The sequence below is a fragment of the Ammospiza nelsoni genome, chromosome 9 (assembly GCF_027579445.1).
Source record: "Ammospiza nelsoni isolate bAmmNel1 chromosome 9, bAmmNel1.pri, whole genome shotgun sequence".
NCBI classification, from domain to species: Eukaryota; Metazoa; Chordata; class Aves; order Passeriformes; family Passerellidae; genus Ammospiza; species Ammospiza nelsoni.
In genome coordinates, this window is record NC_080641.1 from 13,254,823 (window position 1) to 13,543,180 (window position 288,358).

The 288,358-nt window shown below is 39.7% G+C and overlaps 5 protein-coding genes and 2 long non-coding RNA genes across 13 annotated transcripts in view; 4 read left to right on the forward strand and 3 right to left on the reverse strand.

Annotated features, from left to right (window-relative positions):
• The first annotated feature begins 17,716 nt into the window (after positions 1-17,716).
• On the forward strand, positions 17,717-37,066 carry LOC132076728 (uncharacterized). Of its 2 annotated transcripts, XR_009418961.1 has the most exons (6): positions 17,743-17,882; positions 18,117-18,292; positions 21,290-21,368; positions 22,088-22,129; positions 22,247-22,304; positions 34,927-37,066. It is a non-coding gene; the product is annotated as an uncharacterized LOC132076728 (long non-coding RNA). The 2 variants fall into 2 exon arrangements; XR_009418962.1 differs by lacking the exon at positions 18,117-18,292 and having other exon boundaries at positions 17,717-17,882.
• UCHL5 (ubiquitin C-terminal hydrolase L5) lies at positions 25,277-41,518 on the reverse strand. Of its 2 annotated transcripts, XM_059478005.1 has the most exons (11): positions 41,300-41,518; positions 39,913-39,976; positions 37,727-37,832; positions 30,671-30,796; positions 30,525-30,586; positions 30,317-30,447; positions 29,028-29,091; positions 27,874-27,976; positions 27,337-27,450; positions 27,068-27,166; positions 25,277-25,881 (listed from the first exon to the last, which is right to left on the reverse strand). In XM_059478005.1, the coding sequence occupies exons 1-11, from the start codon at positions 41,379-41,381 to the stop codon at positions 25,837-25,839; spliced, it is 996 nt and encodes a 331-aa protein (XP_059333988.1). In that variant the 5' UTR covers positions 41,382-41,518; the 3' UTR covers positions 25,277-25,836. The 2 variants fall into 2 exon arrangements, with proteins under 2 accessions (XP_059333988.1, XP_059333989.1); XM_059478006.1 differs by lacking the exon at positions 27,337-27,450.
• A 4,862-nt stretch (positions 41,519-46,380) lies between these two features.
• RO60 (Ro60, Y RNA binding protein) lies at positions 46,381-62,450 on the forward strand. Of its 2 annotated transcripts, XM_059478003.1 has the most exons (9): positions 46,381-46,500; positions 46,694-47,285; positions 48,057-48,277; positions 48,543-48,689; positions 49,934-50,071; positions 50,298-50,414; positions 51,190-51,303; positions 51,703-51,849; positions 52,731-62,450. In XM_059478003.1, the coding sequence occupies exons 2-9, from the start codon at positions 46,715-46,717 to the stop codon at positions 52,881-52,883; spliced, it is 1,608 nt and encodes a 535-aa protein (XP_059333986.1). In that variant the 5' UTR covers positions 46,381-46,500; positions 46,694-46,714; the 3' UTR covers positions 52,884-62,450. The 2 variants fall into 2 exon arrangements, with proteins under 2 accessions (XP_059333986.1, XP_059333987.1); XM_059478004.1 differs by lacking the exon at positions 46,381-46,500 and having other exon boundaries at positions 46,873-47,056.
• Positions 62,451-62,792: 342 nt separating this feature from the next.
• On the reverse strand, positions 62,793-66,467 carry GLRX2 (glutaredoxin 2). 3 transcript variants are annotated; one of them, XM_059478009.1, is made up of 4 exons: positions 66,409-66,467; positions 64,694-64,763; positions 63,802-63,978; positions 62,793-63,275 (listed from the first exon to the last, which is right to left on the reverse strand). In XM_059478009.1, the coding sequence occupies exons 2-4, from the start codon at positions 64,754-64,756 to the stop codon at positions 63,156-63,158; spliced, it is 360 nt and encodes a 119-aa protein (XP_059333992.1). In that variant the 5' UTR covers positions 64,757-64,763; positions 66,409-66,467; the 3' UTR covers positions 62,793-63,155. The 3 variants fall into 3 exon arrangements, with proteins under 3 accessions (XP_059333992.1, XP_059333990.1, XP_059333991.1); XM_059478007.1 differs by lacking the exon at positions 66,409-66,467 and adding an exon at positions 65,767-65,816; XM_059478008.1 differs by lacking the exon at positions 66,409-66,467 and adding an exon at positions 65,571-65,667.
• Positions 66,468-70,899: 4,432 nt separating this feature from the next.
• On the forward strand, positions 70,900-172,459 carry CDC73 (cell division cycle 73). The gene is made up of 17 exons (XM_059478524.1): positions 70,900-71,054; positions 76,345-76,450; positions 77,455-77,524; positions 78,512-78,574; positions 78,662-78,714; positions 79,106-79,194; positions 80,524-80,740; positions 90,874-90,972; positions 92,132-92,210; positions 101,240-101,304; positions 153,017-153,074; positions 156,059-156,094; positions 156,503-156,590; positions 164,892-165,053; positions 166,819-166,919; positions 170,096-170,237; positions 171,055-172,459. Exons 1-17 carry the CDS (start codon positions 70,924-70,926, stop codon positions 171,089-171,091), a joined length of 1,596 nt encoding a protein of 531 aa, XP_059334507.1. The 5' UTR covers positions 70,900-70,923; the 3' UTR covers positions 171,092-172,459.
• Positions 124,055-131,978, reverse strand: B3GALT2 (beta-1,3-galactosyltransferase 2). Of its 2 annotated transcripts, none has more exons than XM_059478649.1 (2): positions 131,491-131,978; positions 124,055-126,838 (listed from the first exon to the last, which is right to left on the reverse strand). In XM_059478649.1, the coding sequence occupies exon 2, from the start codon at positions 126,704-126,706 to the stop codon at positions 125,438-125,440; it is 1,269 nt and encodes a 422-aa protein (XP_059334632.1). In that variant the 5' UTR covers positions 126,707-126,838; positions 131,491-131,978; the 3' UTR covers positions 124,055-125,437. The 2 variants fall into 2 exon arrangements, with proteins under 2 accessions (XP_059334632.1, XP_059334633.1); XM_059478650.1 differs by lacking the exon at positions 131,491-131,978 and adding an exon at positions 130,828-130,972.
• Positions 172,460-280,071: 107,612 nt separating the features above from the next.
• LOC132077207 (uncharacterized) overlaps positions 280,072-288,358 on the forward strand; it is a 16,168-nt gene continuing 7,881 nt past the window's right edge. The window contains exon 1 of the long non-coding RNA XR_009419014.1: positions 280,072-280,118. This is a non-coding gene — a long non-coding RNA (uncharacterized LOC132077207). The remainder of the gene's footprint in view (positions 280,119-288,358) is intronic.

The following is a 288,358-nucleotide window of genomic DNA, read 5'->3' on the forward strand; positions in this document are numbered from 1 at the left end:
AGTCAGTGAAGTACCTTATGAAAATGGGGCCAGTTAAGGACAAGATGTTACTCCTTATCTGAAGCTTCCTGCCTAGCAATAACACAAGGAAAACAAGAAAATCAAACCATCAACAACACAACTCTACCATAGTACCTCCCCAACAGAAGCTCTGAAAGCAATTTACAATGATTTAAGCTTCCCAACGTCCTGTGAGGCAAGACCTCATGTCTTCCGACAGGAAAAAAACTGTTGAATGAAGTTATTTATATGGTGTTTAACGGGAAAAATATGGAATGAAACATGATATTTCATTTTCTTGACCCCTATTCTCACCCAAGCACCATTAGGGTCATGAACATTAAAAGACAACATGTGTAGACAAAATTTAAGTGTTCTTGCTCATGCTTTCCAAAATATAAAACCTGCATGTGAATAAAATGATAAATTTTCAGGGAAGATCTACAGAACCAGCTTCATAATTTCTGGTTAATATTATACATCCCATACAGCTTATTTAAAAGAGGAAATAACATACACACCTATCTATATTTATATTTTATTTATTAATTCCTATGTTTTATATATAAAACATATATATAAAAACATATATATTGTTTTGCATGTTTATATATAAATATATGCACATATATATGCACATATATACATAATGCCTATCTATCTATAATATGTATATCTATATTTAAATAGCAAAATGGTTTTATGATCTACCACCTAGAAAGATTTTTCTACCAATAGATGATAAAGTCTAGGGAGATAATAGCAGACAACAGCTCTATAACATGTTCCTTTCACTTCAAATTAGGAGTTCTTGTATTTGTCAATGAAAACTCTAACAGGAACACAATGATTAAACCAATATTTTAAAAATCAAGGAAAACCCAAACAGATTAATAGAAGAAAGGCAGTAGGCACTTCAAAAATCCACAGTAGTTTTCAGGACAGGGACTTGAGTTCAACGGTTCAAATCCTCAGGAGCTCTCAACCCTGCTGCCAAGGAGGCAAGCTAACAATTTGCTTTTCCCAGAGAAGACAAATATTTAAAAAAAGCCATGACAAAGATAAAGAGGACAAGCTTGTAGAAGTCTTCAGATTCAAGGGTACAGACAGATACTACCTCTCAGTGTCAGCTAGAGAAGTCACTAGACTTTCTTTCCCATTCCTTCCTGAGATATTCCAGCTGGACTGGTTGCATAGTTGTCCAAGCTGCAGTTTTAAATAGATCTTTATTAATAAACACAGGTAGGCAGAAATGTGGGTGGACAGCAGTTACACAACCAATACCTCATTTTAACTAAAACAAGGCAACAAATCAGCCACACAAACAGCTTGTCTAAAACAGCCCCAAGTAGTGGACTTGAGGAGGAGAAAGCAATTGAAGGGAGTTGTGTTCTGGATCACCAAGACCAGAATTGTTCTTTTCCATGCAAGAACAACTTACAGTTACCTGACAACTACTACTACAGGCATCTGGCAGATGAAAATGAGAAGTTGAGGAAAGGAGAGGGGAAGATCTTGGTGCCACTACAATGCCTTTATCCTTCCTTAGTCATGAATCATTGAGAAGACCCAGCACAACTCAGTGAAAAAGAAAGCATTAAAGAAAGCAATCTAACAAAAAGGTACAAAGTACTGCTTTGATGTCTGTGACATTACAGCTACAATAACACTACAACTGCAACGTCAAACAATAAGACAGAAAGGCAGACTTACAGGGTGGCTGGAGATTCTGGTTCAAAAAGCCCTCTAACCTACAATACAACCTTTAATAATTATCCCTCACCCCCTGCACTTCAGCAAACTTCTATAAGAATACTGTCTACTGTCTCCAAAAGGAAAAAATTCAGATATTTTTCTTTTTTTTGTAGTGAAATGTGAAAATATTACTGAAATTTTTTATTTTACAAACTTACAAGGCAAGAATCAAGCAATAGTCTCAACTTCCTCCCCACCTCCTTCCCCTTATGTCCAAGTGCTGGCATTACACTTGTTACTATCCTACTTATTTGTTTTCAAAAACTGAGACTTAAAAAAACCCAGGCCTTATACATGACAAAAATTCCAAGTGTAATAGTAAGGAAATGCTGAAGTACACTGTAAGAGCAGTGTTAAGTGAATAGAAATGCTACTGCCCAGCATAGGCCATAAAAGGCTTCTACTTTGTTATTGAAAGTGTAAAATGGAAATGTAAAATCCCATTTTATGAAGAACTCCACAGGTATTAAGCAACCATTCTCAGTGTCCACCTGAAAACTTAAGTCTCGGGATTTCTTTATAGTGTTTTCTTCTTGCTTCTCATTTCTCTGATTGGGAGGTGGCTTTTCTTGTAACTTAGTAGATGTCATCTTTGTTTTAAAAATAGATGCCAAATAACTTCATGGTAATAACATATAATAACTGCTGTTTACATAACTGCTCTCTAATAAAGCTTCAGTTATTCTATTTACTTTCAAAGCAATTTATTTTGGAAGACTGCATTTAAACATTAAAAAATCTTTTAATAACAGCAGAAAGTCAAGAGCAGTGAAAACTAATCAATTTTTTAACAAAACTACCCATGTAGTTGCTTGCCTGCCTGTTTAATGTACAAGTTCATTTTAAACATCACCATCACAAGAAGGGCTATTTTTTTCTGTTACATACAAAGTCACCTCTAGACTACTGAGATGTTGTTTCAAAAGGCAATGGAGCACCTCATTTTTGTGGCACACATATTTTATCATAGTGGGAGTTCAGAGAGATAAAGTATATTTTTTCACCCTCTGATCCTTATTGTATTTCTATCCATTACATGTTCTCTCAAAGATTTTGATACAGTTACTGAACTATATCAGCTTCAATAAATCAGCTTCTTTACTTCAGGCACCTGCTCAGTCCAGCATGTGATATCATTTCTGCATTATGATGAAATGGTATGGCACCATCAGCTTCAGAGAAAAGATGTCCATTTACAAACAATGGGCATCACCACAACACAGCAGTTTTTGTTAAAACTTGAGGCAGGCAGCCTGAGGAATTGCTAACAGAAGATAATCCAGGTTTTCCTCATCTCTCTCCCATATCAGTCAAGTCTAGCTGCTAAAAAATTGTTAAACATTAATTAAATGAGTGCCCTTGTGGCCAAGAAGGCCAATGGTATTCTGGGATGCAACAGGAAGAGCACTGCCAGCTCTCCCAGGGCTGATCCTACCCCTGCTACCCAGGTCTGGGCTCCTCAGGGCAGGAGAGAGCTGGAGCTCCTGGAGCAGGCCCAGAGGAGGCTGAGGAGATGAGGAAGGGCGTGGAGCAGCTCTCTCGAGGGACCTGTGGCTGTTCAGCCTCCAGAGCAGACCCAGCTGAGAGGGGCCCTCATCCCCCTGTGTCCCTGTCTGCAGGGAGGGCTCGGAGCAAGGACCATGCTCTGCTCCCTGGGGCCCAGCAGTGGCACAAGAGACCATGGGCAGGAATGGATGCCCAAGAAGTTCCACCTGAACATGACCGACAACTTCTTTCCTGTGCAGTGACCAAGCACTGGCACAGAGACCAGAGAGGCTGTGGAGTCTCTCACTGAGGATATTCCAGACCTGTCAGGACACAATCCTGTGCCGTGTGCTCTGGAATGACCCTGCTTGAGCAGAGAGGTGGAACCCACTGACCCACTGTGGTCCCTTCCAACCTGATCAACTCTGACTTTCTGAAAATACCCAAGCTGTAAACAAAGAGCAAATCACAGCCACTATCTACAAGCATGATACTTCAAATGAGATTTAGCACAGCAGCAACAGGAGGTAATCTTTCTGAAAAAACTAATGTGTGTTAATCACCTTAGCCTTGTGAGGATCCAAACATCCAAACTCATATTTGCATTCTACAACCAAGGTAGCCAGATACTGAACTTTACCTATTTAGCATATCCAGTGCATTCTCAGACATAGGCTTAGAGCAGGGCCTAGGCCACTTCACAGAAAGTACTCTCCATCTCTGTTAAGGATCTAAGCCTATCCAAACCAAATTCTCTTCCTTCTCACATTCGCTCCTAAAAGGTTCCAAAAGATGTTTCAGATCTCTTAAATGGTTAAGAAGTCCTGGAAACAAGGGAAAAAATGTGGGAAGCACAGAAGAAGGAACCTGAAGGCAGACACTTTTAGCATCAGTAGACTTGTCAAGCTCTTAGGTGTGGTTTCATAAGCAGCTTATTTGGGCACAACCAGGGCAACACAGACTTTCAATGTATTTCTTCATTAATGGAAGGCATCTTCCAAGTACTGCCTAAATTCTAACTAGCTACCTAAATGTAATTCAGCAGTCCTAACAATAAGGCTACACTCACAGGTTGGAATGATGACAGTAGGCAAAATGGAATAAGGAATATGAGCAATAACTTGTGGAATTGTTACTTTATACTAAATCCACACCAAAATTACCTAATTTCAAAAACAGGGCTAGATTTAAGCAACGCTTAATGGTGCAAGTTATGCAAATTCAGTCAAAGCCATCCTTTCAGCTCATTGCAGTACTGTCCAGGAAATGCTCTAGCAGCCCATAACTCACCTTACTGCCCCTAGAACCTAGCTGCAAATAGGAAGCAATTGTAAATGCTACAATAGTTGATACAAAAATAGCTTACAGGGCCCAAACAAAACCAGACATACTTCTTTGTTGAGTCCTGTAATAGCTTCACTTGCAAAAATAGCAGGAATATTACTCATCTGTGAAACTCATGTTTGTTATCTTATTCTACCTGTTTTCATGACAGAGACTGCAATTGTGTTTTAATAACACAACCTAATCTACACTACAGCTCTGGAGTCATCCAAGGTCAAGAGGCAGCTGTGGCAGAAATGGCACCGAGCCCAGAGAATTTCAGCTCTCTTGTTAACAATGGCATAAATAAAAAATTAGTTAGTCAACACACTCGACAAGATTTTCTCCACATCTCTAAAAGATTTGATGTAAAAATCCAAACACTATTCAGCACTGACAAGCCTGCTCAAGACTTTTAGGCAGTGTTAAATCACCATTCACACAGAGCTTAGTCTTCAAGTAGCAGCAGGAGAGGTCACACAACTGTTGCTGAAAAGCAGGTTAATTCAGGTACGTCTGACTCAGAATGTAATTGAGCCTCACTTGCTTTTAATGATACTGGCAGCCGGTGATTCAATTTGTAACACTGCTAAAAAAAGCAGTTCCAGAGGCCAAAAATAGCCTGGGGCAAGGTACTCGTTTTGAATTAGACTTTTCAGGCAACCTTCAATTACATGAAAAAAATCCCATCCTTAAATATTTTGCAGCCTTTGTGTCAGTCTCACCTTCTAGATTTATAAAAATAGAATCTTTTCTTTGCAGCTTGACAACATCATAAAAGTTGCGTTAGTTTAACACAATCTGGCTTTTAGTGGGGGTGGAGGAAGCCACAGAGGTTGCTTCTGAAATAGAAGCTCCTTGAAATTTCTACCATGTCCAGCAGAGCCAATCCCTAAAGGCTCTGACATGGACATATTGGCTGGCCCAATGAGGGAAGCTAGCAACGCCTCTGTGACGACATAGTCAAAAAGAACAAAGGGAACTCAATTCCTCTTCTGCCTCTGGGAGGGGTGGTGACAAGGGCCCTTTCCCAGCTGGCCATTGGGGCCCTGCTGCTGGGGCACCATCCTGGCACCACGAGCAGCCAGAGTCGAACCCACATGGCCGGGGCCAGCGGCGGGAGCAGCCGCTCAGCCAGGACCGCGTGGTTGGAATCGGCGTGGCGCCACACGGCCGCTGCCATTTTGGCTTGGATCACAATGGACTGAGATCACAATGAACCTGACTTGCTCAGCTGCTTTCAGCCAGCCATGCTGCCAGCAGAAGGGCAGAGGAGGCAGCAGCTTTTCCTTTTTGGCGCCCCATACGAGGAGAGGTGCTGAGCGGAGCCAGCGGCCGGTGTTCACACCGGGCTGGCAGGGACCACATGACCATGGAGAGCAATTCCCGATGCTCTCCCTGCACAGAGTCAACCTTTGAGCACTGCAGAACTCCATAAGAACTTTACAGCTGATAGAACTTGATAACAAAGGAACCTACGGACACCAACTCTCTTCAGAGCCAGAAAAAGGAGAAGGGGAAGGCATGTGAGGAGAACAACATGGTGATACTAATGTCGGTGAAAAGGAGGGATGTGGAGGAGGAGGTGCTCCGGGCATGGGAGCTGAGATTCTTCTGCAAGCCATGGTGAGAATTATAACACCACAGTTTCCCTGTAATTCATGAAGTGCATGGAGAAGATACAGAACTCACCCACAGTTCTGTGGAAAAAAAAGGTGCTCACACCAGTGTGTGGATGCTGAAAAGTTGTAATCTAAGAGAAACTTGAAGAGAGCCAGAGAGAACCCTTGCTTCCAGAGACAGGAAAAAGAGCCTTGCTTTTATACTGGAACAGCTCATCCTTAAACACTACATCCCACAAACTAAATGGCCCATGAAAAACAGTTATGGGAAGACTGCTTTGCCCATGGGAGAGACTCCCTTTGCAGCACATTGGGCAGGACTGCTAGTAAGAAAAATCAGAAGCACGTTTGAGAAGTTCACAGAGAATGGACTCCCATGGGAAGGACCCCCCAGCATAACAGAAGAGACTCCTTCCCCTAAACAAACTAAAGAAAAGGTTTTAGAACTGACAAATTGACTATAAACTCCATGTTTTGTCTCCTTGCACTGTCAATGATGGAAAGAGCTGCGGGTGAAGGTGTTCTAAAGCTTTATTTTACTTCTCATTATTGTCTTTTAATTCCGTTAATAAATTTTTCTTTATACCTTTTAATTTTTGAGCCTGTTTTGCCCTTAGAGTGTTTTCTCCTAATCCTTATCTCACCCCAAGAGCCTTTTAGTTGTTCTTTCCCCCTCTTCTGCTCAACTATAGAGAGGAGAAAAAGTGAATAGTTTCTTTTGAGTGGTTTTTTTTGTGGGTACCTGGCTTCTAGCCAGTGTTAAACCCATGACAAAATTACCCACCGTTTTAGTGAGTGGTAACAAAAGGCTCAATTCTCAGGGTTTCCATTAAACACCTACTCTTAAACCAGTAACAAACATTTCAGGCTTAACCACAAAAATGAAAGCTGTTGCCTTACATTTTTTGATAGAGCAAACAACATAAGATAGTCATGTGTAAGAGAAAAAAACCCAACCCCCCACATGTCAATGATCTTCCTATCAGTTATGGATAAGAGGTTTATTTATTTTTTTTTTGCAGAAGCCTGAATTCAACTGGGAAAAAGAATATCCTACATCCTCTCATAAAGAGGTTTTGAATTATAACCCTGGTTATAGAAGTTAAAAGTTACCTAACTTGAAAATCATTCAATCAAGAAGGCAAAATGTAATAATCCTGGGAGTAATCTACTAAAAATCCAGTGCCAGCTTGATGAATTTTGCTGCTTATGACTTGTAAAAACAGTTCTCCTCCAAACAGGGAATGCTGTCTTTTATTTTAAAAGAGTCCTGTTACTGCTTCCTTGCATGAGACTTATTCTAAATGGAGCAATCCATGAAGAATTTTTCTCATTCCCAGTTTTCAAAGATATATTTATCTCTAAAAACATATTACAACTACATTATTGCAGTATCAGCAACCAGAAGGATGTAAAATAAAAAATACATGGGATAGTTTGTGAAATTATATCTCACAAACTACTGCCAGAGCTGTGTTACTAAAAAGTACACAGACCTCCACAGCATGCTGAATCAGCTTAACTTTTTAAAAGCAAAGGGTAAACTTGCACTAGTGGACTTTATTCACAGAAATTTAGACTTCACTCAAGGAAAACTAAGATACTGGACTAGATAAGGCTTATCTAGTCCAATATCTTAAGATAAGACTGAAATAGGTTCAGAAAGAAAATAACAGTAGCTGCAAAATCAAGCAACTCTGTACTTCATTTGGGTGGTTTAGCTTCCATTGACAATGTCCCTGAAGTAGTGACAGCTCACCATGAGATGTTAACAGGCACTGTCCCAGACTGCCGTGAGACCACAGGGGATTGAGCATTTACACACCTGACTGCAGTGCTACCTTGTCCAGCACCTTGGGAGTACACAGTACACCTGATCAGCGTTTTACAGTTATGGCACACATGAACTACTCAGAAAGGTCCTTCCATGCTTCAAATTTCCTGGTTTTAACAGTCTTAAAAATAGAACTCAGCTGCCCATTGCACCAGTGTTACTGCAGTCCAAGCCATGACAAATGACAAGCCAGCCATGTACAGCAAGTATTTGCATGATTTGATAATTTAAATTTCCTCTGGCTTGTGCTGCGTAAGCCTGGTTAAACAGCAGATATCCAAATATATGGTAAGGCATAGGAAAGGAAAACTAGGCATTGAAACTCTTACCACCCATGCAGTTTCTTTACACATATTCCTGTTTTCAGCCACTTGCTGTTTTTGGAATAAAAGCAATGACAGTATGCTAAAACCTAATGACAATTCAAGAGAGAAAATTCTAAAAATGGGTAAGCCAGAGGCAGCTGTAATAGCACTAGTGTGTCCCTCATAACTGCACTGGGAATTATTCAGCGTGCAAAACCTTACAAGAACAAAGTATTTAAATGTGTTTATTAGCATACTGGAGTCACTGGATTTCCATAGGCTTACTGTCCATTTTTATTCTGTAATGACAACTCACATAACAGCTTGTCACATCAACATCGCTGACTATTCCCACTTCTCAAAAGCTCCACCAAGTTTCTGAAATTGCATTAATGAATTATCAGATGTGCTTGAAGGAAAGGATTGCTGTCACTCATTTCCCCGTGCTAAAAGCTCCCAATTACTGTCATATAAACTGGTAAATGAGCAAGGGCTTTTCCCCCTTTTGTCCTCTCCTGGGGAAGAACAAGCCACATTTCTATTAATCAGGTGAATGAATACCTATATTACTCACAGGAAGACACTGTAGAAGGTTGGGGTTTTTTTTTCCAATTGAGATTTTAGTTCAAATATACCTGTGACTGTTTTAATACCTGGTGAGTAATCCTGACTCCACACCCCTTTCCTCTCCTGTAGTGCCTAATGTGACAGCCACATCATCACATCCTCAAATGCCAATACAAGGATTTCTGTGGAAGCTTTTCCTCGTGCTATGTCCTGAAGTCACCCACACCATGGCCAAGCTTCAACTTGACAGACCTCAAGCTCTGTTCTCAACTGGTCTAGTGAATCTAAAAACTCACATAAAAACTGCTGTGAGCACAGAATTCTCCTGAGAAACACACCCACAGACATCCCCACCCCGCCCCTGAGTGCTATTTTGTTAGAAACACTTGACTGAAAAGTTCCACTGAGAAAGGAGTGACCAGAAAAGCTTACTATAGATTTCTGTTTGCTGAAATCATGCCAATCCTCAGATTTACAGAAAATCAGGCAGGAAATATTGCATTTCTATGAACTGCAGTGCAGACATTGACACTTATGTTATTCTGCCTTAACTGACAAATTTCCAATACTCCTGGTAAAGGAATGAATGCTAAGAAAAAAAGCCTGAAAGTTACTTGCCAGTGTTGATACCACCTTATTAGTGCTATTTGTATTTTTTCCTTTTTGCAAATGCTACAGAAATGAGAAAGAACATAATGCATTAAGGACAGATGCAAATTTTGCCAAGTTTTCCCCCACTAAGAATATATTCTGCAAAAATCACACTGCTCAGGGAGAAGATAAGTCTTAAGTCTAGTAATAACTAGAGAAAAGGGGTAAATTTAGTACAAGTATAACTTAAGGAATTTATTTTGATTTGCAACCAACTGGGCTGTGCCTTTTTGCTTCCCTGTTAAGGTGTTTGAGGGCTTTGTGCACAGCCTTTTACTTTAATATTTTAATAAAAATTAAAAGTATCTGGCATTCCAGCAGAAATTTATGCCACCAGTAAAATGCTAAGCAGCATCACTGAAGGGAAAACCAAAAAGCTCAGTGTCCCAATTTTGGCATGAGTTAGAACTAAGTTATTCCACGTACCTCCACTCTCACACTGTTATCAACAGGGAACCTCTTCTATAAAAAGAGATGGATGATTTAGAGGGCTTCTAAACACAGCCAACCCTTACTTTGAGCACCTTTTCTGTGTACTGAAATTATTCATGTCCCTGAAGATTCTTAACACAAATGCATCCTTAAATGGAATACAACATTCAGGAGACAAAACCAGATGGAATCAATGTGAGATGTCTTCAAACCAAGAACTGGTTTTGTAAAAACTACAAAACAGTGGATAAGCAGCATCAAAAGGTAGCATGAAAGAGGTATATTCAGCTAGCATGATTTAATACAGCACACAAGTACAGGAAACTAAAATCCACACACAGGTTAGCAAGTCCAGAAGACAATCCTGCAGGCTCACATCTCTTTGGTAGAATCTGACAATAGCTGGCAACAAACAGTTACATTTTAAATAGTCTGGTCTACTCCAAACAACCAAACTTTAAGCAATTCTCACTGCCCTGAATAACATTTTCTTTCCACTGTTAGGATTCACTTACAAAGAAGTTACAGTGTCAATCTTCTATCCATAAGGCCTGGTTTAAACAAGAAGACTAAAATTCAAATTGACTATAAGTTTTTGCAGCACTAATAAAGCCTCCTTTTTAATTAATTCTACAGGAGGCCTTCCAACACAATTAAATGGCAGAATGACTCATAAAACAGGAAGGACAGCCTGAGTGCCTTTGGCTTAACTAACCCAGTCCATCTCATCAGGCCAGTTCAGCCTAACTTATTTTTATCTTTCTTCATGTCTCCTTGCAAATTTAACAATGCTCCCTAATTTCTCATCAGTTCCAGAGGAAGCAGCGATGTTTCAACAGTCCTCAGTTAACTCTAAGAACATAGAGCACCAAAGGTTGCTCCATTATCCAAACCACCTATCCTGCAACTCTGAACTATAAAGCAATGAAACTCAGAGGCAAAAAGCCATCTCTGTTACCTGCATTAGCTGGCTGAATTGATGAGTGGCTTAAAGCAGAACAAAGTTAAACGAAAAAAAAAAATTAGAAGAAAAATAGAGAACACCAGAGAATGAAAGATCATGAAAGAGAACAGGAGAGGTAAAGATAACTATGCAGCCAGGAGAAAAAAATCCTACAAAGAAAACAGAGCATTTTAGCAAGCAAAGAGATAAAGACTCCTCAGAGAAAAGTTATTTCAAGTCTAGAAAGGTACATCAGAGTGCTATTTCCTTTGCCATTGCTTTACTAATTTATGAGACTTGGCCCTGTTCTCATCTAATTTTGATCCAAAATCCACATTCCCTCAAAGTAAGCAAGACCAAGAATTACTGTCCTTCAGAGCTGCCAAATAAGAGCAAGCCATTTTCCAGCTTCCAAAACTCTGGATTTCGTCTACCCATACAATAATTAACAACAATGCAGGAGCTAGTGACAATTTCTGAATGATGATCAACAGCTAATTATCTAGATCTTTGCAACGTGATGAATTAGTTCTGTTTACATTAGAGGAGTAGTGGTGATTTGGTATGAAGCCCCTCAGACACATGCAGAACCAACTTCCCAGACACTGTGGTCAACAATTGTTCCAGCAGAGCTCAAGAAATACATGTGCAACATCATACACAGCTGTGAAGATTTTTCATTTGTAGAGGATTGAGGCTGAGATTTGTTTCACAATTCCTGCTCCTCCTTCCATACATAGATTGTAAAGCAGGACAGCATGTTGCTATTTCCTATCTCCTCAAACCACCTCAATCTGTGGCACAAAACCCAAGCTTGATTTTTGTACAATGAAACAGGGATTTTAAATTGTGACACACCACCGACAGAGATGATTGCTTCAGTGGACTCATAAGCAGATGTTTCAAGATTTCATTAGCATAATGTTCACTTATAAAGGCAAGGAAATTTTTTCTACTAAGCCTCCCAGAGAAGAGCTTATATCAGAAAGGTGAGGTTTAATTATCATTAGGCCTGCATAACTGCCAGAATCATTAATGGTCATAAAATAATGTTTATGCAACATGCCACAATTCAGGAATGCCACATAGGCTAATCAAACTCACTTTCTACAATTTACTTTACAATTTGGTCTCCATTAATTTCAAGGTCTCTCCTTCAGCTCTTATATCTTAGCACAGAATTGAAAAAAAACCAAAAACCCAGAGGACAAAACACTTTATCTTGCTGTACTGTGAGTAGCTGGATAATGAAATCCTAACAGTTCCATTTGTTGGTACAGTTCTAACATCAAATAGCACCTCAAGGACCTCCATTCTAAAGTGGTAACAAAAGGAATGGAGGTGAAGGAGAACAAACTGAAAGAATGTGACTTACAGAAAAAGTAAGTCAACAGTAAAAGTTTTATTTCGGTCACTTTCCAAGGGCATTTATATTACACAGTGACTATAGTAAGACAGGGAGAAGTTCCTAATTCAAACACAATTGCTACAGAAAGTGAAGAGGGCCAAGCCATTATGAGTAAATGGAGAAAGTTAAATGCTACCAACACTGGGAGTGCTCCACAGAACTTGGTTTATTAACAAGCAGGTAATTAAAACCATCCTCTGTGGCATGAATTTCAATTAATTCCCATTGTAATACCTTCCCTGAACCTGACTCCTTTTGCCCTAAAGGTAGCACCTAATTTTGAGATGGGGACCCACACTGGCTGACACAATTAATCAAAAATATTTAGTTGCAAGTCTCTGAAAACCTCCAATGCACAGCAAAGAGGTGAGATTCCTGCCACTATAGTAGATGTCTCCCTTGTAAATAGCAAGAAAGTTCAAAGTTGGAGTTGAAAACCCTTCCAACTTGCTCACTATCTGAACTAAAGTAATTGCTCCAAATGAGTTCAGGAAAAAGTGCTGAAAAGACCTTTAGATCCAAGCTAGAAACGTTCCTGCTCCATCAGGTGATCAACCAGCATTTTGTTAACAACAACAGGTTTAAAAACCACCACACCTCAACTTCCAAAGCTTATCCTGACAGAATCTAATGAACACGGAAGCATTCTGAAAAATAATTACATTTGAAATGTCCAGATTTTTATTTAAGATTAACAGCCTGCTTTGAAAGAGTATTTAATAAGACAATTTTAAAAACACCTATTAATCTGGAATAGTAGAGAGATGAGACCAACCAGACTTTCCCTGTTAAAACAAAAAACTAAAGGAAATAAGGAACCACCTGTGATATCTCATTTTCCCAGCCTGGCACATTTCAGCTACACCAAACACTTTGTTCCTTCAGTTGTCTTGTAGCTGAAGCAGTCCTGTCTCAGATCAATATAATGTGCACACCACAAACACCAGAAAACCAGTAATTGAAAATTAATACTTCAAAAAGTGGTTTTGCAAGCAATCTCCAGTGAGGGAGGTCTATTGGCCAGAGGCAAGAACAACATGTCCTTCTGGTGGTTTTAGTGACCATGGCTGGAAGGCATAACTGTCAATAAATCCTCCAGCTTCTGTAATGTTGAATTCCCGACTCACCAACACGTTCCCTGACACAAACACTCTCTTCTGTGTTCTTTGTATCAAATTACATGGCAACTCTGTCACAATCTGTGTGAAGCAAGTGAAAGATCTGTTCCTCAGCAACATTTCACTACTTTTCAGTTTAACTGTGTATCTTCCATTTCTGATGTAGCAGAACAAGAAAAAAAGAATCCTTTTGTGTGTTAAAACAATCCTCTTCCCTTGTTTCCCCTCTCCTCCTCACATCTCTCTCTCATATGAAGATTTTTATCCACATTCCTAAAAATGTCTTCATTCTAACAAGGTAGCTTACATTGTAGCTTACACAGGCCTCTACCTACAATCAAGTACAACAAGTGATAAAGAGAGATCTTATGTAACTTTTAGGATTCCTGAAATACGTTTTTATTTTTTTCTGGGGGAAGAAAACCTTACCTAGCATGTGGGGCAGAAGTTTGCATGTAAAAGGCTGCATGGGATGTCCAGGCCCTTTTGTATATGCATATATGCCCTGATGCCTATGAGAAGTCCTCTCTGCCCACTGGAAGTTTGCCTTAGACTCCCTGCAGCTGCCTCCCCTCTCACTGCATTAGAAAGGAATCTCAGTGTGAGGCCAGGACACCCACCATACCTGCACGAAACACCCTCTACACTTCCTAACACAGAGCAGTGCACGACTGGTACTGCCTCTGACAACACACATTCACAGCAAATTATCTAGAATTCTTCCTGTTTCTATCACCAAAATCTCTTTCTTCTCCAGCTCATAGCACCAAATGTGTTGCTATCATGCAGTAACAGGAAAGCTGTTTCCTCAAGCACTCTAACCTGAAATTATTTTTATATCAGAAAAATCTATTTATAATAAGCCATCAGGACTTTTGCACCTTCTTGCCCATTAACCCACTTCCACAAATAAAAAACCTCATTAGGAAATCGAATACCATTTCAATTTTAACTGCACTGGTAATGAAGAAAATGAGACTGATGCAAAAAGTAATTATCAAGAGATGCACTTCTTCAGCAAAACAAGTGGTCAGACTCAGTGAGGGGAACTGCACCCAATTCTGGGCACACTGTGGAACCTGTGCTCAGAAAGGAAAATAATATAACCAAGTAAACATTTGTGGTTTCTTTCTCAGCTAGCAAAGTCCCTAGACTGCATTACTGTAACAGAGCCTACATGGAATCTTGAAGGTCACACTGAAATTTCAGTCAGTGCAGTGTTTATATAATAATCTTTCACAACAGCAGCATATTATAGATAATGGTTTCCCACTTGTTACCTAGTACAGTCCAAGACATGAACTTCACACTACTAATTCCCCTAGGTTTTATCTGCCATGTCAGATTTGTTTTTCTGGCCCACCTGCAATGTTACTTGGGATGCTCCAGCAAACAACCACCTGATCTACTGGCTGTGGGAAAAACACCACAAAACCACACAGACTTTCACCTGCAAAATGACTCAATGAATCCATGGTGGGAGTAGGCTTTGCAAATGAGTAGGCTTTGCAAAAAAAAAAAAAAAAGTTTTATAAAGGTCACCTGCTTAAAAGACACCTTATAGTGGCTTCTGCATCACTGTTCTGAGCTTCTTGGGAAGTTTGGGAACCTACATGCAGATGAGTTCTCTCCTTCTAATTCAGCTGTACATATCATACCATTGGAAAGCTATGACTCCACAAGTTCTTTCAAATGGCTAGAACACTTTTCCCCCAGGTATCCAGCATGTAAACTGTAATTCTTAGTGCAGATTAAAAAAAAAAAAGCTAATTATCCTTCATATCACTACATATTACAGACTGGGAAAGGTCAATTTCCTAAGTGTCATGAAACAACCTTTTACAGCACTGGTTAGTTAAGAGATTGAGGCCTTCATTAAATGGGATATCAGTTTTTGCCATCACTATGAAAGGAAGCCAGCATCAGTGCTACCCAAGGCTTCTAAGCCCCATACAAAGTAATTAAAGCATTATTTAATATACACTCACTGAATCTCAACTTCTGTGATGCTTAATTCAACAAGATTGATAATGGCTCCACCCAGATTGCTGGTGAATCATTGGCAACATGTCAGAAGTTTCCAAAAACATTCCTGCTCATTTCTCTTCATCTGCTTTAGCATGAGCCCTTTTATATAATAATACACGCCTCAAGATGCCCCTAAATTAAAGTCTGTGTTATTAATGTCTGCAATTTCCAGATTCATACGTTCATCTGCTCACTGGAACATAAGTTTAAATTATCAGCACACCACAATCCCATCAGACATTTATAGAATATTTCATTTTAAACTAAGCTAGTTTGGATACAAGCTGACAAAAAAAACCTCACAAAAACGAACAGCAAAACACCAGAAACCATACAAGTTACTTCCCACTTATGTCAAGGAAGGTTCCTGCTGCTCATAAATGATTGACAAACTCAAGTCTCTGGTTGTCAAAACAGACTGCTCTGATGGTACCTGCCTTTCTAAATTTCCCTCCAAGCAGCCTGTCAGGCTGTCTGCTTTGACAGACCCTTTTCTAGGACAGGAAGGCAAAGCCATAAGCTATCACTGGGAAAGGAAAACGTGCCTGATAATGCCTGCTTCTATTTACGTTAGTGGAAACCATAATTTCATTATCAGCATTGTGTATTAATGCACTGAAGAAAGGCATGGAGCTCCTGGTGAAGTTAGAAACTGGCAATAATGTACCAACTGCTCCTGAGCACAGGTTATTTATACAGCCATGAAGTCCCATATTAGCTTCATTGACTTCAAATGCAGCAATACAGACATTTATAGCTGACAAAATTAACCACCTCCACATCCTCATAAGCCTGAAAGAAGCAAGAAAACATAAGTTTAGGAATACATTAACTTCTGCCTCAGAGTATTCCTGTATTATCTCACAATTCTATAACCAAATAATGTGAATAGAGTATAAATGCTGCATTTATCTTCCAGCAGAGTCATTAAATGACAGCATTGCTACACCAGTTACAATGATTAAAGCAGCTCAGCTGCAATCCAGGTTACTTTGAATCCGTTAATTATTTTTGCAAATTTTTAATTTTTTCCCCCCACTTCAGCCATTTTCAATATGGCAAAAAAAGCACAGAAAACCGTAGCTTCTGCTGGAGGAACAAATGATTTGTCACGCATACTTGACTAAAATGTATAAAAATAAGAGATACATTCTGGATAAAAAGGCGTGCAGAGATAAACAAAACATTCCCAATTCCTTCGGGAAAAAAACCAAAACCTTCATCAGTTCCCTGCTTTAAAACAAGACAGACCTCACAATGGCTTTTGAAGACAAAACCTGACACCAGGACATTCCCAACCATCAAAGCAAATTAAATCCCAGCTACACCAACACCGCACCCCCAGCATGAAACCCTACCCACTCTGTGGGTGTAATCCAACAGCCAAAACAATGCCAGGGTGGAAAAACTACTGCAAGTCAGGGAGATCCTGTGCGCTTTCACCATCGTTTGTCCCCACGCACAGGGAGCCGCGGCCACCTCGCTCTTCCCTCAGGCACGACAGACAAAAGAGCCACAACCCAGGGCGGAGAGGTGTCCCGGGGACGGGTAGGGCTCTGTCATTATTTTCCCCCCCGTCTCTGTTGTTCAACGCGACACAGGGACGAATTTTCTCACGCAGAGGCAGGCAGAGCCCCTGGAAACAACAACAGCAGGCAGAGGGGGCACACAAAAGCCGCCTGTCCCTCGGCCGCCGCAGCCTGAGGCGATGCCGCCTCTCCCCACCCCCAGCCGGACCCAGCCGCTCTCCGCCTCCCCCCCATCGGGCACAGCGAGCCGCGGTCCCTCCCCGCCTGCCGAGGCGTTCGGAAATCGAGCCCGGCAGGAGCCTGAGGCCTGGCGAGGCACAAAGTCGCGGAATTGTTAGAAGTAGAAAGCACCTCTGGAGATCATCTCGTCCCAGCGCCCGCCCCTCCGCCTCCTTTCTCGGCAAGGCGGGCAGAGCGCTCCCGCCCTATTGTTCCCCTCACCCCGCGGCGGAGGCAGCGCACTCACCACGCGGGCCGGGCTTCCTGCAGCGCCCAGCGGCCCCCTCAGCTCCGGCACACCGGGGCTGCCACAGCGCCCTGCTGCTGCTCCTCCAGTAGTACACGCGGGCCCCGGGGCAGCGCCGCCATCGCCCGCCGCCGCCCCGCTGCCACTCCGGCAGCGGCCATCTTGTGCGTCGACTGCTCCTCTCACCGCCCACCTCCCTCCCTCCCTCCCTCTCGGCACCACCCGCCCCTTCCTGCGCCCGCCTTCCCCCCCAACCGGGACGCGACGGGACGGAACGGGACGGGATGGGGAGAAATAGCCGAGTCACGGCCTGGAGCCCGTGAGGGCAGGGCGGGGGAGCTACCGCCCGTCTCGGGCAGGGTACCTCGCGCTCTGTCAGGGACGGTCTCCAATGTCAGATGCCTTCCTCCTTTCAGGTGGGGTCTTTTTCCCCCCTCCTCACCTCCTCTTGTCATAGTTAGCGGGCTCGGGGGTGGAGGTCGAGGCTTTTCACACTCGGAGTGGCTCCCGGGGAGCGCTCTGTGTTTTGAGAGCTTGCTGAGGGCCCCCGCCCGCCATTTTCTCTCCCTCAGGAACCTCTGTTGGCGACCCTGCGGTTGCCTCATACATCACACCTTAGTGCTTCAAGCCGGTTACTTTCCTTACTTCAGGGAAAAAGAACGCAAATTAAATTCCCTCTTACGTGGCCTTACAGGGCAAACCTTTCGGGGTTTTGCCCGCCAGTCCCAAGTGAAGGTGTAGAGATGGACTCCGTGCTGGAGAAGGTCCCCCGTAGCTTTGTGTGCTGCAGGACACACATCATCCTTAGCTTCAACCAACACCACAGGTAAGATGTCTGGGGACCCTCCAAGCTTTCCTGTATCACAGTCAGAACTAGTTGGGATACAGAAGAAATTTTAAAAGAAATTATAGAATGTCTTGCAATCACTTGACTTGCAGCATTTACTAAACACGTACCGACTGACTGTTTTAAATTGTTACGAGAGCTAATAACTTAGCATCAGGATATTTCAAGGTTACATCCACTTGATGCCTGTTTATGAGAGCATGAATATGGTGTAAAATACTAAGAAAGCTATATTTAAAGTAAAGACCAAAAATAGTATTCAGTGGTCCCATTTTATTGCCCATCTATTTTATCATGTCTATGCCCAGCTAGAGGCTCTGTGGGATCAATCCTGCTGTGATGCCATTGTGCAGGATGCTGTGTAGGAAATCACTGCTTTTCTCTTTTCCTTTCATAACACTGTAAGGAGTACCCAGTGTATTACTGTTAGTGCAGCATTGCATGACCTGGAAATACAATATAAATAGGGCATTGTCAAGTCAGAAGTAGCCCTGCCCAGAGCCAGGGACTCGAGAGAGCAGGCCTGCAAAAGCAAGCTGGGTTGTGACATGCAGACAGAAGACAGAAATTCCTACAGACAGGGAAAAACTACATAAGGCAAGGTTATTCTTCAGTTCTTGTTTCTGACTCTTGTACTGACCATAGACAGATTTTCATTAACTTTACAAGAAATGTGGTACTAGTAACTAAAAGTGTTATTTCTATCTGTTTTACTAAAGAAATAATCTCTATTATTTAGCTTTTCCACCAAAACAACCTTAATACTTATCAAGGATCAGCGTTTAAATAAAAGAGTATTAAGAAAAGCTATCAAGGATCAGTGTTTAAATAAAATAGTATTAAGAAAAGCTATTAATTTCTGAAAATGTAGTTTTCTAGCCACAGTCACAGGTATCGAGATCTTACGAACACAGAAGATTAGGATATTTACAAAGAGCATCTTTGACTTAGCAAGAGCTTTACTATGAGCTAGAAAATAAGTGTAAATTGGAAATGTCCAAGGCTGGACTGGACAGGGCTTGGAGCAGCCTGGTCTAGTAGAAGTTGTCCCTGCCTGTGGCAGGATTTGGAATAAGATGAGCTTTAAGGTGCTTCCAACCACAGAAACCTCTCAATCATCTTTTGCAGACTCCTCCTTAAATGTTACAGTAGAAATGTGAACCTTGTTGGAGTTGTCAGTGCCCTGATTAGAAGCAAAAGATGGCATTAGGAATAGCTAAAATGGAAGGTGTTCTTTGTAACCTTGGTTTAATGTCACAGAAGCTAGAAATGGTCAGGGCCTGAATCCTGTTATTTCTAGCAAGTGACTGTACAGTGTTCTGATGTTCTGTTCAGTCTGGGTTTCAATACTCCAGTCTGGGGACTTCTACCACTTTGTTTTTTGTTCCTGTATTGTGGAAAGGCTTCATTTTTCATGTAGTTTATGTTTTCCCTCAACATTTACTTGCATTGCCACTAGGAACAAGCTAACAACAATTTTCAGTAGCATAGGTTACCACAGTAATACATGGTGGAAATTTAAAGAAGTAGGATATGAAATCACCTTATTGTTCTTATTATGTAACACTGCACAGATGAGCACTTCAATTCTCAAACCCCACTTTACACTTCCATCAGAGTCAGGCTTTTCTGATGTTTATTCTTTGTTATGTTTTCTGAAAGTTGAGACATGTGCAGATGAGCTGGTTCTCTTGTTGGGATCTGGTGGCAATAGATAAGTTGGGTTATTTTTAGTGGCTGCCTTCCCCAGTTACGCAGCATTTCTTCCTGCGTGACACACTGCTTTTAGCATGAAACACAACGTGTTACTTGCCTTTAGGATTACTGTTTTCAAATATCATTTCAGCTTATCATTAAATCAGCTAGAATTCATCTCCACTTATTTACATTGTTCTTTCTTTTATGTTCTTAAAAGCCCACAGGAATTAGTTTTTATTCTACCGCACATAGTCTCAATTTTCAAATCTTTCTCTCCTTTTTCCCATCCAAAAGGGGATAGTGTGTAGGCATGGTTCTAAAATGTGACATTTGTGGCCACACTAGTAATGTTCCTCAAATTAAAAATGACTCCCCATTTTAGCCTCTATGACGGAGAGAAATACCTAAAATACCAATGTAACTGTCAAATGGTATCATCTCACCATTCAATTTTTTATATTACTCCTTCCATATAAAACTGCTCTAGAACTGTGGTACCAGGATAGCTGTCTTTAAAAAAAGAAATGTGTATTTTTTAAATGTCTTGGCAGTGTTTCAGTTTGCTATTTTAGTTAGCAATGTGACTTGTAAAGCTGATAGAGGAAAAATTCTCATTTTGAAACCTGTGATACCAGAATGGAAGAATGAAATACTTCTCCAGGTGGCTGCAAGCATGTCCTTGTTATTTCACACAGTGAAAATTCTAAACCACAGACAATAAAAAAGAAAATCCTTAGCACTTGTATATGCTTGACCATCATGTTAAAAAAATTGACCCTCACATTAACAAAACCTAAATTCCTGCACTTTTATAAAATTCCACTGACAAAAGCAGAAGACTGTATCCATCCAACAACCATTGAAAAAAAATCCAGTGTTCATTAGAGAGCATGCTAAATGTCATCCAAGCCCATGGGATGCAGATGCAACTATTGGAGCTAGTTTTATTTGCTTATTTTAAATAATACAATTTCAAAATGCAGCCTTACACTGTGGACATGCTCAGTGTCTCCAACATAACACACAAGGCTTCCATTTCCCATGTATAAAAGAAGCCTAGAGGATCTAAAGGAACGTGAAGTCCATATGTGTAACATGAGTGCTCCTCCTTGAAAGATTCTCTCCCAAGCATTCACAAATTCACAATTTGCATAAATAAATAATACTATATAACCCACCAAACATCAGATTTGTTTAAAAAAATTTTTGCAGTTCTTTGATGCTGTTCATAATAAATTTGCAGAATACCAATACAATTATTAATGTTTGTGTTTTCAGCCTACTTGGAATGCAAAGGTCTATGTAAATATGCCCCCTGACTGCAGCTGCTGTGGAAAAAGAAGTCATTATTAGAAGGGTAAGAAACTTTGTTTTGGTGATTTCTCATTAGAGGTTTCACTTCCTTAAGCATCCCATCTCATCATCCTCCTTGTCCCACTGGTGTTGTGGGATGCAGAATGCTGGTTCAGGAGTACCAGATTCTCCTCCTTACTGCCTTTTCTGCTTATATGTCATTGCCTGCTTTGCTCCAACCCCAGAGCTTCCAGTGTCATTCAGCACATCTCCTCTCATTTTGGGATAAAAATTTTGAAACAACAGAAAGTAGAAGAATTTGCAGCAGAGCAAGTCTGTAGTTCCACTAGGCAGAGCAAGGCAGAGGCAGCACCACACCACATCCTTGTCACTCCAGTGCCCTCTGCTGAAGTAACCATCTCCTTGGCAGGGGCAGGAGCCTCTGCCAAGTGCCATATGCTGCCACCTCTTATCTTCCACTTGACTTCCTTGTTGTATTTCCTTTTCTATTCTGTCTCAACAGAAAAGCAGAAGTATTTATTTCCTTTCTTTGCTCCAGTGGTACTTTGGTTGAAATTTGTTCTTTTCCTTCATAGCATTGCTGCACCACATTTTACAGCAGCCTCTTAATGGGCTTAGGAAGGTAACATCTATGTTGGGATGATAACCAATCAAGGCAATTATATTTTATAAGAAAGCCATTTTGTGTGTGTGTGTGTGTGTGTGTGTATAAAGCTGAAAACCACTTAAATTAACAATGTAATTTTTGTTCTTTTCTGGCAGGTTTACTCATGTACTATAAAACTGGGAGAAAATGAGGGACTGGTAAGGCTAAAAAGAAGTTGCTATCTTTTTATTGTTTATAAAAGATTTTTTCAAGCTTTCTTGAAGGCTTTTATAATCTGACATGTCATAATGTTCCCTACTCTTCTTTGAGTCTAGCAGGTGAAAGAAGCAGCATTTACAGAAGAAGAAAAAGGAAAATCACTGAAGGAAATGTGTAAGTTGAGTGAAAGTTAGTAATCCTGGAATTGGCTCTTATTACCTGACAGAGAGAGATAGTATTTGTGGTTTGGTGAGTTAGCTATTTTTGATGTTGTTTTTCTACATAAGCTACTGTTAGAATTACTAAAGAAAAAATCAGTGAAAAGATCAGAACATCCTGTGAGCACAGATAGAGCTTACATTGTGTATACATTTTGGAGATATTAAACTCATTTATTTTTAGCAAGTGTCACCAATTTCTCAGAGATTAATCGATTCTTTTTATGTGCTCATCGAGGCACATGGAACGCACAAGTCCTAGCCTGTCAACAAATGCCAGCTATTTTGAGAAGCACACTTTCTGCTGTTAGGGAAACTTCTTGTTCTTGTACATATGGCCACATAGCTGCAGTCTGTTTCTCCCCAGTGTTTCTGTGGCTTTGCTAGACAGACATGTGTTACCTGCATGAAAAATATGAACCATAAAATAACTTACCTTCCTTCTGAAGTCCTTAGTCATTGCAACTTGAATGTACTTTGACTTCAGCAATTCGATATCAGAAGGTTGTTCAGGTGGCAGTTTATTACAGACTCTCCCAGGCAGCTGTTTTTCATATCATTGTTTCCATTAACATAGTGCTCTGGGAAAAGAAAAAAGGCAAGAAAAGGAGTGTCCTGTATTTTCATACACAAACCCCACCCTCTCCTTGGACTTCCTTCCACAGGAAGCACATGGGCATGTATGCACTTATTTGCATAATTAATAGCTAAGATAAACTGTTTCTACCCTATTGATGAGTCAAACACTGAAAAGCAGTTGAGGGCAAACAGGGTCATTCACTGATCTCTCAGGTGTAGCTGCTAAAACTCACAAGGTTTGGGAAGCAGAGGCTGAAACCAGTTGTACTGGGTTTGCATGGCCTAGGTTTTGGTAGTATGGGGGCTATAGGGGTGGCTTCTGTGAGAAGCTGCTGGAAGCTTCCTCCATGTCTGGCAAAACCAATCCCTGGTAGCTCCAAAGATGGAGATGCTGGCCAAGGCTGGGCCAGTTCAAAATGTTGGTGATGCCTCTGTGATAGCAGATTTAAGAATAAAGAAAAGGAAATTGTGCAATTGTAATCGTGACTAGAGAAAAGGTGAGAATATGTGAGAGGAACAGCAGACATCAAGGGGCAGTGAAAAAGGAGAGGCAGGAGGCGTTCCAGGAGCTGGAACTGAGATTGCTTTGCAGCCTGTGGAGAAGACCATGGTGAGGCAGCTGTGCCCCTGCAGGCCATGGAGGTCCCCAGGGATGCAGCATTGCACCCACAGGCCATGGAGGTCCCCAGGGATGCAGCATTGCACCCACAAGCCATGGAGGTCCCCAGGGATGCAGCATTCCACCCACAAGCCATGGAGGTCCCCAGGGATGCAGCATTCCACCCACAGGCCATGGAGGAGCCCCATGCCAGAGGAGGGGGATGCCTGAGAGGAGACTGTGGCCCTGTGGGAGGCTTAGCAACCACTGAAAACATCAGTGTGTTACCAACACTTTTCTCTCCATCCAAAACACAGCACTGCACCAGCTACCAAGGAGAAAATGAAGTGTATCCCAGCCTAGCCAGGATCAGCTTCCTGTCCAGCTCTGCATTCACGTGACCCTATCCTAATATACAAATAACGGCCTTTAAAGCCAAGACACACATTTTGAAAAAATGGTTCTATGAATTTTGCAAAAAAAGTTAAAAATTTGCCACAAGTTTGATCAGAAAAAGATTCATAATGCAACAGAAAACACTAGTTTTGAAATGTTCTACTTCTGCATTAAACAGCCTTTTTAAAAAACTAAGCATTTTTTACTACACAGAGTAACAAATTTGTTAAAATTTCATCTTGACATCCATCCTTTTTTTTGTCTGTTGACAAATCCAGAAAGATTGCTTGCAATATGTTTCCTAATTTCTTAAACAATTACTACTAAAATTTGTTCATAATTGCAAAAATAATCATCTGCTTGAGCAAAATTCCTTTTCCTTTTGTGCCCAAGTGCAGCAGTAAGAGAGAATGAAATTACTTCAGTACAAATTTAAGTTGACATCTAATATCCAATTGCAAAATTCTTCAAGGATGACAGGGTACAGCAGGAGTCATCAGGCTACCACTTAAAAAGACAGACAATATTTTCAACAGGTTGAAATGGAGTTTCAAGTGTAATTTTAAAAGCAGAGACATGTCTCTTCCACTGTAAGAGTCTTCCCATGTCCTTGGACAATAAGGCTGCAGTGAATTACTAAAGTAAGAAACTCTCACAAGGGTTTATGTTCTCATTAACCTGATGAATTTTGTACAAAATTGATATCCACAGATAAGGATCTCAGGTTTTTCTAAAACCAAGCTTACCTTTCCAGCCATGGCAATGACTTGAGATCCTTCCAACAGTGAAGAGCACACTGTTTTACTTCTTCAGCCAAAATTTTATCCTGTTTATATAAATATATATGCAATATATACAAAGAACCACAGGTAACAGAATATTTTGTATCTTTTTCCTTTCTTATTCAAGTCTTTTAGGAAGAAACTGGAAGTTTCTAAACAAACACACATCCACTGACAGTGAATAGTTCAAGCAGTGTGTATTGTTGCAATGTTACTATCCATACCAAAACAACCTGTTCACAGCTCACATGCTGCCTGCAGGACACCCAGTGAACCCCATTCCCCAGCTATTTCCTTTGGTCTGTGGGACACAGCAACATTGTCATCAACAATAATCTTCCATCCCCTTTTTCCTTATATTACTTCTCAAAGTAAAAAAATAAAACAGTGCTTTAAAGACTTACACTGAATGTACTCCAGAAGAGGAAACCTTACATCCAGGAATATTAACTCCCCAAGCAATAGTGTGCCTTCTTTCCACCTTGAATTTAGAATGCATGTACCCAAGTCACAAGGCTGATGACCTCCATATCCTAATCATCTTGTCCCATAATAAAATACCACAGAAAAAAGTTTGCCAAAATAAAAATGGGAATATTTATTATCTTTTCTACCAAAGCAATGCAGTTCTTTTGAGATTATACATTGGTCTTTGCAAATGTTTCTACAGCTAAATTAATACTTTTCCATTTTGTAAAAAAATTAGACACATACTTCATAAAAACAAAGACACAGGCTATGTCACCGAACAACTGGCAGGATTGTAACTGTTAGTAGGGATGAGCAAAGAAAGCTCATGCGTATACTTAAACCTCTGGCATTTGTATCATTATCATGTTCCAGTGGGACAAAATGGGGACATTTTCCTTGCACATTTCTGGGTCCACTTCCCAAGCTTTCAGACAGACTGTTAAATACTGGATGTGACCAGGAGAACCTAAACATTGCTCAGCAGTACTACATGCACAGGATGCAGGGGAAGGAAGAGTCAGACCCATGCAAACAGTACAGGACAAACCATTACAACTGGCAAACGTGCACTGGACAAAAATTGAAGTTTATGAAAAGCTTTATTTGTTGTCATGAAAATAGTATCAGAAGCAAGTAACTGTATGTGTTTTGCAAAGTCATCTTCATTTGGCCTCCTGAGCTTTCTTGGCATTCTGTTTTTCTTTTGCCTAGAAAACAAGGGGAGATGATGTCAAGCTTTGACAAGATGAAGGTCATTCTGGATCTTTGAATGACTACAAATACAGGTTTAAATAAATTATGCAAAAGAAATTGAGATAAGGTAACTTCTCTAGGGGAAAAGCACTATTTTAAAAACATAATTTAAACTTTCATTTTTCATAGCTCTATACAATTTCATTTTACATAGAAAAAACTCTTCCTAATGGAAACATTTTATGTCACAAGAAAACACCACAGTCAGACATACAGATGATCAAAATTGAACTCTGAAACGCACCAAGATCTTAAATAAGTGGGAAAAACCCCCACAAAAGCTCCTGTCAAAATATTTGCAGACAGATTCTCATATCAATCATAAATAGTTCAAACTGGTAAGGAACTGGAACTTTCTTCCTTATGAATTTACTTCAACAGATTGGGCAAGAAGAGGGGACAACTCAGAAGCAATACCGGCCAACAGCTTTCTGTCAAAACATTAATTAATTCTGAATCAGGCTGCTGCTTGTTACCACTTATTGAAGTGAACAGAACAGCATCTAATTCAGTGATTTAGAATTAAGATCTGTTACCACTAATTCTCTGGTAACTTACTTCTGAGAGCAGCTTGATGGGTATTATCAATGACTTCTGTTAACATGAAACTGGATTAAAACTCCACAAGTCACTCTCTTAAAAACTACAAGCCTGCAAATGTACTTTCCTAAATAAATTCAGCTAAAGAATGTACTTATTAATTAACACACAGCTCTTTTTTCATTACACTAATTCAGAGAGCCTTTCTCAGTGAGTATAAAATCAGGGATCCTGCCTCTGGCACTCAAGCATAAGTGTACACTAGCACAGAGCTGACTACAGTTCAAGTGCCTGACCAGTTTCATAACCTTGCCAAAGTGGCAGACACGCTTATTTATTAAAGTTTTAATACAAACCTTAGCAGTAAATCAATGTTAATGGCCAGCTACCTTAGAAAGGGGAAGCCCAAGGCAGTAAATGAGCACAGGAGCAGGGAAAAGGGAGGGACCAAATTCCCAGCCCTGTGCCATGGCTGCCACGGGAGTGCAGGGAGCCATCCCTGGCCAAAGAACTTGGAAGAATAAATGACATGGGCTCTTTTATTTAAAAGAGAAGGTATGAAGAATTATAGTAATATACTGTCAGCTAGGAAATACTCACTTTTTCTACTAAGGGTATTAACTGCTGGTGCTCTGCTAGAGTCTTTAACAATTCCATGATGAAAGGCAGGTAGTTATGTTTTCTTCTAATATTTTCAATCTAAAAGTAAATTAAAAGCATGAACAGAATTATTATATAGCTGAACTATCTTCTAGTTCCCATCCAGTTCCTTCACATTAATTGCAAAACTCCCACATATATATATAAAAAAGCTGACTTGATCTTACAACTGTTCCAGTAATTTCATCAGAAAAGCAAAGACTACATACCTTATATCTTTTTAATTTTTGGTTCTCTTCTTCAATTAACATCTGGTATTTTGCAACTTCTGATTGTATAGAACTTAACATATTACTACTTTGATCTGTATCCATAGGCTCCTCCTTCCACAAAACAAAAATTTAAATTGATGATGTTACTCCATTTTTAAATTTTACTTTTTTAAAAGCAAGTTTTGTCTCAAGGGTATTTCTATCACAGAAAGAAGCAGTTTTGTTTACCATTATAGGTACATACCAGGAATTTCTGCAGTTAGTTACAAGCAGGTACTGGGAAAAAACCAGTTCCAGCTCCACAGCAAATGAGTCAAGGCAGAAGGTCAAAATGACACGGTCAGCACTGTGCTGAGTGCTCAGCTCCGAGCTGCAGCACTGAGTGCATCCACACTGTGCTGGACACATCTCTAGCAATCACTCCCTGCTTTTTGTGCTGCTGCTCCATTGGGAGCAAGGAAGGGAAGTGAATAGTAAAGCCAGCACAGAGAACTAGCAGGGAAATACTGAAGCAATTGAAATTCCATGGCCTACCTCTGCCAGTTGCTGCTGTAGCTCTGCAATCCTCTGCTCATATATCATCTTCCTGTCAGACACAATAGCCATCAGGTTAAACCTTATCTCACCTTCACTGTATCTAAATGAGGAACAGAAAAACAAAACAACAAAGACAACCCGCTTTCAAAATTAGGTACCAACATGACAACTCAAAAGCCCTCTCCTTGATTTCATTTCATGGAAACAAAGTTTTATATGGGTTTATTAAGTTGTGCTACAGATCCAATCTTGTTACAAAATAAAATCAGACCACAAATTAACTCCATCCAATATGTAACTCCTAATTACCTTCTCTCACAGAAATTTACTATTCCTGTCTGTGGTCACAAAACAAATACATAAACTGTCCAAAAAAGAAAACATGACAACAGAACTTACAGAAGATGCTTCACACAATAGTTTTTACTTTCTCATTACTATTACATGTTAGAAAATATTGGAGACTTCTCCACACAGTGTGAGAAGTGCATTCAACAATTAGACTAGCAGGCCTTTTGGAGGTTAAGTTCTCCAAAAACAACTTGGTAGTCCTGTTTTGCTTATCAAAAAAACGGTCTTCAAGCAAAAACTTAGAATTGTTTTCTAAAAATGGCATAAAATGAACTTTATTTCTAACAAATTTGCAACTGCACTTTGGAAACAGAGTTAAGAAGTAGCAAATTTTCACAGTATGTTTTTCTAGCTTAAATTTCTAAGATAAGCCATTCCTAAGAAAAACTTCAGATCTCTATATACCAGCTGTATGGACAGAATGACTGTCTAATAATTTGAAGTGCATAGGCAAATGTTATTAATGGTCATGTCACTCTTAGCTTCCACTCACAAAGATGCACAGCTGTGTTACACATAACAATCTTCTTTTCCAGAGCACTCGTAGGATCTCTCTTCAGTACACACACCTACTTGGATTAATTATGCAGCAGCACAGTGTATTTGAGATTTATCTATCATCACATCTGCCTCATGTTGGGCAACAGGTTCTCAAGTCACACAGTGATATGCATAAAGAAATGATGCATAAGTGCCATTGCTTAGAAATTCAGCAGCAATCCTTTAACTAAGGAAGTTAAGACAAAGGAATTTTCAAGCATAGGGAAGGTGCTATATTTAAAGGCATCACAACCATTTACTTTTGTATGCGCTTCTCTATGACGGGCCGCACTGCACTTATCCAGTCATCCTGATGGCATGCACCTGGGGGAAACAGGAAAAATTCATCATCTTTGCAAAATTTAACAAAGGAAAAAAGTCAGTATCATGGCAAAATTTATTTCAGAGTTGACTCTCATCATTCAGGCTTATGCAGCAACTTCAGAGTATGTAACATGTTTTTCCTTAGCTACTGCAGTCTGAAAGTACTTAGTTGAGTTTTCAGGAGGTGGAAGATGTTTTATTAATAGTAATAATTAGATAATGCAGTGACCAAGGCAATGGAACAAAGCTAAATTTTAAGGGCATAAGCAGCTAACATTTGTTTTGCTGATAACAAGTAATAATGGGGTGGGGGAAAGTATGTCACATAGTATTTTTATGACACAAGGGGAATTAATTGGTATGACAACACTGAAGTAGACAGCAAAGGAAAACACTGTGGACAGGTACAGCTATTTAATGTTAAACTCTTGATTTTGTCTATGTGGATGCAATATAATGTTAAAAGGTCAGGCAGAAAGAAAAACCATAAAAGGATATACGATAGAGAATTTGATTTCAAGTTATATGACAAGATACCCAGAGGTAATTTCCTAAGTTGAAAATGCCTCTTTTGCAATTTCAAGACCTTAAAGTAAATTTAGACTCAATCTTGTGACCACACAAATGATGTTAATGTTCGGTCCAAGGACTGTACAGTCTCTCTGGACAGACTAAAGACAAGATTAAGCAGCAAGCTCTTGCTCAGCCTAAACATAAATGAAATTGTCAACAAATTTGGGAAAACACTGGGAATGGAGTGTGGAACTCTAAAGTACAGACACTTGATAGGCAGTGCAGAGCTTTTCAAGACTCAACAGGGCACACATATCTCAAGAAAGATTACAAAACAGAAGCAGTGTGTAAACACAAGCCACATAGAGGAAAAAAAAAGTGTCTGGAGTCAGGTGTAAATATTCTCCTTTTATGTAAACTTCTGTCTTGCAACAAAACTATCAAGGTTTTGTAAGGGATTGCAGGACCTGATCATTTGATTACTAAATGAAAATCAGAGACATGGAGGAAGCAGGGAGGAAATTGTATTTTCAGACCAACAAAATTAAAACAATACAAACGACTGCAAGGAAGTACAAGCCTACAGCACATTCAGAAAACTTTCAAGATATTATTTTAATAAATAATTTGCTCTGAACCTATAACATATGACCAATTTATTGCAAAAAGCCATTGTTAAAATAAAGGATGTTCAGCAAAAATGTAAAATTACCTAAATCAATTGGTCCTTCCCTTAAGCCATCTAGCTCATATAGCCTCCCATTAACAGGAACATAGCTTACAAAGTGAAAGGCATCTTCTTCCTTTGCTGAAGACTTTGCATCAAACTCAAACATCTGTTGTCTGCAAAGAAAATTTAAAAACCCCTGAGATTAAAAAGGATTTGTTGAAATTTTGGCCAGATTTAAAACATATGTTACCTGGCAAAACTGTTGTGAACTTGCCGAATCACTTCTGAGTTGCTCAGTGCCAAACCTTTCATCTGAAAGGAAGTAACAAAACACCTGTAAACCACCAGAGCTGTAACACTGTGACACTCAAAATACAGAAAACACTGGTCACTCACTGCAGCATCAAAGCTTTGGGAAAATTCTTTAAATTCTGACAAGGTCTCTCCTAGATGAATGTCTTGATGAGCACAGTTTAACAGCACACTTACTATGGCTTGAGTTGCACAGGCATTATTTATGACCTAGAAAAAAGCATTGAAGAAAGAATTTGGTCAGTACTGGTGATAAAAGTTCACTCCAAACTGTGTTTGCTTTTGTTGCACACACACTTATGCTGATTCACATGAGAGTTACACCCTAACACAGACTGGATTTGCTGCCTGGGTAGCTACAGAAAAGCCCCTGCTATGATAAAATCAGCTCTGCATGCTGTCATACACAATTCACTGATAAAACTCATCTTTCACAGCTGTCCTCAGAAACTGCCATTCCACTGCCTCACCATCTCTCTAAAGTCAATAAGGAAAGACATAAATCCTTGGATGCCTGTGGAGAAACACACAGTAATATTCAAAGCAAGTGTCCCAAATTGTGTTATCTATGTTCTTAACAAAAAGTCAACTCTCCAAAGAAAAGTCCTTCAAATAATCAGATCTCCTGCTAAGAGTAAGATGTCAAAAATTTAATTTGAAGCAATAAAACACATTATGGAACTGAAAATTGTTATTAAAAGGTTTTATTGGACAAAAAAAGTCAAGTGTTCTAGGGATAAACTAATAAAAGCATTCCAGGATGTATGTATTGTTTAAATGATGGTTAGCTGAACAACATACTTGCCCAATACAGCTATCCTTTTCAAGTTAAAGTTACTAGTTTGACATTTCAGTGTTAAATATTCCACTTGGAGAAAATATAAATGACCCTCTTTGTATAAAAGCCATGTCTTTAATGTTGTTCACCAATAACCAAAGTAAAACACCATATTAAAAGAAAGAAGCTGCAAGGATTATTTAATCTGAGATTTAACTAAATGCTCTGTTATCAAATGGTATGAGGCCATAATACAAGACTTTATATTAGCAGTTTTTTTCTCAGAGAGCTATAGCTTAGGAATGAGTAATGCATCATTAGTCTTTGAGACTATTTTGCAATTGAAAATGCTACTTAAAACTTTCAGAGAGGATGCGACTTTTGTATAAAAATATGAAAATTAGTTCAGGGCCATGAATGTGAAACCACTTCCAACAAGAAAGGAGGGAAAAAAAAAAAGAGAAAACCCAAGCAACCTGTTTCACAATTGAGGCCAGTCCTAACAAAGGAAAACCTACTATGTTAATACTAAAACCATATCATAAATTTATTTTCTATACTTTAGGGTGTTCTCAGTTCAGGTTATGTATATACACAGATGATAAATAATCAAACATCTTAATTTAAGAAAAATACAATCTAGTTGACTTAAACAGTAATCAAGGGAGTCAGCTACACATAAGAACTGATTACAGCAGCCAAAACTGAAATTAAACCAAGTGCAGGTACACCAGCTAAGGGCGAGAATACACACGCGCAAAAGAAGGGACATACAAGGAAAATCCATCAAGGACACTGAAATGAAGAACCAGCAGCACAAAAACTCCAACTCCCAGAGCAGCAGAATGGCACACTTTGAATTACACTGTAACTTAGGAGAAAGAGGTAGTGCTAGGATGAAAGCAGGGAAACCTCACATGCATCAAAGTGGGTGAAGCTGATACAGTGTAATTAGGCTGACAGAGAAGCAGAAGGCACATCACCTGTGCTGCTGCAATGGAGGCAGGGTCACTACAGCAAATTGTATTTGGAAATGATAATTAATACAAAGCATTATAGGAGAGACAGGACTAAATGGCAACTAATTTTGCTGAAAAATTAAAATGGAACAACCAGTTGCTCTTTACAGAAACTCAATAATGGCTTCAAAACAAGGAAAGGAAATTTACTGAGATTTTGTATAGCAGGATACAACAGCTTGAAACAGAAAATAAAGTCAGAGGGAAAATTAGACTTTGCAAGGAATTAATGGGCTCATCAAATCAAGCATGTTTTGTATTCCAACTACATTGTGAAACAAGTCTGATGAAGTATAGGGACCAAACTAAACAAAGTCTGACTGCTAGAAAACACTGCAAAAGATGTGGATCTGAGGGGGAATAGCCTCCAGCTATTGAAATGAAAACACATTATAGAAATACATTCCAGCACTTCAGTCAAGTGAGAGGCAGGAGTTAAGGAAAAGGCAGCAACAACAGTCCTGTAGCAGAGGAATAGAAGGAAATGCAGGTGATGTGCATAGAAATCCAGTGTGTCCCTGGGTGTAGATGACACAGTGAGGATGGGATATCAGGACCAAATGCAGGCAAGTGTGGGATTTATTTGTCACACAGACACAGTGCCATCTGTGCACACAGCCAGTCCAGCACTGCTCCACACAACCTGTAGAACCCTTCAGGACACCCATCTCTCACTCCCAGTGTGTCTCTTACTTAGGGTGCCTCAGCATAACAGACAACATTCTTTGCTTTTAGCTAACATGATAATAGATTCAGGTTGTTCCCAAAAGATTTTTATTTGGACTTGAGGATTAAAAGGATTTTCTATATTTGTCCAGAAATACCAACATTTCCTGGATATTTCTGTCCAGGAAGCCTTGGTGAGGTATTAGATTGATCAATACTCAATACTCCAACTTAAAGCAGACACTCAGAGTTAAAAGATTGTGTAGGCAAAAGTTCAAGGGGTGTTTTACAATACTTGAAAGAAAACAGTAACATACATACACAGAAATATATCAAGAGAAGATTAACCTATCCCCAGGTGAAGTTCAGCTTAAACCATGCAACCACTTGATGAGGCTACTCTCTAAGTAAGATGCATGACTTCCTAACCATGCACCTTTCTCTAGGGATCACATCTGACCTTCTGGATCAACTTCAGGCAGAAGCACTTTAAATTCTTGACTCACATCTTCTACCTGATGGATTATGTATTTTGCTTTTCAAAAAAGCTGTGGACAAGCCTGGGCTGCAATTGGTAGTTTAACCAGCAAATTCACTCACAGAACATTCCAACATTACAGAATACTTGAGTTTTACAGAGCTCAACATGAAAAATTCAGCATGAAGTTCCACCATTTATTCTCGTTTAGAATCCCAATATAATTTTTCTATTTAAATTTTGTTGGAGTAAAGATATAATCTTTCTACAGCTATATTCAGTTACTGAATAATAGCTGAAAATATCTGATTTGTTTCATGTCTTGAAGTTGTACTTCTTGTAAGTTATCTGTTATCCCAAACTTAGCTTTAACACAGGTCTATCTTAATGTTACCAAATCTAAAAAGGTCATTTGAGTTTGAAATCAATTAAGTACTGGAAATATAAAAAAATACATATCCTTCCATTAGTGCCATAAACACAACTAGAGAGCAATGGTTTCTTATTAACAGTATCATTTATAAGACACTCCTTCTGAAGGCATTCCCAATTAATGAAGTTAATGTTCTGTCATGACAATGCAAAATAAAATAAATACATGGCACCTAGGAAAGGCAGGATACCAACAGTTCCATACTAAAAGCTGAAGAATTTATTAAACTCAGAAGTAGTTTCAGATCTGCAACAATGGCATTCTTTTTTGTCCAGAGACACTTCTGCAGTGCTCAGCAGAGAATGCAGCTCCTCCAAAGAGTGTGGCAGGGAGCTGAATACATTGAGCAGCTGTAATCATGTATCCATTGTGTGTGAAAACAACAGCAAGGGCCCACTGACGCAACACAGAAATCAGGAAATTCTGAGTTAAGGCTGAAACTGTATCCTTAACTCACCTCGTGGTGCCTATGTATCCTAGCTCAAAGGGAATGTAAGATCATCCAGAGTTCTCTGGCCTCAACCAGAGGACCAAACCATACCTAGGCATAACAGGGAGGCCAAATTTAACATGAGTGCACATAAAAGTGACCATTAAAAACACCCCTTTAATATGCATGCATACAAGACAGACTTCAAAATTCAATCCCCCAACACAGGCGTGATATAACTTGGAACAAGATCTAGTTGTCATTTGGAATTCAACTACAACATCACTATGGAAGTGGAAATGAGGAAAATGGGAGCATGCACAAGCTTCTTACCAAAATTGTGTTTCCTAGTGCAATTTTAAAGATGTTTTACTAGACAGTTTGAGAGCTGTAGCCTTTTACCTCTAAATAAAGTTCCCCATAATAAAACAATTTTTAAAATTGAACACATAATAAAGTTATGAACAGAAACAAAATTTCTCTCCTCTACTCAACTCTTGTTGTATATTAACAGTAGCCTTGTCTTGCTCACACAGGATTCAGGAAGACACGTGAAAACATGTCTGCAGTAAAACCAATTGTACCAAATGTCTTCAGATGGGAACATTTAAAAGAAGAAAATGCATGAGAAAAGAGAGGCAAAGACTTGTTGAGATTTTCCAGGCTCCAGTGTCATGACAGTTTTGAAGATACAGATCTACAGATCAATAACCTTAAATGTCATAAAAATTGTCTTAACCAATCTATTTGTTCTAGGATCCCAGCCTACAAATGAACATAGCGTAATTTTACATCATCCCTTTTGTAATGAAGAAAAAGGTCTTCTGGAAAGACCCTCAAAGCACGCACAAAATTTAGCTTAAAACATAAAGAGGAAATAAAAAAGACACATGAACCCAGCTGCACGATGGCTGGGAGGACTTGCTCTGTCACAACACAAATATTCAATACTAATGCTCATCTTGCTTTGTCCTCCTGGGTGACTCACAAGGATCCAGACTGTGGTTTGAGAAGTGCAGTAACTTCAGCAGAGACCAGCCCAGATACCATGCACAGAGAACTGCTGGGGGATGAGCTTCACTGGCTCACAGAGTTTCATGGCACCCTGCTCTCAGCAGCAGCAAATTATAAGATCTGACATGCTCAAGAAAACACTAAATCCTCAAAACATTGCTTGTCAAGTTGGATCCCTAACCCAGGCTAACTTTCTGCAGTGTGGAAGTCACCAGAGCTAAACTGGTATTAAACAGATTCCTCCAAAATATCCAAAGCAGTTTCTTTCTGTTACTTTTAATAATAATTTCTCTGCACCTATTTCTAGTTGTTCAGTCCCAATAGCTCAGTGCAGGCAAAACTGAACTGAAATGAAACATAAGCATATAGATGTCTTTAAGGAATGTTTTAATTTTGCAAAGCCAGTGCACTTGACTGACAGATAACAATTAAAAAGGAAAAACATTCTAATTCTAAACTTTATGCAAATGACTTTTGAAACATCTATTCCACGCCATCAAGTGGCATAACCAGGCAGTACTATTGTAAGAGTCTACATTTCTAGAAATTGGTTTCCACGCTAAAACTAAGAGTCACTCCAGCACACTCTCTTTAAAGGCAGCAGGTAAAGGAAAGGGACAATTAAAAAGGAGGTTTCAGCTTAAGAATATATTAAAATATGAGTGTTTCAAAGAAAAATATAAAATAAAGAAGACTTTTCACTGTTAGCCTTTAATTTTGTGGGGCTTGTTATCAAATCTAACATTATCCAAATTTTGTGATGTACATGCTGCAATCTCATCTTAAAGCTCAAGAAAGCTCCTCTTAGCTATTGCATTTAAACACAGTGTCAAGCTTCAAAAAAGGAAGGGGGTGAAAAAGCAAAAGAAGTGGAGCAAGCAGACAAATGCTTAGAAACTGTTCAGCATTCACAAGAACAGCAATTCTAGGACAACCTCAGCTACTCACAGGAAACAAGATGAAACCCCTTGAGTGAGGGAAAATTCATCTTCCATTTAAAATAAAAAAACAACATCCTCCAAAGAAATCCCTCTCTAGATTCCAATCAGAGTAATTTCCTCCCACCATGGAACTACCTTTTGAAAGCTACATCAAGGATTTTCTTTAAGTTCTTTGCCTCATGGCTGTTCTTTGGTTACAGCCCATGGCTACTAACAGTATGTTTGGTTAGACAGAAATCACAACCTAAACCAGTGTCTATGAGAGCTACCAAACTACAATTAGTAAACTGCTACTGATCACTGCATCATAAAAATGTTGGGCAGGGCTTGGCAGGACTCAAGAGCTACAGCAGGGGAAGAATGAAGAGAAGCAGCATTGAAAAAGCTGATCCACAACAGCATGATTATAAAAGGAATGAAACAGAAGTGCAGGTACAGAGTGGCCAGGATGACTATTTGCACTGTGTTCCATATTTCTATACTTTTATCTGGAAGTGTGAATACATTTTTTCATATCTTGAAATTTACATTCAAAATTTGCATTTGTGGTGGGAAATAAGAAAAAACCCAATGAAAAAAATAAAAGGCCCCCCCAAACCCCCACCTTTAACACCCCAACAACTACACCATGTAAGTCTTCAAAGAAATCCTAATAATTTGCCCTTTGATGTCAATGTTTTGTAATAAATACCCATAATAAATACTTCTACTTTCATTCTGATCACTTTCTCTTGCTTTTCTTTCTTGCAAAAAGCGCACACAGCAGTCTGTTAACTCTAAGACAAAATTTCACAACTACTCTGTATTTAATAAAACACAATGGACTACATCAGCTAAACCAATTTCCCAGTGATTCTAATTTAAATTCACCTTTCTGATTTGAATACTTAAAACTTGCATGCCAAAATGGTCTGCAAACCCTTAAAGGAAAGCATTATCCTACATATACTGCCCAAGCTTCAGAGCATTTGAGAAAAGTAAGAAATAAAAACAGGACCAAAATAAATTTCTTCTAATGAGTTGTTGAAAGTGGTTTCAAAAGAAGTAATTTGCTCATCCTGCTGAGAACATTTACCACAAGACACTTCTACTGCACAGAAGACCGAGTTACTTTATGGGTGAGGGCTGAAAATAAATAAGAGCTTTACTCTTCCATAGCTGCAATTTTTGTCAGACTTGACAGATTAAACTGATTTGCTTTGTCAATACACAGCTCCTACTCTCAGAATTTGTTGAAACTACTTTACCTTGCAAAATGTTGATTTCTGTGTACATATTAACAAAAAAACAGCTCCTTTTTTGGGGTTTTGTTTTGGTTTTTTTTTATTATTAAAAGCTATGTTTCATTATATAGCTAAAACAATTACTGAATTTCTCATACCTGCTTAGCAAAAAATATTGTATCCAGTCTGGAATCCTGGACAACAGAACCCGCTGGCTCCTCTCCGGGCTGCCACTTGAAGAGAAAAATCAGCCCATGTACTGGCCTGAAAAACAAAATTTATAGTAAAAAGGTCACCAATACTGATGAAAAATATTAAAATTATCTGTACTGTAGTTTAGCTGCATGCTGGTATGGTAATTCTCTTAATTCTTTCCAAATACCAGGAACATGCACTATAATTTTCAGATGTGCTTTTTTAATTAGACAAAAGACAATTCAGGTTTCTTTCTGTAAATGCTAAACAAACAAACAAACAAAAAATCCCAATCTGAATTAGCAATTAGCCACTAATTTTCAAAAGTCAGGACCAGTTTTCCTGGTTACTGCAACTTTTATAGTTGTAGAACTCTCATGTGAATTAGTTAGTGATAAACAGCTATCAAAGCATTTGTCAGTCATACACAAGGACAGGAACAAACATTTTGGTAATCCTTATAGACACAGATGAAATGGCCCAAAACTTCATGCTCTGAGTTAGCTCACCACAAGTAAGAGAAACCCAGTTTTCTCTTCTAGTAAAAATGTGTCTTGCCTTTCAGACTACATGTCCTGAATAGTAAACAGCTTTTACTACACATTGCACTGTATTTAGTACTTCCAGAACACAAAAATTTATTAATAAAGAAAACAGGTCTTAAAATCTTCAGTTACAGTAAGAAAAAAACTTATTCATCAACTTAAATCTAAGGTCATCATCAAAAAGCAGCCAGAAATGGTTTTGCTACAAAAGACAAACATAGTAGTGCACAAGAAACTTTTCCTAAGCTCTGACCAGAAATCTGAGATGCATTTTTTCAAAGTCTCTCAGTGGAATTCTCTCTTCAGCACGTGTCACACTTGAGACAGCTACAACACACAGGGTATCATCACACAATTTCAGAAAGCTTCAGCCCACAGAGTAACACCCTGTCACTTCAGAAGGCCCTTCTTGTTCTCCAGCCCAGCCTTTTATCCCCTCCTGTTGGTGCCCTGCCCCTGTGTGCCCTCTGTTCCCTTTGGTGGCTGCTCAGTGCCCCTGGGCACTCCATGGCTCGTTGCTGTCAGTGCTGCTCACCTGCTGCTCACAGCTGCACCCACTGGGGATGAGGCTGGGCCAGCCCCACTCACAATCACCACACACTGTGTGCCTACAGAGCTGCTGTTTAGAAAACAAAGATGCTTCTATATCCTTTCACTCCCAGTGCTCATACATTGAGTAAAATATTGCAGGTGTAAATGGGAAGGGAGGATGGAAGCTGGCCATCCCCCAGGACTAGAAAGACAAACATCTCCAGGATATGCAAAGCTGTTACTTAATGAACAAACAGGTAAATGCTCTGATGGTGCAGACAGCAAATAAACCAATTAATAGGCAACATTTCTGCCATTCAGGTGTTGCTGGTCAAACATCTTCAGTCAAAAATTCTAGAAGTACATCCTCTGTACCAATTCCTGCATCTTTTGAAAGATTAATCCTACAAGTATGGGATATTTGCACAAGATACAAGAGTACGATCCAGGTTAAATGATATTTTCCTCTTAAAATCCTGTATGTAAACATGGATAACAGCATGTTTACACATGGACAAAACATTAAAAGAATTAATGTTGCTTAATGAGGGCAAAATTGTTCCACGTGACACCAGTCATTATCAGTTATAAAAAGTCTATTTGCCTTCACATCCACATGGAAGTGGTTCTGTTGGAAAAATGAGTTACAAAGGTATCTAAGTACTGGAAAATTATTTAAGATAACAAAGGCAACACCCTGGGATGTGAGGAGAGAGGGAGATAAAGCAAGGACCCCAAGGAATAAGGCAAGGAAATTCACCCAAGAATTTGTTAAGAGCTGTAAGGCAAGCTAATGAAAAAATCGTTAGAAATCTACTTCCACATTCTAGCTACCATCAGCATTTCTTTCAAAACCTGATTAAGCTAGATTAAGTACCAAAGCATTAATGAAAAGCAATTTAACTGCCAGGTATTCCATTAAATCAAAATCCTACCCAACTTCTGTTGAAACTGAAGGAAAAAATACAAACACAAAATGCCCCAAACAACAGATCCACCAAAAATACACCTGAGTTTAGTACACATTCTTTCAGGGACTTCAGACAAATGTGAATAAAAATCATGTGCCTTACTTCAATTTTTCAAAGTTCTCTGGCTCCAAGCTCCATATTTCTTCAACTTGTGCTCCTCTACAGCCTGAAATAAGGAAAAAAAAAACCAGGTTTCTTCAACTAACTCATTTTAAGAGGGACACTGCCATTAAAGAGAGACTTATGAAAGAAAACACAAAGGCATTATGTAATATTTACAATTAGCATATCCAGGCTATGGAAAAGCCTATCTGTGGGCTTTAACAGACCTTGATTAAAAAAACCCAAACAAGACAGGCAGAGAAACTATTTCAGGAATTTCTGAACCTGTGTATGGTGATACTGTCTCTACAAGAGAGTTGCATTTAAAGAAGAAGCAGAGAAGCTTAAATATCTCTGATCACTTCATGTCCTTTGCTTAAGTGAAAACAACACTGTTTATAAAGGCATTATCAGCAAGCCCAAAGCAGAACTTTAAACATCTGCCTCCAGACAAAGACCTATGGTAGTAGACCAAAAATGCTGCATGTTCAAGCAAGACATTTGCATAATACACAGTCCAAAAGGTTCAAATATTTACTATGTGGAAGTTTCATTTAAATAAAAATGTAAAAGAAGCATGTCTGGAGTTTGTTTCTGAGAAAAAGACACAACAAAGTATGAATCAGTGAAATGTGGAATAAAATAATTTTGGTTCTTTGGCTGAGAATAACCTGGCTGCTGTAATAACCATATATTCACCGAAGATTTTAAATGCAATTCAACACAAAATTTAGCATTCTAGAAGGCCAGGCAGCCGCTTACAGGCTACCCAGCCACTGCAAAGCCCCACAGCTCAGCCTAGGCACAGCTCTTTCTCTGAATGTCCTCACTCCTGGGGCTCTGTAACCCGAACACCTTCCCACGGAAGTTCAGTTGGACATTCGGAGGAATTTTTTCAAAGGGCTGATGAGACGTTAGAATGGGCTGCCCAGGGAAGTGATGGAGTCACTGCCCCGGAGGTGTTTAAGGAAAGACTGGACATGGCACTCAGTGTCCCGGTCTGGCTCACAAGGTGATGCTGGGTCATAGCTTGGCCCCGATGATCTGAGCAGCCCTTTCTAACCCCAAGGGCGCTGTGGCTCCGCGGCAGTCCCTGCCGAGCCGTCCCGCCGCAGAGCAGCAGGTGCCGGCCGAGGGCCGGGCCGGGCCGCACAGGCCGCGCTGGGGCCGGGCTCGGCGGTGCCCGCAGGCGGCCGGGCCGGGCCGGGCCGGGCACACCACGGGAGCCGCGCTCGCCGCCGGCAGCGCGTCCCAGCCCCTTCCCGGCCCTGCAGCAACCGAGCCCCGCATGCCCTCACTGCCCGGCAGGGACAGCGGGCTCGCACCCAGCGATGTGGGAACAGCCCCGCGGAGCCCCCACCCCTGCCCGGCCCCGCTCGACGCTCACCGAAGCCCTTGATGAGCTCGGTGAAGACGCCCGGGTCGCTCTCCATGAGGCACCACTCGCCGGCGCTGCTGCCCCCGGACATGGCGGCGCTGCCGCCGCTCAGGCTGCGAGGCCGAGCCGCGCCGCTCCCTTCCCAGCAGGACCCGCGCCGGGCACCGCCATGGAGAGGCGGGGCGGCCGCAGGAAGCGGCGAGCGGGACTGGATCCGGGGCAGCTGCGGGCGCGGGCGGCACCGCCCCGGCCGCGGGAGGGCCGCGCCGCGCCTCGGGGTCGCGCTCCGGGGCGCCTCGGGGGCGGCCGGCGGCTGCGGGGCCCTCGGGCGGCGCGGCGGGGAGCGGGGCCGGCCCCGAGCATGGCTCCATCCGGGCACCGCGCGGGGGGCGCGGCCCCATCCGGGTCCCGGCGATGCTGTCGGGGCGCGGCGGGCGGGGCTGGAGCGGGAGACGCGGATCCCCGGCGGCCGGAGCGGGACGGCCCTGCTCGCCCCCCGCGCGCCCGCAGCGGCCCGGCCGCCGCTCGGTGTCCCCGGTGCCTCCCCGGCCCATCGCCCCGCGGCCCCCGGCGCTGCGGCACCGCCCGGGCCGCGGCCTCGCAGGCAAGTGGCGCTCCCCGGGCTGCAGGGGAGCGGGATGCGGGGTCCCTGGGCCGGCCCCGGGGGTGCGGGGGAATGCGGAGAGGCCGGGGGGCAGCTCCGGAGGGCCCCGTGCCGTGAGGGGCCTGCGGGGCGTTCCCGGGCGGGTCTCTGGCTTTTCGCGTCCTCCCGTCACGCGTGTTTATCGTCTTTATGGAGAGTGACAGCTGCCATCGCAGCTCGCCGGTATCCGCTTTAGGTGCTTCGATCTCCTAATTCTGCTCTACGTCAGCTAAGCTGCCTTGGCCCCCCAGTCAGTGCGTTTTTTAAAGCACACAGGCTCTTTCAAATTCTGCAGTAGAAATGCGTGGGTGGGTGTGTGGTTCCTATAATGGGATGTCTGCCGTGCTGCTGTCCACCGCTCCATCCATGGTTTGGGAGGTGTTCTCCGGGCATCCCGGCTGACATAGAGGTGCTTATTTCCTGAAGTATGAGAACTATGTGGTCAGAGCTGTAGCACAAGGCTGATTTGTTACAACCATGTAACTCAGTGTGATGGTTGTGGTCTCTGCGCAATTAACTAGAAGACATTCCTTATAGTCTGCAGGTTAATGCTTATACAGAATTTAAAGGACAGGGAAGCAGAATTCAGTTTCTCGTAGATTGAAGTATATGTGGTTTTAAAGTATTCAAAGGCAATTTGAGAAGTTCTCTTTAAAATGTTAATGCTTTTTTGGTCATAAAAGACCAGACTGTTTCAAAGTTTAATTCCATGAGATTTTGCTACAAAGTGTCATTAGTTGTTAACGTAGCAGTTTAACTTAAGAAATTAAATTACAACCTGTAGTCCTGTTAAAGCTTTATACTTTAGGTGGTTTTTTTCATCCATCCGTGAAACTTGTCAGACATTTTATTTCTTAGGAAAGCTAGGACAAGTTGGAAAAGTCACGGAAATGAACAAATGTCAACTTAAAGAACTGAATCATGCTATGGTACAGCAACATACAAATACTGACTTACTACTCTACATGTATAGACTGTTTCAGAGCTGTCAAAGTCATATTTTACTTACACATTTCTATGGCAGCTGAAATAGAGTGGGTTTTCTCTTTCATTAGTAATGGTGAACAGCCATGGAGTTTAATTTAGCAATTTTTGTTATAAAAATCCTAGTCTGGGACTTTTAAGAATTGCTGTTTGCATTCCTGTAGTTCAGAAAATGAAAGTGCTTATGGAGCCAGAATATTGTTGAAAAATCCTCCACAGGTGTTTTATGTTCAAGTTACCTACTGCAGCTCAGCAGGTGAAGAGTAGGCTTATAGCAGAGCATATGTTAAGTGAGCATCTGCATTTATACACCTGTTAGGGTAAAGTTGTCTCTGTTGTACAGGTATTAAAAAAAATAAGCTTTAGGTCTGGGCAGAGGAGAGAGATGGGTCCAAGGAAGGGAAAAGCTTTGGGAACTCTTGAGGCTGGGATGTAATACAGGGTTAAAAATGAGTTGAGCAGCTCAACTATGAATAAGTGCTTTTCCAGTAACTCTGGTGAAATGTAAATCTGATCCTTTTACTGCGACTGCTTAGTAGTAAGACTGGTGGTTTGCATCAGCTATTGTTGATTTCAAAAGTAATTTTTAAAATACAGGCTTATTTTTAAGAATTTACAATTTACATTAGACAGTTGTTAGAAATTGTAACAGAATCTGGGTTGGTAGCTTATAGCATAAGCTATAAGCTTATGCTTTCTTTCCTAAGAAAGCAAATTAAGAAGCTAAGTGTCAGAAAAACTATTTGAAACTATCTTTTCTATTATGGGTTTGTGTCAGAATTATACGGATGCAGGTGTATGCCTCTTGCCAATGTTGTGAGTCCATGAATAGCCTGGTCCATACAAAAGTAGACATAAAAATTATCCATTGTTAATATCAATAAGAGTTTTCTTGCTACCAATTTCCCTCTATGAAAGCTACAGCAAGAAATCATTCTCAGTATTTTATATACATGGACATCTTGTTGTCCATGGGTGATCCTTCATGCTTCCCATTTTTTTTTTCCTTTAAGATAATGGTGTTTAAGATAATGGTGTTTCTCAGTATCTTTCATGTGCCATTTTTTTTTCTGATAACTAAATGGATGCTTACTGTGATTTCAAGATTTTTTGTTTGGGTTTTCTGTGTTTATTATGAAACATTATCAACTGTGTAATGAAATGAGCTGATGGAACTGTATTGAAATAAAATTTCTTTAGACATGAAAAAGTCCTGGTCTGGTATTCATGGAAGGGGAATACCACCCTTGTTATTTTCAGTGTATTTGCATGCTTCAGATGTAAGGGAAAAAGTCAGTTCAACATGATGTGTATTTAAGTAGGCTTGTCAGGAAACATGCTTAGAATATATAATTTTAGCTGAGCACCAATGCTGTAAATAATACAATGAAAGATATTTCTTATTAACTTCCAATGAAACCTACTTTCTTAAACCAGGTGCCAGCATACAGCTTCTATTATTATGATTTTATCAGTTTGTAGAGTGTAATGGGAGCACTGATGATGGCTGTTTAATTCTGGGTGCAGATTAGTGCAGATGTGCAAAATCAGAGGAAAGGTGCATTTCTAGTTGCTTGCAGAAAAGGGGAAATTCTCTGTCAAAGAAGTAGGGAAGTTGTTAGTAAATCAATGTTACTTACTGAAACTGAGTGGGAGCGAACCCCTCTGCCTACATTAGTGACATTTTTTTGTGCTACCTTATCCTGGTAAATGGAGCAAATGGCTTTTATTTGTCTTCACTCTCTGAACAAGCAAAAAGTCAAAAGTAGACAAGCAAAAAAAGTCAAAAGTAGATTAGCTGCAATTCTTGAAAACTAAAAATGTTTGAAATATCATTTGTGTGGGCTCAGACTTTAGTCCCTGTATTTTAAGGCTTGTGTGAAGTTTAATGGAGTGGACTAATGGTTCTGCCTTTTTAGCTTTCAGTAGGAGCACTTGGTGCTATTCAGTGTAATTTTCTTATTTAGTGAGAACTGAGTAAACTAAGTTTATTATTGTGCTATTAATGTTTTGAAAGTAGTGGTGATGAGGAATTTGCTTACCCTCACCCTGCTAATTTCATTTCACCTGCATTTGCTTCATTTTAACTGTCCTGGCTTGATTTTTGCTGTGCTGGATATTCTCCAAGTAAGACCAGTGGTGTTGCCCTACAAGTATTACAGCTCTCTTGCAGCTCAGGAGTGTATAAATAGAAAGACCTGAATGATTGTGATTTTTTGTGCTGATTTTTGCTTCTTACCTTCAAGTGTAAAGCAGTACAGAATCCAAAATGTCCCTGTTTTCTTGGCTCTTACTTTGAGCAGTAGACTATTTGAGCCTGTAGCAAAGATAATTTGTTCTTGAGCTGCTTAGTCACTGAAACCTACCATCTATAAACTCCCACAAAGTCTTCCAATTTTACACTTTTTCCATATCTTAGTTGTTCATTTCAGCCCCATTTTTCTTCAGTTGGTTGATATTAACAATTCTTAAGCAAAACAGAGCAGGGCAAGATCTGAATTTTGAGCCACTTAGTCTGCAATATAAAAAACTACCTAAAAAAGTGATGTAATATATGTGAAAAATGCCAATCACTTGTTTTTAAAAGTTTAAAAGCTTAATAGTAATAAAATGGTTATAAAAATAGTAATACAATTAGAGTAATGATAATTTGGACAAATTGAATTAGGACAATATGAGACAATAAAGACAAAGAGTTAGGGACATCCAGGTACCTTTTTCTGGGCAGCACGGGCCCAAAAAGGGATGCTTAAAAACAAGAGCCTGTTGTATATTCATGCACTTCATACATGATACATAAATTCCTTTCAAACACAGGATTCTATCTTGTCTGTGTCAACTTCTTAATCTTAACTTCTTCCTTCAAAGTGGGAAGAAGCTCATTTCTTCTGATAAGAGGGCAATAAATTGTTTTGCTCTGAAAGATTTAGATTGGTTTAGGGCAGAAGCTCACTGTCTAACATAGATGAGAGGTATTGGAAAGTTATTGTAAATACTGTACACATAGTTTTTAGTATAAAGACGTAACACTGCCCCAGGGGCAGGCAATGTTGTTGTGATTATAGTGCAAAGGTTCCATATTGTTAGAGTTTCATACCTCCTTGATGTTTCTCATAGGCAGCTCCTGCAAGCACTGACTCTTCCTTGTCCTCACAGCAGCCACTGACTCCAGTTCTTCCCTCAGCCAACCAATCCACTCTTTTATAACACTCTTCTTATTGGCTACAGCTGCAGCCTGTTAACAACAGGCCTGCTCCTAATCTTTAATCATTAACCCAGCTGCAACTCTTCTGGGGGTAAAATTACTTTCTATACTACCTTTATTTACTTATATTCTATCCCTCTACACAGTGTTTGTGGGACTGTCCTGCAGGACAGACCCCAGCAGGGCAGGAGAAAATTTTTTATAGATAAGACGCAATAAACAACCTTGAGACCGGGCATTGAAGAGCTCTGACTCATTCTTCAAGTGCTCAGGCTGGGAAAAGAGACTTTCTCAGGGTCGCAGTGAGCCAGAAAGGCCCCGGTGGTTTTTGTGTGCCACTTACTGGGGTTAAATAGTTTCTGAGTTGGTTTTTAAGAAGTAAGTTAGTCACTGTTATAACTTAGAGAGTTTTTTGTTTCTTTTCCCCTAAATAATGTGTATTATGGGACACTTGGAGTATACTTAAATTCATGAATGAAAGCTTAAGATGACAAGCTCATAGACCCCGTGTGTTTACTTTGCTGAAAGAGCAGTGAAGCGCAGTTGCTAATGAAAGGTGTTGCTGTTGCAGCAGAGCCCGGCAGTGTGAAGGATGCAGGCGGAGGAGAGCCCAGCGCAGCCCCCGAGCGAGGCGCCGGGGCCCGGCGGTGCCGCCTGGGACCTCACGGACAGCACCCGGCTGCAGCACTTCCTGTGCTTCGGCTCCGAGGGCAGCGCCTACCACGTCAAGGAGCACAAGCTGGGCTTTGAGAACGCCGAAGCTTTGCTGAGGCTCATTGAAGAGGGCAGAGGCTGCCAAGTTGTGGAAGAAATCAAAGCCTTTAGTCAAGAGGGCAGAGCGGCAAAACAGGAGCCCCTGCTCTTTGCCCTCGCCGTTTGCTCGCAGTGCTCTGATGCCAAAACAAAACAAGCGGCGTTTAAAGCTGTCCCCGAGGTGTGTTGCATACCAACCCATCTCTTTACTTTCATCCAGTTTAAAAAAGATCTGAAGGAGGGCATGAAATGTGGCATGTGGGGCCGTGCTCTGAGGAAAGCTGTTGCAGATTGGTACAATGGAAAGAATGGCATGGCTCTTGCTTTAGCAGTTACAAAATATAAGCAAAGAAGTGGTTGGTCTCATAAAGATCTTCTGAGGTTGTCCCACCTAAAACCTGCCAGTGAAGGTAATAAATTTTTATTTACCTGAAAATACTGTGTTTTAAACCTTTTATATTTACCGTGGAAGTATTTTTGGAAACTTGAGTTTCATTGTAGATGAATTCTTAGTGAGGATATCCTGTAAATTGCATCTTAAAAATGTGGGTAATCATATAAAAAAAACACCTTCAAGGTAAACAGAGCTTATCCTCTTAGTGAGGATATCCTGTAAATTGCATCTTAAAAATGAGGGTGATCCTATCAAAAACCAGACCTGTTTATCTTCAAGGTAAACAGGGTTTGTTCATTATTTTCTTTCATATGCCAAGGGAAGACGAAATAACCCCCTCATTTTGTTCCTATTTGGCTACAAATGATGAAATAACCCTTATTTGTTATGTGGGAAGATCTGTTGACTTCAAATCTTAAAATACTAGAATGGTTTGGGTTGGGAGGGACCATAAAGATGATTCAGTTCCAGCCCTTCTTCCATGGGGAGGGACACCTCCCACTAGCCCAGGCTGCTCAGAGCTCCATCCAGCCTTGTCTTGGACACTTCCAGGGATGGGGCAGCCACAGCTTCTGTGGGCAATGTAGCAAATACATGAAGCTCCTTAGTTCTAAGGAGATGAATACACTAATTAAAAGTACTGCTCTGAATTGTGTGTGGCTGACCTTTTCAGTAGGAGTTTGGTAGGTCTGAGAATGAAACCTGCTAATTGATTTGCATGCTAGAATGATAAAATCCAGTATACAAATGGTAATCCTGCTTGAGAAATGGTTTTCTTTTCCATCAGGAATTGCTATAGTCACTAAGTATATTACCAAGGGGTGGAAAGATGTCCAAGAAGCTTATAAAGAGAAAGCAGTTTCTGCTGAGACTGAAAAACTCTTGAAGTATCTAGAGGCTGTGGAGAAAGTCAAACGCACAAAAGATGAATTGGAAGTTATTCATTTGATAGAGGAGTATGGTCTAGTTAGAGAGCACCTCCTGACAAACCATCTGAAATCTAAAGAGGTAGGTAACTTCCTTAGTCAAATTCTCCTCAGAGGTATGAATTCTCTACAGTGAGTAATGCTGTTCAGTCTTAAGTCTAGATTTCTTTTCAAAATAGCCCTTACACTGTTTTTCAAGTTGTTTACCCAAATAGTTAATTTAAAATAATTAAGACCTTAATATAATGTGTACATTTATTTTAAAATAGACTTATTCAATGTACAGCTAACAATTCTTGTGCTTTGAGAATCTCATCTTTCTGTGTTTCCCTTCTCTTTCATCATAGGTTTGGAAGGCATTACTCAAGGAAATGCCTATTTCTGTATTGTTGAGAAACTTAGGAAAGCTGTCAGCAAATTCAGTGCTTGAACCACGAGGTTCAGAAGTGGCAATAGTATGTGAAAAACTGAGAAATGAGAAACTGCTAAAAAAGGTGAGAACTTCATAATCAGTGCCAGCCCTTGTGGATTTTGATTTTTAATGTTTAGTTATGTAAGTGTATTCTATTTAAAAACTGCAGTTTAATGCCTGCAACTTTATTTTAAAACTTCTGTTTATAATTTCTCATTTGATTCCCCACCTGCTTTCTGAAACATTCAGATAAAATAAGTGTACTGGCAGCTATTGGATCTTTTAAGTGAGGGCTGTGGCAAGCTTTGCTAGTTGGGTTCATCAATTTCTTCTGAGTCTTATAATTCTTAAGTGACTTAAAAAAATAGAATAGCAGCTGAGGGGAAAAACAAGATGGGCAAGGGGACATTGCTCTTTTCTGATTGCTTTATTGTCCATCCAAGTGGGAGGAAAGTAAGAGGGGAAAAAAGAGTTTTCCAAAGAGAGAATAGCATTTTCAGAGATTTAGTCAAAGGGAGAGAGGATGAGTGTCTTGAGCAGCAGTTTTGTGAGCTGGGAAGATAATGATCAGGACACTGAAATTCTTCAGCACTAGAGCTGAATTGAGCACAACAGAAGTCCTTTTTCCCCCATCCTATTGCAATTCCTTTTCTCTGGATACTTCCTGGAGAAGGGAGAGCAAAGATTATGGTGCAATACCTTGATGGAAGATAGACCATGCACAAGCATTCAGATTTACTGAGTTTTGATGCTGGCAGTGATTAAGGACTGAAACACCCCTACTGGATAAAGATAACAAAATGTTGATATGGTTATATAAGTTAAGTTTATACATGGAAAGACAAAAAAATTTGGAGTGTTTTATAGCATGAGAAAAATGAATGCTATGTTCCAAAAATAATTTATTATCCAGTGTTACTGTATCTTGTATAAAGTTAGTTTTAAGTTGGTTCTTTTCCTTGCTCAGCTCCTTTCTCTTCAGCTGAGCAGGGACTTTGTTTTACTGTAAGCCTGTGATGGAAAATAGCACTGGACAATCATAGAGCTGCAAAATCTTACCAGAATTTTGGTGATGGCATCCCATTTGGTGTTAATTAGAGGATTCTTGAGAGGGAGTGGGGTCCATTATCAGTAACCCACAAGTATCGGTTCATCCAACAGCTGTGTAACTGCATGAACTCTTTAGGTTTAACAAATTTAAAGTAACCATATACTAAACCAGTGATTTTTTTTGTAGCAGGAACTTATTTTAATTTCTTTTTAGTTTGTTACTTTTTTTTAAGGAGGTGAAATTTTCATGTCCTTATTTTTGATTTGTACCTGTAGGGTAGAATACATCCCTTCCATATTTTGGTTGCATTAGAAACCTACAAAGCTGGACATGGAAACAGAGGGAAGCTTTTGTGGCGTCCTGATGAAGACATTTTAGAAGCTTTAGATGCCTCATTTTACAAAGCTTTCAAGGTAATAATAGTTCTCAAATTTGTTAAGCTTTCTAAGAGTTGTGTTTTCTGAAAGCTTATCGGGAACAGTTCCTGGGGTTGGTAGCAATTCTGAAACTTTGGCAACAGCACTGTCCTGATGTTACCCAGAAAGTGGAAAAAATGCCCTCTTTAGGAGTGAAAGCAGAAGAAGAAATGAATATATAAATTATGTGTACCTATGATATTTTTGTCTTTTATTTTTTCAGACACTGGAACCAACAGGAAAACGCATTGTAATTGCAGTTGATGTTAGTGCATCAATGACACAAAAGGTTTTGGGCAGTGTGCTCAATGCCAGCACGGTTGCAGCAGTAATGTGTATGGTGAGGCTTTCAATTTCTTTTATTTATAACTGTTTTCAGCTTGAATTGCTTTTTTGATAGAAAGGTGCTCTAAAGCTGGTTAGAAACCAAGAGGAAACTCAGATATAATATTTTTTGGGTACAGGAGGTGTGACCTGGTGCCTCATTGCTGAAAGCTCCTAGCAACCATATTCAGAAACATCAGTTTGAAGAAGTTGGTTTCTGTTGTAAATCAAAGTGGTCAGGGCAGCTTTTTCACGTATCTTAGCCATAATAAAATGGCTTACTATAAGTAAAAAATGATAACTTTATCTTACACGTTTAAATTTTTTCAGAAGCATTCATAGAAATACACAGATTCGATTAAGAAATATTGGGATAATTTTCATGTCTGTTTGAGTTGTCAATGTGGCCTTTATTCACAATCACTTTCCCCTCAGTTTAGTATTCTAAAGCTTCTTGTGTTGCATTCTTTTATTGCAGAGGAATTGAACTTTTGTTGGCCCTTAAAAATAGTTAAGGTTTTATGTCAGAGGGGAGGGAAGAAAATGGAAGTATCTTTGGTTACAGTAATTAGAGCAGTTGTTCAGCTCTTTTTGCAGTGTTTATTTACAGAATATTTATTTACAGAATTTTTAAAGCGTAAAGTGAACCATTACTGTTTATGAGCAGCCATGATGATTTCAATACAAAAGCATTTGTCGTGCTGTTGCGGTAGGTAATGGCTCAGTTCAGACATTAAAAATTCAGAATAATGTAACTGAATTATTTTCACTCTTTTCTCCCTCTTTCTCAGGTTGTGGCACGGACTGAGAAGGATTCCCAAATTGTTGCCTTTTCACATGAAATGGTCCCGTGTCCAGTGACAGCTGACATGACCTTACCTCAAGTTTTAGTGAAAATGTATGAAGTATGTAAAAAAAAAAGTCTCAGCAGTTACATTGTATTTTCTTTGTAATCAATCCTACTACCTTGTTTAATCTGTGTAGCTCTAGTACACGATTAGATTTTTTTGGTGCATTTTATTTAGAGAAAGCCCAGCAAACATTGTTATTTCATTTGCTGAATATTAAACACTGCAATTTAGAATGTCAGTGCTATGTCACAATGAGTTGGCTTGAAAAGAATGTTTTAAAAAACTCAAAAAAATAAGTCTTGGACAAACTGAGATAAAATGAACAAGTTTAACAAAGAAGCCTCTTTGTGTAGTAATTGTAAGACATGAAGCTTACATCAAAAGAAATTTTCCCATGATTTGTTAATTTCTGTATTAATGTGTTCCATGTATATTTATTTTTTTCTCCATAAGATTCCAGTGGGTACCACTGATTGTTCCCTTCCAATGATATGGGCTCAAAAAACTCAGACAGCTGCTGATGTCTTCATTGTATTTACTGATAATGAGACCTTTGCTGGGAATACTCCTCCTGCAGTGGCACTTAGAGAGTACAGAGAGGTAAATATGCTTCTGACTCTTTATGATTAATAAATACTGTACAAAGTAAGTATCAGCTCTAAAAATCTTTTAGAGATTGGACTGGGTGTGGCTTTCTTCAGTAAATAGTTATATATTGTTAAAATCTTACCAAGCCTGCAGTTAGGCAGAATTAGTGCACATATTGCACTAATTGTGTGTATTTAAAACCACAGAATTGCTAAAAGGATTTGTAATTAGCCTCCCCTGCTTGGTGTGCTCCAATGTTCATGAAATTTTGTTACTCAGGGACTGCATGAATTTCTAAATCCTATGAATAATTGATGGGATAAGTTTTTATAATTGTTACAGAATGATATTTGACTCTCAGAACTAAGTTCAGCTTTGTCTGCAGTAGATGTCAAAATGTTTCAATGAAGTACTAAAGACAAATGTCAGGAGGATGAGGTGACAGTATGTTGTGAAGAAAGCCTATTGTGTTTTAAAGGGACTGCTCTAAGCTGTACAGCTTCCTAATATTACAATAGAACAGACAAGAATGCCTTCTCCAAGAACATTGCTTATTTATTCAGCAAACAATCCTTTATGCTTTAAATAAACTTACCAAAAATATGTTTGTCAGACATGGGTGTATGGACTTGAATCATTACATAGTTTCCACCCTGTTGAAATGAATACCAGAAGTCTGTAGTTTGGTTTCCTTAGTTGAGGTTAGCTGCCATTCCAGTGCTGACAGGCACCCTGCAGTTCTGATTCTGGCATTCCTCTTCAGACAGTGCCTTATGCAAGCAAGATTTGGCCCTCTGGCATATTTAAATTACTGTATATGTGCACGTTTTTTATTCTAGATTTTCTGATATTTTTCTGATGTTTTCTGATATTTTTTGCTCTCCTCCCTCTAGAAAATGGGCATTCCTGCAAAGCTGGTGGTTTGTGGGATGACCTCCCACGGTTTCACGATCGCGGACCCGGACGACAGAGGCATGTTGGATATCTGTGGCTTTGACACAGGAGCTTTGGATGTCCTTAGAAACTTCACTTTGGATCTGATTTAACATTTGTAGGCATCTGCTCTTCCCAGTGGGTCCATTGCTGGCAACAGACTTCACCCTGGGAACTCCCAGCCAAATATACTTTATTAGCTCATGGCATATTGTATACATATCAGAATGTTACAGGAGGTGGTGGCACTTCAAGCATCTCTGACTAGAGCTTCTCACTAAGGTGTTTGTAGGGTTGGACAGAACTTCAGTCTCATGCAAATCTAACAGAGAAACTCAGTGCTGGCATCTCTGGTGTCAAACTGTCAGTAGCCAGTGATCCCTCTGCCATTGGAGGAGGCAGCCACATGTCACCGCTGTCACCCTGGGACTTGGCGCCATGCAGCAGCACACTGTGCATTTGGACACTCCTGGTAATGGCTGGCAGTGCAGTCACATTGCCCTTCAGAGTCCTGCAGCACAGCTGGCAGCCCTGCTCCATGCTCCTTCAGAAAGGGATCTCCACTCCTCAGCCACCTTCCTGGTTTCCAGCACCCTCCTTTTCCCAAGGCAGCTGGTTTATTCCTGTACACACACTCACACTCTAGTTGGATTCATTCCCTGACCAGCCTGGGCTCTGTGTGAGCTGGAGCTCCAGAGAGCATCATCCTTGGTGTGATAACCACAGGAACTGGGCTCTGAGTGCTGTGGGCCAGCACCAGCCACTCTGGATCTGTCCCAGGGGTGAACAGGACCCCCTGTTATGATGGGATGGTGGCAGGACCACAGTGTACTTCACAAACCCTTGGTCCCTGAGCTTCACCAAAGTCTTCCTGGCTAGCCTGGCCTGCAGCACATCAATCACCCCATCCCTGTTGTCCTCAAGCTCCACAGCATCCACTGCCTTGAGGAGAAGGGTGGTTTTGCCTAGGCCCAAGGAAACACCACCACAGCAAACACTTTGTGTCAGCATGCTGGACCCTGCTCCTGCTCTCCACCACTGCTGGAGTCAGCCCAGACACCATCTTGGCCACATCCAGCTCCTCAGCAGGGTAAGTGAAGAGGACCACAGTGCTGTCCAGCTCCTCATGGACTTTGGAGTTCCTCTGCTGCAGGTACCCCTGCTGCAGCAGCAGGCCCAGCACCTGCTGAGGATGTGCTGCCTCCACCAGCCCCAGGAGCAGGGCTGTACTGCAGGATGTCCAGCTTCCTGTCCCCCAGGACTTCAGCAGCAGCACAGACCAGCAGTGGCAGGAGCAGGTGGTCACCTCCAGGGCCCTGAGCACCACTTTGGAGTCATTGAGGAGAGTGTAGAGGGAGCTGAGGAGCCCCAGAGTTCAGACCTTGGCCTTTTAGGACTGAGAAAGTCCCTTGCAAACACTCCTGAATGGAAAGCGATGCAGGAAGGCTGGACATTATTCAAGGATCTTAAAAAAGGAGGAGCAGGCTGTCCCATGTGCTGAGAGATGAGCCAGTGGGGAAGAAGACTGGCCTGGTTGAACAGGGAGCTGTCACTGGAACTCAGGGAAAAAAGACCTTTGGAAGAAGGGGCAGGATGCTCTTGAGGACTACAAGGATGTTGTTAGGTTATGCAGGAAGGTTGGGAAAGTGAAACCCCAGCTAGAAAATAATTTGGCCACTGTTGAAATAGATAACAAAAAGTGTTTTTACAAATACATCAGCAGGAAAAGGAGAACCAAGGAGAGAATCTCCATCCTTTATTGCAGGTGAGGGGAAGCATTGCCATAAAGGATGGGAAGAAGGCTGAGATGCTTGATGCCTTCTTTGCCCCAGTCTTTAATAGTCAGACCAGCTGTCATTGGGAAGACAGAGACAAGGAACAAAATGAGGTCCCTGTAATTCAGGAGGAAACAGTGACCTACTCCTCCACTTAAGTGTTCCAAGGTCCCTGGGGTCTGATGGAATCCACCCAAGCTGCTCTCCACCATTTATCATCAGTCCTGGCTAACCAGGGAGGTCTCAGGTTGACTGGAGGTTGGCCAGTGTGACACCCATTGGAAGGAGGATGCAGGAAGCCACAGGCCTGTCAGCCTGCCCTCAGTGCCAGGGAGGGATGTGGGACATCTGGATCACACAGCACGTGCAGGACAGCCGGGGACCAGGCCCAGCCAGCATGGCTTTGTGAAAGGCAGGTTCTGCCTGACCAACCTGATCTCCTGCTATGAATGGTGACCTCCCTGGTGGATGAGGTGGAGGCTGAGGATGTGGCTGCCTGGGCTTCACAAAGCCTTGGACACGGTTTCTCTCCTGTCTGACAAGATAGGAGCCTGTGGTTGGACAGGTGACTGTTTGCTGGCTGAAAAACTGGCTGGATGGCTGAGCACAGAGTGGTGGGGCCTGAGTCACATCCTGCTGCTGGCTGGCCACCAGTAGTGCTCCCCAGGGCTCCCTGTTGGGGCCAGTCCTGCTCAGTAGCTTTATGGCTGATTTGGACAAGGGGATCAAAAGCACCCTCAGTTTGCAGATGACACCAGGCTGAGTTGATCTGCTGGAGGGCAGGAAGGCTCTGCAGAGGGATCTGGGCAGGCTGGGGCCATGGATTGAGTGTGGCCCCAAGTGCTGGGTCCTGCCTTTGGGTCACAGCAATCCCAGTCATGCTCCAGGCTGGGGCAGAGTGGCTGGGAAGCTGCCCTGTGGAAAAGGGGATGCTGGTCAGGAGTGGGTGAACAGGAGCCAGCTGTGCCCAGGTGGGCAGCAAGGCCAGGGGCATCCTGGCTGGGATCAGAGAGAGGGGCAGCAGGAGCAGGGCAGGGGTTCTTCCTCTTGACTTGGCACTGGGGAGGCTGAACCTCAAATCCTGTTTGCAGCCAAGAATTGGAGCAGGCTGCCCAGGGAGGTGGTGCAATCTCCTTCCCTGGAAATGTCCCAAAGCCATGTGGATCTGGTGCTTAGGAACATGGCTCTGTGGTGGACCTGGCAGTGTTGGGTTGATGGTTGGACTTGATCTTAAGAGCTCTTTTCCAACCCTCATGGTTTTGTGATTTTTATTAACTTTTTGTGAAGGGAAAACAAGAAAAGCAGATGAGGAATCTCTTTTTTTATTTTTCCTGTTGCACACAATTTAGAATAACAGTGAGAAGTTTGCTAAAAGTGGTTACAGGGTTACATAGTATATAATTTAATTTCATTTATAGTAGACTATAAATATGGAGAGATTTTTAATTTCCCCCATTGCTGTGGAATGCTTATTTGCAAGAATAAATTCATTAATTACTTCTAGAATGGAGCTGGAAACAAATGGGCTTAGTATTTTTAATAATAGCAGTTTACCAGCAGCTTCATTGAGAGAGAGTTTTCTTTGGGCTTTTTTAAATCTTTGTATTTTAAGTGTTAGTAATGTTCAGTGGTTTCCATGGCTATGGTTAAAATCTACAAAAGAAGTTTTTTCTGGTATGTATTGAGACCATGTGACTGTGATACAGTGTAAAAGTTACCCAGGGACATTTTATACTGCTAAAACTGAAAGTGCAAGAGCTCATGCTAATCTTTTTCTCTCTGGATTATCATCTGGGTTTTCAGGAGGAAATATCTCTTTAGGTAAATTGGGGGCAGTTTCTGCACAATACCATTTCAGAAGCACTAGTTTAGAATTAAAAATACTTTACAGGAAGTTCTAAAAACTGTTTTTAGTAGAAAAAGACCTTGGAAATGACTGGGATGTCACATTCAGTCCTTGTCACAACTTCAAGAAGCATCAGCACACCTTCAGTGAGCAAAATTAACAAGTGCATGTGTCTTGGCCTGCTCAGCAAAGCTGAGTGGGAGCAACCAGAAACAAAAGCTACATTTTTTTTTTTCAAAAGAATGTATTCAATGACTCAGAAACAATCTTCCTAACAGGAGAGTATTTCATTTTTAGAAATCTTTTTGTAGGTTAGTGTTACTTCTGATTTCATAAATTAATTCAAGCTAACATATTTCAAAACTACCTCCAGTTTATAGTGACCAATTCTTAAAAACTTTTATGAACTGTACAGTTGCCTCCTTCATGTTCACAAAATCATGTTTAGGAAGTGATTGAAACTGGATTCTTTTTTTTTAAATTTTTTATTTTTAGTCTCATAGTAAGAGTGTGACAAGGAGAAAGCCAGTGAGTATTCTACCACTTTGGAACAGAAACTGATAGCAGTTTGTGTGTATATATATTTAATTCTGTGTTTTCTATGTGTATAGGGGGGAAGTTAAAAGATCTCTTTAGTAGATCAATCTTACAAGATCTGAAAGTTTTTTTAGTGATGCTTTAACAACTTCCTCTAAAACATACATATTTCAGCCTCTTTTAAGCTAATACAAACTGTTTTAAACAGCAAATTTTGTGTTAATTTGAAAATAATTATGATTTATAAAAATATCATGTTTACCCATAATGGTAAATGACACATCAGACCATATTTTTCTGCCTAAAACCCAAGCTTTTAAATGTAAAATGGAAGTTCTTACTATACTTTTGGTACTTGTAACACTTTTCATTATGCCTCATTCCTATTGATGATAAATTCAAAGCTTGCATTTTGTAGCTGGAATATCTCTTTTGGTGCTAAAATAGGATGTAACATGTTACTGAAGGTATTCTGCTACTTCCTTCCACTCTCCCTTAATGCATAATGAATCCAGAGAGGGAAGCCTTTCCTGACATGGAGCAGGGCTGACAGAACTGCTGGGTTGAGTGTTGCCTTTCAGCCAGCATGAATGTAAGTCACTCCTGAATTCTCACTGCTCTCACAGAATGCTTGGGGACACAGGACTGCCACCAGCTCCTCTGGTGAGTTCTAGAACAAACCAAGTGTTCCTACAAAAGCTGAGACACAGCACTCTGGTGTTTGCAAAAAGAAAATCAGCCATTTCTCATGAAAAATTGCATATCATTTTTAGCATCTAAGCAAACACCATGAGTATGGGGAGTAAGCTCATTTGCTCAATACATATTAATAATTATTTCCAGTAAATGCACTGATGTTTTGGGGTTGGGTTTGATAGTAATGCATTTTAAATGACACAATAGTCAAACATTTGATTGGGTGTTTCCTTCTAAGCTAGAGATGTCAAGAATAACTGATAGATGAGTATCTTTTGCAAGTACTTTTTCTTATTTGCAGTAGTATTTGTGAAGTAATAGGAAGTATTTTGGACTAAATATAAAATGAAAACTTAAAACAGGTGTTTCAAGTAACTTTCAAGTCAATTTATTGCAAATAAAAATTAGAGTAGTTACTAACAGATTGAATGTATGGTTATAGTGGTGTTGCATCTTTGGAAGCAGTACAGTTTAAAATGCAGTTCCTTGAACTAGAGTGTGGAGGTAAAGATGAATTTTTCAGTAGGAGTGATAGAAACTGTAGGTCCCTGTACCTGTTGACACTGGATAGCTGTGACCAGTGATAAAAGGTGGTCATCCCTGCTGGGGTACAGAATGTGCTCCTGAACATGTGTAGTAACTCTGGACTGAAAACCTGGTCAGTGGTTTATGAGATGTAAAACCAGCACTGGTCAGACCACGTTGCCATCTGCTCCTCCTTCAGGATTTGCACTGAAGTAAATGCTGACAGCTGCAATTTTGTACTATGTGGACCTTTCTTTCTGGGAGTTTCTTTCTGGTCTTGCTATTCTCCTCTATTAAGGGGCATAGAGGAATGATGCTGCATATTCCTTGTCCATAGAGGATCTTTTTTATCTGCCCATACACTGAATTTTAGGGGACAGCATGACTCACTTGCCATAACATGGCCTGTTTCTGGTCTTTAGCTACTAAACTGATAATTCCCCAAACAACTCCAGACATGTAAAGAGGCAATAATTACTGTAATGCTTGAAAAAGAATTTAAAAAGTGAGTTAAGACAAAATTGATACACTTAAGCTTCAGTTCAGTGTATAATAAACAACCTACTCTTTCACCAAAAAGGAGACTTTCAAATCAGTAATGGTCATTGCATTGGAGGAACACTGACTGGAAAAGTAGAAAAGGGGCTATAATTGTGCACTGCAGTTTACCAGTAAGCATTGAGCAGGGACAAGTTTAAAGCTAGTTCATTTTATTCAAAATGCTGAATGAAAAAAGGTCTAAATGCAGAGTGCAGCTGTAGACCAGGGAAATGCAGGTTTCCTAAAAATGCAGGTTTTCCAGGTTTCCTGATAGCTAACAGTTACTGGTTTCAGTTTGACTGCCATTTCTCTGTGACCCCCTTGACAATTCTGGAGCTTACACTATGGTATTGAACACTGTAATGTGTTTACTTTAGCTTTAAGAAAGAAGAAAAGCATGTTGTGGTTGGAAGCACAGCAGAAGTGAAACATCCTCTTGTGAGGATTGAACATCCAGGGTCAGGTTTCTTCTTGGAAGGGACACAATAAATGACATGGAGATCGCAGGAGGCTCTCGAGTTTTTAAAAATAATGCAGTGATCACATCAGCATTGAGTAATACATTCAATAATGAGAGTAATAGTTTTACCAAGAAATAGAATTTTGTGTCAGGAATTTTAGACCTGGAGCAAGGAGTAGGAGAGTTTGAGGTGCTTGTAGAATTAGATTGCAGTCCTCTGTTTCAAAAAGGAGAAGTCTGAGGGTAGGTGTAGTTCTGAGGTCAGCAGGGCCAGTCTAAATGCCCACTATTAGTGTGAGGGCTGCTAATAACTGGCACTAAAATACCTTGCTGCTGAAAACCACTGTTAAACCTGTTTGTCAAACACAAGTCTTAAGGAGGTTTGTGTTGGTTTTTCACATTGCTGTTGTTAACTGATGCCCATAGATGAGTATGCCTTTAAAAGGCTGTTCAACAAAGTATATTCTTGGCTTAAAAACACACCAGCAGTTTGGGAAATGTATTTTAATAATGGCTCTGACTGTAAAAACACTAGAAAGATCTTTGTCTGCATTGCAAATACTGCTTACCCCGTCCTGAGCTCACAGGCACCATAACAGAAGCTTTTGTTTTGGTTCCATTTGTTTTGTTTCTTCTTCTTTTGCTGTCCTCTTTTCTCTGTTAGTGTTGGGTTTTTTCTCCTTTTCCATCTTGTCACCTCAGGCCTATACTTGAATCTTTTTTCACAAGCTCTCATCCATTCCTTTTTCTTTTATTTTTGCCCCTATTCTTCTGCCTTCTTGCTGTCACTTGAGTGTGCTTGCTTAGCTCCCTGCCCCAGAACTGATGGCATAGTATTTCATGTTTCTAATAATGAATACTTTTTTCTATTCTTTAATTATATAAATCTCTTACAAAACATCTAATTTGTTGTATCTGTCAGATTTTTGGTAAAACTGAATGTAAAAATCAGTTACAAAAGTATACTTTATTTATTACAAAAATCCAACATCTGCCTGTGAATGGCTTTATTTGAAAAAAGTAACAATTACAATTGGCTTTTCAAATGTAAAGTTTTTTTCTAGAAGTACTTCAGTGATTTGAAACTTTTCATTCTTTTAAATAGTATCGAGCTGCTGTCATGCAGAATTAGGAAAACTTTTAAATTAATATTCTGAATAAACAGGCAGTTTCTTTGCAGTATTGACAAGAGAAAGTCTTGAAAGAAAAGGCTATAGAAGTAAACCTAAGTAAAGAATCATTTGAGTTTCTTGTGCTTTTAACCCTTTTATTTAGTTTCTATGAAATTCCCCCAGTTTCTAGGTTTATTTTGCTGTCTGCAGTGGTTTGCAGTGCACAGAAAGGCTGCTGTAAGCAGCTGTTCTAATGACTTTCTTGCTGATAGAGATTTCATCTTACCGTGACACTGTGGGGTGTGCAAATGGCTGAGCAAGAGTTCTGGGGAAAAGGTGAAACACTGACCAGGACAGTGTTTTATGGGTATGCTGCCCTGAGGGAAATCATAAAAGATAAGCTAATTTTAGCAGAAGGTGTGGTGTCTTTAAATATGTGTGCTTACATATCTGGATTTATGATTCTGATACTGCAAAGCGTGGTTTCTTTAGGTATTTCTGCATTCTGAATTTGAGTTTAAATGTATATATGTATTTGCATATATATGTGGTATGTTGAGAACTTTTACAATTGCTTCATTAACAAATAATGAATATAAGTAGCTGTTTTCCTAATGCTACCAGCTTAAGAGTTAAGCACAACTAGTTACAAATAAAATGTCTTTTCATTCTCCTGTAAAAGTGCAGTTCTAATCCTTAAAAATAATTCTGTATTTAAGAAGCAACACATGGGCACATTCACAGCTCTGTGTGCTTCATTAAATAATTCAGTGTTTGTTTCCAGCTTCTTCTGCTTCTTAGAAGCTTGGGAGTTAAGATGGATAAGCAGGTATTCAGATCTTCTACTGGATAAATTTCAATATTTACATCCCAGGACAAGCATATTTTAAGAGAAACAACTTTGTTTTGGAGACAATGCTAGGGGGAAAAGATGGAAATTTTTAATGACTATTCTTGAGGTTCTTAATTTTGGTTGGGTTTTTCCTCCCCTAGATTAGAACCACACTTTAACTGCCATATCATGTTTAATTAACTTAAGCATAACATGGCTTTGTGCCATCCAGTAACAAAGGCACTGTCTTGCTGCTACTTTCTGTGAAATTGTACACAATGAAAAAACTGTTTGGATGGGGAGCCTTAATATGGTTAAAAAGAAACATAGTTAACCCTTTGGGTGCCTTAAGCTAGATCCTGTTTAATGATGGGGCACTCACTTGCATCTGCAGGCACAGCTTGTTTCAATGGCTGCAAGAGAATTTGCCTTAAGTGACAATGCCCTGGGACTTCCACAACTTGGAACTCAAAGGGTTACTTTAGACTACTGGTTAAAAAAACAAGCCACTAAACAGGGAACAAAATGAAAAAGTCTTTGAAAAATTCCTTTGCATACTATTGTTATTATTTTTACGTGAAGGGTTTATCAGCTTTGGGGACAAAATTGTTGTTAAGCTTCTGGTAAAAACATCACTGGCTGAAGAATTGTACACAGAGCATAAGAATACTTAGTATTCTTATATGACTGTATGTGCAAAATAAATTTCTTTATTAAGTGTAAATTCAGAGAGAGATGCACATCTGTGTAAACCTCGATGACTGTGTCCTAGCACCACACAGGAAACTGCAATAATTAAAATGAAACAAAGTCAGTGTGTTGAATTAGCTGATTACACATTAAAGATGCACAATGCAGACAATTGCATACTAAAGACTTTCTACAAATGATGCAGTTTAAACTGAGTTCAAACCTGCATCACAAAAATGAAGCTGTCAAATTTAAGTGATATTCTTGCTGTCCTAGTTAGCTGCAATTAAAGATTGATGGTTTTTTTCCTTGAGGGAAAAAGTAGTTTAGGTACATGCAGTGCTAAAAGCAATGGAAATAATGGGATTCTTAATTGACAAAAAGTGAGTAAAAAATTATTGACTAATGTTTTTATTCTAATATGTGCACCTTTAGTTGTGCAATGGTCCCTTTAACTGAAGAGTGGGATATAATTTTCTATTTGCATATGAACTACTTTGAAATAACCAAGAGTCTTGGCATTGCCTGGTCTGGCTTTGGATGTACATTGTACTGAAACTATGGAATTTTAGTCATTTCTGTTAGACATTTAACTGAAAGTTAAAATGGCTAGTAAGCTGCATTCTGGCTGTAGAATTTAAGTACTAAATAAACTCTATGCATATTAGACCTGCTTCCCTTGCTCTTATGTTCCATGCTGCTGTTGGATCAGTTGTACCACAGTGTGCAGCTGAGTGCTGGAGCTGCCTGGCCCCCCTGGAAGCCATTCCTGAATGGCAGTGCAGGCTGATCCCTCAGAGTGCAGAGCAAAGATGAAAGCTGTCACTCTCTAAAGCCGCCAGAGTCTTTATTCCCTTTTCTGTTCCATTGGACACATGATTTGGGAGCTGGGTGATCAGGCACTGGTGTACAGGAGAGGCAGACATGCACACACCAGTATCACTGCAAACTGGGTTTGCTTTACACTTCAGTTTGACACAGAATAATTATATTTAAAGAAACCATTAAATAAAATTGACAATTTATTGAGACAAAGCTAGAAAGCAAACTAATGTGCAGCAAAACCCACAGGATTCTTTTTGCAGAGCCTGGGCTTCCCTGGAGCAGGATGTAATCACCACGAAGTGACATCACTGTCTCACTAAGAGCCCCAAGAGTTACAGAATGTTTGCTAATGACCATTGGGCTTGTGGGAAAGCTGAGGCAAGGACACCAAGTAATTCACCAAAGCCATAAAGTCTGTCAAGAGTGATCTGTAATTCAGAAAGCCATGGTTTGAGGTTGTTGAGTGCAGCTCATGCTGTGTCTGTGATCTTCTGATTTCATCTGAAACTCTGTTCATACAAAGGAAGACGAAGCTAGAGGTGGTTGCTCAGCAAGGTTGCCTTGATTGACACTGATTAATTAAAGGCAGCAGTTTGCCTTCCTCATGAAGTCTTTGAGCATCTGTTGCCCCTCCAACACAAGTCCCATTGATAAACACTCTTGGGACCTATCAAGAAAACAAAAGTTGCATTAGTTACCACTTGGGAAAAAGGTAAACATTCAAGCAAGGCCATGTGGACTCCAGTACACACAATCACTGTGTTCTTCTAGATGTGTGTATAATATTAGTGTACAACCCATACTTGTCCATAATATTTACAGAGATGGGAAACTTCATGTGCCCCTCAAAAGTGGGGTGAAGATACTGAGTGGGTGATTGTAATAAGTTTCAATCATTGAGTCAAGTGAGACTATGTAAAATAAAATAAAGTTGTTAAACACAATGGTTTAAATATACAAATGAAAAATGGCTTTGATACTTCAATTATTTCAGTGTCAGTAGGGCAAAGATCAGGTGTGAGGGATAGCCAGAGGGGTTCTACAAGAAGAGACCTCCTGCAGCATTTAATTTAGGAGCTTGTATCCCACATTTACCTGTCTCAAAACAAGAACTTAAGAACGCTATGGATAGAACCTAAGAGGGATGTGTGTAGCCCAAGCTGTTACTATTAAGTATAAGAGAATATACTCACTGTTCTGCCACCAGTCATCTGTTCCAGAATGTCTTGGAACTGCTTTCCATTTCTATTTAGGTCCAGTTCCACAGCTGTGTAACTCACATTCAGACGCTTAAAGAGGTTTTTTGTCATACTGCAGTATGAACATGTTGTTTTAGAGAAAATCACCACACAGTTGCGTGAAATAATGTCCTGTGTGCTCAAAAGAAAGTTAAAACTCAGTGACCTTCAAGCCAATGCACTTAGAATGCTATTGAACACTCCTGAAAGTAGTACACTGGTTAAAAAGCTGCTATTAGAGTAGCAAACACAGGAAAATCTCTGCTGGCACCTCTGAAAGCAGGTTTGACAAGCATGTGGCTCCAAACCAGCACAGGGATGGTGGAGTGTGTGGTACAACTCTGCTCTGCAGTCTGCCCAGCTCCCTGCATCTCCCTACATTGTTTAGGACAGTTTTCTCTGTCCGTAAGGCACTTGGGATGTGCCAGTGGCAAGCACAGTGACCAAAAGCAGTGGCTGGAAGATACACCCTTATCGCTTTACTGTAAATTCAAGGGGATTTCAGGCTATCATTAACTATCAGTAAATTTATAAGACCCACAACTTCTAAAATATTTAACTTTACTTTATATCAGTAATTTTCAAGGTTCTATCCCTGATGCTGATGGCAACACTGAATTTGAGTAGAGGTCTAAAAAAATGCATAAAATGGGTGCAGCCTAGGAAGATCAGGTTCCAGGGCTGTGGATAAACAAAACTGCCAGCATGGCTTGATAACCATGATGAACATAGGAACAGGTTCAACAGGCAGAACTATTTACAGTATTTCTTTGTGTAAACAAGAAAAGGTTTGAAGTAATTTTTAATAAATGCTGAAAATCAGTAAAAGCAACATAAAAAATGCTACCTGTATTTGATTCACGGTAGCACCACACGACAATCCTACACAAGCCGTCTGTCTGTTCCCCATTCTATAGCTAAAAAGAAACGACAGTCAGATCTTCGAGCTTTCAAAGGATGGCCACATTGCCCTGTTTCGTTTCGGTATTTCACTGACTGCGCCATGGTGGTTCCCTTGAGCTGCAGCATGTGCAGCCAGCCCACTTCTCGTGTGCCCGCAGGGCCGGGGAGCAGCGGGATGGCTGCGGCAGGAACAGCCCGGCCCCGGGGCCGTTACACGGGAACCGCTCCGCGCCGCCGGCCACAGCCACACGCACACGGGTGGCATCCGCGGCACCGCGGGCCGGGCACCCCGCACCCGCCCCGCGCCCAAGCCCGGCCCTCATCCTCATCCTCATCCTCATCCTCATCCTCATCCCGAGCCCGGCCCTCATCCTCATCCCGAGCCGGCCCTCATCCTCATCCTCATCCCGAGCCCGGCCCTCATCCTCATCCTCATCCCGAGCCCGGCCCTCATCCTCATCCTCATCCCGAGCCGGCCCTCATCCTCATCCTCATCCCGAGCCCGGCCCTCATCCTCATCCTGATCTCGGTCCGCATCCTCATCCTCATCCCGGTCCTCATTCTCATCCCGAGCCCGGCCCTCATCCTTATCCTGACCCCTATCCTCATCCTCATCCTGATCCCTGTCCCTCTCCCAGTCCCGATCCCGGACCCGGTCCTTGTTCTGACCCCGATTCCCGTCCCTGTCCCGGTTCCCGTCCCTGTCTCAACCCTAATCCAAGTCGTGGTCTCGGTCCCGATCCCTGTCCTTGTCCCCGTCCCGGTCCCTGTCCCGACGCTAATCCTACTCGCGGTCCTGGTCCCGGTCCCTGGCCCGATACCGATCCCAGTCCAGGTCCCGGTCCCGATCCTTATCCCTGTCGCACTCCCAGTGTCGATCCCAGTCCTCGCTCCAGACCGTGTCCTTGTCCCGATCCCAGTTCCGGTCCCGATCCCTATCTCTATCCGTGCCCCGGTCCCTATCCCATTCCCATTCCCATTCCCGGTGCCGGTCCGGTGCCCCCGGCCCGCACTCACCGCCCACCCCAGGCCGCGGCCACGCGGCGCAGCGCCCCCTGCAGGGCCATGGCTCGCGCAGGAAGGGGCGGCGCTCCCTCAGCCCGCCCCGCGCCGCGCCCGCAGGGCCCCGCGCCTCCTCCGGGGCTGCCCGCCGCAATGCCGGGGCTCCGGGAGCGCCGGCCACACCGGGACAGCGCGGGAACAGCACGGGGAACAGGGACAGCATAGAGACAACACAGGGACAGGGACAACACCGGGACTGCACAGGGACAGGCACTGCATAGAGACAGCACAGGGACAGGGACAGCACGGGGACAGGGACAGCTGGGCCAGCACAGTGCAGCACAGTCAGAAGGCCAGCACAGGGCAGCACGGGATGGGGCAGCTTTCCCGGGATAGGCTCAGCAGAGGCACAGAGAGGGGCTGATTTCCCGAGACAGGGGTCAGCAGAGGCTGATTTCGCGGGATAGGGTCAGCAGAGGCGCAGAGAGGGGCTGATTTCCTGGGATAGGGTCAGCCATAGAGAGGGGCTGATTTTCCGGGATAGGCCCCGGAGCCGCTCCTGCTGTGAGGGAAGTTGGGGAGGTTTGGCCTCCTGCCCCGCTGACTCCCGATGTGGGGGTTCAGCGGTGCCTTTGCTTTGTCCAGTGTAAAACTTACTTTAATGTTCTCCGTGCCCGTTTTTGTTGCCTGCTCTTCCTCACGTTTCTTTCCTGCCCTGCAGTTCTTCGGTCAGAAACCGACCTGTGGAACAGGAGCGTTGGGAATGGAGTGAATAATGGGCGGGGGATGAAGAGCAGCTCCTACTACCTGGGAAGGTGTGTTACTGGAGTTGGCTAATCGTGTAATGTGTGGAATGTTTTTAGTGGCTCCTGGGAAAAAAAAAATAGGGGAGGTTTTACTTTATGTGGAGGTGTTGGATTTTTATTTCCTTTGCCCAGTAAAAGCTGTTCAACAATATTCTGTGATTTCACCCCCACATACATTGCTGTGGAGCCTGGTCAAATGAATGTCCTTGGCAGAGCACTCCTGTGGAATATCCTCTGAGCATCGCCTCTGGGGTCTGCACAACAGAGAAACTTTTCTACCCCCTCTTAGCTGAGAGAGTAAATTGTGCTCTGGATCACTGTTCAGTGCTCAGCCCTATGCGTTAAAAAATACTGCAAGGAAATGCACACTTGTACTGATTTGGTTTTGGTCACATGTATCTGTGAAAAAGGGTATGTGTGTTCATGCATGATGTATCTTTCTATTATCTTCCTGGTTGTTGATTAATCTTAAATGAACTTACCTATGATGAAAAATCATCTAATGTTTTGCAACTTAATTTTGCTTTCCTACAAAACACCAGTATAACCTGTTAAAGTAGTGAGAAAATGCAATTGAAACATTGTACCCATGTCATATGATCTCATTTTACTAAATGATAATTTGCTTGCTCATTTCAGATAATGATTTTGTAGCCTAATCTTCTGTGATAAAACTGATAAACTCTCAGGTATCTAATGCCACATGAAAATAGTTTCATATCAAATCCTGATTCAAATATATAAATAGTGCCCAAAAGATATAAATTGTCCCCAAAGCAAACTGTGGGAACTATTTTGTAAAGTCCCAGTTAAAACTTGTAATGAAAGTGTCACGTTAAGAGTAAACCCAGTATATTTTTGCATTAAATTTGGCAGAAAACCACCCCCTGGCATTCTAGCTGCTCCTCAGATATCAGAAGGGCTGGGATAGCTGGGTTTAGCTTCGGAGCCGTGGCTAGTTTGGCACAGACATGCAGAGCTGGTGTGGCACTGGAAAGAGATGACTTTTGGAGTTCCTCCCAGCCCAGCCCATGGTTCTGTGCTGGTGGTGAGTGCCCTGTGTGCAGGTGTGTGTGTGAGCCCAGGAAATATGAACCATGCAGCCACAAGCACACTCAGGTGGGAGATGCCTGTGCAGCTGTGGAGGGATAGAATGTAAGAGAATAGTGTAGAAGGCAATCTCACCCCTGAGGGGTTGCAGCTGCACGAATCACCACAGATCAGGAACAGGCCTGCCCTTAACAGGCCACAGCTGTGTCCAATAAGGATGAGTGCTGTAAAAGAGTGGGCTAGCTGCTGGAGAGGGGAGCTGGGGTTTGTTGGCTGTTGCTGAGAAGAAGGAGTCAATGCTGTGAGAAGCTGCCTGTGAAAAATCACCAGGAAGGTATGGAACTTTTGCAATAAGATGACAGCATGTAGCAGTTAGAGTGTGATCACAGACACAGGCTGGCCTTCCCAATTTCCTGAGCAAGCACCTGGTATATTTGAGGGCTGGAGTCTTACCCAGGAGGTGTCCCTGTGGGGAGGAGGTAGGCAGAGCCCTCTGACAGTGCCAGGAATCAGAGGTGGAGTCTCCTCTGACCTCCCTCACCACTACAGCCGTATTTATATTGTTTCCAGTGAGTGACAGGGGAAGGTGAAGCTGTGGCTGACACAATTTCCTCTTTAAGTGGAGTTTGATTTTAGTCATGTGGGGGGTACTGACACAAAGCTGGGTCATTCCTTTGGCTTAGCTACCTGCATTGTTCCTGCCAGAGCATGACCACAGCACCTCTGTGCTGCTCCATCCTTGGTTTCACACCTGCATTGATTTCAGCAGGGCGAGACCAACTCGCTCCCTGCTGCTCCCTGCTTTGTTCCCTCCTCCCAGAGCAGCACACCCAGCTCCCACAGGGATCCTGCTCCTAGGGATGCAGACAGCTTGTCTTTGCTGAACTACTGCCAGTGCACACTCTCCTCCTTGCTCTGCTTTCTTTTTCTTTTCTTTTTTCTTCACTGTTCTTCCCAGGGAAGGCAGCCTTAAGTGAAAAAGGAAACCAGAGCTACAGTGTTTTCTGGAAACCTGAAAATAAATATCTGTGCAGCTGACTGTGTGCCCCATTCCCTGCTCCCTGAGCAGCAGAATGGAGGAGGATTGAAATGAGGGGCTTTTTGGTGTCATTGTAACACAGTGACTGTGTGTCTCACTGAAAAGAGGTGTTCCTTGTGAAGCAGCAGATGTACAGGATGTGTTTCTGAAGAGGTAGCACTGGTTTAGGGGATACTGGGGCTTTTGGATGAGGCATGGAAATGGGACTTGGCCTGCTGGAAGCATTTCAAGTCCTGATCCAATTTTCATAAGCTGTAGCTCTAGTTATAATTCCAAATCCATTTCAGGAAATGATATTGGTTATTCATTATGCCTTTGTCTTCTAAACACATAAATATTACTCTATACCCATATAAATATTGGCAGTGATTGGTTTTAATACCATATCTGAAATGTTTTAAATACACTTGTGGTGCTCTGCATGTTGTTGTTCTGACACAAATGGGGATATCACTAACATATTGAAACAGGGAATTCTATAGGCTATTGGCTTTAAGTCTGTTTTGTCAGCCTCAGCACATGTTATTTACAAGAAGGAAAATGACCCAATTCTGCCTTTTGCAAATTTAAGATGGTATCATGTTTTCTGACAGTGTTGGAGAGTGTTAAGAAAATTCTGAGCATCAAAGGTTAGAATAAGTCATAATGAGAGCTTGTTTTGGGGTCTTAATTCTGCAATCAGTATTCCCCCGGGGGTACCAGTTTGTTGGGCTCTGCTGGGAATGCTGTGCTCCCAGTTTTTGTGTGTTTGAGCAGGAAAAATTAACCTGGAACATGAACAGAGAATGTGCCAGCTGCACCTGTGCAGTTGCTCAGGTGAGCAAACTGAGCTCTGAGATCCCAAATTCTGCAGGGTAACGTGGGATGTGCTCCATGGCATTACTATTTGTCCTTCTTCACTAATGACTTTTTTTTGCTATGGTTTTTTGATGGCTTATTTGTATCAGATTGTTTGTGATTGATAAAGCAGAGACTTTTCTGGGTCTCTCTCTCTTTCTTTTTTTTTTTTTTTTTTTTTTTTTTTTAACCCAGCTTTCTATCCAGGACACAGAGGATTTTCTCTCCAGCCTGCAGAGTGAGATGCACGCACAGTGTCTGAGAGAATCAGAGTCACAGAGTACCCTGGGTTGGAAGGGACCCACAAGGATCATCAAGCTGCACTCCTGTTCCTGCACAGGACACCCCAATAATCCCACCATGGATTGTGTCTGAAAACATTGCCCAAAAGCTTCTGGAACTCTGGCAGGATTGGGACCATTACCTGCCCTGGGAGAACCTGACCACTGTGAGGAACCTTTCCCTAAAGTCCAGCATAAACTTCACTGATCCTGCTCTTCCTGCTGCTCCCTCTGCTCCTTTGACACCGTTTTCTTGAGGTATCACCCTAAACACCCCCAAACCTCTCTCAGAGCCCTTTAAAAACTCTTTGGTGTCACTAAAGCCCCTCTGAGTACACCATAAACCATCCCAGCACCCCTAACACCCCTCAAACCTCCTCAGCACTCCCAAATCCATTTTAGCTCTCAGACTCCTCCCAGCACACCCTCAAGCCCCATTAGCACCCCAAATCCCTTTGAGCACCCTCTAAAACCTCTTTAGCCCCACTAAAACTCCTCCCAATGTACTACATGCTATCCTAGCATCCCAAACCCCCCTCAAACCTCAACACCCCCGAAACCCTTTTTAGTTTTGCTTTAGCATCCACGAATGCTTCCCAGCACCCTGAAAAACCCCATTAGAGCCCGCAAATCCATGCCAGCACCCTAAAACTCCGTTAGCACCACCCACCCCTTCCAGCACCCTCTAAAACCTCTTCTCCAAACCAAAACTCCTCGTTTCCCCCGCCCAAACCATCCCAGCGCGCCCGCGGAGCGCGGCTCAGCCCCGCGCCGTGACTCGGCGGGCACGCGGGAGCATCAAAGCTCCAGAGAAGGGAAGCACGCCGATAAACTCGGGCAGTGATTGTGTGTAAAGCTTTATTTCCACATAAAACATGAGAAAGCTCAGTGCGCTCAGGACGGAGCAAGCCGCACCCACAGCCCCGCCCCGTCGGTGCCGCCGTGAGGGACAAGGGGGCGTGGCCTCCGCCCCGCCAGGCCCGCCCCCTCTCGGGCGGGGGCGGGCCCACGTCGCTCCCATGGCAACGCGTCCGGCGTCGCCCCTAGTAGGCGGCGCGGCGGCGGCGTCGGTTCAGGCATTCGCGGCGGGCAGCCCGGGGCGCGCCGGCGGGGTCCTGCGGCGGGCGGCGGCGGCCGGAGCGGTGGCGGCCGGGCGAAGATGGCGGACGTGCTGAGCGTGCTGCGGCAGTACAACACGCAGAAGAAGGAGATCGTGGTCAAGGGCGACGAGGTGATCTTCGGAGAGTTCTCCTGGCCCAAGAACGTCAAGACCAACTATGTCATCTGGGGGTAAGCGACTCGGCCGGGGCGGGGGGAGAAGTTGCCCCGAAGTTGCGCCGGGGCAGCGGGGACGGGGCTGCCGCCGTCCTTGGCGCTCCGCGGGCGGCGGGGCGGACGGGTCGGGCGGGCCGGTGCCGCTCCCCGCAGGGCCTCGGGGCCCCAGCGCCCTGCCCGGCTGTCCCGTGGGCGATCCCCGTGCCCTGGCAGCCCGGCGGGCAGACAGCGCTCGCCGCTCCCTTCGGGAACGTTCCCGGCTCCTGCTCTGGGCCGGCGGAGCCGGGCCCGGGCCGTTCCTCGGCTCCCGGCGCTCCTGCCCGTGCCGCGTCCTGCAGACTCATGCGATGAGACGGCAGCAGGCAGCGGCTGCTCCCAAGTTTTTCGGTGCTCGGTGAAATAGACGCGCTGTGTTGTTGCTCGGACAACGCTCTCGGGCGCACGGTGGGGTTATTGGGGCGCTTGGCGCGGGCCCGGGAGCTGCAGTCGGTGCTCCCGATGGGTCCCTTCCCGCTCAGCACGGGCTGTGGTTCTGTCCTGCGCTGTCGGGGCTGCTCCTTTGCCAAAGCACCGGGAGCAGGGCAGCGAGGCCCGGAGCGACTCCCTCTGAGCTGTACAGGTGCTCTGCCCCCACCTGAGGCCTCTTCCTGGGCAAGACCCGGTGCAGGCTGTTCCCTGGTTGGTCTTATCGTAATAAACAAGTAGAGAGAGAGTTTACGTGGCTAAAATGATTGTAGCAGATAAAATGCCTGGTTTTAGAAAGCCTCTAGAAAATGAGGGGTTTTACCTGTTGAATTTTCCTAGTATAGCGTGGATTGTTTACATTGCAAGGGAGTTTTTTGTTTGCCTTTCCTCAGAATTTGGCAGCTACTGCTTCTTGGTGTCCTAACTAGAAGAGTTTCAATGAATCCTTTTCAAACTTAACAGGGAAAAATGCTTCTTGTTAAAGCTCAGGTACTATTCAAAGAACCTTTGTTGAAAAGCAGAAATGCCTGCAGATTTCTCACAAAATCCCAAACTTGCAGTGAAGTCTGACCAGGAATTATTATTTTTTCCCCTCAGAATTATGATATGACTATTACTGGCTGTAGATTGAGAGAGAGAAAGGAATTAAGCCTACTTGCTTATCTTCAGTTGTAGGTGGACTTTTCATTGCTGATTTTACTTTGTACCTTATATATTACTAGAAACCTGCATTTTCATTACCTGCTTTAAGCTTTCAAAAACTACTTTTGGAGTTATTTGTGCTTCCTGCTGAGTGGGGGATACTGGTACGTAGACTGAAGAGGAAGAAAAATATTTGGATAAGCAGTTAGAAGTCTTGGCTGCATTTCTGCTGGGCAGTGTGTAGACAGGTGTGGTGATTTCCTTGCTACAAGTTACTTTTCCCAAGTGGTAACAAGCAGTGGTTAAGTAGACAAACAAGTCGCATTGCCCTTCTGCAGGGAGCAAGAAACAGGAGAGCTTGGATTAGACCCAGAAATTGTTACCAAAACCCTACAAGCAGCTGGAGAGCAAACTTTTTGCTAGGTACAGCCAGGCAGGTTTATCTTCCTGGTGAAGAAGGATGTGTGGGTGAACAGAGCAGCAGCTCCTGCCAGAGCTGTGAGTGCTCACCTGGGGAACACTGTGGTGGAATTTGAGGAGTTTTGTTCTTTAAATCTTGGTTTAGACCAGCGGCTTCTGAGCTTTTGATAGCATCAGGCTGCTCTCAGTTGACAGCATTTCTTGTCAACCTCTGTGGCATTTTGCATGTCTCAGCTTTGAATTGAAGACACTCTAAAAATGAGACCAGTTCTGCAAGCTGTGCTCAGTAGCTTGAACACCACACTTCAAGAGCTGCTAATTTAGGTAATTGCTACACTCAGGAGGGACATTCTCAAAAACTTTCAAGATTCAAACCCTTTTATATTCAGGTCACTTGACAGGACCCAAATTATGCTTGCACTGAGCAGGTGTTGGTGGCTTAATCTTTCACAGAGCAAACCTCAAGTTCTGTTTTAGGTGTCCCCAGCTGTAATTGCATCTCCAGCCTGAGGAGAGTAATGCCAGGCTGAAGAGCAGCAGTGGCATTTGTCCCTGCTAGAATTAGCAGTAGTCCCAGGAGACATTTAGCTGTGGCTCCTCGGGCAGCTTAGCTGGCAGGAGTCAGCAGTGCTGCCCTGCATTGCCTTCTCTCTCTCTGGCACAAGTGTCACCCAAACACGGAACTGGGCTGAGGAATCAAGCCAAGGTAAAGGTAACCTGGAGGGGGGGAAAGCAACTTGAATCCAGTTTAGTTTCCAGATAATAATTATAGAGGTGCTCCTGCTGGCACATGAAAAAGGCTAGGTGGTCTGAGATGAAGTGGTTTGTGTGTTTTGACCTATGGGCCCTGAAGAGTGATGCATGAATTGCTTTCAAAACCAAAGGAAGGAATCAATCTACCAGAGAAATTTATTGCTTTCTTTGCCTAGTCAAGGGCTTGGATATGCAGCTGAGTTTGCAAACAGTGAGCAGCTGGCCCTGGGTATTGTCTGTTGTGTGATACTCAGTGTGCTTTGTCTTGTGGTTTTAAAGATTTCTACTTGGTTTTGTGGATGAGACACAGGTTCTTGGTACCTCTGTAAACTTCAGGCTTTGAAACAGGAAAAAGGAAATAAAGCTGTTAGAAATGAATCAATTCCTGGTGCCCACAGGTGGGAGGTGAATGGATGAGAAAGAAGTCAGTTCCTGGTGTTGAAAATTACCAGGTGAAACTTACTCTCTTATTATATAAACTCTCTTATTATATAAACATTTTCTCGTTTTTTAGCTGGAGTTTATTTTGTAAGAGATGAAATTGTTCCTTACATTTTTACTTAATGATTGTTAATGAATTTGTTGAGGTCTGCCTCCTAAGATTTTTCTTTTCTAATTGTAATTGGTACCATAACTGAATGTGGGAAATAAAAGAATTAATTTCTATTTCTACTTGGGATGTTTGTAAATTGAATGAGGCAAGCTACCCTCAGATCTGCCTGTTTTTAGTTCTCTGATTATTCAGCAGGATCACACGCTGATGTTGAAATGTCAGTTTAGGCTTAGATTTTTTCCTTGTGTGCAACTGCTTGTCCATCTGATGATTTCCTATTAATGTGCAATTTCTTGTTCTCCTAATAAAACATCCTCTTAGAGCCATAATGAGCATGGGCAATTCTTGTGTGTGTGGCCGAAGTGATGAAGTACCAGCTGTGCCCTGCTGAGCTTTGGCAATGCCTGTGCCTTTGTAGCACTATTGTTTCAATTAATACATAATGGTTCGGTGTGTGTTTGTTTTTGTATTTTGCCATTTCTTGCTAAATATTGTAAAGGTTGAGTAGATGACCAGCTGGACTTCTGTCATGCTTAGTGCATATGGCACACTTCAAAGAAATAATGAGTGATTCTGGACTAAGACAGTCTGAAGTGTTTGTTTAAAATGAAGTGACAGCTGCATCATGTGACATCATGGCTTTGCTTTGGAGCCAAGCCTGTGTAGAGGAAGCTTTTGGTTCTGCTAGTGGTTCCAGTGTGTTTAGATACCACCATATCAAAGATCCTTACTGCTTTGCTGCTTGTTCAAACAGTTCCTTGCTGAGGAATCCAGTTCTGGTGGCTGCCTGTAGTTGTGAAGCCAAGTTTTGGCTTCTTAGCAGTTGAAAGAAAAATCCTGTGTGTCTGCTCCCGTTCCTCTGCAGAACAGGCACCCTCCACCTCAAGCACACCAGGTTTTTGGAAGGAAGGGACAGTGGTAAGAGAGACCCTTTATTCTACAGTTCTGGTATCCTGAATCCCTTTTCTCTGGATGTTATTCTTACATTGGTTTTCTCAGGCATCATTGTGAAGGTGAGGTTTTGAACTTTAGTGCTGATAATAAGTTCTGAACAGGTTGTTGGGCACTCTTAGCTAATTTCAGAAAAGTAATGACAAGCAAAGCAGTAGGTGGCATTAAATCCACAGTACTGAGAAAACAGGCTTTCACTTCTGTTGGTTTAGTAGATTTTTGTGTGGCTCTTCCAGGCTCCATAAAGTTGTGACTGAGTATTTATTTCCTCTCCCTTCCCCCAGTGAGGCTGGCACTTCTGTGCTGTGTGTTTTGGTGCTGATGATGAGCCATGAGTAAAGCCACTGTACTTACAGGGAAAACTCTTTTAATGAAAGGGCTTCTTCCTGAAATTTCTTGTTTGTTGAAAATTCTCTGCCAGTCTTAAATTTATAGCTTTGGGCTGGTTTTGTGGTGGCTTCTCTTGCTCCGGCTTTAAGGTGAGCCAGCTGGTCAGGGACAGGGACTGGGCAGTGTGGAGGAGCCCTGTCCTGCCTGGAGCTGGGCTTGGACATGTCCCACAGTGGGGCTGGGCAGTGGAATTGCTGCCCTTGCTGCTTTCCTGGCTGCCAGGCTGTTTCTCAGAGCACTGGCAGTGTTTAGGAAATGGGGGTTTTGAAACATGGACAGGCATTGCTTCCCTAAAAAATCTTGTAGTAACAGCATAATGGGTGAGAGGGGGGAATTCTGTTCAATGTACTTGGAGCCAAGCTGAGCCAAGCATTTATTTGGCCTTGTTTGGTGTGGTTTGTTTGGGTTTTGTTTTTTTTTTTTTTGTGAATAGTTGCACAGAGCAAGTTCCCTTTTAGCCTTAAGAGCTGTATCTTTGAAACAAGCTGTTTGAAAGCTCAGATTGAACTTGATGCTGTTGTGTTGCTCTGATGTGGTCTGACTTCAGTATGGGATTTTGTATCCTTCAGCATTTTGCTGATTTTCTTGTGCAGTTAGTTTGCAGTCACTCCCTATTTTAATCTTTGGGCACTGTTTTGAACCCTTTGCTCCCTAGACTTTGTGGGATTTATATGTCCCAAGTTCACACTGTGCTTTCTCCAGTGCTGAGCATTCTGGCCTGTTGTACCTGAAGATGATGTAATGCTTTATTTCATTTGCAGCTCAGTTCTGTTTGTCTGGCTGTCTCACATATGATGATTTGATAATCAGAATAAATAGTGTGAATGAGAGGGAATGTGTACTTACATTTCCCAAGTCTTGTTTATTTATTTTACAGCACACCCAACTCTTATTTTGGGAAGGGTTTTTTTTTAATAATTCATTCATTGAAGAGGCAGCAAGAACTCATCTCCCTTACCTGAAATCTTTAGCACAATTGAGAGCTCACTAGTTTGGCAATAGCCTGATAATAATGTTTACTGCTTGCTTTTTAAACTGTCACCTGGAAAGAAAAGAGACCTTTTCTACAAAAGGATGTGCTTGAGACAGAGATGGAGAAATTAAATGCTACAACCTTTTCTTGTGTTACAGGACAGGGAAAGAGGGCCAGCCCAGGGAATACTACACTTTGGATTCTATCTTGTTCCTGCTCAATAATGTGCACCTTTCCCATCCTGTGTACGTCCGTCGTGCTGCAGTAAGTAAACCATACAAAATGTGATTTTTGTCTTGTGATGATGAATATGTGTGTAGTTATTTTCAGGCAATGATAAATGCACTTGTGTGTATCAGTTTGGCTGGGGAAAGTGAGAATGAGATGCAGCAGAGTGTGTGTGTGTTTAAAAACAATCACCTCTGCACAAGGATCACTTGACAAGTCCTGTCAGGGTATGGAGTATTTTTCTTGACAATTCAATTCCTAACAGATTATCCCTTCAAACCACCAAATTATGTTTACAGCAAGAGTTTGTTAACCAATTATTAACAGTAATAATAATTACTGTCCATGATAGTCTATGGCCATAGTGGTTTCCAGCACTAAACTATTTCGGGAGTACTTTTGTTCATCTGTTGTGTGGAGTGATCCCAATCTAGATGATCCTTTAGTGCCTTAGATGGCAGGGATTTCCAGAATGGGGAAAAGCAGAACTCCAGAACGGAGAAAAGCAGAACAGCTTTGGAGTGGACTTGGAAGTAAGCAATCCAATAAAAAAAAATTGATTAAGCCCTACAAATAAGGATAAAGGAATTTTTTACAAGTCCTTTTAATTTCCATTTGACTGTTCTCTGAGGCCACTCTTCATCTTCCCTTGTGCTTCATTGTTACCTGAGACAGCAGGTGTGGAACAACACAATTGAAATACCTGATTTCTATGTATCAACACAGATTCCTGGCAGGGAAGTGTTTGTGTGTGTGATAAAACACACACTTGTTCTTGATCTTATTTGCAAGTTTGAAGGGAAGGAGGAAAAAGGCTGCCCTCTCTTTCAGTTTTGTAGCAGGCTGTATGTTTAATTCTGTGTAGCTGAACATCCTCTAGGATGTGGTTGCACTTTAAGCTTGGTAGTTAAACTTCCTTGGGTGGCAGGACACATGGTCATGTCTTGGTGTGAGTGAGTAGTTTTTGGTAAAAGTAAAAAATCTTCAGTGAGTTGCTGTGAGGGAAGAACAGTTTAATGTCACATCTGCTGTCTTTTCAGACTGAAAACATTCCTGTGGTAAGAAGACCTGATAGGAAAGACTTGCTTGCATACCTAAATGGGGAAACATGTGAGTGATGTGTTCTTTTGATTTGGACACACAGTGCTCTTTACTGCTTCATTTTCTTGGCACAAGTGAGGGCTAGGAGGGGAAGATGGGGTGACAAATAGGCAGTTTGCTTCTTAACTGAATGTGCTAAACTTCTCAAACAAAGTTATTATTTCTTGCATTTTAATTGTTCTTAAATTAACTGTTTTGCTTGGATAGGAGCTGCATTCCTACATGCATGTTTAGAGGTGAACATTATTATTACTATTAACCTACTCTGGTTAATAATTCTGTGTTAGAATGCTTAGCATGTATTCTTTTTCCTTTCTTAGACTATGGGAAGCTTTCAGTAGAACATTGATCTTGAATGCAAGAAATGTGTGGGATGACATCTTCAGTGTAATAAAATATATGGAATTACTGCTTTGTCAGTCTGGAAGATTTGCCTAGCATTTCATCATCTTAAATTTTTTGTTAACAATAATCAGAGGTTTCTCTGAGAAAAACAGAAATATCACCTTTGTAAGATCCTCTGCTTCGTAGGTGGTCTTTAAATTTTAAATATCCTGGAGTATATTATTTCTGTAATGATGAGTAAAATCACTTTATATTTTGAAGGGATCACCAGGTTGTCTTTAAAAAAAAAAAAAACAAAACTAGACAAACCAGTAGATCTTGATTTTTGAGTCTTAATTCTCATTGTGACTGTTTTCTTTTATGAGTGGTATATAGAGATCATAGGATCACTGATTAATTTATGTTGGAATGGACCAGAAGAGGTCACCTGGTCCGATGCACTTTTCAAAGAAGGGCCAAATGAACCTCAGCAACATAATTTAACTTTACCTTGTCAGGTTCTGATTAGTTCCACTAGTCCCAGTCTTTTACCACCTTTGCTACCTAATATGTAGAGCTTCCATTGTTGCACTTTGTCTGTTGTCCTTCTTTTATATCCAAATATTATTGCAAATATTTTCTTTTTAAACTGAATGTTCTGTTTGAATGCAGCAACCTCATCAAGCATAGACAGAAGTGCTCCACTTGAAATTGGCCTTCAACGATCCACTCAAGGTACAGTTTAACTATAAAATAACTTTGAGGTTATTTTATAAAAATCTACTACAATCTTGCATTTTTAATGTCCTCTTTTTCTTCTAGTTAAAAGAGCAGCGGATGAAATATTAGCAGAAGCAAAGAAACCAAGAATAGAGGTAATGACAGTGACTGTCATCAGTATAAATTGTTGGTGGAGGTAAATTAGGGTGTTCATCTGTTTTTGTAGGAATTCCATTGGGTTACCTGTCCTTTGGTGTACAGGTAACATGGGAGTGGGAACTGGAAGGGATTAGAACTCCATGGCAATGGGAAATGAAAAGGATTAGAACTTCATGGGAATGGGAACTGGAAGGGGTTAGAAGTTAGATTTGAACAATTGTGATTCCAATAGCTCTGGACTTAATGATAACGTTCAGATCAAAAATAATTGGAAATAAAGAGTGTCTTTGCAAATGTGAAGAAAATACTTGTGAATAGCTTTAATTCTAGCTGTGTTTCTATTTGAAAAGAGAGTGCACAGAACTTAAACAAGACTGTTCCTTGCAGGATGAAGAGTGTGTGCGCCTGGACAAGGAGCGCTTGGCAGCTCGGCTGGAAGGACACAAAGAGGGCATCGTGCAAACAGAGCAGATCAGGTGGGATTACTGTTCCTTATGCCTAAAGCTTAATTACAGGATGGAGAACAATTTTTGCTAAAAGGAGCCACTTTTACTTCTGTCCAGCAGCTCTCAATGGCAATTTTCCTCTTTGATGCTCTCAGTAATGTTCGAGGAGTCAGACCTTGAAACACTTATGACAGTGCAGATTTGAGGCATTTATAAAATCCATAATTATAGCTAAGCACATGAAAAATAGGTACTTTGAGTGATTTCTTCCCATCTCATATAGGTTTACTTAGAAGGAAATGATAGGAAAAAAAACTGTTTGTGGCATAGGTAGAAAGCATAAGAAAAAAATTCAAGTATGTATGATTTTTGTATAAACTAATGATGTGGATGCCACCTTGAGTGTATTACAGCTTTGCAATGCTGCAGTGAGTTGTTTGAATTAGTTTATATTCTCTAGTTACCAGTTCTTTTAATGCTGAATGTAAACATCTACCCCTTTGAAAAAAGTACAAATATTTACAGGTGGTGAGTTTCACCTCTGTGTTTGACCCTGCTGTGAGCCAAGCAGCAGCACAAACAAGTTCCCTTCCCCATGACATAGTTACAAAGGACAATGCTTCACTGCCAGTACTTGCATTAATTTTTTCATGTGTTCTCAAAGGAAAAACAACCCTATATAATAGTAAAATTGGTATGGACAGTTAGTATTGTGCAATTCAGTCTTGAGCTTTTTTTCTTCAGCTCACCTGCAAAACAGTAGAGCTCACTGATAGCCCAGTGCTGTTTACAGTTTAAAACAAACACACAGAGGTGTTGTTCTCTTGGATTCGAGTGAGTTCTCTCAAACCCAGATTAATGTGGACAAGGTTCCCACCATCTGTTTGCTGACCTGCATGGTCTGAGATGGTATCACATCTTCCAAGGGACCAAGTCCACATAACTGCACCTCAGCCAAGGTTTAGAGTAATGCTTTGAAAGCCTCAGAGCAGCCAGGGGTAGGCTGACAAAATTCTAATCCACTAAAAATAACAGGGAACTGAAATTTGGATGTTGTTATAAATGAAGGCGTTAGTCCTGATGCTTTACATTTGGGTTCTTTATTTTTGTTTGGTATAGTTAGGGTTTTTGGATGGTCTTTGTGTTAGTTCTGTGAGTTTTTTGTCACAAATTGGATTCACATGCCCAAAACAGAAATACCAAGCCTATATAATATTTCAGTGTGTATATAAGATGACTGTTTTGTGGTTTATAGCACAGCCTTAAACTTGGGCAGGATGAAGTTACTTATTCAGGTATTCTTTCGGAATAATTGTTTGTGCAATAATTCAGTCTCTGCTGTTACTTTTGCTCATTTAGGTCCTTGTCTGAAGCTATGTCAGTGGAAAAAATTGCCGCTATCAAAGCCAAAATCATGGCAAAGAAAAGATCCACTATCAAAACTGATCTGGATGATGACATAACTGCTCTCAAACAGAGAAGTTTTGTTGATGCTGAAGTGGATGTAACTAGAGATATTGTCAGCAGGGAGAGAGTATGGAGGACAAGAACCACAATCTTACAAAGCACAGGCAAGGTAATGCTCTGAATATGAAGGTGGGTTTTATGATCCCTATGACAAACTGCATTTGCATTTTCTCTATCTAGTTTGTTAATCAGAGATGACAGTGGGATTATGCTCAGTGTTCCATGTAAAGGTGGGCTTGCAGGGCTGTTGGCACAGTGACAAAAGTGTTTGTCCTTATGTTACAGTAAATCTAAATTGTATCTCCAGCTACTTGCTTCAACCATTTAAAAGATACTAAGTAATCACCTAATTCCTCTTAACCAAAGCTGGCTTGGCCCTGCAGTGGGGAGGGCTCCAGGAATGGGTTGGAAACAGACCAAAGTGGGGAGTAATTGACAGAAAGCAAATGCAGGTTCGTTGGAAGCCCAAAGGCTTCTACATTGTAGAAAACACCAAAAAAGTGAGGAGGAGAAATGCTGGAATGAACAAAACCAGAGTGTTGCCATGAAGAGGTTTTTGTCCCTTGATGCTCCTTTGGGCTGCACTTGGTTAGGTGCTATTCTGAACATGCACAGCTGACAGCTTGCTCTCTTTGGTCAGTGAAGCTTTCTTTATTGCAGAGCTACTTGGCACTAAATTTCTTGAGGAAGCAGTAAGTCAATTTCTAAAAGATTTCAAGGGTCTCTTTTCATGAGGTTATTGTCAAACTGCATCCTTTGCCTTTGCTACTTCTTTTAAGTATTGTCACAGGAAAATAACGTTTAGAAATAAATGAACTGTCTTCATTTGTCTTATTTTTAACAGTATTTTACATAACTCTCAACTTCCCAGTATTGTCCCAGGGTAGAATAATTTAATTCATGAATGATGGGGTAATTACTGGGTATGTGGCACATTCCTGTGTGCCACAGAGTGAGTGTTGCTTCTCTGAATCTCAGAGATTTGTAGCAACCTTGCTGCTGAGAGCTGATAAATTGGTAAAAGCTTTGATGTTTTAGTCATTGGGAAGATTTGTACCAAAGGAATCTCTGTAGCTCTTCTTCCTTTTGTGAATCATTCATGGCATTCCTATCTCTACTTTTCTTCTGAGTGAAATTACAAAGATAGTAGGGAAGAGATGAATGTTTTTGTTGTAGTATCCCTGTAGTAACTGTGAGATGAGGTTGCGACTTTAAGCAAAACATGACCCAGGGAGAAAGGCAAGAAACAAGAGGTGAAGTTTGCTCTTGGATGCAGTTACTGTGAGCAGCCTGATGAGTGTATGGGCATAACAGCAAATCTTCTATTTCGGTTTGTGCAGGCTTGCAGGAACATTCTTGGTAGCTTGGACAGCAATCACCGAGTGTTAATGTTTATATTTTCCAACAAGTAGCAGTGAAAGTAAGTAGATAGAGAAACATCATGTGTTGCTGAGGGCTGTGATTTATCCCACAACAGCTCAGCTTTTTCATTTATAGTTTGGTTGGGTGGGTTGTTTGGTTTTTGGGGTTTTTTCCTTTTTCCCCCCTCTATTTCAAGAACCTTTGTAAAGACTTTCTTGAAAGTTGTAAAGAAACTCAGATACGTTGTCTCAGGCAAATAATTTCTTCCCTCCTTCCCTGTTCCTTTTAAAAATTTTGATCAGGGAAGCCTGATACTGCTCTGCCAGTGCTGTTTTGACTCTTCTATATGATACTTGAATTGATGATGTGCCTGATAATTCTTTTTATTGTAAATTTTCGTTATCTGATTGGTGTGGGTTTATCTGCAGCCTCTGGAATCCTCCTAGAGTATTTAAAACCAAAATTGACTTTAACAGTTCATGCCTTTTTAATATCTGAATTCCTTTGGAACTCCTGGGTGAGTGATAACAAACAGTGAGCACTCCTAAATGTAAATTTTGTTGTTTCTTTGCAAAAATTGCTTCAGTCCAAGGCTGCTTCTGAGGCTCTTTTCCACAGAGAAGCACTCCTGTGTGTGTAGGTTTTCTCAGTGTTCTCTGTAAATGAACTAAGATACACAAACAGCTTAAGATGCAAAAAGTACACAAAAGTGAAAGGCCACAGTAGAAAGAAAATTCTTGACCTTTTCAGCTTACTGACAGGTTTCCTTTGCTTTTGATATGTTTGAGGAAAATATTGATTCCTCCAGCAATATGCTCTTCCAAATTCTTCATAGATGTCAAAAATATTAACTGTATTTCTGAAGCATTTACTGTTTCTCCTTTTGGACACACTTTCCAATTCTGAAGTTAGCTTTATAGAACTGTTCCAGGATGTTTAAGTCTCTGGTGATGTAGTGTTCCTTTTTAACATTTAAAAAGGTCTCATGATACTTGCATTCTGTCCTTTTACCTGCTGCTTTTATTGCCAGCATCTTCATTGTCACAAATCTCCCTTTGCTGAAATTACAGTGAACTTACAGATACTTTCCTGGCTATGAGTTTTGTTTTTTGGTTTATAAGAATGTGTAATTTGAGTGCATTGATGCTCCTGTTGTAGAAGGTGCTTCAGCAGCTATGTCATTCCCAGTTTATTTCAGTTTATTTGACCCTTAAGATTTCTGTGATGCATCACACAGGTCCCTTGTCTGTGTGACCTCCCTGCTACCCTCTTTTGATCAGATGTTGCATTGATCCCTGGATGTTTTTTTACTGATTTCTGTGAGGTATCAGACATTTCAGTTCACCTGTCCTCTTTTAATTTTAAGATTTCTACATTTGCATTTATCTGCTTGCTTATTGTTATGTTTTGCTTAAAACTTATTGTTGAGTTCTTATTCCCTAGTTTTCTGTGTCATTATTATGCAGTTCTACCTCTTTTGGAAAGTCAGTGTTGATTTAATTCCTAGTAGATGAATCATCCTGCTCTCTCTGTTTTAAATTTTGTTGGCTTTCCCCAAGTCTGTACTGCAGTCTTCTAAATTTTTATGAATAATGTGGCATTTTTGTGATCACTTTTCAAAGCCAAATTGCATCTGTTTAGTATAAAGATTTTTTCCTTCTCATAGTGACTTAATTTTAGGACTCTTTGACAGTATATATTGTTTAAAGGAATTCAATTTCAGGAAGAGTTTTGATTCCATACATAGACTGTTTACTATCATAAGTGTTTGAAATGTTAAGTTTTGCATCAGTGCTCTGCATAGGTTTCAGCTGTATTCATGTTTTTAGATAAATGGGAGGCTGTTTTGTAAAACAAATCATTGAATACCTAGGAAAAAAAAACCTGTTTATACTGAAATTGATTCTTTCATTTTGCATCCTTCCTCTAGCTTTCTTTCCTAAAAATCCTTTTGTTCTTATGGTCTTCTGTAGCAGGCAACAGCAACCTTTTCTGAAGGAAAAACTCCTCATTTCATCTCTACTGTAAATGTATTTGGCACTTGAATTTTTCCCATGGGAACAAATTTAAGTAGCATTCATAGGTGTATTTGGAGAGTGTGTTTTTTCTGTGACTGCTGGTGTACTTGATTTATATTTCATTATTTATTTTTTATCTCCCAGATTGCTCAGAACCATTTCTTAGATGAGCAGCAAGGTAACTGGGTGGGATCTTAAACTGGATTCTTGGAAATTCACTAATACTGGCCTTGTGGATTTGTAACTTTTGGAAATGAACCAGTGTTCTGGTATGAGCAGCTCTGAGCATTCCAATGGTCTTTAAAAAAAGAAAGAAAAGGATGAAAACTTTCTTTTTGTGGAGTGTGGTGGGTTGATCTTGTTTGGATGAATGACAGGTGCCCACCAAGCTGCTTCCCTCCTCAGCAGGATGGCTGGGAGAAAATAAAATGCAAAAAAAAAACAAACAAGTGTGGGTCAAAATAAAGGCAGTTTATTAAAAACAAAGGATGTGTGGGGAAGCAAAGGAGGACAAAAGATGTGTTCTCTGCTTCCCATCAGCAGCAGGAAATCTCCAGGCACTTCTGGGGAGCAGGGCTTGGGTACCTTGAGCAGTTGCTCCTGAAGACAAATATTGTAACAAGAAATGCTCTCCTCCTTCTTTCTCTTAGCTTTTAGTGCTGAGCAGATGTCTGTGATGGGGAATATGCCTGGAGTCAGCTGTCCTGGCTGTCCTCTCAGATCGTGCCCAGCCCCACAGAGTGGTGAGGAAGGCAGCCTTGGGGCTGGGTCAGCACTGCTCAGCAGCAGCCAGAACACTGGGCTGGCATCAGCGCCTGCCTGCCTGCCAGGGCACAGTGCAGTACTACCGGGGCAGCTGGGACTGAATTAACTCCCCCTCAGCCACACCCAGTTCAGGGGAAAATGCTACAGTTACTGCTAAAACTTTACATTTTGGCCTGCACTCTTCAGTTATCTTTTCTCACAGTTGCAAGTATATTAGAATTATATTTTCTCAAGTGAACTCTAACCCTCTGTACAAGGAAATAACGTAATCCAGCCTGTCAAAGATATGGGAAGTCTTAAAGGTTATAGCACATAACCTTTTTAAATTTCTACAGTTGAGAAGCTGAACAGTGGCTGCACACTCCTGGTGTAGATGCATTGTCCAGGCAGATGCATTTACACATCTGTCAGCAGCTGGTCCAGCTCCTGCTTTGGTACATTTCTCAGCTTTTAGCACATCTGTAAATATTTTCTCCTCCCTAAGCTTTGTGTAAATCTGTTGAAGACTTTGCCAGGCATATATGGCAATGAGTGACCTGTATGGCATCTGAACATTACTGCCTGCCTGGAGACAGTCCAGGGAAAAGCTCTGAACTAGAACCATGTAAGTTGGACAGGAGAAATTGGCATTTGAGGTATACACATTTCTAATGGAGTTAAGTGTGTGCCAAATTTAAGAATGATGGGCATGTGGGCTCTTTCTGCAGGTAACTGTTTATAATGGAAAAACTGTTAAGACTTGATATGGGATCAGAGTTAGGTGGAACTGAGTCTCTAGTTTCGTAACCTTTACATCATGAAATTGTATCTTTCTGTAAATGTGACCTTGTTCCTTTAACTGTATATTACTTACAAGGTCAAGGTTGACATATTGAAGCAATGGTCTGTTTTTTTTTCTTGCTGTTGCTTCAGTGCTGCAGACTGGTGAATTTGATTCTCTTGCAGTCTGGGTAGTTATATTTTCTCTGCTGACTAGATACAAAATATTAAAGAAAATATTCTAAATTACAATTTTTAATATAAAATTGTTCTTTTTTTCTAATAAGGTATGAGCTAAGCCTGAGTAAAATATTTTCCTGCCTTGATCCTTCCATTTATGTATCCTCTGTTCTTATGTGAGAGACTTAGACTGGGCTATCCAGCACATTTTCTTAAGTTATGTGTTGAAAGCATAGAAATCTTGTATAACAAGTAATTTGATAAAATGAGCAACATTGCTTTCTAAGCCTTCATGGTTTTTCAGCTTTTATATCTTTAGTTAGTGCAGCCCTGCTGTAATGTACTAGTTATCTGTACTTTTCTTTGGGAAGATTACCTGATGCCATGTTATTCATGACACAAGATGTTCATAGAGAAGGGAATAGACTCTCATAGCTCTTGACTGTCAAGTTTTATGTATTAAATTTCATAACTTTGATGGTATTTCCCCATTGTGTCACCCCCCAGCTTCTGGGTATTTTTGTGTGCATGGTGAGAGAAGAGCAGAACTGAACAGGATGATTGGAGTTGATAGCTTACCTACCTGGAGGGGTTGGCATTTTCCTGCTCTGTGGCATTTACCTTGGATGTAACCTACAACTGCAAATTTATCTAATACAGCATCTGAATTATTCTAGATTCTTGTTATTTTATGGTCTTCTGTGTTCTTGCACATAAGTATTAAAGAGCAGAACTGGGTTTTTTTCCCACATGTGTAGCTTACCTTTGTGGTGGTCATGATTTTTAGTTTTGTGTTACCACCTGCAAAATATTAGTACTGCAATTAGTACTTGCATATTTTAATTTTAAAATTCATGTATTTTCTTTATAGGTTTTGTCCTTTTCACAGTAACTGCTGTATTTGAAGTAAATGTGAGAAATCATACTTTTGTTCTGACTCTTGATCATTCTTACTAGTGAAGTCACCTGTGAGGAGGTTAATATTGCAGTTGTTATTGAAGTTTCAGTAATTTAATTTAGCTGGAAAACCATTTTGAAGCAAGACTAATAGTATTTCCATCACTTTAGACAACTAAGAGGTCTGAGAGTAAAATGTTGGATATTTTAAGAGTTGTAAAAGCGTCTTTATGTGTGGGCTCTAGGTGGCAGAATTGTCTCACGTTCCTGGAGTTCACAGCAGTGAGACTTGAACAGCAAAGTGCAAAAGTAGAGGTGTGCCAGGCTAAGGGCAACTGGTGTCCTCATCAGTGCTCCAGGTGGAGCAGGAGGTTGGCTTTGGAGGGGCTGTGCACAAATGTCACAGGACAGCTTGAGTGACCAAACTCCAATTTGTGCAGGACCGGCTTCCTTAGTAAAACTAGGCAGATTCTTTTATTGCTGCCAGGCACTACTGCAAGCATTTTGTATGTAGCACTTAAAGGAAAGATTGGGCAGATTTTAAAGATTGTATTTACATTGAGTAATAATAGATCTTGTTTTTTCTTTACGTGCCTTGACTTTGACCAAAAAAGCTGTAGAATAAAGCATTATGTTTCCTGAAGGAATACTTAGGTCAGCTATAAAGTAATTCCTTAAACACTGCTCTAACATAGCTGTTAAAAAATTATGTATTTCCATATGCTGCATTCATAGGAGAAATAAACTAGGACTATGTATCAAGGGGATTAGAATTTTTGAGCTTTTATGCTGTACTGTATTTTCAGGCTGTTAGTGTTGCTGCTGTTTCACACTTCTGAATTAACATTTCAAATTACATGTTTCAGTTGTCTTTCATTTAATATTCTTGCTATAAAAATTTAGTGAAGATAACATAGAACAAGTGAAAATTGCACATTTTACTGAACACATAGTCTACAAGTATACAGGGTGCATAGTCCACAGCTATACAGAGAGTAAATACCACTCACAGCTATGTTTTCAGTTCTGCTTTAGTAATTCACAGTTAACTTAATGAGTGGAACACAAAGAAATGCCTAGATTAACTTTTTGTGAAAGGAGCATCTGATTTTTTTTTCTCTGAACAGTTAGTAACAAGTTCAATTTTTATCAGCCTTTTTTATAGGTTCCCTAATCTGAAGCTTGACAGAGTCATCATGTGCTCTTAGTTGTTTAGCAATATAAATTCCAGTAATGTAATGTGAATTTCTTAAACTGCCATTGTCCTGGAAGCAGGATTACAAACACCTGTTTGTTCAGGTGGTTGATCAGCACTCTCCTGTGTGGTGGTGTGCCTGTTGTGTGCCCCAGCATGGCTTGTCCAGCTCCAAGGTGTGCAGAGAGCAGTTTGAGGGGTACCAGGAGTCCCTGCAGTTGGGAATTATAAGAGCAGGGAGAAGAGAAAATCAATTTCAAACTTGGTGAACAGTTTGCAAATTGGAGATACGTATTCTGAAGGCATAGGAGAGTGATGCCTTAAATGATTTCTTACTTTTTGATTTGAATTTAAGATTTAAATATGTGTTTAATTTTAGATGCGCAAAATATTTCTTTTAAATATACAGTTTATCACTTCATGTTCCTTATGAGCAGTGTTTTAATTTCTGCTGTACTTTTATGAGGCCATCTCAGTGCTGTTTTCATTTTCCTTGTCGTGCCATATATAGGAATTACTGAGGATGTGTGATGGGAATATTGCCTTTCAGCACAGCATCGTGCCTTTCAGTCTGCCGGTGGCTGTGAAGGATTTAGCAGCATGTCTCAGCATATCAAGCAAATGTGTAAAGAAATGTAGTTAGGGCTCAATTCTTCCTTCTCCAGCCCTACTCTAAGTCTGGACAATGTTTACAGCATTCTACAGATCTTGATTTTCCTGGGATGCATGTCCAGGAAATCCTTTCTGTCAGTTCAAGAGTTTTTTTGAAATTATATGTGCTTTTTTCTTAGGCTCATGTTTTTCTGCAGTGAAACACCAGAATGTAAATCTGATTAAAAATTGGTTACAACTTAGCTATAGGAAACTTTTGAAGCACCATAAGCCATATTGTGTAACAGGGTGTATACTTCTAGTTTTACATGTTAGATTTAAGGTTTTTTTTTTGTCAGATGATTGAGGTGAAGTATGCTTTTCTTCAATTTTTCTCCCTCAATAATTGTTTTTAAAGAAGCTGAAACCAATGTTTATCCTTTATGATCACTATTAAAAAAATATTTATTTATTTTTGCTAGCCTGATGAAGCTGCTGTAATGACTAGAAGTCTTTGTTAATGAGAGTTAGGGTTATGGTGGGCTACAGAAATTAAAGACTGCAATTTTTTAGAATAAACTGTGATATATTGTGATGGAAGTATTTTTAATACAAAAGAAATTTAGTTAGTGATGTGACTTCATTAAGCCTTCCTTATGAGAGCAGTCTGATCTGACTGGCCCTGGGATTTCTCCACAAACATTCTGGCATTAAATCACCACTAGTGATAGTAACTTGAGTTGATGTGTGTTAGTCACTGTATTGGCAAGGGATAGAGCATCTGTGCAGAGAAACAAATATTTTGATGTTTGGGTTTTTTATCCTCTTCTGCTCTGTCCCTCAAATCGTAAGTTTTTGGTAGTAAAAGTGTTGCACTTGGTTTAACTAAGTTTAACTAAATCTAGGGCAGAAGCTAATGGATATTCATATTCTGATCTCTGAAGGGATGAACAATGAAAGCTTAGCAGTCTTCAACTCTGCAGGGCTTTACAAATCAGCAGGTACATGCAGTGCTCTTGCTGCTCAATCATTTTTCTGTCACGGTAATATAATCCCATATCCCTGACCAAGCCAGTGACCAGCAAGAAGATGATGTTGGTTTGAGTGCTTGTTAAAACACTGCTGGCTTTCTCCCCTTCCAAACAGTCATTAGTCATGGCCCTGGGGGACTTGCATTTTCATGCTGTGGAAAAAAGCTATCAGCAAGAATACTTCTGATTCCATGCTTATTAGTGGCTTGTTTTCAGCAGATGGGAGAAACAGCCTTGTGGGGTTTTTACCTGAGTTTGGTCCAGGATGTGCAATTTAAGACTTTTAAAGTGCCATGTGTTTAAAGGCCTTGGAAAAGTTCATAATTTGAAATTAGAACTCCCTTTAAGACTATGTTAACTGTAGGTTTTATGAGTAAAATATGGATGTGAATGTTGGTTGCAACTTCCTTGTGACTGGGAGATTTGGGTTCCGCAGGGACAGTCACTCTTAAGACATTGCTCCTCTTGTTAATTAGCTCCTCCTTGTGAGTTTCAGAAGATGGAGTAGCCTTGTTTCCTAGAGACAGTGTGTGATAAAGCACAGCAATGACAAGAATTTTGATTGATATGATGCCCAGGCCACAGTTAGTGAGAAATCTGAATTTGCAGTGAAAGCTTGTAGTTTGGACTTTGAGTATCCTTTTATAATTGATATGTGCATGGCTTGCAGTTCTTGAAAGTCTTCCCCCTGGGATTTTTCTGACTGAAAAGAACTTTAAATACGGTTTTATGTGAGTTCTTTCAGAGCTTGTCAAAAGAACTGGGTTTGCTCAGGGGATGGCTTTGCCTTCATAAGAGGTTTCTGGTGGTTTTTCGGTTCCTGCCCTTGGTGGCTTGCAGTGGATTGACAGGATATTCACTGAGGTCAAGTGAGCAGGCTTAGGGAAGCTGTGCAGTACAACTCTCTGAGTGATTTCTACAAAATTCACCCCAGAAGTCTTTGTTTTGTAATTCATGTGTTTGTTTCATGATGCCAGTAGTGTTAACGCCACTTTAGTGTCAATATACAATACTCTGGAACAGTGTTAGCATTTTGTGAGTACTTTATATTATTCTGAACCAGTAATTGATTAAAAGCTTTCTTTTACTAATGAACCATTACTGAAAATTGACATTAATAGGAGACATTGTGTACAATTAACTCTGTAACTTACAGGTTACAAGTGCTTTGAGAGGAGTTTGGTTTACCTTGTGACGTAATGAAGCCAGTTAGATTTAGCAGGTGTGGGCCTTAAAGAATAGGGGAGTAGCAATGATGCCTTAAAGCCCTGTTAATGTTTGGATCCTGTCACAGAAAAGGGGTCAGAAATCACTATTTAGAAAATTGGTACACCAGTTTGGGTTTTTGGTGAAATGTAAGTTAACCAAGTGGTGTCTTCATGTGGGCGGTTATGTGAAATGCAGATGGTCAGTAAGGTTCACAGGTACCTGATGTCTTTTTCAGAACTTTGCCAAGAATATTTTTGCAATTCTTCAATCAGTTAAAGCCAGAGAAGAAGGCAGAGCACCTGAGCAGAGACCTGCACCAAACACAGCACCAACGGTAAGGGCAGTGTGTGGCTGGACACAAGGGCTGGGACACTGGAAGTGAGAGTACAATCTCTGCTCACTATTAGACACACAGTTTGTTTTGGTTTACTTCCAAAAAATGCATATTTTTCAAGCATAACTTCACAGCTATTCTTTGACTTAAGTTGCATTTATTGGTATTTAAAGAGTTGAATATATTAGTTTAATTAGTTCAATATGCTCTTGTTACTGAGAGATGAATCTGCTAGTGCTAGCTTCTGCATCTATCAAGCATTAGCCACATGCTGCATCTATTTGCAAAAAGTGTATTCCATGAGAGGGCTGCCATTTCAAATGAAATGTTTTGCTGCTTTTCTGACAGATAGGGTAGCAAATGTTTAAGAATCTGGAGCATGACTCATGAGTGGGAACAGCTCGAACCAGCTTTCTTTTGCCTGTGATAAATCAGGACAGACTTAGAACTGTATTGTTTACTTCTCTCCAGGTATTAGACAGGATTTGTTTAGAAGTGTGGTGTTTACTATTGTGTTCTATTAAACCTAATGTATCTTTGAACATGGTGGTAGTCAGCTCTAAAAGCTGTTTAATTGTACTGTGTTTTGTTTTTGCTGCTACTGCATTTAACAAAGAACTAAATTTAAATAGCGAGATGAATTCCAACATGTAAATATTTGCTTTGTGTTGACTTTCTTAAATTGTGCATGGCATTATTCAAATGTCCCACTCAGAATAAATGTGAATACATAACTAAGCCATCCACAAAAAGGATTGAATTGATATTGAGTGGGCCTCTAGATTGGTGCTTTTTAAAAACTTTTTTCCCAGAATGCCTTTTTTTCCCCTCATTATTTTTTTCCTCACTAATTCTTTAAGTACAACAAAAACTCAGAGATTTTAATAATGTAGTTTGTTACTGTCTGTTATTTCAGTTTTGCCTCAGGTTATTCTTTGCATTCAGTACTGAACTGTTTCTGTAAGACTGTAAGTGGATATTGAATGGAAACATCAGAAGTTTTCAAATGCAGTGAAACTCCTACGAAAAGGAACTGGTCTTATACTCTTGAGTAGTTCTAAGTAACTCTTCATGAAATTCAAAAACCATCAAATACCTTTTAGTATGTTTTACAAGTACCTTTTAGTATGTTTTACAAATGTTGTTTAACCTGTTTTAGGATCCCACTTTACGAAATAAGCAACCTATTCCAGCTGCCTACAACAGATATGATCAGGAAAGATTTAAAGGCAAAGAGGGTAAGTTGATTGCAATGCTTTTTTCAAAATTAAGAAAAAAATAATTGAGAACCAAAACTGCCCAGTCACCAAGTTCACGTTAGGGGATTTCCCTTGCTATTATTTCACAAATCTATGAAAAGACAAAAAAAGAGCTGTAACTATGCCTAAAGACAGCTTTCCAAGTAATAAAATCCAGAAGTATTATTTTGTAGAAATCGTTTCTACCTCTCAGGAAGCAAACTGAAAGCTTAAAACCAGAGCTTCTTAGGAGAAAAAAAAATTGTTTGGGGAGGGTCTTATGCAATTAAAAAAACACACAAGTGCCAAGATAACTGTCAGATGCATAACATGAAATAGATACTTTCTCCTCAAACAATCACAGTTGCTCTAAAAGTTGCCTCCAGTAATTGCAAGTAAATATTATCTAGTTGTGTCTATTTAAATTAAAAAACAAACTGGGAACAGCAGTGCAAAACACAAGTACCCTCCTGGAGAGGAGATGGAAACAATCAACGATATTGAAGAAGTCTCACCAGTTTTAAGAGATGGTGAACATTGAACTTGAGTGATGATTTGTCTTTCTAATGCAATTTTTCTCCTGTCCCCATTGCTTTTTTAATCTTGTTTTTAGCACAAGTTCAGTTACTTCACTTTCATGTCTTGCTGTGGTTTTATTTTGCAATCTTTGTTTGTTGTGCTTGGATGGTTTTGTGCTTCTTGCAGAAGGTCATGCAAATTTTACATTACTGAATTGTGTCATTTTTGAATTGTGTGATTCTGAGAATGTGGTGTTGGGGTTTCACTTGGTGCTGAAATGGGACTGACTGGACTGCAGCAATTTTTCCAGTTGAAAGATTCTTTTGTGATGAGGTCATATTCTACCTGCCTAAAAAAATAACTCGGTGTCACACTCCATTCTAGAGAGTGTTTTTCTGCCCTAACTTTCTGGTTACTTATATTTGGTGTAGTCACACAAAGTTAATTTTGTATTTCAGGTTTCTAGGGATATTTAAAGAAATACATAGATTAAGAAAGCCATGTTAGCTAAGTGTAGGCTAGCACTGGAAATAAACATGAGGTGTTGGAAAGAAGGTATTTTAAACATGAGATTGACTTATGAAAGGTATTGGTACCTCACTTAGGGAAGTTACATAGAATTAGTAATTAACATCTGGATTTCTTGGGATCGGACCTAGAGATATGTGAGATCTTCTTTGGCTTCAAATAAATTTCAGAAAATTGCAAAGATGTCATTTACTTTTAGGTATTCTGTTGTAAAACTATTACCTTTTAAATTTAGTCTAACTGGAACTCTGAGTATAGGTAGTTTTCCTGTCATAATTAGGCATTAATGCACAGATTATGTCATTTGCTTAAAAGTGAATGATGCACATCACTTGCAGCTCTGTCACAAGTGAACTCATTCCTTATGGGATTTTTAATTTACTTGTTCTCAAAATGAAGCTTTGGCTCCCAAATATTTAGTGTAGAAGTGAGACTACAAGCAGACAAGTCCTCAATAAAAATCAAGTAAGGGATTTCTTTTTCATTAAACTGGTTTTTTTTACAATAAGTTGAGTAAGAACTTGGAATTCCACTTGTTTATGGAAAAGTTGTAATGTTGGGACTTTGGGGAAAGAATTCTGAAGGAAAAAAAAGATAATTAAGTTCAAAGGGTAATAACTTGCAGTCTTTATGCCATTGTATCCATATTGATTTAGTGATGGTGGATAACACTGATGATGAAGCTGAATCCTAGAGATTTCTGCCATTCTGAAGGGTTCCCACACCTTTCCCTCTCTGACTGCCTGTGTTGGCTACAAACAGTGGAGGGCAGGGTGGTGTGGTGCTTGTAACAGTGGGCACAGTGGTGGGCTTGGCTAAGGAGTGACACAAATCCCAAGGACAGTGTCTCTAGGCTTTGTTCTTTGTGTCTCACCTGTTTGCTCTTTCCTCAGAGGTATTGAAATCCTAGGAAGAGTTCACTGGTTCTCTTCTACTTGGAGCAGGATTGTGGCACATTGCCTAGATTCAGTTTTGTATGATACTACAGTATTTAAAGTTTAGGCAGCAAAGAGGTGAACTGTTTTTCTTGGAAAATTTGTTGGCTTTAATAGAGTCTTTCCATTAGCTGTCTTGTCCTTAGCATAAGAAATTCAAAGCTTGTAGAGCTAAGGGAGTAAATTTAGGAATTTTAACATGCATTAAGTAAACTGTTGAGTTGCAGCCAAGTTTCTCTGCTTCTTGTGGTGGATCATTATTTCTGATGCAATGTATCAGGATGCCTCTCTGGTAGACTAAGTTAAAATTTTCCTGCCAGATGGGACAGGCTTTGCTGCTAGAGTGGTTTAACAGTCAGTGTGAGGGGGTGGTTGTGCTGTTCTTGAAGAGCAAACACTGAGTTCCAGGTACATTCAATGGAACTGCTCAGCAGCCCGGGGACAGGGCTTGGTCACCTTTTGTCCAGTGGGGCCTTGTTCCTGCAGCTTTGGTCAGGCAGGACAGAGAAACCTTTCCTTTGACATCCTTCGAGTTCTGTGGTGCATTAGAATGTTGTTTGCAGTAGGAATTGCACATCCTGGACATTTCCACATGAAAAGTGGAAGAACACATTGCCTGGCAGTGCACCCATCCTGCCCAGCTGCTCAGATGTTTTGGAGGTGAGGAGGTGAACTGCTTGCAGTCACTTTCCTTGGGTGCTGTTGCTTTGGTTTCTTCTGTGCTGGCAGTTAGTGATGATATCTTCTCTTCAACTGCACAGAGCTGCATCCTGTGCTCAACTTCCTCTTTTTACCTTGCTAGTCCTCTTCCTTTCCTTTGTATTACTTGCTTGAGTGTGTTTTTTACAGTTTATTACTGAGTGTTTTGCAACTGGGGAAATTTTTCCAAACTGCAGTTGGTCATGCTTTCTTGAGCAACATAATTTTAAAATCTTGTTCCAGTTTTAAAAATCCTGTGCTCATGTGGCATTTGATGCTTTAGGAGCTTATTTTGTGTCCTCTCCTCTGTGCCCTAATGTTTGATATTTAAATATACATTATTGATATATATGTTTTGGTGCTATTCTGCTTTTAGGTAGATAGATATAACTAGATAATATTCAGGTGCCGTTCTGTCTTTTTCCCCCATTTTCTTGGGTAGCTTTACCTCAGAAGATTTTTTTCACATGCTTTTTGCTCTGTTATTTCCAAGTGTGCAAGAGTGCTGGGATGGCAGTCTTGCAGATGTAACATTTTTGTGACCCACATCTCTCAGTATGGATGGCAAAGTCAAATTTCCCTGTGCTGCTCCAAGGATAGACCTTTAAGGCTTTTTCCAGGAGTGTTCCTGTTGTGTTACTCCCCCCTCTCCCCTCCCAAACAAAATAAAAAAACCCCAAAACCTCCAGCAATATTCAGTCCTACTTAGGGTAAATCACAGAGTCTTGCTGTGTGGTTTCAGCCCATAATGGTGAAAAGAATATTCCTGACTGTGTTCAAATGTTTCCTTCAGGCAAGTTTGCTGTTGACTTCATGCTATTGTTATCTTATATTTTATTTATAATTTTACTGGACGTTCAGACACAGCTGCCATTTTCCAGAAGTTTGTCAGTCCTAAGTGCTAAGCCCAGGGAGCAGAGGACTGTGAAATTATCATATTTGAGGTGACTGGACCAGAACATTTTGTTTCTCTCTCATCTACATTGTTAAGAAAGTTTCTTTATAAGACACTTCTCATTATAAGTTATTTTGTTTTAAATTGGGTGATATCCTTTTACACAAGGAGAGTAAATTGCTAGAAGGAGATAAAAGGTTCTGAAGTTTTACTGGTCCGACTTAGTTTGACTGGTTAAACTTTCATTTATTGCATTCCCTTTAAGATTCATATGATTTTTTCCCCCCTAACAGACAGTACATGCAAGAGATGCACATTTGGAAAAAGAATGTGGTCTATTTGTATTTTCTGGCTTGGTGTGACTAGCTAGTTTAAAAACTTTCAGCACTGCACATTCACTTCTGTGCTGGAAAATACATAAATTGCTTTAACAATACACATAAATTGCTGTGAGAAACTTTTGATATTGGTGTTAATTACTGGTAATATTATTACAGAGCTGTAATTTATGAAATGTACAGAGAATTTGTAAAGTAATCAGTGTAACTTGGAAATTTAGGTGTGAAACTTACTTGTTAGGATAGAGTACTGTAAAGGAGTGCTCAGTGAACTCATGCAGAGTGACAGTGTCAGGGATTAAATTAGTGGGGCTGTGAAGTGGGGTAGTGAATCACTTCCAGGCTGTATGCAGAGTGTTGCTATCTGGGGCATGAAGAGTATACAGCTGAAAGTAGAAGTGGTTATTCAGTCTTATTCATCCACAATTCAAACCAAGGCTTTAACTTGAGCTCTTCAGTGTCTGAGATGTGCTGCTTTGTTCTGTTTTTATTTCCCTTGACTTCCTTCCAGAAATTCAGGTCTTTTTACAGAAATTGAGTATTTTTTCAAGCTTTTATTCTTTTGGTAATGTATCAGAGCTCATTTGTAGCTGGATTGGATAACTGGAGCTGCAGAAGGTGCAGAATCAAAGTGCAGGGTGACCTAGATGGATGTGGAGCAGTGGCTTTAAGCAAATGCAAGGTACCCTGAGCATTAATATTACATGCACCCAAATGCTGATGGAGAATATCATCAGTCCAAAAAGCTGATGCATTAGGATGCCTATATTCATTTCCAGGTCTAATTATTTTAAATAAGAAAAGGCACTCAGCCTGGTACATGGGGATGCTAGAAAGGCAACTTGATAAACTACACTGGAAATGTTTATGGTTCCTTTACCAGTCTTGGGGTCACGGAACTGAGAAACTATGACCATAATACATGCAATGACTGAAGAAAAACCAAACCCTGATGATAGGTTATTTGAGTTGTTATTGATTAGAGTTGTTTATTCAGTTCTAGTTACTATGTTTACATCTCAAGATGTAGTTTTAAGGCATGTGTTGATGTCATTGTTTTTAACAATGCATATATTTCTAAAGTTGATTCTATTTGGCAAACAAAAGGTTGCAGTACAGTTTTTCCTGACAAAATTATTGTTGGGCTTTGATTGCTTTCTTTAGTCCTTAGTGTTAGACCTGTGATTGAAGCATTTAATATGAACTGGTCTGTGCCTAAAGGAAATGTGAGTCATAACTTGGTAGTAATTATATTGAAAATTCCCAGTGTATACAAGACCCTCAGTAAGTTTTTAATAGTTGTTCTGAATCTAATTCCAAGCTTAAAAACAATAGTCTGAAGTCATACCATCACGGTACCTTTATTTATGAGGCTCTTTTTTCTTAAATACCCTTTTCTTAGTCGATGGTTTATCATTTTTAGTGCTTCTATTACCACAGTGAAGCTGGGATTTTGAAGCTGGAGTTATAAACTAATTCTTGGCCAGGTATTACCAGGTCAGCTCACTGCTGGTGCATGACTCAGCAGCACAGGTTGGAGCTGCTTTGGGAGGGAGAGGAGAAGCTTTTGTGTTCCTGGAGGGTGTGGCACAGCGTTTGTACTGATCAGTGCTGGGGGCATGGCCCGGGGTCTCTCTCTCTTCTGCTCCCCTTCACTATGGCCTGTGGTTACTCTGGTATGCCAGGTGTGCTTCTGAGCAGCTGTAGCAGGGTCAGAGCCTGCCCTTGGAGAACAGCCTGCTCCTTGAATATCTTTTACAGCATTAACCTGGCTGTGGCACCCTCAGCCATTTTTGAAGTGGGAATGAAGCTGGAAGTGTGGAGTCCCTGACCTGGAAACATTTGTTTTGTTTGCCCAAGCTGTGCACAGTGAGTGGAGCTGAGGGTGCTGCTGGATGTGCCCAAACTACTGAGACCTAAAGAAATGGTACAGACATGCAAGGGCAGGGCTGGTGCTTCTGGCAGTGTTTATTTCTGTAAGAGAAGTGATTGGCTGACAGGTACAATACCACATGGTGTGTGTGAGAGCATTGAATCAATAAAGCTGTGTTCTGACAAATGTGTCACTGCTGTTTCTGCTTCAGGGGGGTTCCTATCCCCCTCTGGAAGCTGGAGATGCTGAACTCTCCTTCTCCAGTTGCTGGAGGGCTTGAGGAGGAAGCTGGGGAGCTGGTGGGCAGGTTGGGATGTGGTTTCTCCTATGGTCCCACCCTACTGCAGGCAGCAGAGATGGGCCCTGCAGTAGCTGTGGTAGAGGCTGCAGTGGCTGTTTGCAGGAATGGGGTGGGTACCCACACTGACCATAAAACATGTCTTATATTTGAATTAGTGCACAAAGCCACTATGCCAGTATTTGCTAATTCTCAGAACTGTATTATTTGCTACCTGAGTAGCTTCTAAACAGTGCTGGGGTGCCTGTGTAGCTGCTGGGAACGTTGATCAGGCAGGAAACTGGGGTTTGCTGGAGGCAACAAGTGGCTCTTCATTCAAGTTAGTTCTGCTAGAAAGAAGGGTCAGGGCAAGGCTGGGAGCAGGAAGCTGATGAGTGCCAGAGCTGTGGTTTGTGGCTCATTAAATGAACCAGGACATATTTTATGAGAGACTTGAGAAGACTTTTGCAAAAGATGAAACCGGTGGCAGTTGAGCAGAGATTGGTTCCCTGCCAGGTGCCTGTCTCCCCTTTGATTTACTTTCTAACTGTGCTGCTGGCTCTGTGGGCTTTTGTTCCCTTTGCAATGCTGATGGAGACAGGGAACAAACATGGAGAAATAATTACCAAGTCAGGGTTTGTGCTGAGAGGAAAGAAGCCACAGCAGGCCAGGCACAACAGAGCATGGTGCTGTGCTGCTCTTGCTATGGATGTCTGTATTCTTTGCAAAGAATATCTAACTAAAATAGTTGGAAATGCTCTGTGTCACAGGCCTGAGGAACCCATAATGGGTCAGTCTGGAAAGGATAAAGGTTCTTCTGGTGGTGATGTTCTGAAATTCACAAACAACTGTCAGTGTAGATTAGACACCTCTGATTTACATCACTCCAAGTCAGCAAAAACATCCCTTCAATTTAGGGAGTTCTGCCAAGTATTCTACAAGGCTCCAGGCACCACCTGAAATATTAACATGCTCCCTGCCCTGCAGCAGTGACCTATATAGTCACAGAGCAACCTGTTCTCCATGGAAGTGTTTGTGCAGCCACATCTTGACCATTCAAGTCCAGTGGTGTGACCTCTGAGCTAAGACTCAAGGCATAGTTATAGCTTGGGCTTGAGGGGAAAGGTGGGAATGCCTATCAGTTTATGTAGGGCAGCAGTATCAATTTTTATAGGGAGGCTGGGCTGCTTTCTCTGGGGTTTTTTGTGTGGGTTTTTTGGTGTTGTTTGGTGGCTTTTTTTTTTTTTTTAGTCGGAAGGACTGAATTCATGTGTGTCTGTACCTGCATTTTACTTTATCAGAATTATGTCTGTAGTTCAGAAATGTTAATCTGGCAGAAAGGCAGGGATGGCCTTGGGAAGTGAAGCTGAAGAAGAGCTGGAACTGAGGGGACTGTAAAACAAAACATGGTCAGTGACATGGGGCATCTTGGCTTGGTAGCGGGTGGCAGATCTGGCATGATTAAGGGGGAAAAGGTGCAAGCCCAAACTGTTCAGTAAGTAGATAGCTGTCTCTGTGGTGAGAGGAGTATGCTAAGTTCCAAACTCTGGAGTATCTTTTTATAGGCGCTGGACAGTTCTTAAATCTGGGAAACTTTTTGGCCTTGTTTCCTTTGAGTGCCTGATGATCTTCATCTAAGGAAGAAAGGATGAGCAAGCCACAGATGCTTCCCACATCATGTGAATGGCTTTCAAGGTTGTCTGGGTTTCAGTTTAAGTTAATTTACTCGTGATGAGAGCAAGAAGCTCTAATGGGTTTGAAAATTCAATGTTTTTCTTGGACTTTTTTTAGACTCGGGTAGGAGCCATGCTTTGGTTCTGCCTTATTTGTCTATCATGATTTCGGGCTGGTGCACAAAATGAAGGGGGTGTAAGAAATGACAAAAACATACCAGTTCCAAGTAGCTGTTTCTGCACAGTATCAGTTACCTTTACCCAAGTCTAGTTGAAATAGCCCAGAATTGCTTAGATACAAATAAATGCTTGTTTATCATGGTTTGAGTGGTGATTATGATGCCATTTTAGGTAGAAATTGTTTGGATGGTTGTGTGATGGGATCAGGTGATGGTAGCTGCATGAGGCTAGGGAATTTACAAAAGGAAAAAGGTTTTCTTGTGAGTCTGTTGGCCCTGTTCAGGAGCTTACTTTGATCTTAAATCACTGAGAACAGAGGGACAGGGAAGAAAAGCAAATAGGCTGCTGACAGCAGGTTTAGTCATTGGGCAGTTGCAGGCTTCTGGCATTTAGTATAAATTCAGTCTGATTAAAAATAAATACAAAAACCCACCCCAAGAATGCCCCTTTTTATAACCTTTAGTCTGGCATTGTGCATTTTATGTAGATTATATCCTCTGTATCATATGAGAATTACATTGTTACTCTTCAGCACTCCAGAAGTGAATTTATCAAACTAAAATGGCCACACTTTTATAGTTGGCATGTAAATTGTTTTCTTAGGTATATTTTTCCATTAATACAGGTTAAATAGGTTGCATTATAATGTATTCTGGGAATATGAATGAGGCTTCTCAATCTTGTAGTGAGGAGAATTTCTGAGGCCGCATGCCAGTTGTAACATTCTTGCAACGATTTAGGTTTATAGCCTTTGTCTGAAGGGCTTCCAATTTCTCCATGCAACAGGAAAAGTACTATTTAGAAGCTACTCAGGTAGCAAATAAAACAGTTCTGAAAAGTAGGAAAAAATGGCATAGTAGCTTTCTGAACTAATTCAAGTATAAGCCATGTTAAATGGTTAGAGAAAGCAGCAACATCAAACTGACCTCTGTCAAAAGAAAGCAGATTTCCTAGAGACTACCCAGGTTTTGTACTGGGACCAGCACTTAAACCACCACCAGCAGCAAGATGTGTTTTTTGACAGAAGAACTCCAGACAGATTCAGTGTTAGCCATTTAGACAAGACACTGCTGTGCTCACAAGGATTTACAGAAGTTTCTTTCTCTTGGCAGAAACGGAAGGCTTCAAGATTGACACCATGGGCACCTACCACGGCATGACTCTCAAGTCTGTGACGGTGAGTGGCAACTCTTGGCTCAAATGTGATTTATGGACATGACTGTAAACATAGATACACTGTATGTTTGGAGATAGAGCCAGCTTCTCCTCCTTCCTAGGCTCTGGAAGGTCACTTAGACTGAGTAACAGTTGGTGAAAGTTCTTGTCTATGAAAAGCCAAAATGTACTTTGTTTGGTCTGCATGTTCTAGAGGTCTGTGCCTCAGGGATTTGTTTGTCTGCAGTAAAAAGGTGTGCAGGGAAGGCTCCTTGAGGTGCAGCCTTTTCCTGTTATACTTAACATATCCAGGTTATTGCTGACTGTAGGTGTGTCTGGAAAGGACATAAGTGATGATAATCAAAAGTGATAAAACTATACTCGGAAAACGGAAGTAATGAACCCAGGTTTTGGAGTATTGCTCTGTTTCCCACTCTGCATTTAAAAAAAAGAAATTTTTTGGTGGTGGAAGAGTTAGACCTCAGCATTACTGTTAAAGCTTTCTAGCTTGGTGAGATGGGCTTCTGTTGTATGGCTGTACAGTGCTGTCAGTGGGCGTTGAAGCACTCACAGATGAGAGAGAGAGACCCTCAAACAGATTCCCTTTTGTTTCTTGGGCCAATGTTGGTCTGCTTTTGTGCAAGTGGGTTGAATGCTCTCAGATAAATGCTCTTTTGATCTGCTGGTAAGTATGACAGATGCTAGAAAACTGCTGTAGTGTGCCCTCATTAAGGTTTTTGCCAGCTGCATACCTATGGAAATGTGATGAATAGACAGCACTAAACACTCTCCTAAACCCATGCACTATTTCCAGTTTGCCCTTCTCATTTGAACATAAAATGGTATCTTAAGTAGAAATTTCTGAAAAAAATTCAAAGGTTTTTTTGTTTGATAAGTCCTTTCCCAAATCTTTCATTCCCATTTCATTTGTGACTTAGGATACTGTAAAAGAAAATGGAAGGGAATATTTAATGAAAGAATCTACTTAGCAGTAAATAGTGTAATTTCTAGAGGAATTCAGAAATTGACTGGATGAAGAAAAAAGATAACCTGTTATGTCTGAAGATTTGTTCTTGAACTTTGCATGAATTTTGGGCTACTTTATGAGGAACCAAAGTGTTGTTATACTAAACCCAGGTTTCTGTGGGATATCATACCTGCTTCAAGGGGTAGGGATTTGAAATGGGTTAATAAATAGATTCTGTTTAAATTGCTCTGTGGGGAGAAAAAAGAAAGAGAAAAAAGAAAAGTAAGATGATAGTAAAGCAGAAATGTTGAAATGTTTTAAGCTTATAAGTGTAAAATCTGTAAAAGTGAAAGGATGCACATTAACTCTAGAAATTATATGGGGTTTTTTTAAGATCATAAAATAAGTGAGGTCTTTTGTTCTAGGAATCCTACCTCATGTATTGAGCATACTGCCTAGGGGTTTGAGGTGGTTAAACTGTCCTTGTTGGTTTCTTCCATTTAGGGAGAAAATATAAAAGATATTAAATTACAAGTAAACCTTTTTTAACATAAACCAGGATTTTTTGAACTAACTGTTTAAGAGTGCATGACTGCACATAAAGCATCATCTGGTGTCATTAGAAATATTAAAACTCCATCTGTTACTCGGCTTTTGTCTAAGAAAATTGGTGAGGGATTTTTGGAGCCTTATTTTCCAGACTATTAAAAAGGTGCCCTCAATTATTAGCTCATTCATAAATTGCAGTGACATCCTGGCTTTGTGTTTCAGATGGGGGAGAAATAAATGTGTTAAATATGTTCATCTGTTTTGTCTAAACTTTGTCATAGTGATGGACCACTCAGTTCAAACCTTTAATGTCAGATCATATTTTTGTGGAGAATAGTTAATCTCCTGCCATGAAACTATGGAACTATGAAACTTGGCAACTTTCATATTTTGCTTTTACTCAAGGATTTTTTTGTGGTTCATATTTTTTATGCTAGACAAAATTAGGGAGGAAATGGGAAAGTAGTTGCTTCCCCTAGGTGTTTAATGGGAAAGTACATTATACTATTGGCTAAATCACAGGAATATGGAGGATAGCATTGGAATTCATTCACCTGCATGATCTCATTGCTGTCCTCATGGTATTGGTATAATTGCTGTAGGAACTCATCCAAAATTTCAAAGGAATTTAGAGTTCTAGGTAGCTCTTGATTAGAGGCTCTCTCCAAACTTCAAACCTCTGATATCCAGATGGATGCTTATGCTTGAAAGCTTCTTTTTTATGCTCATTGTTCTGCTTGGCATGATGGCTCCTCCATTTTTCCTGTGGTGTTTGCTTCCATTAAAGTATTTCTGGAGTGTGGTCAGATTCCCTTAAAACTTTGAGTTCTTACCTCCAGTTTGAAGTGATCCCAGTTTGGAGTTGCCCACCTGTTTCTCATAGAAAATTTGTAAAAGGTTTTTGTGTTTTGTGTTACATTCCCTACACTCGCACTCTGCCTTGCTGTAGTTCTTTGTAAATGATTTTAATGAAATGTGCAAAACTTATGTTTTGTGTTTGTTCTTGCTGAAATGTGAGCTGTCCTAGATGCTTGTTCTTTTTAACAGCAAAACAAAAACTTCTTCATCTTGACTGCTTTCCTTTCATCAGTGATGTTGGAAACTTTCTTAGCTTTCAGAATTTGTGCCAGAGCAGATGGTGAATGGTGGGCTTTTTCTGAAGTAATGTCAGCTAAAATAACTTGTGCTGCTGGCAGTTCTTCCCTGTAACAGGGTTTTTGCTTGATTGGCACACTACCTCTTAAGAAGAACTGACTTATTTATTGGATTTTTATTGTGAAGGCATGATCTCATTATTCTGGACCTGGAATTGTTTATAGCAAGGCATTTTCCTCAGATTTTAAAAATTCTTTTTTTCCCCCCTCATTTTAATACCTGTGTCACCTTCTGTTTGCTGGATTGATGATGTTTTGGAAAATTAGTAAGTAAGCTAGTGGTGGTAGCTCTTGCTGCTGGTTCCCCAGCAGTTCAGGTAGCAAACTGTTCAGCATGACTTTGCAAAACCTGCAGGGCTCCCTGCAGGCTTCACTTCCAAGCATAATCCCTTGTATGGCAGAACAACTGCTGGTTTTTTTCCAGGAAAGTTTGGTATTTGAGGTGGATCAATGTTTGGAAGAGAAGTATGTTTGTATTTCTGTACCACACAGGGTGTGAGGTGATGCTTAAGCTGATATTCTGAAGATTCTTTCTTACTTGTGTAAATTTGACATATTTGGGGCTTTAGCCTCCTGCTCTTCTAAAGGTTAATGTTAGCTTGGAGGCCAGTGCCATCTGGTGGAAACTTAGAAGGTGGCTCTCACCTTTTACATACAACGCATGGAATTTTGGACTATTCATTTCTGTAACTAGGATATGTGGAATATTGAACTGCTAGTGTAGCCCAAGATGTAAAGATGAGAACAGACCAGTTAGCTGAACCTAGGGCAGGATAGGAAGAAGTTGCTTGTTCTGTGAGCACCTGATAAAGCTAAATTGTTCCAAGCTGAGGGCATCTTTTGTATTGATGTGTGCACTTGCAAATAATAGTCTATCCATTACAGTAATAGTCATGGTGGTGCTGCTTTTATTCATCTTTGTGCTTTTATCCTTGGGTTCTCATGGCTTTAGTATGAAAGAAAGAGATAACATGAAAGGCTGGGGAGTTGTGTAGGGTGATTTCCTCTGAGGTCTGAGTGCCCTGGCTGGTCAGGAGCTGTGATTCAGGTTTCAGCTGAAACTTGTGTCCAAGTGAACAAGAACTGCATGGCACTACAATAGGCCCTTGTAGAAATTATTTGTTTTGCTGGAAAAATCTCCTGGTTTCAACTTGGGGTTTCTTTTAGCATTCAGGGCTGCTGAAGCTCAGGAGCATCTTTGTCTTTTGCTGCTAGCAATGGAATGTGTCATTGATCATCTGCCCTCCTGAGCAGCCAGAGCTACTGTTGGCATCTTCTTCTTCTGTTCAGTGAACAGGCAGGTGCAAGAGCTTCTGTAAGACTGAGCTGATGGCCTTCCCAGAGAGGCTGGAGATCCACCTGGATGAACAGTATAGTTAGTGAGGCACTTATAACAAACTCAAAGGCAAATTTCTGTGGTGCATTCAAACTTTATAAGCAAGAAATTCTGTAAATTTTAAGTCCTTCTGAGTTGAGTGATATTTTTTTGTCCAAACTGACAAAAGTAGCATCCCTCTTACCATTGTACACTGCCAGGCTTTACAGCAATCTCTGGGTAAAAGTGCTCTGAGTAAAAACATGAGAATATCAATAATTAAAGTAAATGCACTACATTTCAGTTACAACAAATACATTTCATAATCCTAGTAGAAACCAAGTAATTGAAAATGAGTTCCTATGTAAACCACAGTACAAGCAGGTCTGATTTCAGAAGAACTGGAGACTTGTTCAGCACCCCTAAGGTCAACAGCATTTCCCAGTCAGTATCAGATCTGGGGAATTAATTAATCAAAGGATTTTACTGTTAGTGCCCTCAAAATCTTTTGAGTTGGGTATAACCTCTGTAGTTGTTTTAACTGAGAGGTTGTTTAACCACCTCTGGTCTATCTTCAAAGGAATAGTGTGTGGTATGAACAAATGGAATTAATAAATCATGGCACTTTACAGACTGAGCCACTGGAGAGGAAGTGGTTGGGACAGAAACAATTAACATGGTGTGTGCATGTGTTTTATATAAAAGGCTTAAGAAAATGGATATGCTTTTGTGTGAAGAGGTAAATCCACAGGATCCTATAATTGATCATGAGGAATTTGTGATTCAGTGCCAAAATTCAGAATGGCTCTTTAGAGGCATATGGTGGAGTTGGATGTTGTCTCTGTGTTCAGATAAATAATACTTTTAAAAAGAAATAAAAACTCGATACATCTTTAATATTAGAGATGGAAGAGAGATACCATCTTATCCACATCAGCAGTTTTCTGTGTCATGTCCTAATCTCATTAAAATGTTGGGGAACAGTGGGATTGAGAGAGGAGTCAGCAAAACAACGAACTCTTTTGAAATGTTTGAAACAGGCTCTGAAGTGCCGCATAATTTTTGTGCAGCCTGTGCATAAGGTGGTTATTATTCCCAATGTGAGTGCAACAGCAGCCTGCCTACACCCCCACTCCCCTCTGCAGGCTGAGCAGCATTCTGTGAATTCTCTCTGTGCATCCATTCAGTTTTTAACCAGCAAGAGGAGGTGAGGAAAACTGTAATAATATAAAATCACAAAATTACATAGATTTGCATGGGGGGCAGATGTTTTTCCTAGATGGTACTTGAGGTAGGTACTTGTTTTTATTTGGTTTGTACATAATTTTTCACCGTAAGTATACTGCTCTGTAACTAATCCAGACATACCCATGAGGTCCTTGGTCCATTAGGGTTAAGGGCCAGGACATGACCATGAACGAAAAAAAATCTTTTAGCTGGAGAAATGGATGTTTCTCCAGAACAGTCTGCCAACAAACTAACACTGCTCTGGGGCAGCAGACAAGAAGGCTTTGTGTGTCTGTGTTACTCTAATGAGAGTGGATAAAATGCAACCAAGAGCTATTACTGTATTTTATATTTAAGGCCCACACAACAGTTTCAGTGGTTGGCATTTCATTGCCTCAGTTGTGTTTCAAATATTAAATTGCTTTCCCTTAAAGAGTTTTAGTGTAAATAGTGAAGCTGATACAGACCAAGAAAAATCACATACAAATGCTGCTTTCAAAAAAATGTGTTAGGTTGAACAATGGTGCAGTCGTTTTCTTTGGGATTGTAAGTTGTGTACATCTGTGCCAAGATATCTGATTGTTGTACTGCATTGCACAATAACTGCCTGGTTTGTTCCCTCTGATAGCTTTTCTTTCATGTTGGGGCTAAGAACTGCAACTTCAGCTAAAGACAGGGATGTTGTATCATCAGTCATGCCTCAGGAAGGTAGGCATTGCTGTGTGGCACCAGAGTGCTGCTGAACAAGAGGGAGCAGGAGCTGGAGCTGTGCAGCCTTGCCCCTGAGCCAGTGCCTGGGTCCTTGCTGTGTTGGGTCTCTCCCACTGGGCAGCAATGACAGAACCAGAGGGCACAGTCTCCAGCTACATCAGGGAAGGCATAGGTTGGATATTAGGAAGAAATTTTTCACTGAAAGGATAATAAAGTACTGGAATGCTCTTCCCAGGGAGGTGGTAGAATCACCATCTCTGGATGTGTTCAAAAACAGACTGGACATGGCACTTGGTGCTATAGCCTTGTTGAGGTGTTAGGGCATAGGTTGGATTTGATGATCTTAGAGGTCTCTTCCAACCTCATTATTCTGTGATTCTGATTCTGAGAGGTTGGAATGGAGGAGTGCCAGACAGGAGAACCCAAAGCATTTCTGAAGATACATTCAGTGATAGCTTTAGACATCCAGGAAGTTTTAGTTAAAAAGCATGAGAGCCCCAGGCATGCTTGGTCTGAGCTCTGAGATGACCTCCTAGACCTGTCCTGATGCAAAGCTGCATGACAGGAGTGTCTGTGCCAGCCCTAGGGCTATGCCCTGAGAAACTCATCTGCCATGCACACTGTGCACTAGGACTGGCATCCTTTATAAATGTTTCAGGAGTCACTCTCATTTGGAAACCCAGCCCCAAATTAAACTCCCTAGGACACTTCATTTGTGTTCTTTGGGTTGGATGTCCACCTTTACTTGAGTCCTGTATAGGGTTCTGCTTAAATTCGTTTGTGTTTTTCAGGTCTTTGGGTTTGTGTGTAGTAAGTTTTATAGGGTGCTGCTCAGTGCTACCAACTGAACCTGAGCTACAGATTTTTATACTTTGTCCTAAGAGTTCTGAACAATCAGACATCATGCACTGCACAAGCTTATTTTAAACAACTAGGTCAACACCTTTCCTTCTACAAATTATCTCCAAGCATCTCCTGAATATCTAACAGCTGCATCTTCACCTGACAGTTTTGGGGAAAGAACAGCTCTGCTGTTATGTAGGGTTGTAATTTATTCCCACCTACTGAAGGTGGTGTGAAGGTCTCGCAGACCCTGTGGAAACGAGCATGTGTCAGATGGGGGATCAAAAAAATTCACTTTAACGTACCTCCTCCTCCCTGCAGGTTATGAGTAGCCATCCTCTTGTCTTGCATTTAGAGTTTTAGCAAAGTTTTCAAGGTTTCTAGCACACTTTGTAATTCATAATACAGTAACTAAATCGGGATTGCAATTAAAGAAATTAACAATCCTCTGAGTAATTCATGTAACTGATGAGTCAAGATTTCCTTCTCTGGTCAGTTTTTGAGATTATACCATTGCCACCAGGCCATGTGACACTTTACTGCTTAGTTGTTTGCTTGTAATAGAGTAAGGTAGAATTCATTATTTGTGAAACAAGTTTTCTGCTTTTTCTACTTGGAGTACTTGCTTATAACTAACTTAGTGTCATAGTCATACCTTCTTCTGAGCTTGGAAAGTAGGGTAGCTTGTTACCTTAGCAATATCCATAGGAACAACCTCAGAGCCCAGGCTCATGCACAACTCACTCATGTCATTTACTACTACTTAGTTAAACTAGAGCACTCTCCTTCATGAGTTGTTTATAATTATTTTTATACATTCTGTGCTTAGTCCTTACTGTTGCCCTCTTTGAACACACTTAAGGATTGTTTTTTCAATTTGTGGACTGTGTTCTGGTGTTGTTCTTTGAAAGGTCCTCTTCCTTTCCTTTTTCTTGCATTTGTGGGTTTATTTTGTTGTTTAGTTGAGGTTTTTTTCCCTTCTGTTGAGTTCTTTCAGTATGTGGCTGGGAGTGTGTGATACCAGAGGGTGTCTCTATCTCAATGTGGCAGATTCTGTTCACAGGTACAGAGTTACTACAGCAGTGTGGTATGGGCAGGTGTTCTTCAGTCAGAATATGTAAGGCAAAGATAGTATTTTCTAAGTGCATTAAACCTGCAGAGCTCAGAATTTAGACAGAATTTTAGACGCAAGTGTTGATGAAATGCTGAGACAAGAGCCCTGGTTCTTAGTCCTTTGGGGGATGGATTAAAAATGATGCCATTGGGAACTATTTCCAGGTAGTGCAACATAACCAATGAGAAGATCCAGTTAGAACAGCAAAATAGAACATATTTTTAAGCTTTTTTGGCAGTTTCTTCTTGCACCACTTAAGAAGGTAATTGATTAAGAGTGACCATATTTAGGTGTTGAAATTTGTGAGATTTTAGTGTTCCATCTAAATGCAGGTGTTAATCTACCTGTGCCCTTTCTGCAGCCACACTTGCTGTTGAATCAGCATCCTCACTTTTAGGATGTCTGTAGGCCAAGTCCTGACTTACTCAGGTTTGCTCCTGGTGGTTCTGGCTAAGTCTGTTCAGTGCAGGCTTTCTCATGAGGTAAATGACTGCAAAGGCCAAATAATGAACTCTGCATTAGTTATGGCTCACTCACCTGGCATTGGGGCAGCAGTGCTCATTCCTCCTGGAGTGTACCTGTGCCTGTGGGCTGCTGGGCTGCCATCTGGAGCTGGATTTGTGCTTGCACTGAGCAATATGCTAGTGCTGATACCACTCACATCACTGCTGCTGCAAGGGTGGCTCCTGGCTCTTTATTCATCTCAAACTCAGCTGAGCTGAGGGAGTTGAGGTGAGATGTGTGTGTATGCAAGTGCATGTGGGCAGGCACTGAATGATGCATTGGCTGGTTTAATTCTCATTCACCACTTTCTCTGTTGGCCCTCTTTGTTCCCAAAAGGCTTGTGGGATTTTCTGGAGATTTTTGGTTTGGGACTTTTCTAAGTAACACAAGCCTCATGCAAATGGGACTTAACACTGAAGAAGGTGATCTGGTAAAAAGAAATCTAGTTCCTTACCTTTGTGAATCAATAAATGTGTAGTCTGAATGCAAATTTCTTGGAGAGACAAACATTTTTTATTTTCTTTTAAAATGTAAAAGGCTAACCTTGGATCTATGCATCTGTAGTACTTAACTGTTTTGAATAATGAGGGCTTGTCCAATGTACTTAAAACATCAAATCTGTCTAAGGCTGTTGGTAAATTGAAAGAAATTTATAAATAACTAGGAGAACAACTGTGTTTTTTGCAAATACATCATTTAATTAGCTGGCCTGTTGTTATAAGTGACCCAGACCCCAAGTGGGAACAAGTTATAGAAGTTTTATTGAGAACAAAAAAAATCAGTAAAGCAAAAGGGACAGTGCTGGGAGTGTGGCAAAATGCCAGAGGCTTGTGCTCAAAATGGTGTCTTCACCTTTTATCCCTGTGGTATTGCATCAGCTTTATGCAAATTTACTTTTGGTTTTACGTAGTCTCACCCTGTGTCACTCTTTTTGGCACCAGTGTGGTTTCATCACTGTGGTTATCAGGGTCCTCACTGGATGAAGTTCTCATTTCAGGTTATGTCTCAGAAGTTTGGCTAGCAACAGTCTGTCTGTCCAATGCAAACTCATGAACCCACACTGCAGCACACCAAACCATGCTGTCCTCATGTAAACCAATTTCACAACTAGGCTATTGTAACAGCATTAACCACTTTATAACATAGATCATTATCTTAATATTAACAACATTATAGTATCAATTCAGATAATACTTTGTGAAATCCAATTCCCGCTCACTTGTTCCTCACACCTATAAAACTCTTAGTTAGACTTTATCAAACGTGAATATTAACAAAGCATGTTTTTATTTCATCTTACATTTCCATTGCACTTGGCACATTAAGGTTGGGGAAGTCCAACTATTCAGCTGGTTTGCTGCTTTAAGAAACTTAGGATGTATTTTTGGAATTTAAATCTCTTCCTTTCTGTCTCTCCATGAAGATATATGAGTCAGTTTTGTGCATGAGCAAGAGATATGCTTTTAAAATTCAGTTCAAGTGCGAAGGAAAACTTGGTGTGACTAAGCAAAGTGATGTAGTGATGTGATAAGTTTGCTTGTAGTTAACTGTCAGTCTACTGGCTGTAAATGCATAGTACTTTTAATTTAGAATATTGTTAAAAATTCTAGATTTCTTCAAATGGGGTGGATGTCTCCTTGTGCCCTTCCTTGACCTGAAGGGAAGTGCAGCTGCTGAGTTACAGATGGGAGATTTTGGGTGGCTTAGTGCTGCTGTTTTGAGGAGACACAGAGAAAGCACTGCTTGCCTTTCACTCCCTGGGAGCAGTAATTCGAGGGTTTAATTTCCCTGGCCAGCAGTTTTCATAAAAGTTGACAAGGGCAATAATTTTCTCCAGGTTTTATTGAAATTGGAAACTAGTTTGGAAGTGTACTGTGGGAGAAGGGACGAGTGTTACTGAAGCAGACTGAAAAGAGGTGGGGTTTGCTGAGGCGGGGAAAAAAGCAACTCTGCTTTTGCTTTAGCATAGGAGACTTGAGGGTGCTGCTATTATGCAGCACTATCCATCAGCCCCCTTCCCAATTACCTTTGGTGTAAATCAGGCAAACAGATTTACATATAACTGAAATAAAAATGGAAAACAGTCATCAGTAAAGCAGATAGCCTGCCTGATTGTGTTTTATCATGGTTGCTAACTAACAAAAGACCTGTGGATGGAAAGGGCTTTATAATGATGTAAGACAAATATTTTGTAGCTAATAATACAGAGAATATATTAAAATAAACAGAACATATGCAGCTACCTCATCTGGGTCTATAAAAGCCTTTCTGTTTTAGGATGATGATGTGTGCTGTAGTAGATAATGATTTTTATAGTAGCTTTCATATGTATAATTATGTCTGGAAAATAATGTCAGGAGAAAGCTTCCAAAAATATCTGGACATGAACAGCAGGTGAAATGCAGATTAAAGTAGTAAAATACATATTAAAATCCTAAATGGATTTTAATGCTGTATTAGAAATTAAAATCTAAAGGGACTCTGAATTGCCTGAATTTTACATCTGATTTTGAAGGGTGGGTTTATAGCTGGCTCAGATTTCAAAGGTGAAGTTGTAGTAAGTAAATCAACTTCCTTGTTCATAGCTGCAATCTTTGGAAAACTCTTTTTTGCACGTTTGTTACAGTTCCCATTCAGAATAATGAAAGTGCCTAATCAGGCAGTTGGCTCACCCAAGGTGAGCTAAATATTTAATATGGGTAGCTTGCATATGTGTGCTATTGTAGTGCACAACAAAACCACAGATTCAGTATGTCTCTTATATTCCTTCCCCTGGCAGGGCTCAGCAAGACTTTTCATGTCCTTTTATTTTCTTCTCTGGAAAGCTGCCTGCACGTGGCTTGTAATGCCAAACACTCAATTGTAAGCCTTTCAAATATGAATGTGGGTATTAGATAATTTCAAAGAATGAGTACCATAACAGTAATCCATATGCAGGGAACATTTTACAGGTGGGAATTTGCAGCACACAGAAAATATTTTCAACTATTATTTTATTACTCCTTTATATGGAGCTGAGAGAAATAGACTATAAAAGGTAAATACTCAACATCGTCGAGGTTAAGATCCAGAATGGATTAAAGTTAAACACTAGGATAGTGTTACTAATATTAGTGTACTAATACTTGTGAAAGTTTTCAGTTATGAGTAAAAATCATACCTTTAAGGAAATAATGTATCTTTTTCTGATGCCTCTCCTAAGTGGAGTGGAAGTGATTGATTAACCTGACATTTAATCTTTGGCATGCTTCAGGGAGTTTCTACCATATGTTCAGTAAAGTGGTGTTTCTTTAATGAAGTCATATTTAAACTGTGGTGAAATGCATAGGAATGTATTGATACTTAATAAATGTGGCATAACTAAAGAGTGCTCACAGCTTATGATGATTTTTTTCCCTCTCCTCCCCTCTCTTTTTCTTTTTTCTCCTTTAAACAAAAGACTGACTTTGGCTCAAATAGGCCTGGCCAGTTTTCTCTCCCACCACATTCCCCAGAAGGAAGCTAAATTAATTCTGTCCATAAGAAGATTAAAAGCTGATGGGGTGGGCAGATGTTTGATTTTCTCAGGGGTGAAGGAAGTAGCATGAGCTTCTCTGGCAAGTCTGAAGATAATGGTGGTGGGAGGGAATGTTTTGCTTCTAGTTAAATTGCAGAAAGGCATTTATACCTTTCTGTAATACATTTCATGTGCTCTTTGACATTATCTTGCTGGAAAAATAAAGATGTATTCTGGGTTTATGTATTAGCAGTTCATTTACTCCAACACTGATTTGTAGTGAATCTGTTATGCTTCAGGATAAATGTAGGTGTTACTGTGAATTTTATTTGCTTTTTACTTCTTTGTTTTTCACTTTTAGATGTTTAAAACTCAGAATTTTCTTACATTATTTATATCTCAGTTAATTTTACATAGTTTAGTTAGTTTTCAGTTCTTTTGCTTAATATTCTAGTATTTTTATTTTCTGTTGATAAAGCCCTGACTGCAGTCTGGCTTACTCCTTATGACCAAGCTCCTGTTGGAGGAACTCATGGTGGACCCTGTGTGCTTTAGCAGAATTCACTGAATTCTCTTCCTGGAATTAACTGATTCTTAACCCCTGGAGTCTCATCTCTCTGTGGTGGCCTCCAGCCTGGTGCTGTCCTGGGAGCTATACAAGAATTTAAAATGACAAGTTACTTCCTTCCTCATCTCTGCATCCTCCTGGTTTCCAGGCTTGTTAAGGGATTTTGTGACAAATAAATAGGTTTCTGGAGGTGCCTTTGTGCTCACAAAAATGCAATTATAAAAAAAATAGCTGTGTAAAGCTGTGGGGTGAACAAAGCCCTCCCTGTGTCTGAAACGTGACCGTGGTTCTTCCTGGTAGTGTCTCTGTCAGTCAGTGCTCTTCAGGGCCTTGAAGACCTTGTGGAAATTCCTCCCAGAGTTCTGTTGTAGCTCCTGAGCTCCCCAAAGCGGGATTTGTTTCAATGGGTTAAAATCTTAATTCATATTTCATTTGTGATGAAACACATCAGGACTTGGCAGGGTAGAGCTGCTGCCACCTGAGCATGGCTGGGAGTCATTAGGAAGTTAAGAGGCTTCAATAATGGTCTGTGTTTTCCTGTTAAAGCAAGTACTTCATAGTTCTGCCATTCACAATCAACCTTTTCTCCTTAATACAATGGATGATGCAATCTAAAATGGCAATATACAAGTTTTCCTTAAGGCTATATCTCGATCAAGGCGCTCAAGCAAATTAAAGCAAATTACCAAAGTGTTCAACATCAACATTCATAAGTTATAATGCATTAAATTGCCATTGGCTGCTGATGTCTTTAGGAATAAAATTAATTTAGTGAGCTGTATGTAGTTTAATTTCCTTGCTTTACAGTGAGTGAAGGCCAATTTACTCCTGCATTGGAAAACTCACATGGGAATTCAGTGCATTTAAATTAATCTGTTTTGACTTCTCACCTTTCCTTGAATCTTGATAAACCTTCAGATCTTTGTTCTCCCATGAAGTTTGGGAGCAGCTTGCCCAGACTGTGATTGTGCTCCTCTGCTTGCTGGGGTCCCATTCCTTAGGGCTGTGTGTAGCCTACATGGGATTACAGCTGTGATCTGCACCAGGAGCACAAGTAAAATTCACTTGCTGCTCTTCTCTGCAGGCACTGATGGCTGGGTTACACAGAGCCATGTGTTTATTAACTAGCCTGCAGAGCCTGCATGTTTTTCACAAGGCACAGTTCAGGATCCTCTAGATGGACATCCAGCAGGAAATTCAAAGCATTCTAAGTTTTCCATAATGCACTTGTTCTGTGTGTATTTATAAAGAGAGTTAAGAATTGTAAAGGTATTTTTAACTTTGGGTTTTATTTTGGTTGGCAAGCACAAGGGTAATTTGTTTTGCTTTCAGTTTTATGTTTGGGGTGTTTAAGTTGAGAGAGGAATAGGAAATTAAATTGCTGTGGATGCTTAATAGGCTGTTTATTTTTGGGCATAGTCAGTGCTTTCACACTTTACCTCAATTGTCATTACACAAGAAAAAACACTCATTTCCAGTACTTAAACTGATGAATTGAAGCCTACCACTTAAAATTTGTCCACTTATTTACTTCTATAAGCTCTTTAGGGCAGAATATTTTCTCTTTTTAGTGCTTGTCCTGCCTGTGTATTTCCCCTGAAGTATGAGTTTGTGGGTTTTGCATCTTTTATCTCCCTGTTTAATAGAAAGAGATGTACTGTGCACTACTTACTCAAGTGTCACAACTTCCAATGTTTGTAATTACTGTCCATTATTCTGAAGGATTTCTATTGGGTTTTAAAAATATTTTCCATTTAATGCAGTTAGCAGCAGCAGAATAAATGTACTGATAATCTCTGCTCCCATTCTGCATGTGTGGAGGATGGTAGAGTCCTAGGTTACAACATCCCTATAGCTGAATCTGTGTATATTTTTCAGTAAAATATATTGGCCTTATATTTATCAGTAAATGGGGAAACTTGGGTAATATTTTTGTGACTCATTGGCTAAATTTTACCAACTGCTTAGTGAGAGTGTATTGGTAGTAATAGGTCCCAATCAACATTTATTTATATTTAGGTTTTTTTTGAAACAAGTAATTTTAATTTGATCTAATATAATCTAATGCCACTGTTAAGTAAAGAGTTGATCTGCAATATATGATCAGTTCTCTAAAGGACCAAGTGTTATTAGTAAGCTTTGAAAATGTTCTATAGAAAATTCAGAAACTGTAATTTGGTATTTATTAGAAACAGACAGGTTTGTGCCATCTCTGGGAGTCATTGGATTTTAAGGAGTTGGTGTTCAGTTGTTCAGAAGGACTAGTTAGAAGTTTCTCTGAGAACGAATGTTTAATGTGTTTTTGAGGTGTTTGGGTGAGGAGGGAGATTGTTATAGGGTTTGTACAGAAAATGCTTCATTTTTCATATTGCATCTTGTGAAGACTTGCTTCTAGTGGGTTACAGCACATCTGATAACTTGAGAAAACCTCTAGCTATGAAGAGGTAGTTGTAAAAGAGAAATAGGACAACAAGAAAAGAAAGCTTTATTAGCTTTATTGACAGTTGGGTTTTTTTTTTTTTTTGGCCTTCCCAAATCCAGGGACAAACAAATTCTTATCTGTATTGGCCACTGAAACAAATGAAATGCCAAATAATTTAGGTGGCTGTGGTGGGAGGCAGCCTTTTAATTTCTTTTTTCCTATGGCAACACATCTCATTGTCATCATTTTTCACTTCAAGTAACTGACAAAGCCAGTGTGAAATATGTTCAGCAAATATGTAAAGCTATTTTTGCTCAAATCTTAAAGTGTCACCAAAAAAACCCAAAACCACAAAAAGGAAATTGTCCAGCAGCTTGGGTTACACAACTGAACATGAAGAGAATGAGGTTCAGCAAGGCCCTTCAGCAAATGCAGAAGGTGCTGCACTGGGCTAGGGATAAGGACTGTGTGCAAGGACTTGGGGGTTCTGATGGATGGAAAGCTGAGCATGAGCCAGCAGTGTGCACTGACAGCCCAGAAGCTGAGCTGAATCCTGGGCTGTGTCACAAGCAGGGTGGCAGAGGGGAAGGGAGGGATTGTTCCCCCCTGAGACCCAACGTGCAGGGCTCATCCAGCTCTGCAGTGCCCAGCACAGGACAGATGTGCTGAGCCTCTCAGAGCAGGTCCTGAAGGTGCTCCTGGGGCTGGGGCTGCTCTGCTCCAGGACAGACTGACAGCTGCAGAGGAGAGGGCACTGAGGGGACCCACTGCAGCCTTCCTCAAAGAGGGAGAATGTCTTTTGACAAAGGCACACAGTGATAGGACAATGGAGAACAGTTTAAATAAACTAAATGGGGAGATTGAGATTTCAATTAAATGTTAGGAAGAAATTCTTCCCTGTGGGGGTGGTGGGGCACTGGAATAGGGTGCCCAGACAAGCTGTGGAAGAAGTGTGCATCCTTTCAGAGTGTGAGCATTGTCCAACTGCAGTTTATGTTACATTTAAACTGGATTACAGCTGTTTGTGCTGAAATGGGTGCACTTGGAACTGGAGCAGAAGATCTTTGCTGTGTTCTAGCCAGGATATATCATCATGGAGTGCTTGCTGCAATTCCATTGTTGTGAGAAAAAAGAAACAACACTTAATGCTCCTGAGCATCTGTTGTGTCATGAACATGCTGTGATTTATCTGTTCCATGGGTAAATCAGGGTCTGATGAATTCAAGGACTATGTTAGTGCTTCAGATGCTAATAGTATAAGTCCAGGAGAATATTGTGATAAGAAGTGGGGGAAAAACCCACTCTATCCATATAAAATATTTACAATGAAAACAAAAAAATAATACAAGGTTCGTAGGTTTTTTTTTTTTTACAGAATTGGAAGAGGTAAAACATTAATACTTCACTGGTTGTTATTAGAAGTCTCACAGGCATAACCTAAGTAGTGTTTCATAAAACTCTCAAATTATGGGATGTGTGCAGAAGATGCTACTTAACAAAAGTGTGCTCATGGGTGTAAATTCTTTTTAATGAATAGGAGGATGGGTAGGGTAGAAATGTCATTGTGTACTTTATTCTAGTTTTTCCATTCTGCTCTTCTAGCATGAAATTTGGACAATAAATCATTCAAATTACTTAACTTCTTCTAGTGGAAAATATGAAAATGGTGGAAGGGGAAAAAAAGAAAATTAAAATGTTTGAGGGATCCAGGCAGTGCACTTGTTAATGACTAGGACAGCATTATATTTCATTCAGGCTTAGTGCCTCCAAACTGTTGTCACAGGGCTGTCATTCCTTTATTAACATTAATGAAAGCTGGATATCTGAAGTTGTTTGCAGCATCCACTTCTCAACTGAATTTTGGTTAGGAAAAAAAATCGTACCTTTGATGGATGTAGCAAACAGATCTGCCTGCTTTTTTAAAAGGGGATATTTCACAGCTGGATAGTAGGCAGCAGTGACTACAGCTTGTAACTCAGAAAAAAATTAATTTTTAGTGAAGTAAAAGAATTGTGATTATCTATCATTCTTGCCCAATTTTTTTTTACCATTTTGAGAATTCATGGAAAATATTAGATTTCTCATTTAATCTGGATAACTTCCAAAATAGTTAAATCATGTAAAATTTGATCAAATAATAAAAGCAAACTGCTACATCAGGTTTTAAAGATCATTTCAGATTTGGAAGACAGAATTTTGTCATGCCATAAATAGAGATGTTATTTATAATACTTTACTGTTGAAGGTACTTCTGTATAACAATAAGGGTGATTTCTGGGGGTTTGCTGGATTTTGGTTGGTTTTTGCTTTTTCTCTTTGGTATACCTTATTGTAGGTACAGCATAGGCTTTGTAATTTGCTTTTTGCGCGATAGAGGTGTCAGTTGTTATCTCAGGTATGTACGGGTTATTTACCTTTATGTTAGAGTCCTGAGTAACATTAAGAGCACCTCTGAATTGTCTAATTTCTTTACATTTTTGGGACATAAAAATATTATCCTTTTCTGCACTAAAACCCAGTCAATAAAATACAACATTTTAGATTAGTTAAAGATGATGCAATGGGAAATTGGTTCTCTTCATTCAGAAGGCTGGATAATTGAGCTGAGTTTTTATGGCAGCAAAAATCGATGTCTTGGTGGACTTCGAAAGAATTCCTATAAAAGGACTGGCATTTGCATTAAGTAGCAGCACTGAATTTTTGACTGAGTCACAGATGGTACTTTCCAGTGTTTCTTTTTTTTTGTCGTCATCTTGTATCAACCTGGATGTTGGGGCAAAACAGGTTTAAAATGTGATGTAAATTGATGCTGCTTTTGCAAGTGATGACAGTGACACAAATCCTGAATGAAACCTGCAAGATTGTAGGTTATTCTTAGTCTCAAAATAGTTCTCATGCAGGGTATATTAAATATTTAGAAAAGGCAGTGAGGAAGGTTTTAGTTTCCTTCAGTGTCTTGTCTAGTACTTTATTAACAAAGGATTTCTTGTGGCAGTTGGTTTTTCTCGTTATATACTTGGAGCCTGATTGAGGTGTGGGAACACTTGGCCTTTCCAGAAGAAAAGATGTGGTGAGGTTGTGGTTTTTCAAGAGTGTGAAGGGATTTGGTGGTTTTAGGATGGCATGGATGTTTTTAATTTTTAATTTAGTATAAAACTTTAAGAAGTGTTAACAGCAAAAGAACTGTGAATACTTTACCTTCTGAGGGCTTTTTTTGTGTTGAAAGATTTTCCTAGATCTTTGCAAGCATGACTTTTTCTTATGAAATCTGAATTTTTGTCATCTTGGGAAATTTTTAAAGATTTCACACTGTTTCCAGTATTTTAATCTTTTTTAGTTGAAAACATTGCAAGACATTATCAAAGCTGGTATCCTTAAAATGTTAGGATGACAAACATGTTTCACACACTTCACTTTTTAATGAGGTAAAGAAAAAGAGACTTCTCCATTATGCCCACACTGAGCATCTGGGGGATCAGAGTGAGTGGTTCACAGAATATTCCTATTAAACAGTTGAAATGCCACTTATTATTAGCTAAAGCTAAATGGGCTAATAGAAGGTGGAGGCGTTGCTGTGATGCCCTTGTCCTCAGAGCACACTGTGGATTCCTCAGTGCCCTTTGGCCTCACTGAGGTACAACAGCTTGCAGTGTTTTGGTATTTAAAAAAGTGTGTAGTGGTTACAAACTGATAGAGATTGTATAAAACCACCAGTTTTTTCCTCGTCCTCTTTGCTTCAGCAAATGACATCTTGAAGGTCAGCAACAATTCACTCCACCCTTCAGAAAGTGGGTTTTTTCCTCCAGCCTTGCCAGGCTAATGAAAGCCCTTTGAGAAAAATCCCATCAAAGATTTTAGCAGCCTGGACTTCTCCAGCCTGGACACTGCTCAGCTTAAACATTCACATGGAAACCTTTGAGAGTACATAAAGCTTTAAGCCACCAGCACTCCCTGAGCTGGGGGGACTTTTTTTTTTTTGAGTGGTAATTCAAGGTTACTGTCTTGGTCAGAACCTTTTGACCAAAAGTGCAGTCTTGAGAAAAGTGAAGGGAATGGTTCACACCCTGTGGTTATAGAGCAGTTAGCTCATGAACCAAAATGCATCATTACTATCATTCAGTTAGTGTTATCAGGAAAACTGTCAGGTTTAAATGCTTAAGAGAGCTCTTGTAACTGTTGCCATGGCAATATCAGAAAAGCAACGTGGTAATGTTCATCCATATCCCATATTCAGTTAAATTCCTTTGCAGTCTTTTAACTGTGAAAAGAAGGCACCATAATATGTAGCAGGCTCTGTTTCTTTTGAGCTGGAACAAATGAAGGCTCAATTTAACTCTTTATGTGAAGATGAGATACAAATCCTAGGCACAAGTGATCTCATTTGCTTTGCTCTTGGTTTGCCATGTACTGTGTGTAAAGTACTCTCTGTGGAGTTACTGACTTGCTGTTCATGCCATGGTGTCATGACTTGGAATTTGGTTTGGGCTTTAAGAAACCACACACACTGCAGTCACAAATGAAACGTTTTGTTAGAAGAATGGATTTACCTCATATGTAAATCTTCCCTAAGTGCAGAAGTGTGGACACTTATGACTAGAATTCCAGATCCTGCTTTCTCATTTGGCCTCAGTTTTCTAATGCTTTTCCCTGCCACTGAGCCTGCCCTGTGTTTCCAACCTGTGTGGTGTTGATCAGCTGTGCATTTTTAGTTTCACTCTTCTGTTTTCTGACATTCAAGCTCCTTTTTCACTGACTTGCTGCAAGAAGTTGTTTTCCAGAGCCCTCCCCCAGCCTCCTGCCCTGGAAAGCCTTTGTCTGCACTCTTGGTACAAAGCAGAGCCCACGTCCTGTCCTTGCTGACCTACATTTGCACAGTGCAGCATTTCAGAGCTGGTCATGCAGCTCCCCTGCCTCCCTCGTTCCCTGGGGCTGCCCATAGACTGGCTGGGGAAGGGGAGGCAGGGCTGGGTGTGCTGGAGATGAGATCTGCAGGGAGAACAGCCAGTGCCACGTCCAGTACGTGTGCTCAGCAAAGGGGTGATACCGTGCCCTAAGTCACATCGTGCTCTGAAAGGACAATCTGAAATGAAAAGGACAGTAATGCTTTTCACTAAGAGGTGCAGTTCTCAGTGTAACTGAGTGATTGTCCAATATTTGCTTATTTGTGCTATTTGACAGCAAAAGAGGGATTGAGAAATAGCATCTGAAATTGGGAAAATATGGCAACAACAAGTGATGTTTTTGCAAATCAGTTACAAGCCTGTTCTTTCCAAAAGCACAAATGGAAGAAGCAGTAGTTCCTGTATTAGCATCTTTCCCCTCCCTTTCGTTTCCTCCTAGGAAGTTTCCATGCATTGCAATGAGCATTCCTTCAAGGGAAAAGGTTTTCTTGCCCTGTGGGATTTTGTAGGTATTTTAGATTGATGTGTGATTAGGGACTGTGTTAACACATCAGGAAAGTAAGTGGGAAGAGGGAGGCAGTCTAAAGTAATGGCCTTTAGGTGCTTCCCTCCCCTCCAGTGCCTGATTTAGCCTGGGCTTGGAGACAGTTAATGCATGTCTTAACATGTTGATATATTCTGAAAATATTTTGTAAATGAGGACTGACACGTTTAATATTACTGCACTGCAAAGAAAAGCAGATTCTAAATTGCTGTTCTAGTAAGGTTAACCTGAAAAGCAGTCTGTCTCATCTCTTCTAGATCACTGCCATCCCATAATTTAAGTTTATAAATTTAAGTGAAGATCTTAGTGGGCACTGAATTTTCTCGCAGAACAACCACTGATGCTTGGAAGTACCTTGACATGTAATTTTTAAAATTTAGAACAACTGCAAACTTTACCCATGAAAGATTTCTCAGTGGCTGGGGCTGGGATCAGTTCTACTACACCAAAAGCTGTAGTTGCACATTTTGCATTCTTAGTTCTATTGGTGTGGGATGTGCAAATATCTCACACCACTGATTTGATTGGAGACATGAAAGGAACAGTTCTGTTGTTCAATAACAACTTTTTTTGTGGGACTTCCTTTTGGTCCTATAGTATCCAGGCATAAATCTTTGTTAAGCTGAAAGTTAAATAAATATGGGAAAATGATGGAATTCCAATTTCTGGTTCTTGTTACCAGGCCAACTTTTCTAAGATTTGTTTTTTGCCAGAATATTGGTGCTGAGAATGTCACGATTTTTTTCTCCCATCCTAGCTTTTGAGCCATTATGACTTTTTATATTTGTTTTCATCCTGAAGCAGACATACAGAGAAGTAAAAACATTTAAAGCAAGTATTATACAAACTCTTGTACTTCTGTATTCAATGAATAGTTATATTCTTTTTTTTTACTGCATTGCAGACATGTTAGAGTTTTTAGCTACAAGTTTGTATGCTATGGGTAATGAGAAATGTTTTTTTCTTGCTGTATGGGGAAAGGAAGTGAGAGAACTTGTCCAGGCTTTTAATGATATAAATAATTATTGCACTATTTTTAACATGAACTGTTTTTATATTCTAGTAGAGTGAGCAAATAGCTTAAACACAAGCTAGAAAACAGTAAAACATTCAGAGAAAAGAATGTAGTGTTCATTCTGTAATTGCATATTTCATCACACAAAATGATTCCCTTTTGTTTCTGAAAGCTTTGCAACAAATTGGGTAAGAAAACAGTACTTGGATGCAAATGATTTTAGTAGCCTTTGACCATCTTGATAAGGATTCAAGTATGTTTATAGAGTGGTTTCAACTTACACCCAAACATTAATACAAATTTAAAAAATCACGTTGGACCCTTAAAAGGGCATTAAGAATGGCTTTTTATTTAGCATTCTGGTGCTCCTCACTAGTCCTGTGAGTAGCAGGAGGTTTGGTATGCTGAACTCATGGGCACTGTGCTGTGATTCTGCCAAGCTTGGGCAGATCAACATTGTGTAGGAGCTCCAAAGCCCAGCACCCAAGAGGTGGTTTGGCTGCCAAACTTGATGATGCCAGTGCCAAACTATTTAAGATTTAGTATTAACCTCTTGGACTACACCCAGGAGCCAGAAGAGCATTTAGAACTAGCCAGAGTTGGTAAAATCAAGTGCATCACAGTGGAGCTGGAAAGTGCCAAGGGCTGGGAGCAGGCTGAAGTCCTCTCCAGGAGGCTGGAGTGTGTCCTGGACCACTTATGGCATTGGACATGTTCCAGAGCTCAGTCCCTTGCAGCAGCTGGTTCCCACACCCACTCTGGGGTCTGGAGCTAGCACTGCAGGGTAGAGCCTGCTCCAGTGCCCTTCTGCCAGGTGCCTCCAGCTGGGAGCCAGCAGCACATGGGCTGGGGAGACCTGCACTGGGGGCTGAGAGCACACTCCCAAACATCTGTCCTGGGCAGCTCTCTCACATGAATGCCAACAGGCATCGTGTAAACCCAGTGTATGAACTTGTAGTTTAGTCAGAGAAATCTCTGCAGAAGAGAGTTAATACTTTTACTGGTGTTTGTTTTCCCCAAACCAGACATTTATGTTACTTCAGGTGTGATGAAAATGCAGAAATTTACAATTAGCACACCCCAAATACAACAGAGGAAAAAATTTAGTGGAAGATCACAAAAAAAATGGTGTTGAGCAAATTCCCATCTCCACCTTCTGGAGGACCTGCTGGAGTTGTTTCAGAGGTGCATCCAGGGCCTTGCAGTCTGTTCATGTGAGGAACATGTGAGAGTTCCTGCAGACAGACAGCCCTGAGAAGAGCTGCTGAGAATGGTCAGTAATATGATTTGCCTTCTCATTACAAAGGAGAAAACCCTGCTGTGATCTCTGTACTGTGCATGAAAACCAGGCTTCAAAGACTAGGGAACACTAGAAAAATCTAGTAATGCTAAAGTTAGAAATTTCTTTCTTCCTGAGCAGCTTTCCCAGAAAAAGTAAAATCTTAAGACCATAAATATAATCAATTTTATTAAATAATAAAAGTACATCAAATATTTGTATATTCTCCAATTAATAAGTCCCAGTCAAACAGAAAACTAATTGCAGTTTGATCATTTGCTGATGATCAGAGGTGGGTATTGCTTACCCTGGCACTGTGACAAGCAGTAATAACCTGAATTTGATACAACTCTGCTTAACAGTTGGAAAATAAGCTTTAAAAGTTCTGTTTGTTAGAAAACTGCAAACCTGTAAATAGATTTAACCCACTTCTCTCAAATTGTTCTCAGTGGTATGTGTTGTGACTTTAAATTGCTTAGGCTTTGTTCCTGCCCATCTTGTTGGCTGGAACTCTCAATCTTATTGTGACCTAGTTTTCCCCACCTATAAACTCAGGTGTAGGGCTTAATTTTCTCCAGCAGATGTACTTTCACTTGGCTGAGCCTTGCTTTTTGTCAGACAGGAAAGAGCAAAACAACGTTTGATTAATTTTCTCCTGCTTTGCAAAAAATGCAATTTTGTCAAGAATGGTGCAAGACTGGAACTTATGTTTTACATTTCTCATCAGCCTCTGAATTACCTTGAAGTTACGTAGGGAAATTAATAGCAGATCCAATGAATTTGCATGAAGGTTCCAAGTGGAATGAATGTTACTTGGCACCAGATCTTAGGAGCTTGCCCTGTGATTTCTAGAGAATGGAGTGACTTTCAGTCAGTTCTTTGTGGACTGAAAGTTGCATCCAGATCACCGCTTGCATTTCTGACGCCAATGTACACAGCAACTTTGCAACTTTGATTTCATTTATCTCTCCTTCCAAACCAAATAAGCAAACTTCTGAAAACTGGACCTACTTCAAGGGAGTACATTCTTAGTGCTTTAGGATTTATTGGTAGTGTCTTACTAAATTGTGACATTGCTAAATGTGTGATACATTAAAGTAGTATAATAATTGTCATGTGGCATTTGAAGGTAAAACTGATCTGCCCTTTGTGCATTTCCTTAGTTTTTAATTTTCCATTTTATAGCAGTTCTGGATAATAAGAAATTACATGGAAGAGAACTAGAGCTATGAATGCACTCCTTAAAATAAAAATTTTAGTGTGGAAAATATGCTCAGTTACATTTTACTGGCACATAAATCAGAAATTGTACCACCAAAGTGTGCATGCTTATTATTGCATGTTAACACAGAAATCCTTATATACCATCTTGTCTTTTTTATTAATCTCGAATTTGCTGGGAAAACCGTTTGGTTATAATTTCATCATACTCAAGAGCTATAATTTTTTTTTTAACTTAAAAAAATAATTTCCCTCCTGCCCTGTGTGCTGGGCTCAGAACTGGGGCTGCTGGGTGTCCCTGTTTCTGTACACGTGCCGTGGGCCCTCAGTGCAGCCTGCGGTGGCGGAACCTGCCGGCCTTATCTTTGGCCGCGTTGGCGCAGGCGTTGTGCTTGTTCTGCTGCAGGTGGTTCCAGTATTTGATCAGCTCGCTGGGTTGGAACTGATGGGAGGTAATTAGGTGGCTGTATTTACAGCTGGAGTAAGAAACTCGCCAGTGATTGAAGACAAACTCGTTGGGTGGGGGCATGGGGTCAATCCGCAGCTTGGCGAGACAGATCCCCACGTACACGTCCTCTAAGTGTAAACGTCTGATGCTTAAGGAGACCTTAAAGATCTTTTCTGCTAAGTCTCCAGAAAAAACATAACCAGTTCCAGAGCAAAATACAGGGTAACGTTCACTTGGATACAAATCAGGTGGCATATACCACTTGCTATCCTTGTTCCTATTAGGTGCATAACCTCTCATTAAATAACCTGTAAAATACTTGTGCCTTGGAGGAAGTTCTGGTTTCAGAAGCTTGTGTATTAAATACTCAGTATTGACAAACATATCACTATCAGTTTTCATAACATACGGAACATGTGGACAGTAGGTTGCAACCCAGTTCATTCCCATCAGAGTTTTTATAGTTAAATTATAGTAGGTGTCAAAGTATTCTTGTTGAATGATGTCGTGGTACTGTCTGCTTTCCTCAAGGATGGTTCTCTGGAGGTATCCATCTACCTTGGTGCTTAAGCCCAACAAAAAAATCCGCACAATTTGGATGCCAGGTGTCAGGCTCTCATTGCCCCAGGTCTGTCGAATTGCTTGTCTGGCCTCCACCTGGCCTGGCTCTGCAGCTATGAGCAGTATTAGAAAAGGGGTTTTTTCCTGGCACTTGCCAGGCTCGTTGATGATGTATCTGAAATGATAGGAAGTTGGGTGCCCAGTGCCTTTCTCGTTGTAAATACTCCCATTGGCACTGAGGGTGTTTTCCAAACCGGTGACTCCCTGTGGGGACAGATCCGTGTTGTTGGGGTTGGTGACTGTCGGGGGCCGCAGTGTCTGAGGCACAGCATCTCTCCACACGTTCCTTAGAGAGCTGTGGTTGGTCTCACTTTTTGTAGATCTGAATCCTCGGATGGTGTAAGACATGGGGTTTTCTCTGAATCCAGCTTTGCCTGGCAGCCAGTCGTGGTGGTTAAAGAACAGAAACATGGCAAAAAGAAACACCAGAGAGACCAGGCCGATGAGATGGGTGCGAAACAGAGACCTTTTGGTATTCCAGGTCATCTTTGCCAAGCAGCAGTGCCGTCTTCTCCACTGCAGCATGTTGTAAGGATCCAGTGATGGGATGTGAGACAATGCTCAAGGAAAAGGCTTTTCCAATTGGTTTAGAATCCACTGCTATTCTTTGGTATTCATTTTCCTTTGAGTTGAGCAATCGTCTGCAAATGGCTCGCTCTGCAAAGAATAAAAAAAAATCAGACATCTTTCATTTTACACACTTGTAATAGAAATGGTTACAAATAGAAACTAGATATAAAATTGAGTTAAATTTACTTTTTCAAAGAACAGCCCATGTCAATGGAAATAAGATTTGACTGAGGCTAAAAGCCAACCTTGTTTTATGATTTAACTTGATTTGTTAGCTTTTAAAAATGCTTTTTGCTTGGTAAAAGTTTCAACAAACGTTCTGGATACCAAAGATAAAGAGGCAAAAAGAAAATGGATCATATTAGCAGGAAAAAGTGTGAAGCAGATGTAAATAGCTTCATATCCATGGCTGTGAAATCCTTGTAGGGTGTTTGAGAAGGACTGAATGAGAAAGCCTTGCTGGCAGATGGAAGGTTTAATGGCATTAATTAAAATTGATTTGACATGCAGAGGCTGGGATGGCTGACAGTTTTCCAGCCCTTTTTGCAGACCGGCGTGCCTGGTGGTGGGACAGACGGCGATGGCAGAGCTGTGTTAGTCGCAGGACACTCCCTGGCGCGGCTCCACCAGCCCCACTGTGCAAGGAAGGGCACTGAGAAGATGCACCTGTCAAAATTCATTTTCAGGGTCCAGTAAGCTCACTGCACAGCCCTCAGATGCTAGTGCAGGATGACATTCCTGGTCACTTCTCAGGCACCTTTCACCTTCTACTCTGCATTGGAGAAAACATTGGATGGAGCACTGTGCTGTGGTGCCAGCCTCAGAGGCAGCTGAGTTAAAATTAAGTCTTGATGTTGAGTAGACAGAGATCTTGGGTAGTGATCATGTTAACAGGAAATAAAACTGTTCAGGACTAAGTTTCTGGCCAACAATCTGATGATCATGATATTGGGTTGGGTTTTTTCCCCCTCTATAAAAGTATATGTAAGTACTGCACATAGTAGTTGGAAATTTCAAGTATTCTGACCAGCAGCTGTAGCTGTAGGAAAAAGTGCCAAAGTAGTCTGTGCTTCATTTTCTCTTAAATTTTTGTTCATATTCAGCAGTAGAGTCAATATGGCAGCTTCATGATGCTGCATATTAAAAGCTGATCACATCATCTCGTAAATGAACTTTCACTGTACAATAGCAATTCGTTTGTGATTTTCAATTTGCTCTAATTTATTCCTGGGCCCTAGGGTCTTGTATAGGAAAAAAGGATGACAGTCCATAGAAAATGCTGTTCCTAATAGAAATATGCGATTTATTAATTGCTTCGCTATCTTCTTAAACCAATATTTGGAATAATTTGTGCATTTAAAAACCAAGTGATATGTTACATGGGAAATTACAGAGTTTAACGCCCTAAGGGAGTAATTTGAGATGTGAATCGAATAATAGGGTATTAAGCTGTACGTGTGTGATGCAACATTGAGTTGCCCTGTTCACCAAAGGGAATATTTGTGTTTCGGAAGGGTGGGGGAGAGGGGTTCTCCTGATGTTTATTTTACTCACTGCCGGGATCTTTACCGTCACCCTCCGGATGAGCGGGAGCCGCCTCTCGGCCCGCCGCCGGCCCGTGACCCCGCCAGGGGGCGACGCTGCGCGCCCGTGTGACGCGGGACGGCGCGCCGGGGTCCTGCGGGAGCGCCCGAAAGGCCCAGGGCGCTCCGGCGGCCTTCGTGCCTTTGGCTTTAAAATCTGATTTTCTTATTTAGCTATTCGGGGCTGATGCCGCTTCCCGGAGACTCAGGTGTGCCTATAAAAATCATAAACCCTTGTGTCTAAACTAGTACAGGAATTAACCTGACACTCCATGCTTGTGCTGCTTTTACCTGAATATTGTTTTTATGTAAAAGAAAATAAGCTCCAAACGTATGCTACTCGTGTTTATGTGACCATTTGCACCTGCTTTTCCCTGCTGGAGAAACAGAAGCTTCCCCTCAGAACTCGTAATTGTTAGTTTGTCTGCAGTGTGCAGTGAGTTGTAGATGAACGCTCAGCTATTGGGGAATATCTCTGTAATAAGCAAACAGAAATGTTACTTCAAAGGATAGCCCCGATGTCACGGCAGTTCATTGTTTGATTGGAGGGCAGCAGTGGGAATGTTTGGTTAATTATTGTTCCATTGCATGCCTTCACAGTTTAGGAAGAAAATCAAACCCAGAATTTCTCCACTGTGGAGTAGCAGCTAGAACTCAGATTAATTTTGTCACACTGAATTGTTCCACTTATAAAAACTACAGTCATTAGATGGAAATACTTCAGCAAAAAGTGCACTGCATTACTAATCTTTGTTTAATCTGAGGCAGTGTTTTGATGAGCACCTACTTGGGTAAGGCAACAGGCAAAAGTGAGAATCTTAAGTTATATAAATATTTGTGTAAACTGGCAGGGGTTTGCAGGTTCTGTGTTTCCCTGATGCACTGATGTCCCAGCACAGGCACTTGCAATGGCCGAATCCTTTCTTTATTAGGCTGCATGCTTACATAATGCATATGAAAATAAGTTTTACATGAGGGACAGATCTAGAATCAGAAGACATTTTAAGAAAGTCATATTTCCTTGATATTTTTTAATGTAGTTGTTTGATTTTTCAAGGTAGGAGTGCCTTAGAAAATCTGTCTCTGTTTGCCCTTTAAAAAGGCATTTCATGAATAGGGAAAGCACCCACATTTGTGTTTCAGCTTTATAGAGCTATTGACTGGAAAAACCCAAATAACGTGGGCTCATTTTCTTTCCAGTTGTGTGTAAAACATTTCAAAATATACAGTGAGGTGTTAAGCATTGAAAATACAGCAACAACAATGGCACCTTTGAAAAAAATACTACATGCTAGGGTGTCTTGTTTAAAAACAATGTCTAAAACTCTTAATAGATATTAAACCCACCATCTAGTTCTATAATAAAAATATTATTTTCTCTTATTTAATTAGGGTTGGAGCATTAGGTTTTTTTGCTCAAATACTTAAAATTCCATTTGACAGAATGGTTATGAGTAGGCACCAACTATTGACAGTAGATAAGAAAACCGAAGTACAGCAGAGGGTCTCTAGAACACTCACCTTGTCCTCGGGGAGTGTGTTGTAGCATGTAACTGCATTCTGGAGATGTTATTTGTGGTAATGCTGCTTCATTTTTGGCACCTGGCAGTGCAGTCACTGATGCATTATCAAATGCCAAATACATAAACTGTGAATGCCTCTTGAATTTTTATTTGTGGTCTGTGCTCTGCTGGTGTTTTGGTTCCTGGTACTTGCAGTTCTGCTCTATAATTACAGCTTTGAAAATTGAAGCATTCGACTTCCTATTCACACGTCTTGGATTTTCATATTTTGATTAGCTGTGTGGGCAAACTCTTAAATTAGAGGGAAGAGTTCAAAAGGCAGCCAGAGTCTGTGTTCTGATGAACAGCAGTTGCATATTGGGCCTCATTTAATGTGCCTGGCTTCCCTTACGAGCTCCATTAATCTTCTGCACAAAACAGTATTTGGGATAAGGTTTGATGTGCAGCTTTTTAAATGCCTGATACCAATGCCTTACATTAACCAGGTGTGCTTCTCCTGGAGTGTTGCCTTAAGATACATTTTTTGTTGTTGTTTTAAAAGTTCTCTCAAGTGACTTTATATTCTAAATGTCTTAAAACTGATTTGAAACCGGTGTCTGATGTATGCTGCATCCCTTGCTTTGTGAACTCCTTCCAGCTGCAGTTGTTTTGTTTCATGTTGGCATTGCCTTGGGCAAAGAAAGCACATTTATATTGACATATAATGATTTATTATGCCTTATTGGAAGATTCTGCAGATAAGCACTTTCTTTATGTAGTGTACTGAATTGCTATAGATTTAGGTCTTAAATTTTTATTGCAAATACTTACCTTTTCTTTTGTCACTAGTGACAAAGTATTTAAATTTCAACAAAAAATAGGAATGAATGGCAATTAGATGGAATGTCATTTTACAATCCAAGTTAAACAGTCAGTGTTTTCATATTAAACAGAAATTGCAGTGATGGCAGGAGATAAGTTACGTGCTTACCATTTTGAGTGTGTAGTCTTTGAAGGTTTCCTTTTGGGATGTCAGGGAGGCTGATGTTACTTGTAAATCGTGGTGCCTGATTGCACTGCTGATGGTTTAAATCATGCCCAGTCTTTTGCACGCTCCCAATTTCTGCTTGGCTGCTAGTGCCCTTGTGACATTTTGCTTGTGTTTGGGGGGCAGAAAAGCAGGTGTAAAAAGGGCTGAGGGGACTTGTAAGATAATGTCTTTTGACTGTGTGGTCTGTTTTGATGGTTCAGTGCTCTCGATATGTCACATTATGGCCATTTTACCATGCTTTAAGATTACTTCAGATTAGGATTAATTCTGACCTAGTTCGAGAGGATTTCTAACTGGTTTTTCTGTATTGGAGGGGTTTGAGTTTTTAATTTCTCAGTTAAAAGCAATCATTACGGGAACTCCATTATCCCTTTAATCCTTCCTCTCCAGCCACAGCAGCCTTGGCAGACTGTGAGCACCGCATTTAGCCAGTGGAAGGGAGTGACATTGTGCTGGGGGAGAGCAAAACCTGCTAGAATTCTTTCTCCCTGCTCTGAGACGCTGTTATCTCAGGGCTCTGCAAATTAGGAGCGATCATTATCTGCAATGGTCGAAAAGGTAACAGACAAGCGAATGAACATCACACACAAGGGTTTGACATACCTTCCTTGGTCAGGCCATTTATGGTGCAGGATTATACCCACAGAAAATAGTTTGGGCACGCCATCACTTCAGCAAAAAAGATGCTCTCGACCATGCGCACATCCCCCAGCAGCAGCAGCAGCCCTGCTTCCTGCGCCCGCCGCGCTCGGGATCCGCTCTGTCCATCTGTCTGTCCGTGGCCGTGTTACCTTCCCGGCTGGCCGGCGGCGTCCTTGGCTCGGGGCTCGCTGTTCATGCTGCACACAAAGGACGGGAGCCGGGGCTGCTCTCACAGCCGCTGCCTCGCGGCTCGGACAATGCGGGGCTGTGCTCTGCTCTCCCCAGGATCCATATTCCTGCTGGAAATGTTCGCGGGGAGCGCCTCACTTGGCTTCGGTAATAGGATCTCCCTCTGCTCCTTCCTTCATTGTTGCTAGGCAGTAATAGAAATGGTTTGGAGTTGTTTTAACCCGGAATCGCGGTGTATAAAATCCATTCCGTAGTTCTCGAGCTGCTGCACAGGGCAGGCAGCAGTTTAAATGTGGGCTTTGACAGATGCTGTCTTCTGACAGAGCAGAATTTAACGTCACTGCTTGGCTGAGTCCCACGTGATTGTTTGCATTCATTTTGACTCAACCCGAAGGCAGACAGGAAGCTTTACAGGCTCCTGCTCTTATTTGATAAATGATACGTACTCAGTTCGTGCACACTGATAGGTGAATAGTATCAAAATTGTATGTTCATTAAGTGGAAAATTGAGGGTTTTTACAGATTGTTTTCACTTTCCCTTGACCGTGCAACTTAGATTCTCTAGGAGATTTTTAATGCTAGATGTTTTAGTCCCATATTCCAAAAGCTGTTCTGCAGTGCAAGGGAATTAAAAGCCTTTAAATGCTGAAGCTTGATTTAACCCATTTGTCTCTCTGGGAGTACAAATGGTCTGTGCCTTCACGCCAAAGAAAAGACAGAAGTGCCTTTCTTTGCTCATGTTTCCTTTACACATTCTTACTCTTTAAAAGCTGCTTTTTGTTATCTGAGGTTATTCAGTTGGGCTGATCAACACTGATTTATAAGCACATGCTGTTAAGCTGCCTCTCTGCTGTTAATAGCTTTCTGCTATGGTCTGGCATTGCAAAGTCAGGGGCACTTCATTTCAATTATTGATGAACCTAAAATGTCTTTTGTCTGTTACAGACATACCATTGTCATAAAATTTATCTTTTTGGTCCTAAGGAAACCTGTGTTACTTTCATTTCTCTCCTTTCAGTGACTGACCCTTCTGTGCTGAAGCATCTTATTATATTTACTATATAAATAAAATACCATAATACCTGAGAAAACAGAGACCTAGCAGCATACTTACCCAGGTATTTATTAGTCACTCTGTTTGCCCACTCAGTTTTGAAAAGCTAATGACTGGCTCTTTAGAGCTTTTTTTTACAAGGAGTTAAGAAACTGTGACTTATCTGGTGTGTCTGATTCGTAGTGGTGGGGGTGGGCACGTCCCTTACTGGGAAATAAGGCTTCCCCAGGCAGTCAGTGTGTTTTATTATTCTAGATGCATAATATGATAGTTTACTAGAAACATAATCAGATTTAGATCCTCCTAACTAAATAATCTATGTACACTAACTTTCTCTATTAATTTAGTCTTGTTTGTAATGCATGAGTTTCTGAACCTCATAAACATTTCCGCAAATCCTTTGATCCTATCTGAGGACATTTTAGGATCGTGAGCATATTTCCTAAATAGTAATTATAAATATTAAGTGTGTATCAGTAAAGACTTTCTATTTCCTCCAGTCTAAACAAATCAGTGTTTAAAAAGTGGAGGGGAGGGGTCATTTTGGAGGTAGAGCATGAGAAGAGGGCTGTGTCCAGCACCACTTACTGCTCTGGGACCTTGATGAATAATTGAGAATCAGTGCATTGAGATGTTCCATATGTGCCCAGGTGACTCCATTTCCTAGCTAGACACACAAAGCTTTTGTGCTGCCCTGTGTAATATCCAGAATTTGGTGTAGTCTGTTGCTGGAGCACACAAACATGTGAGAGCATGGCCAGGAGTCCTCCCAGTTTGCTGCACTCTGGGCTATGGGTAGGAAACCAGGTGGGTTATCCATGTGGTCAGTGCATCCAGGCAGAAGGAAGGAATGCTTTGGTCAAACACTAACATGTAAATCTGCCTCTGAGTTTCCAATTTTCAGACAAGACTAATTTCCCTTGTATTTGGAAATGAGTTCAGATCTCAACAGAATGGTTATTAAAATCTGTGCTGTTTCAACTTAATGTATTTGCTACTGTTTCACTGTACCTGGTTCCTAAAGCTTGGGACCTATTGGAAGGGGGAGAGCTGTTTTCTATTTTTCTATAAATGCTCATTAGTAAATATTAAAGGTACAAAAATCCCAAGGGCTGTTTTTCTAAAGAGAATCCTTTTTCAAGTAAATTTAGAAGGGAACAGACATCAGCTCTGGCTTTTAATTAAATGGCCATATCCCTTGTGTGTAGCCTGTAAAGTTCAGGCAGAGCTGTTGTCTGTTGGTAGATATGTGTAAAAATTGTCATCTTGCCTTGTGAACAAATTGAGTATTGAATTCTTAAATCTTAATGACCAATTTCTTTTGTTCATTCTCTATATTTTTTTTCAAATAAAGTATGAGCAGTTCTTTGCTCACCTTATAGAGAAGTAAGAAAAAAACTTTGATTTTTGTACTGCTTTCCATCTGACTGATTCAGCTTTTGAGTCAAAGTTTTGGGAACAATTTCCTTTTCTTTTATAGCACTTTGTTCCTTGCTGCTTTCCTAGGATACCGTGCATTTGTGGGTATTTCAGGAGGGCAGGTCTTGCTCTGGACTGGGAATAGGAGCTGCAGGTTTTGCTAATCTTGCTGGGCTGGAGGTTGGAATGAGCTTTATTTCAGCCCAGTCTCAGCACGAAGGGTCAGTTGACTGCTTGTTCTCCATGCAGGGAGTAGTGTGTTCTGTAATGTTACTATGGTTACATCCCAAATTAGAAGCTGCACTGTTAGTGCTTGAAAGGCTGCCACCTATTAAGGCTCCAAGGAGTAAGTGAAGATGTAGAGGCTGTGTGAGGAGCAGGCAGAGTTACTGTGACCAGGAGCTGGAGTGCTCAGCGAGTCCTGCACGGGAGGGAGAGCAGAGAGGAGGGGGCTGCTCACAATTCCCTGTGCCCCTGACCACTTGGAACTGAGCAAAATGTACCAATGCAAAACAAACTTGGGGTGGTTTGGAATGTTCTCTTCAAAAAACTGGAAAAACTCTTTGTGTCATTTTGAGAGGGTGTTAGCACAGCTTTGTCTAACTGGTTTTATAATAAAGCCATTCAGTAAAGTTCTGTCTTGACAACATTAGCAGAAATTCCTCAAACTAATTTGGATTAATTGCAGTAGTCAGGCACGTACTGCTTGGCAACTTCTGCCCTTTGGAGTTGAAATACTTAGGCCATGGGTGACTTATCACTATTCCCATATGGATTGTGCATTTTGGATACTCAATGAATACTTTGCAAAGTTCATTTTATCATGGTAAAATGGAGTATTATATCAACTGTAATGTGTTGAAAACCTTTCAAGGGACAGTTCAGAATGATTAATGACAACATTTTCAAGGTTGGTTATTCTTGTTTTTAAGCTTTATTTTTACCTTCTGGAAATGTGTTAATATAGAGTGTCATAAATGCTTAGTTTTAATTTTCCATGTTGAGAATTATGTATATGGCCAGTGGCTATTCTGGTCCTTTCTTCAAAAATAATACTTCTCCAGTAAGTTCATCTAAAGTGGAGACAGGGTTGACAAATACTTGGAATTTGCTTGGCTACTTTGAGATCCCAACATGTTTCTTAGCTTTTGCAGACATGTTTGTAAGTGAAGGAAAGTAGCAATCTAGAAATGACCACAAGTGTCAGTATTGCCTGCCTTATTTTGCTTAGTAGATTTTCACCATTGCTTAGCTAGTAGTGAAACCCAGCTTTTACATTTGGTGCATTTTTTATAAATGGTCAAGATTTCTAATAACACCCAAGCCATAAACTTGATGATTTCATTAACTACTGAGTGTCATAACTTTAGAACCTGAATGCAACAGTCCAGATCAATCTATAGAACTAGAAGTTCCCAGTTATTACAAAACATGTATCAGGTTTTATTCAGTTGATTTTTATGTTTTAGTCCATAAGGAATATAAGCATATCCCCAACTTCCCAGTTGTGAGAGGGGGAAAGTCCAAGTGATGTTTTCAAGTCAGAAGGGTGTTTCTTGGGAAACATTTCAGGGAGATCTTCTATAATTTTAAAGCTTGTATTTTTTTTATTAAGTAAACTGATGTTCTAGGTGTCCAGCTAGAATTCTTTCTGTTCTCCTATCACAGCTTCCTTAGAGAAGAGGAGGTATGGAGTGATTAAAAATTCACTCAAAAAGCCAAAGTACGAAATATGAAGTTTGTTTCTGCTTTGATTCAGTTCTGGTTTTGTGTGTTATGCAAATGTATATGGACTACTTTCCAGATGTGTTTCTTTCCTCAATATTGTGTTGTTTGCTTTATCATATCTTTTCTTTCTTCTGTGTTCCGATTTTTCGTATCTTCCCCCAGGCTTTGCATGCAATTATTGCTGATCTCAGGTGCTCAATGCAGATTTTATTCTTCCAGAGGTTGGACAACATAATTTCATTTGTGTTGTGCAGGATTTTTGGTTTTGTGGTTCTCCCCTGATGAACTGACAAGCCAGTGCCAGCAGTAATATTTTCTGCCTGTCACAAGTGTTGCTTTTGCATTCTGAGGAGAGCAGGGGCTTTATGAAGCTTTGATTCAGCACAGCAGGGGAGAGGAGGCCAAGCAGCTGAAGTACCAAAATTCACAGGCAGCTTTCAGTGGGAAATGGGCTGGTGTTTTCCCCCTTCCCTCGTGGGTTGTTTCATCCTCCTGCCTGCACTGGGTGATCAAGGTACCCCTAGCACCCACCCCAGCATGAGAATTAGAAATCAAACCTCCAGTTCTTACAGAAAGTGGGACTCTCATGGGAGAACTGGTACTAAATATCCAATTTCAAAGCATGGAAGATGGCATGAAGGAAGATGGCATCCTGTTGGTGATAATAGGCACCAGCTTTTATGCAGAGGAAGGAAAATATCTTGTTCCAGTTGCTGCCACCTGTCCAGGCCTTTTATGCCCCTTTTCCCTCAGGCTATTTTCAAGCTCTTGAGGCATCCCACACTTCTTCCCCAATAACTTAGAGAGTCTTGGCTCATCAGGCTGAGTAAGGGATGCAGCCATCCTATCCTACCCAGCACTCTTCCATGCATGAGGAGCTACCTAGGTTTTGTGTTTGTTTTTTGTTTTTTGTTTTTTGTTTTTTTTTTTTTTCTTTTGTGTGGGACCAATTAAGAGATTAGCAACTGTTCATCCTCTCATTAAGTTTTTTCCCCAGGTATGTGGTTTGTATAGGAATATGGAGACATTTTGTTTGCCTCCACAATTTTTAGGACTGAAATTGGTGAGACGTTTGTTTACTGAATGTTAAATAATGTGAAATTGAAGAACTGGACTTTCAGAGCTGTCAGAATTTCCTGTGACTTGGGTTGAGACCTGCACTGACTCTTTCCATCTGTCACATTTGCTCAGTAGCTTTAGTATGTTAATTCCTGCAGCTCCATCCTGGAGATATCCTCATTTACAGCTAATTCTGGGGGACATGAAAGGTTTACAGCAGAAATAACAGAGATTTAGGAAGTGCCTTAAATGCCTGAATCCTTTCCTTCAAGCAGAGATGCTTAAACTAGGAAAACCAATAAAATGTGTGGAAAAAAATCCTTTCTCCAGGGACTCAAGAGGTCCTATTCGTGTAATAAATTTCACCAATATTTGTTCATAGCCAGCAGAAAACCTGGATCATAAAATGGAGAATAAATTCCCTTTTAAGAGAAATTCCCTACTGCTCTTTTTTTTGACATGTTGGAGAGACTGAAATTTCTCCAAACACTTTGCACATCACCCAGATCTCACTGAGCTGCTTCAGCCTGGCCAGCTGGTGATGTGTCCCAGCTACTCCCCATTTTACTGAATGTTGTTCTATCTTCTTGTTTCCCTGAATTTCATGTAGTTCCCAATCAGTGGAGATTAAGCTGCAGACTTTCCACTTCTAAAATTCACATTAAACTTAAATGATACCATTCCTTGAGCGCTTCCGAGGAAAAGGAAGCTCTGCTATGGAAATAATGGATTTTGCCTGAATAATTGTGTTCATAATTCCTTCTGTAATCTGTGTAAGACTCTAGATTAATTTCATGAGCCTGAGGATTTTTTTTCACATAAATTACTAATGTAGAGTCAGTAACCAGGACTCGTAGTCCTCAAATACTTGATTTAGAGGAAATCCTCAGGGTCTGGTTTGTATAATGTAAATTGACAGAGAATATTGATTGAGAACTAGAGAATTCTTATTATTTTATGCTATTTTAAGCTATATTTCAAACTGAAATTCCAGGTGGTTTATTTTCTGTAATTTAGTGGCTTCTAAGAGAAGAAGAAATCAGAGACAGCTCTCTTGCATCTTGTCCACCTTGAGATGTAATATTAAGAATAATCAATACATTCTGTAGGGAGGTGTGTCTGTAAAAAAAAAAAACTGGTTGTATTTAATACAATAATGCTGAATTAATAAAATTTGGCCTCAAATTCAAGATGATATTCTTCTGTTAGGTATATAATCTTGCAGTTCATAATCAGCATCTGCAAAGAGTTCTATTGTTGATCTGTCTTGCTAAAGTAAATTCATAGAGAGCATTTGTCATCTGAAAAAACCCACCCCGCTTCTCAAAAACATACAGAAACCTGTCATCCTCTTAAAAACCCCACAAAATCTCATGACCTTGGATGATGCTTATTGTAGACTCTTTGAAGTCTTTTCCTCTTGAGAATTTGTGTAATCAAACATTCAGACGTCTACAAATGCTTTTTCTCTAAGTTTTGGTTAATGTTTACTTGTTTTATCAATGTGCAAGTATTATGGTTTACATTGCATATCAAAATATTGAACTGTGGATGAGACTAAATCTGACCCACTTTTTTCCTGATTTTTTTTTTCTTTTTTTCCCCTCACACCTTTGGATCTCCATGTTAGGTTTTGCCATGGTGTTCCTTATTTTGCCAGATATCAAAAGCCCTTCTGTTGTATTTCTAGGTAACAAGCAAAGTAATAAATAGAATAAAAATTCCTTCTTTATTTTATAAGGCCTGGATACAGTACAGAAAGGGAATCCCTTTGTTTGAGAATCTAGGTCACTTCATAAGGAAAAGATTTCCCTTCTGTGAAAAATTTACATTTGCCATTTTCTTTGTTTTTTCTTTTTCTGTTTTTCCTTTCGATGTGCCACAGTCTGTACTCGTATGCTGTGTTTGCCTAATGACAAAAGGTTGTTTATTCCATGTAATGAAATGTCACTTCTCTGAGGTGCACGGGAGGAAGGGAGTGAGCAAGGAGATATGTCAGTAAAGTGGGAAATGCTGGGTGCAGCAGGAAAGGTTAGAGCAGCTCTCTGGAATCCCTGTTCTCCTCTCCCTGGCAGGTTGGCTGGGACCAGAGCCAGAGTAAAATTGGCTGTGTGTATGCCCAGGATGATGCACACCATCTCCTGAGCCTTGTGCAGTGTCCTCCATGTGGGAATGGAGGCAGCAGGCTGCTCAGAGCAGGCTGGTGCAGCCCTGGGTGCCCTGTGGCTGATGGCTCTGTGCAGAATTTCCTGCTGTTCTCAGAGCAGGGCTGAGGCACTGGGAGGTGGCTGCAGGAGCTGCAGCAGCTTGTGCTGGGTGCCAGGGCTGTGGCCTGGGAAGGAGGTGAGCAGTGCTTCTGAGAAGCTGCCCTGAGCTAAGGAAGGGGTGAAACCTGAGACATCTCCATCATCTCCAGTGGAAAATGTGCTGCCTGGAAATACCCGATCCCACTGATTGGGATCTGAGGCTGATAGTAACTTGGGGTTTTTCTTAAAACAGCTTTCAGAGTGGTAGTGCCTTCAGATGTTTCTTCCAACTAAGCACTAGTCAGTGACAGAAATGTCTGTTGGAGGACATAAGGATTTTTGCTCTTCCTCCAGAATAGGTGCACATTCATTCCCCCAAAAATATGCCAATGCAGAACCTGCAAAATAAGGAAGAAATATGTAGTCTGGCATTAACTCTGGATTAGTTGCTTTTTCTTACATTTTCCAAATGTCTTTTTGGAAGCACAGGAATAAGTAGAAAAGTGTGAGTCTCTGGTCTGTATACAAATTATCAGCCTGTTGAGCTACATGTAAAATTACTCTGCTGCCCTTGCTCAGAAGGTGATGCTGCTGTTTTGTTTTGGTGCTTTTCTTGTAAAATGGAGCACGACCTGACTAAGGCAAGGAAGTTATTGGATGAGTCTCTATGAAATTGAATCTGTTTGTGACTGGTAAAGCCATCCTAAGCACGTACAGAAAGTTCCAGGGTGTCATAACAGAGGAATCTTGTTACACTTTGTGTTGGTTTTTTTTTTTCTCTCATTGAAATCTTGGCATTGAAAGCCTAACTATATTCCAAAACATTGTCTCCTCTTAGTGGTTTACTATTTTTTATTTCCTGCCACTTTAGTGTTCAGTTTTCTGGACTGAGGGGATTTTACTTTGCAACACATTGCTGTAGGAAAAAAAAGAACTTATTTATTTTTTTATGACTGACATTAGACTTTGCAAAGGTGAAACAGCTATTTGGAGTACCAGGACAGATGTGAGGGCTGAAAGAGAGCTGAGGAGGTCTTGCTGCTTGTGGCAGATTTCCTTCAGATAAACTGTGAAATCCCCAGGATCATCATGGATGACTGATGGTTGCTAACATGTGAGGAGCAGAAATAATGGTTGTAGTGAGCCTCACCTGTGAAAGTGCTGACTGGCAGTCTGCATCTCCTCTGGCTGTTCACAGTGGGAGGTTCCTAAAGATGAATTTGTGTGTATATGGGTACAGAGTGAGAGGGCACAGCCGTTTGAAAACTTTCAGAACCTGTTTTGTGATGCATTTTGGAGTCTGCCCGTTTGTCAGGGGTTATTTTTTTGCAGCAATGGATGAAGCCTGTATATAATTTACAGTGTAACAGGAAGATCGTAAAATCTGTTGGTTTTGTAGGGCACTTATCCTCATCTTTGAATAGGCTGGCCCTCACTATATGGGATTGTGCCAGTTGACCTTTATTTAAGAGGATGCATTTATGCACTACCAAAAATACAGCTGAGAACAGTCTGTGATAAACCAGTTCTCCTAATGCAATGCTAGGAGCTTGGAGATAGTCTATCTAGTGTATGGATTGTGTTTAAAATGAAAAAATTAAAGTTGAATGCTGTCATCTTAGTGCTTTGAGAAGGGCTTAATTTAATCTTCTATACTAAAGAAAGAAGAATAATGGGGAATTTAGATATAATGCCAAAGGAAGCTGAAAGTAGAGGCAGAAGGCCAAATGGAAAAATTCCTCTTTTGTGATACAGCCAGAAGCCTTCCTGTATTTTAACTTAATGCATGATTTATTGCCACTACAGTTAGTTTTTGATATGACCATGTAACATCATCAGCTTTTGTGTGCTCCAGCAGGGTGGTATGAATGATGTGTTTCTCCAGGTTACCAATACCAGCAGCCATTTGCACAATCTCTTTGGTGTATGGTATTACAGCAATAATACACAGCTCCTGCTGAAGCCATGCTGGCACTAAAAACCTTGAAGACACTTCTTGAAACATCTCCATTTCTCAAGAAGCACACAAGTAGGATGCTTTGTTGCTGTGATGCAAATACAGTATATATTATTCTATTGTTTGTCCTTAATATACGAGTCTGTGATGTGTGACTGGGATGCTTCTTGGTCCCAGGTGCCTTTGTTAGGTGATGATTAATATTGTGATGGTGTTGTTTGGTCCCCCTGTGTGATTTCTTTTGGAAGGAAATCAGCCATGTCCATAGGCTGTATTGCTTTTGGCAAAGAGCCAGGCTTTTAGGACATGCTGAAATGGAGACAACTGAAACTTTAATGTATGTTGTCTCTTTGTTCTCTGGGTATAAACCAGAAGGCTCTAATTTGATGTTGTGTTTGGGGGATTATTACGTTGGGTTTTGTTTTCTTTAATTTTGGAATCTATAGGATAAGTATAAAGGCTTAATTGAAGAAATACAGAATTTTGGGTTCAGGTGGCTGCCTGGCTTTCTGCTGACATGTACAGTAGTGTGATTTTGTGCTCTGTAGTAGTGATACCTGCAAAATACTTTAATGTTTTCATCTGCTTACATCTGTACCCAGGGAGGGAAACTCCAGGCCTTTTGTAGTTACCCAGTTGCACTCAGTGGGAATTTCTTCAAGAAGGGGGAATAATAAATGTTTTGGTCTAATTTGAGTGCTCCTTCTTAATTGTAAATAAAAGAATATTTTAATTAAAAACAGACTTGTGGAATGAGAGTTCTGCAATGAAAAGTATGTGTTGGAATGGATCTCCCAGGGAAAGCTGGAGGCAGAACTGCAGGGCAGGGTGATAAATGGCACATAACAGCACCAAACCCTTTGCATTTTTATGGGGGGTATTTGATTACGATGCTGCGTATGAAACTTGGGCATCCTGCAGCCAAAGAGAAGGTAGTCTAGCAGGCAGTTTTTGTCAGAGCTGCTGTGACTGGTGTGAGAGGAATGCTATTACTGCAAATTTTGGAAATGCTGACTTCAGAATATTGTACTGAGAAAAATAGGTTAATGATGTTGACTCTAGGTGGGAGAAGCCACTTGAGGACACTGAAGAGCACAGAGCACAAGGTTTTTTTTTTTTTAGTGGTGTTTTATTATATTAAATATCTAAGCTCACCTATGGGAAGCTGCAGGTAACTCCTAAAGTGTAATATTAAGGTTGAGGAACAATTCATACACTGCTTAGGAACTTTCTGGGTTTGAGGTTTGTGTTTGAATCCCATATTGCTTCTGTGCCCTGTCTTAAAATGTGGGAAATGATTCCAAGGGTGCCTTTATATTGTTGAAATCGGAATATAAACATTTAAATCCAACAATAGATATGTTGTGTTGGCGTCTTTTGTTTTACTTGATGCAAATGTGTAAAGTCATGGGGCAGAATGAAACATTGCAATCAAATGTCAGCTGTGGTCATAATGTGTAGTGTATATAGAGTGTAGTGTATGTAGTATAGGAGTTCTCAAAATAAGACTTTTTCCTAGGCACCTTATAGCAAGCCTGGCCATTGGAAATGTAAAGTATTCTGTTCACAACAGCTGCTGTCTCTGATTTAGTATTTTTAGTGAAAAAAAGTTCATTCACAACATGACCAGTAACTTCCTGTTTGGGGGCAGATTTTCCAGCTACTTGTGATAAAATCTGAGCATTGCTCAGTTTCTGTGAACACATTATCAGCCTGTTAGCAAGAACTGCTCTGAAAGGGCAGCCAGGCTGGTGAGGGTAACAGGGCAACAGGACTTGGAGCACAAACCCTGTGAGGAATGACTGAGGGGGCTGGGGGTGTTCAGCCTGGAGAAAAGGAGGCTCAGACGTGACCTTATCACTCTCTGCAGCTCCCTGAAAGGTGCCTGCAGTCAGGTGGGGTTGGGCTCTTTCTCCAGGCAGCACTGACAGAACCAGAGGACACAGTCTCAAGCTGCACCAAGGGAAATATAGGTTGGATAGTAGGAAAAGGTTTTTCACAGAAAGAGTCATAAAGTTCTGGAATGGCCTGCCTGGGGAGGTGGTGGAGTCGCCATCCCTGGATGTGTTCAAAAAGCCTGGATGTGGCACTCAGTGCCATGGTTTAGTTGAGGTGCTGGGGCATGGGTTGGACTCGATGACCTTGAAGTCTCTTCCAACCCAGTCATTCTGTGATTCTGTGACTGTTCTGGGCTGCCCATGGGGAAAGGAGATGGGGAGCACAGTCTGGGCTGGCAGCATGGGAGAAGTGGCACCCCCAGGTGGAGGTGGATTTGGTGCAGAAAGCTTTGTTTGACGCTTTTGTTGCTCTTCCCCTGCATTTTAACCTTGCATGTGCTGTGAGTATGTGCAGTGATTGACCGACATTTCACAGGGGGCTGTTCCACTTGTACAAGCTGTAAATGCAAAGCTCAAGTTCAGCATCTGAGGAAAGGGGAAATGACTAAATTGTGTTCTTGCCCAGGAGAAGTGATACCTTTTGCTGCCAAAAGGTATCACTATGATCAGGGGTGCTTAGCTACAGTGTTGCAGAACAAAAAAAGGTCTGTTTGCCCATTGTCCTCTCACTCCTGTCCTCCAAAAAAACCTCTGCTTACATTCTGATTTGATTCACTCTCTGTCTTCATGGCAGACAACATATTTTCTTTCTTTCAGTCTGTTTATTTTTTTTTTTTTAATGAGTTAAAGCAATAAAATCTGTAGAGTAAGAGCTGGATAGGATCTGGAGGGCCTGTGAATTGTAGTGTTCCTTTGGTTAATTTTAACTTTTTTTTCCCCATATGGCAACTGAAACTGAACTTGTGAACTGAGACAGCTGGGGCAGGACAAATGTTCAGAGGCAGAATTCTAGTTATCTTGTAAGCAGATTAAAATATCCAGTTTTCTCTGTCAGGGGAATTACAGGGTGTGGATAATTGCAGCATGTTCAAGTCCAGAAATCTTAACACTTTTGTGCTGGACTAAAACTCAGAAGTTTTTGCAGAGAATTACCACTCTGTTTCTAACTTGCTTGTCTCATATTGTGCAGATCTCTCTCTTGTGTCTCAGTATCTTGTCAATAGTTTTATCACCAGCAGCCAAGACAGTGAATCTGCTCTGTCTGAACAAGACAGTTGGTTGATCCAAGGGCTTTAACCAATGTCATGCTGGGGTTTCACTACTCTGTTTGCAAATGACATAGATAATTTCTGTAATACACTTACTTGTTCCTTTTTCACCTATACCTACTGTTCTATCACTTTGCTGTGGGCATCCCACAAGAATCTCTTGGGGTGCGCTTGTGTAAAAGTCGCAAAGTCAAAAATACAAGAGTTGAGAAGAAAATCTGAGATGGCACAAGTTTCATGACTGGTATTACTCAGCTGACTGCCAAGGTGTGGTTTAGTATTACCAGCAGCTTATTACAGTTACAGCAGATCTTGCAATCATCACCTTTTGGGCATTTAAAAAAAAAGTACCTTTGCCTTTTCAGCTGAATTTGCATAGCAGATGAGCTGTTGTTCATCGAGGGAGCCTGGAGTACAAGGCACTCTGCAATTTGGACATTTTTTTGCCCTTTTTCTGGCCCGTGGCAGTTCAAAATAGCCCTTTCCATATCCAAGTGGTTACAGTCCCTTGAATGCTCACATCCACTGCTGTCATCACTCAAGCCCTCATCTCTTGGCTTGTTTGTTACAATTTGTTATAGCTGCAGCTAAAGCTTTTGATCCTGAAAAGCACATCTTTGAACTCAGCAGTGTTTTTTCTAGGCAGCACAAACAACTTGGAGTTCATTGCTCTACTGTTCAGCTTTGCACATTGGCTCCTCCAGGAATTCAGTTTCAGGATTTTTCCCCAGATATTTTAAGTTTTGCTGGGCCATTACTTGGAAAATTGCTTTCATCTCTCTGCCCATGACCACCCATGATAATTGTGTTTTCTTGCAACATAATGTAATATATAAGCATAGTGCTGGGGTTGCTAAAGCTGGTGAGGTACAGAAGAATAATATTGAAACTTGTTTTTAGTGAATAGAAAGAGAAGATCATATCAGGATGAAGTACAACTGGGAACAACTGGTGCTGGATAATTTGTTGAACAAGCAATCATGAAATAACCCAAGGTCTTTCAAGAGCTGCCCATGTATTAGAATTCTAATGCAGCATCCCCTGTGTTGTAGCAATGGGAGTCAGTATAAGCAGGGGAAGGCTGGAAAGAGCCTCAGCAGTTTCTGTTGCATTGAGATGTTTGACAGCATCCCTCAAAGTTATTCAGTTACTTGAGTCTTGATTCATTTTGTTGTTTTTTTTTTTTTTTTGGGATAAATTTTGATACAGAAGTCAAGGGTCCATCTGTATTCATTTGGGCACCTGCAGAGCTTTTAAAAATATTCTTCTCACGCAAAGCATTTCATGAGTCTTTCCAGAAGTTGCAAAGGAACCTTTCTGAGGTCTCTTAGACCTCTGTTTTTGTATTGCTTGCTCACTGGGTGCAGGTGTAAGTGTGGTCTTCCTGCTGCTCTGTACTGAGCAGCATTTTCTGTAGTCTAACTGTGGCTGTTCCTTTGAATCCCATTTCCAAAGGTGAATCTGAACACAAAACCAGTAGTTCTTCTCTATGTGTTTGGAATTTGCGTGCCAGTTGTGCTGATGGGCAAATGGATTGCTTGAGCCCCATATTGTGTGCTATTTCTGATAAAAACCACTTCCTGTGGGTGACCAGTGCCTGCCCTTAGAGGCAGTAGTGAAACTACATAGTTCTGAATATGTCAAGGTCTGAGTCAGAGACTCAAACAGGAGCCAATTGCAGTAAATTCACAATTAGATGCAAATTCCAGTTCTGTTGAACTGGTGTATCCTGGGCTGATTGTGGCATGCAGAAAACCAGTAGGATAGAAACTTTATACCTGGATTTAGAGAAAGATGAAACAATCCCTTAATACTCAAACTGTGCTTCTCAAAACCCTCTCTGGCTGCCAAGAAATAACTGTGAGGCTGGCTTAGATAACTAACCTGAAGGGAAGGAAGCCTAAGCAAAAATACCGTTTTAGTGATAACTGCCTTTGTCTTTTCACTCAGTTCATGGAAATGAATCATTAAAATGAACATAGGAAGGTATAGACAAGCCTTTATTTTTCAAACAAACAAACAAGTCCTCTGGAGTTCTCAGGATTAAGAGTTCTTGTTTTTGATGAAAACAGCTTATCCCCAGGAAAATGGAAGTGTTTGCATGTTTAATCTTCGCTGCCAACATCTCTCTTCTGCTCAAAAATTGCTATTTCTATAGCAACAGTTTGAATTTATGTGGCTGATGTAAATTCAAGACAAAGTTCTTAATTTTACAGATATTCTGTACAAGGATGGAGCTCTAGTACACTTCTGAGAGGACTCTTCAGAGGGGTTGGATAGCTTAACTTTGGGGGTAATGGTTTTAAAGCATCTCAGTAGTTGTGGCTTTGATTAATTCTTTTCAAAAGCTTCTCCAGTGATTTCCATTATTGTTATTACTGCAGCTTTTTTACTTGCTTTTGTTCCTAGCTGCTCACTAGTCACTACGATTTTCTTTTAGATTCAGTTGTGATTTGGTTTGTTTTCTTTGCAGAACCAGAGTATTTCCTAAGTTATCAATAAGCAGTCCAGTTAATTCAGTCATGTTTAAAACTTATTTCTCTTGACCTCGTAACAAACAAGAAATTTCAGTGATCTTTTTAAATTCAGTGACACTCATTGCCAGGTCTAACCTGCAGAGACCCATCAATTCTGTTTATCATGTTTAACAATGTCAGGGTTTCCAAATTTGAATAAACTTGTCAGTTTTAGTTCTGTAATGGATTAATAAAGCACCAAATTTCCAAGTGAAAGTTGAATTTGCATGGTGTGGTACAACAGGTGTTAATGTTTGAGTAGTCCCAAAGCAGCAGAGTGGAATCAGCAGAGTTTTATTTGTGCCACCCTCCTCTGGTTTCTCCTTTCCCCCCTTCTCCATCCCTGTAGTGCTGTGCTCATTCTGATTTCCCTCTTTTGTCAAATTTGGTATATGGACGTCAATATTTGGAAAACTATAATGAGACTTCTATTACCTTTGCAAGATTGACATTGAGTTTTGTGGCATGAAACTGAATTTCAGGATTGGAAGCCTTCTATGCTGGATAAGACATGACCTTCAGTAAAACACATTTTAATATAATACACTAAAGGTTGGACTCAATGAGCTTGAAGGTCTTTTCAAATTTAATGATTCTATGATGAGTTTTGTATTTTGAAATAAACATGTTCTATATATTTTTTATCAGTCCTCTTTGTCTTGCCACATCAGTTGTTTTGGTTGTGCAGGTATGAAAAAGTGAATCTATGCTGGTATTTTCTTTAGGTAGCTGGTATTAGGAGTCCTTTGATAAATACTGGTAAACTATTCTTCTGTTAGAATTTGTTCTGTAAAAATATCTTCAATTCTCCTTAAACTCCCACTCTCCCTTCCAGAAAATAAGAAAGTTGAAACAATAGAAACAGTAGCAATGACCTTTTCATTAATATTGCAAACAATGGAAGTGAAAGCAACTATAGTATTAGAAATGTTTGCACAATAAATTCTGTTTTTTTACTGTAAAGTTTAAAATTAGGAAGGCAGTTAAAAGCTTGCAATTTATTATTTAAGTATGTCTTGTGGGACTGCATGCAGATTTGTGTGTGCATATAAATATAAAAATAAATGATACCAGTTTGATGTATAAATAAAAAGATGATGTGAAACACTAGTTAAAATATTACTAGAATTTTCTTGATGCAAACATAGATTAGAGAATTACTGGGAAGGCTGCAGAGGCAGAGCCACTGAGTTGGATTATTTTTGACCCTTTGAAAAGCTTGGATTTTTTTCCAAGGCTTCTATGGGCTTTAAATTTTTTGAACAAAGCTCTATGTTTTCAGAATCCAATTTATATGAAATAGATGTTTCTATCAGGCTTCAAGTAGGGCATCTGGACCAATTTTTAGATACCTGCTTTGAAGTCAGCCCTTTGTTTGGCTGTTTGTTCGTACATTGATATATGCAATATTTAATTTATAGTAAAGTTGTCTTCTTTTTAACTATGCAGTTGTTTTGGGTTTTTTCATAGTTCTTCAGGCTGGCTTTACTAAAATTTTCAAAGGTTCAATACTTTAAGTCAGGAAATTATAATAGAGTTACTGGTAATTAAAGTAGGTTTTTACAGTCTCTTGTACCTCAAATTGAATAGATACATTGAAGGCAGTTCTTAAAAATAATTGTACAAGCTTGCCATCCACAGGCACTTCTTTTCTCTCTCTTTTGAATTTGAGTTTTGCTGTGTTCCTCTTCACAAACAGAGCTGTGTTTGGCTGAATTCTCTCATGGCTGGAAGCTGCTCTGTGTTTGACATGCAAGCACTTGCTAACACTTCTTGCAGTGTTACTTTTTGCTTCTGTAATTTTCAGATTTTTTGGTGAAATTCTGTGACTAATTTAAATATTATTAAGGAACAAGATAGTAATTAAATTTACCAAATTAAAGCCACAAGATGGCATCAAATTGTAAACTCTATCCTTTGCTCCTAATGTTTTTGTAAAGGTCAAAATACTACAGGCTCTTATGATCTCTACTGAGAAACCAGTTGGGAAAGGGAATATGCAATGAAATAGTTTTTCCTTCCACCATTTGGACCTGTAAAGCTGCCATAAGATATCTTTAATAATTAGGTTTTAAACAGGGGAGTTTATTTTCTAAAGTGTAGCAGGAGTTACTGTTCAGGTAATTTTTCATTCCAGTTGGGAAATGAAGGTAACCTAACTATGGATGTTAATGTTCATTTAGACCTAAGAAAACCACTAAGTATCTAAAATATAGGAAAATAATAGTTGGGTCCTGATAAATCTGTCAGGTAAATATTGTTAATGGGTAATTTTTTGTTAATGCACATAATAGCTGTTTTTAAAAATTGTTATTTTTAGAAAAGTCAAAGAGGTTTAAAGAGAGAGGTTTAAAACCAAGAGGTTTTAAAAGGTGTCTAAAAGAAAACAAACAACCCCCCAACAGCCACTCTCAGGAAACTTAAACCCAACCATGGCTTTACTAACCACAGGTACTGAGCTGTTTCCCACTCATCCATTGCTCTGTGAACCCAGTATTTTTTAGGTGTTTAGATACAACAATGCTAAATAACAAAAGGAATACACTAAACACAAAAACATGGTTAGGCAGAGATATTTTAAATGTCTGAAATGACAAGGAACAGAAGCACTAAAATGAGTCCCACAGAGAAGCAGATCCAGCCCTGTAGGGAAATGAGGCAGTGAGGCTCAGGCAAGTCTGGAGCTGATGACATTCTGTGTCAGGGTGTTGCTTCTGAATGGTTAAAATGTAAATCATAAGTAAACTCTCTATATATAACCTTCTATGGTAAATTAGCAGAAGTAAACCAAGTAATATGTTTTTGATTAAAAAACAACGGTAAGTGGTTGTCTTAAAGAAGATTTGTATTTTTCAAATTACATGGTTTTGTTACTAAATTAGTTTCAACTTATGAATATTCATAATATACTCCTTAACAGTGTCAAACAACTTATGCATGAGAATTAGGTATGTCATTTTCGAGCAAAACTGTCTAAGTATTCAGAAATTTTGAGGAAATGAATGTTCTTTAAATAGCTAAACAGTGATTTCTGCTGCTTGTGATGCTTTGGGTACAGCTGCATGAACAAAAGCTCCCTTAGCTGGAGTTCAAATTTGCAGCGTGCTGGTTACTTAAAAGGAGCTTTTAGATTATAAATTTCACATGAGAAGATTTGAAATACCTTTGTGTGTGCTCAGTGAGAAATAACTCTGGCCTTTACAGGGAATGAGAGTGTGCAAACCAGGAGTTGCCTCTGAGTAGCAAATCACCAGCAGCACCCCCTTTGTGTGGTTGGATGAAGCAGCTTCAGAGGTTACTCTGTCAGATGAATACTCTTTTTTTTCTCTGGGAGAAATCCTGGCATGGACTTCTCTGGGTTATACCTCCTTAAGAACAGAGCTGAAATCACTGTGTTGTCATAGGAAAAGCTTGTATCTCTATCTGAATGCTTTGGAAAAGCAATAATTGTAAATCCAAACTTAGCAGGACGAAGGAAAATAACAACAAAATTATCCTGATAATGACTTCCTTACTGACCCCATGTTTTCCTCTCCACTTGCGGGTCTTGTCAACCATCACAGCTCTGTACTTCTGTTCATTTCCTCACCTTAGTAGTGTAGACATTTCTCCTTACAAATCTTCTGAGAAATGTGGGGGTGAAATATTGATCAGAGTTTCTTTTGCTGCATTGGCTGCAGCTTTTACAGAACAGGAGGTAGTGGTTAGATCACTGGAAATTGTAAAAAGAGAAGGGGTGTAAATCACCTCCAGAGGATTGATGGTACACCTTCAGTCAGGTGACAGCTGAGCTTTGAGGATACCTCAATATCAGGAGCTGTGAGCTGAAGGATGTTCATTCCTGAGATTATCGTAGTCTGAGGTACAAAGTTATACATCTAAAAGCTGTACCTCCATAATTTATTGATTTGCAGGATTTGGTCTTGCAAACAGAATGGTCATAGGCATGGAAGTGGTATTTACTAATTTAAATGAATTTATTTCCTACTATCAATCAGATATTTTTATGTGGTTATTTTCTGTATTTTGTTTTTCATTTGGAGGGATGTATTTTGTTTCAGTTTCTCAAAGCCTTCCTGTTTTGTTTTAGGCTCCTGCACTAAGTTTCCCATAAATCACTGTAGGGCAGGCAGTTCAAAAGAGAGTGAAGAACCCCCAAAAAGATAATTTGTCAGTTATTTCATTAGGCTCATCAAACCACTGGTTTGGCTTTGGTTCTTGTTTGGTTATAATCCTTCACCAGTTTCTCTGCAGCAGCTCCTGGGTGCCTCCTTCTCTGCAGGCTGTGTTTGAACCATGGGAGGCACTGGGTGAGTGGCAGAGGAGGCGGCAAAGCTGCACTGCTGATTCCAGAGGGGTGGAAGGAGGAATGAAGGTGTGGGACAGCACACAGTACTGCTTATGCATCTAAACTGGATTTAGAAACTTGAAAAACTTGGCATTGCAGGAGTTGATGTTACTTTAGCTTGATAATTTTCTTTACATTTCATCAAGTACTGTGAATTTAAGGAAGTGTTATGGGGGAATTCTTGGTTTCTTCGAAATGAGTGACTAGTGCAGCACAGAATCATTCTTTTGACACAGAACATGGTATCTTTCTACAGAAAGAGGTGAAAAAAGTTTTATTTTTGCTCTCTTGGAAAGTGGAAGTAAAAAGAAAGATGGTGTTTCTCAGTTGCAAGGCTTGTCTCAAAGGTAGTCAGCCTTTCCTGCTGCTCTTCCTCTAGAGTGTGGTAGTATTTTCATTTTTATAATTTTCTGAGTAATTATTGTGAAAGGACATTGGCAAAAATACCTTTCCTCTGCTGCTATAAAAGTAAGTCTTAAAATAACATGTACTGACTCAACTGCCCTACATAAATGTTGGTATTTCAATAATCAGAAAAGAATGCAGCAAAATTTGGGATAGACCCATTATTTGCAGTGCAGGGTTAATTAAACCCTTATTCTAAAGATTAATGGGAGGTTGCTGCCTGTAAAAGTTACAAAAGCTGCTCACTGCACCAAATGTCAGCTCCAGCTTATTGAAACTAATCATGGGTGGCTTCACTAAGGCTCAGGGAAGAGAGGCTTTGAGTAAATTTGTGTTTTCTATGGGCTTCTGTGGGAGCTTCTATTTGTACTTCAGAGATGATGAGATAAAGAGTTTTAACTTTCATGATGGAAACTTAAAAGCAGCTCCTCTAAGTATTATTTAAATCATGCAGTGAGCCCTCTCATGAGCTTTCTTTTATTTTGCATTACAAAACACACTGTTATTTATGCATGGAGATAGAAGTCTGATAATGCCTATTGGAGTCCTTTCCAACAGGTTTTCCTCTGAGTGGTATCTCTGACCTTTCTCAGTGTCTCATGCTTGTAGGATATCTCACATAATGTTTTAAGTAATTTTCAGCTAAAATCCGTGGTTTCATGTTAAGAAGGTTTTTTCCTGTCAGCTCTGCAAATAGATGGAAGTGGCTGGAATGTGCTGCAGCTTTTTAGCATGTTGGTGCAATGTGTTATGTTCAGGGAGGTTTCACAGCAGAAACTGAGAGCAGAATTTTTCTTGCAGGAATTGTGTTGCTCTGGAAGCAGACATGTGACCTCACTGTTTTCTTTGGTGCTGTGTTGACTCTGGGGTGCTAACAAGAATAAACAGTAGTGCAGGTCTTTTGTGTGTTACATTAAGGTAATTGGATAAGACATGAGCAGAACTAATTATCATGAGAGTGCTATTTCTGGGCACTAAAACTCCTCAAGTCAGGAATGAATTGCAATTTCTTGGTCCTGGTTTTCCATCCAAAGCATGAGGGGATCTTGTTTGGAAATTTCTACAGCCACTTGCTTATATTTACATTACTAACCCTTGGTGAAGGTGGTAGTAGGTAAAATGAAACAATACTGTAAATAGGAAAAGTTTATTTGAATGTAAAAGTTTATTAAACTTTTTAAAGTTAAAATTAAAATATTAAACATTTTAAAGTTAAATTTTAAAAAGTTTATGGTTGGTTAAAATGTAAGACTGTAAAAGTTCAAGATTGTTTGTCTTCCCAAAAGCTAAAAAAGGCTCTATAAAGAGTTTGGAATATTTTCTCTATTTTCTTCCATCACTTGAGTGGAAACATACTGCTCTCATTATCATGATACTTTCAGTACCTCTGTGGTTATTTAAAAACTCGTGTGCCTGACACAAAGCTCAGCTGATCATATTGTTTTTCTGTCTTTCCAAAGGAAGGTGCATCTGCCAGAAAAACACAAACTCCAGCAGCACAGCCTGTGCCACGACCAGGTAAGGTGGCCACTGTCCCGTGGGCTTCTGTCCCTCATGTGCATGAGTTTCTAAGGAGCTCTCTTTAGAACTTTAGTAAGCTCAAGAATGAAGTACAGGTCATTTATTTTTGGCCTTTAATTGTGCATAAATTGGAAAAACCCCATAGCCTTTTGTTTAATGTTATACCATGGGACTTGGGGTCATTCTCTTTTTGCCCAGTTAGCCCATTGAAAAGATGCACTGCTGAAATTAAAAAGTCAAGACCTTCTCTTGGTTGTGGGCTTGGTATGTCAGCAGTTAAAATTTCACAAAATTCCCACTCAAATATCTAACAAGAGCTGGTTAATACTCCAAGGATAAACAAACAGAATACCTAATCTCAAAATGAGATGTATTATTACTTCTGGGATTAATATGTCAGAAATAAGTAGTTCTCTGAATGTGTTATCATTACTTCTTCACACTTCTTAAGCACATATTTGTAACGGGGCCAGAATCCTCAACTGGGTTTTTAATTCCCATTCAGTAAATTTTGGCTGCCAAGTCCACTTATCTGTCAGATGGAATCTCGAGTTTTGATGCAGTGGTGGGCTGATAAATGTACTTTGTTTAAATAAGAAACCCTTAGGATGAGTTTTTAGAAGCATGTAAGACCAGTACATGAGAGGGACAGTTCTTGCAAACTGATGTGCAGATTTGCCCCTGGTTTACATACTTTGAGACTTTAGTGGTTTGGTGGAAGAAGGTCTCAAGTGAAAGGTGCTATTTCAGGACAAGATGATGTTGTGAAGGTTCTGGGGACATTCTGGAGGTTTGGAAGCAAAGCTACCAGTTAAAATGAATATACTTTTTCTAGAAGTACTGCTGGAATACTGTATATCCTTGTTGAGACTCTAAATGCTTGCAATGTGTGCTTTGCTAATTCCTTGAGATTTGTTTGCTGGATTTAATGCTAAGACTTAATGTTGTAAAGCTGCTTCTTTCTCCCAAATCCATTCTAATATTGAATGTTCTCAGCATGCCCAAATGCTGTTGTGCACAGATTCTTCTGTTTGGTTATTTTGGAACTGGAAAGGTCATGCTGCCTGTCATACTTATCTCACTAGCCCCGTTAAGCATCCTAATGCAGATGGAGTTGACAGACAGCAGTATGAAAAGGGTAGAAGTGGCAAGAAAGGAAATGTGACTGAGTTGTCACAGTCCCTGCTGCTGGCTGTGACTTCCTGGGCACTTCCTGCCAGCAGCATGGGCTTTGTACATGACAGAGGTGACACTGATAGTGCCCTGCTCTGAGGCCAGCCCCATCCATTATCTTGCATCTACATTGGAAATTGGAGAGAGAATACAGAAGACAGGTGGAGTCAGAAGAGGTTTCTCTTTCTGCCTGTCCTAGGATATTTTTGCATTTTGATATTTGGATATTTTAAGAATTCAGCTGTTCTATTCTTAGCAGTCAAAGCAACTAAACCTGCTATTTGCAGGAGGATGCTGCTTTGCACATAGGAATCATTAATTAAATTAGGCTAAACTGTTGAACGGTAGTGATTTGAGGAAAATGCTTGAGATGCACTCTTAAATGATATTTCTTGATGCCATTTTGCATTACCAACTTTTCTCCTTACCTGTCTTTGTACAGCTATTTAATTTCTTACAGATGCTTATTCTCTCTCCCCCTCCTTTTTGTTTAGATGTTTTTCTCCTTAAGGCAGCTGGTTCTGCCCATAATTTCAAGAATATTTTTACTTTAAGGAGATACCTAAATTAAAGAAAAAAAAAAATCACTGGGTAGGTAAAGTTCATGTAGTTCAATATAGTGTTGCCAATTATATCTGTGCATTTGACAGTGTCAGGAAAAGATAATTAAGGATATGGTCTCAATATTTCAATAATGGCAAGTATGTGCTGTGAATATTTATACTGTTCTAGGAAGTTTCTGAAACAGTTGGTCATAAATAAACATGAGCAAGTTGGTGCTAAGCAATTGGAAGTCAATTAATGAAATTTGTCATGCATAGTAGCAGTTGAGACTTGAGTTAGTCTGCATCAATCTCTCTACTACTCACCATTTTCTGAATTAGGATAAACATGGATGATGATGATGATTACCGAGTGCTACACTTCTCTCCTGAAATTAGGGCTCCTGAAAACTGAACTATGAAATGTTCATTTGGGGAAACCAGGCAGGTCACCTGGTAACCAGGGAATAGCACCAAAGTGAAGAAACAAAGAGGCTTTTCCACTTTTGGAATGCAGTGTCTCCTCTTCTGAGGTGGTTACAACTTGGAAGACTGAAGGGGAAACATTTTGCTGGAGAAGTGGGGGACAGTTCTTTGGTTTCTACCAGTCCAGCAGTGATTTGGTGGATTTCTTTGGTGGTTGAGGGTAATATTGTTTGTGGATGGGTTGGTTTTTTCTTTTTCTCTTTTTCTTTTGCTTTTTTTGGTTGCTTGGGTGGTTTTCCCCTTGAGTGTCAAGCTTGACTGGATCTGGCTCCTGAAGACCTCATTTAACTCAAGCTGCAATTCAAAATTAACCTGAGTAAGCCTGAAATTCAGGTTTTGATTGTTGAACTTGTATGTATGTTTGGGATGGCTAAACCCCATGGATGTCATGTGCAATAATAAGTACTAATGAAAAACGACTGAACTGAAGATCTACAAGCAGCATTTTCATGATTTCTGGGAATTTTTGTGCATGGTGTCGTGTCCTGGCCTTTTGTGGAGGATGGAGGGGGATGAGTGCCTTCAGTAAAACTGGGAGAGATTGACTGAACTCTCCTAATACCTGCTTCAGATGGTCAAAAACTGTTTGTTTTCTGAATACTCATGCCCAAATTATAAATCCCTTCTTCATCTTAGTGTCTTCCATCTGTAAAAATGGTCTAATGACTGTAGTGTGACTCTTCCCTACTCACTCCTGCAATTAGGCAGATGCTTTGCAATGACATTTGGATTGATGTTCTAGTCATTCTGCTGTATCTTTCGGTGTTTTTTTTTCCTCAGTTTCTCAAGCAAGACCCCCTCCAAACCAGAAAAAAGGTGAGTCAGTTTTAGTTACATGATCCTTTTCATTTTTGTGTGAATTGTGCCCACATTTTCTTTTTTTTTCCCACCTGACACTACAAGCAACAGTATAAGCCAGCCATGGAATATATAGCATGTATTCTGTATAGCATAATAGCATTCCATTGTGCTAAATATGGGTCCCACACATGTTGAGAGACTCGTGATACAGGGATCTGCTTTCTTGGTGAATGAAAACCTTGACTTCAGAAAAGCTTTACTACTGTTTTCCTTTACTATTTTTCCATGATTGGGACCTTTTAAGCAAGAGTTTTGTTGTGTACAGTTCCTTTAATGAAAAAAAAGGGGGAGGGGAGGAAACAACAACCAGAACACAACAAAAAAAACCCCTCCAGGCAAAGTCTAACTTTATTATCTCTACAGGATCTCGAACTCCCATAATCATTATTCCAGCAGCCACGACCTCTTTAATAACAATGCTTAATGCAAAGGACCTTCTGCAAGATCTGAAGTAAGTATCTGATTAGAACAACTGTATAACAATTTGTTTTCAGTTAGAAAGTTATACTAACACCTCATTAGTGATTAAGCAAGAGGGTTCATTTACTCTCTTGTGACAAGCTAGTTTTACAGACCTGAGTATAAAAGAAATTAATTCCTCTTGACTAGTAGGAAAAAAAGCAAAAACCTAATACAGAGTTTTGGCTCAGCTGTGACCTGTGGGCAGATTTAGGAAATTTTTGCAGTTGAAATGTGTGCAGTGCTTTTCTTTGATGTAACATCTGTGCAGCCATGTGCAAGTGAACCCTTCTATGGAAGAAGGCTGAGAGAAGCTGACCAAGGGAGCTTCTGGAGCTCAGAAATAATTTTGGGAAAGGACCTCAGTTATTGTAAAGCAGAAGGTGACCAGGTGGGCTGTATCAGCCAAGCATCCCAGCTGGTTGTGCAAACAAGAAATTTTTTCTGAAGTTCACATATTGTCATTAAGTATTGATGCAAATGCATCCAGGGAAATTTCATTGAGTTACTAAAACTTGTTTATCACATCACACATCTGATTCCAAGATTTAATTAATTATGGTGAACGAATCTTTCTGCTTGTCCAACAGATCATGGTTTTAGACTTGCCTATCAGTAAATATCAGGTAATTTTTGGGAACAGTCTTTTTCACAGAGAAAAGTTTTTTTCACTTTTCACAGTGAGAAAGTCTTTTTGGAAAGTATATCCAAAAAATGGAGGGATCATCTTTCTGCCACCTCCAGCACTCATCTTTCATGATACTGTTTCACTGCTTTTCATCCAAACCGGGCTGTGGTGGTGGTACAGCTTCTGCTGGAGTTGCCCTAGAATTGTTTAAAGTGTGCTCTGAGATACCAGGTACTTTCTGATCCACAGTTCCAGTTCTGTCTTAGTGCCACAGGCATCAAAGGTCCAGTGAGCGTACTGGGCTCTCAGTGTCTCTTCTGAAATACTTTCAGGGCAGGCTGGCTTTTAACATTGCAGTTCAATGTGCAAGCTGTCACACCACTGATCCAATTGGATTGACGGGGGTGTTGTTTATGTGAGTTTTTAATATTTAGGAAAAAAATTAGCCCTGGCTTTAAAAAAAAAGCCCTGGATTTTCCAGCTGTATAATTTGTGACTTCCTGGCACAGGTGTACCCAGAAAGGAATGAAGCCCCTGCTGGCCAAATGCCAGTGCACTCATGAAAATCATCTACTCCACTTCCTCTGCTGTAATTGGAGCAGAGGAGGGGAAAATAACCAAGTAAAATAAAGCTCATGGGGTTGAGATAAGGATTAGGAGAAAATACTTTAGGGACAAAACAGGCTCAAAACTTTAAAGGGTGTAAAGAAAACCTTATTAACAGAATTAAAAGGAGAATTATAAGAACTAAAATAAGCCTTTAGATCACCTTTCCTCCCCCCCAGCCTCTTTCTATTTCCCACCTACAACTTAAAGAGACAAAACATGGGATTTGGAGTCAGTTTACCACTTCTAAAAAGGAATCTTTCTTCAGTTCACTTAGGGAGAGGAGTCTGTCCTGCCGTGCCACAGGAAACAGTTTCTTGTGGTTTTAATTTTCACGAGCAGCAGCCAGCCAGGAAATCTGCAATTCTGAACTCCCTCCCACGCTTTGTCAGTCTTCTCACAGCTGCCTCCGTGGGTCACTGCCTTTTAGGGTGCCAGTTTTTAAGGATGAGCTGTTCTAATATAGAAGCAAAGGTTCTCTTCTTCTGTCTCTTAAAGCAAAGGTTCACTTTCTCTGTTCAAGTCAGATCACATCTTCTTTCAACATCTGTATACTCCAGTTCTCTTCTGAGCTGCAGATGAACGCTGCATCTCCCCGTATGCTTTATGAGTTACAGGGAAATAGTCTGGTGCATTATATTCTCGCCTTGGCTTGCAAAAGGTTTGCAGCTCCTAAACTAGAGCATCTCTTCTCCTTCTTTGCTCTGGGCTTTGGCCCCTCCTTCGTGCCATCACCTTTCCTTTGTTCTTCGGGAGAAGATTGGCGTCCATGGATTATATTTGTTCCCAGATTGAATTTTTCAGCACTGAAAAGGTTAATTTCTCGCGGGCCCTGCCTCGGGCCACGGCTCTCTGTGTTCTGGGGCCACCCCGGCTCTCCGCGGGGATTCCCAGCTGCAGAAATCTCGGGGAAGGGGAGGGGGGACACGACGGCTTCTCTCTTCTCTAGAAAGCAGGAAGTAACAAAGAGCTTTCTGTGTTTTTTTTTTTAATTTTTAAATATGATTTATAGAGGCGTGTCCAGCTTCTCTAATTGGCTTAGCAGTGTATCAGTCTCAGAGCCAGCTAGCTGCTGTTTCTGTCAGCTGTGAAGGAAGCTGTGATGTCTGTCATGGGGAAAGTCACTTCTCTGGCTGACCCTTTTCCCTCCTCACCAAAAATTCAATTAAGGCAAACCCAGGACAATTGGTCTGTCATGTCTAAGTGCATCTGTGCCAGGAGTCAGAGTTTTCAGCAGTCAACTTGCCAAGGCCTGTCCCAGGAGGATGCTCGCATTTAGAGTGCAGGAACATGATCCAGAACAACTGAAAGGGAGGGTTCAAAGGATGCCACTGCATAGTTAGCCTGTGTGAAACAGAAAGGGAGAAGCAAGGTATGTTAATGAATCAGAAGTGCAATAGCAGAATTCAGAAGAGTAAAATATTAATTTAGCCATGACAGGTCTAGCACTCTTCTGGAAAATATGCCACCTGGCCTGTATTTGTTTGCATTCAGATTTATGGAAGCACTTTGTTCAGGAATGGCTTCAGGGTTTGTTTTTGCTGTTAAGTTATGCAGAATGTAGAACTAGCCTTGATGTGGAGTGTGATTGATAGATATGTGATGGTTTTCCAAGGAAAGAAGACTTAGCTAATTTCTGCCTCCAAGTCAGCACCTTGTTTAACTCATTCCCCACTTGCAGCTAAATTTGACAGAAGAGCAGAGATTTTTCATTGCCACAAGTTTTGGGATAAAGAACTATTGTCCAGGTAGAAAAGACACCTAAATGAATCTTCCCTCTGTTACCCTTGCTGAGGAAGATGCAGGTAGATTTGCATTTCTTGCATTTCTAGAGATAGTCAGCCTGCTTGTATTTGCCATCAGAGGGGATTGGCGATACTGCAGAAGGAGGAGAGATTTTTGGAGCTGGAAGGGTAAGAGCCATTGTAGGGGAGACTGTGAAGAAATGTGGCAGAAGCCTGGGAGGATGATGCCCCTGTTGTGGCTGGGATATGAATATCTATGAGTCCGTGAAATGTGTCGTCATAAAGAATGAGAATTTGGGTTTCATAAATCAACTTCTGTAATTCTGTCCATTTAAATGTTTCTTAAAACAAAATAAGGGAAAAAATCAACTGAAATAAAGATCAAAAACAGAGATGAAAACTTACAATCATAGCTGGGAATCCATCTTTTAGGATACTTTTTCTCTGCAATCCTGAATTATTTTTTTTTAAAGGAACTGGACTGCAATACATTCTTTGGATATGAGGAAAATTATTTGTAGTGTAATTGTCAGATATTTTAGGTTGGTGGTTGTAAAACAAACAGGAGATTCTTCATCCAGTTCTGTGGTAGGACTTAAATTGAATTGCCAAGAACTGAGAGTAATTTATTAATTATACCAAGATTTTTACTAAGCCTATTTATAGCTCTGTAGTATATTAGTTTTTCATGCCAAATTGGCTGACATTTGTATGATGCTTAGCATCTTACTTTATCACTTATGTTAGGCTCTCTTTTAAGGTAGAGAGAGTATGGAAAGCAGGAAAACTATCATATGTAGAAGGAAATACATATGACAAACCCAAAGCATAGCACTAGTTTAAGGTATCTAATATATGTATTCAATATATTTGTTGCAAATTAGATTTTGAAGGGAGACATTTCTGTATGTGATTGTAATATATACAATTCACCTGCTAAATAATATGCAAATATTCTTGCTAAGTTTTTTTGAAAGGTTACATTTCTAAGGAGCCAAGTACAACATAAAGAGTTTCTAAAATAGTAAAAGGTAAAATTTAATTTAAAATCAGAACTGCAATGTATTCTGTATGTTGTGACACTTCTTTAAAATATTTTATATAATACTTTTTGTTCTTACTATCTGAATGTAACACTGGGTATCACAGTTACTATGTGAAATTGTGACTCAGTATTTGAGAATACCTGGAGTCAGGCTTTTCAGAGACAAGACTTCTGCTTTACATGGAGCCAAAGTGAGCAGAAATTCCATCAGGCAGATGAGAATGACTACATGGTGGTGATGTATTTTTATTATGATGATGCTCTTGCTTGTGATACATTTAACCATATGTGGCCAGGCAACTCCCTGGAGATTTATCCAGCTTTGATACCAACTGAAGTATCTGGGATAGATTTAGGCATGATGTAGTGTAAAAAAGCTTTGTTCTCTTGCAAAAATAGGTGTCCAAAGCTTTGGATACTGTAATTTAACAGAAGTGCTGAGAGAGTGGTAGAAATAAGCCTTCAGTTCTAAACACAATCAAATGTGTATTGCCATGATGTCAGTTGCTGGTAAGTTGCCTTATTCTCCTTTTATGCATTTTTCAGTGTGCTTGAGCTGGGGGCCAGACGGTGCTGATCTGACCTCAGTGAAAGTGTTTCCAAGGCACTGCTGCCAGTGGGTGTGAGTTTAGAGCCAGGGCAGGAGTAGCTCAGGCAGTTCAGGATGGTGTCCTAGCAGTTACCTCCCACACCTGGTGGTGTTCACTTGCTTGCCTGCCACCTTAGGGAAGGGACCTGCTGCCTTTACAAAGTGAGAGTGCACCATTCTTCATGTGGATAATGATTTGGCAATTAACAGCGAGGGCTAACAATTTCCTACCCCACTAGGGGCATAAAAGTGCATTCTAAGTAGATATGGATTTTTTTTTTTTAATAGGGAATAGTAATCTGGAGAAGCAGCAAGAAACTGTAAGCTCCTGCACACTCAGGTTTCAGAACCCATTTCCAATGTTTAAAAAGCTGTCAAGTACAAATGTTTTGTTAAGCCACTGGCTATAGTATTATGTAGTAATATTATAAATAATCTCCAAGAGAAGATGGGATTTTTGGTGTTTAATAGTCAGTTTTCTTATGCTTATGGGTTGTGATGACCTAGGCCATAAATATATTTATAATCATCCAGTAATTTCTATTGATTCTCAGTTCTCGAGCACATGACTTTTGCTGTGCTTACTGAGTCGATGATTCCCGGAAATGCAGGCACAGATTCCATAAACTTTCTGTAAGCTGTCCTTTATTCCTGTACTCTCTGTTTATCTGGATGTAAGTGCTTGCTTCAATGCTTGCTTTGTGGCACTTGCCTTCTCTGCTGTGCCATTTGAATCTGCTCGTTGATAGTTTGTCCTTAACAAGATATCTTTGTGTTGTGGCCTAGAGAATTGCACTCAAAAATTCAGATTTTTTCCCAGGAAATACAACTGAAGCCATTGTCTAGAAGGGACATAACTGAAGCACAAGTGAATGGTGCCTCAATGGCTGTAACACAGTTTCTAGCTGAAATGGGCAGAAACTGCCAAAAAACTGGTGTTGAAATGAATTCTTAAACACAGAAACATTTAAAGCAGTAAATGTGAGAAGACTCAAGAGTGGTGAAGTTGTTACTCTGTGGCACAGCAATATTGCCTGTACTCTCATGTGGCAGGGCTGCTTTGCTTTCCTGTTTCCATTTAAAATGTGTTTGCTTCTTCAGATTTACAAATTAATTTTAAAATGTGACCTTTTAGATCCCTGTTCAGATGAATGCTTGATTATCACTGTAATGTGTGTAGGGCTGTTTGGTTTTTATTTACATATTCTCTAAGAGTTTCTTCTTGTTTAACGTAGGGGATGGAGGATAACAAAATTCTTCTCAAGCTGCCCAGCATTTGGAGTGACCCTGGCTTTTCCTATAAACACTGCCAGTTGGATAAAAGGTGTTTGAGGGCTTGTTTCTCTAATTCTTTTTAAAATTTATCTTCATTCTTTTCAGCCCAGATTCCTTTAGTTCTAATGGGTGATGAGAAGAAGAAACTCGTTAGTAGTTTTCTACTAACAAAACTCATTAGTAGTTTTTTTAAAAGCTGAAGGACCACAAAGTAAATCCTCAGTTTAGGTTCCAGAGTTTCCTATCAGTTACTGTTGGTAAAGCAAAGCCTGTGACACCCTGGCAGGACAGGCCATTAGGAGTGCTCATGATGAAGGTGCACCTCACTTTGGAGTTTTTAAATTAGCAAATTGATGAGAAATACTTAAATTCTGGTGTCACATTGGGTGGTTTTTTCCAGCGCAGAACTCAACTGAATGCCTCTGTGTAGTGTGCAATTGTATGTGTCAGTCTGTTGTGATGGATAAAATGTATGTAAGTATTAACTGTTTGCTAATTACTTCAGCTATTAGGCAAATTATTATCTTAACTTCTAAAGAAATATATTTTAGGTGGCCAATGTGTACTTTTCTGTCAGTGTCCTGTACAGCTTTTTTGTTTGTATTTCCTGTAGAATGATGGTGTTTCACCTGTACTAGACAGACAAGCATAATTTAATTTATAGTGGCTCATTTAGTACCTGTAATGCTTTCTCTGTATTTCCAGTTCTAGTCAGCTTTAATGCACCATTCCTAGTTATTAGCAGGTGTTGGGCTTTTTTAAATTTCTCAGTGCAGTTGTATCAATGGAATGCATTTGGATACACATTTCAGAAATTGCTTGTGACTTTGTTTCTGAAACGCTGTTAAACACGAGGAGTAAGAGGGGATATAATCTGTTAATTTACATTGGCAAAGTAAAACAGTTCTGCTTGGAGGTTTGTTGACAATTTTCACCTGCTGCCTTACGAAATGTTTGTTTTTCTTCTTCCCCCGCCCTCCCCCCCCCCCCCCAACATTTTCTCATTGAATATCTAGTGAAAACAAGTGTTTTCAAGTTGACTGAATAATGAACTTTTCTTCATATTTAATCTTGTATTCTTTTTTCCTGTTTATCCAACAATAGGAAGTACAGTGTGCCTGTTAAAGCGCACATTCAAATTTGGTTTTTAGTATTCAAATAGAAATAAATTGAAGAGAACAAATAGAAATGCTGCAAAAAATGTAGGAAACTGGTCAAAAGCACTATGTGCACTGTAATGAAGAGAAATGTTACCAGCTATATACTGTGCTTTTAAAAGGTACCACAAATCCTCCTGCTAACTACTGCAGTTAAGGGATACAGAGTTTTATTTTCATCAGGAGCTTTGGCAATGAAATGTCAGGAGCAGACAGGGCTGTAGTGCAGCTGGGTGGTTCTGAATAGAATATCAGAGCACAGGCCTGAACTCTCTTCTTGTGCTGGCCTGGAAGGTGCTGCTGGTCACATCAGCTTCCCTTGCCGTGATACACTTCCAGTTCTGTGAAAGGCAGGACTCTGTTAACTTTCTTTTTTTCTCTATCTCAAAATCCACTGAGGTTTATCAATAAGAAGGCCCACATTGCTCTCACGTTTATGATGCCAGTTTTGAGACCTGTTCTGGGTATTTTATTATCACCATAAAGAGGAGAGCCTTGAAATGGGATTGCAGTTGTTTTTTAAGGTGAGGGGGCTGAAAGATTAAGGATCTGTAATTAATTGGAGGAAGGAAAGCTGTGTCACATCTTAGCATTTATTTTTGTCATATGGAGGTAATATATGACATGAGGGTTGCATTATCTGGACTTTACAAGCACTTATTCCATCACAGAATCTAGTAAGAAAAAAACCCCAAAAAACTGTAGTGTCATGCATCATAGTGCATGATGAATAATTACAATGTAAAATCATCATCCTCCAAAAAAATAAAACCTCACTCAAAACCATTTTGGAACACAAATCCTAGCTTTCTTGAGAAAATTCTAACTGGCAGTAATTCTGATGGCTCCATGAGCTCTTAAAATTTGCTCCTGAAAGCAATTGGTTTAATACCCAGGTTACCCTTGGTCACCAAATAGAAGAGTTGTGGTCAGTTTGCAGGTTGTCGTCTGGCTCCTTTCCTCATCTGCAAATGTATTATGTAAGGCCCCAAATGTCTAAGAACAGGTCAGGCTGTATTTTTGAGGCACAGAGAACCTTTTAGTGTGGGTGTTTTTGTCATGAGGGCTTCTGAAATACTATTCTTACATTTTTTTTATGTTCTGAATGAGTAGTGGTGGAGACTTGGAATTGAGGTGTCTTCAGTGGCTGCTGTCACTAATGCCAAGCTCAGATAAAGCTGTTACTTTTCCTGCTGATTCCATCAAGTAAATTGCCCTTGTCTACTGAGGGGTTTGTTATTCCCTAAGGTTTGTACCATCAGATGAGAAGAAGAAGCAGGGCTGTCAGCGGGAGAATGAGACTCTAATACAGAGGAGGAAGGACCAGATGCAGCCGGGGGGAACCACAGTCAGCGTCACCGTCCCTTACCGGGTCGTAGACCAGCCTCTGAAACTCATGCCACAGGACTGGTAAGAACATTTCTCCTTTAAAACATTTCCTACCCCAGACAGTGCAGAATTTGGAGGGGAATAATAAAATATTCTGCAATCTACTGAAAAAGTACAGATATAGGAGTCTTCAATTCATTTACTGTAAGAGTCTTCAGCTGAAAATAATATGAAACTAAATTAATCTAAAGATCTTCAAAAGTTGCAACGCTTGATTTTAACAGTGTTGTAGCAGCACAGTTAATATTATTGGGTTTGCCAGAAATGTTCCAGACATTCCAATAGAAATGTTCATATTATTGTTCTGGTTTGTGGTGTAATGTGCAAGTCATTGAACCATAATACGCAAGAAAACCCCTTCCCTCCTGTCTGCTTTTTGAGGGAGAGTCTGTTGGGAAGATGCTTTTGCTGACCATCAGCATCTGACATTCCATATTTTTTAATAGTTATAGAAAGGAAATACATCAGATAGTAAAGACTGAACTGTGATTCCAGTACTGGAACTATTGGAATTTTACTTCTGAAGGAAGAGCACTAGTTACAGAAGGGGAATCGTAGATAGTTTTTAATTTTATGAAAAAGCTGGAAATGGATTATTGGCTCTGTAGCACATTTTTCAAGGCTATTAAAAAGTAGCTCCCTTTGAACAGAACAACTCTGGAGAAGTTTTTATTGTTGTTTGACATCTTTTTGTTATTTGATGACATGCATTATGCAGCATTTTTACTTCTTTCTGACAAGTGAGAAGATCTGGGATGTGGACAATGACATATTTGGTGGTTTTGTCATTTCCAAATAAGATTTTAATGGAGAGGAATGCTTTGAAAAGATTCTGTTCCTAAATCAATTTTTCTCTGTATTTAGAATTTGAATTAATCAGAAATCACTGGATTTAGAATTCTGAATATTAAATAGCACTTAAAATGTTTAATGATCAAACCTTTAAGGACCATCTAAACTACTTTCAAAAGTACTTCTGACCAAAGACATGGAGTGATGTATGTTTTTTTTATCTTGATTTTACCCATGGAAGCCACACTAAAACCTGCAAAAAAATAACCCCAGACCGCGAAACTTCATCTTGATTATTCTTTTTCATTTGGAATTTAGTGGATTTAATGATAGATTAAATTTAGGGATTAGATTAGAGAGATAATTATTTGTTGTGGTAGGTAAGAACTGTGGTTGGATGATGTAAATGTTCAAGAGAAAGATAGACCATATGTGAGGAGGTCATTTATTCTCTAAGGTGGGGTTTTTAAAATTTCACTAATGCAAAAGTTTAATCTTAATCACAAGTTTATTTTCTCAGACCACAGGTGATGGTTGTATTTTCTTAAAATAGTTGAAATTTCACTTAGCAGAAATTTAGCAGCTGTTGCTTCTCATTAATTTTCAGCCTGGAAGTCAGCAGTGCTGATAATAAAGGCTTTTAAATCTGCACAGCTCAGTTTCAAGTGCCATTTGCAGAAGATTGTCTCTGAAAATGTAGGAGCACTTTTCAAAAGCAAATTAATGATGACCACAAATAAACACTGCCTTCTAAAAATTGTAACCTGAGCTACCTTCTGCAGAGGGGCAGGGCTGAAAGCCCAGAGCAATCACAGGAATGATTTTTTTTCTTTACAAGAGGAAAAGCAGTTGTGCTGGAGGTGTGGTTGTTCAGTGTGCTCTCCTGCTCTGTAAAAGGAGCAGCTCTGCTAGGGCACAGTGCCTGCTCAGGACAGCAGTGAGTGACGTGTCCCAGGCCATGCCCATGCCATGTCCACCCCTCTGTGTGTTCCAGGGACCGCGTGGTGGCCGTGTTTGTCCAGGGCCCTGCCTGGCAGTTCAAGGGCTGGCCTTGGCTCCTGCCGGACGGATCTCCTGTTGATATCTTTGCAAAAAGTAAGGGATTTACTTTCTTCCTTGGTTTGGGGTTTGTTGTTGTGTTTGGGGTTTCTTGTAGATGTTTATGTTCATGACAGAGTGCTGCCAAAGTGCTTCAGATGGCTGAGCAGCCTTTGGGGCTCCTCACGATGGCAAATATTCCCATGCCCTTTGTGGTTGTTCTGCTCTGATCTGTGCAAGCCCATGGAAAGAACTGTCAGCTTCAAGGGTCACAAATAGCTGGTGTACAAATCTGCTTTCCAGTCTTCTAATACAGGGTGAACAGACAATGTGTATTCCTGCAATTCATAGCTAACAGGTTTACAGGCTGGCTGCACATTCTAGTGCTATTCTGAAGAGAGGATTAATCACCTAGTGAACCACTAAGAAAGCATTGAAAATATGATCTGGTGTCTGACAAAAACTTCAGAGTTTTAAAAAGTTGATGTTTCCAGTGAACTAGATGTTAGCATTGTATAGATCAGAACAGGTTTTTTGGGTCCCTACAACTGTGGTGCTTTGAGGCACTTCTCTGGCACAGTTCACCCATCTGGCAGAGAGGTGGGCCATAGTATCTCAGGAGTCTGTCATCTTCTCTGTTGCTTCAGTTTGGAGTTGCCTTAGAAAACAGACCTTTTGACGGTCTTCTGTGCTTTCAGATATAGACATAACCAACACACACACACAAAACCAGGCAACAGACCCAAACCCACCTTAGTTCAGCTCTAGCATCTTGCAGTCAGTGTGATGAGGAAGCAGGTTTGTTCAGGTTTTGTGTGTACCCCGCTTTGCTCTGTGATGTAGAATCTGGAATGACAAAGCCACTTTGATGAGCAGCAAGGAAAAAACTCAAGGGTGGGACAGAGAGCTAAGGATGGGTCTGTGAACAAGAGAATAGAATGAGTCAGTTAAAGGGGGGATAGAGAAAGAGCAGAGAAAGAGAAAAAGAGCCTTAAAGTCATTGTGAAAGTAAAACTATGCCACAGGAGAGAGTTTAACAGAAGAGATTAATGAAAGAAGGAAATAGCACTTCAAAATAAAGATACTGAGAAAAAGGCAATTGTGAAAAGCAAAGCCAAGAAAAATGCAGTGAAATATTGAAGGTCTAGCTAGCAGTTACATGCTGCTTCCTATTAATTTTATCATTTTTATATATACATGTATGGAGGGCCATAGGAATTGCTCTGACTTGCTTTGACATTCCTGGTCTCAACATGCCAAAAGATCACAATCACAGCCTGCACAGTTCAAGGTGCAGGTGTACAAATTCATACATTTTTCAAGTGAAAGAGGGATATCTGGTCTTAATTCATACATTGAAATGGATCTTCAATTTAGAAATGCATTCCATTCCTTCAAAGCATGGTGTTTTTAAAATATTTTCCTGATAAAGTGTATTTCTAGATCTTTCCCCAATTATGTTACTGATGCTTTAGATGAAAACAAGTGAATGGAGTACAGACAGCATCAGTCCAGTTTTATGTATCTATTTTTATCTGAAGCTATTATTTTGCCATATTTTTAGTGTTCAGTAAGTGAACTGAATGTTCACTTCACAAATGTGGTTTCTGGGATTTGCAGCTGTCCATTGTTTCATCTGCAGTTTCGTTTCTTCTCTGTCTGGGTCGGTTGTCGTTACCAAGTATTGAAGGCTGTCACTTGGAAAACAAGCAGGTAGCTTACCAGAAGGAACTCCTCAATAAAATAAGGAGTACTGGGCCAGAGCCTGCCTAACTGGTTTTATTGGAGCAATTGCTTTGTCCCAGAACATTTCATTAGCTGAAACTCTAAAACTGTGCTCCTTAGTTTTCCTTAGGTCAGGGTGTCCTGACTATTTCATGTTCATGTACCAAACCAGCCTAATTTCACATTTACAAGTGAATGTTTGTGATGAAGTTTTGAATGCTGTCAGTTTCATGGACAAATATTTCATTTTGACTACCATTTTAAAGGTGTACCTCCCAGAGCACAGCAGGGAGCTGTAATAGTGATTTGTTTCAGGTTCAGAAGTGGATCCTCTTGTGCTTAATAACATTTAACTGGAATGCAGAGACTGTCAGATATTGATGGAGTTTTCAGTAAATGCATGGCCCTGGTGTATCTTCATTTGTTTTTTCTGAAGTTATATGAATACATGCTATATATATATTGCTATGTGTGTATACATATATATATATATGTGTGCGTGTATATATATGTATGTATATATATATATGTATGTATGTGTGTATATATATATATATATATCTCCAATGTATAGTGGAGATAATGTATATGTATTCTTAATCACAAAGCCTGGAAATTTATCTGTCAGAGATACAAGTCAGATGATCATTTCTTTAGTCTGTCAACAAAAAAAAATGCTAATTTCACATAGCAGCCTTCTAGGAAGTTCCCAAATGGATCTGGAAAAGAGAACTGATTTTGTGGAAGACAAAATTAAGAGTGTGGTATCTGAAGAAGATACAAGCATGGCATTAAAAAGAACTAGTTTCCACAAGACTGATGGCTTGTTTTACTTTTCCAGTACCACTAAAATCATCAGATTGGCTCACCAGATAGGAATTGTACAAGGCTTAAATACCTTGGTTTTAATGCTCACTGTGTAAATGCTGAGGCTTTACCTAATTCACATGTGACAGTACTTCCCAAGAGAAAAATAACAGTTAATATTTTACCATTTTTTAAATGAGTACTAGACATGGGGAAATTGGCAGTTACTGAATTTCTCAGAATGCTTTATGCAGCATTTGGGGGTTACGCTGGCATTATACGATCAATCTTCTACAGATTCTTTTAGGAGATAGCCAGGCTTCCTACTCATAGGTCTCAGAAATATCTTTTTGATTATTATTTAATTCTTTGACAGCTCAGAGATTTTCAGAAAGAACTTTTTTGTTTCTCAAAGAGAATGTACTTGAATTGGCAGTGTGTTTCTGCTATTCCCTTGGAATCTGTGCATCTAAAAGCAGTGGCTGCCCTTTCCCTTCACCCTGGAATAGCCTGGGAGCCATTGACCTCTATATTTAACTGTGCCCTTCAGTGAGTAGTTGACTTCTTTGGATTATGGGCTTGATAATTTTGCTCTCAGGCTTCATTCTGAAAAAGGAGGAGCGGGCTGGGAATTTTCTTTGACCAATAAAGAAACACTAAAGTCCTTGTGTTTGTACCAAATGCTGTCCTGTTTGCTGTAGTTAAAGCTTTTCATCTCAAGTACGATGAAGTGCGCCTGGATCCCAACGTGCAGAAATGGGATGTGACAGTGTTAGAGCTCAGCTACCACAAAAGACACTTGGACAGGCCAGTGTTCCTACGCTTCTGGGAAACCTTGGACAGGTATGGTTCCTGCTGTAAGTCCTTGGTCTTCATGCTTGTATGCTTTAGGTGGGAATTAAAAGTTCTGGCAGCCAGGGAATTGTTTACAACTTGGATATCTGAACAATGATTTAGCTTGGAAATACTGCTTGTTTTGATTTTCCCTGATGATACAGTTAATGAAATGTAGTGGTATGTGTTTACAGACTGTAAGTAACAATCTCCAAACTGTGGGTTTAAAGGAAGGGTAGTTACCATTAATCATTGGTTAGTCCCATGATTCCCCACCTCCTGACTCTGATTCTCTGGGTCAGAACCCTGCTGAAGGTGAAGTTCTCTGCAATACCTTGTTCAGGTTGTAGAGAAGGAACTTTATTATCATGAAGCAGTTGAAGAAATATTGAGGGAGGGGAGAAGCCCATGTGTTTCATCAATGTTTAATTTTTTCATGTTGATTCACAGTGAACTGCTTGAATGATTGAGTGAAAAAGAAAAATCCAGTGGGAATTGTCAAAATAATTTCAATCATCAAACTTTCCATGGCTTTGTTTAAAAGTCTCAGGTGAACAATATATCTGAACTCCCAGATGAACTAGTAGTCTTTCAATGTTAGAGGTCATGCACTGCCTTGGAAAGCTGAGTTTTCTTTGAGGCAGGGCTGCAGTCAGCTGTTACTTAGTAGGAGAAATCCTGCACACAACGCGTTGCATCTCTTTGGCAGCTTTCTAATTCCCTAACAATTCTCTTTTAACAATGCCTGGACGTTTTATTCCTGCAAGTAAAATTCCTATAAATGCCACAAGGGTAGTAATGCTGTCTTCTGTTAATTTTTTTTCAGGTATATGGTAAAGCACAAATCTCACTTGAGATTCTAAATCCTTCAGCTGCCATTTATTTCCTGAAGTATGGATTGAAAAAAATGGAAGGGGCTCCAGTTTGGAGACCAGAGCTCGCACTATATATGTCAAGAACTTTACAAATGAGGAAGGGTCACAGTTTAAACTTTTTATAAAATCTTATTTGGATGATTCATGCTATGGCAGGTTGATACCTGTTAATCAGAAGCAAAGGGGTTTTGCTTAAAACTATTTTTTTAATGTTGTTAGCCTTCTAGTCTGCAATCCAAATTGTATATTTTGATAGCAGCAGTTTCTTCTCTGTTTTGTTAAATTAGCCACATTTTTAAAGACTGTGTTTTGTTCCCCAGTAGAGGATAGCTGGATGTCCACGGCGGGTTATCCATGTGCGTGTGCACGGGCGGGTGTAAATACAAGTGTGCCTGTGTCTATAGATATAGTGTACAAAAAAGTTATAGACACAATGATGCACACCTAGGTGTTTCCAGGCTTTCTAAACCACTTAGCTTCTGAGCTTAGTTTGGGATTTCTTTGCTTACTGTTTCACTTACTGAAAATATTTTGTTGTGAATGATATTACATTTTAGTCAATAGGACTTGCGAACTGAGCAAAGTGAAAGTTGTTTTCAATAAATCAAAATGTCAAGCTGTATATGTATATTCTGTCAGTCTTTGTTGAAAAAGGGAAGATCAAAAATCTATTAACTCTTTTTTTGGATTTGTAATGTCCCAGTTTACTAAATCTTGAAAATTTATTATAGGCATACTGTTGAGTCATGGTAACTCTAAATTGCCATTCTCCACACACATCTCTTTCTTTAAACTGAAAGTATGCATGTGTACATTCCCATCTAGCAAATATCTTTGCATATGAATCTAAATGTTACCTAGATTAAATGATGAGTAGAGGAGGAGAGAGTTGGATTCTTTTTTTCCTGGAACGGCCACCACAAGGAATGAATAATTTTAACTTCTTTGTATTTATACCTCTAATACGATTTTCTCATGACAAAAGTAGCCCAGACTGTCAACAGGAGTTGTAATTTTCTGAGCTAGGTGGCTAATATGGCCTCCCAAGAGTCCTGCATTGGAATGGAAAATCAGCCTTCTCAAATTACCAAAGAATGGATTTGCTTCATCTCCAGTGTGAGGCCAGAGGATCCTGGTATTTGTACCAACTTACAGCATCTCTGTATCTATGGAATAATGTTAAGTTGATGTTGCATACCAGTGAATGTAGAGAATGATCAAATACTGTAACACCTGCATGATTTTTTTTCTGGGATAGAAAATACATGTTTATATTCCTGTTCTTGAAGTTCCAAACCATGTTTTTTTTAATATACTTTACATTTAAGGTTTGACAAAAATAAAATGTTCTACCTATTCTGTTTTGGTTTTTATTTGATGTTAACTTCATTTTTAGTAAAACCCAAAGTCATATATTCATAAGAGGTTTTTAAAACTGTCTGGCATGTGATTGTTCATATTTTTGTCAGTCATAAAAGTAGTGATGTTTAAGTCATATATCCTTAAGTCCTATATACATAATAAGAAGTTTTTAAAACTGTCTTAAGTTTATGAGGACCGTGAGGTCTGACTTTTAATTGTATGTATCCATCCCTGCTATAATGAGGCTGTATTTTCAAATGGTCTAAATGGAACTGTAAAATGTCAAACCACCAGAACAACCCTCCGTGAATCCCAAGATTAGAAGCAGCTAACCCTGGATTTTGGAATGGATTCAGCGTGGTGACTGGGAGCTACAGAACTACTGGCATGTCTCCTGTTTGTGTGGGCAGTTGGGCAGTACCCTGTTACTGTGTTTTCCCTGTACTTAAGCTTATTAGAAATGTGTCCATGTCATACTAGAGCTGGCTGGAACATTGAGTGCTTGGTTTTAACCTGTACTGCACAGAGCAAAGCTGTGATGGCTTCTTCCAACATAGCAGGTGCTACCATGTGGTAGCAACTTACAGTTCATTTCTGCTTTAAACAGTGAGGTATCATGTATGGTTTTGTAAACTTGAGCATTTCCAATTAGAAATGTCCTTTTTTTTTCAGACTTAATAAGTACATCATGGCCTGTGCTGTTTTAAAGAGATTTCTAGCAGTCAGCTTGAAAAGTAAATTTTGGACAAGTGTGTGCTTCACATGCAGTGTGATATGCAGACCATAGAGTGGGTTTGCAGTAGGCAAGGGACACTTATCTTTTCTGTATCCTGTACTTCACTGTGCTTTCAATGTGGGTGTAATTCCAGATCCAGTGCAGGAGGTGGCTTGATTTAGATGGAGATTTATATATTTATTGGCAGTTAACTCCTCTGAAATTACTGAAGTTACATGGCTATGAAATGGGCAGAAGAGCAATATCCATGAAATCTGTGTGACCTGTGTTTGTTTTTATGGGTTGAGGACAGACCTTTAACATCTTAGAATTTTGTACTGGCAAGCAGTTTGTGACCCAAGTTATACAATATGTATTTGTGAAGGAGCTGGCACCTGATGGTGCATATTTTTGTCAGTCATAAAAGTAGTGATGTTTATAAAATGAGCCATTTTGCAATCAGATTCCTGCTGACATTATTGGAAGTTTAATTAGGTTGTCAGAATAGCATTCCTGCTGCCTTCATAAATAACTGCACATAGATTATGAAACTACTTGGACTTAAAAATTTAGCCTTACAGCAGCATTTTGCAACACAGCTGGAATTTTAGACATTTAGGTTATGCTTAATTTGTCTGCACGTTAATGTAGAGTAATAAAGAAAAGTGATACTAAGAAGTGGGGAAGCTGGAGGAGCAGACATCTGTTTTACTGAGCTGCTTTCTTTTTGCTGAGCAAATTGGACACACTACTTAGAGGTGTATAAAGTGTGTAAATTGTATTCAATTAAAATGTACAACTATAGCTGAGCTGCTTCCCTGCCTGCAGTTTACTGAACACTAGAATGGCATGAGTGTGAGACTCAGATATCAAATTGGTTGTTCCTGTTCTGCACCTTCAGTGTCATCACTCTGCACTGTTTCATGAGGGTGACATGAGTGAGATGAAGCATGATAAGCTGAGAACTGGTTTGAAGTCTGTGATTGGGCTCACGTGCTGTCAGCAGGTGATTATTGCTTTTAGTAACAGGGTTAGTGGGGCCAGTAGTTGTACCTGAAGTAATGATTTTATATTAAAAGTGAAAATACCTGTGATTTATACTGTTTGAGCTTTTGAATTTTAGTCTGAACAAAGCAAACAAAAGGGGAGTTTTTTTGTAAGATAAAGTAGGGCAACTGCAGGGACTTGCATACCTGAAGAAATTGCAGATCAGCATCCTCAGCTGAGTAGGCTCAGCTCTTTCGCTATTACCTGGAAATTTTTGTAGGAAGATGGTTTTACAAATAGGTGCTAAAGTCAATGCTTGAGCTAGACAATTTATGGAACTGTTCTGCAATGCTGTAAACCTTTTTGTTTCTGAATTCAGAAGAAAATGTAGATAGCAAATTGTGTGCTAAGTTGCCCTTCATCATAAGTTAAACTCTTATGTTACATTTGACAGCAAATTTGGAACAGCAAATTTGTTTTTGGCTTTCATTTGTTGTGCAGTTGGTGTATAAAATATTGCCATTCTCTACAGGGATGTGCAAAAGTTAGTTTTGTTAGCACAGCCTTTATTCTTTTGCTGGTGAAATATGCACTTAGTTGCTAATTCTTGCAAACACTATACCAGAAAAGAAAAAAAAGCTGATCAAAATTAATGGCTTAGAGGTTTTAAAATTTAATGTCATGAATGCATTTTAATTCAAAAGCCATAACTAATGCCAAGTACTTTATTAGAGCAATGTGTTCATGAAAAATTAAAATCCCTGCCTGAAGAAACTGCTGGCCAAGTAGGTTACAGTTCAGCTAATGTGTGGAAAAATCTACCACAAACTGGAATCTCCAAGTGTCATATCCTGAGTTGCTCATTTGTAACAAATGGATTTTTTTTTGAGAGGTGGCAGTTCTGCTTCCTTTGCTAGCAGTTGCACACTTCAATCACAGTTGTGTAGTTTCCTGTCCTAGGTTTGGGTTTGCATTGAGGGTTCTGAGGCAGGGACAGAAAATTGTCCTCAGTCATCTGAGGATGGATGGAGTTGTTGGAGTGGAGCTCAGGCACTTGGCAAGGATAAAGATGGTGTCTGAATGGGACTGAGATCCTGAGGGTGACATCTGATGATCCTTGTGGATCCTTCCAGCTCAGCACATTCTGTGATTGCTCAGCTGTCATCAACTTCTCTCTGGATCATTCTTCTCAGTGGTGGTGCTATCACAAAAGGCAGGTTTGAGAATGAGATTTAATCTAGCACAACCTATTGGTGGGTAGTACACAGTAGCAGGACATGCATCCAGACTTTTACTGTGCCCATTTTTATTTAAACATGAATTTTAAAAATTATAAAATAAGAATGCAAATGCAAAGAACAATCTCAAATGTTTCAAACTTTATTGTAGATGCTACTTCACTTAGATGCTAGTTCATTTGTAAAAACGAAAGATACGAGGTGGTACAGAAAATCTGTAAGAAAAATAGCTTAGTGTCTATTTTTTATTTCCATCTGTAAATTCTTTTGGTGTATTTCAAATGCAGAAAAACTGTTTACTTGCTTTACAGGGTTCCTGCATGTATCACTGGAAACTGTCAGAGGTAAATCTTCAGTTGCAGTTGCTTGAAAGCTTGAAAATTTTATGATTGCATGGGTTATAAGTTCTGGCCTGTGTCAGTGGGCCCAAATTTTAACAGTGATTTTGAAGGTTGAAATTCAAATGAAATCTCAGAAGAACCCTATGGGAACAGCTACTATTGAATGACACAGAAAAGAAACTTTCCCTATGACTAAACCTTTAAACTATGACATAACTGTCATAAACTTGTGTTTAATAGACTTAATTTTTGGAAGTATCTTGTCACATGACCTATTATTTAAGATCTGAACTATATTAATGATTTTTTTTACAGAGTTATAGTTCAGCATTAGCTCAAGTCCAGCTTTTGAAAATTCCTGGGAAAAATTCCTTGCAGACTTTAAAAGGTGGGATGTTTTTCTAATTGCAACAGTCATCTTAGCCCTGAATGAAGAAACAAAGCATGTTTCTCATGTTCTATTGGTTAAGACCAAACCTGCAATTTCATAACACTGAATGTATTTTTATTGGTGAAATAGGATGTAAAAAAGATCTTAAAGAAGCAGTTTATAATGTTGCACTTGTTCCTTCCCTCTTGAAATCCTTTCCAGAGACCTATCCAGCTACTCTTCTGCTTCCCTGACTTGTTCTTCCTCCTTGTTTCTGCCAAACTGGGACTGTTCCTAACCCACAGATTTTATGTAAGCACAGCACTAGGAATGATTCTTCTGCCCTATCAGGGCACGGGCAGGGCAGTGGAAGCACAAGAAGCACCAACTTCTCCCTGTTGTGTCTTAAAGCTGTTTACTAAACTAAAAAATCCCAAACAAACAAAAACCTCAAAACTAGTAAAAATGCATGTATTACCTACTGAATATTTCATCCTGCTTCTTTCTAGTTTAGTTTTGACCTGGAGCCATGAAGCTTTGAAGTTTTGAACGTAAAAATACTGAAGGCATACTAGTTGCTAGTATTTCCTTAATTACTGGTATGTCACTAATTGTTCTCCAAGGACCTTGAACTGCAGAGTTCTCCCTGTTACTGCAGATTAGTCTTAGGTGCAGAATGAGTATCCTGAGCTCTACTGAGTGATTCTTAACCTGAGACTGAGTGAAATCTAAACACTTAATTACCTGACAGCCTTTGTTCACAGCTGGCACTGGGTTTGAGGAGCATCACACTTGTTTTGTTACTGATTTTGTGAGACAGATCAAATTAAAACATAATTATGAGCAATGAAAAACTAAAAGTTTGATACTGGTGGACTTTATGGTTTTCCAGGGCTAGGAGTTACCAGTAAATTTTGCTGCATGCCCTTAAAAAGTTCAGATGGTCACAGTAAAAGAAGGTGTAGCTGAACAGCACCTCACCAGCTGTGCCTGTAGTGGGACATCTGGGCTGAACCTCTTCTCAGCTGAAGTGTCCATGCTTGGATTATAAGTTCCACTGGAGACAGGGCATCTTTTACTCTGTAATAAAACTTGTAGGAAAGAGCCCATGCTTTATGCACAATGGAAGCAATTAGTCTGCTTGCTGAAATGTTGCTAAAAAGGTAACAATAGGATTAAAGATCAAAACAAAAACAACGAAAAAAAGAAAAGAACAACCCCACAACCTGCAAAAACTATCCAGCAACAAAATCAAATTAACAAAAACACCAGCAAACCCAAACACAGAAATTACTAAACTGAAATACAATTGGAACAATGCATTGTGAAGTCTGTATACAACAAATTTATTCTGTATGGATTAATGCCCTAAATTATGTTCCAAATAATCTTGTTTTGCCTTTGTCAAGGTTACTGGTCCACAAATTCACTTACTGATGTAAAATTCCTCTTGAATTTTACTTTGATTTCACATTGGATTTTTCTGGCTTTGGTCAGTAGCTATTGGTCTGTTCACCTTGCCTTTTCTTTCACCTAAATATCAAGGCAGGTGGATGATCTTGTAAGTACAGAATTGGGTAAATAAAAAGTAACAGTTAATTTTGTGTTTATGTGGGTGTACATTACTGTTCTACTGAGAAATGTGCATCCATCGTGATGTACATTGCCATTTTTTTATATAATGACTCCTGTAATGTATCAAAGTTCAAGTGTGGTGTTCTCCATATGTTAATTCCTTTCAGAACACAGGTGAGACTTGGCCATACAGCATGAGACAATAATCAATACCTTAACTAAGCTACATGAGAAATCATAGGTAAGGAGAACTCTGCATTTAGTAATTTGCCTCTCAGGGGCTTTTTTTTTACTCTGCTACAGACTGAAGGTTGTTTCCAAGAGCAATAAATAGCCTTTGAGAATTTCTGCCAGAAAATCTGCCAGAAGTCTTCAAAATACATGGAATATGTCAGGGGTTTACCCGTTTGATATGAAATGTGAAATGTCAAGCAGGTGTCTTCAGAACATTCTCATCTCTCACATGTCAAGTCTGCAGAATGGTAATAAATTCACCATCACTGGCCCAACAATTCTTTGTGCAACATATTTTCAATGCTTCTCCTCTTATACCCAGAAATTGGGATTTGTACTGTTTTTTCTGGGATTAATACCTTCAGATGTGTTACCAGTCACATCAGAGGAGGGGACAGGTATTTGATAATATGTTGTACTTTTTAGCTCCTTGAATAACCAGTATCTCTTGAAACAGGAGTTTCAGTCTAGTCCAGTGCAGGTAGCAGTGGACTGCTGGGAAGAGTCTGGGAAGAGTTGCTTAATTGAAAAGCAGGAAAATAAATGGGTTGTGGTTATTGCTTGATTTAGGGGGCACAGCAACCCAAATGTTTAGGAAGTCATCATTCCCACACTGTCTCAACCCATGTCTAGTTTTTGTTATCTCCTGTCCAGTGCTATTCCACAGCATTTACTTCCCATTGTTCTCTCAGGCTCTCCCATCTTTGTACTGTATTGCAGTACCTGCCCACTTTCTGTAAAAATAACTCAGCTGGCCAGAACTATACTGCTAACCTTATAAACAGTCATGGGCCATCTCATATCCATGTCAAATATTTTTCTGTAGTAGTAAAAGATGATATAAATTTTATATCTGAAATACAGAGATAAATGTCTGGTTTTCTTTAATGCAGCTCTTAATGTTCCGTGCCACACTTAGCAATGCAGTGGATGGCATTGTCTGCAGACTAAGAGACTCCTTAAAACCAACAATAACCTTGAAGCTTTTAGCATCCAGACAGAGAAGTGGGGGTTCTGCTGTGTCATAAAGTGATGATAAGGTGAGGAGGTTCAGGACCATCAAAGGAGTCGTATTTCTACAGTGCCCACGGGCACTCATGATTTATCATGGCTTAACTTTATTTTGCTGTCGTTTTATGCTCTGGAGGTTAGATGAAGCCATCAGTAGATTCTCTGTAATATGTCAGAAAAAGTCTCTATGTGAACTTTTAGGTTTAAGATTTGCAAGCTAAAAAAATGATACAATTTTTTTCATCATGCCATTGCCTTTATTACAACATGCAACTGAAACAATCTTAATGAAATGGTTGTCTGACTCAGCTAACTATTGCATCCTTCTCCCTGGTAAGCTAGCTGACCCTGCATAACATAATTTAGGTCATGAGGGTAATTGACACAGCTTTTACATTAGCTGAGTATGGAGCTAATAACTGCTAAAGACAGCAGTTTTTCTATTATTGGAAATTGATCACAACATAAAAAAATTCATTAAGTATTTTGATGTTATGAGAAAGCTGCAGGTCCTCAGCAGTGTCAGAAAGCAGCTGCTTGCATGGCACCAGATTCATTTTGCATCAGCAGTGCCATAGCCTGACTGATATAAATGACATTGTAAAGCACTCCTTTTGAGGCAGGTGACTTGGAATCTGTACATTTTGTAGAAATTCAGTGCTTTTGCCCAATGACACTAGTGTTTGGTAACTTTATTTCCCTGTGAAGGTAGCAAGTCCAAGCATTGTATCATATGTGCCTGGGAGGCAGAATTTCTGCCTGCTGACTGCTGGAGAGTGTGAATGATTGCTGTTGACTTACACTTGTAAATGGCATGCCTTGTGCCCTTTGGAAAGACATTCTGTTCTATTAACTTCTACCTTCCTCTGCACCCCTTTTAATTCTAATTACTTGCAGTAATATGTGCATCTTTAACACAATGATGAGCCTGATTTACCAAACTTGCAAGGTAAAGTGCAAAGTCTAATGTAATTATCTGTGTCATGCAGAGCTAATATGATTTTCCTATAATTTTCCACAGATGTCTTTTTAACTATTATGCTTGTGAAAGAGCATGGAGAAAGAAAATTATTGATTCTAGATGAAGTATTTCCAGTATTAATGTAAGTTTCTCTCAAATTAGATGTGGAATGTCTACATAGAGACATACTACATAACAACAGAGAGTGCAAGCAATTTAAGCAGAGAACATCCAGACTTTCTGTGGGAACATGTTCTTCACCCAAACTGCAGCACTAATGTAGGTGCATCCTTGGAGACTCACTCTAGATTCTGTATAAAATGGTGAAGAACAAGTAACATAAATTTCTGGAAAAAAATCTTATGGAATTTAGGCCCTTGCTAATTCAGTTGCTGTGGAAGGATCTAAGCCTTCATGGCAAGTGAATGTCTTGAAGTATTAGCCTAAAACTTGTATTTAACTGGTAGCCTTCATCTTGAGTTTTGGAGGGCCACTTTGTGCCTTTAATGCAAACCCTGCTAACTAATCCTTTTGGGTACTTCTCTGTTGGACAAAACTATTTTTAAAATGGAGCTGTATTTAGATGGCTCAATGTAAACAGATTATTCTGTTTTCACTTTCAGGTAGCAATGTATTTTTTGTTAGTTTTATCTAAGAGAAATGCCATTTGTTTGGATTAGTTTGTTTATATAGGATGTTTCTCCTGTGTTGACACTGGTTTCATCACTAGGAGAGAAATTAACGTGGGATTTTTGAAGGGTAAGGGGAGGTCTACTGTGTTTTGTAGAACTTAAAAGGTAGCTGAGGAGAAGACAGGGCTTCTTTCTTCATGAGGGTGCACAGTGAGAGAACAAGAGTAAACAGGGACAAGCTTCTTCAGGAGCAGCTCTGTCTGGAATGAAGAAAAGGGGAAAAAAAGACTTCATTAGAGCAATTAACCATAGGAATTGATTGCCCAGAAAACAGTGGAAATTTCTTTCATCTCTGGAAGTACTTCAGACTTGGCTTTATGGGCTCTGGTTCACCTGGTCTGTTGCCCTGCTTTTAACAGGAGCTTGGACCCAGTGGTCTCTGAAGACCTGGACTTTTCCATGAGCCCACAAATCCTCTGCATTGTCTGCTTGCTCTCTCACATTGTTTCAAGGCCACTGACCATTCCTTTATGTGGTAGAGATGTACAACCTGCCATCCAATATTAGGGCCCAGTTAATCTTACGTCTGCCTTTAAACAGAAGTATAAAGTTAGTCATGTGCTGATGTTCCTTTGTGTCAATGGCTTCCATGTCAACAGAATGGCGCTTTCCAGGGAAAGCTGCTTGAGTTCCTCAGGAGCCGCCTCTGCCTCAGGTGTCTCAGGACCGCCAGGTACCTCTGGAATTGCCTGTGCTTCAGGACCCTCAGGAGCCGCCTCCCTTTCAGGTGCCTCAGGACCCTCAGAAACCGCCTCTGCCTCAGGTTTCTCAGGTGCCTCAGGACCCCCAGGGACTGCCCCTGCCTTAGGTGCCTCAGGACCCCCAGGTACCTCAGGAATTGCCCCCCTCTCAGGTGCCTCAGGAACCGCCTCTGCCCCAGGTGCCTCAGATGCCTCAGGACCCCCAGGTAACTCTGGAATCTCCCCCCTCTCAGCTGCCTCAGGACCCTCAGGAACTGCTCCTGTTTCAGGTGCCTCAGGACCCTCAGGTACCTCAGGAACCACCCCCCTCTCAGGTGCCTCAGGACCCTCAAAAACTGCTCCTGCCCCAGGTGCCTCAGGACTCTCAGGTGCCTCAGGAACCGCCCCTGCCTCAGGTGCCTCGCGTGCCTGAAGACCCTCAGGTGCCCCAGGTGCCTCAGGTTTCTCAGGAACCGCTCCTACCTCAGGACCCTGAGGTGCCTCAGGAACCATCCCTGCCCCAGGTTTCTCAGGTGCCTCAGGACCCTCAGGAACTGCCCCTGTCTAACGTGCCTCAGGAGCCTCAAGAACTTCCCCTGGCCCAGGTGTCTCAGGAACCACCCCTCTTTGAGGTATCTCAGAAATCACCCTGCCCCACGTGCCTCAGGCCGCCTCTACCCCAGAGCTGCGGTTCACCCCTGACACCCACCGGCCCTGCAGCTGCCCCCATCTTTGAACAAGGACCAGGTAATTCTTCCCTGTGTGGCCATGAGGATGGGATGCCTGGCAGAGGAAAGCAGTGAGTTTCAGTTGTCTCCTCAGTTTAATCAGTCAGTTTGTAATCAGCAGAAGGTGGTGGTATTTAAATGTTGTTCTGAGTAATCTTCTAATAATGGCCAGGATGATTTTGCTATGTAAATATTAACAATCAAGTTTATTTGCTGATTGTTTCCCTTGCCAATTAGCAGCGTGGCTTTATTCACACCTATCTCAGCTTCTGCAGCAAAGAACAAGAGTTGTTTGCTATCTTTCCCAGATCCAGATGGAGAAAGTTACTTTTTTTAATGAACCTTAAACACAAACCTGTATCCATAACTGGTTTGTTTTGTTTGGTGGTTTTTTTGTTTGAGTTTTTGGGTTGGTTTTGGGTTTTTTTGGAAAAATTAATCACTGCCTTTCTCCAAGTGTTAACTATGTTTTTTTCCCTGCTATTTTCAAGATAGCCAATTTCCCTCTCAGTTTTCTTCCTTGATCCTCTGACCACTGGTGAATTAATTGTCAGTTTAAGAAGGTATTTTTAAGTTTCAAGTTATTCTGAGAGACTTCTGTTTGTCTCTGGCAGGTTAACAGAGTAATCAGATTTTTTTAATGGAACATGAAGACTGGCAGTCAGAAGCCACTGCCTGTTATCTTCATAGATTAATTTAGGATATGTTCCTTCTTCCCCTCCAGCTGAAGATATTGACTGAGACAGGAGCAAAAGTGGCTTTGATGGTTAGGGTCAGTGAGATGCAAGGCAAAATTATGTTATCCAGACAGTTTAATGTGTCTTAGGAACCTTCAGAGAGCTTATTTTTTCCTGCCAAATCTGGGAGGTTTTTGAAGTTCCACCGATCTAGTCTCACTGTGGTTTGTCTCATAGAATCAATCCTCCTCTCAGTGTTATTGCTCCTCATCAGTAAAGGTTCTTTTCACAAACAGCAAAAAGACCTCTGAGATGCATTTACCTCGCCAAGCGAAACCAGGTTTTCAGCGTTTCTCATTACTGGAGCTGAGTATCGAATGTTGGATTAATCAAGTTTAGCAAGCTCCAATTTCTCCCTTGTATGCTAAGTGAAATGTGCTCGAGCTCTGTTACCTATCAGTTTACCAATTTGAGGAAGCATCTGTTTTTTCACCCTGTTGTTTCACAGTTCCTGAGAAGGTTAACAGTAAAGATCCCTCTTCCAGGCCTGTCTAGGGAGAGAATTCAATGGGAAGCATCCCCATTCCTAACGTGAAAGGAACCATTAAAAGTAAACTCAACATTTTCATGAGGATTTTTGCTGCTGTTAAGGCACCAAGAAACTGTTTCAATGCTGGTAGAATTCTGTTTTTAATGAACTACAATAACATGCCCTGTCTGATAATTATGGGGGTGTTGGAGTCTTGCTTGCAGTGATCTGCAGTGTAAATTAATATCTAATTTATTTCTTGAAGTCAAAAGAATGTTGCTTGTTAACCACTGAGATTCTTCAAGATGTGAATGGACTAATGAGTTTTAGAGATGAGTTAGATATAGGAATCACAGGATGAAATTCTCTGATTTATTCTGTGGGAAGCTGGGTGAGGATCTCAGTCTCTTCTAGCCTTAAAATGCAGTGATATTTTAAATGGTTTGCTTTACTGTACAGAAAAAATTTGAGAGTTTGCTTTACTGTACCAGAAAATACAATCTGCTGTAACTGTCACAAGATGTCATTTGATATCCAAAGTAGCTCAAAAAAGGAAAAAGCAGAACATATGAACCATTTACATAGTCAGGCAGGTTTATTTGGACAATGCCAAGAGGAAATTTAGTAGAGCAGGTTCACACATGTTAAAAATAGCAATTGCTGAAAATGTCTTGCCCCTGCAAGATTTTGAGCTGTGGCCAGAGTTTGCTCACTTGATTAAGACAGTCTTTATAGGGGAATGCGGTGGATTAAAATGAAACAAATTCCTGTGTGGTGGCACATTGCAAATGGAAGGGCCCTTATCTGGCTTTCCAGAGCACATTATCAGCTAAAGAACACTTTATCTTGGGACTCTGGGTTTGATTCTGGGCATTAGATTTTGGGTTAGAGCTCCTAGCTTACCATGATTTGCTTAGTTCTTGAGGCAGACATGTTAGAGGTGAAAAGCAGGTGTGTTTTCTTTCCCAGCAGCCTTTATAGATGCCATCAATATACTTGCATTTATTAACAGTCTGATTTCTTTGTATATAATATTTTTAAATTTCCTCCCTGACCTCGGCACAAATCTTTTGTTACATATTTATAACTGTTCAAAAGCAGCAGTCGAGAGTTTTGGGGCCCTGGATTTCTGTAGTTATCAGAATGCAGCTGAGCAGCCAAGGTAATAATCAAAGTCATTATCAAATTGTAGCACAGATTAGAGGACAATCATGCTTAGAAAATGGCCAATTCCCTCTGACCAGAGGTAAAGTAATAAGGTCCTCATATCTGCCACACTTCAAAGGCAACCAGGAATTATGAATAACACTTAAACTCTTACCAGTGTTGACTATTATTAGCCATAAGATTTGAGCACCAGGGTTCTTTACATATACCTGTCTTATGTTGTAATTGCTCCATTATTTTTACCTTCAAATTATTAAAGAATCTGCCCATGCAATCTGCTGTATTTTATTGATGCTGTAACATCATGTGTGAAAGAAGGATTCATTGGATAAAAGCAGAGCACAGAAGTGTAATCCTTTTTTCTCTTTAAAACGTTTCCTCCTTTCCCAAATACTCTGTTAGAATAGTGAATTTAGGAAAGGAGTCCAAGCCAAGTTTTTAAAAATGTTTGCTAAATGTGCCTTCTAAAATCTCTCAGCTCCCGCCGTCCTTTTGTTAGAGCCTGGAGCTGGCTTTAGGATCTTCCTGAAGGTGCATCTCTGCTTTGCATGTGACTGCTGGCAGGACAGACCCAGAAATATGTGATGGAGACAGAGAACATCTGGCGAGGCCATTTCAAAGCACAAGAGTGACACAGGAGTTCTTTATACAGTCTAATTGCAAGGAGGAAATACTTCTCTGCTGACTTTTCAGGGGGAGAGGTTTGGTTATTGTTTTGCAACCAGGAATATGTTTTCTTCTCTGGGTCTCCCCCTCCTCAGTGAGGTTTCTGTCTTATTGCTCAGATGAGGGGAGGTTTCAGCTGGATAGAGATGAAAGAGCTTCCTTGGCAGCCAGGGCCAAAGATGGGCTGCAGCTGGTCCATGAGGTGAAGGAGTTTTGTGCTGGGCAGTCGTTCCTGCTTTAGAGCAATGAGATCCAGGAGTCACTGGCTGAGCCAGCAGCAGTTGGTGCTATTGTACCTCCTTTAGGAGATGGAAGGCAGTTTTTGCTGTACAGTGAAAGGCAGCTTTCAGACCAGTTCTTTGGAGTGGGCATATGGCAATATTGAGAGTTCTTTGTGCAGTGCAGACCGCTTCAGAGCCGTCTCTTCCTGAAATAAAAGCAGCACTATGGCAGCAGCATATGTTTCAAATATATTTTCTGCCAGAGACAAGTGATTTGATGTGACTCAGTTTTCTCAAGAGGTGTCAGACTCTGTATGCTATCCTAACATGATTGCCCAAAATTAACTTTATCAATATTTCGCTATCCTGATAGCTGGAAACAGCTCAACTGAGATCTCAGGCTGGTCTCACATGGAAGAAGGGGTGTGGAGAGGGGGCTGTGTCCTGCTTGGGTTTTCCTTGCTTGGGAAAGCTTCACTGCTGATGCCTTGGGTTGGCAGTCCAGGGCTGCAGTGCTTTTCCTCTAGCACTGTGTTCTCAGGGGAAGGGCAAAGAAGGGACACACAGCAACACCTTTTAAAATGACAGCTGTTTATCTCATGTGCATTTCTCTGTGGATTTAAAGGCTGGCAAGGCTTTGCTTTCCCTGCAGCCTGACTACGTTAAAAAAACAAACAAACAAAAAACCTAGATGCACAAAGCCACCAAACTCAGGACTTTGAGGTTCAGTCTGTGTCCCAGTTTACATCTTAGCTTTAGAAGTCTTTGCAGAACTCACGAATACCCAGAAGTGTTTCTATCTATACCTGGGAGCTGGTTCTGTACTGTAAGGACAGTTTCCTTCATTTCTAGCTACAACAGCCTTTAAATCTCAAGGCTTCACCTTAATCTGACCAGTCTTTCCTCAATGTAGACATTGTGTGCCTTGCATTAATACAAACTATTTTACATAAATGAATTCATGTTGAGGTGATGGCTGACTTCTGAAAGATCCAGCTCTCAGGCAGGCTCATGGAAACATTCTGTTTAGGAGACAGAAGAATGACCCATTTTATAAGGCACTTGTCATTTGATTATTTTAATTAGAACAAATGCTTCTACTTCACATAGATATGATGGCAAATAAAAATCAGTCTTGGAACAGCTCTTGTATCTCTGCTTTTCTATGTCTGAAAAAATATGCAAGAATATTCCTAACAGGTGACTTGTAAGGGCATTCAGTGTGGTGTGAAATGATAAAGCACAAACAAAACATCAGGAATTAAGGAAAAGGGACAGAGAAGAAATCTATGGAGTGAAAAAGAGAGAAGCAAGAGAAAATACAGAAATACTTTCAAAAGGGGCCTGGAATTTGTACTAATTAGTGATAATGAGTAAGCAACATTGCTTTCTATATTTGTTGACCAATCTAACGAGATAATTCTAAAGATTTCAAGATTTCAGACAAATTGAACTAAGGGGTACTGACTAAACGTTGGTTTGGAGATGTGGGGCTTCTGGGACAGCACCAGGAGTGTGACAAAGCGATTCCCAAGGGCAGCCCAGGATACCATTTTCATCCTGACTCTTATGGCCAAGCAGCAGCACACGGCTGTGCACACTCAAACACGACTGATGCAGTGTCAGATGACATTAAGGCTGAAAAAACTCCATTGGATGTTTAGAGAATGTGCTTTTAATCCCTTTGCAGGGACAGGCAGAAGTCAGGAAGGAGAGGTGAGGTGCAGCACTGAGTGTCTCTCCTGGCTCAGCACTCTGCACTGGGCTGTGTCCAGCTGGGACATGTCAGCCTGCAGGGTTAACAGAGCTGTGCCAGCCAAGGTGCCCCTTGCTGCTCCATCTGTGCAAGCTGAGGGCAGTATATTCAGAATTTGGTGTCTGGCCACGCCATATTATTGGCTATGCCTGTGTTTAATGCCACTAAACTTCTGTGGAAGTGAAGCAATTTTTTTATTGCTTGTCAGAGAAGCATGACTGTTTCAGAACAGTGGAAAATAGGGTATTTAAATGGTTTATTTTCATAAGCTGAAGTTCTCAGGTAATCTCTAGAAAGAAAAAAAAGGAGCCTTATTTTCTAATCCAGTTTCTACTCTGCAATCCGTTCACTTGTCTTCTGCCAAGTACATTGGAGCTGTGCCTTTTCCCATACTCTTTTCCTATGGAGTGAAAACTGAACTCACCACTTTTCAGTCACCTATAAATACTTTTTTTCTTGTACTAAGAACTCAAAGTGCTAGAAAGTGCTGCACTTCTGATCTGCATAAAATCAACATATTCAAACAATAGTAGAAATGAAGGACAAACCTAGTTTGAAAATAAATTTCACCTTGAGATTTAGGAAGAGAAATATACATGTTCTTTTAATAGCTTTATTTATGCTCCTTTAAGGCGTAATAAAACTCCCAGTATTCAGACAAGAGAAAACACACAAATATTCTCTAAGACATAAAGAAATATAAAGAAAAAGGCAGTACATTAAAAAAATCAACCACCAGGGAGGAGAGAAGGCAAAACTGTTATCTTAATAAAATCAGGCATAGGCACAAAGCTTACTGGAGCCGGAGAGATTTTTCTGGTTATTTTTTGGGATTCTGTATAAAACCTTTACCATTACATCTATAACCCAGTGTTTATACAGCCAATGCTTCTCTGCTGGACCTTCCAATGAGTGCCATTTCCATTTTCCTAAAGGAATAAAAAACCAACAACCCACAGGATTTTAAATAGGCAGTAGTCTTAGCAGGGAAGATCCTTTCTTTGCCCTCTCCTTCAAGTTTTTTTAATAGAATTCTGAAACACTTTTTAATATAAGCAGAATTTAATTTTTAAGTTCAAATACTCAAAGCTATGGGAATAGCAGGAAAATTAATTTATACAATATTTAAAAGTGTTGACTGAAATATTAACCTTAAGTAATTGAATCAACACTGGTATTGGTATTTAAAATGCTTACAGTTTCTGGAAAAATTATCTTTCTGCTGGAAAACACTGCATCCTTGGAATGATAACATTCTCCAGGAGTCCTTTGGTTTTGTCTGAGCTTCCCTCAGAAATCAGGCAGGGAATTTCAGTAACTTTGAGAAGGCAGCTTTTTTGAGGCTTAGACAGAAGAACTTTGATTTGAAAGAAATGTAATAGAGTTGAAACAAACAGAAACAGGTTTTTTTGGTGGTGGTTTTTGTTGTTGTTGTTTTGGTTTTTTTCCCTTGAGTTCTTCTCACTCCTTTTTCCATGTTTAGCTTTGGATCATTTAGGGCTGGTGTTTCCCCACCGACTCCAGCAGAAGTGGAAAATATTTATGATGAATTCTTATCAACCTGGATGGCAAATAAAAATCACTCTTTGAACAGCTCCTGTATCTTCTTGTTCAACATCTCTTGTTTCTATCTCCATCTTCTAAAGTGAATTTGCCCTTTATCAATTCCCAAAATACAGAATTCCCTAAGCTTCAGCAAAGCTTGCTGTTTATGTTTAATAAACCAGTTCCAAAACTGGTTTATTATTTCTTCCAAACTTCTCTTACTTGCTATAGACTCTTCACCCATAGATTTAGAAAGGGAGATTATTCATAAGCCTTTGTTAAAAGGAAAACACTCTAAGATATTCCCCATAAGGCATTTTTTAGGCAAAAAATTTTTGCATTGTTCTCTTAAAAAAAGAGTTGCAGAGAAATCTCCAAGTTGAAACATTAATTTAGGAAATGACAAAACTGCTCTGAGGGCACTGGAAGGAGCATGAGAAACTCAAAATCTTTGCAAGAATTTCAGCAGGAAATGCTCTGGTGTGACACAGGCTACTGAATGGTCAAAGTTATGGCCTGAGTTCTAGAGAAAAACAAATTCATGGAATCCCTTCCTGCTTTTTTTCCTGTGCCTGTTCCATGTCCTACAGACTTGTGATTCCTAGAAAGTTATTTCTGAGGATTTCGATATGAGCCTCTTTGTGTTTTAATAACTCTCGAATTCCCCGGGCCCACTCATGAATATTTTTAATCATTGTAGCTGTGAGGATGCTCTTGCAGATAACACTGAAGCATAATTAGTAGGACTACACAGGCAGAAAAATCCAAACAAGCTTACTCAGTCCCAGTTTTCAGATCATCTTATTCTTTGTTAGTCTGACTCCTGTTTGAGCTATGTGGAGGTGACAAACATTTTTACTGCTGAAAGTTAAAGAGAAAATGCTTGAATATTTACTCCTTTACTCAGGACTTCTCCATCAACTCTACTTTTGGAGTTTAATCTTCCATTAATAAAAGTATAAAGCATTTCAGTCCTTGAATGCTGAGAGACTGCCTCAGATTTCATTAATCTGGATTTCTGAGAATCATACAATCACAGAATGGTGTGGGTTGGAGGACACCTTGAAGATCATATAGTTCCAACCCCTGCCATAGGGGCCTGGGACATAAGCCATACAAATTTAATTTGTCTCCTAATGGATTAATAAAAAGAAAGGAAAGATGGATATTAATGGGAAAAAAGATCCAATCAAGCCAGATATACAGATGCTCTTTAGAGTAAGCCTGGTAAATGGAGCACAAATAACAGCTGGACTCTTACCTAAATTCATAATATTAAACTGGGAAACAGTAGGAAATTACAGCTAGAAGATGATTATGTAGTGACAAAAGGGCCATGACCTACCCCCTTTTGCCTTTTCTTAGCTTTGGAAAGATGCGTAGCCGAGCACTAAACTATGAATCTTCCTTAAACTAATGCAAAATAATCCCAAGCAGTTATTCTGTGGGGAGTGAGCTGTTTATTGGCAGAAACCTCAAAAGTGCAGCTACACAAGGGCACCAGAGCTAAACCTGAGCTTACCCATGGTCAGATCAGGGTCAGCAAAGGAATCCAGCCCTGTGAGCAGTATAAAACCAGTCAGAAGGGTTATAAAGGGAGCAGAAAGCATTCACAGATGTGACACACAAATGTGAACTCAATTCAGTTGCAGTGAATGTAGAACAAACATAGAGCCTGTAGAACATACAGAGAGCTGCTTGTGGAAAGCAGTAGGGAAATTTGAAAAGGAACAAAAAGCCAATCTTGAGGTGACTTTGAAAATAACAAATTAGTGATCTAGGCATACTTTACACAACCATAAATTACATTGTTTAGTGATATATATTTTTCTTTTTCAAGTTCTATATCACGAAATTAATAATTATGAGAATCTGCTACCATTTAAGGTATGAAAAATATTAATGTTGGATGCCCCTATAAAACTTGAACTGAGCACTGTGGAGGAGCTGGCTTGAGATAAATTTAGTTTTGGAGTCTATAATGTTAAAAATTGACTTGAAAACAGGTTCTGAGCTGAGGTAGTGGTATTCCATGGGAGGTTACATTATTGCTCACTCATGTAAACTTTTGCAAGACATGAGGAGTGGATTATGTGAAAGCAGACAAAGCAGGAGCCTTTGGACTTGGAGTGTCCTTCCTGGGCTCTGACTGGATGCCCTCTGCTCTGTGGCAACTGATCATTTTATCTAATCCCTTCTCTCTCCTACTTTCCCAGTCCATAATTCCTTTCCTTATCTGTTTTTCTCCCACTTGCCTCCCTTACTTTCTGTCTCACTTGCTTTTAGCATCAATGTCCCCTTTTTTACCCCCCCTTCTTTGGCTTATTCCTAGCTAACTAACCTACTTTTTTGCTTCCAAAGAAACAGGAATAACTCCTTGATCAGTCTGTTTTGTGTTTATATTCTTTCCCCTATATTTTATCTGTTTTGGCTGCTCAGTCTCCATGCTCTTTGCCTGTAATGGGCTAATCTCATACAGTGTTTACAACACTGAGTCCTCACTCTGGGCCAGCCCTGAAATATGAGTTTTATGATTACACTTGGTTACTATGGTTATTTTAAAAATAATTAGAGAGCAGTTGCTTAAGGGTATATGTAAATACTGAGTGCTTAAGTGTCAGTTTTGACTCTGAAGAAATTATTTGAATAAATGAATATTCTTTAGAATTTGAGTTGACACAGTGAATTGATTACTAATAGATTGTGCCTTAATAATGAATGCTGTGGTTTTGAAAAAGTAATTTTAGATGCCTAATTTGGAAGTAGGAACCTTGATTATCAGAAGTCAAATGTTCTTTGGAAAGCGGCTTTTGGGGTCTTAATGTGCCCAAAATTGAATGTGATCAAAATTATATCTCTCTGCAAAATCCTGGCCTTCAAAATTGAATCACCTTCAACTCCTGCTAACTTGATTATAACAGTCACAGTAGAGTGTGTTTTATTTGCCCATTTCCCCCAATTCCTTTTTTAGGAATTCAGAGTTTCTTTCTTGCTCCACTGAGCTGTACCTTTTCCACTGGTATCGAGTTGTTGTTTCTTTACTTGCAGAGCTGTACATATTTCAAACAAGTTGAAGGAATTTGGTCTGTGTACCTTGTCTGTTCAGGTACTCCCTGCATGGATGTGGTCCCTTCTTGATTCCAGGCTGCCTTGGGCCACAACCAACCATTAGAGGAGAGGGAGGACACAGAGGTGCTTCCTGCTCAGGACAGGCTCAGGCACAGCAGCACCATGCTGAGAGTCCTACAGGAATGCTCATTTCATGGCAGAACTCTGGTGCTCCTGCTGGAGCTCTGCTGTTGATTTCTGCTCACTGTGAGAGCAAGTCCTGATGGATCCTGGCTCTAGCAGGTGGCTCTGCAGTGTGAATGGATCACAAGTGTGTTTTGGTGTTGCAGGAAATTGGAGAGCTGGGAAACAGGACTGACTCAGTTGGTGTGTGATGTGAGGAGGTCAGAGCAATAGGTGATAGAGGCCACAGGGGGTTTATCTGACACCTCTTGGAACTGGCTCTGCCCTGAGTACCTGCATTGGCCACATGCAAGTACCCCAAAACATCAAAGCATTGTTATTGTATCAATATTAATGGATCTTTGCCAATTTCAGTTTAAACTTATGAGTTATTCGCTCTTTCTATGTAATTTATTGCACAGGGGAATATTGTCACAATCACAAAGAGCAGATTTGTGTCCCCTTCTGCTTTGCCAGTCAAAGATGAAGTGATTAACAGAGCAGAGACATGAATCCTGAGTGCCCGAGTTAAACTAATGGGAGCTCGGCTGTTGCACCACCAGTAAATAGGAAGAGAAACTTTTCATCTTCCTGACACTGAAGAGTCCTGCTTCATCATCCCCTTTTCTCTGCTTGTTTTCATTGCAAAATTCTTATTATCAGAAGCAGGAACTGACATCTGCTGGAGAGAGTTCTTATGGATGACTGTTTTCCTGCTAACAGGAGCAAAAATCTGATGGGCAAAAGAAAGGAAAGAGACTGTACTGACACTGTTCCCCTGGACTTGAAGGGGGGAAACTAACAATACAAATTAATTTTAAGGTTTCTTTTTCATCTGCTAGAGGATAAATATATGTAAAAAGTTTCGTAGTTCCAACCCTATCCAAGGGGAAGTCAGATCTGCTTACATTCCATGAATCATCTCATTTTTCTCTGAGTATGCATCTTCAGACTTGCAGCCAGAACAAAAGGGTAACAGAATGAGCAGTTGGAAGGATAGACAGATTTAGCAGAAAGGAAAACTAAAGGCATGGAGAGGTGTGAGAAGATGTGACAGCAGCAATGAGTGAAGCTGTGTGCTGCAGTGGGCTGTGGTCACATTGCACAGATGGCTGAGGGGGCATTACATGAATGCCAATAGTTGCAAGGGGCATCCTTCAGGAAAGGGAATCTCTCAAAGCCTAGATAGCCATAACAATATTACTATATAATAGTGGGATAACCTCGGTAATGGGATCAGAAACACCAACTTAGGGTACAGACAGTGCCCTGAGCTGGATTTCACAGGTGCCCCACAGCTGGATTTCACTGGGAGCTAGGTGAGAGACAGTGAAATTCACAGATAATTGGAAGGGGTCTTTGTGGGAGTGAAATCTTAAAATACCAACAGAACTTGGGTAACCTTGTCAACATGTAGTAGAAAGCTTAGATGACCTAGGTAATGGGATCAGCAACAACAAATGTGGGCATAGGAGTAGCAAAATTGGAACCAATGGGAACAGTATACAGGAGTGGGTTCTTCCTCTGGGGTAAAAAGAAGGCAGATGCAAATGGGGGGGAAGAATGAGCATGGAAAAAGGAGAGAGCAGGGAGGTAAAAAAGGCTGGTTAAGGATGAGCAGGCTGCTGGTCAGCACTGCCTGCTGTCACCACGGCTTGCCCAGGTTATTTTTAAGCTCTGTTCCTGCCTGTTTTCTGTGTGAATAGGCTGACCCTGTGCCTGCAGGCACCCAGCTGACCTGTGCCTGTGGACCTGTGCCCCTGGCTCTCATGCCCTGCCTCAGGCCTGACCACCAAGGGACCGCAGGAGCCCCTGAGTCTGCTGGGCTGGGGGCAGCCCCTCCAGCTTCTGCACCAGGCTAAGTGTCACCCGGTGTGCAGGGAGGGCAGGATTCAGTGTGAATAACCATCCCCCAGTAAATTTCCTGTCTCCTTGGACAGCGTGCTCTATGCATCAGTAGTGATTGCCATGGCATGTTACAGAAATAGCTCCCCTCCCTCCCCTGCAGGAACTCAGATTCTCGCAGCTGGGTGCACAGTTGTGACAAAGCAGCCTCAGCTCAGCTCCTCAGGGCACGCAGCCACGGGCAGAGTCATCTCTCGCTCTTGCTGTCTGCACCACGAGTCAGGGGGAGCTTGGAACAGCTCCTGCTAAAGCCAGATTGCCTCTGGAGCTCCTCTCGCAGCTCTGTGGTATGGGTAGGGCCTGTGCTGTCCCAGATAGGCTCTGACAGAACCATCTGGGTGTGCTGCAGGTAATAGGGGCTCGGGAAGGAATTAGCAGTTGCCACAAGTGAGCTGGGGGGGCAGGTAAATGTGGTATGGTGAGAAATTCAGGGGCAGAGAGAGGAGCTCTCCTCAACAGGAGACAGATAGAGGGGCTGGAAAGATGCAGGAGTTTAGGAGAGGATGCCACACAAATCCAGCAGAAACAGGGTATGTAGATTTGGAAGGCAGGTGAATCAGAGCAGTGAAAGCTTGGCAGTGCCAAAGATTTTCTCTTGTAAGCCTATGTGCCTGAAGCAACAAAAATCTCGACTTCTCTTCTGCATGGTTAGGAAATTCTTCCAAATTTTTCTCTTAAAAAGTCTGAAACTTTTTCAAAATGCTCATGCAAAGCACACTAAACCTCAGACCTAAGACTATTGCAATAGTTGCATTTCCTCTCCTTATTTCCCTGTAATTCACCTGAAGATGTTACATGATGTGTTTGCTACTGAAATACCATGAAGAACTGGGGAGTTCCTAAAAGTGCCCCAGAATTGGAGGAAACAGAGACTTTGGCTCCTTGTGTAGTGTGGGGTTCAGGAGATTCAAAACCTATTCCTGACTTATTTTCAGACTTGAAACAAAACCTATAGATGTGTTACTGGCTAAAGTCTTTTGGCTGTGAAGGGGAAGATGATGTGAAACAAGTTTAATAATATTTGCTAGCTTTATTTGGGGTTTTGGGTGAATGTGAACCATAAGGGCATTATTACCATGTATCTAATAAGATGTGCTGTTTTGTAGTAGTATTAGTTCACTACTAAAGAAATAGATTTCTGTAAGTCATTAACAGAGATACTTGATAGTTTTATGATGTGTTTGTGTTAATTTAGAGGATTAGTACTCAGAAGAGTGGCTTGTTGCCTTTGCCAGGATTGCTCCATCCTTCCTCAAAGGTATGGCTCAATCACTTTAGCCCATTCAGTGATACAGTGCAACTTGTTTGATGCACAAAGGAGGTGGTGACATGCAGTCTTCTTAATCATGATGTCTGTAACATAAGAATGGCACGATAAATAAAAATGACAGTCCACTTAGATTCTTTGCATGGCTTGTCAGTTCTAATTCTCACCCGTGTTTCTAAGTATTCTCAAACACGTCAGGATCACAACATGCTTTGAATAACTAAAAGTGTCATTTAAAATCTACCAGGCTCTAATGCAGATCAGCACTCCAGTCTCCCTGCATCTTGTGCCCTAAAGATCAGCTGTGCAGAAAAACTGCTACCCATGGACCTGTATTTTTTTCCTCATTGATTTGTACACATGGTCTTGATATAAAAATATTTAAAAACCTATCAGTAGAGTGTGTTCACCCATGTTTTACCGAGTACATAAATACCAGTGTGGCTGCAGCCCAGCTGAAAACTAGGACATTTTCTTCCCTTTCCTTGAGTTTTGACCACATTATTATCATTAGTATCAATAAGATATTTTGGTTTTGGTGTTAAAGGCCTATTTAGACTGTCATTGTTACCTAGGCTAATCCATGAGGCAACACAGGCAATAAACTTCCCCTTCAACCAGTTTGGGGGATAAACTGGAACATATTTTTCAGAAAGGAACCCAGACTTGATTTGTAAAGGTGAATAACAGAGTTGCCAGTGCACACCTTGCTGAGGTGTTCCAGCAGCCGTTGTTTCCCCAGGTAAAGTGTGACCTTCCTGTCATTAATTTTGCTGATGCTCCATATCTGAGCCTGCTGATTGTTGCAATGATGCTGAATCTTGTCTGCTAGATTAAACAAACCTTTTCAGCAGGAAAACTCGGTGTTTTGCTACTATCAATCTATAAAAGCTTTTATCAGCTCTTACAAAGCTTTCCTGCTTTTTCACTCACTCCTAGTAAAGTCAGAAATGTGAATAAATTAGGTATATTTCACTTGAGTCAGTGTTTTCATTTGAATTTGTAAAACCATTCAAAAATCGTTTTTAGACAGAGACTTATGCTTTAAGTAAAGAAGGGCCTTTTAGTGAAAGGTGAAATAGTGAAAAGATGCTGATGCTGTGTAAGTTTTTCTTTTGTCCTCATTGCAAAATCCTATTTTGAGGTAAAATATAAAGAGAGAACAGATTTAAAAAAAAATCATATTTAATAATCTCCTTTTTTCTTAAACTTTCTTTCTTCTTTAACTTCTAGAGACAGAGCTTATTATGGTTTACTGTAATTTTAGTACTGAAATTTAAAGTTAGAAAGTTTATCTCACTAAAATGAACTTTGTGACATACATGTAGCATTCATAATGGCAAAAATGACCATTAGTGTGTGATGGTAGGCTGCACGATGGCTTCAGGGGGGAATTGACAACTCTCTGCTCTAAAATATAATTATATTAATAGTAATTAGATATTATTAGTAGTTAGAAAGATTTGATTTCAATCCTAAATGAAAAAAAAAGTTTAAGTATGTAAAAGTCATATTTTCTCTATTTAGACACAATTATGAACAGACTTTTGTTACTCTCTCACCTGTAATTGCCACTTCAAGCTTTCCCTCACCTCCTGGGGGATTTGCTCTCTTTATACCCAGATATAGGTGCTAACATTTATTGCTATATATTTTTACTTCAAAAGTACAATAGTAGCTTGCAAAGGAAATTGATCTTTCATAATATTGTGTCTCAATTTGATTTCAAGAAATTGATAATGAGGCCTTTTAAATGTGTCAGAGCAGCACTGGGGGACTGTGAAGTGTCCTTCAGCTAAAACAAAAACCATTATATTGTGAATGAAAAATGATTGTTAAAAACTGAACTTTGCACAATAGATTGTCACTTTTAAATGCACCTGTGTGCTTGTGATTGACAAGTAAGATCATATACAGGTCCTGAATTAAGTTCTAAAACTGATATTGTACTTAATATTGGAAATGACTATCCAAAACTAAAGCTTGGTAAGCATAAGTTGCTTTTCTTCTTCAAGAATATGCTCAAACATTATTTAGTTAAGTATTTCAAACTAAATTTAGGTTATAAGCATGCTTATTTTAGACAAAGTTGATTTTTCATGTGTGCACAAGACTTCTGTGCAGCAAAAAGGTTTTACAGCATTACTAACTTCTTAAAAAAGAGAACTGCTCCAAAGGCTGCTGAAATCTCCTTTTTATGTTTTTTTTTCTGTGTTAATGTAGGAAGGCATTAATATTCAAAGATGTCTATGTAGCTTGTTTAATTACCTCCATTTAATAACTTTTACAAACCAAGTGTGTGTTTTCATCTGTTGTCTCAGAGCAAAAGCTCTCTATGGAGTAGCAGGTGGTAAATAACTTTCTGAAAGGAGATAATTCCAGGCAATCCATATTTTTAGTATATACTTTTTTTGATTATATAAAGAAGATATGTGTCCATTATACTGAAAATTTTCAGTGTTTTCTAAAAAGAGTGTTAAAGTATCTCTTTGAGTAAACTGCAGGACAAAGAAAAAACCAGAAAAGAACTAATTTATATTACATGGATAGTCATACACAGCCATTCAAAGTACTGCCAAAGTTTCTATCAAGTATTCATTGCTCAGAAGGGTCACAGAAATATTTTCCAGCAATCCTGTCCCCAGCAGTAAAATCTGGACTGCTGAAATGCATGTTTATGCTGTTGCTATCTTCTCTTTCTGTAAAGGGAATTTAATGAATAGTCTGGACTTGAGCGTCCCACGGTTGTGATCCTTTCTGATTGTAGTCTAGATGATCTTAATAAAGTCAAGACAGACCTCCCTCCCCATTTATGAACTTCTAGTTTATTTCAGAGAGGCTATTGCTATGTGCAGGCTACTATTGTGCTTTTCAAGCTGCTTTATGAGCAGCTCATGCAGAGATAAAGAAATTGTTATAAAAAAGAGTGGAAATATTTTTCATTTAATAGGTTTCTACACAAACTGCTTGGAGCTGTTCAATTTCTTTTCCTCTGAAGTTTATATGATAGAGTATATAACTCCACAACAAATATCTATTTGGTCCATGTGCTTACTTGTAACTTCTGCCAATTTTCCCCTCCATTTTCCCTGTTTCCAGCAGGATCTCAGCAGTTTGGGGCTTAGCCCTCACCCTGTGTCTGCTCCCCCTGTGAGAGGCTACCCCAGAGAGCCAGGGAGGAGCTGCAGTGCCTGGACCTTGAAGCAGCTCCCTGCCCAGGGTATTCCCTCCAGAAAACACCACTCAGGTTTGCAGTTCTGGGAATGGTGCTGGTGTTTTATTGACTTGTAGGTGAAGTTCATGGCAGGAGATGGTTCCCATCCTCATGGCACTTGTAGCACGTGGTGCTGGCAGGAACTGTGGGTCAGAGCATGGTTCTTAACCAGAACATGCTGCCTCCGCAGCCCACTGGCTTCTGGGGAATGACTTCTTTAAGTGGGTTTATATTCTTTTGTTTACAACTTGGGATATACCAAAGAGTAAAGATTATTCAATATTTGTTCTGTATTTTGGTTTTTTAATGAATATTTTCTGCAACAACTGTATGTTCACCAGCCCCTGGTGGGTAAGTGGTAACACACAAACAACATCAGTAACCCAGAACTGTGCAAAGCTTTGCCAGGGTTACCTGTTGCCTTCTTACTTTAGGCTGTGATCTCTCCAGATCTCTGAAATGGCAGAAATGGGGTACCAAGCACGAAAAGTGTATCAGCAGGAAAGTTCAGGCTGTGATGGAAAGGAAGCAGACAACATTTTCCATTTTGGGGCCATTAAAACAAAACAGGAATCACAGTATCTCCTGTCAGAAGGGCCTATGCTCCCATAGATTCCATTTTTATCTATCTTTTCAAATGATGAGGCTTTGGCTAGATGGAATCAGTCAGTAGCACCTGACTGCACCTCAGAGGAGTCACTTATGAGCCTTCTTCAATTGTTCACAGCCCTTTCTCTGTTTCAGCTGACCACACTGTTTCATTTCCTGACCTGAACTGGCACCTGGCATTGCAGGGTGCTGCAAACTCTCAAACCAGTCTCTCACTTATTTAATTTAATTTCTAACTTTTAATACTGTAATTACCCTGAGGATATCAGAGTGACTAATTTGCAGAGGCAAATAGACTTCTTTTTTGAATGCAATCATTCAATTCTCTCTGCATACTGTGATGCTCAGGGTACAATACAAGGAGAGTGTTCTGCCAGCAGTGGCATTTGATAGAAAATTGGAGGATGAATTTAATAAAAATAAATCTTTTTTGATGTTTCTTGCTAATAGAGCCAAGAAAAGTTAATATGGTGTTAGAAATTACTTGGAAGTAATGAGGGAGAAAAGAGAAAGTAGTTGTCATGTTATTGTATACATCTGTGAATGTCTGCTTACTTCACCAGCTCAAAATGTTGAAAAAATTGACATGTAGCATAGACCTGTAAAGTGCAGAAAGAACAATAAAGCAGAAGGACATGTGGAATTGCTCCCCTGCTAAAAGAGATTAAACATTTTCAGGATTTCTAGCTTGGGGAAAAAAAAATTTACCAGAGGGCAAATAATGCAATGTTATGAGCTACCTGGAGAGAGTGAATAGAGAATAATTATTTACTGTTTCTCACTGTGTGAGATCTAAGGGAGATGAAAGAATTGAAGGAGACTGATGAAAACTGGCAAAATACAGCAGTGAAAGATGTTCCTTAAGCATCTGCTTCTGCTCTGGTCCCAGCCAGGATTCAGGCTCTGGGATAGGTGCTGTAATATTCTGCTCCCACTGTGAGGCAGAGAAGTGATACAATACTCAATTTATAGCAGCCCTTAGGAGCTGAACACCCACGATCATGGGGGGAGTTTGAAGCAGTGCAGTCCTTTTAATCTAGTTTTTCCTAAACTCCTCTTTAGAGCCTTAGTTTATTAGTTTTCTTTGTGTTTTGAAGAAGCAACACCCTTCCAAAAATCCTTTATTTAAAAAGAGGGGTCTTTTTTTTAAAAAAAAAAAGGATTAGGTTAGTGTGATCACAGAGCTGAGCCTTTCAGCCAGGTCATTTTAAGTCATCAGCTGAGGTTATTCAAGCACTGTGCTTTTTGCAGGAGGCAGAATCAACTCCTATTCCCACTGTTTATGGCTTGGTACAAACATCTGTGAACAGGCTGCTTGTATTATTCTGGTCTCATCTCTGGCAGCACCTTGTTTGCTCAGATTGTTGGACTGCTCTGACAGTAATTGTCTTAGTATTAGGAAAAGTGGGGCTTTAATAATTAACTACCTTTATTTACAGAGGTACCCATATGGTGTAAAATCTACTGCTGGAATGTGCTGTACTCTGTAATACTGTGACTTCATGACACCACTGAATGCCTGAAACTGGGCTGGGGCTCTAAAAATGGGATTTAAACATACAAGGGGAAAGATAGCCCAGGGAAATTTTACAATTTGGTGAATCCCAAATTGTAAACCAAAGAATATAGATGCAAACTGTTTGTTGCCAGCTATTTAAACAAAGACATGTTTATTTATAAGTCTTATTTGTGTCCTGGGGGAATGAATTCTCTCATTTTTGTCTCTAGGTTAGGAGGTTTCTTTGCTGGCAATACTCTCTCTAGTTGCACCAACTCAGAGCGTTGCAAAGTTGCCTGGCACATTTTGGAGTAGCTTTGTGTTTGTTTTATTTTCATGTGACAGTGTCTATTATCTTAAAGAGGGTAGGAGAAAAACTAGAAATTGTTGTTTACTGGTATCAGGCCAATCTCACCTAAATTCATCATGAGGGACCTTAGTTTGTGCAGAATCTCTGCCCAGGGACTCCAGAGTCACAGTCTCTAAGGGTACAGAAGAGACCGGCTTCCCTCAGTGAAAATGTGTGTAAATCTTCATGGCTCCAAAAGTCAGGAAATCATCCAGAGAGATGAATTTTGCTGACAGAGCCCAAGTCAAGTCATATTTTAAGCACAATCAAAACAAGATATCTTAATTTGATGTTTGATTGTCCATTAGGATCTTTCTTCTTTGTATAAGAATGTGAGACAGAATGATTATACAGTGATACTAACAAGATTCAGAAAGCCTGAAAGATAGTTTTTCTGAGCTTTCTTTTTTTGTAAAGATGTGTGTTGAGAAGAAACCAATTTTGATTTCAGTGTAAATTTTGGTGCCAAGTAAAAATAAAAAATCTGAATTAGAAAATGCAGCTATTGCTAAGTGAATACAGCAGGAAAAACAAGAAAAATAGCATGAGAGAGAATGAGGTACATTTATGATCACAGTTTGTTTTGGTAATACTGATAATTGACTGTCATATATAGATGTATGTACTGATCATTGATGTACTGATGTATATATCTACACACACTGATAGTTACTGATATGTAGGGGTTATAATCAAAGCAGTAGTTAGATGTCTATGAGCTTTGAGTATGGATTATTGACCTCACATTCTGAGTTACCTAAAAGTATAAACCCTTGTGGATTGGGCTAAGTAGTGTAGCTCTGTTAAATAAGAAAACTATGCAAAAGACACAATTTTTAAGTTTTTTATTCTGGGAGAGGATATGAATAGAAGTGGATATAGATCTGTGGTATTCTGTTGATGGTGCTTCCCAAACCTGTGAGCAACTTGTTGCTTATAAGCTCCCATGGCATTGTGTCCACACAGCCCACAGATCAAGCTGAGCATCCTAAAGCTTGCTATTTTCAGACTGTGGAAAAAGAAATATTAGAAACTGTTGTAGTAGATCTTCTTACAGACAAGGTCTAATTTACAAATAGATTCCCTGACCTAGCAAAGGACAGAAGTACATGCTTTAAATGTGTAAATGTTTGCCTCCTGAAATTCAGCTTTAGTAAAGACATTGGGCACATTATTTAGACTTAAGATCATAGTGATTTTGTTCCCTCCTCTGTTTCTTATATTATTGCTTCATTTGCACTGCAGAGGTAGTCTCTTGATCAAAATTTGACATTAAAACTTCCTTCCTCTCCTTTCCTATTTTTCCTCCCTCAAATTACTCTCTTGAATAAAAAAACAAGTAGGGAAAGGGAAACAAGGTAATAGCAAGTATTTCAAGGTTACCTTGGCATCCTAAATCACTGAACAGTTGGCACTAGAGTTTTGTTTGAACTCTGGCAGTTTATTTCAAGGCATTATTATTTTTCTAAGAAAAAGAAGAAGGGAAAGGGGAAAAAAAGAAGATCTCTGAGCTATAACAACACTCTCTACTTAATTCTGTATTTCAGTTGCTCTGTCTGACCCTGGTAAAGAAATAATGCTCTGAAGTTTTTAGTCATGCTGTCTTCATTTTCACTTTAAAGTCATCCTTTATCACCATAACAATAACAGCATCCATGAAGTAGAATAGTAAACAGCAAAAAATTAATTGCTACATCCCTTGAGATGGGCAATAAAAATGCTGTTGCATTTTATTTTTCCCCCAGGAATTCAGACCTTGAATGTCATGCAGCTGAAAAGGTTTTCTCTGCTAACTATAGATTTTTGGGAGGGGCTGAAGAGAACAGCCTGAAGTCCATGTGGTGAGGACTTTGCCTTGTGTTTTGGTAAGTGCAGCCTCAACTCTTTGAGAAAGAGTTTATAAAACAGATTGCTGGACAGTTATAGAGGAGAGTAAGAAAAGGCAATATGATATCTGAAAAGAGGAAGCTGTTAATGTACAGCTTTTGTAAGCTCCTCTTTAAGTGGAACCTGCTAGGACAACCTTTTCATAAACACTATTGTACAAGGATGCAAGATTGCATCTCAGTCACACAACAGGAACAAATGCCAAAGGGAATTTGTACTTTCTTCTGGGAGTTTGAAACATCTATTATGGCATGATGAATGTAAATGTGTTGATGAAGAGGGAAAAATCACTATACTTGACAATTAATTTTAGTTGCTGGAAGTGACTGACCTTTGAAGCATTAAAAACTGTTTATTAAACAAAGCAAAAGGATATAATCAATTTCCTTTCATCCTACTGTGGAAATTAACACAGAATCTGTTGCAGTTTAGGTAAACTCAATGACATTTGTACCATATAGAGTCTTTTATTCAAGATAATTTTCAATGTATGTTATGTGTCCACTGCTTCAGTGAACAGAATAGATCTGAAAAGCAACATGCAATGATGTACAGATTTCATATTTGTGTAAAAATGAGTGATCTGCTTCCTTACTCTGAAGTGGTAATTTTACCCACATCTTTACCACTGTGCAAGTGTTTGACCCTGTACTTCTCAATAGCATTATTAATCATATAATAATAAAACCTTCACTCAAACAAATCCACCACTTTTAGGGGGAAGTTATTTTGGCAGATTAATTTTGGTCCATCTGTGTTTCTGTGTGTGGGCTGTAAATATTGTCAATATCTTAAGGCTTTACAACAACAACAACATCAACAAAAAATTTAAACTGCTCTTTAATTTTGTTTCATTTAAGATTGCTTTGTGGCCCATTAAGTCAGATTGCTGGTTGCTACTGAGGAATGTTGCTACAGTCTGCATTTACATGGCTCAACAGTAGCTTGTTTACAGGTGCTGTATTTTGTGATACTGCCCTGTTCCATACCTTAATCCAAGGTAGGATTTCAAGCACACGAAGGAGGCTAATTCCTATTCATCTATCTCTATAATTGATTATCTAAGGACTTTGGTCATAACAGAGCTACAAAGGGAGATTTCAAATTTTAGAACTGCCCTCCATGAGCTGTTTCTGGTTTTGTTTGTGTGGGTTCGTTTGTTGTTGTGACTCTGTTTGTTTGTTTAGGTTTTGTTAGTTTGGTGTATTTTTTTTTTGGTGTGTTTTAAGCTTTCTTTCCCCTGCTATTTTCAAGTTAGTAAAGTGAGGCTTTTTTGCATGAGTAACAAACTAAAGGGAAAAAATGAGCGTCTGAACCTGGATCATTGTCAAAGCTTTTTGGTAGAGGCATTTTTGTTGGTCTGTACTCTTTGCTGTATTGTTTTTCTTTTGTGGGAATTTCTGTGCACATAATATGCACCTAAGAGTGGGCTTTTCAGACATTGGAATCAGGTCTTGAAAAATTTCTTAGATAATGAATTATGTAGGCACACAGTGTGTGGTGATTGTGAGTGGGGCTGGCCCAGCCTCATCCCCAGTGGGTGCAGCTGTGAGCAGCAGGTGAGCAGCACTGACAGCAACGAGCCATGGAGTGCCCAGGGGCACTGAGCAGCCACCAAAGGGAACAGAGGGCACACAGGGGCAGGGCACCAACAGGAGGGGATAAAAGGCTGGGCTGGAGAACAAGAAGGGCAGAGACTTGAAGCCTTCTGAAGTGACAGGGTGTTACTCTGTGTGGGCTGAAGCTTTCTGAAATTGTGTAGTGGTACCCTGTGTATGGTCTCAACTGTGGTCTCACAGCCCTCTCAGCTGTGGCTGTGATGTATGCTGTGACACTGTGATCCTGTGCAAACGTAACTCAAATTCAAGAATTCTCAACAATCTGTTTATACTTACGGTGTAAACCAACCTGAGATGATGATAGACAGGTAAGTGTTGGTGAAAAACTATTGTGTGTCTGAATTCTTTGTAAAGCAGGTGTACAGATCGTCCTTTTACATGGGATGTGTGTGATGCTATTAACTTGGACATGACTGAATTTACTTTTACTGTGCCTTAGATGTAGGAATAATACTGATGTTTAGAGTTAGAAAATAGTATGTAGGTTTAAAGTCACCAGAAAATACTGCATGCTGGAGTGCAATTACTTTCATTGTGGAACCTCCAGTGAAACTTGTCTGAAGGGAAATGATGAAGGTGTTTCTTTGCTGAAATGCTTTGTATCATCTCACTGCTGGCTGCATCCCTGTGAGTCCCATAGCACATTTTATATATTTATTACCCATGTGTTCCTTGCCTGGTGTGTTTTGTGATCATTCATGCTGGGCTACATCAGTTTTACTGTGTTACCTCAGTCAATGAGATGTGAACTGGCAAAACCTGCTGTAAAAGGAGATGGACATTTTAGAGTAAAATGATTTGCTATATGTATCTAGAGATTTGAGGAAAAAATGGGTTTCTTTTTTCTCTGGGAAATTCTGAGAGTTTTGTGTTGAAAAGACAAATTTGAAGGTGCCCTTATTACTGAAGTATGTCTAAAGTATAGGAGGAAAAAAACTCAGATGATATCTATTTATGTAATTACATGTATTTCTAATTGATGTTGTGTCTGAATGCAAAGGAGAAAAGGGTGTAGAGAGAGTTGTTGCATATTCTGTGCAGAAACTTGGAAAAAGAGGTGAAATGGAACTTTCTCTTTGTTTATACCTTGCTTTCCTGCTAATTTTTACTCTAAACTCAGTGTCCTGCTCTGGAAATTTCAGTCTTTCCACTGGGAGGAAATATGAGCCCTGAGAAGGATTTAGATTGGATGCCCATATTGGATTTTATTTCAGAAACTGTATGTATGTTTTTAAATTTTGAAATTATTGGAGAACAAGTAAATCCAAAAATTCTGTTGCGTTTATAACTCTCCTGAGTCTGTGTAATTCTATACCACAATTTTATTCCTTTTAGGGACACATAATGGGAATAAAAATATCCCTTGTTCTTTGTTGAAAATAAGTTTGATAGCAAAGAGAAGGAAGAGTTCCATTATTTTCATTAGTTCTGTTTCATTACTGGCATTCAAGCAGAAAGTGCTGCTTTAGGAATACCAAGAGGGGTGAAAGGTGCTTACAGATATTCCTTTGGCTTGGAAAGAGAGTAAACCTCTATCCACATTTCTTCCCCTCCCTTCTCATATTCAGGATGGCAGTCTCATCATAATGTGCTTGGGAAATTTTGTCATAATCAGAGAAACTCATCTCCTGGCTTGAACCTTTCATGAATATTTATTTACTTTCCAGTGGAAATTTCTGTTTCTCGTCAAAAAGAGTTAAAGATAGCAAAGATCCTTTTTTGACACCTTGATACCTTTGTTCCCTTACATTGGAAAATGTATTTTGTTAGCATACTAATGAGCTGACCTTGTAAAACCAGGATCTTGAAATTTGTCAGTCTAAGGCTGACCTTCATGCAGGGCTGAGAAAAAAAGGAATTAGCCCCTAGCCAATGCTAGCTTATTGTAGTAAAATTAGTTTTTAAGGTCAGTCTTTTTTCCCAAGCTGTCTTTTTTCTCGTGAAAGATTGGGAACTGGTTTCTGTATTGGTCATGTTGATTTAGTACTTCACTTGAATTTAATATTAAAAAAACCTCAAAAACTTTCACTTGCATCTTAATTTTTGTTTTGAACTAGAAACTGTTCTGAAACAGGTTACTCAGCATTTGCTCATTGGACTGCAGTTCCCTTGAGGTGCCTGGCACTCAGCTGAGATCCGAACTTATGGAACTAAGTGAAAAAACTCAGTAGAATCCAAGATTTTATCTGATTTTAGGAATAGTTTCAGAAAAAAACAAAAACACATTTATGGAACATTGCAAAATTCTAAACCTAATTATTTTTCTAATTCAGAACAAAATCTGAAAATTCTGTAATTTGTTTGGTAGAACAAAAACAAGACTAACAAATGAAAACTATTAAAAACATTTCCTTTTTAATAGCATCAAATGTTATTTTAAAACCTTTTTCTAGATAAAATTTATTTTTGTTTTGTTAAAGTGAATGTCTTTCATGTGGAAAAAAATTAAAGATTTATTGGTTTCCTCTAACACATTCATATTTAAAACATGTTAGAGATTTTGAATATTTCCATTATGTTCCATTTTTATAAGCTGAGATCCTCCTTTTCTGGTTATTGGATAGGAACAATAATGTAGAAAGAAGTGTGTATTGGCTGGTGGATTTATTTTGGAAATCACTAGACACAGCTACATCGTAATTCTGTCTTCCTAATATTTTCTTCACATTTCTTGCACTGTCATTCTATCAATATTCATTTCTCATACATAGCCGTTTGTCCATTCTGTTTGATTCTTGCTGATCATGTAGTGCCTGCACCTCTGTTATGTGATTAATAATTTTCAGCCTATTAGTTTTCATTTTCAGAGTATAATCATAACTTAAAATAGGAACAGTGCTCATTATCTTATCTTGCTCACACTTTTAAACAAAATATATGGAAGTTATATCCAAATAATTTCATTATCACTAAGTAAATTTACTGTTGTTTTAAAGCCTTATTGCTAAGCCCTGCTCACATTTTCTTTTCTTACCAAGTTAATGTCTATCACAATTTTGTGTGGCTCTCATAGAGGTGTTTCACATGGTAAATGTAACCTCACTCAACAGAAGTGCTCTGGAGTGCCCAGGAAGGAATGTTGTGAAAAACAAATTCCATCATCATCAGTAGAGGCCAATGGAGCTTTGTGAAGTCAGCCTACCAACATTTTACATAGAACTTGCCAGAGTTCAGGAACTCAAGAAAGACTTGTAAATTAATATTTATTAATGTCAGTCTTTCATATTTTATTCATGTTTTAGTCCAGAAATGTAGGAATATGATTGATATTCTGCAAGGAAATTTGAATCAGCCAACAACATAGCAAAAGCTGTCATAAAGTTTGCCAAATAAAGCTTTTGATGTTTGTACAATTTCCATATAACCTTTTCAGAATTATCAGTACTGTTATATTATTAATTTATATAAAATCTATTTCTATGGCAACTGAAAAGAAAAAAAAACCAAGCTTGCTTGGAAGTGAAGTTTTTTAAAAGAGAAATAATTTTCTTTCCTAAAATATCAGGAAAGAATCAGAGATGACATTCTTTCTTGTGTAGTCAGTTCTGTTACCTCCCAAGTTTGCTGTTCACTTGGAAAAGGATTCAAATGAGCTGAAACTGGGGAAAAAATTCTGGCTACTGTAAATTACTGTTTTAAAATACCTTGTTCTTCAGAAAGAATATGTATAAAATATTTGTCATAAAAATAAGTAAATTTGCTCAATGGCAAGTTAAAAACAATGCAAACACAACCTTCCTCTCCAATAATCATAAGGTTTCCCTATACCAATATGAATTTATAGTGTGCTGTTACACATTAAATAGAATTTTATTAATATAAATGGCTAATAATAGGTCAAGTGCTACTCTACAGGGCTTTCAGCTGGAAGAAACATAGGATAAAAATAGGATGAAAAATAAAAATTATAATGATGCTATGTTAAAAAAGAATTGCATTATGCTTTAAGGCATTAACTTGCCCTTTCCCAGTGAACTGTAGATTGTCTGTCTGCCTGTCCACAGGCATGTGTCCTTTGGAGCAGATAACATGGATCCTGGTGCTCCAAGGTCTGTACTGCACTTCAATTAAGTTGTTTCCAAGTGATCTTAATTTTCATGATCTAGAAAAAGAATTGTGGCTGAAAGTATTTACATTGAGATGAGGCAGTTTGAGATGAGCAGTTCCTCATTGCCTTTTGTTTAAGGAAGCTCAAACTCTGGCTGCTGAGTGAACACAAGCACCATGTGCAGGCTGTTGGTGCCCAACATGAAATGCAAGCCTATGCTCAGAGGAAAATCAAAATGAAAGGAGTTTGTATCAGTGATCCAGAAGGTCAGAGTCCCTTTAATCCTTGCAGCATCTCTCTTAAACTGGCAGCTTGTGCTTCTTAGCAATTAGTGTGGCTGCTATTTGCTGTGTGTACTAATGCTCAGCAGTGTGCTTGATGGTAATTCTACCACCTGTGGTTTGAGCTCGAAGGAACAAACATCCTTAAAAAAAAGTGGGGGGGGCCTGCTGTTTTCTCTGAATCTGTTAAAATTTGGGTTTTGGTAGAATTAAGTTTATTTAAATAATGAAAATTCATTGGCTTCTGAAATAAGGAGATACCCACCTAATTTAATATTCTATGAGAATGCAATGGATCTGCTGGGAAGCCTTTGGCAGTTCAGGTCTAGGGCTTCCTGTCACAAGAGGGGACGAGGCATATCTTGTCCACAGTATGCTCTCATGATTTCTTAGCAAGTTACTTACCTGGCTTGTAAGATCAGCTCTCAGCAGCTGTCTCCCTTTGAACATTTTCCAGAAATCCAGGCTGCCTCTGTCATCTTCATTTGCCTTTTTAGAACAATAGACTCTTTCAAGTAGCTTCAAAGCCATGATTTTGACAATAACTTATTCCTTTCAGTGTATCACCTGTGTCCAAATATCCATGGGTCAAATATTATGGTTTTCATTTGCTACCCCTTTCCCAGTAAGCCTGCCAGGTTTCTGGCTGATCCATTCTCTGTACCATCTGAGACTCTTCTCAAAATTTGGCATTACATTCGCGGTGACTGAGAAGCACTTTTAATGAAAAGGTTATTGTCAGTTCAGTGATTTCATCTTTGAGTTCCTTTAGGTGTCTTAGATGAATATCATATGGTTCAAACAACTTAATAGCTGTGTTTTCTGTTGGAAAGCTTGTCACAGAAGAAAAGAAATGCTGGATTAAAATGTGTTTTTCATTATCATGGGTCCAGATACTGCATTACTGAAGAGAACGGGATTTTTGCCAGTAAATCTGAGAGGACAATCTAGAAGTGTTTAAAGAGGAAAATCTTAATAAATTTAAAGAAATTTGAAGGTCTGTGACAAGGAGGAATAGAACCAAATTGCATAAAGGGAACTGTGGTACAACAGTTTGGAATTTTTTGCATTTTGAAGGTACAGGTGGGGATATAACAGGCACACCTGATCTTTCTTGAGGAAGAGGAGCAGTCTCTGTCATTGCTACTGAGAGGGCTGTGAATGGATGTAAAAGCTTAAAAAGTGATTGTGGAACTGCATAAAGATGTGGAATGTGCACACAAAGGGGTGCAGTGGCTGGAGGCCAGTGGCACCACAGAGCAGGAATCAGCTGAGGCTGTTGCCAGTACCTGGCTGCTGTGTCAGGACAATAATAACAAAATCTATCTATTATAAAAGCAATAAAATTGGATGGAATGATATGCAAAGTACTGATTTAACTTCAACTCATTTTCTCAGCCTCCAGACAACATGAAATATAAACAGTATGGCTGTAGCTCTTCCCCTCCATGCTTCCCCCTAGAATAAAATTGTGATCCATCAAACCAGTTGTTAACTTGAGTGTAGATTATTTTTTGAGATGGTCATTATTTTCTATAATTCTGTTGCACAGAACTAGGCAATTAACCTGGTCACCATTTTTTAAATTATACATTTTCATGCATTTCTGACAACAATATGCAAAGTTTCCCTAAGAATTGTTTTCCCTTGTGAAGAAGCTGCTGTTTCAACAACTTTTATTCACGTGTCCACTTCTTCTTTTTCAATAGTTTTTGAATTCTGACTTGAACTGGACTCACGTTTATAATTAAGGTCTGATGATAAGATAGGTGTCCTGTCATTTTGTCCTGTCATTCCTTCCTGCTGGAGGAATGCTTGGGTCACCACACAAACTAGGGATTCTAAATGCACAATTTTCCTTTTGCTGAGCTTAAGATCTGCATCCAACAGTTCAAATCTGATAATAGTCAGATTCTCACAGCAGTATTTTGAGCACATTAGTGGGTAACTAATACTCTGTGTATATTTTTATATATTATATGTTGGTGTTGATATGATAATTGTCTTACTCTGAAATGGAGTAATTTCTTCTGGAAACCTTATAGGAAGCTTATAAATAATATGATTTCAAACACTGAGAAAGAAATGTTCCTTTTATTTCTTTTAAATCCAAGGAAAGAACAATCCCTCAGCCAGCTTAAGCCCTAGTTCCGTTTTAGCATGGTGAGTACTGTCACAAGACATAGAAAGAGATGTAGTTTTAATGCCTAGATGGGACTGTAGTCACTCTCTAGAAACCTTCAACAAAGAACTTTGTTGTTGTCCTTTCTGGCTCCATTGAAATCCACATGTTCCTCCTTTGCAAGCAGATCAGTCCAGACCATGGCACTGTCCTGAATTTAGGCTGCCTCCCAGCTTACAGGGGCATCTTCCCATGGCTGTTACAATAGGGATAATTGGAGCCTCTTTGCTTATCTGTAATTGCAAGGGAGAATTTCTTGGCCCAGCGCAGAGTTAGAGGAGTGTATGATACTACCAGAGACAGCCTAGTGAGGAACAGTGACAAACAGAGAAAGGATGGTGCACCAAAACAAATTCCCAGGGGGCCAGAATTATTTCAAAGTTAGCAAAAGAGTATAATGGTGATGGGATGTTCATGTGCAGAAGATAGGAAAACTTCACCCTCTGTGAAGTTTCTCTCTCTATATAGAGCATATATATACTCTCTCTATAAAGAGCAATTGCTAGGTAAAAGTAGGCAGGGCTTAACAGTAATGTCAAATTCAGTGTATGTCTAAGAAAAACTATTTCAGTTGTAATGCATTACATTCTCCAGCTAATTGCTGTTCTGTGTGCCCCATAAATTATTCCACAGTATAAAAGAAAAAATCCTATAGACAACTGGTCATGACTTCTTGAACTATATTTGAGAGGTGAAACTTTGTCATATAGTAAGATATTGCTACATAAATGCACTATTTCAATAAAGATTTTACTGGAGGAATTTCTTAAATTCAGCAAGGAGGGAATGCTGACACACAGGCAGATGTATTCTGTGTGCAAGGGATCTGTGGTAGGATCTGGTTCTAACTCCTTTAGAATTGAGACTTCAGTGTCAATCTGTGACTCCTTTTCCTCAGGGCACTGGAGTTAAGGTGAGCTTTGAAGAGGTGGTTGATGGTCCATGACTGACGATAGAGCTGGACTTCCTTTCTTCCCTGCTTCTGTGAACCTAATCTGTTATGTGAGCTCTGGTGCTCAGCTGATTCCTTGGGGAGTCTGCTGCTCTTCCTAAGCGAGAAGAAAAAGACATGAAAAAAAATTACTTGAAAGGGATCACTGAGAAGCCAGATGAGTCCAGAAATGCTGGAAAGGAGGCAATTCAGGCTTGGAAGGATCGGGGCAGTGGATTCGCATCAGCAAATTGTTGGACCAAATGTGAGATATCATAAAGAAATGTGCTGATCTCCTCCCAGCATGACCATATTTAATATAAATAAACAATTACTACTCTAAAAAAGTTGTGGTAAGAGAAGGTGATTAATAGACTTCATTTTTATTTTATTTTTAATTTATCTTGGCTCTGTTCTAATAAAAGAAAGAACTGTGTGTTTCACATGTATTCTTCCTTATCCTCCCAATAGTCAGGCCAGTTCAGTGCAGGGAAATACTCTTTTCTGAGCTACTTGAATGATTTTGGCCTATCAATAGATTCTGAATACCTGTGAAATACCATAGGACTGGTACATAAAATGGCAACAATTTCTCTCATTCCTTCTCTCAAAATTCACAATATTTTACTTTTTTGAAATTTCATATCATTCTGTCTTACAGCAAAACTAAGTTTTTCTGTCATATTCCTTCTTTTTGACATATCATTTCCAAATACATCTTGCATCTTTGTCTTTTGTTCCAAAATACCTTGAGATTAATTAGTGATCTCATGTAGAACGTCACTTGTTTGTATGAGACTGCTTGCTGACTTAGGTTTTTCTAATTTTTCTTAGCTGTTGTATAAGAAAAGGATTTTTCCTTTCATTAATACCACACTTTTCAATGTTGCCCAAGGGTGGCCACAGAAGCAGAACCACACCACTGAAGGTTTAGAACAACAGACGATGTTAAACTAAATTATTTGAAGAGGACTAATCTGTTGACATAAAAATGTTCTCCTAAGTCTGACTGGAGATCCTTTCAGTCTGTTTAGATCCTTTCATCTATTTAGATGGTGATTGTAGCAGTTGAGATGGACCAGGCACCTTTTCTTTGTGCAGTAAAAGCCAGTCTTTATTGTTCACAGCTCATATTGATATGGTTTTCTAGAAACATTTTGTTCAATTTTAATTGGTTAGTAACTTGTTGTTACCCAGTTCAATGGTTAGTAGTTGCTAGTGTATGTGCTCACCAAAATCTTTCTTCCCTAAAGATGTTTCCATTCTTTTCTCATGGGCACAGGATGATTCTCACTGGCACAGATTCCTTTTCTCACAGGTGCAGGCTGATTCTAACACATGCCCTTTTGCCCCTGTTAAGCAGAGTAACAGGCCTGAACCTTGATTTTACAAGGCCTTTCTTTTATAAGGTTTCATCTGCATGCAACAGGTGATGGTGTGAATGACTGTCCCCCCAGCCCATTGCTGTAGATGGTTTATCAAGACATTGCAGACTCGCTGAAAAGCTGAGGTCAGGACAGCAGGGAATGCAAAGGGAGCCTGGAGGGATGGGGTCTTTCAGCCCTGTCCTCCCAAGAGCAGTTTGTACTGATCCCTGCTCCACTGTCTGAGCTAGGGACAGAAATATGTATATTTTACTGATTTATGTTTTATTATTTATGAGTCCTATTGTGCTATGAAAAGCATGACTGCTTCATTCACTAAAACACATACAGATATAGGCAGGTATGATCTAAAGTGTTTCAGCTCAGAACCTGCCATCTCAGGGTTATTTTTCCTGGGCAATGTCTGTTTCATTTGCTGATTTGATAATCTTTGACATGCAAATCACAGTGGTATGAGAAACCTGAGAAACATGAGGCAGTTGGAGGATGGGACCCCAAGAAATTTGTTGGAGCAATTGCTGAATTCTTTGGGCCACTTCCTTTCAAATATTAATCACTACATTTGAAAAAGAAACCCCTCAAAATAACCCAAAACAGAACACATGAAAAAACAAAGGCCACTTTTGCATTGTGTGTATGTCAGGTTATCTTAAAACATAACAGAAAATATGGAAGAGAAATAGGGAAATAGTGCAGCCTTTGGATTGATAGGAAATCAATAGTCACCTGATGAAGGGAGAACCACTTTTCAGCAGCCACAGAACCAACACAGTTAAAAACACATTATGGCTGTTGTAAACTAGTTAACAAAGGTTATAAAAGAGCTGCTCTTCTTAAAACCTAATGTTACTGTATGTAATGATTTTTTAAAATGCGGTCTGTCTTCTGGTCAGGTAATTAAAATAAATAATAAACCAGTAGTTAATTGTCCACAGTGGCCACTAATGGAGGGATTTCCACTTTAATTATTAATAGCATGCTTTTTGCTCATCATCCTGACTATATTTTCCTTCTTGCTTTTCCTTCATCTCACTTGCCACATTCATTTTTCTGCGTTTTTAATAAAAAGCACAAGTTTTCTTAGTCTTTTTATTTGTCATTTTCTCTATATAATGGTGCTTTCTTGTCCATCTCTGCCAGCAGAACATTTTCTATTGCTCACTTTTCTTTGTATTCACTGATAGTTGTTGCAACTTTTTCTGGCAGGTAATTACCACAGATGTCATGGATAGCTCTTCCTTTTTGCAGCATTATGTGTTTCAAAGAGTTCTGCATTATAAAATACTTTATTTGTGGACTTCACTGGGTCCTATGACAGACTTCAGGACTGTAATTCACAGCTTGTGTGCTGGAAATTTCCACTGGGCTTCTCTTGGCCTTCTCTGTGAAGCCAGAGCATTGAGACAAGGCAATAAAAAGATAACAGAATGGATAGATTCTTTTTATTATTTTAATCCAAAAGAGTTCAGTGCTGGGTTTTCAAGCCCCACTTTTTATATTTCCATAAATAGCAAAACAGATATTTGATTCTTTATTTTATGTTCGTGACTTTCCCCCCGGCTTCTGATATCTGTGTTGGAAACCATGTGCATGCTGACTGTAGACAACAAAGCTTGTACCTCCTCTGTGGTGGAACCAAGTGGGCATTGGAGGTTGTTCGGATTGAGTTTGGTTCTTGAGGTTTTCTTTGTGATAGGGTGCTCATGGTTCAGATCCTTGGAAGCTTTTAGAGATTGGAGGAGTACGGAGAAGACTTCTGCTTTCTTGAGGCCATGGTGTGAAGCGAGTGACTCTGTTTTTGCAACACAGGTTATCCAGTGGCCTCTCTGGTGGCCTGGAACACCAAGCCTATGAGGGGGATCTAAATGGCAAGCATTTCTGCAGGATGTGTCATTTTGTGAGGATATGTTTTTAGAGGAGTGCCAGATTAAGCTGAATTTATATCTGCATGTGTGGTTTGACCTTCTGAGCTGTGCTAGTATTGTTGTAAATATTGCAGCTGGACTTGAAAAAAGATGTGGGGAAAACTTGGGGTTGATAAGATTTGGGGTTGACAAGCCAGAGAAAAGTGTTATCCCAGATCTGCTCTCTATCTGTATTCACTGCAGAACCACACATTTTTGTTTGACTAAGGAGTAGGGAAGAATATACTTTGTGGGGTGGGGATTGAATGATGTTTACAGGTGCTGCAGCTGAAACAAAAGCTGGTAAAATTGCAGTTTTTAGACACGACTAAAGGGTGATGCAGTGCCTGCTCTGATAATTGCACCTGCCCCTTTGGGCTCCTTTGGTGGAGTAGTGGCCCACTGTCTACAACCAGCAGTCAAGTGGTTTTGAACAGCTGTTGTGAAAAAGCCACAGATAAAATTACTTTTTTCTACATTTTGAGTAGTCTCTCACTGTGTTCTTGGTGTTACAGGTTGCTCATACTACAGTACTTTTGTGCCAGCCCCCTTCATTTACACTGGAGCAAAAAGCCCCAAATATTTATCAGTTCATTGTGTTACTGCTAAAAATACTTGAGAGCAGGCAGGGAGAGAAAGAAAGCTTTCACCTACAGGATTTTAGACTATTAAACACAAGGTCTTCTGTCATCCTTTTATTTAATAAAACCCTCAATTTTTCACAAATTACTCTTGTAATTAGACTTTGCTTCTCTGATCTGAAACATGAGCTTCTCTAAGGAGATGTAGCTGTGTTATCAATTGACAGGTTCAAACATGAAAAATAAGATAATGGCGTTGCAAAAGGTAAATGAAGCATACATAATGCACCCAAAATTATATATAATTTTGTTCAATTAATACACCATGTCTTAAAGGTAGAAGAAATACTGTGAAATGTCTTGATGAAATGGAAAAAGAAAATGTTACATTTTAATGCCATTCTAATGGAAACCACTTAGAGCAAATAACTGTAATTTGCATTCTGATCCCTGTTCTGTGAAGTGGTTTATCAAAAAGAAATACTCCATTGCTTCTCTCTAAAATTCTAATTTTGAATTAAAAAATACTTTCCAGGTGGATCATTGGAACAAATTCCATCCTTTAAAAGCCTGGCTCCCTTATCAGAGTGCAACTTGCAAAAAAAAGCATTCTAAACAATTTAATTCTGTACATGACAGGACAATTTTTGTGCTCAGGGGTGATTATTTAAACTTGTAAGAGTCCTCTCCAATTTTTCCACTCACAGACACTAAATTACTTAAGAAGAAATCTTGTTATGTTCAGAGAAGATTTTTGCAAGAGAGATTTTATTTTAAAAATCTGTCCAAAAGAGTATATTCCTCCAAAAAACCAAACAAAGGGTGTGCAGAAACATATTAGTGGACACAATACTACCATTTATAAGAATTTAAGAATTAATTCTTCTTCACTTATGACCATTTTAGAACTTTATGCAGTTTTGATTTGTTTAAAAGAGACTTTATTTAAGTCCTGGAGTTCTCACTCATTCTGGGCCTGAAAAAAGGCTCTGTACTGGTTGTCTCTCCTTCCCTTGCTTTCCTTTTTCTTCCTAAGACTAATAATTTTGGAGAAGAGACTCAATTTCTCAATGGTCATGTCATGGTTTGACACTGGCCAAATGCCAGGCACTCACTAAAGTAATTTGCTTACCCTTTCTTGTTATAGTTGGGCAGAAGAGAGGGAAAAATTAATGAAGGGCTCATGAGGTTGATCTTGCCCAAATTCCGTGCCAGGGAGTCGCTTGCCATGTTTTCGCTGCTGACCGTGCGGCCCCATTGCCATTGCAGGCAGCGATGGCCGCTGTGGCACTGATGCTGTTTGGTGCCTCTCTTCATGAGGGGCACCAGGAGGAGAAGCTGCCAGCCCTGCCCCTGTGCCTGCAGCACACTGGCTGGGGTGGCCGGGCAGGCAGGGCTCGTGTGGCTGCCCTGAGATGGCGTTGGCCGTGGTGCATTGCCACACGCCGTGACAGGGCTGGCCCCAGCAGCGGCGCTTCACCAGCCCTGGAAAAACAAACTGTGCACGTGCTGTTTGATTTTCTTCTTAAATATGTCATCACAAAGGCTTTACCAACCTCTCTAATTGGGCCAGCAGCATGTCCATCTCCAGAGCCATCAGAGATTAGCTCTCTGTTGGACATGGTGGAAGCTTCTAGCAGATTCTCACAGGAGCTACCCCTGTGGCCGCCGCACTACTGAAAACCAGGCTGTGCCAAACCAACACAGGTCAACAATCTGATGATGATTTAGGTCTGACTTGGAGAAGGGAAAAAATCAGCAAATTATGTTGACCTTAGGGAAACTGCAGATGAATGCTCAAAAATTATCAAGAGAACTGTGCATCTGAATTTAATGAAGCAGCATAATTCATTCTGGATTGGCTATGACATGGAACATTTTAAGATTTATGTGCCATACTACATGGAAAACCACAAGTATTTATTGCAGCTGCCTTTATTTTTGAGGCACTCAAAACCTGCTGTGCTCATCTGAGTGTAGGGACTTATTCCCATCTCTTACCCTGAGAGACATCATGGATTAAACAAGTTTTTTTTATGTTTGGAACTAATGAAATGCTGGATAATCAGTAAAAATGAAAGTGAGAAAATGAACCTAAATTAATTTCACTAAGTACTGGTAAGCAGCAGTGGAATGCAATCGCTACTTGCTTTGATCTTACAGCATAGAATAATGTTTTTGATTTGTTTAATGTCTAACCTATTTGTGATGAAACAAATCTTACCTGCTCTTTCTAAACTAAAATATGGTTCAGTCAATGCATAAAACATTTTAAATGCTTGGCTTCTGTTGATAGCACTGTAATGAGGTTGGAAATGTAGCTATCTGTAGGCATCGTACAAAGGCTAAGTATAGCTGTCAGGGTACCAGCAATTGCCTTGGAAAACAGATTTCTGAAACACTTAGGGCTCTGCTGAGTGCTGAATCATTTCTGCTTTCCCTGTGAAAGATTGCTGGAGCCTGCACTAGTGCAGCCAAGTGGCCTGGTTTAAAACAGGAGGGACCTGTGCATCAGCAGAGGATGAACTCTTCTGTACCAAATTAATGGCTTGTGCACAGCATGCTCATCTGGGAGAAGCTGTGTAATATGGACAAAGCAATGCAGGAAACAAAACATGTTCTAAATAACCAACCATGCAGCAGCTCCAGACTTAGGGAGGAGAAAAAACAGAGAGTGAATGATACAGACATTTTTTGGTACAACAGTTTGAAGTAGATTCATAGAGAAGCCAAATTTAGATGTACTTCATGTAGTTTTCTCAGCTCAGGGTCACAAAATTTACCAGAGCTTTTGTTGTCAGCCAGGAAAAAATGAATCACATGGCCTGAAAGACAACTTAGACAGCAATGATAGCTTCTTGCAGAAATGACTGACATTCCTTAAAATACAGTCAGGAATGTGTGTCACTGGGGCTAAAATGTGCATGCCTCCCTGAACCAGCCTTTAAATATGAGAGTATTTATGTAAAGGAATTTAGGTAAAGGAATTTAGGTAAAGGAATATTTTGGAATTTTTGTAAGTGGTTTAAGAAGGGCTGAGTTTTGCTAAATGCTACTTTTACTTTTTCTGTCATGTATTAAAGACACTACAGTTACCTATGTGGATTTTTTTATAGTAACCACCACCAGTTTTTAGCTCAGTCAGTGAAGGTGCAATTAATCAGAGGATTGACCTTGCATAATATTGACTATCACAATAAATAAAGTACCAACTAAATGTTACTTAGAGGATTTGAAATAAATTAAGGGAATGTTAGTTGGAAATGGTAACATTTTGCTTGAAGGACCAAGCCTTTCTCTTGAGAATGAAGTTAGTATATTGATATTAGTATACAGTATATCAGTATAGTATATTAGTATACTAACTTCAGTATACTGAAGTTAGTAAATAAACCCAGTTATTTAAAGGATTAGCTGAATTGCCTCTTTACAAATAGAATCAACTTTTTCTTCTGTTGATTATTACTCACCTGTGGGAGACATTTGGAGAAGTGATTTATTTCTGTCTTCTGAGGATGAGTATTAAAATTGTATTTTCTGTATTTACTTTTATGCTTGGTCTAGTTGAGTGTAAAGAGTCTGGAGAAGTTAAACTGGTCTGAGCCCTCTCCTCGAAGTAGCAGCCCACTGCTGAATTTCAGTCATAGAGGATGCTTCTCTGAGCTGCTGCTTACAACCCACACTGTGAATAGCATCCTTCTTTTCCCTTGGCCCTGGAAGCATCTTGCAATTGCAGCCTCTGCTTTCTGATGTCTTAGATTGTTATTCCCACTCAGATTTCAGACCTTGCTAATTGGCTGAATTAATTAGAATATCTTGTCAGGCTTGCTGGCCAAATACAATGATAGCATTTTCAGCAGTGTAGGGCTGATTGTGTGAGGCATGTAAAAGAGAAGGATCATCTTTGATTTCCCTTTTCTGTCTAGTTTTGAAAGTGCTTCTTTATTATTTTTTTCTGTCAAAACCACTGTTTCACCTGCCTTTTTACTTTGGCCCTGAAGTCATTCAGCAGAAAGGACTAAGGTGACTGGATCCTGAGCAGAGTGCTTTGAATTGTTCCTGACTGGAGATGCCAGCTTTTAGTAAAACTCTGCCATACAACGTATGTCAATACTGCTGCTTTCAAGAAGACTCTTGCTGAAAGTTACACAGTGAAGCAGTGTAACTTTGTATGAATTATTGACAGGCTAAAGCCTTGTCTGGCACATGCTACCTGCTCCAGGTGCCTGTATCTGCAGATGTAGTAGACTGGATCGATTCCTCTTTTTGCTCCCTCTGTCTTCCTTCATCTCCTACAGCAATTGATTACTGCCCAGGCACTGTCTTCACAGTGTGTCCCTCCAGCAGCCACCTTGTGCCCTGTTTGTCACCTTCAGCTGACACTATTGATTGCCATTTTTCTCAGTCTCTCTTTTAAAAGCCTGAACACTAAACAAACCCACAGAGAGCTTAAATCAGTCAAAAGGAAGAACCCCATTCTTTCATTCTCTACCCTCAAAAACTACTTAAGTGTGTGTGTGTGTGTGTTCTTCAGACAGATGTTATTTCTCCTTGGCTTACCTCATTTCCTGGGGAAAAAAACCCAGCAGAATCTCAAATATTAACACTGGCAGCTTACAGTCTTGTGTTTCTTCTGTGAGCCTCTGGGCATGCCTTAGGGAGTTTGTGTTCCCTTCCAAGCAGCCTCAGAGTGGTGCTCATTCCCCAGAGCCAGAACCACTGTTTAGTTAACAACCTCGCTGCAGCTGGAAAGAGGGAAGGTCTCTTGCATTGAGAGAGGCAGGCTGGGGTTTTTTCAGCTTGTTACTTTCTTCAATCTCACCCACGCTTCTGGAAATAACAAAGATGATTAGAAAATCTGGAAGGAAAGGTGATGTCTTGCATTTTGTCATATCCAGTCACCAATGCCCTGTTCTCTTTTATGTTATCTAGAGGCTGACATCAAAATGGCAACTAATTAGAAGTAAAAATGTTAGCATCTTTTGGACTTGGATGATTGCTCAGAGATGAGGGAGGTATTTATAAAAGTAACCAGTATTTTCATAACTGGTTACTTTTAACTCTTAAGCTGACTTGAAGTCAGTTTGTGTACTAAGTTATTTACCCTGAAATAAAGTACATCCACTAATTAAGTACTTTCAGTTTTAGCTAAGGTGCTATTTTTCCCACCCCTTTCCAAAATCTAGATTGTTTTCCTTTTCCACTAGAAATTATGGGAAATTCACCTTAGAATAACAGTAAGAAAAAAGGAGGAAAACCTCAAACCACCAAACTGGATTCTGATTCTTAGCTGATTTGGATTTTGCAGAAATTAACAGAGCTTTGGTTTTTTTCTTTATAAGCTGATCATTAATATCTTTGTGGTATCTATTTTGATATGGAATACCTAATTGCTGTTATTCTTGCTCATAAGAGGAAAATACAATTAATACAAGAAGTCCCCTTTAGCATAGGTTGATCCAGAAGGTGGGATACTATTTTCTTTTTTTTTCCTTCTTTAGGATGCCTTTCTTTCATTAGAATTTGGAATAGATCATCTGTTTCCCTTAAGAGATATCCCTGTCATATGAAGGGTGAGTGATTTTTTTCTTCTTGCTAGTGTATGTTCCTACTGCCCTCTTCTCTCCAGCTAATTTCTACCCATAGGAGCTCCAGTCCTGACAGGAGGCAGAGGTGAAGCAGTCCTGCACAACTTGCTAGCACAGGTTGTTTTCCATGTATATTTTCATAGCATTTATCCAGGGTATCTTTGATTAAAATGATAAAGTGTTGTGTGGAACTTTTCAAGGCTGAAGAAAATTCATGTTTGGATATTTAATGATATTCACCACAACTATATTCTCCTTTTTTCCTCATTACTTCTCATTACTCTTCTTTCCAGGTGCTTTAAAACCTGAGTGAACATTCGACTTCCATTCTCACTTCCCAGTTCTTCTTACAAGTGTGTTGCCATGCTGTATCTGTGTGTATATTGCTTCTTTTAATTATCCTTCATAATTAAGTCTGATTTACATATCTATAAATTGTGCTGCTGTTCTCTGGCTTCTGTGATTTACCAGTTCTTTTGCACTAGTGAGATATGCAGAATATAAATAAGTTCAGAGTTCATTTGTTCACACTGGGAAAATGTAGAGAAAAATAGTACTTTCATGTTTCTTACTGTGTGCTCTACTTTTACAGTATAAAATTGCCTCATGTTTTTGGTACTTAATTTTTCTGTTTATTTTGTATTTTTGTATGTGTCCTTGCCACTATATTTCATCTTGTTGATCCAGACATATTTTGAATTTAGGTTCTGTTATTTCAGCACTGATCTTTCATCATTCTTGGACTTAAAACCTCCTGGGTGCATCATGGCCAATCCAAGCACTCAAGCATCATGAAAGAAACCAGAAGTATTATCCTTTAATCTGCTCTTATATTGGGTTGTCATCTGAGCTACAGATTCAGGTTTTTAGCCCACAACCATAACAGTAAGAAACTTTGCATTAGTGTTTGATAAAAGCTGGCTTGGCCTAGAATTAAATTCCACAGCCAATGGCTTTGTTATTGACCCCTGTGATGGACACAGCTATAAATGTAATGTAGCAATAATACATTTCCAGGCACAAGGCTTTAGAGCATATTCTCCTTGTAGTGCTTACCTGGAAATGGATTGAAATCCTGCCACTGGAAAGTACAGCACTATTTACTCTGCTTACAGTTTCAATAACCAAAAGATTGCCTTGTGTAAACTCTAGCAATTATCCTGTATACATATATTTTAAAATAATCCTATTTAGTGTATGTTGACTCTGAGCAGCATGTAGTCAAGCCTGGATGGTTTAAATTATAAAGTGAAAAGTGTAAATCCCTACTCAGCTGCTACTGCTTAGAAACAATTTATCTGTACTGGAAAGAAAGGGAAGCAAATGAAAATGCTTTTATGAGAAAATAAACAGTGTTTAAGAAATATATTGATCTTAATACTCTATTAGATATTCTTTCTTTTAAGGATTTTGGTAAACACAATGACTTTTTAATGAAAAGGAAAGCAAAAAAGCTTTTTGGGTGTGTGATTAAACAAGAGTTTATTATTCCAAGGAAAAAAACCTCAATTCTGTTTTCCATATAGCTGATGGTTTTTAAATGCAGACCTGGAGTAACTGTGATTTACAAACAGGAACATGGGAGAGAAATCATTCTTAAAGGAGGGAGTGGATTGTTTAATTCCATTGCAATTAATTGTTTGATTCCATTGCAATTGTACAGACTGAGATTCCCTCATATATTGAGGGTTTGGGTTTTTTTCCTTTTTCTCTCATTGCTGGATCCTTCTTAATACCTCTCCTCACACATGCCTTGTTCAATTTCTTCCAGGCTGCATCTCTGTAGTGATGGCTGGGACATTCCACATCAGTGCTGAGGGGCAGCTGAGGGCTGGAATAGAATGTAGTTATTTTCTCTGACAGAGAGATTACAGAATTTTATGTAAAATAAAATGGTTGTGCTATATATGGAGATATTGTCTGTGTCTGGAAAATCTTCTCCAGTGCAAGACCCAGGGAAATTCAATGTCTCCCATGTTCACCTCTGAGGTGGGTGCCAGCTGCAGGTGTCCCACTCGTGATCACAGGGTCCCTTGCAAATCTGTATTTCTGCCATCAGGGAGCTTTGGGGGTTTACCCTCATTTTCTCAGGAAGGAAAGGTAGAAGCAAGAGCTCAAGCACATGATCAGACAGAGAATCTGCACAGAGGAAAATCACGGGAAATCAGGGTTCAGAAATTCTGCTGCTGAACAAAGTTTGGTTCTTTTCCTTTTCAGTCACTGGGCTGAAACACAGTGAACTGACAGATCATTTTTCAGCCCCTGTCTGAACATGCTGAACACCTGATTAGAAATTAGTGGCTATGAGAATGTGGGATGTAGTGATGTCTCTACAAGCAAGGAGCAGAATGGCAAGAACAGAGGAATAGATTTTCCAGCTGCAGAGGAGAAAGTAACTGGCCAACTTCTGCAGTTCTTCACAAAACTAGATAATTTTAATCTGCACTCTAATATACTTTAATTTATGAAGAAAGGGTATTAATTTTAGGACTTGCTTCTAATAGTTCTTTGGTCACCAGCAATTCTCATTTTTAAGAGGGGGTTTTATGAATTTGTAGTTCTTGTCTTTGATGGCTTTAGCTCATGTGTTTCATTTTTCATGATGGAGTAAATGTTGAATGATGGACCACTTTATTATCTTTAATAGAGCAACAAATAATTTCAAACTATTTTATCCTTTGTTTTGAACTGTGCAGTAATTCAGCACTTGTGGATTTAATTCAAGTACATGGACCTGTGAGCATGTACGACTATTAAGGTGCTGTATCCTTCTGTTTTTTCCTATTAGTTTTCTGGAATGAAACTGTCTGCACCCTCTTCCTGCTGCATGATGCTGTGACTTCTCTGTTTTGTACAGGCTCTTGACCATTTATGTTTGATCTATTGAAGTGCAGATAAACAAAGTATCAAAAGAGAAGTTTATGATACTGCGCCTTGATACTCCTGAAGTACTGAACAGTACTTCTGTTTTCTTCCTGGCACTGGTACTTGATAATGTCTGGATGTTTTCCAAGTCATGTCTTCAATCACTTTGAGATATGTCAGTCAGACTAAACAGGAAATTTACCAAACATGAATTATGTTATGCCTTTTTATCCAGTCTAGTTCAACATCATTTTCTCTAGAATATTTTACAGCTTATCTAGGCTAGTTTTGATAAATTCAAATATTTTTTCATCTGAATGTTTTGTTGACCTCTAATCCTTATTCCAGATTATAATTTAAAATATTTTTATCTCAGCCAAAAAGAACTGTAAATCAGATTTTACACCCCAGTTACACATTTTGCCTGTATTAAAACTGGAATTTATCTTTATATTTGCTTTTTATAATAATTTGTGATAAAATACGTATTCTTACTAGGGAGAGAGATGAATGGTTTTCCTGTTTGCACATTTTTGAGATTTAAAATTTTATGCTGATCTGTATGAGGGTGAACCTGATTGTGTTTCAAATTTTCAATAAACTCCTGCCCACTCCAAGATGGGGATGGGAGGTTGGTAACATTGACCCTGCCAGAGCCCTTTCATAGCTGGCTGATATTGTGGCACAGAGTATTTCTCTCTCTAATCATCTCAACTCCTTTGCTACAAGGAACTGGAGTTCAAGTCTTGAGGTGAAACAGGGCTGAACATGGCCCTGAGGTTACACCTTCTCCATCTGTAAAGGCTCCCTTTAAAATCCACCTACTTCCTGGTTTGCATTTAGCATTTCTCCTAATTTTACCAGAAATTCCATTCTGGATCCAAGGAACAATGTTCAGCAAAAATGTCATCAAAACTTGATTTATTAAGTGAATTCATCTATTAACTGTTTTTAAAATAAAAATAGCTGACCTTTGCTATTGTCCTTGGAGATTAGTTTTGGCACGTGGCAAATGTCACTTGATATTAAGCACACAGTGTAAATTCCCCCTGCCTAATTATCTCAAAAAAGTTGGATTTTCTATCTCTTTTTTCTCATTCTTCAGAATTCTGTGGTTTGGTGGTTGTTCTTCCACACCACTGCCATAAGGAGTATTTGGGTACAAGGAGTCTGTTTGCGCTGAAGTGCCGATCATCTCCCCCTGGGGTTGAAGCTGCAGCCTTGCAGTGTGCCTGGTGGGGAGGTGTGACAGCAGGCAATTACATTTACTCAGGTGCAAACCACAGAGAAAGTCATGGCTCAGTCAGGAGGGTTTTCCTGTTCCTTTTTATGGGGGAAGCAGCAAAAAGGAAGGAAGCTGTTCCATATCAATTGGCGTGTCTCCTCTTGTCTCCTGGCTGTCTGTGCCAGAGTTTCAGGTACTTTTTCCCTCACTCTCATCTATTAACTCATGCTTGTTAATTCTAGTAAGGAAAAGTCAAAAAGCAAAGTGTAGAGCTCCTGTTTCTTGATCTACTACATAAGAGCTGTGACATTCCTGTTCTGGTTCATTTACTGCTGAGAAATGCTCATGTAAAAGGAAAAACAAACCACCCCAACCTTTCTCTGTTAACAAGAATGAGCAGAAGGGTGAAGTATCACTTGGACAAGATGACTGAATTCACTGTAGGTGTTTGCCCATATAAAATGTAGCTGAATTGCACAGTGTAGAAGTTTGGAATGAACTTGGTGGAATGCAAAGAGTTCATAAGGTGCAGAAATTCAGTGAATGTTCACAGAGTGTATGTATTTCATCTCAGCTGCTCCTATCCTCTTTAAACTAAGAGTGCCAGCATTAAAATAATTGCCTTGATTGACAGCTAGAGGATATTTCTATTTTTGTATTTTCTCTTGGAACAGCACAAACCTGCAGTTTGATAAGCATTCCTTGATTAAATACTCTCTGTCTGCTGTAACATGGGGCTAGGCTGAGCAGAAAGGAGACACTCCTGATGATGGCTTCTCATGTTTGCAAGGATTTAACTTGATCCAAACATGAGGATCAACCAGGCTGAACCTGCCAGTGGAAATGTATTTGTAAGGACTTGTTTGGGAATAGTAAATGGGCTTAAGTGACCCCTTTGTCAGTCTCCTAGAAGCAATCTGTCAGGAATGTGCTTCTGCAAGGCAAGGACAAACTCCAGGGATGTCCTGCACTGTGCTGGGGGGTTAAGCTACACCTGCACTCATTACAGCTCTGTACATGCTCATTGGATTTATTGGGGCCAGCCCCTCTCTCTACAAGTGGAGCAATTAAAGACTGAATGAAAATCTCTTTTGTGCAATGTTGTTTAAACGGTTCCTCCTGCAACAGACTTAACCAATGTCAGCAATGTTACAGCTAATTTGATTCTTGGTGCTAGGAATGTGCAAAAGGGAGCTGTGTTACTGTTTTAGAATTCTTATTTAGCCTGGCTCTAGAGAGGTGAAAGAAGATATAAAATTATTGCAAAAATACCCACAGAACCCATACATTAAAAAAAAAATTAAGGCAACAATAAGCATCCCATAAATGTGTTTATTTTGAAGGGAGCTTTTTTTTTAAAGTGAATCTCCTAAAATTTAATCCAGATTCAGAATAACTTATTCAGACTGCTGAGTATGAATGCATTTCAGTAATTCCATTGTCTTAAATATGTACTGCATCCAAAAATGAGGTTATTTAATGGTAGCTGATGGAAAGTCTTCAGTTTCCTAGATGCTTGAGTCTGGACACTTGAGGAGCTAGGGGAAGAGGGGAGGAAGTCTGCTCTGCATGTGTGTGGAATAAAATGTTCTGCTGGGTCGAGCTGTGGTAAAAAAAGATGGGAACCTAAATTAGTAAGAGTAAGGTAACATCCTAGATTATGTACTTTTCACACAAGTTAGCTCTCTGAACTGTAAATAACATTTGACTGTAGCTGAATTTTTCTGGAAAAAACATTTCCCTGCCTGCCCTTATGTTTCACTACTTGCAAGTGGACTTCAGTTGAATTTGCCAAGGTTTTTTCCTTAGTTAGACAACTTTAGTCTTGCACCCTGCTTGTGTGACCAGAAATGAGGCTGAAAACACAACAGAGTCACTTGAGTAAGTGGCATTTTGTAAGGGAGACAAATCCTTTCTGATGATGCTTATTTTTCATGATGAATTTGTGTGCTTTATCCGACTAGATAAGTTTTTGCTGAATTTTTTCACTGAGTAATTTGGAATAGTCCTGCAACTGAGATGAGACTAACAAGTTCAATCTCTATGTGAAGACGTGTACAACCAATAAGCTTTTCCAACATTCTTGGGAATAGTGCTGCCTATTTATCTATTCTGACAAAAGAATAGATACAATTCTTATTCTTTGTCTGAACTGGCTGGGGTTCTATTACTGCTGAAAGAGAACCTTTCCTCCTCTAGTGTCAGCTCTCAGTACACAGCTCTCAGTACAAGGCTGTGGCAAAGGCAGCTGGAGACTGATGGTAAAATGGAGTTTTGTTCATTTTTAGAATTTTTCTGTGGTAACATCTCTAAAATAATCTCGCCCTCAAGATGTCTTTTTACACTCTTGATTTTATCTAACCTAAGAGCTACCTATGAGAAAAATCCATCCACTTCCTCTGCTGCCTTATTGCATGTAAATATTTTGCTCCCAGACTATCAGATTACATAATTCTATACCTTCAAGTCCACTTTGTTGATAAACATATTTCCATAATCCTGGAGATCCAAGTATGTTCTTGAATTGCCTACAGTTAATTACAAATTTTAGTAGCTTTAAAAAAACAATGACTCAGGAGCTATTACAACATAACAGGACAACTTGCAATGGCACTGTCAATAACTGCACTTCCACATAGTCTGTAATGCATTATGTGAACTAAGGATGTTTTTCAGTTAGTAAGAGTTGCAAAAAGTGATTTTACCCATCTATTGTAAATGACCAGCTAAATCTCAGAGTAAAACTTGCTAGTGGCTACAAAAGTGGTAATAAATAAGAAAGTTATTTTTAACTTCAATTTGGTGAAGTCTTTACTTAAAGGAATATTTAATTGCTGTTGGAATAATACTTTTCTAAAAGGATAACAACCTCCTTTCATTGTGCCACAATAGAAATGTTTAAGACTCACTTTTTTATTTATGTCTAGATAAAGTAAATTCACTGAAGTATTAAGTTGAAAGATGTGATCAGATGATATTAAAATACCATTTATATTTTTGTAAAATGATCTTGTCAAAGAACAATAGACCTTGTGTATGAGACTAATAAAATTCAATTTTTTGTTACCATATATTTCAAATGGCTAAACCCAGATAACTGTAAGGAAGTTCCAGCCTCCTGTTTCTAATTCCCAGAGTATGCTAATCTGGGCATTTCTTTAATATTTGCCAGAACATTTTACTGAACAAATACTTTAAATTAATTTTGAAAAATTAATTTAAATAATTTTAACCAAGTTAACCCACATTCTTGTATTCATTGATTAGATACAATATACACACACCTTAATGTGAAGCTATATTTTCCCCTAAAATATATCTGTGGATCTTTCCCCACAGAACTGGACCAGAAAGGGGAGTTGCAAAGCTAGTGGCAATTGTTTTTTTCTGTGAAACCAGACTCTGCAACCCTCTGTGTACATCCGGCAGGTCTTTTGGGTTTGAGTGCTCCACACTCTTAGAATATTCCTCATGTGTGGCAAAAGCAATTTGCAACCTTTGAGTTTTCTTTTTTTAACCCCTGAGGCCACAGAAAAGATTATTCACAGTCACTCATGGAGTATAGAATGATCAAATTTATGTGCAATTAAATGTGAATATTCTATTTAATTCTGTAATAGCAAGCTAACTTGGAGATTGGATGTTTTAGACTACATTTAGTCCAGCAGACTGTCAGATGGGAACATGACATGACAATGGAGGCAATCACCATAAGTCTGCTGACTTAATATGACTTAAGTCAAATTGAGTTCCATAAAGCCTCACTTTGTAAATGTTTTGAGGTTTCATTTAATGACATTTTTAAAATTCAGGTTTACAAGCAGGATAACTTGTGTTCAATTCCTCTTTTATAGTATTATAGTATTATAGTAATTTTCCAATAACAGTGTATTGGATAGAGGTATTTAGAGTAGGCTTGACTTTGCAACTCTAGTAAAAAACCAACTTTTGAAAGAATTACAAGATTTTTAAGAATTTTGCGCTGGGTACATGGTTGTTTCTCAACTGCTGATAGATCCGGGGGCCTGGCTGGGTGCAGCTGCACTAAAATAAACCCACAGTTATCTCAGTGAAGGCAAAAGGGCAGCCTGAAGTGTTGGTGGACAACACTTCCCTGTGTCTCAGGACAAAGGTGGGACCAGTTTGCTCTGTAACACCTCTGTGTTTAATCCCCAGAGACAGCAATTACTGCGTGGCCATGGGTGAGGAGAGGGTGTGCACATGGTTTTCCCCAAAATCCCTCTGAATCAGCTCCGTGTTCAGGCGAGTTCTGAGATCACACACACAAAGGATGCTTGCAGGTAGTTACCCTGGGAAAAGAGGAACAAAGGAAGTTAATGCTGTGAGGAAAGCACATGAAAAGCAGCCCTAGAGCTGGCCTCATCCTTATGCAGTGTGTGCTGCACGGCACGGCCACATTTCCCATCAGCTGTGGATGTGGAAAGAGACTGGAAATGCAATCAGGCACTGTCTCTGAAACCTGGCAAGATTTAAAAAACTGTTGTCAATATTTTCTGTGATCTGGTCATTTGTTTATGAATGACCTTAGATTTATGCTTTTTTTATTACTGATTTTGCAATTCTTGGCACATGCCTTTATTCTCTTGCAGCGCACCTTATTGTACATATTTTGTTTTGTGTGGAAACTCAGAAAAATTAGTGGCAAAGCCCAGGGTTCATAGGGTTCTGGAATGTTTAAATAATGTTCCAAATGATACTGGTGGTAAATGCATTCCATAAAAACTTCTAGTGCAAATTCCTTGTCGAAGAAGAACTACTGGCAGAGTTTCTGTGGAACAGGTTGGTTTGTACCAGGCTGGATGTACCATTTAGAAAAAATGATGTATTGCATATTATCAAACAAGGGAAAGAAGATGCAAAGATAATTTAAATTTGTGATTATTTTGCTGGGTTTTTTGGTTATTTTTGTTTTAATTTTAAAAAAGGTATGACAGAAACTTTCTGCTGCAGCACAGCAGTTTTTACCTGTATTGTATCATGGTTGTTTTTATTTCAGTTAAAGCTGGCCACATTCCTTGACTGTCATCCTGCCTCAGATAGGTCAGCTATGGTATTTTTTCTTTCAAAAGCAGATTACTGTTTAATTTACTTGGCAGGTATAGCTTTCAACAGCAAAAATATTTGCTCATGTAGTTAATAGCAGTCTATTATACCATTAAACTCATTGGCATTTTGCTCTTGACATTTCACCATCAAACAAGTTATTAACTATTGTTGATTATTTGCTAATGACTTTGGAAATTGTGACCCAATTTACAATGTGTTGAAAGCCTTCCCTTTGATTTTTCATAAGTAAACTCTAAAGCAAACAAATCACCAGTTTTAAAAATTTCACTTAGTAAATTTGTTTATTTGGCACTTTCACCAAAACTCTTGTGTCAGGGAGTCTAGAGAGGGAAATCAAAGTTGCCAGGGAGTCAACAGAAGGCATAAAACACCCACTGCAGGCAGGCAAGTCCAGTTTGGTTTTGTTGCAGAGCAGGATGGGGCCACAAGTGTTAATTCAGAGTGATGAGTGTTAGCTCAGTTGTGTCTGAAAGCCTTGTAATTCCAGCTCAGTGAGAGTTCCCTTTTAGGGAAGGACTGCCAGAACCTCCTGGTTTGATTAGGTGTGAATCAATGAATCTCTCTACTTTTGTGTTCAGAAGTAGAACTGACGGTGAGGGTATGATGGGTCTCCCTTCACTGTGCTGCTTTCTCATGTTGTAAACCTCCAGGTGTTTTCTAGTGTGTGTTTGCATGTCCACTTGGCACAACACTGTTCCGTTTCGTGTGGGCAAGCTGAAGCTGAAAATAATTACCCTGAAGTTTAATTATCTGTAGCCACTGTCATTCTATCTCATGAAAAATAATCACTAATAGTTGTCTATATTTTATCTTTGCCTAGCTAATATCAGGTAAGCATTCTTCAGAGGTTTATCTGCTGCTGATAATCAAGTTCCTGACTATAATCCCATGAAGGAAGAATGTGTTTATCAGTCATGCTAAAATGTGCTTTAATTGTCATTAACCCTCTACAACAGGGTGACTGTGTTTGAATAGTGGGGGATGAGACCCACTGGCTCTTTCTAGCATGGTGGAAAGATAGGCAGAAAATGCCAACTCCAAGGGGACTGATGACAGTTCTGAAGAATATGCAAACTCTTTTTATTAGACATATGGCTGAATTGTGTTGATATTTTCTAGCACAAAGATACATTAAAAGAAAGCACTTAATATTATACTGCTTATCTAGTCTGGTTACAAAACTAGAGTGTCACCAAATATAGGACATATTATGATGATAACATGGTTATTTGGCATTGCATGTTCTGTTTGTGTTGTGATAGGGTGGAGCAAGCATTTGCCATGGGATACAAAAATCACTAAGAGAGAAATCTACATACCTAAAGAGCTTAGATACCCATAGTTTCTCTTTTAGTGAATGACATTTCTCATATTTCCTGTGTGACAATCAAAAATGAGCCGCTAAAAGCATCAATGTAGCATATTCCATTGAAAAGAAACAGTTACTGGAAACACCTTTATTTCTTCAGGGTCCTAAGCAATCTTCAAAAGCAAATTTTTTCTAAGCTAGAGTTTCTAATTTTTTCTAAGCTAGAGTTTCTAATTTCTAAAGAAGGTGCCTTCCATTTTGGGACTACTTCTCAGTCACAGGGTTATTAACACATTGTCTAAAGCTTGTACTGTGCATGAAGATAAAGACTGTGCCAAATAAGGCCCAGGTGATAAGCCAGCTACTGTCTTTGATACCCGTAAACTCCTAAATCACTCTGTATAAAAGGCATTTAATGCATCCTGGAGTCGGTAACCCCTCCTTGCAATTTCCTGGGAAATTGTTGCAGGACAGCTGCTTTCTTCAGAGGGGGTCCATGTCCTGGTACCCAGATGTAATCCAAGGACAGCAGCAGATTTACAGGAGCAATCATTAGCGGGGGGCTGAGAGTGAAGAGGGAGTTGCCAAGGGAGAAGAGTGGGAAATCAGTGCAACAAGAATGAGTGTCAGGCGTTAGATGGAGCTTTTTGTTACAGGCACAATTTGATAGGGAGAAAAATGGCAAAAAGGGAGTGAATGTATGTAAAAGATATGCAGCATCATTCACAAGTCAAGGCTGAAACAAATGATGAAGTCACATTTCTTGTTTTACCTAAGTGATCTATTTATCACTGCCTTGTTTGTGCTTGCTTAAGAAAATACCAGTATATCATCAGGCACAATAAATGAGGTACCAAAACTAAGCTTTTGAATATCCTTAATGCAAAATTAGTGAACCAAACCTGGGGACTTAATCTTGGGGACATGTTTATATCAGCTGAAGCTGCCAAAATAAACATGGCAAAAAAATTGTGTATTTCTGTGATTTATATTGCTCTGAGGCTATATCAAATGTTTTGATATTTATTCAGTAGCACTTGGTTGTATGATTTCCAGCTTTTCTGAGAGTCTTATCTTCAAAATTCTATTTATTCAAGGGTTCTGTTTGTTGTTATCAGGCTGTTCTGTGAGAGTTTATCCTATTGCTCCCTAAAGATCGAATTTAAGCATGAAAAGAATTGCTTGCTGTTTCTGGAGGGTTAAGGTTTTATACAAAATTCTTGTAATTTGTTTGCTTTCCTATCCTTAAGTATACCACAATCTGCTTAGCAGATGTGCTGAGAATGGAACAGATATAAAAGTAGGAAAATATTTGCTAGGGGTACGGGAGATTGATAAAATGAAACTTATTTGTCCACTTTTCTTACTGCCCTAAGTTCTTATTAAACCACCAGACTCAGTGCTTTGAAATTCCCTTTCACTTCAGTATAGCAGAGTCTTCCAGTTGAGTGTGAATCTCTCTTATATAACAAGATAGGAACTGATACTGTAGTATCTCAAAAGATATAAAATTAATCAGATATACCAAATATGCATTTGGCAAAATAAACACAATTTTGCAGTTTGTTTCAGTTATCAGCCAGGAATGTCAGTACAGGAACTCTGAGTGGTTTTTTGTGAGTGTTGGAAAACAATCTGATATCACCCTCAGAAGCAAAATGTGGACTAAATATGCATGAGCCTTGGGATTAATAATGGCAAGGCTCTGCTCTCTCCATCTCCATCAGTACCCCGATGCAGGAGCTCTGGATGCACCAGAGCTCACCTTGCCTCCAGCATCACCCCTGCCTTCCCTTGCCTTGTTTGCCTGCACCTGCAGAGCTCAGCAGTGTCTGACTCACTGTCATTGGGGATGCCTCCTGGGGAGCGGCCATGTCATGGATGTGCTCAAAGAGCAAAGGCTCAAATACTGATATACACCTTCCTAAGTGTTTATCACTGCCCCACTGATCCCTTCTAGGTGCATTCCCAAGGTGCCATGGAGCATCCCATGAGTGTCCAGCACTCCTGCATGCCAGGGGGTAGTGCTGCACAAACCAGCAGTGCCACCAAGTCACAAGCTCAGATTTTGCCAAGCAGCCATGAGTGTTTGTTCAGTGCATTCCATCTCTGGCTGAGGCTCAGCAGCAGCTCCATGTGCCTGTTTCCCTGGCAGACGCATGGAACAAATAACAAATAACCCCTGCCTCATCTGGCTCTGGCTTAGGGCTGCCTGCACCTCACCCAGGCCCTTCCTATCTGTCCTGCACACTAATTGTGTTATTGGCTGATGGAGCCATCCATCAGGAAAAACACAAGCACTCTGATTTCTGCATGGGGAACAAACCGCTGCTCACAAAATGTCCCACATTTCATAAAGTTTTCAGTACACTGCTGTATGAGATCCATAGTGCAAGAACTTGTACTTCCAAAGACAGGCAATCTTCTGCACAGCTTCTAAATTGTGTTCCAAAATGGCCAGTGATTTTGCAGACTGTTAACATTAACACTTAATGATAGGTCAATATTCATCTCATCAGTATATTTGCTGAATTTTCACTTCAGCATGCTTTAGGGAGCAATTTATTAGTAATTCCAAGTAAATTTTAGCTAGTGAATAATTTGCTCCTGTTTGCGTTACAAAAGTAAAAAAGCAAACCACATCACTCTAATACTATACTGCAAATAATATTACTGCTTCAGAAAGCCTTCTACTTCTCTTATTTCCCTTCCTGCTTTTTCTGCTAGTTACCTTTCAGGAATAAAAAATGATGAATTAATTAGTGCAAATGTATGATAATTATTGTCAGATGAAATAAACATAAAATACAAATGGGTTATAGCTAATCAATAATTATGTACTGTGCTCAATCTTCAATATGCAGGGCATGTCTAAATAGCGTCATTATAATGAAAATCAAATTATTGCACAGCTGTGTTGATTATGGAGCACCATTATAACTTTCATCCTCTTCATTTGGTTCCTGCTTAAGTCATGCTTCTGTGCCCACTTCTTAATACTAGAAAATGTCTCTCTCTTCTGTGCATTGATTTATAGTTAATATTGAGGCATAAAATTTCCTATTATTGTGGCTTTCTCAAGGTCTTTCACAGGGATTATACAGACAGGCTCCAGATTCTTTCAGGGCAATAATATGGAAGCATGGAAGCAATATGGAATATTAAAGACAAACTTAAATGGTATATATCCCTGTATTTGGATTTAATCTGTGCCTGAAGATATTTTGATCTAAGTTATCAAATATATTGAAGTTTCATGGGAGTCAGCTGCATCCAGCTCATTCTGAGCTACTCAGATTTATCTTCATGGAATATGGAACAGGTAAAATTATTTATGACCGGTTCAGTCCCCTGTTCTTGCTTTGGATTGAATTACAGAATCACAGAATGAATTACAGAATGGACTAGACTGGAAAAGACCTTTGAGATCATCAAGTCCAACCTATGACCTAACCTAACACCACCTCAGCAACTAAACCATGGGCACTGGGTGTCCATGTCCAGTCTTTTTCTAACATGACTGTGACTCTTCCGCCTCCCTGGGCAGATGATTCCATTGCCCAATCACTCTTTCAGTGAAGGAGTTTTTTTCTGATGTTTAACCTAAACTTCCCTAGGCACAGCTTAAGTCAATGTCCTCTTGTTCTGTCAGTGGTTACCTGGGAGAAGAGCCCAACCCCACCTGACTGCAGCCACATTTCAGGAGGTTGTAGAGAGTGATCTCAAGGTCTCCCCTGAGCCTCCTTTTCTCCAGGCTGGACACCCCCAGCACCCTCAGTGGTTCCTCACAGGATTTGTGTTCCCAGCCCCTCATCAGTTGCCTCCTCTGGATGTGTTCAAGCATCTCAATGTCCTTCCCAAAGTGAGGGTCCAGAACTGGGCACAGCACTCCAGGTGTTCCCTCACCAATGCTGAGTACAGGAGAAGGATGATTTCCCTGCTCCTGCTGGCCACACCATTCCTGATCCAGGCCAGGCCCATTGGCATTCTTGGCCACCAGGGCACTCTGCTGGCTCGTGTCCAGTTGTACCCCAGGTCCCTTCCTGCCTGGGCACTGGCCAGCCACTCTGTGCCCAGCCTGGAGTGCTGCAGGGCTTGCTGTGGCACAAGTGCAGGACCTGGCACTTGGACTTGTTAACTTCAGGTTATTGGACTCAGCCCATCTATCCAGGTCTCTTTGCAGAGCCTAATGGGTGGTTTTTCATACAACTTAATGAATGAGGACATTTTCTACTCTGTATCTGCTCATAAGCTGCACTGTCTCTGACCAGAGTTGAAGGGTAACAATTGGAGGAAACAGCACATTATTAAAAACATTTCCACAAGCTTTAGAATTGCTATTGACAAACATTTCTAATGCTTTGCAGACACAAAAGTATTCTTTCACTCTTTTCAAGTGTTAGAAAAAGGAAAACTAAAAGTCCAAATCTTGATTCTTGCTCTTGGGTTAAATGTTTGTAGAGAACTTCCCTGCTTGGCTAATGCTGTAACATGAATTCTACCTCTTCCCCTTAGCGTTATCCTGCTGCTTTGTAGTGAATGAAACTGTTGAGGTTGATGTTATTGATCTGGCTCCTCTGCAACCAAAGTACCTCAGGAGTGTGATTGAGGAAAAACCTCTGCTGTAAAAGCTGAACATTGAATTTTCTTCCAGGGCAAATTTTTGTTTTATTTTTAAAAGGTATCCAGTGGGAGCAAGTATGGAGCCTGGGAACAGACTAATCTATGGAGAACTCCAACAACCAAGGCTGCCTTTAAAAGTTAGTGGATATAGTACAGCAATTATATTATATCCACTAACTTTTGCCTGGAATTCTCTTGTCCTCTCCTGGCATTTTCATCTAGATTTTGGTTGAGACTTTCTGACTTAGTGTCTTGTCCTTGTTTAATGCTCCTGTTGTCTGGAGGGGACCTTCAGTGCAAGCCTAGAGTAAGGCTTAAGCCTCAGTTGTGGATGTTTGGTCAGATGCCTTCAAGAGCCCATGAAAAGCGAGTGGTGTGTAGGTTTTGACCCAAATCCAATGCACAGTTTCTGTCAGTGACTTCACTGCAGAGTCCTGAGCTGGCAGTGACTTCCCAGTATCCCCACCTCATTCTGTGTGTCTCAAGGTCCCCTTTGTGGCTCCTTATACTTCCATCCCATGTCCCTTATCTTGTATTCATTCTCTCCTCTGAGGTATCAAACAGATATAAAACATTTTTCCACCAGTCGGAACCTTAGAAAAATTCTGGCAGGGATGTGCCTGATTGATTCAGCACTTCTCTGCTGTTTTGAAAATGAAGGAACTATTCTACCTCAGCAATTAATTGTGTAAATATTGAATTTTACCATAGAATAGGTAAATAGGCTTATATTAATATCCCATCGTGTTCCATTGCATTCAAGATTGAGAGATGATTTGGTGATGTTCTTCTGAAAACAAGCATTTTTATGGATTTAAGAAACATCAGTTGAAAATCAGGGATGACTGGCAGACAACAGCTGGCACTATTAGGAAGAACTCTTTGGTCCTGAACGGAGCAGATGCCAGGAAGTGTCTTTGTGTGAGCATAGCTCTGTGCCATAAGCCTTTTATCCCAAAAGAGGGTTCTGAGTATCTTTTCCAATCTCATTTACCAAATCACAGAAGAATTCTCTTTAAGCATTCTTTCAGAATTTGGGCCTTTAAATTGTAGTAAGATGCCAGAGTTGTTTTAAGTCCTTGCATCTTCACAGAAGTGTTTTGCTTTTGCCATGTTACATTAGAGACATTATATTGGTCATTGTCAAAAACCAAATACAACACTGGTTAAGGATAAAAGCAGGTTATGATTGTTTTGGACAGAAGAATCAGAAGAGGTTAAAAATCAGCATTTTTAAATATTTTATTAGACTAAATTACTGTACTTTAATTGAAGCAGTAATTGTATTTTTAAAAAATTAGACATATATCTACATTATTCTGAATTTATTAATTTTAAATATTTGACTAATTTATTCCAAGTAACCCCAAATATACTTAAAGGAAAGTACCAAATTTCACATTAAATTCAATTACCTTAATTAGTAATAGTTTTACTTAAGAGTGCACAGCAAACATAGGTTACAAAACACAAATATCCAACCAGGGATTCTATGATTGTAGAGATTGTGGGTGAAGCATCAGTAGGGTTAGAGCTGAGGCTACATGTTTTAGTCTCTATTCCAGACACCTCTTTGTAATCTTCTAAATGTCTTTTTGTGCTTAGCATTTGTGTCACGTTTATTGTGCAATTCAAAACTAATTTTAGAGGAATTTAATGTTCAGCTGAACTAAGATGCAGACACTCAAGAATGACCAATGTTTCTTTAAAAAAATCTTCCAAAATTGAATTGCCACTTTCTTTCTGTTTTCTGTAGTCCTGACTGAATTGCATTGCCAGTCAAACATCCATTGGAAACTTGTCTGTTTTCTAACAGAACAGGCTGCCCAGGGAGATAGATGGCTGAGTCGTGAGCACATACTTTCCTAAATTTCCTAATACCTTACCTATCCATAGGACTGTATCTCTTAGCCTTTTATGTTTACAGTGCTGTTTTGACATATAATCCATTTTCCTTTTAATGTCTTATTCTTCTTGAGAAATAAGGTCTCTGAAAAAGGCTCTTCTTTCACCCCAGTGTTTCTCACACCTCAGTCTCACTGGGAGGAGCCCTGGAGGAGCTGGTTTTGTAGCATGTTCCAAGTGATATCCTTTCTGATGGAGGGAACTGTTCAGAACTCAGTGCATCATTTCAGGCATACTGCTATGAATTCATGCTTGCAAAAGCATGGATTTCCTGCTGGCTTGCAGGCTAAAATTTTCATATCCTCTCCAGTGCAAACCTAAGGGATGTCATTAAAGCTTTGGCTGAATGATAAGTTATCTGGCTGCAGAGCTCACGGCCTGCAGACTGCATCCTCAGCCAGGATACAGTGGCATAGCTGTATTTGAAGTCAATGAAGCTGTGACATGTCACATCAGGTGGAAATCTCTCCTGTGAGATTTAACTGTTATGTCTCTTCCTGCCTTGTTGGTTTCTGTCATGGAGTGGGAAGCAGACCCACTGGAAGTGGTAATTTTATATTCTGAGTAAGATATTACCCAGTGTAAGTTGGGGTATTTTGTTAAAGGAAGGAAGGAAGATAAATATGGCCTAAAGTGCTTCTGTTCTCTTAGCAATTCACCCAGTGTACAGATGTACTGCAGTAAGGCTGTGTTGCTCAGGCATGTCACACACAGAATGAACGAGGTTGGAAAAGACCTGTAAGATCATCTAGTCCAACCTATGCCCTAATACCTCCTCATCAACTAAACCATGGCACTGAGTGCCATATCCAGTCTTTTTTTAAATACTGCCAGGGCAGTGACTCCTCCACCTCCCTGGGCAGATGATTCCACTGCCCAATCACTTTTTCAGTGAAGGATTTCTTTCTAACATCTACCATAAACTTCCCCTGGCATAACTTAAGACTGTGTCCACTGGTTCTGTCAGTGGGAGAAGAGCCCAAACCCACCTGACTGCAGGCACCTTTCATGGAGCTGCAGAGAGTGATAAGGTCACCCCTGAGTCTCCTTTTCTCCAGGCTGAACACCCCCAGCTCCCTCAGTGGTTCCTCACAGGGTTTGTGCTCCAAGCCCCTCACCAGCCTTGTTGCCCTCCTCTGGACGTGTTTGAGCATCTCAGTGTCCTTCCCAAACTGAGGGCCCAAAACTGGAGACATGCTTTGCAATTCATAATGATTTTCCCAGGCACAGACTGTGATGACAGCTAAGTTTCTATCTCTAATCCCTTTCATTAATATTGGCTGTGCAAATTTGACAAGGTTCTTTTTCTTTTCTTTTAATCCATTTAGTTTTGATATCAGTGTCCATGTTAATTTGTGTCTAAGAGCAGCAGGTGTGGATGTCCTTGGGAATGGGAGAACTCCAGGTTTTTTGTGATGCTTGGGTGACCCTCCTTTGATTTGCTAAGTTCATCCTCTGTACTACCTTCTAAAAAATACATTTACATTTTTCTTTTCTCGGTATGATTGTGCACAGGGCTAAACCAATGTAAGAAAGTCCTGCAGCTTTCTCTGTAGTGCTTCTGGCTCAGGAAATTTGCAGGAGGTGTTTAACTGTGTGATATTTGTAGATGTTCAGAATTTGCCAGCCACTTTGCTGCTCTCTATTGCAGCCAGGGAGAAGAAAATAAGTAGGAAGGAAGGGGATACAATGCAAACTAATACACATTTTCTAGCCTTCCCATTTGTTTCTAGCAATTATTAAAAACATGGTTGCACAGCTTTTAGTTAAGTCACTCTGGCTTCACAATGAAAGGCAGACATACTTAGTCGTGCAACAGAAAAAGAGTTTTCAGGGAACTTATGTTTACTGAAAACATTAAGAGTGCAACTTAGATTTCTATAGGTCAGTGTCAAATCAACACAGTCAACCTCTCTGAAAGCAACATAGATTTTGTTACCACTTCATATAATAAAAGCTTGTGTATGTTGCAGAGATGTCTGTTAGTTATATTGGATCTAGAAATATATCTGAGTAGAAATTCCTGAATTGGAGAGGAGGACATTGCCTTGCAGAAAATATAATGAAGTAAAACTTCACAAACATAACTCCCTGGCTTCTACTGCCTGGACCAAATAAATCTGTACCCTAGACCAAGGGAGGAGACAACTGTGCAGATCTGTGATCTTGGTGTAGCTGATGCACCACAGTGTCAGTGCAGGGGTAATGCTGCACAAAACATTGCTAATGGGGGATAAAGATAAGCATAGAAAAATACAGAAAATTATATACTTGACAACGGTGATATATTTCTTTTTGTGATTTTACTTTCATGTTTGTATATAAGAAACATATGGTAAAGAAAAAGCAAGACCATTATAATTTGTATTTTGATGTATTTTAACAAACACACAAATCTACATTAATTATTCAGGGTGCATATAACACTCAGAATAGGGGATAGTAAACCAAGCTAACATACTTTGAAAATGTACTGTAGTTTGGACACCTTCTACCAAAAGGCTTTCTTGACTGTATGATATTGTTTTGCATATATAAATAAGATTCGAGTCCTGATTGTCTGGTTTGGCTATCAGGAGGGGGTGTGTATGTGAAATGTAAGTTACCCTTTATCAAAAACTGTCAGTTTTGATTTTTAAATGTATCTAAAGCTATCCAACTTTGATTGAAGGTTTTAATATATATATATATATATAAAAATTAATATTTAGATGCTGCAAGAACAACATATCCTAAGGCTGGCATCATCAGGGCAGTAAAGCGACTTTCACTGAGTTGGTTCTGTCTCCAAGCCCTCCACTCATTATGACTTTCTGTGATATCACTAGTGATGAAAATGAGCAACTTGACTGTCCAAGAATCAAAATTATACTGCTGTGGCCAGTTCAAGTCTTCTTGAAAGCAGCATCAACACTAGTAGTCTTTTAATTATATGATCAAAGAGTCTATGATTAGAAGAGATTAAGTGAGATTAAGGAGGCATGAATAAGAAAGCATCATCAGCACACAGGGGCCATGTGGCTATGTGATTAAGTCATTGATACATAGGCAGATTTAATTAGTGCGAGAATATATCAAGTGCCACAGGAGAATCAAGAATTTCTGAGCTTTTCTCTACGTGGAACAAATATATTCTGAGACAAGAAAGAGCAGGTGCTGTAGTCTGTACTCTGAGTACATTTTTTTGCCTGTGGTATTGACTCTGTGAAATTTGTGGAGGTGTATTCTCATTTCTCCCATGACCTTGTAAGGACTAATTTCTAAATAGTATTTCTGATTCTAGAACAATATAGACATTCAAGACCTTGCAAGTAGACTGAATTTGTCATCAGGAAACATACACATCAAAAGAGGTTTAAAAGTAGAGAATGTCTGTGAGCAGAGCCTTGTAAGAGGCTGGTTCTCTAATTTAGGAAAAGAGTTTCTCTACTCAGAATGAACCACTACTGCAGGGATAGCTGTCAGCTCCTAAGCAGCCCTAGTCCAGTAAATTGTGCTTTGAGGAGAACCCTCTGGGCTCAGTTTCCTTTGTTTCCTGTGCTCTTTACATTGGCATGAATAACCAGCCCCATACCATGTTGATTTCTCACCTTCCAGTTCTGCCTCTCACTTTCCTCCTGTTCAGGGCACGTTTCCTGCTCTATGTCCTTTATTCTCACATCTTTTCCTTGGATGATTCTTTGTCTTTTTTCTTCTGCTGCATAAGATGGCACCCTCTCAAATGCTCCCACAGAGCCAGTTTCCTGTTGCTGTGAAATGTTTGCTGCTCTGTGTAAGAGCTTTGTTTCTCTGGCTGAAGCCATTTGCTTAGATGGCTCTGAGAAATGCTTTAGGCCAGTAAAGAGTCTGCAGGAGAGGATCTGCTTTCTCTTGGAGACCACAGAAGAGAGGGATCTGGCTGCTTAGAGCTGCCATCTTGTGCTGTGCTGAGTGGGAAGGCAAGGTAAGAGGAAATTGGCAGCCACAACGGAGCTGTTCTTGCAGCACAAGTCTTGCTCACTGAGGGCTGTGCATAATTGGGCTTACACATACAGAGAGATGAGAAACACAGCAGTGATGTTCTTCCAAAGGAAGTCTGCCAAAAGCTTCTTAGTCAGAAAGACTGTGCGTCATAACCCCAAGAAATGTTCCATTTCCTTTTAGCACCTGCAAAGCTAAAGCTTTGAGAATTGTTCAGCTCTTTGTGTCAGCATATGATCCCCAGGTCTGGAGCTTGTGTTCTGTATTGTGCCTTGCTTAGTACATTTTTCCACACTGAAACCTGTTCATGTTAAATGTGGTTCTGTGGCAGGAGATGTGCTTCACTGCTAACAGATATTTTGGACTGGATTGACGCTAGAAGTGACAAAACTGATTTCTGTAATTGATTAACTGGATGGTAATTGTGAGTTCATTTGATACTGGCAATTATAAATTTGAACATCTTCAGAGTACACCCTAATACTGTTCGTGAAGTGTTGCTTTGACAGTCAAATTTCTGCTGGCATCTGTTGTGTGTTTTGTCGCCTCAGCTCTTTAATGTCAAAGCTTGCGAATGGTGCTGCCTATGTGCACTTCTGAACAGCAGCTGAACAGAGCAGAGCTCTTAGCCACCACCTGCTGTTTTGTTTCAATCCTACTGCTATTTTCAGCCCTTGTCATTCTCAGGGCTTTTAATTGTTATTTATGGTAGAATAATAATAATAATAATAATAATAGTAATACAAAAGTTGTCATTGATTCGTAGTCATTGATTCATTTTGTGGATTGCAGCAGAACCTCCCCTAAGGTGGAAGGGCTTTCTGCTTTTAAAGGCTGGTAGGAGAAGGTCAGAAAATCAACCTGCAGCAATAAGAAAAGCTTGTAAGTTTATAATGAAACAAATAATTTAAGGAAATTAACCATCTATAGTGTTTAAATCCTGAACAATTTTGTTCCATTTTTGCATAGAAGGATGTACAGAGTCAGGACTTGTGCCCAAACCTTTAATCTGTTTTCTCAGTGAACTTAAAATCAGATGATGGAACACTTGTTAACAGTGCATTAGTGCTGGTCCTGGGAGGGCACATGGACATATAAAGAGGATCAATCACATTTTAAAGGTTGTCAATTTGCCCATGTCAATGCATCGTTTCTGTGTATTTTGCAAGGACAGTGAGAAAGGGAGGGAGTCCCAGCAGGAAGCAGATTTATCCCTAGTTCAGCTGACTGTAGCTGCAATAGCCACTGCCCCAGCTCCCCTGCATAGAATAAATTTCCATTTAGGAAAAGTTGGGTGTTTTTCACAGTGCTCATCATTCAGTAATGATGAAAACAGTGTTTTTGTTAATGAGGTTTTTGTAAGTGTTACTAAGAACACCACTGAAATGTGATTATGTAAAATGTCACTTTCTCACCTGCTCACATTCCATGTAACAGGATGAAAAATATTTACATATGGACAGCAAGTCAGTTCTGATGTGGAGTCCTGTTTCATTACTTACATCCTTTCCGCTGGTTGTGTTCTATTCAGTTAATTTGCAGTGTTACCTATGTTATGAATGTGGTTTTGTGGGTTATTTATGGCATGACCAAGAACCAAATTTATTTTGAGTCTGAGAAGGAGATATTGCATTGGAAGTTAGTCACAGAAACCCTTAACTTGAGTCTGCAAGAGATTCTTAATGGATAACAGGAATTTTATTGTAAGCTTGATCTTACTCAGTATTGAAAATTGGAGATACTCATCCTTTGACTACTATATATTATATTTGCTTTTGTAAATAACCCAGTTCAAAGGGAAATTATTACAAGCATCTGCACTTATTTCTGGTTTTGCTGTGCCTTACATTCCCCAGTCAAAGCAATGTTTACATGTTGGGGAAACTAAAGCACAATGAGGGTAGGAGTTGCCCTAGGCCATACAATACAGTCCTGACAAAAGTGGGAGCAGACTCTGGATGTCTGAATCAGCTCTTGTAGTTTTATCCATTCTCACACTTGCACTGAAAACATGGCCTAACCCAAAGTTCATCCATGGTGGAAGGAATGGGCTCATTGGCTCTGACAGGGATTAATTTAGCTGCATGGTATGCAGCCCTGGACGCACAACACCCTGGAGATGTTTTATACCACATTAAGGGCAGAATGGATTGTCAAACAGTGCTTTATTTTCATAGCTCAGCCTCTACCTCTCTGGATGTCCTGTATTATTAACTTAAAGAACAGGTAAACCCTTTGAAAGAGTTGTTTTGTAAGCCTGTTACTGCCACAGAAAAACAGGCATTTAAACAAAAGTGGATTTTTTTTCTTGTGTTGCTAAATACTGGCTTGTTTGTTTCCCTGTTTCTGATTAATATAGACCTGTCTCAGACAGAAAGGCAACAACAATCACGTTCATAAAGCAGTGTGAAACACTCATCCCACTCTGAAGGTTGCCCTTCCAGTTCAGCAGCTTCATTGACTTCTAGATAGGATCCATTTGTATTTCCAGGCATCTTGGATGTTATTGAAACCTAAACCTTTATGTGCACAAGATTATGTGAAGACTTTTCCATTAATTTAGCATTTATTTTAAATAAATCCTTTGGATGTTTTGTATTTCAGTCTTTTATAGGCTCTGCACCCAGGAACAGCAATGCATAAAGTGTTGAAGAGGAGGAGAAATGTTAAATTATTTTATTTCCTTTTTCATAACTAGAAGTGAAGGACTTAGAGAAGGAATCCTGAAATTAGACATCTTGAATTCAGCTTCTTTCTTTGCCACAGACTGGCTTTATAAACACTGTTTAGCTTTTGTGTGTTCTGGCTTGCACTTGCTAAAATTCAGGTGATGGATCAAAATCATGTCTAGAAAATGGATGACTTCAAGCCTAGGAATGCCAATAGTTAAGCATTTGCTATAAAAGGCATGGCATTGCTGATCTCAGAGAGTTATAAAGCTAAGGTAAGATTTTAGGAAGAGTTCTGCTCTCTTCAAGTTGCAGAATCAGGCAGTTGAATTCCTGAGAAGCATTATTATTATTAGCTATGGAAATTATTCTCATATAATTCTGAAATGCTTTTTATCTACTTAAAAGCAATGATTTCTTATGTTGTACAGAGATAATATTTTTAAAATTTATTAATGTCTGCTCAATGTCTTCAGCAACTCAATAATATACTTCTGCTGATATTTAAGAAATCAGAATAATGCCATTTGCATGTTCATATATTTGAGCTTAAAAAATTAAAGCCTGCAGAATAGATCAGAAGACTTAAAAACCCTCTTCATGTAATAGTGCCTACAGGGGTTAACAAATCTCTCGTTATGTTTGCTCTCTAATACATTAAAGGGCACAAAACACTGTTGTCCCTACTGCACTAATCATGTCTATGATTGAATAACTATTGATTTAGCCACTGTTTGGGAATTAAAAAAATCCTTGACAAGGCTAAGTGAAAAGGCAGGTACGGTTACTCAAATGGAAAAACTATCTATCTCATTACAAAAGCATTTTCAAGGAGATAAAAACTTTGGTCCTGCATGGAAGCTTTTTATTAGGCTGCAAAACTTCTCAAGTTGTCTGTAGATTTTTGAATTTTAGCCTTAGCTTCCTTTTTAAAAAAAAAAAAAACCTCTTATCTCTGCAGGATTCTTTAGCTAATTTTTAGCTTTAATTTTCAGTGGTTCCATTATTTTCTGAGTAAACAGAATAAGGTATGGACAGAATACAAGCAATGAGGTTTTAATTGCTCTTTGAGTGATTCAGCCTTATACCTTGAGCTGCCCTTACAGGGCTGAACAGAATTGTTCAGAGAGCAGTGAAAAATCCTTTTACAAGTGTCATTACTCTGATTCACTAACAGATGCTCTGGAAATTTAATAAGAGCTTTCCTTTTTCTAAAACATTTCTCACTTTTTTTTCCAAGATAATTTTTCTTTTTTAGCTTAGATTTGGCAGGACCACGTTCAGTTGGTTTGATTTTCTTCTGGGAAAAGTAGTCAAGGAAATAATAAATAATCATTGTCCCAGGAGGGTCAGGACATCTTATGTGCTACTTCATGTGGATGTGTGCTGTCAGGCACTGTAATGCCAGGTCATGGTCAGTCTCTTTTTGGTTCAACAAATTCAGTTGGTCCTGTAACACTGGAAAGAGGTGTTTGGATACCCACAGGTTCATTATAACAACAAATTAAATTGATTAGAACTGGAATTGTCATCAGGAAATGTAATGGATGCATATTTTCAGGTCTTTACAAGAATGTCAAGGTCTTACAAGAATGTCATTGCAGTGAGTGAAGCTCACTGAGAGGGCATGAGAATCACACAGGGAGAGAGGATCTCACTCGGGCTAAACACTCCTCTAAGTGGCTGGAAAGCAATGCAGAGATGGAAAGCCCAGGGCAGAAAGTCTCATTCCTTGTTCCACTCAAAGAACTTTATATTGTGCAGCATCCTGGCTAGAAACACAGCCAGAAAGATTTTTGTGATAAAGAGGTGTTAGAGGTATGATGTGGAACAAGCTGCACTGGAAGGTGTTTATAAAAAGGGAAAAAATTCCCATCATGGTAAATCAGTGGCAGCTGTGCTCAGTGCTGTTAACTCACAGAATTGCTGTTTCATTTGGGAGTGTATGAGTTCTCTAAACTCCTCCTCAAGCATTAATATAAACAGTAGATTTGAAATAGAGAAGAGGATAATAAATGCAATGAAGCTTTACAATATCAAGTTCCTGAGCCAAGGCAGAGTCCTTGCTGAAAGCCATTGGTATTTATCCTTCCTAGTCAGAGGTACAATCTTCAAGATCAATTGCCTGGAGAGAGTTCCCATCTCGCTCCTGCTCCAGGATATTCATACTGCTCAGAACACAAGCTGCTTTCTACTGCTCTTATTCCATTCTACTCAACCTCTTCTGGAAGTGCACCATATGGGACAGGTGCCCTTTGCTTTTTTATACCATTGCATGTTGGGAGGACTTGGTAGTTTTATAGGGAAGAAGGATTTTATACAGCACTGATGGAAGAACTATAAATTCAACACTATTTCAGTATCATGGAATAAAAAAACCCCATATTTTTTAGCTGTAAGGTGAGATACAATAAACTTTGAAGTGCTAGATCTAAGATGTATGTGTAAAAGGGGTTTTTATTAGTAGGAAACAATACAGGACCATAATTATTCCAGAGGAAGTTGGGCATGTATTGTTCTGGAAATTGGGATTTATGGTGATTATCTAAGTACTGATTACTTCGAGATGGAAATACCAAGTTTTTTTAAAAAGTATTTCTTTTCTCTAAAGGAATTTTATGGTAGACCATCAATATGATCAGACTTAGGTACAGAAATACATTGGCTTTGAATCAGAAAAAAGCATGTTAAAATATACGTTGGAGTCTGAAATAGTATTTTACATATATTATGTAAAAGGTCTTCACATTTCAAATGCTTTATCCTTGTCTTTCTCCAATATTTCTACTACTCTTAGACACAAATTTGTAGCCTGTAGTAATTTTAGCCAGTCATGCATGCAATTATGAACAGATGTGTTGTTTGAATTGGAGCATAAAATACCAAGCAATGAAGTTGTTTGTGTGATGAATACACTTAAGGCTTGATTTTTCTATCATGAACTTTTCAATTTCCTCATGCTGCAGTTTTAAAATTCAGTGAAGAATAAGAAACAATAAAGGCAGTAAATTAGAAGTTTAGAAAGAACGTGTATCAAGTCTCAGAAACACTGCTGCAATGGAAATACTTTATCTACACCAGGGATCCACTTTATCTCCTACCTCCTAAGACACTCTCACAGCTGGCAGAGAATTTGCTTTCCTGGAGAGAACTCCGAGTTAGTGATAAGTCACTGTCCCTATCTGCATGTATGAACATGGGTGACACCCTCCCTGTGCAGTGTGGGAGATAAGATGTGTTTGGGATTCACAGGGGTGAAAACTGGGATGTGAATTTGGGGAAATTACATTGTGGAGTGAATGCCTTACAGGGATGCAGTGCTGGAGATACAATACAAGCAAACACACATTTACTGGAGTCCAGCTCTGATTAGCAGAATGCTTTGGATATAAACTCTAATCCTCATTTCCTTCAGACCTCATGCTTTGCAAACCAAGTAAATCGAGGCCCACAGTCATTAAATTGAGATACAAAGTTCTTCCTGAGCTGCTGGAAGAGGGAAGTCATTAAATATGGGAAGTTTTACCTCTTTAGTGGAAAGGGTGAGGTGAGAGGCAGAATGGGATTGATCCTGGTTACTCACCATTGCAAATCCATTACATGGTAATGGCTCAAAGCAATAGTCCTTGCAAAGAGAGGGGCCCTGGGAGAGTTATTAGCAGTGAACACTGATACTTTACCACTGCCACCAGAACAATGTCAGTATTTGTGGCCATCAACTGGTAAATTCTATGAGATTCTGCCACTTTCATGTGTTTATTCTTTTTATTTGCTATTTAGTTACAGGCAGGAACTGGCAAAGGATGATGCACTGCTGTTTACAATGCTCATTAGTTTCATTTTTTAGAGGTTCATCCTAATCTAAAGGAAGGAAGTTGCTTCTTGTACTGAGGAAGTTTTGGCAGAGTCATGTAGAAATAGTCAGGGAAAATGAGTTCAGCATTATCTCTTTAAACTGCAACTAATAGTCATTTCTGCAATGCTCCTTTCAAATGTCAGTCATGGTCCATTGAAAAACTAACTGAAATTACAGCATAATTCACTAGGAAAGACAATTACCAATTTATTAATCTCTAAAAAATTAGGTTTAGATTAAAACACACCTTGATATTTGGAAGATAAATAGGGCTTGTGTGCTACTGACAAAAAGGAAAAAGCCCAAACCACCCAAACCTCAAAACCTAACAAAACATTAAAATGTATATTATCTTTTTCCACATTTCACTGTTGGAACAGAAGGCTGGTGTCAAGGACAGAAAATCAAATATATAAAAATTTATTTTCCATTATCACGATTGAATTTGCAAAAAACTTCAAGTTTAAAAATAATAAAAATTGAAAGAAGTGATCTGACTTGACTGTCTTCAGAAGGTCCATGTTGATTACAGTAACTAATGACTGTAAGAAACAACTTGTTAAGGTTTAATAAACTTTTCCAAAATTTCAAAGTGAGCAGTTGCTTCTCACATGACTAACTAATTGCTTGTTTTGTTTTGCTTGCATTGTTAAAGTAGTCTGACAAATTAAATCCTAGCAACAGAAAAGAGTAGCACACTTTTTTAAGGCACAAGGCATACAACTGAAATGACAGACATTCCTACTTAAGTTTAAATGTGACAGGAGTGTAAACTCTTCTTTGTGGAAAACAACTCAATATTTGTTTGAACTGTCACTCTGTCATTTCCATCATGCCGAGTAAGGAAACACCTTGAATTGTTAAACTTGGAATATTTGACACCATCAGCTTTTCCCAGGCCAGCAGCGCTTCTGCTGCCTTGGGTGCAGATTCTTTCATCGTATAGCTTCAAATTTCCCTGGATTATGTCCAGCTATGAAACCCTGACTTTAGCCTTTCAAAATAGTTTCAGTAATGGGCAAAGTCATAGGGAGGGCAAATTTGCTGCTCAGCCAGATGCAGAGAAATCAAGGGAAGGGCAATCTTTGTGCCAGCAAAGAGGCTGGCCCGTGGCAAGGGAGAAGCTCGCAGCCACAAGCTGCAGAGGGCTTAGAAAGCTGAGCAGGATTTAAAGGACTGAGAATGATTCTGCCCAGCTTTATGGGAACACACTTGAATAACAAAGTTGTTTCTTCCTCCAAACAATTAGGAAAAAAAATGTCCTGTGCACTTCTTACCTTCTAAATTATTTGAGATATATGTGGTAACAGTGACAAATAAGGGAGGAAAACTCAACATTGGAAGTTATAACAAATGTACCTTGGAGTTGGTTATTGGGAAATAACAAGGGATAAAAGTGTTAACAAGGGCAGAAAGGGGATTTTTTTAATCCTCTGGCATTTGACAGGTGACATAAGAAATTGGTAAGAGTTAGATGAAAATGTAATCAATTTCCCCTGTAAACATTTACCAAACTGAGGAAAGGATTTGTGCTTTGCAAAGGTATGTACTTTTCAAAAGAAAAGGTGATATTTAGTGCTAAAAGATGGGCAAAAGAGAATTTAATACCTATTTTTCTTCTTATCACTGCCTTCCCACAGTGAATATAGAAAAATTTTTCCCACTTTAAACAAGATTGTATCGCTGTAAACAAGTTGGGGCATTATAATGAAGTAAGGTGGAAAATGTCAATTGGGTATGTGGCTTGAATTGGTAATTTTTGTGAAGCTTCAAAAAATTTCTAAAATCCGTCAAGACTGAAGAATTTGTGTTGCGATATTTTGTGAGCTGCATGAATTCTGTAATTATAGGCAAGGTTTTTTCAGCCAAGCTGTGAAGGACATGCAAGACTGTAAATGTGAAATTCCTGCAGCAGCTTCTTTCTCTCTTATTTAGCTGCAGATTGATGCACAAGGGAAAGTGTTCATGTTTGGAGAAATCAGTGCAGTGAAGGGCTGGCCTAAATCTTAAAGTTACTCTGACTTATTAAACATAAAAAATCCTGTGCAATTTAGTACCTGTTGAACACAGGGGAGACTGGCAAATTGGATGTTTCTGTGAAATGATTCAACATTCTGTGGAGTCTCAGTTGCAAAGGTGTTTTTGCAGCTGCAGCCTTTGTCTGTCTCTGGCCCTGCATCCCATCACCATCCCACCTCCTTGCTGGTAAATTAGACTTTATGTTAAGATTCTAGCAAATCTATCATGCACTCACAGAAAAGCTGGAGGCCAAATAACATTCTTTTTCTTTTAGCCACAGGCATTTGAGAAAGAATTGGCAGTAGGAATGTATTACCTTTTCATCATAATTGTATAAATAAAACATTTCTGTCAATAAGAAAATATTTTACGGACTTTTTTCATATAAATTTAATTTTCCTAATTTTCCATATTTTAACCTTTTGCTAATTGTCTTGCAAACATCAGGACAAAATATTTTCAGATCATTCACTATTCCTGAGAGTGTTTACATGCATATAAATAGATATAGCAACAACCATAATTGCTTTGCCATTTCCAACCTTTAGACTGGATTGGGTTTTTTTAAGCCAACTCTAGAACTAATTTCCTCTTCCTTGCCATATCATACCCCACTTTTCTCACTTGCATGTATGCTCAGAGACAGAGAAAGGCTTCAGCTGCAGAAACACCTTTGCAAATGAGATTCCGCACATATAAAGTAATAAATGTTTCAAGAGTGTCACTTTTCAGCAGCATGACTGAACCAGTGCTAAATCAGGGTAAACACCCTAAATCAAAAGCATGAGACACATTCTGTGCATTCTTGGTACCTCCTCAAAATTTCAGAGTAAAAGAGGAGAGAAGGGGTGAAGAGATTTAAATTTTATTTGCAGGAGTCCTTGCACCTGTCTTGAAAAATTGGTTGGTCTAGAGGCCTGGGTAGTCATAAAAAAGTTGAGAGACTTGAATTTCAATTCTGTTCCTGGCCTCTGCTGCAATCTAGAGCTCATTTTGTGCCTCTATATAAGGTGTTCATGCAGCAGTTTTAACATACATGTACAGGTGTATCTCAATGAGACTACTGCTTGCTGTTTGGAAAGATTCTGGCTCTCTTGCAAAGAACAGCTAAAATTTATTCTGGTGGGAATTGGTGTTTTCAAGAAAAGAAACAAAACTTGTTCACTTTACAGAAGATTTTGTCACTAAACATTTTTAAAATTTGCAGGAGATATACCAACACAACAAAGATCATTGATATAAGGCAAACCTATTATACAGCAAGCTTTAAATATTATGTAATTATTGGTGTATTTAGTTGCTTTTCCTGATCAGCATCCAAAATTATTGTAATATAAGAAAATGACTTTGCAGTCAATTAAAGTATTCAGCAGAAATATTAATACAACAGTAGTTGTCAGATAATCTGAACATGGAGTTTCTAGGAGTAGTTTTAATTTACTTCAAGTAGTGTAGGAAATTTTTACACATCAGTTTGCATTTCACTGATTATACTCAGCTGAGGCAAAATGGTGGCTTTTTGAATAAGTTTAATGTAACATTGCAGGGATTGGGGACACAGGATTTTCTTTCTGAACTAAAGTTTTCAAGAAAAAGTTTAACACCACTTCATTAGTTTCAGCTGGGAATAAAATTAAGTATGTTTGCATCCCATAACCTATGAACTATCATGCTTATTTTGCATTTTTAAACTGCTGTTCACTTTGTTAATTGCAAACTGAAATAAAAAGATTAAAGTACAACAAAAATGGTCAGTGGTGTTTGACCTCCCATTTAAAATGCAACATTTTAGTACCAAATACATTAATATTTAAAGCATATGAATGGAAACAAAGAAACCAAATTTATTAATAGCTCATTTGGAAAAAAAAACTCAAAAAAAAGACTTTTCTGTTGTTGCACAACACCCTAACATAGAGAATCATATGTTGAGTCAGTGAAATTAAACAACTCTGCACTGAAGTTAGAGTTACTGGTGGGGGCCCCAGCATACTATTATTGCAAATACCCAAAAATCTGTGTCTCTGCATTGCAATTACAGATGTCAATATGGGAATTAGACTTACCCCAAAAATTGTGAAGGTCTTAGTAAATTTTCAAGCTGATGATATTGGAAAAGTGATGTAGATCCAATGAATTATCTGAATATATACATTTGGCATTTTAATTTAAAAGAAGGTTCTGCTCTTTATTGCCACAGGTGCTGATGTGTATCTTGCATGTGGGACTGTGCTATAGCACATCTGCTTTATGCTTTAAGTCCAAACCGCTCCAGGGGCTGGATTGATTGCATGTGGAGGATTTAGCTCAGCCTTTGGCCCCTCCAAATCAGTCTGGGTCTCCTGTCAGGTGTCCTGCAGAGCTGTGAAGGCAGAGTAGGTTGTCACATGTCATTACAGAAATGCTGCTTCTTTTTTTAACCCTGTTCACAAATGCATCCCACGGCTTTCTGTGCTTTGTAAAGGAACTGTTTGCCATGCTTTGTGTTACCTGGCTCTCCAGGTAAGCAGGATAAAACCCCCTAACTCCTCTCTATATAATAATGGTTTTTTAATCCAGTTTCCTCTCTTGGCTTAAGAAGATAAAAAAAGTCCAGCAATAAAACCAGTCCAGAAGTGCCTGGATACCTAAATACTGATACTCTGTTGTTTGTTATTCTCTCTTTGTTTATAGTTCCTTAGTCAGTTTTCAGTCTGTGCTCAAGAAAAAATCAGTTTGAATGATTTCTTTTAAGGGAGGCTATTTGACACATGCTTTGATTTACCAAACTCTTCTGGTCTATATATCATTCTAAACTACTCTGCACCTTTCATCCCACCAGCTGATAGAATTATTCTGGGAATGCATGATGCAGTTTTCATGGCAATGTTTGCTTTCCTGGAAATCTATGCTCTGTAATAAATGCCTCTGATACTGATGGTGCATACATAATTCTGGGGTACACTGGGTTTTTAAACCCAGTGCTCAACCTGGAAGAAATTGCTGGGGCTATGAAATTCAGTGATTTTGAATTTTGTATTATATTTAATAATTTAAAATACTTTTCTTACTGAAAAAAATTATTATAATTTACTGTCTTTCTGAAAAAGGAATTTTCAACCAAAATTTTTTTCTGCCTTTCAGAAGCATTTGTTGCTGTGGGACTTGTACACAGCATGTCCTAAACAAATAAAGCAGGCACACTTTTACCAGCCCTACAGCCCAATATCTCGTTACAGGACCTGCTTTTTATCTTGCTGTTAGCTGAACCTTTCCCTGAGTGCTTTCTGTTGAGCTAGAGTGAACAGGAATTCTTGTCTCCCACATCAACATATTATTTCCTGGAATAAAGAAATAAATATTTTATGGTTTGTACAGTTTTAGGATTTTTATGCTCTCAAAACTAGCAGTGCTAAATATGTGTGTGGAAAGCTCTCCCACTTCCACCCCGATGCTTCCAGATTTTGTAGTGGTACATCCCCCCACCTCTCCCACCCTGGGCCTTCTTTAAGTCTCAGGAACTTCTGATAAGCCTTGACCAAACCAGGTGGGGGGAATGTTTGGCTCTTAGGAGCACAGCTTGATGAAGAAACAGATAATGGTATTTTACATCTTGGTCCTGTGCTCATGGGCCTGTTTTGGTTGAAAAATACCTGAGTGTACAAAAATGCATGCAAAATTAACAAAAATTTTATTCACTTAACTTTACAAGACTAATTATCATTACAATTTCATGGGTGAGATGTTTAATGAGATTGCATGTTTTATTCTTTATTTGTATTCAGAGTGATTCTCACATGATGGTAGGAGCAGCATATAAAATAGCAGTGTGTCAAAAAGGCAGCTCCTGAAGTGTATAATATTGTGCAAACTGACACTGTTCATTACAATCATCTATTTGCATTCACCAAAACATGTAATATGGATGGGTTTGGGGCACTCTATTGATACAGGCTTGCATTTCTGTCTTTATTTGTTTATCTCTGGGTCTATTTAGGTTAATTTTCTAGCAACTTTAAAATTATAAATAATAATATTTTCAAAGAAACACCTGAGGTAAGGCTCTAGGGATTGTTTTTTTCTGATGGAACTGCACTGCTCTGCATATTTAGGATTAAATTTACCATTAAATTAACACAGTTGGAGACATTGTAATCTCTATTTAATATGATGATTTGAAAAGCTTCACTAGAAAAAGGAAAACCAGCAACCTTGTCTGGCTGTGATGGTAACACTTTAGCAGTAACTAAGCCAAACACTCTCAGTAATTCAGGTGAAATTCCTGCTTTAGATATTTCTTCAAAATTGGGTTACACAAAGGAGCTGCAAAATCAGCAGCTACTCTCCACATCCCTTCAAAATATAAATTAATTACTCTTAAGCTACTTCTCACCAGAAAAACATTTCTAGCACATGCTAAAATGTAGATCTGCCTACTGTTACTTTTGAGACCTTTGCAGCATTTTTCTTTTGCAAATAAATGTCCTCTAAGGCTAAATTAATGGAGGAATTTGTGTACAGGAATTGGACCTAAACAAAGACAATCAATGAATTCTTGTCACGGTTCCTGACTTGCAGGGTTGCTGGCCACAGGGGGAGGTTTTGGCTCCTGGGGATCAGCTCCAGGAGCAGCAGCACCATGGGCACTGTTGTGTCAGCAGTTCCCAGCCCCAGGGCAGCCCCTGTGCTGGGTCTGCTGTGGGCTGGGGCCCAGAGGAAGCACAGATTTGTGCTCAACATCCAATCTGCACACTCTGAAAAATGATTTTTGCTCACTTATGCAAGGGGTTTTAACAATCAAACCTAACTAACAAAGCACACTTATTACCTCTCAGATATGTACTGAAACATCAGGAAATTTGGGATGAATAATTATTCTTATAAAAGTCAAACCAGCCTGACTTCTGTCTTGGCTTGACTTAACCCACAAATAGGAAGAGTGTTGGAGTGTTAAAATTGCTGCTCTGTGGTGCACAGGCCTGTGGGCAGAGCTGTCCTGTCCCTGTGAAAGGACACTGATCTGAACTTCATCTGCACTCTGTGGCTAATCCAGCTGTGGGGAGCAGAGTGTGGAGCTGGATGGGAATTTGGGATTTATGTACACAAACATCCCTCACACTGCTGCATCACAAAGCTGTTAGAGCTTCCCTTTAGGTGTGAGTAATCCTTGAGAGCTCAAGCCAGACTAAATACCACCAGTGCCCTTAGTGCCTTGTGAGTGGATGTGTGGAGCATGGAGTGTTTACATTGGAAAGCTTTTCTGCAGTTGTCGGAATGGGCATAAAGGAGAAGAAGCACTGTATTTTAAACATTTCATATGCCAATATTTCCTCATGTGGCTGGCAGTTCTTCCTGAACCTGAGAAGTTGAACTTTAGCCACATGAATGAGTACTAACTGTGCTTCACTTTGGCTCTGTGGTTTCCACAGAATTCTGTTTCAGCTTTTCTAAGCATCTCTTCCCTAAATATCAGTTTAAAATCTGTCAGTTAAAGCCAGTTGCAACCATAAAGAAAGCATTTTGCAAGTTGTTTCATCAGCAGTTTCCCATCCATGTGTGATGGGCAAGATGCACTGGCATTTTTAAGGCTTTTTATCATGTCCTTTCTCTTCAATAAGAAAGGACTTTGTCCATGTGCTGCTAAGCAGTAGTATTTCTCTTTGATATCCTTTAAAAATGTTTCTTTGTATCCCATACCCTTGTAGAAGTTTTGTAAACTCTTTGCGAATTGTACTTTCAGCACAAGCATACACAAATGACTGATGTTAAATCCAGATTTTCTATACCTGAATATAGAATTGCAAGTTAGTTGCCTCATAATTATTTCTGAGTGGAAATAATTTTTAAATTCTGCTTTTTGCCTGCCAGTGCCCAGTGCAGAACTGGCTGTACATAGCATGGATGCATTTCAGTGAAATTCAAAATATGAGCCATGTAAGGTTTACTTCTCATCAGTATATCACTCTTATTTATACCTGTGAGGGTTAAGATGTCCAGTAAAGCCATGAAAATGACTGAGTGAATTCCCACTTGATCAATTACAGCCTCTCCTAAGAAAACATTGGGGTAATATCTGTACATATATATTTAATAGCTGTCATATACGACCTGGGATAGATGCATCAGCAGTGTGTCTATTAATTTAATAACTCAGTTAATGTTTTCACTAAAATCAGCTCTAAAATGTCAGGCAAAGAAATAAGCACAAGCTAATTCACCAGTGGGTCAGACACTGCCCTTTTGCTAGAGCTGAGGTTTCTGTGGCCATGGCACTTGTCACTTCTTTGACTTGAGTTGAGCTGAGGGTAACAAATATAGTGAAAAGACAGAACTGCATCCTTTGGTGAAGTCAACTGGAGCAGCTTCCTTTGCTGCTGACAGTTATTTCTATAGCTGAAGATGTGATCTGGAATCTGCTGTAAAGCATTTCTGTTTTCATGCAGTTTTTATTTCTCATCAACACTGCTTTTTCTTCCCCTCTGGTACTTGGAGGAAAGATTTTTGTGGTTTTGTTTTTCTTTTTTTGTTTGTTTTATTTTGGTTTTTTGTTTTTGTTTTTTTCTTTTTTGTTTTGATTTGTTAATCTTTTACAATTATACTTTATTCATAGTAAAAGAAGCATTAAATAATTTGGTGGCTATTGCCTCTTTCCTTGTACCAATGAGAGGTGCATAATTCATGTGTAGCAAGTTATTCAGCCACAGAAAATGAGGGCTGCAGAAGAGAAGGTGAAAAAATTATTTTTAAATTTTTTATTTTGTAAATTGATATTATTGCATTGGAGCTAAAGTATCTCAATTTCCAATTTAGCAGACTGGAAAATGACAATAAAAGTAATAGATTTTAGTAGCCAGTTTAACCTTTTTGTTATATTTTGAGCCATTGCTAAATAGGAGTGCTTCTAATTCTGTGATGTTGATACATCATGTTTCCCTATGCCTTTGAGCTGCTAACTTGTAATTGCAGAAAGCTGAGATATTCAAGCTAACTTCTGCAATTTAAGGCTTATTGTCTGTCTTGACAGGCAAGAGACACACAGTGGTGGAACTCTGTTAATGGTCCTTCAGTGGCAGGGAATGATATGTGAGGAATTGACAAGACACAATTATTATTCTGCACAGTGGGATACATTGCTGCAGAACATTACTGAATACAACTCGTCAGAAAAGGTTTGAGTTTCAAGTATTTGCCCATATCCTTGCCAAGATTCCAAAGTGAGATGCAGTTCCTATCATTTACCTGAAATGTGGAAAATCCAGACAAATGCAAGATTTTAATTCTTTTTGTATAAATTATTCTCTGTCAGTAACTTTAATAGCATCAGGCTTTGTGACATGATCAGTGCTCAGTGATAAAACTGGGGGGGATATCCAATGTGAGTGAAATGCAGCAAATCTGAAAGGCAGGCCCAGAATCACCAGCTGGGAAGAGACCCCCAAAGGTCCCCTCCTCTGGACTCCCACCTAGGCCAGGGCTAAAAAGAGCAGGGCTGTTCAGAGCCTTGTCTGGTCAAATTTTGAGCATCTTCAAGGTTATAATTGAGTTCTCTGGGTGACCTGTTCCAATTCTGAACACCCATATGTTTCAAAAATGAATTGAAAACTATTCTTGTGTTGAGTTAAAATTTCCCATGTCTTTCAACTTGTGTTTCTTTTCTCTTTTCACTCTGCGGAGCATCTGGGAAGAGTTTGGCACCATCTTCCCTGTACCCTTAGGGGTCCCCCTGAGGTTTTTTGTCTTTAGGGCTAAGCAAACCCAGTTCTCTCAACCTTTCATGTTCCAGGTCCTGACCACCTCAGCATTTCCCTTATCTCAAAGCTAGGACCATATCAAGGTAAAAATTTTGTGTTGCTTCTATCCAATCATTCCCTTTCATCTACAAAAGCCAAATGTCACAGTTTGGCTTTTTCAACCCCCTGGATCTGTCAACACATAACTTGTGGCAATGTTTTTTAGCAGAGAACAGTCCTCAGGATGTCTATAAAAGGTCAACACAAACTTTAAATTATTTATTTATCTATTTACAAATGCTGTGACTCTAAATATATGTGAGAGAAGCTGCTTTTGGCTGTCATGCCAAACTTCCCCTGTGGATACTTTTGAAGAGGACTCTAATGGTATGGCTACAGGAATAATAATTGTCACCATTTAAAGAACATTAATGCCATGTAAAATGTAATGGGATTGTAAGTTAATCCCTATTTTTAAGGCAGAACCTTGCTGCTTTGTTTTTTCAAAGATTTTTTTTTAGTGTAGGAAAAAAGAGAGTACAAGACCAGATGCTTTTCTGAGGCTGACTCATTCAGTGGCAATCTCTGACATAAAAGAGGTGTTTTGCCATGGTCTATTGGACAGAATGAAGAACAGTGCCCTCCCCAATGCCATTGTTCACTGATGTATTCAGTGATTGCTATTTTTTGATGGGGAATGTGTTCCATGATGTAGTAGGCAGAATGTCATCTCTCTGAATGAACTGTTGAAGTGCAGGTTTTCTGTTCAGCTCCATTCAAGAGCAAGCCTCCAGAGCTTTCAGAGAATGATTAAAGTGGGTATAAAGAATCTTTGTACTGGAGAGTGATCTTTGTGCCCTTTTATGGAGTACTGGAAGAATAGTCTGTAAAGCAGACAAACTGAGGTGAAAATTATATTGTGAGTCCTAGAATACACATCCTGAAAGCCCTAAACTGCTCTAGGGAGAGCTGATGTTGTGGAATCACTACTCTAAACTGAGAGACAGCCAGATATATGCACTGATTAGGTAAAACTTGAAAAGCTTAAAATTTTCATCTACTAAAATCTTATGAATTACCAGTGTTGCATTTGGGGAAGCAGGCATGACTGTCATAAAGATTTTTACACACCTTTGTTTCCCACATGATAGTTGGAAGACATTTCATTAAAGAAAACATAACAGTATATTTTCCATGAACTTTCCTATTATCAAGTCAAATCTACCTGCTTTTTCTTCAGTTCCAGGCCTTGATTTGTCTTTCTAAATATAAATTATAACTTTTTTTGGGAGGCAGGTATAAAACAAATGTTACCTTGTATTTAATTGTACCTTCATTTATAAAATGATACAAAATTTACATGTAGAAATTTGACATACACATTTTTCTATGCATGAATTACATAAAGGTCTAAGTTGTTGTGGAGATGCCCTACCTGGACAATTCATGCAGATATTTTTATTCATACCTGGTTTCCATGATTACTGCTAGAAGAAGTAACTTTTGTAACTGATTTTTTGAAAACAGAAAGCAAAAATACAGCATAGATACTAAAACAAGGAACTTGATTTTTGACCCTTTTAAATGATTTGGTCTGGATTCATTGTGAAGAGTTAGTGAAGACTGCTGCAGGTTCTTTTATCTCACATAGTTTTCTCATCCCCAGTTAATTGGGCACTCTGAGTAGAAACTTGGATGAAAGGATCTTAGAAAGAATCATTAACCTAAACACACTTTCTTTTTTCCCCCAGTTAGTTTTGTCCTACATTGAAAACTTACCAAGATGATAGTCCTGCATGCACTCAATTGTCCTTAACTGACATGTGGGGAGGATTATGAGAAGGAAAATAAGAATTTTATTCCTAAAATGAGCTTCAATTTATAAGACTTTTCTGAGGAAATGAGAGGAGAAAGGAAGGTGTTTATGACTCATTCTCCTTGTTCTTTCGTCACTCAAGATTCATGTTCCTGTTTCTAAATTTGGTGGAAGAAAAGTCTGTCTTCACTTGAGACTTTGTGAACATTTTATTTGCAGTAAACATTGGTATATGAGCTTTATAGGAGGTTGGTGATATCTGGAAATGATGTACACTTTGTGCCACTGGATCCTGCACAGAGATACAGTGTCTGCAAACTGTATGTTGGATTAATTGTTCTGCTCCTATCCATGCCATTATCTGATTTTTTTTTGACTGAAGGCCTCTTTTCTTTTCCTAAACTCTAACAAATTCTTAGTTATGTAAAAAAAAATCCTGTGCAAAATGAAGGTAGAATTCATGAAGTTAGAGTGCAGTATCTCTCACGACTTGGTTAGTGAACAGACTTTGAGCCTTCAGGAGTGCTTATATTTTTTTTTTTCACATCTTTTATTTATTTAAATTACCAGGCAAAAAATCTTGGGACAGCACCAGGGCTTTCATCTACTCACCTTTGTTCCATTTGTGTTCCCAGAGACTTCTCTGAGGGACCAGAAGCACTAAATGGAGGTGGCTATGCTGCCTGCCTGGGAGGCAGGGAGAGCTGGCTCAGGAATAAGATATTTGAGACTTCTAGCCAAGGAAACTTGCCACAGCAATGATGATATCATGGATGGAATTTATGGACTATTGTGTATTTATCTCTTGTCATTGCTAAGCAGTGCAAGCGAGCAAGCAAAACTCCCGTTAGCCATAGCATCTGTTCAGCTCTAGAGCAGAACTTCAAAATTAGACCCTGTGTTTGCAAATCCAGTGCCATGCAAAAAGTGCCATCTGGCCTAGATCTGTTTCACAGTAAACTCGTTTATTTTGTGAAACTGAGGAGACAGCCCAAAAAACTACAAGGCATTTGCACTGAGAACTTGCAGTGGCTGATATAGACACAAGAATCAACCATTCCTGTGCAACTGGACAGTGCAAAACAATGCATTTGATCACAATATGGCTCCAGAATAATCTCAGCAAGAGGGAAGATGAGGAATCCCTGTTGGGCTTTTCTAAAGTTTTAGCAAGATATAAGGTTGTTTGAAGAGGAGATAGATTTCCATAGGCCGTAATAAAATAAGACAGGGGTCCTAAATTACCCTAAAACCACAGGATTGAACTGTTTGCCAGAGCAAATAAAGACAGAATATTTCTGCAAATAAGTGTCTTCATTTTACCTTGCTTTGTGGTAGGAAAAGAATTTTCAGGCAGCACAAAAGCAGTCTCTGATCCAAAACCACCTGGCAGCATCAAAAATCTGTCACAGTTGGTCAGTGATTAGATCCTGGTGATAAGAACAGCATCTAGAATATTGAATGGCTATCCTTTATTTGATGCTTTTGGAGGGACTTCAGACATATGCCAAGAGCCTCAAAATAATAATTATCTAAGCTACAGTTATGAAAGAAGATCAGAAACTTTAAATGGTGGTCAACTCTTTGTCTGAATTCTGCATTCATTCGTGGCAAACCCCAGAGACAGTATTCAAACATACAGACCTAAAGGCCAACATTACAGGAGTGAACAAATAGTATACCAATTATCAGTCACAAAGTATTTCAAACTCACTGGGTTTTTGACTGATAGTCGAGCAATGCCTAAGGAAACAGCCTGGAAGTAACCCTGACACAAACTTGGCATTTTTCAAGTGAGGCCCTGAGAGATACCAAACACAGCTGTGCTGAGAGGAGAAATTGTGCCTGGTCATGCTCTTTGAAGTGGGACAAGTTGAGTTGTTCTGGGGACACGGTGGCTGTGCAGCCTCATCCCAAGTTAGCAGGATGCATGTTGAAGATTCCTCTGGTGAGTAAATCCAACTGGCTGTGTCGTGGTTTGGGGGGCATTGTATTGTGACGAGGAAAATTGTAGGCACACAGTGTGTGGTGATTGTGAGTGGGGCTGGCCCAGCCTCATCCCCAGTGGGTGCAGCTGTGAGCAGCAGGTGAGCAGCACTGACAGCAACGAGCCATGGAGTGCCCAGGGGCACTGAGCAGCCACCAAAGGGAACAGAGGGCACACAGGGGCAGGGCACCAACAGGAGGGGATAAAAGGCTGGGCTGGAGAACAAGGAGGGTGGATGCTTGCAGCCTGCTGAACAGGTAGGGTGTTGCTCTGTATGGGTTGAAGCTTTCTGATATTGTATGATGATACTCTATGTACTGTGGCTGTCTCAACTGCAACGTGTGCTGTGACAGAAAATCACATGCCAAAGGTAACAATGTCCAAATTCCACCTTTCAGAGGGAAGGTAGGATTTATGAATTAGTCACTTCTGGATACCTTAGGAGCCACTCCAGGTGCTCCACTCTGTGCTCCAGGAAAACAGAGAAACCCGTTTCTAACAGTGTGTGGTGAAGTTGGCACTAAATTGATTTGAGAGAAATGAGAATTTCTTTAATGCAGGCCAGGCAGTAAGCTCAGCAGAGATCATGAAGTAAATGCATGCCTCACTCTGGGGGGTAGAGTGTTCTGCAGTGACATGAGGGCTGTATTTACAAGTTAGATACGAGTGCCTGAGAGCAGGCATTAGTCAGGGGAATTTGAGTACAGTGGTTGCTAATGGGAAAAAACCTTTTCCTCTGCAGCTCCCCTTTAAATATAAGGAGCTTTTAAGTCCTGCTAAACTTTCTCATGAATCAGAAATGAGATATGGAAGCGAGGGTCCCACTTTTCGTTTTAGGTTGCCATGTTTTATGTTTCTGTGTTCAGATAATGAAGCACTGTGCTGCTGCCTGGCTTCTGTGGAATGCTGAAAAAGGAAATGTCAAAGGGTCTTACTGGCTCTGAGAACCTAGTGATGGAAAAGGCAAAAATCCAGGAGGGCCTCCAGAGCTTGAAATTTTTTCCAGTGCCAGATACACAGATTGATTAAATGACAGATCAGTGGAGAAAGAAATTGTTGAGGAAGGGCAAGGAGATGAGAATCAGATGGCTGAGGGGCTGGAGTTCTTTTCTGAGGTAGTTCTTTTGATTTTAGTAATTTTATCACTTTCTGTGTGTGAAGCACTGTCTCTGCCCGTTCATTGCTGAGCAGCAGCAGCACAGACCATGGCCCAGTATTTGTGAGTGCTCCCACAGAGTGGGGTCAGGGAGCCAGGGCATTCCTGGAGCATTTCCAGGCAAATGTCACCTGTGCTCATACCTTGCAAACCTAAGGATGATTATGGAGTTCCTGGCACAGAGCAGAGTCCTGCTCCTTACCTGTAGTATAATATACATAAATCAAAAAGGAAAACAAAAGTCAACAATTAAACAATCTTAACACTCACGGATTTTTTTTTTTTTGAAGTGGCACCCAATTTAGACTTCAAAAACTTCCTAGTAAAAAGAAGTTCGTTCCTAAGATTTATGGAGAGTTTTTTCTTCAGATAAGTCAATATGCAATTATTCTAGCTTAAGGTTGTGAAGGATTTGGGTCTTATTTTTTCATACAGTGGCTCTTGCTTATGGCAGTTTAAAAAAAATTAAGGTATCAATTGTGCTATGTTAAAAATTATAATTTTTTACATTATAAATTAAAATTTCAGGTTGTGGTAGCAATTTTTTCCTACTTTATTTTTATAAAGCTCAGACCAAACAATTTTAAATCAAGCAATTTGAAATCACTGATTCAATTCACTCCCCTACTGTTTTGGGTCTTTCAGGACAGGCAGAAATAAAAAGCAGGGTTTTTTCATGAGAGGAATATTTGAAAATGTTTGTATGTGACTGCTTGAGGAGGATCTAATGGTTCATAATATTAAAGAAATAGAAAAGAATCTTGTAACAGCATTGTGGTAAAGCTCTTAAAGACAGAGCAGTCAGGGCATGTAAAACTGCAGTTTCTATAGTAACAGGATTTTCATCCTTTATAAATGAATGTGGAGAATTTAGAGATGTACAATCTGACAGAGCAGCACTGTGAAACTCATCACATTCATCACTCCAGTCCAGTAGAATGGAAAATAGCCCCACCTGCAATGGATGATGCAGAGGGGGCAGAAAGGATCCTGCAGGGATTCCTTGTGTGTGTGAGAAAATGGGCATTGCTGTAGAGGGTGGATTTCCCCACAGAGGACTCCCAGGTTAAGTGATGGAATTGACAGACTCATAGGTAGGATCCTTAGAAGATTCTGTAGAGAAAGAAAAGGACTCAGATACCCATTTAATACCCAGAAAGAAATCTAGGGAGACATGGAGAACACAACTGTTCTCAAGCTTGTGCATAGGTGCAATTTGGATGCACATTTATCACCTCTAGGTTAATTTTGAAACAAAGGATGTGTCCTCTTCCTCTGAACTTTTTGTAGCCTGAGTCAGGTGAATTGGGGTTTATTTTCTTTTTTCTGTTTTGTTTATTTTTTTTAGAGAGTAGCATTTGTTATATTGCTCACATTTCTTGGGGACATAAAGAGAATAAAAATGTGGGATTTTTATGGGTTGTCTGGTGTCCTGTTTAGCATCTGTATTTAATAAGTGCTAGCTAATAACAGACAGTAATATGTAAGCTACATAATGAAGTTAGAAGCCTGAAGCTCTGATTTAGTAATAAAATCTTTACTATAAATGGTTGTTAGTTACTGAGTCTGCTATAACCTTATAAAGCAGGTTTGAGAACAGAAGTCTGTTCTGTCCCAGATTTCCTTTATGCTACAAGAACTTGGATTTACAACAGTTCCTCTGTGTAAAGGGGAGAAAATAGTAGCCCTAGAACGCAGGCTGCTAAAAAAATAAATGTAGTATAGATTCTGAGGCACTCCAAAGTTTAGGGCAGTTTTGGTGAGCTTAGGGATACCCTAAAACAAGGTAGCTCCATTTTTTCATGCCTTGGAAGAGTTTCCTGACAATGGAAACATACCTGGACATACTATCATGGTAAAGCACTTTGTAATGCTATGGAATAAAGGAAAGAAAATTAAATTCACTTTCCTATTCAGTGAGTTCTTCAAAGAAGGGAGAGAGAGGAACGGAGAAAAATAATGCTTTTTATTTTCTTCATGTGCTCTCCATTCTTTCAAGTTACAGATGTCTTGTGTTTAGCAGGAATCTGCTGTAAGGGAGGATGAAAGAGAGTCACATCAGGAAAGGCATGAATGTGTGGATTTTAAGGGCATTTTATAATTTTATAATCAGTCTGGTGAACTTAATAAAAAGGGTTTTGTCAAGTGGATTTTTATTTAGCCCTCAATTAACAAGCTGTCACATTTCAGAAATCTGTAACGTTTCCTCCTGGTTTTCCCTCCCCTCAGAGTTTCACTGTATGAATGAAGTGTGTAAACTTTTTTTCAGTAAAATGGTACTTGAGAGCTTGGGGGAGTTCCTTGTGCAGGTTGTCTGCTGGGAATCTTCATAAAGATCCATCCAGGAGATGAACATTAATGCCAAGCTTCAACCCAGGAGTGGAGCTGTTGGGGTGACCTGCCATGGGTGAATAATTAAAGCATGTGTTAACTGGACAAGCCAATTCGAGTGCAATGCTCGTTATTTTGGACACCTGAGCAGTAAAGCCTGGTGTCACAGAGCCCTCTCCTTTCTCAAATTCTGTTCCTGGACTCTCTGGATTTAGCTGCCTGCCATTGGTGCTCAAGTGCTTGTTGTAGACTGTGAAACTTTGAGTCAAATTAAAAGTTTGCTTCAGTAGATGGAATATTTTAGTTGTGTGTTTACTAAAAAAAATGTGAAAATTTGCAAATCTTTGCTGTGTAGTAAATAGGAAAAAAAGACGAAAAAAGATTCCCTTGCTACCCATTGAGATAAGATCAAGGAAGGTTTAAAGTAGTGATAAAAACCATTATCCACTGTTGTATTGTGACAATACAGTCACTTAAACCTCAGTATGACTGGAATGAAAAGCTGCTGCTAATAAGGATGCTCTCTGTCACCATAAAGAAGGAATATGCTGACAATTTTATAGAATTGAGGCTGATTGCCTATCAGCTAATGAATGCAATGAGTATTTTAAACCACCATTAAATTGATATAGATACTTAATTGAAGCTCCTGTTGCTTGTTCATTAAAAATAATGTACAGACTGTGCCCTCTAAGTAATCTGGGATGGATCTTTCAATTTTTTCCTGTTCAAACCATTTCTCTGTGTATAAATAGAGCACATAATTATAACTTATGCTAAGTGGCTGAAGTTTCAGTTATCTGGGGATCTCAGCTTTACTATCAAAAGGAAAATACATAAAGATAATATAGATCTGAGGCATGGAAGATCCAAGTAAGTATTTTAAAAATAGACTCAAAATTAGAACTTCTAATTAAAACAAACTATTTTTGAAGAGATTAAGACAAATTCAGTCAATGTAGGGCCTGATCTAAGAGGCAAAATCTTCTGTCTTATCTTCCTGGATGCCCTATGAATTCATGCAACTTACGAATTTATTAACATTTCAAATAATAATGAATACTTGAAGTCTAAGGACTGCAAATATTTAATCATTCTGACAACAATGTCTCATAAGAAATATTAGAAATTGGATAGATGATATATTAACATGTGTAAAATTACTGTTTATGAATTACTGCTGAAGATTACAGTATCAAAAAGTTGAATGCAGTACAAACTTTTTGCTATCTTGGTCCAACCGCAAGGAAAAAAAAAATGGTGAAAGAAGATAATAGAGGTAGAAAACCATCAAAATGAAATGTTTGACAGGTGTTAGTCCAAGAGGCTCAGGCACACTGGCAAGCAGTACAGCAGAGGTGCTGATGTTCCTCCTACTCACACACCTTCTGACATCTGACAAGGCTTCAGCTCTGCTGCCTGCCACCTTCAGATGGGGGACATGAACTTAGATGTATTGTTTTTCCAAATCAAGTGATATGGAGTATTTGATAATGGCTTTATCCTAATCTTTCCTATTTAAAGTGCTCCACTTTGCAAAAAATAATGAATTATTCATTGGACAAGAAAAATAGAGAAAGAAAGAGCTCTGAACTGAAGCATCAATTATTCATGCAACTTTAGATCCCATGACTTTGAGTTGAGAGGTGAATAGTGGTCAAAAGTTTTTTGATAAAAATCTTCTCAAGGATTAACTTTTTCATATCTTTGTCCTAATTGCATATATTAGATGTGAAAATTATCTCATTATTTGGACAAAAAAAGGCAAGATCATATAGTAAAAATATACTTTGGTATCACCACTTTCCCTAAACTTCCCATAAATGTGTTTTTTACTCTCTTTTATTCTTATCAATATTAAGCCTTTCTATGCTGACTGCTCATTTCCCAGATTTCTGCATATCATTTAATAATTGGGGTTTTTTTTCCTCAGTCATGCCAGTTATGGACATTTCAAATTTAACTGTATGGAGGACTTAAAGTTTTGAATCTGAACTAAATCAAACCTTACAAAAAGTTTCTTTAACGGGGGAAAAAAACCAATGAAAATCATCCACGGCTGATCATTTGATTTAGGTCTTGTTTTTCACAGGCTCACAGCAGTTTCCCAGCCTGACAGAGCTCCATGGATCTGTTAGCCAGGATATTATAAAATAGAATCACACCTTCCAGTCAGTCTCATTGTATAAATTTACCATTCCCTTATGCTGTGACTTAGTTACCAGCCAAAATGTGATATGCATGGGAGGTTCAAACAACAAATGGCTTTGTGATGTGATCCTTTGCATATGCACCAACTTTCTGCATGTGGTTTTCAAATACTGGTACAATGCTCTATGACTTAAGAAGGATTAAAAATGTATATAAATATATATTACAAGTAGCACAACATTTGTAAAATGTTAATATGCATTTTAAGATTCATTCACAGAACTTTATGAATGTTAAATAGGTGACAGTAGATATCATTATAAAATATTAATCATTCATTCTGGATTTAGTTATGCTGTAAGCTGCTCAAGAGCCATCTACAGAAAGTGAATAGAGTTATCAAGGTTAGGAACATAAGGAAATGTGTAAGCTTAAAATTAAGTGCTGGACATGAGGACAAAGCTGACAAGCTACAATTAAGCAATAAACTGCAGTCTGATCCAGAGTACCCCCCTGAGGTGTTCCATCTTTCTTTGAAATGTGTTATAAGGAACACTTGTATCAAATTTTCAGCCTTTGAAGTACAGCAAAATGAAATTGTCTCCATTACAAGTCCCCTAATGAGTCTTTGAGGAAACATACACAGTGAGTTTGAAAACATAATTTTGAAAAATCAACAATTATTTCTGTTGTTAAATGACTGATTGGTGTCCTACACGTCATTGTGATATTGACAAAATTATTCAAAATATAGAATTTTTCAAATTTGAATTAACGTCTTCTCTTTATCCAAGTTTGATGAATAAGTTTTAGATATTAATTTTCTAACTCTATATAAACTAATTAGTTTTTCTCCTTCAAACAAGCAATACAAATTACAACATAATTTCCCATTCTTTATTCTTTCTTCCAGTTTTCCTGACTCAAAAGGGATAGGCTGTAGAGGAATTTCAGCTATAAATATTAAAGGAGCAGTGTTAAGATTAATAGAAATGGTAATATTAGTTCATATTTAATTAGGATACAAATCCAGCTCTTATTTACAGGGATATAACCATGATTTAGTGGAGGACTTAGCAGGGCTGGGTTGATTGTTGGACTCTGACCTTGGAACTCTATTTCTCCAATGTAAACGAATCTGGGATCACAGCTTAGGAACAATACTGACCACAGACTCTCACCTTAGAGAATACTTCTGCCTGCATTGCTCTGTGTGCAGTTCTGTAGATTCTATGGTCTCCTGGGAACCTAAATAAGTGTATAAGTGATGGTTTGGTAACATCAGAAACTGCATTTTTACTGAAGAGTTCTCAAATGGTCACGGTAGTGGAAACTTGGCTACACCATCCCACTGACGAGCTCCAGACTGAAGCAGGAAGGACCACTACTGAGAAAAATAGATTGTCCCCTTCTCCACACCCACTTAGCTTAGGCATGTCTGCAGAAACTTCCACTGCACTAGCAAAGTGATTGGGAAATCATCTGCAGAGTCAGATGTGCATGTTCTTGTCCTGCAGAGCTGCCACAGGTGTCAGAAATACCATTAAAATATTCAAAGCAGGTCAGGGTCCTAAATCTCTCTGAAATCCAGAGTGATCTGGGCATCTTAATTTTCCTGGACTCTTGTAAAGCTTTTAAATCACTTTATATACAGTATCTTACATACCTTTTTCTTATTCCCTGCTGTTACAAAGAAAAAGTCAGTGTTGCAGCGCTGTCAGGATTGCCTTTTAAAAAAATCTGTAGTGTTCTTTTGGGCTGGCCAGCTATAAAGTCCTAGAACATTTAGCATCTTTTCTTATTTCTATGGATACATTGGGAAACTGGTAAAGTTTTTAGAGGAGCTGGACAGCCCAGGTCTTCTACAGTACTCAAATCAGGAAGTCCTTGAGATGAAAATTGTTGGAAGTTGGAGAGCATCTATGTATCCAATATAGTTCTGCCATTGTTTTGTCTTCTGGGCATTTTTCTTGTAACTGTAAAAAGATGATTTTTGATGTTCACGGAACCGTTGTTTTGGCCCAGCAGGATTATTATCATCTTCCTCCTTTTGGTTCTTCCTGTGTCTAGTAATACAGGTAATTTTTAAAAAGAACATTTCTTCCTGGCTGTTTAATCCACCATCCTTATAAGAGACACTGGAGGACCAGAGTACCTGAAGTACTCAAAGGAGGAATTCACCATGACTTTCAAATTTTTTCTGTCCCATAATGATTTAATATTTCTCTTTTTGGGGCAATGTTTTGTTCCCCCACCTAAAATTATGCAGCAAGCAAAACCTAAAAGAACAATAAACTTTTATATGTCTGGATCAGGATCTGGATTTGCATCAGCTGATGTAAATCCTTATAGCTCCACAGCTTTCAAAAGATAGGGACCAACAGACAGGGTCATCCTGTTTATGTTTGTTTAATGGGACGTACAGCTTCTGCTCTGAATGCCATTGCTGTTTCCATCCTGTTGGAATGCTCATGAATGATGCTCAATAAGAATTACTTTGTCTTAAAATGTACTTTTGTTGGTAATTGCCTGACATAGAAAAGGTGTCCCAGAAGTGCTTCCAGGCACTGTATTTCCAGGAGTATATTAATATTAATTAGTAGAGAGAATTTCTTGAAAATAAGTATTTTAGTGTCTTGGTTTGTAATAAATGTAGGTAAACAGTCTGCCAGGTTTTAAAGGTAAATAGTGATATACATTCCTATTCTATTAATACAGACAGGCCCTTAGCTGCTCCAACAAAATCATATCAATTTCCTGATTGTTTTCATTGCTTATTTGTTCCAAAATGACTTTCAATAAGCATTGCTTTCCTTTCCATCTACTCAAACAGAAAGAAGGCAGTAAAAATATGGCTGTCAAATATCTGTCAGAACAGATTTATTGTACTGTTTAAACCTGTTGAAGTAAATTTTTTTTCTCCTTCTCTCCTATAATCTGACCCAGGGGTTAAACTCTCAAGTAAAATATATTTTTTTCCTTTTTCTTCTTGACAACTTACATGAAACAATACAGGTGTGAGACAAATCTCTTGGGCACTGTCTGAGTATGAAGCTTCTTACTGCTGGCAGAAATGGCTTTAAAATTTACCTGGCTCCAGGTATTTTCATCAGTTGATTAAAAAAAAACAAAGCTAAATCCCATTTTATCTCATAATCCAATTCTGTAATAAAATTGATGCTTCACACAGGATTTGTTAAATCACAGCACATGTCTTGAGCTGAATTTGCAATCCAGCCCTAGCGGGATAGATTTTGGGAAGTTTTCCTGCCCTTCCAGCCCCTCCTCTGTCAGAGATGCCAGGTACAGAAACAAATCTCTGCCAGGTTAACACTGGAAAATGTAGCTAAAATCCCTACACTACTGGTTTTTTTCCCTCTGTGAACCCAGGATAACAGAGTGAAAGGTAAACAAAATCCTGGGGAATCAACACAGTTGTGTTTACAATTAACTGAAATCTGCTATTACTTTGTTAAACTTTGTTCAGCTATAGGTTTATCAAATACAGCTCTTTCTGAGATGTAAATTAAATTCCATTATTCCTAGTTCCAAGCATCGATTGCATTTAGCAACTGCTAAAGACTGTCAATCTGCAGAAACTCTTGTAAAACTGTAACTTAATTTCAGGGGCAATGATAACATAAGGCAAACACACCAGGGGTCATTGACACAGCTACCTGGGAGTTAGCCCAGCTGCCACACTGCTGCAATTTGCAGGAGTTGTTTTGCAGTGTGCTAAACCACACAAAGTGCTCACTAATGTGATCTTCTAAAGACCCACAAGGGCAGGCAGCCATAAAAGTCTAAGTTTACATCTGCACCTTTACTATTCTATGATTCTGACATGCAAGGGCTACGTGGTTATCTACTGCTTATGAACTGCTTAATTTTCTTCACTGGTTTGCTGCTCTTCCTCACCAGCTAATCACAACCTGCCTCTGAGAGACAAATTTTGGGGTTTTTTTGCTAATGGAAGTGTTTCCAGTAAGTACCAAAAGGATAATGGTGCCAGGTGGCTGCCATACGATTGGATTTCTGTGAACATGGTTGCCCTTTCCAACCAGCTTTTGGAAGAAATAACAACTGCCGATTTGTCCAGGATATTGAGTGCCTGGATGGTATCTGGAAATGTAACAAATTGTCAGCTGATGTGTAACACAACCTGTGCTGTAGGGTGCATTTGAATGAAAAGGAGCTCATAAAACACAGTTACAGAACTTAAAAGAAAAGGGTGAAACAGCAACATAGATGGGAAAGCAAGTGCTGACCTTCACCTTGCCCCCAGAACTGACAATGGCTACAATCAGCATGGGATGCTTTAACACTCTGATTGGTTGGTGAGTCCTTAGGAGAACAATAAACTAGGCCTGTTTCAGTCATTTTATACCAGGTTTTGCATTTTAAAGAAATGAATCCTTGTGTTTCACAAAAGCTGGCTCATATCACTTGAAATCGCAATTAATCTGTTCGGGGCCTAGCCTCTGCAGGACCTGCTGATGAGGCTGTACATGCCCCATCTATCCTGGAATGAGGGGCAGGAGAGCTGCCAGAGCTCTGCAAAGGCTCATTAATCCTACTGAGAAACAATGGGGTTAATTAGGTCAGGCTAGCTCAGGCATTCCTGGCTGCTGGAGCAGGGGCACTGTTACTGTTATCTGAACTACTCCTGGTGCTGTCCTCCTAGGTGTGTGTGCTTCAGGGGTGTGTGTGTGTGTGTGTGTGTGTGTGCTTCAGGTGTGTGTGTGCCTCCTAGGTGTGTGTGTGCTTCCCTGTAGGACACAGCTGGGCATTTGGCAGGGCTGCACTTTGTAGAAAATGAATTCACAGGAGTGAGTAGCTGAATTTTCACAGCAGAGGAAAGGGGGGCTGTGAGATCTGATGTGGGGGTGCATGCAGGGCTTTGGAAAGGACAGTGATGCCATTGTCCTGGTAAGCCCCTGGACTGAAGGGCTCTCTCACACCAGTGATTGCATTTTCTGGAGTTGTGCACACATGTAGTTTGCTTTCTCACTCTTTTCCTCTTGCCCACCCTGTTCCCTCACTCCTGCACCGGCGATGTTGCACTCTTGGTACCTACTAGAACAGTGAATCCTGTGTCTTAGCAAATACTTCTGAACCACCAAAGCTAATGGTATCCATTGAGGATGGAAACATCAATGAACCTAAAATTAAATTTGTTAATCCCATTAAGACCACTACTCAAACATTTTTTACATACCTACATATCAAATATAAATTAACTTTTAAAGTTAATTTTAAGTACTTTATAAAAGGTGTAATTAGAACAAGGATCATTAAGGTGGATTTGACAGCAATTTGGTTTGCTTTATTCACCTTATAGAACTTCATGTAGCAGGTGGAAAATCCTGGTCTGTTTGTCTGTAGTGGTATTTTCTGTGTTAGGAAAGATGCAAAGTAAATATTTCAAATCAACAAAACTTTCCAACTGCCACCTTCCCTTAAAACAAAATGTGATAAATAGATGTAGAAAACACACTGACACATAAAGAAAACTTGAAATAAGGAGAGCTTAATTTGTAAACTGACACACTGAAAATTGCTTTAGTGCCTTCTGCTGTGAACTGCTTGTTTCCAAACCATGAATGCAATGTTCACTTGATTCCCAGCTGTACAGCACCCAGCACCAACACTGACCATCCCTCTTTTTGTTGTAGTTCTTGTTGTTGGTGGGTTTTTTGTTTTTTTCTACTTGAGCTGAAATTTTAATTAGAATAATCTTATTGGTAAGCATTGATGCTCACATGTTGAAGTACAAAATTAGTTTTATAGAAACTATGTAATGTATTTGACAGTGTTTTCAGAAAAGCATTTTATGGAGTGTCCTTCATGAGGCAATTTGGCACACTATGCAGCACATGAAAATTCAGTGGATATTTTATAGTACACAGGACCCGAGTAAGAAAGGAAGCAGAGATTGTGAGATGGATGGAGCTGCAGAAATAAAAGGATTACTATGAACTGTGGTGAAAGAGGGTCAAAGAACAAAGAAGGTCAGGTTTAGAGCAGAATTAATGGGTGAGAGAGGAGGTGGATCTGAGATCTGACTTGCAGTGAAATGTATAACCAGCTGAACAAATTGAAGAAATTTGCAGAGCTCTGTGTGTCAGCAACCTCCTTTTGCAGATCTGAGGGCCATTCTTTTGTAAAAAACTCAGGTTAAATCCTCTGCTAGGCTAAATAATGCATTTCCATTGATTGCAATGGGACTATTCCGATTCACCCACTGATGATCTGACTTGCAGTTTTTCTTGGTGAAGGGAGCACAGACCCCTTTATTCTATCCAAAATGTCCACAGCTTGTGTCCCTCTCTTTTCCTCTCCATGTTGCCCTATCTTACATATACACAAACAATGATAAAACAGGCTGTTCTAACGAACACTTTTATATTCAGCTAATTTACTCTAAAAGATTAGGAGAATTGTCAGAAATCTGGGGTATGAGAAAAACAGAGCTAGCTAGCTCCTAGCTGGGTCATCTCTGGCTCTTGGAAGAGTTTCTGTCTGGAAACAGGGATAACTCAGAGCAAGGGCAGCCTGGTCCAGCACCTTGTGCTTGTGATGGTGGTGACCAACCTCTTCAGGAGCACAGGGTAGACCAGAGGCCTGAGCAAGCACACTGCGAGGTGTCTTCTGAATGTTCTTCTACTTTCGAGTGATTTCTGAATGCTAAAAAGAAACTGTGTTAGATATGTCCTGAAGCAGAGATCTTGGTCTTAGTGGGACTCATGTCCATTGTTTTTCAACCCATGTTGTATTTTAGCTTCTGCTGACTTTGGAAAGAAATTTGTAACTTAACTACTACATAGCTTAAATACATACTACATGAAGAAATATCTCCCCATTCTACACTGTGCAAAGATGTTTGATCCGATCCTAGCTCTACAGATTTATTTGATTTCTTCTCCTCTCTCGTCCTTCTTCCTTTGTACTGGAAGCAGCAGTGACCAATTAATGTCTATTCACTGTCTCCTCTCCAGTCATAAGCCTACAGACTCCCTCTATTCAGCCTTCAGTTGTCTCTTTTTCACACAGAGAAATACCAATCTGCTCTGTTGCTCCTTTTACAGAAACAGTCCTGTGCATCTGATTCATGCAGCTTTCCTTGTGCCTTTTCCATCTCCACAGTGTGCCTCTTGAGAGAAAGCAGCCTCTGATTTATGCACTGCCACAACAGCATTGCCTGTTCTAGTCTTCATTACTTTTCAATAATTTCTAACTTTAAGTTTGGTTTCTAACCATTACTGAGCACTGAGCTGATGCTTTCATAGAGATATTTGTTGTAACATGAAAATGTCATTCCTATGTAACTGTCAGTTGAAAGACTATAACTCCATAGTAATGTTGGGGTAGTTTTTCTCCTGGCGTTATCAACTTCACTTGCACTGAATTTTATCTGTGACTTTGTAACTAAGGAGCTTTCCTGCCCAGGGTTCTCTGCAGATATTCAGGAGCATTGGCTTGACATCCATCCATAGTTAGACACAGTATGGCAACCTCACTCTAATAGGGCCATGCACCATCCTCTGGGCATAAAAATTACTTAATGGCAGCTCCATTATGGGAATAAACACTACCTCCTGATTGCTTTTCTATGGAGACTTTTTTTTATTTGACTGAAAACCATAATTTAGAATGCATTGAATGCTTACCTGGGTGCTCTGATCCAGAAGTGTGACCTTCGTTCCCAAGGCAGTGAGGGAAATGTGCTTCTTCCAGGACTTCTTCCCCATGATTCTCTAGTCTTGTAGCTAAAGCACGAGATGAGGAATTACAAAACCTGCAGTTGAATTCTGTAGTCCCTTGTTGTCCAGAGTGTGGATAAATAATTCTCTCATCCTCTGCTTTCTTCCTGTTTCTGGACACCTGATCATTTATCTATGACTTACTCTGAGGTCATTAGAAAATCAAGCTTATCTTTTACTATCTAGTGAGTACATTTTGATTACTATCTATCTTTTACTATTTAATGAGTGCATTTTTATTATTCTGTAAATAAGGAGTGCTGCTGAAGCAGAAAAGTGCTTGTTTTATATATAAAAATTTTTGTTTAAGAGGTGCATTCTCAACCCCCTTAAGACAGAAAAGATAGAACAAACAAAAAGCATGATCAATAACTAGAGCCTTCAAAAATAATACCAAAATACCTGAATAGTCTCTTTTCCCAAAACATTGATTGCTTTTATTCCAAGGTAAATTACAACTAGCAGTCAAAATAATGAATGTATTTGAAACCAAATTAAAAAATAAATATTGAGGGTTTTTTAAAATAAAGACATTTAACTTGGACCTCACTAGCTGTGACATGACTGCAAGTTTTGATTGTTCTGTGGTGATTTTAATAGTACCACTTTAATTTGGCCTGATTTCCTAAGGAAATATGTTAATCATCATCCTGTAAACTAATTTTGAACTTACTGTTAACTTTATATTTTGTAATGGATTAGTAATAATAAATTCTCATAAATTTTGCAAAATATGCTGGCAAATAATCTCTTTAAAGGAACATATGATGTTAAAATTCCATGTATGTTGTGCACCACAGAATTTACATTGAAGAAAAATTGAGGAATGCCCAAATCTTGGATAGACCTTCATTTATGTTGCTATTTTTAAATATAAATTTAATTCCCTCTATTGACTGCACAGTATTAAACCCACCCCCATAACATCCAGTAAATATGTTAATTTTTGTGTCATGTCAGGATCTCGTGTTGGTTAATGAGAGAGATCTTCACAAGGCTTTCCTTAATTACAGTCTCTTTATGAATCATAAAGTTAGTCTTATGCTCTGAAAAAGTCTTTCTCCATTTGTTCCAGTGTTCGTGGAAATGCTTGTTACTTTGTATATTTATTAAATATATAAAAGATGGGATGATTAAGTCAAAGTGAAGCATCTTTTACAAGTGTTTCTTTAGTTAGTCATGAATATGACAAATAAGCAGCTACTATGCTGAAATGCACTGCAATAAAAATCTCTCCACCAGATATTTTCCAACCACATTCTGCAATAACTTTGGCGATATTGGTTATCTCTGCCCAAACAGCACAATTCTGGGAAGAGCAAACACTGCTCTTGAGTGTCATCAGTGGCTGGGTTAAATGTGGAACACAGAGACAGGAAACTCTCAGGCTCAGGAAGAGGGAGAGCTGCAGAAAATTGAAGATATGGAGGATATTGTTATTAAATACTCCTGAAACCAATTTTCCCTTGGAAGCACAAAAGGTTGCTACATGCTCCAGTGCAGTGGCTCAGATGCTGTGCTGCCTGTGACAACAGAGGAGGAAACATGGAAGCATCAAAATCTTACAGAGAAGGCACCAAGATATCACTTGGATTTTTCTCATTCAAGTTTTAGTAGTTACAAAGACCATGAGACCCATCAAGGTAACATAAGGAATCAAATGACACAGGTAGAATCAACGTCTCCAGATCTTAAGGTATCTGGAACACCAAAATTTTGTGTCAGATTTCATAAGCAGTGGTGTCATTTTCTTAGTGGTGACAATGTGCATTGAGTTTTCTGCTTTTACTTTTTCAGAAGATAAAAGTGAAACTAGTTCAGCCTTAACAGTTTGAATGAGGTCCCATGATAAATTTGCTTTGGGATACACAACTGATAGCAAAAGTCAGTGATAAAATATCTTCCAGATTTAAAACTTGAAACTAAACAAAACAATCTTTAATGAAAGTTGTGTGACTCCTGTTCTTTTCCAGCTCTTTGCTTTCTTTACCATCCAGTCCCTAAAGGTTTATAGCCCTGATCATTAAGCAAAGGTCATGCTAATGCCCCCCACTCAGCTCCCAGCAAGCACAAGTGCAGTGCTGCAGCGTGAGTGGTAGAAATACCCAGCTTGCCTCCGCAGGCTTTTCTCTGGCTTTCAAGATGCTAATCCAAAGTGGCATTCTATTGCCCCCACTGATTATGTCTCTGCTAAAACCAATGCACTCAGGTCTTGAGTCTTTGAAGTGTTTACACCTATCCTTTCTTCTCTCCAGCACTCAGGAGTGAGTGTCACTGTGCCAGTTTACTGGGACAGTCAAAAGCAGTAATGAACTGCAGAATTAAATTAATTCATTATTCAGAATGACATGTGCCAGCAAATGTGTTGCATTTTGTGAAACACATGACAAAGACAGAGTTTAGAGAACTTGGTAGAGATGAATCCCATTAAAAATAGCTTAGAGCATTTAAAAAATGAGAACTGTTCACAAGAAAACATGTTTCTACCCTTCAGCCTCCATGGGGATCTCATTGTCCACTCTGCTTTCTTCAACCTAATTGAAGGTTTTCTACCAACTTATTCTAAGTTTTACTTTCTAAGCAAAACTTAAAATATTCCTTTGCTCCTGATCACTTGATTTTGTTTTCTTTTAAATAAATATTGACATTAAATAAGTTCCAGTAAAAATAATTTAGAGTGGCTGCCCTTCACAAGCCTCTGACAGCTTGACTGCATTACTGTCCAGGTGAAGAATGGCCAAGAAGTTGCTGGAGCATTTAGACACCACTAGTAAAGATTTTCAGTAAAATATGGACTATCTGTTTTGAATGGGCATTCTTTTTTTTTTTTTCCCATATAGCAACAGATGCTTTTCAAGGGTTTGGCAACAAAATACAACAAGTGTGAAACCACTTTATCTTCTCATCTCCCATCAGGCATGTTTGAGGCAAGAGCTCCCTTCAGGGGCTTTCCAGCTGGACAACCTGACAGAAAAAACTAATATCACCTAAGAAATGCAGAGTTATGGTCAAGAAAAGGACTTGTTTTCACAGGAAGGGCATCTAAAGGAATTTAACTAGAACTTAAAATGTTTTCAGTTTCCTGCATGCCTTTCTTTTCTTTGACTCGAGAACCACAAGAGTTCTAAGTACATAATTTCCTTTAAACAAACACCCACTATTAATCATGGGTACCATTATCCATTGGTACAGTGGTTTTACCTCTCAAAGAACTACAGGTATTTTCTTGCAGAAAATATGACTTTTTCACTTGGAAGTCTGCAGATCCTGTGTAGAATGATTATCTGGATGCACTGGTGTGTGCTTCTTAGATGTGCTGAGTCTAGGGAGATCCTGACTTCTGAGATTCTGTCAGTGAATTATTTTGAAATCAGGAGCTGTGAATTATTTTAGGCTTTCTTGGCATGGCTAAAGAAAACATAAATTGGTGTCAACAGATGAGGTGAATAAATCCTTAATGTATGGTCAGGGAACAGGTGATTACACACCTTTATAGGCTAGAGGGATCAGGTACTTTCTGATTTTTGTGGGTGGTTTTGTAGATGCTGTGAATTTCATTACTTGTCTATGCCTTTCTCTAACTCGAGTTGAATTAAATCAGAGGAAGAGTTGATGATGTTTTAAAGTTATGGCCTCCTGCAGAAATCTTATTAATTTTTTTTCTAACTCATATGAGATTTTCCTTTGCACTACTCACTGGTTCCTTCATTCCATGTGTCTTCTAAATCCAGTGCGCAGAAATATTTTTTTGGTTGTTCCATGACTACAAGATGTAGGTTCTGCCTGTGTACCTGCTATGGTAATTGTTAGTAATATGGTTAAAATGGATTAATGCCCTAGGATTTGACATAGACTGTTTTTAAAGTACTGCCAGCTTTGCACACGTTTGAATTATCGTTCAGTTAATTTTGAAAGAAAGAATTCCATCATTTCTGACAGAAATTACATTTCTTTTTGTTTTGTGCTACTGTTATTACAGACCTGAAGTTTTGACTCTTGCTGGGTTAAGAAATTGGCAGTTTCTTCAGCTGCTGAATCAGAGCACAGAGTAACACCACCCTCACAAGGTGCCTCACCCTTGACCTGAAGGAATACATCTGGGGTGAAATAATCTGTCTACTCATTCAGTTTTTGGAACTTCATTTGAAACAGCAGAAAAAGCTGCTAATTGGCACTAATCGTGACTGTGGGTTTTTTTGTCCTGGAATCCTCTCCTAATGAAATTTCCTTTCAACTTGCTACAGTGCAGTGGCTGCATTAAAGAGTTCAGTATATGCAGCAGCTTTGAACCTCTTTATTGAAGTGACAGCCCTCCCCCCAACCAAAAATTACAATTTTGAACACTCAATGAAATATTAATCAGATTTAGTGTAGGCACACAATTGTGGTAATTGGGAGTGGGACTGTGGAGCCTCATCCCCAATGGGTGCAGCTGTGCAGGACAGGTGAATGATATTGGGGGTAACGAGCCATGGAGTGCCCAGGGGCACTGAGCAGCCACCAAAGGGAACAGAGGGCACACAGCTGCAGGGCATCAACAGGAGGGGATAAAAGGCTGGGCTACAGAACAAGTGGGGCAGCTGCTTGCAACCTTCTGAAGTGGTGAGATGTTGCTCTGTGTGGGCAGACACTTGAAGCCTTCTCATGAGGTAAGGTGTTACTCTGTATGGGCTGAAGCTCTCTGAAATTTTATTGTGATATTCTGTGTGTTGTGGCTGTCTCAACTGCAATATGCTCTGTAGCAAACACTATGACAATTTAGTGCAAATTAGATGATACAGTGAGATTAAGAGCTTAATACCCCACTTATTTTGATGACTGTTTTATTAGTTTGTAAGGGAGGAAGGTTGCCCTATTCCTTTCAAATGAAAATTTCTGGGGCTTCTCTTTCATATATCACATGTGTGCTGTTTGCTATCAATTGTTTGATATCAATTATACAGGGGGTGCTACTGCAGAACATTTATTATCTGCAAAGCAAAATAGCCCCTAAAGGAGCTTTAGTTTTGTGACCAATGTGTTGCAATGCAGCGCCAACAGTTGAATGCTGGGGTGGAGGGAAGGAGGCAGAGAAGAGAGTAGCTGGCCTGCCAGGATCAGCCCAGCACTCCAGCAGGATGAGCTGTGCATGGAAGGGAGTGTGGCCTGTGTTTGTGCTGCTCTCTGGATGCAGTCCAGGGTTCTGTGCCTGAGGAAGCCATGCAGGCTTGGGTTTGCAGGTCAGGTTCTCTCAGGTTTGCATATTTATAGCTCTGGGTTACCTAATGGAGCTGGAAATGAAAGCAGAGCTAGAGTTTGTTAAAAGCAGAATCAGTGAGAGAAGACTGAAATGATTCTTTCCTTCTAACTTTTCCTAGTTTTTGCAGCTTAAGAACTGACCTTGTCCTGTGTCAGTTTTCCTCAGCGCTAAATACTAACATGATTTTGTAGTACTGACATAAACGAACAAACCTCGAACATTTGGTTCTTTTAATAGAATTAAATTAAATCCTTTATGTTCTTACACTGATATGTTTCACACTTAAAAAGTTTTAATGTTTTTACCCAACCAGTATGATCTTCATAAGTGATGAAATAATTATAAAAACTAATAATGATATTGTAATTAAGGATATTAACTGGTTGTAGAACAGAACCTGAACTAGTGACCAGAATAAGAACTTTAAAAATGAAATTGAATATATGCTTGTGTCTTAGTAAATGCATGTACAAGGGGAGACAGATTTCAACAAGTATCCAAAAATGTGATGAAAGCTGATAATGGAAGTATCCAGCCATTATGGAAGTAGTACTGTGTTTGAAATATGAACAAACTAAGACTATTGTTTATTGGTTCCTAATTTAAGAAATGTTTTTGTGGGTTTGGTGGAATTTTCATGTTAGATGTTTCAAATCTCCTTTTCAGTCGTTTGAAAAACAGTTCAACCATGAAAAGAGGCACAAAAGGGCATGACATATTGACATAGAAAGATGTGGATCACTGACTCCCATACATTTCCACACCTTATGTCAGAAAATTCTCTTAAAAATTGCTTTTTCTCCAAATATCAGGACTTCAAACTCAGCTTAGGTCCTTGCCATCATACTGGGTTCTGTCCATTGCATACAGCACCCCCCAAACAAGTACTAAATGATGGTCTCAGCTACACCTGCACAACTTCACTTGGTACAGCTGGTGTCTGTAGTGACACCTGTGCAATTCTTGTAGCCTTTAAGTGCCACAGGTCACTGTCTCCAGGAGCAGCAGCTGAAGTGAATAGGATGGATTTCTCTGCTGCACTGCAGAATGAAAGTTGCATGACAACATTTCTGAAGCTGGTAATTATGCATTAGGTGGTAAGGGCTGATCTTAGTTGTCAGAGTCTGGTGACTTCTGTGGCACTCAAAGCTGAATGAAAACGTTGTTTATAAACAGCCAGATTCTGAAAGGTACACCCAATCTGGGCAGTATTTGTCTTACCTGAGTGAGGTGAGGTTCTGCTCAATGAAATAAAGTATTAGAAGGTGGCCCAAAGAGGGTAGTAGTGATAGAAACCAGAGCTATGCGGTGCATGTGTCATTTCAAGAGTATTTGTTTCCAACAGACTACATTTAGAGTGTGAGCACAAACCTGACATAAAGGTCCTGTTAAAGTTATTTGCCTGTGCTGCTGTAACATGCCTCTTTTTGGGCACTTCCAACACAGAAAAGTAAAAGTTGTTAATGGAACAGTTTATTTCATGTAATGAACACAGCTAGAGAACAAGCTGTTCCTTGTTTTCATAACAAAGGAAACAAAACTATTGAAAGGAATGACACCCCTTCACAATAGCTGCAGACTTTATTTCCTGCTATGGGGGGAAAAGTAGGAATTACAGGAGCTGTATTCTCAAAAGGCAATTTCTCTGCAATTCAAGGCGAGGAGAGGAGGCTTACTGCTGAGAAAATCAGGCCTTAAATGTAAAATTTGGAAAGCTTTGAGTCAGGAAAAGAAAGTTAAGGCTTATTCAAGCACTGCTTGCATCACAGTCTGGCTGTATTTGTGGATGAGCCTGTGGTAGTGCTGAGCTGAGTAGGCAATTTAGCATTCAGTGACACAGCCCTGAAGGCTGTCATTGCTTTGACCTTCTCAACAGCCTCAACCTGATATGGATGCACCAGGCAATCATTTAAGAAGCCAGGAGAAAGGCAAATCAAGCATGATTTTGTGCTGTTGCAAAAAGGATAATCATATATACTAAAAATAAGCATTAAAGAGAAAAGATGAATGCAATGCCTAAAAAAGCAAATATCTGAAAGGACAGAAACTGGGGTCATCACACTTCCATATACACGGAACTGAAATCATGCTCTGTGGAACAGACAAATCATTTTTGTGGAGTGAGTGACAGTGATGGGAATCTCTGGCTGCTGGGATGAGCAAACTTCCACCACTCAGTTCAATTATTTTATGATTAGATAGTTGTGTGGAGAGCCCCTGTTTTAATTATATTTTATATCTGGAGAAATGCACACCGTGAGGTGTTTCTATGCACATAAAGCCTATCCTATACATGTTTCTATGTACGTATAGCCTACACAAACCCCTGAGTCAGACATTAGCTGGGAGTGATGTGCCCAGGGAAACATATGTGTGTATGCTACATGCAGAAGGAAAATGAGAAATGTTGTCTTTTTAATGCCTTTACTGATCAAAAGTATACATTGGGAAGTAAAGACAATCTGAGACAGCAAGAGGAAAAAAGTGTGAATAGAAACATTTGTACTCTGCCAGTTTGGGACTGAATACTCCCAGTCTGGGCTCCAGAGTAGCTTTGTCTTCACAGCTTCCTCAGGAGGTAGTATTTGATATTCTTTGTGGAAAATCAGTCTTCTAACAGAATTTTTCAGGTGAGTTTGCACCAGGGAAAGAGTCACAAGTACGCTGTTAATTAATACTCCAATAGTATATAGGTTACTGCATAAACATGAATGAAATCTATGCTAGAAAACACAGTATGTAAAACATAAAACAGAATACTGGCTCACATGTTTGACATATTATCCCTAATGGTGGAAAGAATCTGTCAAGCCCTGGATTTAGACTCTGGAATTCTTTACCTTTGTTGTCAAGCCCTGGATTTAGACTCTGGAATTCTTTACCTTTGCTGTCAGCCTTTTTGGATAAATCACATATCTTCACTTTGTCTTTCTTTTTGCCCTGGAAAATAAAGGTAATTACACTGATTTATCAATGAGAAATGCTATAAAATGATAGTTATTTTAGCCAGCAGTGTTTTCATTCATTCATTGTAGTGGGATTTGGATCTCAGTTGTTGCCAGAAGGAACAGAATAATAGCATCAGAGTTAAACCAGAGCCCAAAAGAAACTAGTTCAACAAATACAGGCGGAGTATTGCTGCAGGATAAGCTTCTGGTGCATCCTGTGTTATGAGATATATCTTATTTTCCAGCTGAGAAGGTCTTAGCCAAACCCATGGAAGTATAGATAATTCTTTTCTCTGTTTTCACTGAGCACTGGATCCAAAGTCACATTAAATAAGATGAATAGAAGGTTCCTGTTAGTGATGACTACTGGGGACTGATAATGGGAAAACCAGGCAACTGTATGGTCCTTGTGTGACAAGGGACAGACAGAGGCCAGCAATTTATTTGTGGCTGCAGTTTCTATCCATGGAGTATTGGAATATCCTTTCCAACATGCAGTCCTGAGGCTGTTTGTTACACACGCATGAGATCCTCTGCATTGCCTCCCATCCTGGGAACTTGAGGAGCTCTCTGGCAATGGAGTTTCCCTGGGGATTCTAACCCAGGCTCCAGTGCTGACAGAGCTCTTCCTGGGCTGGGGTCACTGCACTGCTCTGCTCCACAGCACAATTACACTTACAGCAGAGAGCAAACTGCAAGGCAGAGGAGAAACACACAAAAGTTCAAAATTCTTAAGGAGCTGAGCAATGTGGATCAGTGTAAAACTCTGGAGGAGTCTCAAGGGTCACTGAAGGACTGACTTTGCACCTCATTGCAACTTAAGTAGATAAATCTGTTTGTGCAAACTAGGTAGGAAATTGATAATAGGAGCTGCCTGACTTGCAAACTTCCATGTCAAAAAATTAAAGAGCATAAAGGAAAAGTCAAAACCAACTGTATCAATACAACACTGAAAAAAAAGGAAAAAAAATTTCACCAAATTAATTAAACTTATTAAACAATTGGATAGTAAAAGAAATTTCGTCATATTCTTTGTCAACTTGTGTGCTGATTTAAAAAGAGAACTGAACCCTTTCCACTCTCAATATTACAAAAATCATGGAAAGACAGAAAACTTCCTTGCTGTCCCCCATTATTAAGCTGTAGAAATGTTGGGAATAAAGCTGAAACCTTCAGCCTCCAAGGAGAAACACCTGGAATATAAATCAAACCATCTCCTCTAAGCTAGTGTGACCTCAGCAACATCAGTAAAAATAAGTAGAACTTCATTGCTTTCCTTTTTTAAAATGTATGTTTAGTTATACACGGTCATATCTATAACCTTTTTTCTTTCATTTTTCATTGTTTGCCCTCTACTCACCCTGTAACCTACTGGTAACAGTTTTTGGAGTGGTTTTTTTAACATAAAAAATGGCATTTTTGTATGGGTGGCAGGAACTATATCTTATTATCCTGCTTTTTTAAAACAGGTGTCTTTCTGCCATTCAGTTCAAAATAATTTAGAACAATTTATGAGAAGCTGATTCATGAAACCAGTGTGAATTAAGTGCCTTAGCAAGATTAAACCTCTGGAAAACATCCTCTGAAGTGCATCTAATTTGCTCATTTCTGCCAGCTTCATGTGTGGCTCTTGTTATCCATGGGCTGTGCACAGTTCCAGTCAGGTTCAAAAAAGGCATTTTTCCAGTTGTGCAGGTCCTGCAATTTATGGGGAAAAATAGGGTGACAAAAGGACAGTTTTTCTGCCTCCAACAAAAAAAAAAAAAAAAAAAAAAAAAAAAAAAAAAAAAAGGAGGAGGAACAAGCACAGTGTTCTTGTGGAAGTGAGCACATGGCAACAATTAGAGATCATCAGCTGTACTGCTTACACAAATTAGCTGATTTACACCATGGGTGATCTAGCTCTGCCTGAGTAAGCACACACTCCACATATCTTTATTCATAAACTTTTATCGCATGTTCAAAATCTCAAGGATTCTGGCTGACATGACACCTTTAAGGGCATTATTAACTTTTCTGGGTATCTTTTTGATTGCTGTATTGCTTTGATAGTACATCTAAGGAAAAGAAAAAGCTTGACTGTCTTTAATTCAAGAGGTAGAAGGGAGGAACTGAAAACGTCTGGATTTACTCCTGGGGTTTTCAGCACTTTGAAGATCCTAGATTCTCCTTTATGATACTATCAAGGTTAAAGACAAGTTTTGAAATAATGGATTCTCCTGGGTATGTACCACATAGGTACTCTAAAGTACAGCTGCAAGAATTTCTGAAGAGGAATTAGAAGACAATCTTTAAGTTCTGCATTTAAATAGAAAGAGGTAAACTATTTAAAAAGAACTGAACAAGTTTTGAACTGAGTGATCAAAAAAGGGAAATGCACATGGCACTAGTTCTGGGTCTGATAGTGTCAGATTGCTCATGCAGTGTTCATATTCATTCACTGCTTTTTTCAATTGCTCCCAAAATCCCAAGCAAAGAAAAAGAATGTCTCTGAATAATTTAAAACATTTCTCTTTTCAGTCATCAGTCCTTTTGTTCTTGTGTATATCTATAACCTCACACCAGTCATTTTAATTTATCTATGGTTGTGATATAACTGTCTCAATGTCTGAAGCAGCGGGACAGCAAAATGGAAAGGAAGCATTTATAACATTTTAAGGAAAAGGAAAAAAGAAGGCAGAAATCCTCTAGCCTGTCTAGAAAGTTACAAAGAACTCTGTGATGCAGTGACTTCCTTTAAAATAAATCTATTCATTTGCCAGTCAGTGCCAGCTAAAGGGGGCACCTAAAAAGGAATAAAAGTGAATATCTTTTTATTTAAGATGAACATATTTATGAGGCTTGAGTTTTTTTCCCCTCATTTGATTTATATCAGACTTCTAAAATGCCCCATTTCCAGAGACTCACCCAATATGATTAGCATCATTATTTGTATTACAAAGTACCTCAGAAGCCAGGAGGGAAATCAGCAGCCTTTTGTACTAGACATTGCATGAACTGTCCTTACCTTGAGGAGCTTACCTAATAAAAAAAGAAACTAAAAAGCCACTAAAGAGAGCAGAAAAGAAGTAATTCTGTAACAGGAAGAGCAACAGAGACTATTTTACAGTGCCCTGAAAAAGCCTTAAATGCACAGAGAAATTGAGCTGCTTTCTGGGATCCAATTCTTTGCTTTGACCAGAAGATTCTTATTACTCTGAGGTAATTTATCAGTCAATTTACAGCCTGCAGTAAGTTTAAAAAAACTCATTCTTTATTTTAAAACTGCACTGTCATCCATCCTATAGTAATCACTTTTGTAAATTCAGAGCAAAAGATTTGGTGCCAGAAAAGTGAGAGACTGGAGGGTGTACTCAAAGAAATCCTGTTTTGAGGCAGGTAGTCTCACAACCCAAGAAAGGCCAGGTCTCCTGGATTCTAATCCTGACCATAAATATATTAAACAGCAGGAAATCCTTTGCAGGAAATATTCCATGGTTTGTTTCCTTAATTCCATGTGAGTTATAACAGCAGCCCTTCTCAGCTTCACACACATCAGCTGAGGCACAGAGCCTCCTGCCTCTCATTTCAGCCTGTTTCAGAAGCCAGGACTCTGAGGAAATGTGCAGAAATTTTCATGCATTGAAGTTGGGCATATGTTGAATTACACCAGAAAATAGGACAAGTGACAAAAGGGTAAGAGAAAATGATTGTGAATTTAGTCAAGTTAGGCTGAGACTTCAGAACAGACAGAAAGAATGAAGATCAAGGGAGGTGGTAATAAGTAAGAGAAGATGTTTCAATAAAAGCACAAGGTTGTGTCTATCAGGCTGCTCAGGATGATCCACAGGAAGTTGCAAGGTTTACATCTGTGTAGTTTGGAAAGGATCTGGAATTTTTTATTTTGGGATCATGATGATATTTCTGTTGTTATTTACACATCTTTGGTTTTACATACTGCATCTGAACACATGGAGAGGGCCAGGCATAATCTGATCTTTGCAGGGTGATTGTCCATGCAGAATATTACCCTTGGACACATTGAGGATAAAACAAGGAAATGATAGGGTAATTTTTGCATATATCTGTATTTTTATCTCTATCTTGATAGAGGAACTCATTCTTTTAAGAAAATGAGGGAGGATCTATTTTAATTTTTTTTGGAAGCTTACTGCAGAACAGATGTATCTTGGAGACTGTCATCAACCCCCTGAGTAGCAATGATTTGAAACAGTTTGTCAGATGTACTTGATCCTGATTAAAAGAAGGCAAATTAACAAGTTTCACCTCTCTTGACGGAGAACAGATAACTGTCATTCAGTGGCTCTTCCATCATGCAATAATTCTTTGCTTTATTTTATTTCCAAATAGGATTTTTATAAGTTTATTGGTATTCTGCAGTAGGGTAAATGCAACCCCCTTGTCTGACACTTTGAGCTGTGTTGGCCACAGGGAGGGCTCAGCACTGACGGCCCCCAGGTGCTGCCCCACAGTGCAGCTCCAATTAAACTCAGGTGTGAGGGCTCCTCCTCTTCCCAAGTGCTGCCTGTTCCCCCTGCTCCTGCTGCTGGCTCTGAGCTGTGCCACAGCTGCTGCTGCTCCTGGGGATGTCCTGCCCCACCAGGAGCTCCCCCTGCCCTGGGGCAGCCCAGGACACTGCCCTGATGGCCCTGGCCCTGTGGCTGAGTAATACACAGCTTTTATTTGTCCCCTAAGGACACCT

Bases quoted from the DNA above. Each gene is read 5' to 3' on its own strand.
- UCHL5 (XM_059478005.1), bottom strand. From the start codon at position 41,381: ATGTCCGGGGGCAGCAGCGCCGGCGAGTGGTGCCTCATGGAGAGCGAC. The intron at 30,448-30,524 runs GTAACATATGTT...TTTTCTTTGCAG, and splicing joins GTTCACAACAGTTTTGCCAG to ACAACAGATGTTTGAGTTTG. The intron at 27,451-27,873 runs GTAGGCCATGGA...GTTTTGTGGAAG, and splicing joins TACAGCAGCAACTGGCAGAG to GAGGAGCCTATGGATACAGA.
- RO60 (XM_059478003.1), top strand. From the start codon at position 46,715: ATGCAGGCGGAGGAGAGCCCAGCGCAGCCCCCGAGCGAGGCGCCGGGG. The intron at 48,278-48,542 runs GTAGGTAACTTC...CTTTCATCATAG, and splicing joins ACCATCTGAAATCTAAAGAG to GTTTGGAAGGCATTACTCAA. The intron at 51,850-52,730 runs GTAAATATGCTT...TCCTCCCTCTAG, and splicing joins CACTTAGAGAGTACAGAGAG to AAAATGGGCATTCCTGCAAA.
- GLRX2 (XM_059478007.1), bottom strand. From the start codon at position 65,816: ATGGCCCTGCAGGGGGCGCTGCGCCGCGTGGCCGCGGCCTGGGGTGGG. The intron at 63,979-64,693 runs GTAGCATTTTTT...TTGAGCACACAG, and splicing joins CTACCGTGAATCAAATACAG to GACATTATTTCACGCAACTG. The intron at 63,276-63,801 runs GTGAGTATATTC...TTTTCTTGATAG, and splicing joins AGATGACTGGTGGCAGAACA to GTCCCAAGAGTGTTTATCAA.
- CDC73 (XM_059478524.1), top strand. From the start codon at position 70,924: ATGGCGGACGTGCTGAGCGTGCTGCGGCAGTACAACACGCAGAAGAAG. The intron at 92,211-101,239 runs GTAAGTTGATTG...TTCTCTTGGCAG, and splicing joins AAGATTTAAAGGCAAAGAGG to AAACGGAAGGCTTCAAGATT. The intron at 166,920-170,095 runs GTAAGGGATTTA...TGTTTGCTGTAG, and splicing joins TGTTGATATCTTTGCAAAAA to TTAAAGCTTTTCATCTCAAG.
- B3GALT2 (XM_059478649.1), bottom strand. From the start codon at position 126,706: ATGCTGCAGTGGAGAAGACGGCACTGCTGCTTGGCAAAGATGACCTGG.